We start from the raw sequence: 271,856 nt of genomic DNA, 5'->3' as shown, positions 1-271,856 counted from the left end.
TCTAGATGCCATTAAGAACCCCTGTGATTCATGAGAGGAGGTCAAAATAGCCAGGTGAACAGGAGCTTGCAATCAGTGGATTCCAACCCTCGTGGATGACTTTGGGGACTTCAGGCTTCAGCAGAGGGAATGACCGCAAAGGTGGAAATAACAAGAGAGCTAGAAGTGGAGCTCAAAGATGTGACTAAACTCGATCCAATCTCATGATGGAACTTGAACAGAGGAGGAGTTGCTTCTTATGGGTGACCAAAGAAAGTGGTTTCTTGAGATGGAATTTACTCCTGGTGAAGCTGCTGTGAGTATTCCTGAAATGGCTACCAAGGATTTAGAACATTCCAGCAACTTAGTGAGTAACGGCCGCAGCCTTGGAAAGGACTGACTCCAATGTCGAAAGGAGTTGTCCTGTGGCTGATCAAATAGTATCACGTGCTCAAGAGAAACCTTTTGCCGAAGGAAGCGTCCATCGAAGAGGCAACCCGCACAGGTCTCTTATCTTAAGCAATTGCCACAGCTACCTTAACCTCCAGTGACCACCACCCTGATCAATCAGTAGCCACCAATATGCAGGCAAGACCTTTGATCAGCAAAAAAAAAAAACATTAAGACTCAACGGAAGGCTGAGATGGTCATTACCACTTTTTAGCAATAAAGTATTTTTATTTAGTTATATTTTTAATTTTTATTTTTTTTTGAGACAGAGTCTCACTCTGTCACCCAGACTAGAGTACCATGTGGTCAGCCTCTCTCACAGCAACCTCCAACTCCTGGGCTCAAGCGATCCTCCTGCCCCAGCCTCCCAAGTAGCTGGGACTATAAGCATGCGACACCATGCCCTGATGATTTTTTTCTATGTATTTTTAGTTGGCCAATTAATTTCTTTCTATTTATAGTAGAGACGGGGTCTCGCTCTTGCTCAGGCTGGTTTCGAACTCCTGACCTCGAGCAATCTGCCTGCCTCGGCCTCCCAGAGTGCTAGGATGACAGGTGTGAGCCACTGCACCCGGCCAATAAAGTATTTTTAAATCAAGGTAAGTACATTAATTTTTCTGACAAGATGCTATTGCATACTTAATAGACTACAGTATAATATAAACATAACTTTTATATCTGCACTGGAGGACCAAAAACTTTGTGTGACTTGCTTTTATTGCAACATTCACTTTATTGCAGTGGTCTAGAAGTGACCCTGCAGTGTCTCTGAAGTCTGCCTGTCACTTAAACATTTGCAGCAACCCCAGTTTCCTCGTGTGAATAATGATGTCTATCTCATAAATGGCTTTAAGAATTTAATATGAAAATGCAAGAACGTGCTTAGACTATGATATCCCTGGCATATTGTAAATGTTCAATTAAAGATAGCTAATAGGATGATGATAAAATTCATAATCTGGGCTCAGCCCGGGTGGCTCACAGCTGTCATCCTAGCATTCTGGGCGGCTGAGGCAGGCGGATTGCTCGAGGTCAGGAGTTCAAAACCAGCCTGAGCAAGAGCAAGACCCCGTCTCTACTATAAATGGAAAGAAATTCATTGGCCAACTAATATATATAGAAAAAATTAGCCGGGTGTGGTGGCGCATGCCTGTAGTCCCAGCTACTCGGGAGGCTGAGACAGGAGGATCGCATGAGCCCAGGAGTCTGAGGTTGCTGTGAGCGAGGCTGACCACATGGTACTCTAGTCTGGGCGACAGAGTGAGACTCTGTCTCAAAAAAAAAAAAAAGAATTAGCCAGGTGCAGCGGCATGTGCCTGTAGTCTCAGCTACTCGGGAGGCTGAGGCAGGAGGATCGCCTGAGCCCAGGGGTTAGAGGCTGCAGTGAGCTATGCTGACGCCACTGCACTCCAGCCCGGGCCACAGAGCAAGACCCTGTCTCAAAGAAGAAGAAGAAAAAAAGAAACCCGCATGTGCTTTATGCTTTATTGTCATAACTATTACAATGGATTAAATAGTGGTCCCCCCAAAAGACATGTCACCTCCAAATGTGACCTCATTTGGAAAAAAGTCTTTGCAGATGTAATGAGGTCAAGGATCTTGAGATGAGAGCAGGCTGGATTAGGGTGGGTCTAAATTCTGTAAGTCCTTATAAGAGACAGGAAGGGAAGCAGAGAGACACAAAGAACACGCCAAGTGACGACAGAGCCAGAGACAGGAGTGACGTGTCCACGGCCCAGAACACCAAAGATGCCAGCAGCCACAAGAAACTAGGATGGCGACACAGAAAAGATTGCCCTTGGAGCCTCAGGCAGGAATCGATCCTGCAGACACCTTGATTTGCGGCCTCAAGCCACCAGAAATGTGAGAAAAATAAGCTTCTGTCATTTTAAGTCACCCAGTTGACAGTAATTTGTTCCAGCAATTCTAGGAAACCAACACAACCGTGTAAAACTCCATGGCAAGAAAAACAGACTAGAAGGAAATCACAACATAACGCTAAGAGTATTCATTACTAGACGATGGAATTATGCTATTTTTTTTCCAGAATTCACTTGAGTTTGCCGCATTTTCCAAATTGTCTAAGCCGGACATTTATTATCCAACAAGTGCATCAAAATTAATTTAAAATAAGAAGTGGGCCGGGCGTGGTGGCTCACGCCTGTAACCCTAGCACTCTGGGAGGCCGAGGCGGGCAGATCGCTCAAGGTTAGGAGTTTGAAACCAGCCTGAGCAAGAGCGAGACCCCATCTCTATTATAAATAGAAAGAAATTAATTGGCCAACAAATATATATAGAAAAAATTAGCTGGGTGTGGTGGCGCATGCCTGTAGTCCCAGCTACTCGGGAGGCTGAGGCAGGAGGATTGCTTGAGCCCAGGAGTTGGAGGTTGCTGTGAGCGAGGCTGACGCCACGGCACTCACTCTAGCCTGGGCAACAAAGCGAGACTCTGTCTCAAAAATAAAATAAAATAAAATAAAATAAAATAAAATAAAATAAAATACAGTAAAATAAGAAGTAAACCTGCCTTACCCCTTTGCACTCGGATGTCGAATGTGGATAATGTTGAGTGGAAAATGAGAAAAAAGCAAGCGAGTGCAAAGGGTTAAAAATGCTGTTATCAAAAAAAAAGAAAAAAGAAAAAGAAAAAAAAAGTTCACCCATTCTACATGAACAAAAATAAAAGATAAATAAACAAATAAAACGGCTGTTATCACCAAGATGTTGAAACTCTGTTTTAAAAATCTGCAATGCCAAGCAGTGGGACACATCTATGAGGTCATTCCACCTTCTCGGAACCCAGGAAAACGTATGTCTGTCCCCTTCCCGGTGGCTACAGATATTCCAGGCCCGAGATGACAGACACGTGCCCTACTGTCTCCAGATTTGGGATTTCAAGAAGATGAGAGCAGTCTGTCATTGGGATCTCCCAACAATTGAATAAATGGGTGGAGAAGGTCCAATGGCCCAGTGGTCGGGGATGACAATACCAGGATCACTCCTGGGCGCCTGACTGTGGGACAAACACCAGAGAAATTGTGTCATCAGGGTAATTTTGTAGCATCCTTGAAGAAAGAAAACCCCTGCATTCTTCTAATAGGTCCCCCGGAGGCCCAATTCAAACTCCAAGTTGGAGGGGCCACTCTGGGTGTCACATGCACACGCACAATCACATAACGAGCCAATGTTTTAAGAACTGTGAAAGCAATTTCCGCATCACCAAGAGGTTTACCAAACATAAAATCAAAAAACGCCCTCGTTAAATGCCTTCCAACGGCCAAAAGTGCTTTTGCTCGAGTCCCTTTTCCCAACGTGGGTGGCAGCAATAACCCTAAAGCATTGGGGGTCGCATGTTCAAACGCTTGGGTCCAAAGTCCGGATGATGACCTTCTTGTTTGTTTTTATGCTTGTTGATGTGCAGTTGGCCGCGGTTGGATGAACTGCAAACTCCATCCCTCCACTGATCCCTTTTGGGGCGTTTTCTTCTAGGGAACGTTAGGCGAATGGCATTTCCAAAGAAGCAGCCCCCAGCCGGGCGCGGTGGCTCACGCCTGTCATCCGGGCACTCTGGGAGGCCGAGGTGGGAGGATCGCTCAAGGTCAGGAGTTCAAACCAGCCTGAGCAAGAGCAAGACCCCGTCTCTACTATAAATAGAAAGAAATTAATTGGCCAACTAAAAATGTATAGAAAAAATCAGCCGGTCATAGTGGCTGACACCTGTCATCCTAGCACTCTGGGAGGCCGAGGCGGGAGGATCGCTCAAGGTCAGGAATTCGAAACCAGCCTGAGCAAGAGCGAGACCCCATCTCTACTAAAAATAGAAAGAAATTAATTGGCCAACTACAAATACATAGAAAAAATTAGCCGGGCATGGTGGCACATGCCTGTAGTCCCAGCTACTCGGGAGGCTGAGGCAGGAGGATGGCTTGAGCTCAGGAGTTGGAGGTTGCTGTGAGCGAGGCTGACGCCATGGCACTCACTCACACCTGGGTGACAGAGTGAGACTCTGTCTCAAAAAAAAAAGCAGCAGCTCCTTTCACGATCTGTCCCATTCGGCCCAATGTAACGCCACATTTTTTTGCATGGTGAACAGAGGATTTGGAAGATCTGATTAGAAAACTGCAAGTGGCCTCCTGAGTAACCGGAAATCGAGTTGCATTTGATTCGCTTTCTCACTATGCTGCATCTTTCTGATACCTCGGTAAGCTGGACACCACGTACTCTGATTTGAGAGACAGGCATTTCACTCTTAAGACCCCAGCCTCAAATAAACCAACTAGCCCAGGGGTCTTCAGACACCCTGTTCCTGGCAGACACTGGTCCGATCTCATGCCCAAGCCATACAGAATGCAAGACTATATTTCCCCCAAGCTACAGCTTTCTATTTACACCCAGGAGAGTCAAAAAAAAAATGCCAGATCTCTGTCGCAACCGAGAACCAAGAACTTGTCATCTTGAACCCCCAAAAACCCGATTTCATGCCTTGACTCCACTATTTAGTCCTGTGTGGACCAGGGCATGTTATCTAACTTCCCTGTTTCCTTGTCTTTAAAAAAGTGGAGGACAGGCTGGGCGTGGTGGCTCGCACCTGTCATCCTAGCACTCTGGGAGGCCGAGGCGGGAGGATAGCTCCTGTTCAGGAGTTCGAGACCAGCCTGAGCAAGAGCAAGACCCCGTCTCTACTAAAAAAATACATAGAAATTAATTGGCCGACTAAAAATATAAAGCACAAAAATGAGCCGGGCATGGTGGCACATGCCTGTAGTCCCAGCCACTCGGGAGGCTGAGGCAGGAGGATCGCTTGAGCCCAGGATATTGAGGTTGCTGTGAGCTAGGCTGATGCCATGGCACTCACTCTAGCCCGGGTGACAGAGTGAGACTCTGTCTCAAAAAATAAAATAAAATAAAAACTAGAAAAGTGGAGGATAAAAGAGGAGCCCCAGGAAGGAGGCTGTTTTCAGCAGGACATGGAGAGAAACACATGAGCAAAGCTACGCACGCAGCTGGTGCCCGATCACGTCAGCTCCTGGCTGCCACCACTGCCACCAGGCTGGGAGGGTGGTGACACCCCTGCCGTCCTCAAGAATGCCTGCACCAAGGAGCCAGTGCTGGTCACGTCCTTCACTGGGGACCTCATTATAATTCTGCCCCCTCCCCTCGGCCCCTGCACCAGGTGTCCTCAAACTACGGCCCTCGGGCCACATGCGGGCCGCCTAGCACATTTATCCGGACTGCCACTGGGTGTTTTTGCCGCCGCTGCCTGTCCTGCTTAGCAGCCGGCTCGTCCCAGGCCCACAGTGCGCACTTTCCAATGGTCTGGGGGACAGTGGACTGGCCCCCTGTTTACAAAGTTTGAGGACCCCTGACCCTACACCAGCTATGTCATTGTGACCTGCCAGGCTGCACCCTACAGCCACCCACGTGCCCAGTGAGCCCAGCCACCCCCAGGGCCCCAGCTTGCAGAGGCTGAAGAAACTGTGAGCACCGCTGTTGGCAGGGAGGAGGCCCCCCTTCCCCGATGGTCCCCAATAAAACTGGGAAATAAAAATACATAAATGAAACAACGGGAGCTCCTCCCGGGAGTGTGGCCAAGGCAGGGAGGACTTGGCTGCTCGCTTGGATGGCTCACCCGGCAGGGCCGTCCCCGAGCTGGGCCACTGCTTGCCAAGCTGCCACTCCCACCATCCTGCAGGCCACGTGCGATCGATCGCCCACTGCCCTTCCGTAGCCACCAACTCTGATGGTGATCCCGGCCAGGGCAAGGTGGGGAACGGGGAATGGTGGGGACAGTGACAATGATGGACACACATTCTTTCCGAAAGGAAAGAAGAAATGCAAGACCAGAGTCAACAAAGATAGTCTTTTCATTTTCCCAGGGGAAGCCCAGATCTGAATTTTTTTATACAAAATCATAAAGGCTGGGAACTACCGTGTTTCCCCGAAAATAAGACCTACCCATAAAATAAGCCCCAGCAGGATGTCTAAGCATGTGCACAATAGAAGCCCCACCCCGAAAATAAGCCCTAGTGCTGGGCGTGGCTATGAAAATAAGCCCTAGTGCTGGGCGTGGCTATGAAAATAAGTCCTAGTGCTGGGCGTGGCTATGAAAATAAGCCCTAGTGGTAGGCGTGGCTATGAAAATAAGCCCTGGTGCTGGGCGTGGCTATGAAAATAAGCTCTAGAGATGGGCGTGGCTATGAAAATAAGCTCTAGTGATGGGCGTGGCTATGGAAATAAGCCCTGGTGCTGGGCGTGGCTATGAAAATAAGCCCTAGTGATGGGCGTGGCTACGCAGTGCATCTGCACAACCCATGCATGTCGTTGCAGAGTGGGAAAGAACACGAGCAGCCGTTCTCATCTACCCCGTGAGAGCTCTATGGCTCCACATGAGAGATTGGGGCCAATGGTTCTAAAAGAAATAGAGTCGCAAGACATTCAGGATGGAATCCGGGGTTTGGAGAGTGAGGATGATGTTCCAGAAGAAGACGACTTCACTTTATTTGAATCAATGTAGATGGTTGTACCGTACTTAAAAAAAAACACACACACACACACACCTTCTTGAGGAAGATGACTTCTTGAGGAAAACTAAATATAAGATCCTGTCTTATTTTCAGGGAAACATGGTAATTCAAAATATAAGATCCTGTGCAATGCTAACAAAATACACCTACAGGCCAGATCTAATCTCAGGAGTTTCCAGGGTGTGATCTCAGGTTCAAATATTGCACAAAGATCCTTATTTCTCAGGCCTCAGAAGAGTGAGCTTCTCCTTAAGCACTTGTGATCTTTAAATGCATTTACATTTGTTTAGCATGGCCACAAAAACTCATACTTATTAAGCAGGCGAGGGTGACACTGATGAAGAATTTCCTTAATGCTGTGTGATTCTCAACTTGGATGTGAATTTCTCACTGTCTAATCGGTGAGACACAGAACCCAAAAGAAGCCCCCCCCCTTTTTTTTTTTGAGACAGAGTTTCACTCTGTCGCCCAGGCTAGAGTGCCGAGGCATTAGCCTCGCTCACAGCAACCTCCAACTCCTGAGCTCAAGCGATCCTGCCTCAGCCTCCCGAGTAGCTGGGACTACAGGTATGCGCCTCTATGCCCAGCTGATTTTCTCTATATATTTTTAGTTGGCCAATTGATTTGTTTCTATTTTTAGTAGAGACGGGGTCTCGCTCTTGCTCAGGCTGGTTTCGAACTCCTGACCTTGAGTGATCCTCCCGCCTCGGCCTCCCAGAGTGCTAGGATGACAGGCGTGAGCTACCTTGCCCAGCCAGAAGCCCCTTTTCATACACTGATCCCAGGGGCAGAATTTGAAAGTTACCTTCCCCTTATAGCTTGCAAACCATTTTTTATAAACATCATGTGCATATTTCACTTAGGCAAAGAGATCGTGAGGGTTTAGGGTCCGATTCTACCAAACGCTAGTCACCTTAAGCGCATGAGCCACTAGGTGAGCGTGTGACATGCAATATGAATGTACTATTCTGCCAGGAGTTTCATTCCTTTAGAACCTGAAGTCCCACGTAAGGATGGGCTCCATTCTATCTCTTCTGCTTTAGTCCATGAGACAAGAATCATCACTCCCATTTAACTAATGAAGGGCTTTGGCCCATGATAAGGAAGTGACTTATTATCCATGACATGACCTACAATTTCCAGGGTCTTGAATTCAGATCTTCTTACTCCTTTATCACGTCCTGTTTCTATTAAACTCCTCTTGAAAGCACAAGCAACTACTATTAATAACATCAAGGCCAGCTATCAGCCATGCAGAGTGGGGGGTGGGGAGACATGACATGCGTTGCCCCAAAACAACCTCACAAGACAAGTAATGGCATCCCCATTTCTCGGATAGGAAAACCGAGGCTGGAGTTAAGTCACTTGCCCAAGGCCATTTGGCTAGTAAAAGACAGAACAAAAAACCACAATCCCAGCAATCTGTCTTCAAAACCTGTCTTTTTAACTTCTCATTTATAATGCTCCCATATAAGCCTCTACAAGCTTCATAGAAATTTCTACAACACTGGCTGGAAATACACATTTCTCCCCAGAGATCATCCCCATGGTAGAATGTCTTTGATCTTAAAAATCTCAAGATCTGGGAATCATTCCCATTAGGGAATCCTCCTTCTCTCCGTAGAGAAATCCCTCTGGGATACTCATTAATCACAGGGTTAAAGGGAAACCCTTGAGCTTTTTGAACCAAGAGACCACAAAATAACAAATTTATTAGGTTCTCCCTCATCTCACAAACCTTAAACTACAAAAGCATTAGGATGAATGGCAACCTTCCAACAGAGTGTGTGTGGGCATCATTTTTTATGATTAAAAACAAGTAACATTTATTTTGAAAAAAAAAAACAATGACTGACATTGATACTCTGTTGTTTTCTCACTATTCGTAAGGCATAAATTGTCACTCGGGGTAATTCAATAAGAATTAATTACCAGGTTGCTGTATAAGCTGAGATATTTCCAAGCTTCAGCCCAAAGAGCACACAGATACGCTCAATTTTTAAAAGAAGGGGGCTAGAAATGGGCACCATTATTTTGGAGGCCAATTTGGCAAGAGCTCTTAAAATTTTAAATGTGACTATCCTCTGATCTAGCAATTGCAACTACCCCACAGAAACATAAAATTGGGTAAATGCACACAGGCATGTTGTAGCGTAAGAAAAGCTAGTGTCCTATAGTATATAATCGGGAACAATGGAAAATCACCAAAGTGGCCATGAATGGAGAAATTTTTGACTCAGTGAGAATCCACACAATGGATTCTAAAAGCTAAGAAATGTATTAGACCTTTTAGCCCTTTATAGATTGACATGGAAGGATATCTCCAAAGTATTTCTAAGTATGAAAAAAGTAAGCTGTAAAAGACAGTATGTAGAATGCACATTTTCTGTAATTTTTTTTTTTTTTGAGTGGTGGGACAGAGTCTCACTCTGTTGCCTGGGCTAGAGTGCCGTGGCGTCAGCCTCGCTCACAGCAACCTCAAACTCCTGGGCTCAAGCGATCCTCCTGCCTCAGCCTCCCGAGTAGCTGGGACTACAGGCATGTGCCACCATGCCCGGCTAATGTTTTCTATATATTTTTAGCTGGCCAATTAATTTCTTTCTATTTTTAGTAGAGACGGTGTCTCGCTCTTGCTCAGGCTGGTTTCGAACTCCTGACCTTGAGCGATCCTCCCACCTTGGCCTCCCAGAGTGCTAGGATGACAGGCGTGAGCCACCGCGCCCGGCCTGGAAAGTAATATTAAGAAATAATTTGATTGAATCTAAGGAAACACATGGCTCCAGCTTAGGGGTCAGCAAACTGCTTTCCTATAGAGCCAGGTAGCAAATGCTTCAGTTTTGTGGGACATAAGTCCTGTCTCCACCACGCAGCCATTGCCAGAGCAGCCTCAGATGCCACCACATGAATGAGCATGGCTGCGTTCCCATGCAACTTTATTTATGGACTTTGAAACTGAGATTTTGTGCAGTTTTCACATGCCACAAAATGTGACTCTTCTTCTGATTTTGCTTCAACCATTTAAAAATGTGAAAACCATTTTTAGCCAGCATGCTATACAAAACAGGTAGCAAGCTAATTTTGGGCCCACCAGCTGGTTTGCTGACTCCCAGTCTAGAAGGTACAGCTAAGAAGCATTTTCCTCTCTGTGATATGTATGTTTTATATGCGGATGTGTGCGAGAGAGAGATTTTGTATCTTCTATAATAGCTGTGTCTATTTTAAAAAAAAACAGAGAGATTAATATTGATATATTTGGATAAACGGATATATTTCCTCTAGAGCAGGCGTCCTCAAACTATGGCCGGTGGGCTGCCAAGAACATTCATCCGGCCTGCCCAGTGTCTTTGCCGCCGCTGCCTGTCCTGCTTAGCAGCTGACTCGTCCCGGGCCCACAGTGCGCACTCTCCAACAGTCTGAGGGACAGTAACCTGGTCCCCCCTGTTTACAAAGTTTGAGGACCCCTGGTCTAGAGGAAAACCCTATGAGATATTGTATCTTCTATCAAGTATATTATATTATTAAATGCCATGATCAGGGACCTTCTTAGCTGGCTAAGCGTCTTTCTCCCTGCCTTAAATATTCTAGGCATAAATCTTTCCCTCTCTTTCTTTTTCTCTTTCTCTTGTTTTCCCTTTTCTTGGCAAGTCAGTTGATTTAGACAGAGTGTTTTCCAGCCCAAGCAAAATAATCGGTGGGAACTCACTTCTTTGGCCAAATTACAACCCGCTGAAGGAAGCCGGGCCAGGGTCACCCTGAATTACTGCCTCAGTTGTGCATCAACACAATTGCCAGGGCAACTGAGGAAAGATGCTTTTTAGGGAGCAGCCTTGGCTGCCCCAGCCAGTCCTGCCTCTGCAGCGAGCGACTGCACCATGACCAAAAGTGTCCCGTCGTCTGGAGACCAACTGCTCTGCATAATCACAGCAAACTCGCAACGCTCCCCCCTGCTCTGGGCTTCCCTTGTCAGCTGCCCATGAAACTGGGACTCCAGGAAGCTGGATTGGAGAGCCTGCCTTTTAATGCTCCAGTCCGATCTGCATTTATCTGCAAAGCCGAAACGTTAAAGGGATTACAAGGGGGCTTAGAAGCCACGGGAGGTTCATTGATCCAGTCTTGCGAGCCTCTTCTGCTCGTGCCCTGTAAGAGATCGCTTTGATCCACACCCTGGTTCTTTGGCTGCCTTTGATTTGACCAGAGTTCACATCCAGGTTGGAGGGGATGTGTCCTCCAGCCCCGATTCCAGAAGATTCTCAGACTCTTTTACTCTAAACCGAGAGAAGCTGCTTGCATATTGCCCTAGAGCAGGCATCATCAAACGGCCCGAGGGCCACATGCAGGCCACTTAGCACATTTATGCAGCCACCAGGTGTTTTTGCTGCCACTGCCTGTCCTGCTTAGCAGCCGACTGGTCCCAGGCCCACAGTGCACACTCTCCAATGGCCCGAGGGACAGTGAACTGGCCCCCTGTTTACAAAGCTTGAGGACCCCTGCCCTAGATAGTGGTATAGACCAGGGGTAAGCAAACATTTTTTGCAACGAGCCAGATACTTCATGTTTTAGGGTTTCCGAGCCATACCATCTCAGCTCCAGCTACCAGCTGCACCATTGCAGCACAAAACAGCCCATAAATAAGATGTAAACAAACAGGTGTGACTTTGTTCGGATAATACCTCATTTATGGGCACCAAAATCTGCATGTTGTATAATTTTCATGCATCATGAAATATTATTCTTCTTTCGATTTTTTCCCCCAACCACTTAAAAATGCACCTTGTGAACCACACAAAACAGGTGAAGGGTCAAGTTTGACCAGCTGGCCCAGTTTACTGACCATGACCTAGACCCTCACTATTCAACATATGGTCCATAGACCAGTCTTCAAGCTTGTTAGAAATGCAAAATCTTTTGAGAGGCCGAGGGGGGAGGATTGCTTGAGGCCGAGAATTTGATGCAAGCCTGGGCAACATAGTGAGATCCCATCTCTAGAAAAAACGTAAAAGAATTAGCCGGGTTTTGTGGCATCTTCCGGTACTTGGGAGGCTGAAATGGGAGGATGGATTGAGGCTGGGAGTTTGAGGTTATAGTGAGCCAGGATCATGCCACTGCACTCTAGTCTGTCTCTATAAAAAAGGAAGGAAGGAAGGAAGGAAGGAAGGAAGGAAGGAAGGAAGGAAGGAAGGAAGGAAGGAAGGAAGGAAGGGAGGGAGGGAGGGAGGGAGGGAGGGAGGGAGGGAGGGAGGGAGGGAGGGAGGGAGGGAGGGAGGGAGGGAGGGAGGAAAAAAAACAGAGAGAGAGAGAGAAGGAAAAGAAAAGACGGAAGGAAGGAAGGAAGGAAGGAAGGAAGGAAGGAAGGAAGGAAGGAAGGAAGGAAGGAAGAAGGAAAAAAGAAAGAAGAAAGAAAGAAAGAAAGAAAGAAAGAAAGAAAGAAAGAAAGAAAGAAAGAAAGACAGACAAAATCTCAGGCCCCACCTCAAACATACAAAATTGGAATCTGAATTTGAACAAGATCTCCTGGTAATTCACATGCAAGTGATGTTTGAAGTCCTGGGCCAGAACACAGACTTTTGAAGTCAGAATACCATTGACTAGTTGGCTGTGCAACCTCAGGCAGATAGTTGACCCTCTCTGAGACTCAGTTTCCTTACCTATTAAAATGGGTGTCAATAACTGCACCCCTCGCCCAGGGCTGTAACAAATGATAAGGTACAAAGGATGTCAAACATTTGCCTGGCATCCTCCATGCTTTTAGAACGGTAACTACCGGAGAAGCTTAACTATTTTTAGAAACCTTTTTTGGAGAGATGAGGATGGCTCGTTCAGGATCTACAAACTCCAATCATTTCCGGTACCTGGCAGGTAGCCTAAATATTTGGAGAGGTCCCTGAATGTTGGAGACAAGAGAGAAACCAAGGTCACGCCCCTCTAAACAGAGACTACTCATGTCCTGCCAGTTACTGTCATGTAAGAAAAGTGGCCCCGAAGTGACCCCATCTTCAGATTTTTCAAGAGAAGCTGGAAACCTGGATTGTATTGCTAGAGAAAAGCCTCCTTTTTTAATAAGCTGCGCAGATCAACCCGCACCTGGATTTGACTCAAGGCTTTGCGACCACTGCCTTAGAATAAGTAGTAAGAGACAGTGAATCACAAGAAAATGAGCTAAATTCGATTTTGCAGCCAAATTCCACCAGGGTAGGGACCCGGGCGGTCTAAGATAATTTATTTAACAACCCTCAGCACCAGAAAAACAATCACATCTACTTTGTAACACCTGGTGAGAATTAAATAAATATGGCTCTAAACCAGGCGGCCTCAAACTACGGCCCGAGGGCCACACGTGGGTGTTTTTGCCCGTTTGTTTTTTTACTTCGAAATAAGACATGTGCAGTGTGCATAGGAATTTGTTCATAGTTTGTTTTTTTTTAAACTATAGTCCGGCCCTCCAACGGTCTGAGGGACAGTGGACTGGCCCCCTGTTTAAAAAGTTTGAGGACGCCTGGTCTAAACAACGGAAGCGTGGCACCCGACCAGAGTGAGCACTGGCTATTGCCGCTGTTGTTTTGGGATTACTGTTGTTGTGCAGCAGTTCCTGGGCACGTAGAAAGCAAATTGTCACCGCACACGTGGCCATTTTTGTCTCCCCTGAACAAACTGGTTGCAAAGAGGCAAGGCCAATTAACCTCGCTCTGAAAGCTACCTTGTCTCGGAGCACACTAAGTGCTCAGTTACTCATGAGGTTGTTCCGGCCATGGTCCACGAAGATGCCTTAATCCTCCTCTTAATGAAAATTCCCTCCACAGCCCCAGCCCTGTGGGATTCCTGGAGGCCACCGTGAGAGGATGCTTCTCCCAGGCTCAGCCACCTGTTGGGAGCTGGGACCACGGCCGCTCCACCCCTGCCCCACGTGGGGTGGAGGCGGGACCTTGTGCTGGCAATTGTGAGCTCCCTCTTCTCCAAGACACATGCATGCCTGTTCGTTGTCACTTGTTCTAGAAACCCTGAACCCTCCCGCCCACCCCCCAGATTTTCCACCTAACCCTTTGCACTCAGATGTCGAGTGTGACTCGACACGGTTAGCATGGGGGGCAGCTCGTACGTCAGGCCACATAGTTCTCAAACCCAAGGTCATGACCAACTATACAAAGCGTATGGGGGGTGTTGAGATAGCTGATCACTGCAATGTTTTATGAGGAAGACTCTGAAATGGTGGTGTACGTTGTTTTTCTGGGGGCTTGAGGCCAGTGTTGTAAATTCCTATATATCGTACAAAGAACGCCAAAAAAAGAAAAAATGAAAAACCGATAACGCGTGTGAAATGTATTAGGAAACTAGTACATGATCTTGTAGGAGAATTCAGAGATGGTCCGCTAACTCCCAGCGGTGGATTATTATCCACTAAGTTAGAGCAACGTGTAGATGGAAAGCTCCATACAATCTCATATAACCCTAACAAAAAAAAAACACAAAGCTTGTGACATTTGTTCTAACAGAAAAATCAAAGGAGGAAGAAGAGAGACGATCTATATTTGCAAAACATGTGCATGTAAACCAGGTCTTCGTGTGGGTGAATGCTTCAACAAACATCCCATCATGAAAAATTTATAGAGATTAAAATGACTCTTTGAATGTATCAATAATTTGAAATATTAAAAAAAATCCCAAATAAATAAGTTCGTATGAAAAGAAACTCCAGTTTTTTACTCTACTGCCGTGCTTTGTAAAAAACTGGGGTGTTTAAAAAAATTAAATCCTGAGTACAATAAAGGAATCGAGAAGAAGGCAAGCGGGTGCAAAGGGCTAAAGGTGTGGGTGACAACCAAACTGGGGGGCGCGGATGGTGAAATCCCCATGAAATCCCCATGAAATCTACAAGACTTCGAGGGAGCTTGGGGATCTCTCCTCCCATCTAGGAAACCCCAGAGGGGGGAAACGCGATTTAACTCGGGGCCTCTCGATCTTTCAAGGGTACACGACTCAGCTGGGGATCTCCTTAAAGATCAGGTTCTGATCCAGTCGCTCCAGGGTCAGGGCTTGGAGACTTTGCATTTCTAACCCGCGCCCAGGACATGGTGACACTGCAGCTTCCTGCAACAGATTCGGGTCTGCACGATCCTCCAAGAAGGCTCCATCCAGGTCTCTACTCCGTTGTCACCTCCTCAGAGAGCCCTTCCCCTGGCCACCACCTCTGGAACCCCGGATGTTGTTACCAGAAGGAGGGCAGGAATCCTGTCTGTTGGGTTCTTTGCAGAATCCCTAGCCGGCACTTCCTCCAGCGTGTCGGTTCCCACAGAGCAGACCTTTGGTCTGAGACCAGACAGTCCAGATGCCACGCCTACTGCCGCGTGGCGGCGGTGTCAGGGCTCGGGACAAGAGGAGGCCCCACGGTGCGGGCTGGGGCGGCAGGCACCGCGGCGGGCGCTGAAGGTGGGGGTGACTCACCGGCCCGCCGCCGCGCTCCCAGAAAGGGGACAGAACAAGAGGCAGAAAAAAAAAACAAAAAAAGCCAAGGGCACCCGGTATTCCCAGGCGGTCTCCCATCCAAGTACTAACGAGGCCTGACCCTGCTTAGCTTCCGAGACCAGAGGAGATCGGGCGCGTTCAGGGTGGTGTGGCCCTAGACAGCGGAGGGCGCCCCTGCCCCGCTCAAGAAGCCGAGCCTCTCTGCGCTTCCCCGCCGCCTCCTCCCGCCCCAGGCCCCGCGCCGGGCCGGGGCCGGGCCTGTTGAGTTCTTTGGCCGGCGGGGGTCCCGCGGGCTCCCCAGGACGGTGGTGCCATGTGGGGCGGGGTGGGGGCCTGTCCACACACACACACACACAAGATGCGCCTCCATGTCTGGACCCCCCAAGGTGGAGACCTTCCAACCCCCCTCCTCTCCTCACCTCGCCTCCTTCACCTACCCGCCCCCACCCCCAGCGCGCCCCTGCTGACTGTGCACGCGCGGGCGCTCCCCTTTGTCGCAGGGGCCACTCTCCCACACAATCCCTTCCAGCAGCGCCCCCGCCCTGTGGGTGGGCTGCCGCCTATCCGCCCAGGCCAGGGCTGGGGCACAGCCCATGGGGGAGGGGAGCGAGTGTAGGGACATCTCTCAGGAAGTGTGCCATGGGTGGGGTGAGGTGGGGTGGTATGGGGGCACCGAAGAAAGCAGTCCCCTCCTTCTCCTACCTCTGGAAAACCACCAAGCCCTTGGAGACCTGCCGGCACCTCTACCGTGGGGGCCGGGACCCTACTCTGTGTCCTCCTGTGGCCCAGTCCAAGGGGCCTGGGCCTGGCCGGGGCTGCATTGGACCCCAACCACCCAGGGGTGTGGACTTGCTAAAAATGGGCGATTAGATATTGGATTCGAGGTTCATTTAGGTCATTTCACTAATGAATGCATGTAAAGACTTTCCTAATCCATTTGTGAGGGTGGCAACTGAGAGAGAATTTTAAAGCTGGCAGAATAGCTGAGGAAAGGCAGAGGAAATTCCCAAACCCAGTAAAGAAGACTTTCCCGAAACGGAAGGAAGAAAGTAGCAAACAAACAAACCGACGCACCGCCCGGTTCAGAGTCTGCTCGCTAGAGAAACTACACTGACGTGGTTCACCCGTGGGTCCCAAGCGGCATTCAGAAGAGCGAGGCCTGCAGTCTATGCAAAAGACACCTTCGATCGGGTGTCTGTGGCGGCACAATTCACAATTGCAAAGTTGTGGAAGCGACCCGGGTGCCCATTGATCCATGAGTGGATTAATAAAATGTGGCACGTGGACACCACGGAGTGCTATTCAGCTATGACGGACAGCGGTGACAGGGCACCTCTCATGTTCTCCTGGCCAGAGCTGGAACTCATCCCAGTAAGCCAAGTAAATATCCCAAGAATGGACACACGAGCACCACGTGGGCTCGCTCACCAGAAAATTGGCACGAACTGGTGGACACCTAAGTGGACACAGAGGAATCACCTTCATCGGGTGGGTGTCAGGCGGGTGGGGGGAGGGGATGGGCATACACCTCCATTAGGAATGGGATGGGTGCGCACCGACTGGGGGATGGGCGCACTTGAAGCTCTGACCCGAGGGGGGAGGCTGGGAGAGGGCAACGTACCCGACCTTAACATTGGTACCCCCACAATACGCTGGAACAACATGAGAGGTAAATGAATAAGAACACAGGGGGGAGGGGGGCACAGGCAACACATGTCACCTGAATACTTGTACTCCCATCATCTGCTTGAAGAGAGAGAGAAAAGAAAATGCAATAATAGAGGTAAGAGACACTTTTTAAAAATAATGAATCCGAAGAGAAAAGTAAAAGGAGGCCTGTGGAGCAGGTCTGGGTGTGACTCCGGATCCCCCAACATCAGGTGCCACCACCAGAGATTCCTACGTGTAGTCCATAGAACCCCAAAAGCAACGGGACGAGTTCTGGTCACAACTCCCTCAAAATGACATCCTGGCCTTCTTCTGGAACTCCCTCCCCTCTCAGACTCAAGGTTTCCTCCAGCGTGTCGGTTCCCACAGAGCAGACCTTTGGTCTGAGACCTGACAGTCCAGAAGCCACGCATGCTGCCGCGTGACGGCGGTGTCGCGGCTTGGGACAAGAGGAGGCCCCACGGTGCGGGCTGGGGCGCCAGGCACCGCGGCGGGCGCTGGGCGCTGAGGGTGGGGGTGACCCCCAGCCCGGGCCTCCGCGGCGCTCCCAGAAAGGGGACAGAACAAGAGGCCAAAAAAAAAAAAAGAAGCAGCCTACGGCACCCGGTATTCCCAGGCCCGACCCTGCTTAGCTTCCGAGATCAGACGAGATCGGGCGCGTTCGGGGTGGTGTGGCCGTGGACGGCGGAGGGCGCCCCTGCCCCGCTCAAGAAGCCGAGCCTCTCTGCGCTTCCCCGCCGCCTCCTCCCGCCCCAGGCCCCGCGGGGGCCGGGCCTGTTGAGTTCGCCAGCGGCCGGGTCGGCGGGCTCCGAGAGACGGGGGTGATGGGCGGGGCGGGGCGGGGCGGGGTGGGGTGGGGGGCTGTCTCTCTCTACACACACACACACTCACACTCACTCACACTCACCAAGATGAACCACCCCGGCTGGACCCGCCAAGGTGAAGAAATTCCAGCCCCCCTCCTCTCCTCGCCTGGCCTCCTTCACCTCCCCGCTGCCCACCCCTAGAGGGTCACCGCTGCTGCCGGCACTGCCTCCACCGCCGCTGCTGACTGCGCACGCGCCGGGCGCTCGCCCTTTGACCCCAGCCAGGGGCCGCCCTCCCACAAAACCCCTTTCAGCTGCGCCCCCTGCCCTGTGGGTGGGCTGCCGCCTATTCCCCCAGGCCAGGGCTGGGGCACAGCACAAGGGGGAGGGGAGCCAGTGTATGGGACGCCTCTCTCTGGGGATGTGTCCCATGGGTGGGGTGGGGTGGCGTGGTTTGTGGGGCGCTGAAGAAATCAGTCCCCTCCATCTCCTACCTCTGGAAAACGCCCAAGCCCTTGGAGAACTGCCGGCACCGCTACCGTGGGGGCCGGGACCCTCCTCTGTGTCCTCCTGTGGCCCAGTCCAAGGGGCCTGGGCCTGGCTGGGGCTGCATTGGACCCCGACCACCCTGGCGTGTGGACTCGCTAAAAATCGGCGATTAGATATTGGATTCGAGCTTCCTTGAGGTCATTTCACTAATGAGTGCACCGGAAAGAGTTACCCAATCCATCTGTGAGGGTGGCAACTGAAAGAGAATTTTAAAGCTGACAGAATAGGCGAGGAAAGGCATAGGAGATTTCCACACCCAGTAAGGAAGACTTTCCCGAAATGGAAGAAAGAAACGAGCAAACAGAAACACCGGTAGCCCGCCCGGATCAGAGACTGCCCCTTAGAGAAAGTACCCTGACCAGGTTCACCCGTGGGTGGGTGGCGAGCCAGTGGCATTCAGAAGAGCGAGGCCCGCAGTCTGTGCAGAAGACACCTGCACTCGGGTGTGTGTGGCGGCACGATTCACAAGCAGCTCTAGATGTTAAACGAAGGAGAAGCCAGGGAGTTCCCAACGCCCCAGGTGTCCTCAGCCCATGACTGGCTCCTGTGGGAATGCGAAGCCCGGCTCCTTGTCTCAGAGCGGGACAACCAGGAGGTGTGATGTACACCCCGGGGTTCCCAGGAGGTTCAGGCTGAGGCTGGTACTTGGCCTGAAAGTGTCCGCTCGCATGGCCACCCCCTTCCCCTTCCTGCTCCTCTACTCTTGGTGCCCCTCCATCCAGGGGCCAGACCTTAAAGAGTCACCCGCAAGAGAATCCTGGTCCCAAAGGAGCCTTCTGGGGGACCCGTGCTGACAGAGGATTTGGGCATGGCCCGCTGGGGCTCTGCCCGACCCAGGGCTGAGAGATGCAACCTCCCAGCTCTGGGTCCCTGCAGGAAGCGTTGGCAAGCACAGGGCCAGTCCTCCAAAGGCCCAGGTGCAGGGAGCCCAGGCCAAGCAGCCTGTTAAGAAGCCACATGTCGTGCCACCCCGGGAACAGGACTGCAGGCCTGGCCCTTCACACCTCCTCCTCCTCCTCCTCCTCCTCCTGCTCCTCCACCCCCTGGCCTCCCACCCCCCGACATGGCGCAGGGCTCAGGAACACCTCAGACTCTTGCTACCCAAAGTGCAAAAAGCATCAGTTGCTCCTCCAAACCCCCCGCCCAGCAGACCATGTTGTCCAGCCACACCCGGGCCTCCCTGGGGTGCCCAGCACAAAAGTGCAGACACCCACCATACCCACAATCTCAGTTTCGGATGTTTTTGCCACTCTAAGGACCCGCAGGCCAGCTGGGCCTTCTGGCAGGACAGAGAGCCCCGGAATCCGACGTGGAGAGCTGGGTGTATGTCCCCATCAGGAGGCGGTCCCCACCTCCATGGCTCTCCCCTTGCGGGGAGCGGCAGCTGCAGGGCCTCAGGGAAGACACCAGACTGGGCCCCTGCGGCACAGCGGGGGCACATCCCCTGCAGGCGACTTAGGGATGGCTGCTGGAGACTGCTGAGGCCACCCTGCTGCTGGGTTTCTGGAGGGCTTCCTGGAACCAGCGTCCACACCAAGCCCTTGGAAGGCCCAGGCGACGGAGGAGCCAGTCAGGCAGGGGCCGAGGACAGTGACAGGCCAGGCGGGAAGGAGCCGGTCAGGCAGGGGCCGAGGACAAGGACGGTGACGAGCCGGGTGGGGAGGAGCGAGTCAGGCAGGGCCCGGGAGGAGGGTGTCAGGCAGGGGCAGAGGATGGTGACAGGCCGGGCGGGAAGGAGCCGGTCAGGCGGGGGCCCAGGACAGTGACGGGCCTGGCCGGGGAGGAGTGCATCAGGCAGGGGCAGAGGAGACGGGCTGGGTAAGGGTTAGGGTTACAGTTAGGGCACAATTCACAATCGCAAAGATGTGGAAGCGACCCGAGTGCCCATCCATCCAGGAGTGCATTGATAAAATGTGGCGCTTGGACACCACGGAGTGCCATTTGGCTGTGAGGAGCAGCGGTGAGCGGGCACCTCTCGTGTTCTCCTGGCCAGAGCTGGAACCCGTTTAGTAAGCCAGGTATCCCAAGAACGGACACACAAGCACCACGTGAGCGCGCTCACCAGCAAATTGGTACGAACCGATGGACACCTAAGTGGACAGAGAGGAATCACCTTCATCGGGTGGGTGTCGGGCGGGTGGGGGGAGGGGATGGGCATACACATCCATTAGGAATGGGGTGGGTGTGCACCAACTGGGGGATGGGCGCACTTGAAGCTCTGACCTGACCCGAGGGGGGGGCGGGGAAAGGGCGATGCACCTGTGGACGGAAAAAATCCAAGCCCTGAAATATTTGAAAGAAGTTTATTTTGAGCCAAATTTGAGGACCATGCCCTGGAGCCACTCTCAAGAAGCCTTGAGCAAGTGGGCTCGCTGTAGCTGGGTTACAGTTTAGTTTTATATATTTTTAGAGGGACAAAGGTTATAGGCAAGGTCACAAATCAATACATGAGAGGCATACATTGGTTTGGCCCAAAAAGGTGGGACATCTTGAAGCGGGGGCTTACAGGTTATAGGTGGGTTTAAAGATTCTTTGGCTGGCAATTGGCTGAGAGGGTTAGACTCTATCTAGAAGACCAGAAAGGATATGCTTACTTTAAGATAAGGTTGTGGGCACTCTGGGAGGTCCAGACGGGAGGGCATTTTAAATTTACAATAGGTGCCTGGTAGGATGTTTTAAGATGCTTTAAATTAAAGAATAGGCACCTGCTATGATGCTCAGTTAAGATATTTTAGATTTATGATAGGCATCTGTCAGGATGCTTGAGTTAAGACAGGGGCTTCTTATCTTTTAGGTGATGTTAATGCTATACCAGAATCAGGTCAGGAAGTAAACCACTGCTTCGTTTGGTTAACAGAAGCCGCTTTGTGGGAATTTACCGTTTGTCAGCCTAACCCTGCTGGCCTCCTTACCATTTGCCAGCCTAACCCAGCTGGCCTCCTTAGGAAGGAGTTTTTAGCAAAAAATTAGAGTTTAGTCCTCAGTTCCCCCTGTTGGCTAAAGAGCATTCCATGGAATGCATGTGTAGGCCAACAACCAGCATGATGTCCCATGGCGCTAGGAAGGCTCATTTTTAGAGTTGTCTATCTGGTCCCACGGCGCTAGGAAGGCTCATTCCTAGAGTTGCCTATCTGGTCCCATGGTGCTGTAGAATAGGCGGTGTTATATCTTAGGGGAGGGACTTGACTCTACTTGATTTAGTAGCCAATTGTTAAAAGGGGCCAGATAGAGTCAGGCCTGGGTCTTAGTCTAAAAACACGTCTTGGACCAGATCTATTTTGCAAGCTATCATGATCTGGGCCTTTGATTGATTTTTTTTTTCCTTTTTCTGTATCTGGTATAGCATTTACAAGAAACATATAATAATAATATGGCAATGAGTGTCATAAAAGTACTAAACAGAAGGTGCCCAAGAAAGTCATAGGTAGAATGAGAAGGTAGCAAGCAGCCTAACCAGCCAAAAAATCCTCTGCATGCATCATCATATTTTTTAATCAGACTTATAATATGTTTATCTTTTTTATCAACAGTCAATTGAACTTTATGGTAAATTTTATTTGAGGATTGTAAAACTGATACCAATTTGGAGTCTAATAAGTTTAATTTTTCCTCTGGCCAATTAGTCTCCATAGGTATAACATCCTGAGGAGGGTATAAATTGAATTTGAGAAACATTTGATCTTTAATATTTAAATTATTATAGGACTTGTTTACAGTTAGCAAATTTATTTTTCTCACCACCTTTGTGTTACACCATATACTAGTATTTAGGAGGGAAAAGGAGGCTTTGTTACAAAAGAAATCATATAATTCTATAATGTCATTTTGTTTTTTCTCCCAGCAAAAACGGCCCTTTTTCATATACCAGATGTTATGTTCTATGGGGGTGGATACTAGGGGCCAAATCTGGGAGAAATCAGGGTTTTAAGTGTTTTGAGGGCATAGCCATTTTCCTTTTTTATTTTTACAATCTGAGAGGGAAATGGGATGCCAGGTGTTTTTATCAGCTAAAATAGCCCATCGACTTTTTATGGGGAGTATTTTGGTATTATTGACAATGGTTTTAATGCCAGCTAGTTGAACTACAGGATATTGTTGAGCCTCATTTAACTTTGGTGCCAGAATTTTTAAAATATAATGTTTAAGATTACATCTACCATCTAAAAATTTTTATAGATTTGGGGAACCATATATTTTCCATAGGTGCCTAGATTGAGCCTTAGCACTGAGTATTGTAGGCCATTGTTTTATAGCCACTTTAGATTCTATTTGTAATAACATGGACATGAGTCCTTGTTGGGTCAGAGCACATGCTCGCTCCCACCTCTGGGTTTGGGCGTATGTCTTTAGGGTTTGTCTGGTCTCTTCTATCTACTTTATTAGAGCTGCATTATCTTTTAGGGCAGCTTTCCATCCCTTTTCTTTTTTTTGGAACAGCATTTTTTTTATGTGGCCTATTTTTGAGAGGGAATCTTTTTTTAGGGAATGTCTCTCCTCATTAGCTGCGAATTTAGCTTGCCCCAATATACCTAACCCAGCTCCAATTTTTTCCGTGAGATCGCGTTTTAGTCTTTTGGATGGCCAATTTTGGTGTATCCACCAGGAATGCTGTTGCCATTGTATACTAATGGCCTCAGTGCAATTCGGATAAATGGAGTTAACCCAGAACCGCTGGGTATCCCAGACAATTGTCAGACGGGTGGAGGTTACTCCTAAGTATGCCTTTGTCTGAGTGTGCCATGAGGCTTCCCAGAGGCACCCTTGTCTTAGGGTGGAATTTGTACTGTCAGGGACTTCTGTCCACCAACTGACTCCCATAAATAGTTTTTTATGGGCAGTGTCAGTGTGGTTGGTGCTGGACAAGGGCATCCAGCCACAAGCACAGGGCTGGTGGTTGTCTGGGCAGCTTATGCTGCGACAGTTTACACAGGAAGCTGCTAGGTTTCTCCCATCATACCCAGGCAGTTGCCTGAGTTTGTCGTCACCCATGTCTATTGTGACGCAGTATTTTATCTGATTAGATCTCCTCAATAATCGTCCTGAGGCATTATTCGGTAAATATTCCTGCAGGGCATTATACTTGGTTAAGGCTTTATAATAGAGGTAACCTGCAAAGGGGGCCCCTCTAGGGAGATTTACAGTGGAACTGTTCCATTCAGTGGCCTTCATTTCATCCTGATCTATGTCATACCAAATGATATGATTTTTACTGGCAGGGAAGGTAGTGAGATTTGCAGGAAGCCAGGAAAAATCTTTAGGTTTAAAGAGAACAGGAGTGTGGGGTAGGCAGATAGGGGAAATTATGGGAAGGAGGATAATCAGGTGAAATATTTTTTTAATCTTAACAAGGAAATTTATAACCATATCCATTTAGAAAGTTATACCAAGGGAGATTTTACAAATCCCAAACAACCTCTTGGGGGTCTTGGTTAAGGCATTTAGGGTTTGCAGCAATATACTCTATAGCAAGTAAAGTAAGAATGAGAGTTATTTTAGGGTTCATGAGGACTGGCCTGGTCCAATGTCTTGGGAAGACTGTCCGCTTCAGTTGTTGCTTTGGACGTCGCTTTGGAGGCTGATTGAGACTCAGATGTTTTCTGAAGTCGCAGGCGGGTGTCAGAGATTAATTTAGAAGTCCAGGTGTGGTCGGGAGCATGGTCAGGCACTCGTTTTAGATGTGAGACATGAATCCAAGAGGCGACCCCCTTTAATTTTGCAGCACAAGAGTTAGTTAAGAGTACCTGGTAAGGTCTTTTTTAGCGAGGTTGTAAGGAGTCTTTTAGTTGGTGCCTTTTCCAATAAACAAAGTCACCTGGCTGTAATCCATGATCCTTGGGGTCTTTGGCTCCCGTAAGCTGACTGTGGAAAGACTCTGTTATCATCTTTGCATTATTTGTTAGAGCTTTAAGTAGTCCCTGACAATAATGTAGTATTTCTCCTTTAAGTAAGGCTGGCTCATATAAGCCCTCGTCCAGCCTCATAGGTCTCCCTGTTATTGTTTCATAAGGTGATAGACAGTGCTTCCCAAAGGGAGAGGATCTAAGGTTAAGCAAAACCAGTGGGAGGGCTTTTGGCCAGGGGAGGTTAAAGGCCTCAGTTAATTTAGCTAATTGAGTTTTTATTGTGCCATTTGTTTGTTTTACCAACCCAGACGACTGAGGATGATGGGCACAATGGAAATGTTGTATTATGGGCCAAATTTTGCAGATGGATTGGATAATTTGTCCAGTAAAGTGAGTTCCATGATCACTGTGTAACTCAGAAGGGATTTCCCAAACTGGAATGATTTTTTCCAGCAGTATTTTGCCTACTGTTAAGGCAGTAGCCCTCCGACAAGGAAATGCTTCTACCCAATGGGAGAACATGCAAACCAGGACCAATACATATTTGTAATTCTGGGATGGTGGCATCTGGATAAAATCCAGTTGCCAAACTTTAAATGGTCCTGCAGGCAAAGGAAAGTGGCCTTGGGAGCCATGCAAAGGCTTGCCAGGGTTATGTTCTGGACATATAGTATAACGAAAATATACCTTTTGGGCTATTGTGGGGGATGGTTTTTAGAAATATTGTTTTTTTCATAATATCATTTTTTCAGGGGCCCAGTGAGTCATTTTATGAATGAATTGAAGGAGAGGAAATTGTGCACCTAAAGGAACTATAGGTTTTTTGTTGGGACCCAGCCACAACTCCCTATTTGGGTCAAATACACCTCCCTTTTGCTGCCAGATTTGTTTTTTTTTTAGGGGTTGATGCCTGTTGGTACTGTAAAAGAACGTTAGTGAGAGTGTCGGTGGGTTGGAAGGGGCATTCTCGTACAGGACAGGTCATCTTTTCTAGGGCAGCATTCTTTGCTGCAGCATCAGCTAGATTGTTTCCCTTAGCTTTTTTAGTGTTATCTTTGGAATGCCCAGGAATTTTTATGATTGCCAGTTGTTTAGGCATTTGAATTGCTTTTAATAGCTCTGAGACTTGGTGCCCATTTCTTATAGGTTGTCCAGATGAGGTAAGAAATCCTCTCTGTTTCCATAGCATGCCAAAATCATGGGCTATTTTAAAGGCATAGCGGCTATCAGTGTATATATTAGCTACCTTCCCTTCAGCCAAAATATAAGCTCTAGTTAATTCTATTAATTTAGCCATTTGGGCTGATTTTACTCCTTTGAGTTGGGCGCTTTTTATTATGTCTACCGTGGAAGTGACAGCATATCCCGCCTGATAATGTCCCTGATGGTCCTTTAAATAAGAACCATCTGTAAACCAAATTAACTCAGCATTCTCGATAGGAGTTTCCTGCAAATCTGCTCTAGGAGAGAGTAAGATATCAGTTAGTAGACTGCAGTCATGTTTTTCCTCTTGCTCACCTGGAAGAGGGAGAAGAGTTGCAGGGTTAAGAATATTGCAGCGCTTCAAAGTGATGTTAGGGGCAGAAAGCAAAAGCACTTCATAGGAGGCAAGGCGACTTACAGAATAGTGTTGAGTGTGGTGAGAGTTTAGGAGAGATTCCACAGAATGAGGGGCATAAATTATTAGTGGGGACCCCAGGACAAATTTCTCAATTTTTTATATAAAATGGCTGCAGCTGATATGGCTCTCATATAAGGGGGGTGTCCATTTGCTACTGGGTCTAACTGTTGGCTGAAATAACCAACTGGCCTGTGACTGTTGCCATGCTTTTGAGTTAATACTCCAAGTGCATTTCCATCTACTTCATGTATAAAAAGGAAAAAAGGAAGGCTATAGTTTGGGTGTCCTAAAGCAGGTGCCTGGGTAAGAGCCTGTTTTAAATCCTCTATATATTGCTTTTCACTTCCCCCCCAGCATATTGGGTCTGGTTGGTGATGCTTTAGTTTTTTGTATAAGGGCTGGGCCATTAATGAGTAGTTTGGAATCCAACTTCTGCAGTAGCCTGTTAGCCCTAAGAACCCTCTTAATTGTTTTTTTGTTTTGGGCAAAGGAAAGGCCATGATGGCAGAGATTCTTTCTGGGTTTATAAGAAGTCCCTTTGGGGAAATTGTGTGCCCTAAGTATTTAACTTGGGGGAGCCTAAATTGTAATTTATCTCTGGACACTTTGTGTCCCTTCAAGGCAAGCTGTTGCAGCAGGTATATAGTGTCTTCTCTGTATTCACTCAGGGAGGGTGAACACAACAGCAAATCATCCACATACTGAATCAGAGTAGATTCATTTTGGAATACAATATCATCCAAATCTGCCTTTAATATTTGAGAAAAATATGTAGGACTTTCAGAGTAACCCTGGGGCAAGACTGTCCATGTATACTGGCGATTTTCCCAAGTGAAGGCAAAAAGATATTGACTGTCCTGATCTACAGGTGTGCTAAAGAAAGCACTGCATAAGTCAATGACAGAGAAGTGGCTGGCAGTGATAGGAATATTGGACAGTAAGGTGTGGGGGTTAGGGACGACAGGATGCCTCGGAACCACTGTTTTATTTATGGCTCTTAGGTCCTGAACAAACCGCCAGCCTTTCCCATTTGGTTTTCTGACTAGGAGGATTGGTGTGTTACAAGGGCTGGTGCAGGGTATTTTGAGTCCTTTATCTAAGTAGTCCTGAATGATTGGCTTGATTCCTAGTAAGGCTTCTGGCCTAAGGGGGTATTGTTTAATGTTTGGCAGGGGTTTAGACTCATCTATGGTGATCTCTATGGGAACTGCTGGCTTAATTTGTCCAATATCCGTGGAAGAGTTTGCCCATAGAGAATCTGGTATTTTGGATAAGAAAGGCTCTACGTCCCCCTGTTCAAAATCTCCATTAACCTCAGCAAGCACGATACTGCATGTAGGGTTTTGTAAGTCTTCTGTGTCTCCCAAATTGAGAATCATTTCTCCCTTCTGTGAAAATGAGATGTGGGCATTATGGGTCTCTAAGAAATCCCATCCCAGCAGGTGTATAGGAGCACTATCTACTAAAAGGAAAACATGCTGTCCTATAAGCTCTCCCAATTGAAATTGGAGTGGATCAGATTTAAAGGGCAACAATTGGGGAGTTTGAAACCCCTACCATTTGAATTTTTACTTTACTTTGAGGGAGAGGGTTTTTAATTAAGGTAGGGTTGAGGACTGACAGCGTGGCACCAGTGTCCACAAGGGCTCTGGTGTCTTTTTTATTTATGGATATTTCTATTTCCCCTAGAGTGTTTGTTAGAAGTAAGGGGAAAATCCTCTCTATTCCCTCGGAGCCTCCCTATTCTGGTTTTAAAGTTTTTTTGGTGCCTCCCTCTAAGGCCTTTTGCTCCTTTTGTGCAAGCACCCATTTAAGTTTTTTACAATCTTTTTTTTTTTTTTTTTTTTTTTTTTATTTTTATTTTTTTTTTATTGTTTTTTTTTTTGAGACAGAGTCTCGCTTTGTTGTCCAGGCTAGAGTGAGTGCCGTGGCGTCAGCCTAGCTCACAGCAACCTCAAACTCCTGGGCTCGAGTGATCCTTCTGCCTCAGCCTCCCAAGTAGCTGGGACTACAGGCATGCGCCACCATGCCCGGCTAATTTTTTATATATATATATCAGTTGGCCAATTGATTTCTTTCTATTTATAGTAGAGACGGGGTCTCGCTCTTGCTCAGGCTGGTTTTGAACTCCTGACCTTGAGCAATCCGCCCGCCTCGGCCTCCCAAGAGCTAGGATTACAGGCGTGAGCCACAGCGCCCGGCCTTACAATCTTTTTTAAGGTGTCCCTTTTTTTTGCAGTAATAATAAATCACTTTCTCAGTGGCCAGCTGCGATCTCTGTAGGGGACGGAACCCCTCCGACCTTTTGACTTGGTTACTAAGTTGCTTTAGCAACTCATAATCTTGGAGGCCGTTTTCTTTTGCTTCTTAACTATTGTTTGTGACAACTGGTCGGCTAGGATGACCAGGCTGCTAGTGGGCAGAGAAGCCCAGGCCACATTATTTTTTTTTATCAGGGTCACTAATTTGTCGTCTAAGCCTTGTACAAATCCAGAATTTAGTAAAGTGTCACTTTTACCATGCTCAAAATTTTTAGGAGGTATCCCTGAATATTGTTTGAATGTTTTTTAAAACCTGTTATAAAAGTCAGGTATGGTTTTATTTGGGCGTATTTTACATTGTTGCACTTTTGCCCAATCTATAACTTTAGGGAAAATCTGTGGTAAGTTTTTATAGAGGCGGTCACAGAGCTCCCTGCATTTTTTTTTTTATTTGCATCTATTTTATCAAAATCTTTTAAAGGTTGTTTTTAACCTGCTACCCTGAACCATTTTTTAGCTTTGTTTTTGAGGACTAGTAACTCAATTAGCTGATACAGGTCAGAGAAACCTGGATCATAGGTCTTAAGTGTTAATTGGAATTCTCTGGCAAACCCGAGGGGGTCTTGAGTTGGATCAGGGAACCCAGACACCAGAGCCTTTAACTCTGTCTTGGTCCAGGGTGTATATAATGTATTAGGGTCCCCTCTGCCAGTGGGTTTTATTTTAAAGGGAGCAACAACTATTTTATCTTCTTTTTTAGCTATTTTTGATCCTTTTACAGCTTGAGGCGAAGGAATAGGGGAAGGAAGGGGGAAAATGAAATCATCAGGATAAGGAAATTTAGAGAACAGAGGGTTAGGGGGAGCAGAAGGAGAGACAATTTTTGGAGCGTTCCTGATTTTAGAAGCGGCTTCTGCTAGTTTCTTTAATTCTGAGACAGTCTCAAGTATTTTTTTATTAACTTCCTGGAGGGAGGCAAGTTTATCATTCTCTCTTTTGGATGATTCCAAGTGCCAGCAATAGTATGATTTTTATTTATTTTTCTTAATTTGAGAACCTAGTTTTTTTTTTTTTTTTTTTTTGAGACAGAGTCTCGCTTTGTTGCCCAGGCTAGAGTGAGTGCCGTGGCGTCAGCCTAGCTCACAGCAACCTCAAACTCCTGGGCTCAAGCGATCCTTCTGTCTCAGCCTCCCGAGTAGCTGGGACTACAGGCATGCGCCACCATGCCCGGCTAATTTTTTCTATATATATTAGTTGGCCAATTAGTTTCTTTCTCTTTATAGTAGAGACGGGGTCTCGCTCTTGCTCAGGCTGGTTTCGAACTCCTGACCTCGAGCAATCCGCCCGCCTCGGCCTCCCAGAGAGCTAGGATTACAGGCGTGAGCCACCGCGCCCGGCCAGAACCTAGTTTTTTTAGTTTAGCGCGCAAGAAAACCAATTTGGGAATATTGAAAGTTCCCCATTTTGGAAACCTCAGACCTAGGTCATCTTTAGTAAGATCTTTCCATTTATATAAATACTTGCAAGTAGAGGCGCCATAATTATTAAACATAAAACCAGCTGGGGTGCCTGAAGGAGGTCGTTCTTTTTGCCTTTTCTCATTTTTACATAATTTGTTTCCCATTTTTTTTTGTTAAGAAGGAACCGAACTGTGGTCTAGGGTTTGGTGTAGTGGATCAGAGTGTGCTGCTTGTGGGTGGGGCTCCTCAGTGTTTCACCACTGAGTCCGTCCCACCCTCTTATGTGTCCCAGTTTCTCTCTTTGGGGGTCTAGTACCTCTGAGTGGGCTCAAAACGCCGAGTGATCAGCTCTTATGCGCGTTTTCTGGACGAGCCTTTTTTTAAATTAATTTGTTGGGGGTTCCCTGTGGGGCTACTCGCGCCTCGGGGAATCGCCCCAGGCAACTCCCAATAAGGGCTCTGGTCACCCAGGGCTACCTTAGGTCTGGGAGAAGTAAGCTGCCCCTTATCTTTGGAGCTGAGAAACTCAGTCTCTCATTTATCTACGAATAGGACAGTTGGGTTCCTTACACAAATATGCAGACAAGCCAATCGAAATTGGTCTTTGACAGGAAAAAGGCAGCAGAGAAAGCCCGTAAGAGTGCACTTTTACATCAAATTAGGATCCCAAACAACAATTTTTAGGAAGAGAACAGACAGCTCAGAATAAACCGGGACCTTTGACCAAGAGTGGGAGGTCCGGATCTCAGGAGGACTTACCCGCCAGAGGAGTGGCTAGAAGTCAGAAGGGCTTCAATGGGCCTGTGCTGATACCTTAGCTCCGGGTTCGGGCGATTCCTTCTGGGGTCCCGAGTCTTCTCTGAGATCCTGCCGACTACGCCAAAATTGTGGACAGAAAAAATCCAAACCCTGAAATATTTGAAAGAAGTTTATTCTGAGCCAAATTTGAGGACCATGACCTGGAGCCACTCTCAAGAAGCCTTGAGCAAGTGGGCTCGCTGTAGCTGGGTTACAGTTTAGTTTTATATATTTTTAGAGAGACAAAGGTTATAGGCAAGGTCACAAATCAATACATGAGAGGCATACATTGGTTTGGCCCAAAAAGGTGGGACATCTCGAAGCGGGGGCTTACAGGTTATAGGTGGGTTTAAAGATTCTTTGGCTGGCAATTGGCTGAGAGGGTTAGACTTTATCTAGAAGACCAGAAAGGATATGCTTACTTTAAGATAAGGTTGTGGGCACTCTGGGAGGTCCAGACGGGAGGGCATTTTAAATTTACAATAGGTGCCTGGTAGGATGTTTTAAGATGCTTTAAATTAAAGAATAGGCACCTGCTAGGATGCTCAGTTAAGACATTTTAGATTTATGATAGGCAACTGCCAGGATGCTGGAGTTAAGACAGGGGCTTCTTATCTTTTAGGTGATGTTAATGCCATACCAGAATCAGGTCAAAAAGTAAACCACTGCTTCGTTTGGTTAACAAAAGCCGCCTTGTGGGAATTTACCGTTTGTCAGCCTAACCCTGCTGGCCTCCTTACCATTTGCCAGCCTAACCCAGCTGGCCTCCTTAGGAAGGAGTTTTTAGCAAAAAATTAGAGTTTAGTCCTCACACCCTACCTTAACATTGGTACCCCCACAGTACGCTGGGGGAAAATGAGAAATAAAAGAATCAGAAAACAGGGGGGAGGGGGGCACGGGCAGTACATGTCACCTCAATACTTGTACTCCCATCATCTGCTTGAAAAGAGAGAGAGAAGATAATGCAATAATAGAGATAAGAGACAATTTCTAAGAAAATGAATCCGAAAAGAAATGTAAAATGGGGCCTGTCCAGCAGGTGTGGGTGTGACTCAGGATCCCCCAACATCCAGTGCCACCACCAAAGATTCCTACAGTATAGCCCATAGAACCCCCAAAGCAACGGGACGCGTTCTGGTCACATACTCGCTCAAAATGACATCCTGGGAATTCTTCTGCAACTCCCTCCCCTCTCAGAATCTCAAGGTTCTCAAAGTTTCCTCCAGCGTGTCGGTCCCACAGACCAGAGCTTTGGTCTGACACCTGACAGTCCAGATGGCACGCATGCTGCCGCGTGGCGGCGGTGTCGCGGCTTGGGACAAGAGGAGGCCCCACGGTGTGGGCTGGGGTGCCAGGCACCGCGGCGGGCGCTGAGGGTGGGGGTGATCCGCCGGACCGCCTCCGCGCTCCCAGAAAGGGGACAGAACAAGAGGCAAAAAAAAAAAAAAAAAAAAAAAAAGCCCAGGGCACCCGGTATTCCCAGGCGGTCTCCCATCCAAGTACTAACCAGGCCCGACGCTGCTTAGCTTCCGAGATCAGACGAGATCTGGCGCGTTCAGGGCGGTGTGGCCCTAGACGGCGGCGGAGGGCGCCCCTGCCCCGCTCAAGAAGCCGAGCCTCTCTGCGATTCCCCGCGCCAGCACTGACCCACACTGGGCCGGGCCTGTGGAGTTCCCCGGCCAGGTCTGGCATGCTCCGCAGGACTGGCATGGGGGGCGGGGCGGGGACCGTCCACACACATGCACAAACACACAATCACACACAGACACACAGACACACACACACACACACACGATGCGCCTCCACGGCTGGACCCGCCAAGGTGGAGACCTTCCAGCCCCCCTCCTCTCCTTGCCTCGCCTCCTTCCCCTACCCGCCCCCACCCCCAGCGCGCGGCCTCTGCTGACTGCGCATGCGCGGGGAGCTCGACCTTTGCCCCCAGCCAGGGGCCGCCCTCCCGCACAACACCTTTCAGCTGCGCCCCCAGCCCTGTGCCGGAGCTGCCGCCTATTCCCCCGGACCAGGGCTGGGGCACAGCGCATGGGGGAGGGGAGCGAGTGTAGGGCGTCGCTCGGGATGTGTCCCATGGCTGGGGTGGCGTGGTTTGGGAGGCACTGAAGAAATCAGTCCCCTCCATCTCCTACCTCTGGAAGGCACCCAAGCCCTTGGATAACTGCCGGCACCGGCACCGCTACCGTGGGGACCGGGACCCTGCTCTGTGTCCTCCTGTGGCCCAGTCCAAAGGGCCTGGGCCTGGCCAGGGGTGGATTGGGCCCCAACCACCCCGGGGTGTGCACTTGCTAAAAGTCGGCAATTAGATATTGGATTCGAGCTTCATTGAGGTCATTTCACTAATGAATGCACCGAAAAGAGTTTCCTGATACATCTGTGAGGGTGGCAACTGAAAGAGAATTTTAAAGCTGACAGAATAGGCGAGGGAAGGCATAGGAGATTTCCACACCCAGCAAGGAAGCCTTGCGGGCTCCGAGGGACAGGGGTGACAGGCGGGGTGGGGCGGGGCAGGGTTGGGGGCTGTCTCTCTATACACACACACTCACACTCACACTAACTCACTCACACTCACACAAGATGCACCTCCACGGCTGGAACCGCCAAGGTGGAGCCCTTCCAGCCCCCCTTCTCTCCTTGCCTGGCCTCCTTCACCTCCCCGCCCCCACCCCCAGCGCGCCACTGCTGACTGCGCAAGGGCGGGGCGCTCGCCATTTGACGCCAGCCAGGGGCCGCCCTCCCGCACAACCCCTTTCAGCTGCGCCCCCCGCCCTGTGGGTGGGCGGGCTGCCGCCTATTCCCCAGGGCCAGGGCTGGGGCACAGCGCATGGGGGAGGGGAGCGAGTGTAGGGGCGTCTCTCGGGATGTGTCCCATGGCTGGGGTGGGGCGGGGTGGTTTGGGGGGCGCTGAACAAATCAGTCCCCTCCATCTCCTACCTCTGGAAAACCCCCAAGCCCTTGGAGACCTGCCGGCACCGCTACCGTGGGGGCCGGGACCCTCCTCTGTGTCCTCCTGTGGCCCAGTCCAAGGGGCCTGGGCCTGGCCCGGGGCCGGATTGGACCCCAACCACCCTCGGGTGTGGACTTGCTAAAAGTCGGCGATTAGATATTGGATTCGAGCTTCCTTGAGGTCATTTCACCAATGAATGCACCGGAAAGAGTTTCCTACTCCGTCTGTGAGGGTGGCAACTGAAAGAGAATTTGAAAGCTGACAGAATAGGCGAGGAAAGGCATAGGAGATTTCCAAACCCAGTAAGGAAGCCTTTCCCGAAATGGAAGAAAGAAATGAGCAAACAGAAACACCGGTAGCCCGCCCGGATCAGAGTCTGCTCCTTAGAGAAAGTACCCTGACCAGGTTCACCCGTGGGTGGGTGGCGAGCCAGTGGCATTCAGAAGAGCGAGGCCCGCAGTCTGTGCAGAAGACACCTGCACTCGGGTGTGTGTGGCGGCACAATTCCCAAGCAGCTCCAAATGGTAATCCAAAGAGAAGCCAGGGAGTTCCCAACGCCCCAGGTGTCCTCAGCCCATGACTGGCTGCTGTGGGAATGCAAAGCCCGGCTCCTTGTCTCAGAGCGGGACAACCAGGAGGTGTGATGTACACCCCGGGGTTCCCAGGAGGATCAGGCTGAAGCTGGGACTTGGCCTGAAAGTGTCCCCTCGCATGGCCACCCCCTTCCGCTTCCGGCTCCTCTACTCCTGGTGCCCCTCCATCCAGGGGCCAGACTTTAAGAAGTCACCCGCAGGAGAATCCTGGTCCCAAAGGAGCCTTCTGGGGGACCCGTGCTGAGAGAGGTGTGGGCATGGCCCGCTGGGGCTCTGCCCGACCCAGGGCTGGGAGACGCAACCTCCCAGCTCTGGGTCCCTGCAGGAAGCGTTGGCAAGAACAGGGCCAGTCCTCCAAAGGCCCAGGTGCAGGGAGCCCAGGCCAAGCAGCCTGTGGAAGAAGCCACATGCCGTGCCACCCCGGGAACACGACTGCAGGTCGCGGCCCCTCCCACCTCCTCCCCGACATGGCGCAGGGCTCAGAGACACCTCAGACGCTGCCCCCAAAGTCCAAAGGGCATCGGTTGCTCCTCCAAAGCCCCCGAGCAGACCGCTTTGTCCAGCCAGCCCCTGGGCCTCCCTGGGGTGCCCAGCACAAAAGTGCAGACAACCACTGGACTCGCAATATCAGTCTGAGGATGTTTCTGCCACTCTAAGGACCCGCAGGCCAGCTGGGCCTTCAGGCAGGACAGAGGGCCCCGGAATCCGACGTGGAGAGCTGCGTGTACCTCCCCATGAGGAGGTGGTCCCCACCTCCACGGCTCTCCCCTTGCGGGGAGCGGCAGCCCCAGGGCCTCAGGGAAGACACCAGGCTGGGCCCCCGCGGCACTGCAGGGCACGTCCCTGGCAGGCAGGCGACTTAGCGATGCCTGCGCCAGACTGCTGCGGCCGCCCTGCTGCCGGGTTCCTGGAGGGCTTCCTGGAAGCAGCGTCCACACCAAGCCCCTGGAAGGCCCAGGCGACGGAGGAGCCGGTCAGGCAGGGGCCGAGGACGGTGACGGGCGGGGAGGAGCGTGTCAGGCAGGGGCGGAGGACGGTGACAGGCCGGGCGGGAAGGAGCCGGTCAGGCAGGGGCCCAGGACAGTGACGGGCCTGGCCGGGGAGGAGCGAGTCAGGCAGTGGCCCGGGTGGTGGGCCGGGCGGGGAGGAGCCTGTCAGGCAGGGGCAGAGGACGGTGACGGTGACGGTGACGGGCCGGGGCGGGAAGGAGCCGGTCAGGCAGGGGCCGAGGACAGTGACTGGCCTGGCGGGGGAGGAGCGCGCCAGGCAGGGGCAGAGGAGTCGGGCTGGGTAAGGGGTAGGGTGACAGTTAGGGCACAATTCACAATCGCAAAGATGTGGAAGCGACCCGAGTGCCCATCCATCCAGGAGTGCATTAATAACATGTGGCACGTGGACACCACGGAGTGCTACTCGGCTGTGAGGAGCAGCGGTGAGAGGGCGCCTCTCGTGCTCTCCTGGCCAGAGCTGGAACCCGTTCCAGTAGGCCAGGTATCCCAAGAATGGACACACGAGCACCACGTGCGCGCGCTCACCGGCAAATTGGTAGGAACGGATGGACACCTAAGTGGACAGAGAGGAATCACCTTCATCGGGTGGGTGTCGGGCGGGCGTGGGGAGGGGGTGGGCATACACATCCATTAGGGAGGGGCTGGGTGCGCACCGACTGGGGGACGGGCGCACTTGAAGCTCTGACCCGAGGGGGGAGGCGGGGAAAGAGCAATGCACCCGACCTGAACATTGGTACCCCCACAATACGCTGGGAGAAAATGAGAAATAAATAAGGAAACAGGGGGGGGGGCACGGGCAACACATGTCACCTCAATACTTGTTCTCCCATCATCTGCTTGAAAAGAGAGAGAGAAGATATGCAATAATAGAGATAAGAGACACTTTCTAAGAAAATGAATCCGAAAAGAAAAGTAAAAGGAGGCCTGTCGAGCAGGTCTGGGTGTGAATCCGGATCCCCCTACCTCCAGTGCCACCACCAGAGATTCCTACGTGTAGCCCATAGAACCCCAAAAGCAACGGGACGAGTTCTGGTCACATACTCGCTCAAAATGACATCCTGGAATCCTTCCGGAACTCCCTCCCCTCTCAGACTCTCGAGGTTTCCTCCAGCGTGTCGGTTCCCACAGAGCAGACCTTTGGTCTGAGACCTGACAGTCCAGATGCCACGCATGCTGCCGCGTGGCGGCGGTGTCCCGGCTTGGGACAAGAATGAGGCCCCACGGTGCGGGCTGGGGCGGCAGGCACCGTGGCGGGCACTGAGGGTGGGGGCGATCCGCCGGACCGCCGCCCCGCCGCGCTCCCAGCAAGGGGACAGAGCAACAGGCAAAAAAAAAAAAAAAAAAGCCTACGGCACCCGGGATTCCCAGGCGGTCTTCTCCCATCCAAGTACTATCCAGGCCCGACCCTGCTTAGCTTCGGAGATCAGACGAGACGGGGCGCGTTCGGGGTGGTGTGGCCCTAGACCGCGGAGGGCGCCCCTGCCCCGCACAAGAGGCCAGCCTCACCGCGCTTCCCTGCGATAGCGCTGGGCCTCGCCGGGCCTGTGGGGTTGGCCGGCCCAGTCGGGCGGACTCCGGAGGACTGAGGTGAGGGACGGGGCGGGGTGGGGTGGGGGGTTGTCTATACACACACACACACACACACACACACACACACACACACACACACACACGATGCGCCTCCACGGCTGGACCCGCCAAAGTGGAGACCTTCCAGCCCCCCTCCTCTCCTCACCTCGCCTCCTTCACCTACCCGCCCCCACCCCCAGCGCGCCGCTGCTGACTGCGCACGCGCGCAGCGCGCTCACCCTTTGACCCCAGCCAGGGGCCGCCCTCCCGCACAACCCCTTTCAGCTGCGCCCCCCGCCCAGTGGGTGGGCGGGCTGCCGCCTATTCCCCAGGGCCAGGGCTGGGGCACACCGCATGGGGGAGGGGAGCGAGTGTAGGGGCGTCTCTCGGGATGTGTCCCAAGCTGGGGTGGGGCGGGGTGGTTTGGGGGGCGCTGAACAAATCAGTCCCCTCCATCACCTACCTCTGGAAAACCCCCAAGCCCTTGGAGACCTGCCGGCACCGCTACCGTGGGGGACGGGACCCTGCTCTGTGTCCTCCTGTGGCCCAGTCCAAGGGGCCTGGGCCTGGCCGGGGCTGGATTGGACCCCAACAACCCTGGGCTGTGGACTTGCTAAAAGTTGGCGATTAGATATTGGATTCGAGCTTCCTTGAGGTCATTCCACCAATGAATGCACCGGAAAGAGTTTCCTACTCCATCTGTGAGGGTGGCAACTGAAAGAGAATTTGAAAGCTGACAGAATAGGCGAGGAGAGGCATAGGAGATTTCCAAACCCAGTAAGGAAGCCTTTCCCGAAATGGAAGAAAGAAACGAGCAAACAGAAACACCGGTAGCCCGCCCGGATCAGAGTCTGCTCCTTAGAGCAAGTACCCTGACCAGGTTCACCCGTGGGTCCCGAGCTAGCGGCATTCAGAAGAGCCAGGCCCGCAGCCTACGCAGAAGACACCTGCGCTCGGGTGTCTGTGGCGGCACAATTCACCATTGCAAAGATGTGGAAGCGACCCGAGTGCCCATCGATCCACGAGTGGATTCATAAAATGTGGCGCGTGGACACCACGGAGTGCTATTCGGCTATGAGAAACGGCGGTGAGAGGGCACCTCTCGTGTTCTCCTGGCCGGAGCTGGAACCCGTTCCAGTAAGCCAAGTATCCCAAGAATGGACACAGGAGCACCACGTGCGCGTGCTCACCGGCAAATTGGTAGGAACCCACGGACACCTGAGTGGACGTAGAGGAATCACCTTCATCGGGTGGGGGTCGGGCGGGTGGGGGGAGGGGATGGGCATACACACCCATGAGGAATGGGGTGGGTGCGCACCGACTGGGGGATGGGCGCACTTGAAGCTCTGACCAGAGGGGGCAGGCGGGGAGAGGGCAATGTACCCGACCTTAACATTGGTACCCCCACCATACGCTGCTAAAGCATGAGAGATAAATAAGACAACAGGGGGGAGGGGGGCACGGGCAATACATGGAACCTTAATACTTGTACTCCCATAATCTGCTTGAAAAGAGAGAGAAAAGTAAATGCAATAATGGGGAGGTAAGAGGCATTTTTTTTTTTGGAGACAGAGTCTCGCTTTGTTGCCCTGGCTAGAGTGAGTGCCATGGCGTCAGCCTAGCTCACAGCAACCTCAATCTCCTGGGCTCAAGCAATCCTGCTGCCTCAGCCTCCCAAGTAGCTGGGACTACAGGCATGCGCCACCATGCCCGGCTAATTTTTTTTTTTGTATAGATATATATTAGTTGGCCAATGAATTTCTTTCTATTTATAGTAGAGATGGGGTCTCGCTCTTGCTCAGGCTGGTTTCGAACTCCTGACCTCGAGCAATCCGCCCACCTCGGCCTCCCAGAGTGCTAGGATTACAGGCGTGAGCCAGCACGCCGGGCCAAGAGGCATTTTGTTTAAAAAAAAATGACTCCGAAAAGAAAAGTAAAAGGAGGCCTGTCGAGCACGTCTGGGTGTGACTGTGCATCCCCCAACATCCGGTGCCACCACCAAAGATTCCTACGTGTAGCCCATAGAACGCCAAAATCAACGGGACGAGTTCTGGTCACAACTCCCTCAAAATGACATCCCGGCCTTCTTCTGCAACTGCCTCCCCTCTCAGACTCTCAAGGTTTCCTCCAGCGTGTCGGTTCCCACAGCCCAGACCCTTGGTCTGAGGCCCGACAGTCCAGGTGCCACGCCTGCTGCCGCGTGGCGGCGGTGCTGCGGCTTGGGGCAAGAGGAGGCCCCACGGAGCGGGCTGGGGCGCCAGGCACCGTGGCGGGCGCTGAGGGTGGGGGTGACCCCCCGCCCTCGAGACTGCCGCCGCGCTCTCCGAATGGGGACAGAACAAGAGGCAAAAAAAAAAAAAAATAAAATAAGATACAAGCCTACGGCACCCAGTATTCCCAGGCGATCTCCCATCCAAGTACTAACCAGGCCCGAACCTGCTTGGCTTCCGAGATCAGACGAGATCCGGCGCGTTCAGGGTGGTGTGGCCCTAGACGGCGGAGGGCGCCCCAGCCCGGCTCAAGAAGCCGAGCGTCTCTGCGCTTCCCCGTGCCTCCTCCCGCCCCAGGCCCCGCGCCGGCGCTGACCCACTCGGGGCCGGGCCGGGCTGGTTGAGTTCGCTGGCCGGGTCCCGAGGTCTCCACGGGGCTGGGGTGCGGGGCGTGGTGGGCTCGGCGGGGTGGGGGGCTGTCTTCACACACACACACACACACACACACACACACACGGACACACACGGACACACACCAGATGCGCCTCCAGCCTCCACAGCTGGACCCGCCAAGGTGGAGACCTCCAGCCGCCCTCCTCTCCTGGCCTCGCCTCCCTCACCTACCCGCCCCCAACCCCAGTGCGCCGCTGCTGACTGCGCATGCGCGGGCGGTCGCCTTTGGCCCCAGGGGCCGCCCTCCAGCACAACCCCTTTCAGCTGCGCCCCTGCCCTGCGTGTGGGCTGCCGCCTATCCGCCCGGGACCGGGGCCGGGGCACAGCGCATAGGGGAGGGGAGCGAGTGTAGGGGCGTCTCTCGGGATGTGTGCCATGGGTGGGGTGGTTTGGGGGCGCTGAAGACATCAGTCCCCTCCATCTCCTACCTGTGGAAACCCCCCAAGCCCTTGCAGAACTGCCGGCACCCGCTGCCGTGGGGGCCGGGACCCTACTCTGTGTCCTCCTGTGGCCCAGTCCAAGGGGCCTGGGCCTGGCCGGGGCTGGATTGGACCCCAACCACCCTGGGCTGTGGACTTGCTAAAAATGGGCGATTAGAGATTTGGTTCCAGCTTCATTGAGGGTCATTTCACTAACGAAGGCACCGTAAAGACGTTCCTGAGACGTTTGTGAGGGTGGCAACTGAAAGAGAATTTTAAAGCTGACAGAAGAGGCGAGGAAAGGCATAGGAGATTTCCACACCCAGTAAGGAAGCCTTTCCCGAAATGGAAGAAAGAAACGAGCAAACAGAAACACCGGTAGCCCGCCCGGATCAGAGTCTGCTCCTTAGAGCAAGTACCCTGACCAGGTTCACCCATGGGTCCCGAGCTAGCGGCATTCAGAAGAGCCAGGCCCGCAGCCTACGCAGAAGACACCTGCGCTCGGGTGTCTGTGGCGGCACAATTCACCATTGCAAAGATGTGGAAGCGACCCGAGTGCCCATCGATCCACGAGTGGATTCATAAAATGTGGCGCGTGGACACCACGGAGTGCTATTCGGCTATGAGAAACGGCGGTGAGAGGGCACCTCTCGTGTTCTCCTGGCCGGAGCTGGAACCCGTTCCAGTAAGCCAAGTATCCCAAGAATGGACACAGGAGCACCACGTGCGCGTGCTCACCGGCAAATTGGTAGGAACCCACGGACACCTGAGTGGACGTAGAGGAATCACCTTCATCGGGTGGGGGTCGGGCGGGTGGGGGGAGGGGATGGGCATACACACCCATGAGGAATGGGGTGGGTGCGCACCGACTGGGGGATGGGCGCACTTGAAGCTCTGACCAGAGGGGGGAGGCGGGGAGAGGGCAATGTACCCGACCTTAACATTGGTACCCCCACCATACGCTGCTAAAGCATGAGAGATAAATAAGACAACAGGGGGGAGGGGGGCACGGGCAATACATGGAACCTTAATACTTGTACTCCCATAATCTGCTTGAAAAGAGAGAGAAAAGGAAATGCAATAATGGGGAGGTAAGAGGCATTTTTTTTTTGGAGACAGAGTCTCGCTTTGTTGCCCTGGCTAGAGTGAGTGCCATGGCGTCAGCCTAGCTCACAGCAACCTCAATCTCCTGGGCTCAAGCAATCCTGCTGCCTCAGCCTCCCAAGTAGCTGGGACTACAGGCATGCGCCACCATGCCCGGCTAATTTTTTTTTTTGTATAGATATATATTAGTTGGCCAATGAATTTCTTTCTATTTATAGTAGAGATGGGGTCTCGCTCTTGCTCAGGCTGGTTTCGAACTCCTGACCTCGAGCAATCCGCCCACCTCGGCCTCCCAGAGTGCTAGGATTACAGGCGTGAGCCAGCACGCCGGGCCAAGAGGCATTTTGTTTAAAAAAAAATGACTCCGAAAAGAAAAGTAAAAGGAGGCCTGTCGAGCACGTCTGGGTGTGACTGTGCATCCCCCAACATCCGGTGCCACCACCAAAGATTCCTACGTGTAGCCCATAGAACGCCAAAATCAACGGGACGAGTTCTGGTCACAACTCCCTCAAAATGACATCCCGGCCTTCTTCTGCAACTGCCTCCCCTCTCAGACTCTCAAGGTTTCCTCCAGCGTGTCGGTTCCCACAGCCCAGACCCTTGGTCTGAGGCCCGACAGTCCAGGTGCCACGCCTGCTGCCTCGTGGCGGCGGTGCTGCGGCTTGGGGCAAGAGGAGGCCCCACGGAGCGGGCTGGGGCGCCAGGCACCGTGGCAGGCGCTGAGGGTGGGGGTGACCCCCCCGCCCCCCAGACTGCCGCCGCGCTCTCCGAATGGGGACAGAACAAGAGGCAAAAAAATAAAAAATAAAATAAGATACAAGCCTACGGCACCCGGTATTCCCAGGCGGTCTCCCATCCAAGTACTAACCAGGCCCGAGCCTGCTTGGCTTCCGAGATCAGACGAGATCGGGCGCGTTCAGGGTGGTGTGGCCCTAGACGGCGGAGGGCGCCCCAGCCCGGCTCAAGAAGCCGAGCGTCTCTGCGCTTCCCCGCGCCTCCTCCCGCCCCAGGCCCCGCGCCGGCGCTGACCCACTCGGGGCCGGGCCGGGCTGGTTGAGTTCGCTGGCCGGGTCCCGAGGTCTCCACGGGGCTGGGGTGCGGGGCGTGGTGGGCTCGGCGGGGTGGGGGGCTGTCTTGACACACACACACACACACACACACACACACACACACACACGGACACACACCAGATGCGCCTCCAGCCTCCACGGCTGGACCCGCCAAGGTGGAGACCTCCAGCCGCCCTCCTCTCCTGGCCTCGCCTCCCTCACCTACCCGCCCCCAACCCCAGTGCGCCGCTGCTGACTGCGCATGCGCGGGCGGTCGCCTTTGGCCCCAGGGGCCGCCCTCCAGCACAACCCCTTTCAGCTGCGCCCCCGCCCTGCGTGTGGGCTGCCGCCTATCCGCCCGGGACCGGGGCCGGGGCACAGCGCATAGGGGAGGGGAGCGAGTGTAGGGGCGTCTCTCGGGATGTGTGCCATGGGTGGGGTGGTTTGGGGGCGCTGAAGACATCAGTCCCCTCCATCTCCTACCTGTGGAAACCCCCCAAGCCCTTGCAGAACTGCCGGCACCCGCTGCCGTGGGGGCCGGGACCCTACTCTGTGTCCTCCTGTGGCCCAGTCCAAGGGGCCTGGGCCTGGCCGGGGCTGGATTGGACCCCAACCACCCTGGGCTGTGGACTTGCTAAAAATGGGCGATTAGAGATTTGGTTCCAGCTTCATTGAGGGTCATTTCACTAACGAAGGCACCGTGAAGACGTTCCTGAGACGTTTGTGAGGGTGGCAACTGAAAGAGAATTTTAAAGCTGACAGAAGAGGCGAGGAAAGGCATAGGAGATTTCCACACCCAGTAAGGAAGCCTTTCCCGAAATGGAAGAAAGAAACGAGCAAACAGAAACACCGGTAGCCCGCCCGGATCAGAGTCTGCTCCTTAGAGCAAGTACCCTGACCAGGTTCACCCGTGGGTCCCGAGCTAGCGGCATTCAGAAGAGCCAGGCCCGCAGCCTACGCAGAAGACACCTGCGCTCGGGTGTCTGTGGTGGCACAATTCACCATTGCAAAGATGTGGAAGCGACCCGAGTGCCCATCGATCCACGAGTGGATTCATAAAATGTGGCGCGTGGACACCACGGAGTGCTATTCGGCTATGAGAAACGGCGGTGAGAGGGCACCTCTCGTGTTCTCCTGGCCGGAGCTGGAACCCGTTCCAGTAAGCCAAGTATCCCAAGAATGGACACAGGAGCACCACGTGCGCGTGCTCACCGGCAAATTGGTAGGAACCCACGGACACCTGAGTGGACGTAGAGGAATCACCTTCATCGGGTGGGGGTCGGGCGGGTGGGGGGAGGGGATGGGCATACACACCCATGAGGAATGGGGTGGGTGCGCACCGACTGGGGGATGGGCGCACTTGAAGCTCTGACCAGAGGGGGCAGGCGGGGAGAGGGCAATGTACCCGACCTTAACATTGGTACCCCCACCATACGCTGCTAAAGCATGAGAGATAAATAAGACAACAGGGGGGAGGGGGGCACGGGCAATACATGGAACCTTAATACTTGTACTCCCATAATCTGCTTGAAAAGAGAGAGAAAAGGAAATGCAATAATGGGGAGGTAAGAGGCATTTTTTTTTTTTTGGAGACAGAGTCTCGCTTTGTTGCCCTGGCTAGAGTGAGTGCCATGGCGTCAGCCTAGCTCACAGCAACCTCAATCTCCTGGGCTCAAGCAATCCTGCTGCCTCAGCCTCCCAAGTAGCTGGGACTACAGGCATGCGCCACCATGCCCGGCTAATTTTTTTTTTTGTATAGATATATATTAGTTGGCCAATGAATTTCTTTCTATTTATAGTAGAGATGGGGTCTCGCTCTTGCTCAGGCTGGTTTCGAACTCCTGACCTCGAGCAATCCGCCCACCCTAGCCTCCCAGAGTGCTAGGATTACAGGCGTGAGCCAGCACGCCGGGCCAAGAGGCATTTTGTTTAAAAAAAAATGACTCCGAAAAGAAAAGTAAAAGGAGGCCTGTCGAGCACGTCTGGGTGTGACTGTGCATCCCCCAACATCCGGTGCCACCACCAAAGATTCCTACGTGTAGCCCATAGAACGCCAAAATCAACGGGACGAGTTCTGGTCACAACTCCCTCAAAATGACATCCCGGCCTTCTTCTGCAACTGCCTCCCCTCTCAGACTCTCAAGGTTTCCTCCAGCGTGTCGGTTCCCACAGCCCAGACCCTTGGTCTGAGGCCCGACAGTCCAGGTGCCACGCCTGCTGCCTCGTGGCGGCGGTGCTGCGGCTTGGGGCAAGAGGAGGCCCCACGGAGCGGGCTGGGGCGCCAGGCACCGTGGCGGGCGCTGAGGGTGGGGGTGACCCCCCGCCCCCCAGACTGCCGCCGCGCTCTCCGAATGGGGACAGAACAAGAGGCAAAAAAAAAAAAAATAAAATAAGATACAAGCCTACGGCACCCGGTATTCCCAGGCGGTCTCCCATCCAAGTACTAACCAGGCCCGAGCCTGCTTGGCTTCCGAGATCAGACGAGATCGGGCGCGTTCAGGGTGGTGTGGCCCTAGACGGCGGAGGGCGCCCCAGCCCGGCTCAAGAAGCCGAGCGTCTCTGCGCTTCCCCGCGCCTCCTCCCGCCCCAGGCCCCGCGCCGGCGCTGACCCACTCGGGGCCGGGCCGGGCTGGTTGAGTTCGCTGGCCGGGTCCCGAGGTCTCCACGGGGCTGGGGTGCGGGGCGTGGTGGGCTCGGCGGGGTGGGGGGCTGTCTTCACACACACACACACACACACACACACACACACACACACACACACACACACGGACACACACCAGATGCGCCTCCAGCCTCCACGGCTGGACCCGCCAAGGCGGAGACCTCCAGCCGCCCTCCTCTCCTGGCCTCGCCTCCCTCACCTACCCGCCCCCAACCCCAGTGCGCCGCTGCTGACTGCGCATGCGCGGGCGGTCGCCTTTGGCCCCAGGGGCCGCCCTCCAGCACAACCCCTTTCAGCTGCGCCCCCGCCCTGCGTGTGGGCTGCCGCCTATCCGCCCGGGACCGGGGCCGGGGCACAGCGCATAGGGGAGGGGAGCGAGTGTAGGGGCGTCTCTCGGGATGTGTGCCATGGGTGGGGTGGTTTGGGGGCGCTGAAGACATCAGTCCCCTCCATCTCCTACCTGTGGAAACCCCCCAAGCCCTTGCAGAACTGCCGGCACCCGCTGCCGTGGGGGCCGGGACCCTACTCTGTGTCCTCCTGTGGCCCAGTCCAAGGGGCCTGGGCCTGGCCGGGGCTGGATTGGACCCCAACCACCCTGGGCTGTGGACTTGCTAAAAATGGGCGATTAGAGATTTGGTTCCAGCTTCATTGAGGGTCATTTCACTAACGAAGGCACCGTGAAGACGTTCCTGAGACGTTTGTGAGGGTGGCAACTGAAAGAGAATTTTAAAGCTGACAGAAGAGGCGAGGAAAGGCATAGGAGATTTCCACACCCAGTAAGGAAGCCTTTCCCGAAATGGAAGAAAGAAACGAGCAAACAGAAACACCGGTAGCCCGCCCGGATCAGAGTCTGCTCCTTAGAGCAAGTACCCTGACCAGGTTCACCCGTGGGTCCCGAGCTAGCGGCATTCAGAAGAGCCAGGCCCGCAGCCTACGCAGAAGACACCTGCGCTCGGGTGTCTGTGGCGGCACAATTCACCATTGCAAAGATGTGGAAGCGACCCGAGTGCCCATCGATCCACGAGTGGATTCATAAAATGTGGCGCGTGGACACCACGGAGTGCTATTCGGCTATGAGAAACGGCGGTGAGAGGGCACCTCTCGTGTTCTCCTGGCCGGAGCTGGAACCCGTTCCAGTAAGCCAAGTATCCCAAGAATGGACACAGGAGCACCACGTGCGCGTGCTCACCGGCAAATTGGTAGGAACCCACGGACACCTGAGTGGACGTAGAGGAATCACCTTCATCGGGTGGGGGTCGGGCGGGTGGGGGGAGGGGATGGGCATACACACCCATGAGGAATGGGGTGGGTGCGCACCGACTGGGGGATGGGCGCACTTGAAGCTCTGACCAGAGGGGGCAGGCGGGGAGAGGGCAATGTACCCGACCTTAACATTGGTACCCCCACCATACGCTGCTAAAGCATGAGAGATAAATAAGACAACAGGGGGGAGGGGGGCACGGGCAATACATGGAACCTTAATACTTGTACTCCCATAATCTGCTTGAAAAGAGAGAGAAAAGGAAATGCAATAATGGGGAGGTAAGAGGCATTTTTTTTTTTTTGGAGACAGAGTCTCGCTTTGTTGCCCTGGCTAGAGTGAGTGCCATGGCGTCAGCCTAGCTCACAGCAACCTCAATCTCCTGGGCTCAAGCAATCCTGCTGCCTCAGCCTCCCAAGTAGCTGGGACTACAGGCATGCGCCACCATGCCCGGCTAATTTTTTTTTTTGTATAGATATATATTAGTTGGCCAATGAATTTCTTTCTATTTATAGTAGAGATGGGGTCTCGCTCTTGCTCAGGCTGGTTTCGAACTCCTGACCTCGAGCAATCCGCCCACCTCGGCCTCCCAGAGTGCTAGGATTACAGGCGTGAGCCAGCACGCCGGGCCAAGAGGCATTTTGTTTAAAAAAAAATGACTCCGAAAAGAAAAGTAAAAGGAGGCCTGTCGAGCACGTCTGGGTGTGACTGTGCATCCCCCAACATCCGGTGCCACCACCAAAGATTCCTACGTGTAGCCCATAGAACGCCAAAATCAACGGGACGAGTTCTGGTCACAACTCCCTCAAAATGACATCCCGGCCTTCTTCTGCAACTGCCTCCCCTCTCAGACTCTCAAGGTTTCCTCCAGCGTGTCGGTTCCCACAGCCCAGACCCTTGGTCTGAGGCCCGACAGTCCAGGTGCCACGCCTGCTGCCTCGTGGCGGCGGTGCTGCGGCTTGGGGCAAGAGGAGGCCCCACGGAGCGGGCTGGGGCGCCAGGCACCGTGGCGGGCGCTGAGGGTGGGGGTGACCCCCCGCCCCCCAGACTGCCGCCGCGCTCTCCGAATGGGGACAGAACAAGAGGCAAAAAAAAAAAAAATAAAATAAGATACAAGCCTACGGCACCCGGTATTCCCAGGCGGTCTCCCATCCAAGTACTAACCAGGCCCGAGCCTGCTTGGCTTCCGAGATCAGACGAGATCGGGCGCGTTCAGGGTGGTGTGGCCCTAGACGGCGGAGGGCGCCCCAGCCCGGCTCAAGAAGCCGAGCGTCTCTGCGCTTCCCCGCGCCTCCTCCCGCCCCAGGCCCCGCGCCGGCGCTGACCCACTCGGGGCCGGGCCGGGCTGGTTGAGTTCGCTGGCCGGGTCCCGAGGTCTCCACGGGGCTGGGGTGCGGGGCGTGGTGGGCTCGGCGGGGTGGGGGGCTGTCTTCACACACACACACACACACACACACACACACACACACACACACACACACACGGACACACACCAGATGCGCCTCCAGCCTCCACGGCTGGACCCGCCAAGGCGGAGACCTCCAGCCGCCCTCCTCTCCTGGCCTCGCCTCCCTCACCTACCCGCCCCCAACCCCAGTGCGCCGCTGCTGACTGCGCATGCGCGGGCGGTCGCCTTTGGCCCCAGGGGCCGCCCTCCAGCACAACCCCTTTCAGCTGCGCCCCCGCCCTGCGTGTGGGCTGCCGCCTATCCGCCCGGGACCGGGGCCGGGGCACAGCGCATAGGGGAGGGGAGCGAGTGTAGGGGCGTCTCTCGGGATGTGTGCCATGGGTGGGGTGGTTTGGGGGCGCTGAAGACATCAGTCCCCTCCATCTCCTACCTGTGGAAACCCCCCAAGCCCTTGCAGAACTGCCGGCACCCGCTGCCGTGGGGGCCGGGACCCTACTCTGTGTCCTCCTGTGGCCCAGTCCAAGGGGCCTGGGCCTGGCCGGGGCTGGATTGGACCCCAACCACCCTGGGCTGTGGACTTGCTAAAAATGGGCGATTAGAGATTTGGTTCCAGCTTCATTGAGGGTCATTTCACTAACGAAGGCACCGTGAAGACGTTCCTGAGACGTTTGTGAGGGTGGCAACTGAAAGAGAATTTTAAAGCTGACAGAAGAGGCGAGGAAAGGCATAGGAGATTTCCACACCCAGTAAGGAAGCCTTTCCCGAAATGGAAGAAAGAAACGAGCAAACAGAAACACCGGTAGCCCGCCCGGATCAGAGTCTGCTCCTTAGAGCAAGTACCCTGACCAGGTTCACCCGTGGGTCCCGAGCTAGCGGCATTCAGAAGAGCCAGGCCCGCAGCCTACGCAGAAGACACCTGCGCTCGGGTGTCTGTGGCGGCACAATTCACCATTGCAAAGATGTGGAAGCGACCCGAGTGCCCATCGATCCACGAGTGGATTCATAAAATGTGGCGCGTGGACACCACGGAGTGCTATTCGGCTATGAGAAACGGCGGTGAGAGGGCACCTCTCGTGTTCTCCTGGCCGGAGCTGGAACCCGTTCCAGTAAGCCAAGTATCCCAAGAATGGACACAGGAGCACCACGTGCGCGTGCTCACCGGCAAATTGGTAGGAACCCACGGACACCTGAGTGGACGTAGAGGAATCACCTTCATCGGGTGGGGGTCGGGCGGGTGGGGGGAGGGGATGGGCATACACACCCATGAGGAATGGGGTGGGTGCGCACCGACTGGGGGATGGGCGCACTTGAAGCTCTGACCAGAGGGGGCAGGCGGGGAGAGGGCAATGTACCCGACCTTAACATTGGTACCCCCACCATACGCTGCTAAAGCATGAGAGATAAATAAGACAACAGGGGGGAGGGGGGCACGGGCAATACATGGAACCTTAATACTTGTACTCCCATAATCTGCTTGAAAAGAGAGAGAAAAGGAAATGCAATAATGGGGAGGTAAGAGGCATTTTTTTTTTTTTGGAGACAGAGTCTCGCTTTGTTGCCCTGGCTAGAGTGAGTGCCATGGCGTCAGCCTAGCTCACAGCAACCTCAATCTCCTGGGCTCAAGCAATCCTGCTGCCTCAGCCTCCCAAGTAGCTGGGACTACAGGCATGCGCCACCATGCCCGGCTAATTTTTTTTTTTGTATAGATATATATTAGTTGGCCAATGAATTTCTTTCTATTTATAGTAGAGATGGGGTCTCGCTCTTGCTCAGGCTGGTTTCGAACTCCTGACCTCGAGCAATCCGCCCACCTCGGCCTCCCAGAGTGCTAGGATTACAGGCGTGAGCCAGCACGCCGGGCCAAGAGGCATTTTGTTTAAAAAAAAATGACTCCGAAAAGAAAAGTAAAAGGAGGCCTGTCGAGCACGTCTGGGTGTGACTGTGCATCCCCCAACATCCGGTGCCACCACCAAAGATTCCTACGTGTAGCCCATAGAACGCCAAAATCAACGGGACGAGTTCTGGTCACAACTCCCTCAAAATGACATCCCGGCCTTCTTCTGCAACTGCCTCCCCTCTCAGACTCTCAAGGTTTCCTCCAGCGTGTCGGTTCCCACAGCCCAGACCCTTGGTCTGAGGCCCGACAGTCCAGGTGCCACGCCTGCTGCCTCGTGGCGGCGGTGCTGCGGCTTGGGGCAAGAGGAGGCCCCACGGAGCGGGCTGGGGCGCCAGGCACCGTGGCGGGCGCTGAGGGTGGGGGTGACCCCCCGCCCCCCAGACTGCCGCCGCGCTCTCCGAATGGGGACAGAACAAGAGGCAAAAAAAAAAAAAATAAAATAAGATACAAGCCTACGGCACCCGGTATTCCCAGGCGGTCTCCCATCCAAGTACTAACCAGGCCCGAGCCTGCTTGGCTTCCGAGATCAGACGAGATCGGGCGCGTTCAGGGTGGTGTGGCCCTAGACGGCGGAGGGCGCCCCAGCCCGGCTCAAGAAGCCGAGCGTCTCTGCGCTTCCCCGCGCCTCCTCCCGCCCCAGGCCCCGCGCCGGCGCTGACCCACTCGGGGCCGGGCCGGGCTGGTTGAGTTCGCTGGCCGGGTCCCGAGGTCTCCACGGGGCTGGGGTGCGGGGCGTGGTGGGCTCGGCGGGGTGGGGGGCTGTCTTCACACACACACACACACACACACACACACACACACGGACACACACCAGATGCGCCTCCAGCCTCCACGGCTGGACCCGCCAAGGTGGAGACCTCCAGCCGCCCTCCTCTCCTGGCCTCGCCTCCCTCACCTACCCGCCCCCAACCCCAGTGCGCCGCTGCTGACTGCGCATGCGCGGGCGGTCGCCTTTGGCCCCAGGGGCCGCCCTCCAGCACAACCCCTTTCAGCTGCGCCCCCGCCCTGCGTGTGGGCTGCCGCCTATCCGCCCGGGACCGGGGCCGGGGCACAGCGCATAGGGGAGGGGAGCGAGTGTAGGGGCGTCTCTCGGGATGTGTGCCATGGGTGGGGTGGTTTGGGGGCGCTGAAGACATCAGTCCCCTCCATCTCCTACCTGTGGAAACCCCCCAAGCCCTTGCAGAACTGCCGGCACCCGCTGCCGTGGGGGCCGGGACCCTACTCTGTGTCCTCCTGTGGCCCAGTCCAAGGGGCCTGGGCCTGGCCGGGGCTGGATTGGACCCCAACCACCCTGGGCTGTGGACTTGCTAAAAATGGGCGATTAGAGATTTGGTTCCAGCTTCATTGAGGGTCATTTCACTAACGAAGGCACCGTAAAGACGTTCCTGAGACGTTTGTGAGGGTGGCAACTGAAAGAGAATTTTAAAGCTGACAGAAGAGGCGAGGAAAGGCATAGGAGATTTCCACACCCAGTAAGGAAGCCTTTCCCGAAATGGAAGAAAGAAACGAGCAAACAGAAACACCGGTAGCCCGCCCGGATCAGAGTCTGCTCCTTAGAGCAAGTACCCTGACCAGGTTCACCCGTGGGTCCCGAGCTAGCGGCATTCAGAAGAGCCAGGCCCGCAGCCTACGCAGAAGACACCTGCGCTCGGGTGTCTGTGGCGGCACAATTCACCATTGCAAAGATGTGGAAGCGACCCGAGTGCCCATCGATCCACGAGTGGATTCATAAAATGTGGCGCGTGGACACCACGGAGTGCTATTCGGCTATGAGAAACGGCGGTGAGAGGGCACCTCTCGTGTTCTCCTGGCCGGAGCTGGAACCCGTTCCAGTAAGCCAAGTATCCCAAGAATGGACACAGGAGCACCACGTGCGCGTGCTCACCGGCAAATTGGTAGGAACCCACGGACACCTGAGTGGACGTAGAGGAATCACCTTCATCGGGTGGGGGTCGGGCGGGTGGGGGGAGGGGATGGGCATACACACCCATGAGGAATGGGGTGGGTGCGCACCGACTGGGGGATGGGCGCACTTGAAGCTCTGACCAGAGGGGGCAGGCGGGGAGAGGGCAATGTACCCGACCTTAACATTGGTACCCCCACCATACGCTGCTAAAGCATGAGAGATAAATAAGACAACAGGGGGGAGGGGGGCACGGGCAATACATGGAACCTTAATACTTGTACTCCCATAATCTGCTTGAAAAGAGAGAGAAAAGGAAATGCAATAATGGGGAGGTAAGAGGCATTTTTTTTTTTTTGGAGACAGAGTCTCGCTTTGTTGCCCTGGCTAGAGTGAGTGCCATGGCGTCAGCCTAGCTCACAGCAACCTCAATCTCCTGGGCTCAAGCAATCCTGCTGCCTCAGCCTCCCAAGTAGCTGGGACTACAGGCATGCGCCACCATGCCCGGCTAATTTTTTTTTTTTGTATAGATATATATTAGTTGGCCAATGAATTTCTTTCTATTTATAGTAGAGATGGGGTCTCGCTCTTGCTCAGGCTGGTTTCGAACTCCTGACCTCGAGCAATCCGCCCACCTCGGCCTCCCAGAGTGCTAGGATTACAGGCGTGAGCCAGCACGCCGGGCCAAGAGGCATTTTGTTTAAAAAAAAATGACTCCGAAAAGAAAAGTAAAAGGAGGCCTGTCGAGCACGTCTGGGTGTGACTGTGCATCCCCCAACATCCGGTGCCACCACCAAAGATTCCTACGTGTAGCCCATAGAACGCCAAAATCAACGGGACGAGTTCTGGTCACAACTCCCTCAAAATGACATCCCGGCCTTCTTCTGCAACTGCCTCCCCTCTCAGACTCTCAAGGTTTCCTCCAGCGTGTCGGTTCCCACAGCCCAGACCCTTGGTCTGAGGCCCGACAGTCCAGGTGCCACGCCTGCTGCCTTGTGGCGGCGGTGCTGCGGCTTGGGGCAAGAGGAGGCCCCACGGAGCGGGCTGGGGCGCCAGGCACCGTGGCGGGCGCTGAGGGTGGGGGTGACCCCCCGCCCCCCAGACTGCCGCCGCGCTCTCCGAATGGGGACAGAACAAGAGGCAAAAAAAAAAAAAATAAAATAAGATACAAGCCTACGGCACCCGGTATTCCCAGGCGGTCTCCCATCCAAGTACTAACCAGGCCCGAGCCTGCTTGGCTTCCGAGATCAGACGAGATCGGGCGCGTTCAGGGTGGTGTGGCCCTAGACGGCGGAGGGCGCCCCAGCCCGGCTCAAGAAGCCGAGCGTCTCTGCGCTTCCCCGCGCCTCCTCCCGCCCCAGGCCCCGCGCCGGCGCTGACCCACTCGGGGCCGGGCCGGGCTGGTTGAGTTCGCTGGCCGGGTCCCGAGGTCTCCACGGGGCTGGGGTGCGGGGCGTGGTGGGCTCGGCGGGGTGGGGGGCTGTCTTCACACACACACACACACACACACACACACACACACACACACACACACACACACACACGGACACACACCAGATGCGCCTCCAGCCTCCACGGCTGGACCCGCCAAGGTGGAGACCTCCAGCCGCCCTCCTCTCCTGGCCTCGCCTCCCTCACCTACCCGCCCCCAACCCCAGTGCGCCGCTGCTGACTGCGCATGCGCGGGCGGTCGCCTTTGGCCCCAGGGGCCGCCCTCCAGCACAACCCCTTTCAGCTGCGCCCCCGCCCTGCGTGTGGGCTGCCGCCTATCCGCCCGGGACCGGGGCCGGGGCACAGCGCATAGGGGAGGGGAGCGAGTGTAGGGGCGTCTCTCGGGATGTGTGCCATGGGTGGGGTGGTTTGGGGGCGCTGAAGACATCAGTCCCCTCCATCTCCTACCTGTGGAAACCCCCCAAGCCCTTGCAGAACTGCCGGCACCCGCTGCCGTGGGGGCCGGGACCCTACTCTGTGTCCTCCTGTGGCCCAGTCCAAGGGGCCTGGGCCTGGCCGGGGCTGGATTGGACCCCAACCACCCTGGGCTGTGGACTTGCTAAAAATGGGCGATTAGAGATTTGGTTCCAGCTTCATTGAGGGTCATTTCACTAACGAAGGCACCGTAAAGACGTTCCTGAGACGTTTGTGAGGGTGGCAACTGAAAGAGAATTTTAAAGCTGACAGAAGAGGCGAGGAAAGGCATAGGAGATTTCCACACCCAGTAAGGAAGCCTTTCCCGAAATGGAAGAAAGAAACGAGCAAACAGAAACACCGGTAGCCCGCCCGGATCAGAGTCTGCTCCTTAGAGCAAGTACCCTGACCAGGTTCACCCGTGGGTCCCGAGCTAGCGGCATTCAGAAGAGCCAGGCCCGCAGCCTACGCAGAAGACACCTGCGCTCGGGTGTCTGTGGCGGCACAATTCACCATTGCAAAGATGTGGAAGCGACCCGAGTGCCCATCGATCCACGAGTGGATTCATAAAATGTGGCGCGTGGACACCACGGAGTGCTATTCGGCTATGAGAAACGGCGGTGAGAGGGCACCTCTCGTGTTCTCCTGGCCGGAGCTGGAACCCGTTCCAGTAAGCCAAGTATCCCAAGAATGGACACAGGAGCACCACGTGCGCGTGCTCACCGGCAAATTGGTAGGAACCCACGGACACCTGAGTGGACGTAGAGGAATCACCTTCATCGGGTGGGGGTCGGGCGGGTGGGGGGAGGGGATGGGCATACACACCCATGAGGAATGGGGTGGGTGCGCACCGACTGGGGGATGGGCGCACTTGAAGCTCTGACCAGAGGGGGCAGGCGGGGAGAGGGCAATGTACCCGACCTTAACATTGGTACCCCCACCATACGCTGCTAAAGCATGAGAGATAAATAAGACAACAGGGGGGAGGGGGGCACGGGCAATACATGGAACCTTAATACTTGTACTCCCATAATCTGCTTGAAAAGAGAGAGAAAAGGAAATGCAATAATGGGGAGGTAAGAGGCATTTTTTTTTTTTTGGAGACAGAGTCTCGCTTTGTTGCCCTGGCTAGAGTGAGTGCCATGGCGTCAGCCTAGCTCACAGCAACCTCAATCTCCTGGGCTCAAGCAATCCTGCTGCCTCAGCCTCCCAAGTAGCTGGGACTACAGGCATGCGCCACCATGCCCGGCTAATTTTTTTTTTTGTATAGATATATATTAGTTGGCCAATGAATTTCTTTCTATTTATAGTAGAGATGGGGTCTCGCTCTTGCTCAGGCTGGTTTCGAACTCCTGACCTCGAGCAATCCGCCCACCTCGGCCTCCCAGAGTGCTAGGATTACAGGCGTGAGCCAGCACGCCGGGCCAAGAGGCATTTTGTTTAAAAAAAAATGACTCCGAAAAGAAAAGTAAAAGGAGGCCTGTCGAGCACGTCTGGGTGTGACTGTGCATCCCCCAACATCCGGTGCCACCACCAAAGATTCCTACGTGTAGCCCATAGAACGCCAAAATCAACGGGACGAGTTCTGGTCACAACTCCCTCAAAATGACATCCCGGCCTTCTTCTGCAACTGCCTCCCCTCTCAGACTCTCAAGGTTTCCTCCAGCGTGTCGGTTCCCACAGCCCAGACCCTTGGTCTGAGGCCCGACAGTCCAGGTGCCACGCCTGCTGCCTCGTGGCGGCGGTGCTGCGGCTTGGGGCAAGAGGAGGCCCCACGGAGCGGGCTGGGGCGCCAGGCACCCTGGCGGGCGCTGAGGGTGGGGGTGACCCCCCGCCCCCCAGACTGCCGCCGCGCTCTCCGAATGGGGACAGAACAAGAGGCAAAAAAAAAAAAAATAAAATAAGATACAAGCCTACGGCACCCGGTATTCCCAGGCGGTCTCCCATCCAAGTACTAACCAGGCCCGAGCCTGCTTGGCTTCCGAGATCAGACGAGATCGGGCGCGTTCAGGGTGGTGTGGCCCTAGACGGCGGAGGGCGCCCCAGCCCGGCTCAAGAAGCCGAGCGTCTCTGCGCTTCCCCGCGCCTCCTCCCGCCCCAGGCCCCGCGCCGGCGCTGACCCACTCGGGGCCGGGCCGGGCTGGTTGAGTTCGCTGGCCGGGTCCCGAGGTCTCCACGGGGCTGGGGTGCGGGGCGTGGTGGGCTCGGCGGGGTGGGGGGCTGTCTTCACACACACACACACACACACACACACACACACACACACGGACACACACCAGATGCGCCTCCAGCCTCCACGGCTGGACCCGCCAAGGTGGAGACCTCCAGCCGCCCTCCTCTCCTGGCCTCGCCTCCCTCACCTACCCGCCCCCAACCCCAGTGCGCCGCTGCTGACTGCGCATGCGCGGGCGGTCGCCTTTGGCCCCAGGGGCCGCCCTCCAGCACAACCCCTTTCAGCTGCGCCCCCGCCCTGCGTGTGGGCTGCCGCCTATCCGCCCGGGACCGGGGCCGGGGCACAGCGCATAGGGGAGGGGAGCGAGTGTAGGGGCGTCTCTCGGGATGTGTGCCATGGGTGGGGTGGTTTGGGGGCGCTGAAGACATCAGTCCCCTCCATCTCCTACCTGTGGAAACCCCCCAAGCCCTTGCAGAACTGCCGGCACCCGCTGCCGTGGGGGCCGGGACCCTACTCTGTGTCCTCCTGTGGCCCAGTCCAAGGGGCCTGGGCCTGGCCGGGGCTGGATTGGACCCCAACCACCCTGGGCTGTGGACTTGCTAAAAATGGGCGATTAGAGATTTGGTTCCAGCTTCATTGAGGGTCATTTCACTAACGAAGGCACCGTGAAGACGTTCCTGAGACGTTTGTGAGGGTGGCAACTGAAAGAGAATTTTAAAGCTGACAGAAGAGGCGAGGAAAGGCATAGGAGATTTCCACACCCAGTAAGGAAGCCTTTCCCGAAATGGAAGAAAGAAACGAGCAAACAGAAACACCGGTAGCCCGCCCGGATCAGAGTCTGCTCCTTAGAGCAAGTACCCTGACCAGGTTCACCCGTGGGTCCCGAGCTAGCGGCATTCAGAAGAGCCAGGCCCGCAGCCTACGCAGAAGACACCTGCGCTCGGGTGTCTGTGGCGGCACAATTCACCATTGCAAAGATGTGGAAGCGACCCGAGTGCCCATCGATCCACGAGTGGATTCATAAAATGTGGCGCGTGGACACCACGGAGTGCTATTCGGCTATGAGAAACGGCGGTGAGAGGGCACCTCTCGTGTTCTCCTGGCCGGAGCTGGAACCCGTTCCAGTAAGCCAAGTATCCCAAGAATGGACACAGGAGCACCACGTGCGCGTGCTCACCGGCAAATTGGTAGGAACCCACGGACACCTGAGTGGACGTAGAGGAATCACCTTCATCGGGTGGGGGTCGGGCGGGTGGGGGGAGGGGATGGGCATACACACCCATGAGGAATGGGGTGGGTGCGCACCGACTGGGGGATGGGCGCACTTGAAGCTCTGACCAGAGGGGGCAGGCGGGGAGAGGGCAATGTACCCGACCTTAACATTGGTACCCCCACCATACGCTGCTAAAGCATGAGAGATAAATAAGACAACAGGGGGGAGGGGGGCACGGGCAATACATGGAACCTTAATACTTGTACTCCCATAATCTGCTTGAAAAGAGAGAGAAAAGGAAATGCAATAATGGGGAGGTAAGAGGCATTTTTTTTTTTTTGGAGACAGAGTCTCGCTTTGTTGCCCTGGCTAGAGTGAGTGCCATGGCGTCAGCCTAGCTCACAGCAACCTCAATCTCCTGGGCTCAAGCAATCCTGCTGCCTCAGCCTCCCAAGTAGCTGGGACTACAGGCATGCGCCACCATGCCCGGCTAATTTTTTTTTTTGTATAGATATATATTAGTTGGCCAATGAATTTCTTTCTATTTATAGTAGAGATGGGGTCTCGCTCTTGCTCAGGCTGGTTTCGAACTCCTGACCTCGAGCAATCCGCCCACCTCGGCCTCCCAGAGTGCTAGGATTACAGGCGTGAGCCAGCACGCCGGGCCAAGAGGCATTTTGTTTAAAAAAAAATGACTCCGAAAAGAAAAGTAAAAGGAGGCCTGTCGAGCACGTCTGGGTGTGACTGTGCATCCCCCAACATCCGGTGCCACCACCAAAGATTCCTACGTGTAGCCCATAGAACGCCAAAATCAACGGGACGAGTTCTGGTCACAACTCCCTCAAAATGACATCCCGGCCTTCTTCTGCAACTGCCTCCCCTCTCAGACTCTCAAGGTTTCCTCCAGCGTGTCGGTTCCCACAGCCCAGACCCTTGGTCTGAGGCCCGACAGTCCAGGTGCCACGCCTGCTGCCTCGTGGCGGCGGTGCTGCGGCTTGGGGCAAGAGGAGGCCCCACGGAGCGGGCTGGGGCGCCAGGCACCGTGGCGGGCGCTGAGGGTGGGGGTGACCCCCCGCCCCCCAGACTGCCGCCGCGCTCTCCGAATGGGGACAGAACAAGAGGCAAAAAAAAAAAAAAATAAAATAAGATACAAGCCTACGGCACCCGGTATTCCCAGGCGGTCTCCCATCCAAGTACTAACCAGGCCCGAGCCTGCTTGGCTTCCGAGATCAGACGAGATCGGGCGCGTTCAGGGTGGTGTGGCCCTAGACGGCGGAGGGCGCCCCAGCCCGGCTCAAGAAGCCGAGCGTCTCTGCGCTTCCCCGCGCCTCCTCCCGCCCCAGGCCCCGCGCCGGCGCTGACCCACTCGGGGCCGGGCCGGGCTGGTTGAGTTCGCTGGCCGGGTCCCGAGGTCTCCACGGGGCTGGGGTGCGGGGCGTGGTGGGCTCGGCGGGGTGGGGGGCTGTCTTCACACACACACACACACACACACACACACACACACACACACACACACACACACACGGACACACACCAGATGCGCCTCCAGCCTCCACGGCTGGACCCGCCAAGGTGGAGACCTCCAGCCGCCCTCCTCTCCTGGCCTCGCCTCCCTCACCTACCCGCCCCCAACCCCAGTGCGCCGCTGCTGACTGCGCATGCGCGGGCGGTCGCCTTTGGCCCCAGGGGCCGCCCTCCAGCACAACCCCTTTCAGCTGCGCCCCCGCCCTGCGTGTGGGCTGCCGCCTATCCGCCCGGGACCGGGGCCGGGGCACAGCGCATAGGGGAGGGGAGCGAGTGTAGGGGCGTCTCTCGGGATGTGTGCCATGGGTGGGGTGGTTTGGGGGCGCTGAAGACATCAGTCCCCTCCATCTCCTACCTGTGGAAACCCCCCAAGCCCTTGCAGAACTGCCGGCACCCGCTGCCGTGGGGGCCGGGACCCTACTCTGTGTCCTCCTGTGGCCCAGTCCAAGGGGCCTGGGCCTGGCCGGGGCTGGATTGGACCCCAACCACCCTGGGCTGTGGACTTGCTAAAAATGGGCGATTAGAGATTTGGTTCCAGCTTCATTGAGGGTCATTTCACTAACGAAGGCACCGTGAAGACGTTCCTGAGACGTTTGTGAGGGTGGCAACTGAAAGAGAATTTTAAAGCTGACAGAAGAGGCGAGGAAAGGCATAGGAGATTTCCACACCCAGTAAGGAAGCCTTTCCCGAAATGGAAGAAAGAAACGAGCAAACAGAAACACCGGTAGCCCGCCCGGATCAGAGTCTGCTCCTTAGAGCAAGTACCCTGACCAGGTTCACCCGTGGGTCCCGAGCTAGCGGCATTCAGAAGAGCCAGGCCCGCAGCCTACGCAGAAGACACCTGCGCTCGGGTGTCTGTGGCGGCACAATTCACCATTGCAAAGATGTGGAAGCGACCCGAGTGCCCATCGATCCACGAGTGGATTCATAAAATGTGGCGCGTGGACACCACGGAGTGCTATTCGGCTATGAGAAACGGCGGTGAGAGGGCACCTCTCGTGTTCTCCTGGCCGGAGCTGGAACCCGTTCCAGTAAGCCAAGTATCCCAAGAATGGACACAGGAGCACCACGTGCGCGTGCTCACCGGCAAATTGGTAGGAACCCACGGACACCTGAGTGGACGTAGAGGAATCACCTTCATCGGGTGGGGGTCGGGCGGGTGGGGGGAGGGGATGGGCATACACACCCATGAGGAATGGGGTGGGTGCGCACCGACTGGGGGATGGGCGCACTTGAAGCTCTGACCAGAGGGGGCAGGCGGGGAGAGGGCAATGTACCCGACCTTAACATTGGTACCCCCACCATACGCTGCTAAAGCATGAGAGATAAATAAGACAACAGGGGGGAGGGGGGCACGGGCAATACATGGAACCTTAATACTTGTACTCCCATAATCTGCTTGAAAAGAGAGAGAAAAGGAAATGCAATAATGGGGAGGTAAGAGGCATTTTTTTTTTTTTGGAGACAGAGTCTCGCTTTGTTGCCCTGGCTAGAGTGAGTGCCATGGCGTCAGCCTAGCTCACAGCAACCTCAATCTCCTGGGCTCAAGCAATCCTGCTGCCTCAGCCTCCCAAGTAGCTGGGACTACAGGCATGCGCCACCATGCCCGGCTAATTTTTTTTTTTGTATAGATATATATTAGTTGGCCAATGAATTTCTTTCTATTTATAGTAGAGATGGGGTCTCGCTCTTGCTCAGGCTGGTTTCGAACTCCTGACCTCGAGCAATCCGCCCACCTCGGCCTCCCAGAGTGCTAGGATTACAGGCGTGAGCCAGCACGCCGGGCCAAGAGGCATTTTGTTTAAAAAAAAATGACTCCGAAAAGAAAAGTAAAAGGAGGCCTGTCGAGCACGTCTGGGTGTGACTGTGCATCCCCCAACATCCGGTGCCACCACCAAAGATTCCTACGTGTAGCCCATAGAACGCCAAAATCAACGGGACGAGTTCTGGTCACAACTCCCTCAAAATGACATCCCGGCCTTCTTCTGCAACTGCCTCCCCTCTCAGACTCTCAAGGTTTCCTCCAGCGTGTCGGTTCCCACAGCCCAGACCCTTGGTCTGAGGCCCGACAGTCCAGGTGCCACGCCTGCTGCCTCGTGGCGGCGGTGCTGCGGCTTGGGGCAAGAGGAGGCCCCACGGAGCGGGCTGGGGCGCCAGGCACCGTGGCGGGCGCTGAGGGTGGGGGTGACCCCCCGCCCCCCAGACTGCCGCCGCGCTCTCCGAATGGGGACAGAACAAGAGGCAAAAAAAAAAAAAATAAAATAAGATACAAGCCTACGGCACCCGGTATTCCCAGGCGGTCTCCCATCCAAGTACTAACCAGGCCCGAGCCTGCTTGGCTTCCGAGATCAGACGAGATCGGGCGCGTTCAGGGTGGTGTGGCCCTAGACGGCGGAGGGCGCCCCAGCCCGGCTCAAGAAGCCGAGCGTCTCTGCGCTTCCCCGCGCCTCCTCCCGCCCCAGGCCCCGCGCCGGCGCTGACCCACTCGGGGCCGGGCCGGGCTGGTTGAGTTCGCTGGCCGGGTCCCGAGGTCTCCACGGGGCTGGGGTGCGGGGCGTGGTGGGCTCGGCGGGGTGGGGGGCTGTCTTCACACACACACACACACGAACACACACCAGATGCGCCTCCAGCCTCCACGGCTGGACCCGCCAAGGTGGAGACCTCCAGCCGCCCTCCTCTCCTGGCCTCGCCTCCCTCACCTACCCGCCCCCAACCCCAGTGCGCCGCTGCTGACTGCGCATGCGCGGGCGGTCGCCTTTGGCCCCAGGGGCCGCCCTCCAGCACAACCCCTTTCAGCTGCGCCCCCGCCCTGCGTGTGGGCTGCCGCCTATCCGCCCGGGACCGGGGCCGGGGCACAGCGCATAGGGGAGGGGAGCGAGTGTAGGGGCGTCTCTCGGGATGTGTGCCATGGGTGGGGTGGTTTGGGGGCGCTGAAGACATCAGTCCCCTCCATCTCCTACCTGTGGAAACCCCCCAAGCCCTTGCAGAACTGCCGGCACCCGCTGCCGTGGGGGCCGGGACCCTACTCTGTGTCCTCCTGTGGCCCAGTCCAAGGGGCCTGGGCCTGGCCGGGGCTGGATTGGACCCCAACCACCCTGGGCTGTGGACTTGCTAAAAATGGGCGATTAGAGATTTGGTTCCAGCTTCATTGAGGGTCATTTCACTAACGAAGGCACCGTGAAGACGTTCCTGAGACGTTTGTGAGGGTGGCAACTGAAAGAGAATTTTAAAGCTGACAGAAGAGGCGAGGAAAGGCATAGGAGATTTCCACACCCAGTAAGGAAGCCTTTCCCGAAATGGAAGAAAGAAACGAGCAAACAGAAACACCGGTAGCCCGCCCGGATCAGAGTCTGCTCCTTAGAGCAAGTACCCTGACCAGGTTCACCCGTGGGTCCCGAGCTAGCGGCATTCAGAAGAGCCAGGCCCGCAGCCTACGCAGAAGACACCTGCGCTCGGGTGTCTGTGGCGGCACAATTCACCATTGCAAAGATGTGGAAGCGACCCGAGTGCCCATCGATCCACGAGTGGATTCATAAAATGTGGCGCGTGGACACCACGGAGTGCTATTCGGCTATGAGAAACGGCGGTGAGAGGGCACCTCTCGTGTTCTCCTGGCCGGAGCTGGAACCCGTTCCAGTAAGCCAAGTATCCCAAGAATGGACACAGGAGCACCACGTGCGCGTGCTCACCGGCAAATTGGTAGGAACCCACGGACACCTGAGTGGACGTAGAGGAATCACCTTCATCGGGTGGGGGTCGGGCGGGTGGGGGGAGGGGATGGGCATACACACCCATGAGGAATGGGGTGGGTGCGCACCGACTGGGGGATGGGCGCACTTGAAGCTCTGACCAGAGGGGGGAGGCGGGGAGAGGGCAATGTACCCGACCTTAACATTGGTACCCCCACCATACGCTGCTAAAGCATGAGAGATAAATAAGACAACAGGGGGGAGGGGGGCACGGGCAATACATGGAACCTTAATACTTGTACTCCCATAATCTGCTTGAAAAGAGAGAGAAAAGGAAATGCAATAATGGGGAGGTAAGAGGCATTTTTTTTTTTGGAGACAGAGTCTCGCTTTGTTGCCCTGGCTAGAGTGAGTGCCATGGCGTCAGCCTAGCTCACAGCAACCTCAATCTCCTGGGCTCAAGCAATCCTGCTGCCTCAGCCTCCCAAGTAGCTGGGACTACAGGCATGCGCCACCATGCCCGGCTAATTTTTTTTTTTGTATAGATATATATTAGTTGGCCAATGAATTTCTTTCTATTTATAGTAGAGATGGGGTCTCGCTCTTGCTCAGGCTGGTTTCGAACTCCTGACCTCGAGCAATCCGCCCACCTCGGCCTCCCAGAGTGCTAGGATTACAGGCGTGAGCCAGCACGCCGGGCCAAGAGGCATTTTGTTTAAAAAAAAATGACTCCGAAAAGAAAAGTAAAAGGAGGCCTGTCGAGCACGTCTGGGTGTGACTGTGCATCCCCCAACATCCGGTGCCACCACCAAAGATTCCTACGTGTAGCCCATAGAACGCCAAAATCAACGGGACGAGTTCTGGTCACAACTCCCTCAAAATGACATCCCGGCCTTCTTCTGCAACTGCCTCCCCTCTCAGACTCTCAAGGTTTCCTCCAGCGTGTCGGTTCCCACAGCCCAGACCCTTGGTCTGAGGCCCGACAGTCCAGGTGCCACGCCTGCTGCCTCGTGGCGGCGGTGCTGCGGCTTGGGGCAAGAGGAGGCCCCACGGAGCGGGCTGGGGCGCCAGGCACCGTGGCGGGCGCTGAGGGTGGGGGTGACCCCCCGCCCCCCAGACTGCCGCCGCGCTCTCCGAATGGGGACAGAACAAGAGGCAAAAAAAAAAAAAATAAAATAAGATACAAGCCTACGGCACCCGGTATTCCCAGGCGGTCTCCCATCCAAGTACTAACCAGGCCCGAGCCTGCTTGGCTTCCGAGATCAGACGAGATCGGGCGCGTTCAGGGTGGTGTGGCCCTAGACGGCGGAGGGCGCCCCAGCCCGGCTCAAGAAGCCGAGCGTCTCTGCGCTTCCCCGCGCCTCCTCCCGCCCCAGGCCCCGCGCCGGCGCTGACCCACTCGGGGCCGGGCCGGGCTGGTTGAGTTCGCTGGCCGGGTCCCGAGGTCTCCACGGGGCTGGGGTGCGGGGCGTGGTGGGCTCGGCGGGGTGGGGGGCTGTCTTCACACACACACACACACACACACACACACACACACACACGGACACACACCAGATGCGCCTCCAGCCTCCACGGCTGGACCCGCCAAGGTGGAGACCTCCAGCCGCCCTCCTCTCCTGGCCTCGCCTCCCTCACCTACCCGCCCCCAACCCCAGTGCGCCGCTGCTGACTGCGCATGCGCGGGCGGTCGCCTTTGGCCCCAGGGGCCGCCCTCCAGCACAACCCCTTTCAGCTGCGCCCCCGCCCTGCGTGTGGGCTGCCGCCTATCCGCCCGGGACCGGGGCCGGGGCACAGCGCATAGGGGAGGGGAGCGAGTGTAGGGGCGTCTCTCGGGATGTGTGCCATGGGTGGGGTGGTTTGGGGGCGCTGAAGACATCAGTCCCCTCCATCTCCTACCTGTGGAAACCCCCCAAGCCCTTGCAGAACTGCCGGCACCCGCTGCCGTGGGGGCCGGGACCCTACTCTGTGTCCTCCTGTGGCCCAGTCCAAGGGGCCTGGGCCTGGCCGGGGCTGGATTGGACCCCAACCACCCTGGGCTGTGGACTTGCTAAAAATGGGCGATTAGAGATTTGGTTCCAGCTTCATTGAGGGTCATTTCACTAACGAAGGCACCGTGAAGACGTTCCTGAGACGTTTGTGAGGGTGGCAACTGAAAGAGAATTTTAAAGCTGACAGAAGAGGCGAGGAAAGGCATAGGAGATTTCCACACCCAGTAAGGAAGCCTTTCCCGAAATGGAAGAAAGAAACGAGCAAACAGAAACACCGGTAGCCCGCCCGGATCAGAGTCTGCTCCTTAGAGCAAGTACCCTGACCAGGTTCACCCGTGGGTCCCGAGCTAGCGGCATTCAGAAGAGCCAGGCCCGCAGCCTACGCAGAAGACACCTGCGCTCGGGTGTCTGTGGCGGCACAATTCACCATTGCAAAGATGTGGAAGCGACCCGAGTGCCCATCGATCCACGAGTGGATTCATAAAATGTGGCGCGTGGACACCACGGAGTGCTATTCGGCTATGAGAAACGGCGGTGAGAGGGCACCTCTCGTGTTCTCCTGGCCGGAGCTGGAACCCGTTCCAGTAAGCCAAGTATCCCAAGAATGGACACAGGAGCACCACGTGCGCGTGCTCACCGGCAAATTGGTAGGAACCCACGGACACCTGAGTGGACGTAGAGGAATCACCTTCATCGGGTGGGGGTCGGGCGGGTGGGGGGAGGGGATGGGCATACACACCCATGAGGAATGGGGTGGGTGCGCACCGACTGGGGGATGGGCGCACTTGAAGCTCTGACCAGAGGGGGCAGGCGGGGAGAGGGCAATGTACCCGACCTTAACATTGGTACCCCCACCATACGCTGCTAAAGCATGAGAGATAAATAAGACAACAGGGGGGAGGGGGGCACGGGCAATACATGGAACCTTAATACTTGTACTCCCATAATCTGCTTGAAAAGAGAGAGAAAAGGAAATGCAATAATGGGGAGGTAAGAGGCATTTTTTTTTTTTTGGAGACAGAGTCTCGCTTTGTTGCCCTGGCTAGAGTGAGTGCCATGGCGTCAGCCTAGCTCACAGCAACCTCAATCTCCTGGGCTCAAGCAATCCTGCTGCCTCAGCCTCCCAAGTAGCTGGGACTACAGGCATGCGCCACCATGCCCGGCTAATTTTTTTTTTTGTATAGATATATATTAGTTGGCCAATGAATTTCTTTCTATTTATAGTAGAGATGGGGTCTCGCTCTTGCTCAGGCTGGTTTCGAACTCCTGACCTCGAGCAATCCGCCCACCTCGGCCTCCCAGAGTGCTAGGATTACAGGCGTGAGCCAGCACGCCGGGCCAAGAGGCATTTTGTTTAAAAAAAAATGACTCCGAAAAGAAAAGTAAAAGGAGGCCTGTCGAGCACGTCTGGGTGTGACTGTGCATCCCCCAACATCCGGTGCCACCACCAAAGATTCCTACGTGTAGCCCATAGAACGCCAAAATCAACGGGACGAGTTCTGGTCACAACTCCCTCAAAATGACATCCCGGCCTTCTTCTGCAACTGCCTCCCCTCTCAGACTCTCAAGGTTTCCTCCAGCGTGTCGGTTCCCACAGCCCAGACCCTTGGTCTGAGGCCCGACAGTCCAGGTGCCACGCCTGCTGCCTCGTGGCGGCGGTGCTGCGGCTTGGGGCAAGAGGAGGCCCCACGGAGCGGGCTGGGGCGCCAGGCACCGTGGCGGGCGCTGAGGGTGGGGGTGACCCCCCGCCCCCCAGACTGCCGCCGCGCTCTCCGAATGGGGACAGAACAAGAGGCAAAAAAAAAAAAAAATAAAATAAGATACAAGCCTACGGCACCCGGTATTCCCAGGCGGTCTCCCATCCAAGTACTAACCAGGCCCGAGCCTGCTTGGCTTCCGAGATCAGACGAGATCGGGCGCGTTCAGGGTGGTGTGGCCCTAGACGGCGGAGGGCGCCCCAGCCCGGCTCAAGAAGCCGAGCGTCTCTGCGCTTCCCCGCGCCTCCTCCCGCCCCAGGCCCCGCGCCGGCGCTGACCCACTCGGGGCCGGGCCGGGCTGGTTGAGTTCGCTGGCCGGGTCCCGAGGTCTCCACGGGGCTGGGGTGCGGGGCGTGGTGGGCTCGGCGGGGTGGGGGGCTGTCTTCACACACACACACACACACACACACACACACACACACACACACACACACACACACGGACACACACCAGATGCGCCTCCAGCCTCCACGGCTGGACCCGCCAAGGTGGAGACCTCCAGCCGCCCTCCTCTCCTGGCCTCGCCTCCCTCACCTACCCGCCCCCAACCCCAGTGCGCCGCTGCTGACTGCGCATGCGCGGGCGGTCGCCTTTGGCCCCAGGGGCCGCCCTCCAGCACAACCCCTTTCAGCTGCGCCCCCGCCCTGCGTGTGGGCTGCCGCCTATCCGCCCGGGACCGGGGCCGGGGCACAGCGCATAGGGGAGGGGAGCGAGTGTAGGGGCGTCTCTCGGGATGTGTGCCATGGGTGGGGTGGTTTGGGGGCGCTGAAGACATCAGTCCCCTCCATCTCCTACCTGTGGAAACCCCCCAAGCCCTTGCAGAACTGCCGGCACCCGCTGCCGTGGGGGCCGGGACCCTACTCTGTGTCCTCCTGTGGCCCAGTCCAAGGGGCCTGGGCCTGGCCGGGGCTGGATTGGACCCCAACCACCCTGGGCTGTGGACTTGCTAAAAATGGGCGATTAGAGATTTGGTTCCAGCTTCATTGAGGGTCATTTCACTAACGAAGGCACCGTGAAGACGTTCCTGAGACGTTTGTGAGGGTGGCAACTGAAAGAGAATTTTAAAGCTGACAGAAGAGGCGAGGAAAGGCATAGGAGATTTCCACACCCAGTAAGGAAGCCTTTCCCGAAATGGAAGAAAGAAACGAGCAAACAGAAACACCGGTAGCCCGCCCGGATCAGAGTCTGCTCCTTAGAGCAAGTACCCTGACCAGGTTCACCCGTGGGTCCCGAGCTAGCGGCATTCAGAAGAGCCAGGCCCGCAGCCTACGCAGAAGACACCTGCGCTCGGGTGTCTGTGGCGGCACAATTCACCATTGCAAAGATGTGGAAGCGACCCGAGTGCCCATCGATCCACGAGTGGATTCATAAAATGTGGCGCGTGGACACCACGGAGTGCTATTCGGCTATGAGAAACGGCGGTGAGAGGGCACCTCTCGTGTTCTCCTGGCCGGAGCTGGAACCCGTTCCAGTAAGCCAAGTATCCCAAGAATGGACACAGGAGCACCACGTGCGCGTGCTCACCGGCAAATTGGTAGGAACCCACGGACACCTGAGTGGACGTAGAGGAATCACCTTCATCGGGTGGGGGTCGGGCGGGTGGGGGGAGGGGATGGGCATACACACCCATGAGGAATGGGGTGGGTGCGCACCGACTGGGGGATGGGCGCACTTGAAGCTCTGACCAGAGGGGGCAGGCGGGGAGAGGGCAATGTACCCGACCTTAACATTGGTACCCCCACCATACGCTGCTAAAGCATGAGAGATAAATAAGACAACAGGGGGGAGGGGGGCACGGGCAATACATGGAACCTTAATACTTGTACTCCCATAATCTGCTTGAAAAGAGAGAGAAAAGGAAATGCAATAATGGGGAGGTAAGAGGCATTTTTTTTTTTTTGGAGACAGAGTCTCGCTTTGTTGCCCTGGCTAGAGTGAGTGCCATGGCGTCAGCCTAGCTCACAGCAACCTCAATCTCCTGGGCTCAAGCAATCCTGCTGCCTCAGCCTCCCAAGTAGCTGGGACTACAGGCATGCGCCACCATGCCCGGCTAATTTTTTTTTTTGTATAGATATATATTAGTTGGCCAATGAATTTCTTTCTATTTATAGTAGAGATGGGGTCTCGCTCTTGCTCAGGCTGGTTTCGAACTCCTGACCTCGAGCAATCCGCCCACCTCGGCCTCCCAGAGTGCTAGGATTACAGGCGTGAGCCAGCACGCCGGGCCAAGAGGCATTTTGTTTAAAAAAAAATGACTCCGAAAAGAAAAGTAAAAGGAGGCCTGTCGAGCACGTCTGGGTGTGACTGTGCATCCCCCAACATCCGGTGCCACCACCAAAGATTCCTACGTGTAGCCCATAGAACGCCAAAATCAACGGGACGAGTTCTGGTCACAACTCCCTCAAAATGACATCCCGGCCTTCTTCTGCAACTGCCTCCCCTCTCAGACTCTCAAGGTTTCCTCCAGCGTGTCGGTTCCCACAGCCCAGACCCTTGGTCTGAGGCCCGACAGTCCAGGTGCCACGCCTGCTGCCTCGTGGCGGCGGTGCTGCGGCTTGGGGCAAGAGGAGGCCCCACGGAGCGGGCTGGGGCGCCAGGCACCGTGGCGGGCGCTGAGGGTGGGGGTGACCCCCCGCCCCCCAGACTGCCGCCGCGCTCTCCGAATGGGGACAGAACAAGAGGCAAAAAAAAAAAAAATAAAATAAGATACAAGCCTACGGCACCCGGTATTCCCAGGCGGTCTCCCATCCAAGTACTAACCAGGCCCGAGCCTGCTTGGCTTCCGAGATCAGACGAGATCGGGCGCGTTCAGGGTGGTGTGGCCCTAGACGGCGGAGGGCGCCCCAGCCCGGCTCAAGAAGCCGAGCGTCTCTGCGCTTCCCCGCGCCTCCTCCCGCCCCAGGCCCCGCGCCGGCGCTGACCCACTCGGGGCCGGGCCGGGCTGGTTGAGTTCGCTGGCCGGGTCCCGAGGTCTCCACGGGGCTGGGGTGCGGGGCGTGGTGGGCTCGGCGGGGTGGGGGGCTGTCTTCACACACACACACACACGAACACACACCAGATGCGCCTCCAGCCTCCACGGCTGGACCCGCCAAGGTGGAGACCTCCAGCCGCCCTCCTCTCCTGGCCTCGCCTCCCTCACCTACCCGCCCCCAACCCCAGTGCGCCGCTGCTGACTGCGCATGCGCGGGCGGTCGCCTTTGGCCCCAGGGGCCGCCCTCCAGCACAACCCCTTTCAGCTGCGCCCCCGCCCTGCGTGTGGGCTGCCGCCTATCCGCCCGGGACCGGGGCCGGGGCACAGCGCATAGGGGAGGGGAGCGAGTGTAGGGGCGTCTCTCGGGATGTGTGCCATGGGTGGGGTGGTTTGGGGGCGCTGAAGACATCAGTCCCCTCCATCTCCTACCTGTGGAAACCCCCCAAGCCCTTGCAGAACTGCCGGCACCCGCTGCCGTGGGGGCCGGGACCCTACTCTGTGTCCTCCTGTGGCCCAGTCCAAGGGGCCTGGGCCTGGCCGGGGCTGGATTGGACCCCAACCACCCTGGGCTGTGGACTTGCTAAAAATGGGCGATTAGAGATTTGGTTCCAGCTTCATTGAGGGTCATTTCACTAACGAAGGCACCGTGAAGACGTTCCTGAGACGTTTGTGAGGGTGGCAACTGAAAGAGAATTTTAAAGCTGACAGAAGAGGCGAGGAAAGGCATAGGAGATTTCCACACCCAGTAAGGAAGCCTTTCCCGAAATGGAAGAAAGAAACGAGCAAACAGAAACACCGGTAGCCCGCCCGGATCAGAGTCTGCTCCTTAGAGCAAGTACCCTGACCAGGTTCACCCGTGGGTCCCGAGCTAGCGGCATTCAGAAGAGCCAGGCCCGCAGCCTACGCAGAAGACACCTGCGCTCGGGTGTCTGTGGCGGCACAATTCACCATTGCAAAGATGTGGAAGCGACCCGAGTGCCCATCGATCCACGAGTGGATTCATAAAATGTGGCGCGTGGACACCACGGAGTGCTATTCGGCTATGAGAAACGGCGGTGAGAGGGCACCTCTCGTGTTCTCCTGGCCGGAGCTGGAACCCGTTCCAGTAAGCCAAGTATCCCAAGAATGGACACAGGAGCACCACGTGCGCGTGCTCACCGGCAAATTGGTAGGAACCCACGGACACCTGAGTGGACGTAGAGGAATCACCTTCATCGGGTGGGGGTCGGGCGGGTGGGGGGAGGGGATGGGCATACACACCCATGAGGAATGGGGTGGGTGCGCACCGACTGGGGGATGGGCGCACTTGAAGCTCTGACCAGAGGGGGGAGGCGGGGAGAGGGCAATGTACCCGACCTTAACATTGGTACCCCCACCATACGCTGCTAAAGCATGAGAGATAAATAAGACAACAGGGGGGAGGGGGGCACGGGCAATACATGGAACCTTAATACTTGTACTCCCATAATCTGCTTGAAAAGAGAGAGAAAAGGAAATGCAATAATGGGGAGGTAAGAGGCATTTTTTTTTTTGGAGACAGAGTCTCGCTTTGTTGCCCTGGCTAGAGTGAGTGCCATGGCGTCAGCCTAGCTCACAGCAACCTCAATCTCCTGGGCTCAAGCAATCCTGCTGCCTCAGCCTCCCAAGTAGCTGGGACTACAGGCATGCGCCACCATGCCCGGCTAATTTTTTTTTTTGTATAGATATATATTAGTTGGCCAATGAATTTCTTTCTATTTATAGTAGAGATGGGGTCTCGCTCTTGCTCAGGCTGGTTTCGAACTCCTGACCTCGAGCAATCCGCCCACCTCGGCCTCCCAGAGTGCTAGGATTACAGGCGTGAGCCAGCACGCCGGGCCAAGAGGCATTTTGTTTAAAAAAAAATGACTCCGAAAAGAAAAGTAAAAGGAGGCCTGTCGAGCACGTCTGGGTGTGACTGTGCATCCCCCAACATCCGGTGCCACCACCAAAGATTCCTACGTGTAGCCCATAGAACGCCAAAATCAACGGGACGAGTTCTGGTCACAACTCCCTCAAAATGACATCCCGGCCTTCTTCTGCAACTGCCTCCCCTCTCAGACTCTCAAGGTTTCCTCCAGCGTGTCGGTTCCCACAGCCCAGACCCTTGGTCTGAGGCCCGACAGTCCAGGTGCCACGCCTGCTGCCTCGTGGCGGCGGTGCTGCGGCTTGGGGCAAGAGGAGGCCCCACGGAGCGGGCTGGGGCGCCAGGCACCGTGGCGGGCGCTGAGGGTGGGGGTGACCCCCCGCCCCCCAGACTGCCGCCGCGCTCTCCGAATGGGGACAGAACAAGAGGCAAAAAAATAAAAAATAAAATAAGATACAAGCCTACGGCACCCGGTATTCCCAGGCGGTCTCCCATCCAAGTACTAACCAGGCCCGAGCCTGCTTGGCTTCCGAGATCAGACGAGATCGGGCGCGTTCAGGGTGGTGTGGCCCTAGACGGCGGAGGGCGCCCCAGCCCGGCTCAAGAAGCCGAGCGTCTCTGCGCTTCCCCGCGCCTCCTCCCGCCCCAGGCCCCGCGCCGGCGCTGACCCACTCGGGGCCGGGCCGGGCTGGTTGAGTTCGCTGGCCGGGTCCCGAGGTCTCCACGGGGCTGGGGTGCGGGGCGTGGTGGGCTCGGCGGGGTGGGGGGCTGTCTTCACACACACACACACACACACACACACACACACACACACACACGGACACACACCAGATGCGCCTCCAGCCTCCACGGCTGGACCCGCCAAGGTGGAGACCTCCAGCCGCCCTCCTCTCCTGGCCTCGCCTCCCTCACCTACCCGCCCCCAACCCCAGTGCGCCGCTGCTGACTGCGCATGCGCGGGCGGTCGCCTTTGGCCCCAGGGGCCGCCCTCCAGCACAACCCCTTTCAGCTGCGCCCCCGCCCTGCGTGTGGGCTGCCGCCTATCCGCCCGGGACCGGGGCCGGGGCACAGCGCATAGGGGAGGGGAGCGAGTGTAGGGGCGTCTCTCGGGATGTGTGCCATGGGTGGGGTGGTTTGGGGGCGCTGAAGACATCAGTCCCCTCCATCTCCTACCTGTGGAAACCCCCCAAGCCCTTGCAGAACTGCCGGCACCCGCTGCCGTGGGGGCCGGGACCCTACTCTGTGTCCTCCTGTGGCCCAGTCCAAGGGGCCTGGGCCTGGCCGGGGCTGGATTGGACCCCAACCACCCTGGGCTGTGGACTTGCTAAAAATGGGCGATTAGAGATTTGGTTCCAGCTTCATTGAGGGTCATTTCACTAACGAAGGCACCGTGAAGACGTTCCTGAGACGTTTGTGAGGGTGGCAACTGAAAGAGAATTTTAAAGCTGACAGAAGAGGCGAGGAAAGGCATAGGAGATTTCCACACCCAGTAAGGAAGCCTTTCCCGAAATGGAAGAAAGAAACGAGCAAACAGAAACACCGGTAGCCCGCCCGGATCAGAGTCTGCTCCTTAGAGCAAGTACCCTGACCAGGTTCACCCGTGGGTCCCGAGCTAGCGGCATTCAGAAGAGCCAGGCCCGCAGCCTACGCAGAAGACACCTGCGCTCGGGTGTCTGTGGCGGCACAATTCACCATTGCAAAGATGTGGAAGCGACCCGAGTGCCCATCGATCCACGAGTGGATTCATAAAATGTGGCGCGTGGACACCACGGAGTGCTATTCGGCTATGAGAAACGGCGGTGAGAGGGCACCTCTCGTGTTCTCCTGGCCGGAGCTGGAACCCGTTCCAGTAAGCCAAGTATCCCAAGAATGGACACAGGAGCACCACGTGCGCGTGCTCACCGGCAAATTGGTAGGAACCCACGGACACCTGAGTGGACGTAGAGGAATCACCTTCATCGGGTGGGGGTCGGGCGGGTGGGGGGAGGGGATGGGCATACACACCCATGAGGAATGGGGTGGGTGCGCACCGACTGGGGGATGGGCGCACTTGAAGCTCTGACCAGAGGGGGCAGGCGGGGAGAGGGCAATGTACCCGACCTTAACATTGGTACCCCCACCATACGCTGCTAAAGCATGAGAGATAAATAAGACAACAGGGGGGAGGGGGGCACGGGCAATACATGGAACCTTAATACTTGTACTCCCATAATCTGCTTGAAAAGAGAGAGAAAAGGAAATGCAATAATGGGGAGGTAAGAGGCATTTTTTTTTTTGGAGACAGAGTCTCGCTTTGTTGCCCTGGCTAGAGTGAGTGCCATGGCGTCAGCCTAGCTCACAGCAACCTCAATCTCCTGGGCTCAAGCAATCCTGCTGCCTCAGCCTCCCAAGTAGCTGGGACTACAGGCACGCGCCACCATGCCCGGCTAATTTTTTTTTTTGTATAGATATATATTAGTTGGCCAATGAATTTCTTTCTATTTATAGTAGAGATGGGGTCTCGCTCTTGCTCAGGCTGGTTTCGAACTCCTGACCTCGAGCAATCCGCCCACCTCGGCCTCCCAGAGTGCTAGGATTACAGGCGTGAGCCAGCACGCCGGGCCAAGAGGCATTTTGTTTAAAAAAAAATGACTCCGAAAAGAAAAGTAAACGGAGGCTTGTCGAGCACGTCTGGGTGTGACTGTGCATCCCCCAACATCCGGTGCCACCACCAAAGATTCCTACGTGTAGCCCATAGAACGCCAAAATCAACGGGACGAGTTCTGGTCACAACTCCCTCAAAATGACATCCCGGCCTTCTTCTGCAACTGCCTCCCCTCTCAGACTCTCAAGGTTTCCTCCAGCGTGTCGGTTCCCACAGCCCAGACCCTTGGTCTGAGGCCCGACAGTCCAGGTGCCACGCCTGCTGCCTCGTGGCGGCGGTGCTGCGGCTTGGGGCAAGAGGAGGCCCCACGGAGCGGGCTGGGGCGCCAGGCACCGTGGCGGGCGCTGAGGGTGGGGGTGACCCCCCGCCCCCCAGACTGCCGCCGCGCTCTCCGAATGGGGACAGAACAAGAGGCAAAAAAAAAAAAATAAAATAAGATACAAGCCTACGGCACCCGGTATTCCCAGGCGGTCTCCCATCCAAGTACTAACCAGGCCCGAGCCTGCTTGGCTTCCGAGATCAGACGAGATCGGGCGCGTTCAGGGTGGTGTGGCCCTAGACGGCGGAGGGCGCCCCAGCCCGGCTCAAGAAGCCGAGCGTCTCTGCGCTTCCCCGCGCCTCCTCCCGCCCCAGGCCCCGCGCCGGCGCTGACCCACTCGGGGCCGGGCCGGGCTGGTTGAGTTCGCTGGCCGGGTCCCGAGGTCTCCACGGGGCTGGGGTGCGGGGCGTGGTGGGCTCGGCGGGGTGGGGGGCTGTCTTCACACACACACACACACACACACACACACACACACACGGACACACACCAGATGCGCCTCCAGCCTCCACGGCTGGACCCGCCAAGGTGGAGACCTCCAGCCGCCCTCCTCTCCTGGCCTCGCCTCCCTCACCTACCCGCCCCCAACCCCAGTGCGCCGCTGCTGACTGCGCATGCGCGGGCGGTCGCCTTTGGCCCCAGGGGCCGCCCTCCAGCACAACCGCTTTCAGCTGCGCCCCCGCCCTGCGTGTGGGCTGCCGCCTATCCGCCCGGGACCGGGGCCGGGGCACAGCGCATAGGGGAGGGGAGCGAGTGTAGGGGCGTCTCTCGGGATGTGTGCCATGGGTGGGGTGGTTTGGGGGTGCTGAAGACATCAGTCCCCTCCATCTCCTACCTGTGGAAACCCCCCAAGCCCTTGCAGAACTGCCGGCACCCGCTGCCGTGGGGGCCGGGACCCTACTCTGTGTCCTCCTGTGGCCCAGTCCAAGGGGCCTGGGCCTGGCCGGGGCTGGATTGGACCCCAACCACCCTGGGCTGTGGACTTGCTAAAAATGGGCGATTAGAGATTTGGTTCCAGCTTCATTGAGGGTCATTTCACTAACGAAGGCACCGTGAAGACGTTCCTGAGACGTTTGTGAGGGTGGCAACTGAAAGAGAATTTTAAAGCTGACAGAAGAGGCGAGGAAAGGCATAGGAGATTTCCACACCCAGTAAGGAAGCCTTTCCCGAAATGGAAGAAAGAAACGAGCAAACAGAAACACCGGTAGCCCGCCCGGATCAGAGTCTGCTCCTTAGAGCAAGTACCCTGACCAGGTTCACCCGTGGGTCCCGAGCTAGCGGCATTCAGAAGAGCCAGGCCCGCAGCCTACGCAGAAGACACCTGCGCTCGGGTGTCTGTGGCGGCACAATTCACCATTGCAAAGATGTGGAAGCGACCCGAGTGCCCATCGATCCACGAGTGGATTCATAAAATGTGGCGCGTGGACACCACGGAGTGCTATTCGGCTATGAGAAACGGCGGTGAGAGGGCACCTCTCGTGTTCTCCTGGCCGGAGCTGGAACCCGTTCCAGTAAGCCAAGTATCCCAAGAATGGACACAGGAGCACCACGTGCGCGTGCTCACCGGCAAATTGGTAGGAACCCACGGACACCTGAGTGGACGTAGAGGAATCACCTTCATCGGGTGGGGGTCGGGCGGGTGGGGGGAGGGGATGGGCATACACACCCATGAGGAATGGGGTGGGTGCGCACCGACTGGGGGATGGGCGCACTTGAAGCTCTGACCAGAGGGGGGAGGCGGGGAGAGGGCAATGTACCCGACCTTAACATTGGTACCCCCACCATACGCTGCTAAAGCATGAGAGATAAATAAGACAACAGGGGGGAGGGGGGCACGGGCAATACATGGAACCTTAATACTTGTACTCCCATAATCTGCTTGAAAAGAGAGAGAAAAGGAAATGCAATAATGGGGAGGTAAGAGGCATTTTTTTTTTTGGAGACAGAGTCTCGCTTTGTTGCCCTGGCTAGAGTGAGTGCCATGGCGTCAGCCTAGCTCACAGCAACCTCAATCTCCTGGGCTCAAGCAATCCTGCTGCCTCAGCCTCCCAAGTAGCTGGGACTACAGGCATGCGCCACCATGCCCGGCTAATTTTTTTTTTTGTATAGATATATATTAGTTGGCCAATGAATTTCTTTCTATTTATAGTAGAGATGGGGTCTCGCTCTTGCTCAGGCTGGTTTCGAACTCCTGACCTCGAGCAATCCGCCCACCTCGGCCTCCCAGAGTGCTAGGATTACAGGCGTGAGCCAGCACGCCGGGCCAAGAGGCATTTTGTTTAAAAAAAAATGACTCCGAAAAGAAAAGTAAAAGGAGGCCTGTCGAGCACGTCTGGGTGTGACTGTGCATCCCCCAACATCCGGTGCCACCACCAAAGATTCCTACGTGTAGCCCATAGAACGCCAAAATCAACGGGACGAGTTCTGGTCACAACTCCCTCAAAATGACATCCCGGCCTTCTTCTGCAACTGCCTCCCCTCTCAGACTCTCAAGGTTTCCTCCAGCGTGTCGGTTCCCACAGCCCAGACCCTTGGTCTGAGGCCCGACAGTCCAGGTGCCACGCCTGCTGCCTCGTGGCGGCGGTGCTGCGGCTTGGGGCAAGAGGAGGCCCCACGGAGCGGGCTGGGGCGCCAGGCACCGTGGCGGGCGCTGAGGGTGGGGGTGACCCCCCGCCCCCCAGACTGCCGCCGCGCTCTCCGAATGGGGACAGAACAAGAGGCAAAAAAATAAAAAATAAAATAAGATACAAGCCTACGGCACCCGGTATTCCCAGGCGGTCTCCCATCCAAGTACTAACCAGGCCCGAGCCTGCTTGGCTTCCGAGATCAGACGAGATCGGGCGCGTTCAGGGTGGTGTGGCCCTAGACGGCGGAGGGCGCCCCAGCCCGGCTCAAGAAGCCGAGCGTCTCTGCGCTTCCCCGCGCCTCCTCCCGCCCCAGGCCCCGCGCCGGCGCTGACCCACTCGGGGCCGGGCCGGGCTGGTTGAGTTCGCTGGCCGGGTCCCGAGGTCTCCACGGGGCTGGGGTGCGGGGCGTGGTGGGCTCGGCGGGGTGGGGGGCTGTCTTCACACACACACACACACACACACACACACACACACACACACACACACGGACACACACCAGATGCGCCTCCAGACTCCACGGCTGGACCCGCCAAGGTGGAGACCTCCAGCCGCCCTCCTCTCCTGGCCTCGCCTCCCTCACCTACCCGCCCCCAACCCCAGTGCGCCGCTGCTGACTGCGCATGCGCGGGCGGTCGCCTTTGGCCCCAGGGGCCGCCCTCCAGCACAACCGCTTTCAGCTGCGCCCCCGCCCTGCGTGTGGGCTGCCGCCTATCCGCCCGGGACCGGGGCCGGGGCACAGCGCATAGGGGAGGGGAGCGAGTGTAGGGGCGTCTCTCGGGATGTGTGCCATGGGTGGGGTGGTTTGGGGGTGCTGAAGACATCAGTCCCCTCCATCTCCTACCTGTGGAAACCCCCCAAGCCCTTGCAGAACTGCCGGCACCCGCTGCCGTGGGGGCCGGGACCCTACTCTGTGTCCTCCTGTGGCCCAGTCCAAGGGGCCTGGGCCTGGCCGGGGCTGGATTGGACCCCAACCACCCTGGGCTGTGGACTTGCTAAAAATGGGCGATTAGAGATTTGGTTCCAGCTTCATTGAGGGTCATTTCACTAACGAAGGCACCGTGAAGACGTTCCTGAGACGTTTGTGAGGGTGGCAACTGAAAGAGAATTTTAAAGCTGACAGAAGAGGCGAGGAAAGGCATAGGAGATTTCCACACCCAGTAAGGAAGCCTTTCCCGAAATGGAAGAAAGAAACGAGCAAACAGAAACACCGGTAGCCCGCCCGGATCAGAGTCTGCTCCTTAGAGCAAGTACCCTGACCAGGTTCACCCGTGGGTCCCGAGCTAGCGGCATTCAGAAGAGCCAGGCCCGCAGCCTACGCAGAAGACACCTGCGCTCGGGTGTCTGTGGCGGCACAATTCACCATTGCAAAGATGTGGAAGCGACCCGAGTGCCCATCGATCCACGAGTGGATTCATAAAATGTGGCGCGTGGACACCACGGAGTGCTATTCGGCTATGAGAAACGGCGGTGAGAGGGCACCTCTCGTGTTCTCCTGGCCGGAGCTGGAACCCGTTCCAGTAAGCCAAGTATCCCAAGAATGGACACAGGAGCACCACGTGCGCGTGCTCACCGGCAAATTGGTAGGAACCCACGGACACCTGAGTGGACGTAGAGGAATCACCTTCATCGGGTGGGGGTCGGGCGGGTGGGGGGAGGGGATGGGCATACACACCCATGAGGAATGGGGTGGGTGCGCACCGACTGGGGGATGGGCGCACTTGAAGCTCTGACCAGAGGGGGGAGGCGGGGAGAGGGCAATGTACCCGACCTTAACATTGGTACCCCCACCATACGCTGCTAAAGCATGAGAGATAAATAAGACAACAGGGGGGAGGGGGGCACGGGCAATACATGGAACCTTAATACTTGTACTCCCATAATCTGCTTGAAAAGAGAGAGAAAAGGAAATGCAATAATGGGGAGGTAAGAGGCATTTTTTTTTTTGGAGACAGAGTCTCGCTTTGTTGCCCTGGCTAGAGTGAGTGCCATGGCGTCAGCCTAGCTCACAGCAACCTCAATCTCCTGGGCTCAAGCAATCCTGCTGCCTCAGCCTCCCAAGTAGCTGGGACTACAGGCATGCGCCACCATGCCCGGCTAATTTTTTTTTTTGTATAGATATATATTAGTTGGCCAATGAATTTCTTTCTATTTATAGTAGAGATGGGGTCTCGCTCTTGCTCAGGCTGGTTTCGAACTCCTGACCTCGAGCAATCCGCCCACCTCGGCCTCCCAGAGTGCTAGGATTACAGGCGTGAGCCAGCACGCCGGGCCAAGAGGCATTTTGTTTAAAAAAAAATGACTCCGAAAAGAAAAGTAAACGGAGGCCTGTCGAGCACGTCTGGGTGTGACTGTGCATCCCCCAACATCCGGTGCCACCACCAAAGATTCCTACGTGTAGCCCATAGAACGCCAAAATCAACGGGACGAGTTCTGGTCACAACTCCCTCAAAATGACATCCCGGCCTTCTTCTGCAACTGCCTCCCCTCTCAGACTCTCAAGGTTTCCTCCAGCGTGTCGGTTCCCACAGCCCAGACCCTTGGTCTGAGGCCCGACAGTCCAGGTGCCACGCCTGCTGCCTCGTGGCGGCGGTGCTGCGGCTTGGGGCAAGAGGAGGCCCCACGGAGCGGGCTGGGGCGCCAGGCACCGTGGCGGGCGCTGAGGGTGGGGGTGACCCCCCGCCCCCCAGACTGCCGCCGCGCTCTCCGAATGGGGACAGAACAAGAGGCAAAAAAAAAATAAATAAAATAAGATACAAGCCTACGGCACCCGGTATTCCCAGGCGGTCTCCCATCCAAGTACTAACCAGGCCCGAGCCTGCTTGGCTTCCGAGATCAGACGAGATCGGGCGCGTTCAGGGTGGTGTGGCCCTAGACGGCGGAGGGCGCCCCAGCCCGGCTCAAGAAGCCGAGCGTCTCTGCGCTTCCCCGCGCCTCCTCCCGCCCCAGGCCCCGCGCCGGCGCTGACCCACTCGGGGCCGGGCCGGGCTGGTTGAGTTCGCTGGCCGGGTCCCGAGGTCTCCACGGGGCTGGGGTGCGGGGCGTGGTGGGCTCGGCGGGGTGGGGGGCTGTCTTCACACACACACACACACACACACACACACACACACGGACACACACCAGATGCGCCTCCAGCCTCCACGGCTGGACCCGCCAAGGTGGAGACCTCCAGCCGCCCTCCTCTCCTGGCCTCGCCTCCCTCACCTACCCGCCCCCAACCCCAGTGCGCCGCTGCTGACTGCGCATGCGCGGGCGGTCGCCTTTGGCCCCAGGGGCCGCCCTCCAGCACAACCCCTTTCAGCTGCGCCCCCGCCCTGCGTGTGGGCTGCCGCCTATCCGCCCGGGACCGGGGCCGGGGCACAGCGCATAGGGGAGGGGAGCGAGTGTAGGGGCGTCTCTCGGGATGTGTGCCATGGGTGGGGTGGTTTGGGGGTGCTGAAGACATCAGTCCCCTCCATCTCCTACCTGTGGAAACCCCCCAAGCCCTTGCAGAACTGCCGGCACCCGCTGCCGTGGGGGCCGGGACCCTACTCTGTGTCCTCCTGTGGCCCAGTCCAAGGGGCCTGGGCCTGGCCGGGGCTGGATTGGACCCCAACCACCCTGGGCTGTGGACTTGCTAAAAATGGGCGATTAGAGATTTGGTTCCAGCTTCATTGAGGGTCATTTCACTAACGAAGGCACCGTGAAGACGTTCCTGAGACGTTTGTGAGGGTGGCAACTGAAAGAGAATTTTAAAGCTGACAGAAGAGGCGAGGAAAGGCATAGGAGATTTCCACACCCAGTAAGGAAGCCTTTCCCGAAATGGAAGAAAGAAACGAGCAAACAGAAACACCGGTAGCCCGCCCGGATCAGAGTCTGCTCCTTAGAGCAAGTACCCTGACCAGGTTCACCCGTGGGTCCCGAGCTAGCGGCATTCAGAAGAGCCAGGCCCGCAGCCTACGCAGAAGACACCTGCGCTCGGGTGTCTGTGGCGGCACAATTCACCATTGCAAAGATGTGGAAGCGACCCGAGTGCCCATCGATCCACGAGTGGATTCATAAAATGTGGCGCGTGGACACCACGGAGTGCTATTCGGCTATGAGAAACGGCGGTGAGAGGGCACCTCTCGTGTTCTCCTGGCCGGAGCTGGAACCCGTTCCAGTAAGCCAAGTATCCCAAGAATGGACACAGGAGCACCACGTGCGCGTGCTCACCGGCAAATTGGTAGGAACCCACGGACACCTGAGTGGACGTAGAGGAATCACCTTCATCGGGTGGGGGTCGGGCGGGTGGGGGGAGGGGATGGGCATACACACCCATGAGGAATGGGGTGGGTGCGCACCGACTGGGGGATGGGCGCACTTGAAGCTCTGACCAGAGGGGGGAGGCGGGGAGAGGGCAATGTACCCGACCTTAACATTGGTACCCCCACCATACGCTGCTAAAGCATGAGAGATAAATAAGACAACAGGGGGGAGGGGGGCACGGGCAATACATGGAACCTTAATACTTGTACTCCCATAATCTGCTTGAAAAGAGAGAGAAAAGGAAATGCAATAATGGGGAGGTAAGAGGCATTTTTTTTTTTGGAGACAGAGTCTCGCTTTGTTGCCCTGGCTAGAGTGAGTGCCATGGCGTCAGCCTAGCTCACAGCAACCTCAATCTCCTGGGCTCAAGCAATCCTGCTGCCTCAGCCTCCCAAGTAGCTGGGACTACAGGCACGCGCCACCATGCCCGGCTAATTTTTTTTTTTGTATAGTTATATATTAGTTGGCCAATGAATTTCTTTCTATTTATAGTAGAGATGGGGTCTCGCTCTTGCTCAGGCTGGTTTCGAACTCCTGACCTCGAGCAATCCGCCCACCTCGGCCTCCCAGAGTGCTAGGATTACAGGCGTGAGCCAGCACGCCGGGCCAAGAGGCATTTTGTTTAAAAAAAAATGACTCCGAAAAGAAAAGTAAAAGGAGGCCTGTCGAGCACGTCTGGGTGTGACTGTGCATCCCCCAACATCCGGTGCCACCACCAAAGATTCCTACGTGTAGCCCATAGAACGCCAAAATCAACGGGACGAGTTCTGGTCACAACTCCCTCAAAATGACATCCCGGCCTTCTTCTGCAACTGCCTCCCCTCTCAGACTCTCAAGGTTTCCTCCAGCGTGTCGGTTCCCACAGCCCAGACCCTTGGTCTGAGGCCCGACAGTCCAGGTGCCACGCCTGCTGCCTCGTGGCGGCGGTGCTGCGGCTTGGGGCAAGAGGAGGCCCCACGGAGCGGGCTGGGGCGCCAGGCACCCTGGCGGGCGCTGAGGGTGGGGGTGACCCCCCGCCCCCCAGACTGCCGCCGCGCTCTCCGAATGGGGACAGAACAAGAGGCAAAAAAAAAAAAAATAAAATAAGATACAAGCCTACGGCACCCGGTATTCCCAGGCGGTCTCCCATCCAAGTACTAACCAGGCCCGAGCCTGCTTGGCTTCCGAGATCAGACGAGATCGGGCGCGTTCAGGGTGGTGTGGCCCTAGACGGCGGAGGGCGCCCCAGCCCGGCTCAAGAAGCCGAGCGTCTCTGCGCTTCCCCGCGCCTCCTCCCGCCCCAGGCCCCGCGCCGGCGCTGACCCACTCGGGGCCGGGCCGGGCTGGTTGAGTTCGCTGGCCGGGTCCCGAGGTCTCCACGGGGCTGGGGTGCGGGGCGTGGTGGGCTCGGCGGGGTGGGGGGCTGTCTTCACACACACACACACACACACACACACACACACACACACGGACACACACCAGATGCGCCTCCAGCCTCCACGGCTGGACCCGCCAAGGTGGAGACCTCCAGCCGCCCTCCTCTCCTGGCCTCGCCTCCCTCACCTACCCGCCCCCAACCCCAGTGCGCCGCTGCTGACTGCGCATGCGCGGGCGGTCGCCTTTGGCCCCAGGGGCCGCCCTCCAGCACAACCCCTTTCAGCTGCGCCCCCGCCCTGCGTGTGGGCTGCCGCCTATCCGCCCGGGACCGGGGCCGGGGCACAGCGCATAGGGGAGGGGAGCGAGTGTAGGGGCGTCTCTCGGGATGTGTGCCATGGGTGGGGTGGTTTGGGGGCGCTGAAGACATCAGTCCCCTCCATCTCCTACCTGTGGAAACCCCCCAAGCCCTTGCAGAACTGCCGGCACCCGCTGCCGTGGGGGCCGGGACCCTACTCTGTGTCCTCCTGTGGCCCAGTCCAAGGGGCCTGGGCCTGGCCGGGGCTGGATTGGACCCCAACCACCCTGGGCTGTGGACTTGCTAAAAATGGGCGATTAGAGATTTGGTTCCAGCTTCATTGAGGGTCATTTCACTAACGAAGGCACCGTGAAGACGTTCCTGAGACGTTTGTGAGGGTGGCAACTGAAAGAGAATTTTAAAGCTGACAGAAGAGGCGAGGAAAGGCATAGGAGATTTCCACACCCAGTAAGGAAGCCTTTCCCGAAATGGAAGAAAGAAACGAGCAAACAGAAACACCGGTAGCCCGCCCGGATCAGAGTCTGCTCCTTAGAGCAAGTACCCTGACCAGGTTCACCCGTGGGTCCCGAGCTAGCGGCATTCAGAAGAGCCAGGCCCGCAGCCTACGCAGAAGACACCTGCGCTCGGGTGTCTGTGGCGGCACAATTCACCATTGCAAAGATGTGGAAGCGACCCGAGTGCCCATCGATCCACGAGTGGATTCATAAAATGTGGCGCGTGGACACCACGGAGTGCTATTCGGCTATGAGAAACGGCGGTGAGAGGGCACCTCTCGTGTTCTCCTGGCCGGAGCTGGAACCCGTTCCAGTAAGCCAAGTATCCCAAGAATGGACACAGGAGCACCACGTGCGCGTGCTCACCGGCAAATTGGTAGGAACCCACGGACACCTGAGTGGACGTAGAGGAATCACCTTCATCGGGTGGGGGTCGGGCGGGTGGGGGGAGGGGATGGGCATACACACCCATGAGGAATGGGGTGGGTGCGCACCGACTGGGGGATGGGCGCACTTGAAGCTCTGACCAGAGGGGGCAGGCGGGGAGAGGGCAATGTACCCGACCTTAACATTGGTACCCCCACCATACGCTGCTAAAGCATGAGAGATAAATAAGACAACAGGGGGGAGGGGGGCACGGGCAATACATGGAACCTTAATACTTGTACTCCCATAATCTGCTTGAAAAGAGAGAGAAAAGGAAATGCAATAATGGGGAGGTAAGAGGCATTTTTTTTTTTTTGGAGACAGAGTCTCGCTTTGTTGCCCTGGCTAGAGTGAGTGCCATGGCGTCAGCCTAGCTCACAGCAACCTCAATCTCCTGGGCTCAAGCAATCCTGCTGCCTCAGCCTCCCAAGTAGCTGGGACTACAGGCATGCGCCACCATGCCCGGCTAATTTTTTTTTTTGTATAGATATATATTAGTTGGCCAATGAATTTCTTTCTATTTATAGTAGAGATGGGGTCTCGCTCTTGCTCAGGCTGGTTTCGAACTCCTGACCTCGAGCAATCCGCCCACCTCGGCCTCCCAGAGTGCTAGGATTACAGGCGTGAGCCAGCACGCCGGGCCAAGAGGCATTTTGTTTAAAAAAAAATGACTCCGAAAAGAAAAGTAAAAGGAGGCCTGTCGAGCACGTCTGGGTGTGACTGTGCATCCCCCAACATCCGGTGCCACCACCAAAGATTCCTACGTGTAGCCCATAGAACGCCAAAATCAACGGGACGAGTTCTGGTCACAACTCCCTCAAAATGACATCCCGGCCTTCTTCTGCAACTGCCTCCCCTCTCAGACTCTCAAGGTTTCCTCCAGCGTGTCGGTTCCCACAGCCCAGACCCTTGGTCTGAGGCCCGACAGTCCAGGTGCCACGCCTGCTGCCTCGTGGCGGCGGTGCTGCGGCTTGGGGCAAGAGGAGGCCCCACGGAGCGGGCTGGGGCGCCAGGCACCGTGGCGGGCGCTGAGGGTGGGGGTGACCCCCCGCCCCCCAGACTGCCGCCGCGCTCTCCGAATGGGGACAGAACAAGAGGCAAAAAAAAAAAAAATAAAATAAGATACAAGCCTACGGCACCCGGTATTCCCAGGCGGTCTCCCATCCAAGTACTAACCAGGCCCGAGCCTGCTTGGCTTCCGAGATCAGACGAGATCGGGCGCGTTCAGGGTGGTGTGGCCCTAGACGGCGGAGGGCGCCCCAGCCCGGCTCAAGAAGCCGAGCGTCTCTGCGCTTCCCCGCGCCTCCTCCCGCCCCAGGCCCCGCGCCGGCGCTGACCCACTCGGGGCCGGGCCGGGCTGGTTGAGTTCGCTGGCCGGGTCCCGAGGTCTCCACGGGGCTGGGGTGCGGGGCGTGGTGGGCTCGGCGGGGTGGGGGGCTGTCTTCACACACACACACACACACACACACACACACACACACACACACACACACACACACGGACACACACCAGATGCGCCTCCAGCCTCCACGGCTGGACCCGCCAAGGTGGAGACCTCCAGCCGCCCTCCTCTCCTGGCCTCGCCTCCCTCACCTACCCGCCCCCAACCCCAGTGCGCCGCTGCTGACTGCGCATGCGCGGGCGGTCGCCTTTGGCCCCAGGGGCCGCCCTCCAGCACAACCCCTTTCAGCTGCGCCCCCGCCCTGCGTGTGGGCTGCCGCCTATCCGCCCGGGACCGGGGCCGGGGCACAGCGCATAGGGGAGGGGAGCGAGTGTAGGGGCGTCTCTCGGGATGTGTGCCATGGGTGGGGTGGTTTGGGGGCGCTGAAGACATCAGTCCCCTCCATCTCCTACCTGTGGAAACCCCCCAAGCCCTTGCAGAACTGCCGGCACCCGCTGCCGTGGGGGCCGGGACCCTACTCTGTGTCCTCCTGTGGCCCAGTCCAAGGGGCCTGGGCCTGGCCGGGGCTGGATTGGACCCCAACCACCCTGGGCTGTGGACTTGCTAAAAATGGGCGATTAGAGATTTGGTTCCAGCTTCATTGAGGGTCATTTCACTAACGAAGGCACCGTGAAGACGTTCCTGAGACGTTTGTGAGGGTGGCAACTGAAAGAGAATTTTAAAGCTGACAGAAGAGGCGAGGAAAGGCATAGGAGATTTCCACACCCAGTAAGGAAGCCTTTCCCGAAATGGAAGAAAGAAACGAGCAAACAGAAACACCGGTAGCCCGCCCGGATCAGAGTCTGCTCCTTAGAGCAAGTACCCTGACCAGGTTCACCCGTGGGTCCCGAGCTAGCGGCATTCAGAAGAGCCAGGCCCGCAGCCTACGCAGAAGACACCTGCGCTCGGGTGTCTGTGGCGGCACAATTCACCATTGCAAAGATGTGGAAGCGACCCGAGTGCCCATCGATCCACGAGTGGATTCATAAAATGTGGCGCGTGGACACCACGGAGTGCTATTCGGCTATGAGAAACGGCGGTGAGAGGGCACCTCTCGTGTTCTCCTGGCCGGAGCTGGAACCCGTTCCAGTAAGCCAAGTATCCCAAGAATGGACACAGGAGCACCACGTGCGCGTGCTCACCGGCAAATTGGTAGGAACCCACGGACACCTGAGTGGACGTAGAGGAATCACCTTCATCGGGTGGGGGTCGGGCGGGTGGGGGGAGGGGATGGGCATACACACCCATGAGGAATGGGGTGGGTGCGCACCGACTGGGGGATGGGCGCACTTGAAGCTCTGACCAGAGGGGGCAGGCGGGGAGAGGGCAATGTACCCGACCTTAACATTGGTACCCCCACCATACGCTGCTAAAGCATGAGAGATAAATAAGACAACAGGGGGGAGGGGGGCACGGGCAATACATGGAACCTTAATACTTGTACTCCCATAATCTGCTTGAAAAGAGAGAGAAAAGGAAATGCAATAATGGGGAGGTAAGAGGCATTTTTTTTTTTTTGGAGACAGAGTCTCGCTTTGTTGCCCTGGCTAGAGTGAGTGCCATGGCGTCAGCCTAGCTCACAGCAACCTCAATCTCCTGGGCTCAAGCAATCCTGCTGCCTCAGCCTCCCAAGTAGCTGGGACTACAGGCATGCGCCACCATGCCCGGCTAATTTTTTTTTTTGTATAGATATATATTAGTTGGCCAATGAATTTCTTTCTATTTATAGTAGAGATGGGGTCTCGCTCTTGCTCAGGCTGGTTTCGAACTCCTGACCTCGAGCAATCCGCCCACCTCGGCCTCCCAGAGTGCTAGGATTACAGGCGTGAGCCAGCACGCCGGGCCAAGAGGCATTTTGTTTAAAAAAAAATGACTCCGAAAAGAAAAGTAAAAGGAGGCCTGTCGAGCACGTCTGGGTGTGACTGTGCATCCCCCAACATCCGGTGCCACCACCAAAGATTCCTACGTGTAGCCCATAGAACGCCAAAATCAACGGGACGAGTTCTGGTCACAACTCCCTCAAAATGACATCCCGGCCTTCTTCTGCAACTGCCTCCCCTCTCAGACTCTCAAGGTTTCCTCCAGCGTGTCGGTTCCCACAGCCCAGACCCTTGGTCTGAGGCCCGACAGTCCAGGTGCCACGCCTGCTGCCTCGTGGCGGCGGTGCTGCGGCTTGGGGCAAGAGGAGGCCCCACGGAGCGGGCTGGGGCGCCAGGCACCGTGGCGGGCGCTGAGGGTGGGGGTGACCCCCCGCCCCCCAGACTGCCGCCGCGCTCTCCGAATGGGGACAGAACAAGAGGCAAAAAAAAAAAAAATAAAATAAGATACAAGCCTACGGCACCCGGTATTCCCAGGCGGTCTCCCATCCAAGTACTAACCAGGCCCGAGCCTGCTTGGCTTCCGAGATCAGACGAGATCGGGCGCGTTCAGGGTGGTGTGGCCCTAGACGGCGGAGGGCGCCCCAGCCCGGCTCAAGAAGCCGAGCGTCTCTGCGCTTCCCCGCGCCTCCTCCCGCCCCAGGCCCCGCGCCGGCGCTGACCCACTCGGGGCCGGGCCGGGCTGGTTGAGTTCGCTGGCCGGGTCCCGAGGTCTCCACGGGGCTGGGGTGCGGGGCGTGGTGGGCTCGGCGGGGTGGGGGGCTGTCTTCACACACACACACACACGAACACACACCAGATGCGCCTCCAGCCTCCACGGCTGGACCCGCCAAGGTGGAGACCTCCAGCCGCCCTCCTCTCCTGGCCTCGCCTCCCTCACCTACCCGCCCCCAACCCCAGTGCGCCGCTGCTGACTGCGCATGCGCGGGCGGTCGCCTTTGGCCCCAGGGGCCGCCCTCCAGCACAACCCCTTTCAGCTGCGCCCCCGCCCTGCGTGTGGGCTGCCGCCTATCCGCCCGGGACCGGGGCCGGGGCACAGCGCATAGGGGAGGGGAGCGAGTGTAGGGGCGTCTCTCGGGATGTGTGCCATGGGTGGGGTGGTTTGGGGGCGCTGAAGACATCAGTCCCCTCCATCTCCTACCTGTGGAAACCCCCCAAGCCCTTGCAGAACTGCCGGCACCCGCTGCCGTGGGGGCCGGGACCCTACTCTGTGTCCTCCTGTGGCCCAGTCCAAGGGGCCTGGGCCTGGCCGGGGCTGGATTGGACCCCAACCACCCTGGGCTGTGGACTTGCTAAAAATGGGCGATTAGAGATTTGGTTCCAGCTTCATTGAGGGTCATTTCACTAACGAAGGCACCGTGAAGACGTTCCTGAGACGTTTGTGAGGGTGGCAACTGAAAGAGAATTTTAAAGCTGACAGAAGAGGCGAGGAAAGGCATAGGAGATTTCCACACCCAGTAAGGAAGCCTTTCCCGAAATGGAAGAAAGAAACGAGCAAACAGAAACACCGGTAGCCCGCCCGGATCAGAGTCTGCTCCTTAGAGCAAGTACCCTGACCAGGTTCACCCGTGGGTCCCGAGCTAGCGGCATTCAGAAGAGCCAGGCCCGCAGCCTACGCAGAAGACACCTGCGCTCGGGTGTCTGTGGCGGCACAATTCACCATTGCAAAGATGTGGAAGCGACCCGAGTGCCCATCGATCCACGAGTGGATTCATAAAATGTGGCGCGTGGACACCACGGAGTGCTATTCGGCTATGAGAAACGGCGGTGAGAGGGCACCTCTCGTGTTCTCCTGGCCGGAGCTGGAACCCGTTCCAGTAAGCCAAGTATCCCAAGAATGGACACAGGAGCACCACGTGCGCGTGCTCACCGGCAAATTGGTAGGAACCCACGGACACCTGAGTGGACGTAGAGGAATCACCTTCATCGGGTGGGGGTCGGGCGGGTGGGGGGAGGGGATGGGCATACACACCCATGAGGAATGGGGTGGGTGCGCACCGACTGGGGGATGGGCGCACTTGAAGCTCTGACCAGAGGGGGGAGGCGGGGAGAGGGCAATGTACCCGACCTTAACATTGGTACCCCCACCATACGCTGCTAAAGCATGAGAGATAAATAAGACAACAGGGGGGAGGGGGGCACGGGCAATACATGGAACCTTAATACTTGTACTCCCATAATCTGCTTGAAAAGAGAGAGAAAAGGAAATGCAATAATGGGGAGGTAAGAGGCATTTTTTTTTTTGGAGACAGAGTCTCGCTTTGTTGCCCTGGCTAGAGTGAGTGCCATGGCGTCAGCCTAGCTCACAGCAACCTCAATCTCCTGGGCTCAAGCAATCCTGCTGCCTCAGCCTCCCAAGTAGCTGGGACTACAGGCATGCGCCACCATGCCCGGCTAATTTTTTTTTTTGTATAGATATATATTAGTTGGCCAATGAATTTCTTTCTATTTATAGTAGAGATGGGGTCTCGCTCTTGCTCAGGCTGGTTTCGAACTCCTGACCTCGAGCAATCCGCCCACCTCGGCCTCCCAGAGTGCTAGGATTACAGGCGTGAGCCAGCACGCCGGGCCAAGAGGCATTTTGTTTAAAAAAAAATGACTCCGAAAAGAAAAGTAAAAGGAGGCCTGTCGAGCACGTCTGGGTGTGACTGTGCATCCCCCAACATCCGGTGCCACCACCAAAGATTCCTACGTGTAGCCCATAGAACGCCAAAATCAACGGGACGAGTTCTGGTCACAACTCCCTCAAAATGACATCCCGGCCTTCTTCTGCAACTGCCTCCCCTCTCAGACTCTCAAGGTTTCCTCCAGCGTGTCGGTTCCCACAGCCCAGACCCTTGGTCTGAGGCCCGACAGTCCAGGTGCCACGCCTGCTGCCTCGTGGCGGCGGTGCTGCGGCTTGGGGCAAGAGGAGGCCCCACGGAGCGGGCTGGGGCGCCAGGCACCGTGGCGGGCGCTGAGGGTGGGGGTGACCCCCCGCCCCCCAGACTGCCGCCGCGCTCTCCGAATGGGGACAGAACAAGAGGCAAAAAAAAAAAAAATAAAATAAGATACAAGCCTACGGCACCCGGTATTCCCAGGCGGTCTCCCATCCAAGTACTAACCAGGCCCGAGCCTGCTTGGCTTCCGAGATCAGACGAGATCGGGCGCGTTCAGGGTGGTGTGGCCCTAGACGGCGGAGGGCGCCCCAGCCCGGCTCAAGAAGCCGAGCGTCTCTGCGCTTCCCCGCGCCTCCTCCCGCCCCAGGCCCCGCGCCGGCGCTGACCCACTCGGGGCCGGGCCGGGCTGGTTGAGTTCGCTGGCCGGGTCCCGAGGTCTCCACGGGGCTGGGGTGCGGGGCGTGGTGGGCTCGGCGGGGTGGGGGGCTGTCTTCACACACACACACACACACACACACACACACACACACACGGACACACACCAGATGCGCCTCCAGCCTCCACGGCTGGACCCGCCAAGGTGGAGACCTCCAGCCGCCCTCCTCTCCTGGCCTCGCCTCCCTCACCTACCCGCCCCCAACCCCAGTGCGCCGCTGCTGACTGCGCATGCGCGGGCGGTCGCCTTTGGCCCCAGGGGCCGCCCTCCAGCACAACCCCTTTCAGCTGCGCCCCCGCCCTGCGTGTGGGCTGCCGCCTATCCGCCCGGGACCGGGGCCGGGGCACAGCGCATAGGGGAGGGGAGCGAGTGTAGGGGCGTCTCTCGGGATGTGTGCCATGGGTGGGGTGGTTTGGGGGCGCTGAAGACATCAGTCCCCTCCATCTCCTACCTGTGGAAACCCCCCAAGCCCTTGCAGAACTGCCGGCACCCGCTGCCGTGGGGGCCGGGACCCTACTCTGTGTCCTCCTGTGGCCCAGTCCAAGGGGCCTGGGCCTGGCCGGGGCTGGATTGGACCCCAACCACCCTGGGCTGTGGACTTGCTAAAAATGGGCGATTAGAGATTTGGTTCCAGCTTCATTGAGGGTCATTTCACTAACGAAGGCACCGTGAAGACGTTCCTGAGACGTTTGTGAGGGTGGCAACTGAAAGAGAATTTTAAAGCTGACAGAAGAGGCGAGGAAAGGCATAGGAGATTTCCACACCCAGTAAGGAAGCCTTTCCCGAAATGGAAGAAAGAAACGAGCAAACAGAAACACCGGTAGCCCGCCCGGATCAGAGTCTGCTCCTTAGAGCAAGTACCCTGACCAGGTTCACCCGTGGGTCCCGAGCTAGCGGCATTCAGAAGAGCCAGGCCCGCAGCCTACGCAGAAGACACCTGCGCTCGGGTGTCTGTGGCGGCACAATTCACCATTGCAAAGATGTGGAAGCGACCCGAGTGCCCATCGATCCACGAGTGGATTCATAAAATGTGGCGCGTGGACACCACGGAGTGCTATTCGGCTATGAGAAACGGCGGTGAGAGGGCACCTCTCGTGTTCTCCTGGCCGGAGCTGGAACCCGTTCCAGTAAGCCAAGTATCCCAAGAATGGACACAGGAGCACCACGTGCGCGTGCTCACCGGCAAATTGGTAGGAACCCACGGACACCTGAGTGGACGTAGAGGAATCACCTTCATCGGGTGGGGGTCGGGCGGGTGGGGGGAGGGGATGGGCATACACACCCATGAGGAATGGGGTGGGTGCGCACCGACTGGGGGATGGGCGCACTTGAAGCTCTGACCAGAGGGGGCAGGCGGGGAGAGGGCAATGTACCCGACCTTAACATTGGTACCCCCACCATACGCTGCTAAAGCATGAGAGATAAATAAGACAACAGGGGGGAGGGGGGCACGGGCAATACATGGAACCTTAATACTTGTACTCCCATAATCTGCTTGAAAAGAGAGAGAAAAGGAAATGCAATAATGGGGAGGTAAGAGGCATTTTTTTTTTTTTGGAGACAGAGTCTCGCTTTGTTGCCCTGGCTAGAGTGAGTGCCATGGCGTCAGCCTAGCTCACAGCAACCTCAATCTCCTGGGCTCAAGCAATCCTGCTGCCTCAGCCTCCCAAGTAGCTGGGACTACAGGCATGCGCCACCATGCCCGGCTAATTTTTTTTTTTGTATAGATATATATTAGTTGGCCAATGAATTTCTTTCTATTTATAGTAGAGATGGGGTCTCGCTCTTGCTCAGGCTGGTTTCGAACTCCTGACCTCGAGCAATCCGCCCACCTCGGCCTCCCAGAGTGCTAGGATTACAGGCGTGAGCCAGCACGCCGGGCCAAGAGGCATTTTGTTTAAAAAAAAATGACTCCGAAAAGAAAAGTAAAAGGAGGCCTGTCGAGCACGTCTGGGTGTGACTGTGCATCCCCCAACATCCGGTGCCACCACCAAAGATTCCTACGTGTAGCCCATAGAACGCCAAAATCAACGGGACGAGTTCTGGTCACAACTCCCTCAAAATGACATCCCGGCCTTCTTCTGCAACTGCCTCCCCTCTCAGACTCTCAAGGTTTCCTCCAGCGTGTCGGTTCCCACAGCCCAGACCCTTGGTCTGAGGCCCGACAGTCCAGGTGCCACGCCTGCTGCCTCGTGGCGGCGGTGCTGCGGCTTGGGGCAAGAGGAGGCCCCACGGAGCGGGCTGGGGCGCCAGGCACCGTGGCGGGCGCTGAGGGTGGGGGTGACCCCCCGCCCCCCAGACTGCCGCCGCGCTCTCCGAATGGGGACAGAACAAGAGGCAAAAAAAAAAAAAAATAAAATAAGATACAAGCCTACGGCACCCGGTATTCCCAGGCGGTCTCCCATCCAAGTACTAACCAGGCCCGAGCCTGCTTGGCTTCCGAGATCAGACGAGATCGGGCGCGTTCAGGGTGGTGTGGCCCTAGACGGCGGAGGGCGCCCCAGCCCGGCTCAAGAAGCCGAGCGTCTCTGCGCTTCCCCGCGCCTCCTCCCGCCCCAGGCCCCGCGCCGGCGCTGACCCACTCGGGGCCGGGCCGGGCTGGTTGAGTTCGCTGGCCGGGTCCCGAGGTCTCCACGGGGCTGGGGTGCGGGGCGTGGTGGGCTCGGCGGGGTGGGGGGCTGTCTTCACACACACACACACACACACACACACACACACACACACACACACACACACACACGGACACACACCAGATGCGCCTCCAGCCTCCACGGCTGGACCCGCCAAGGTGGAGACCTCCAGCCGCCCTCCTCTCCTGGCCTCGCCTCCCTCACCTACCCGCCCCCAACCCCAGTGCGCCGCTGCTGACTGCGCATGCGCGGGCGGTCGCCTTTGGCCCCAGGGGCCGCCCTCCAGCACAACCCCTTTCAGCTGCGCCCCCGCCCTGCGTGTGGGCTGCCGCCTATCCGCCCGGGACCGGGGCCGGGGCACAGCGCATAGGGGAGGGGAGCGAGTGTAGGGGCGTCTCTCGGGATGTGTGCCATGGGTGGGGTGGTTTGGGGGCGCTGAAGACATCAGTCCCCTCCATCTCCTACCTGTGGAAACCCCCCAAGCCCTTGCAGAACTGCCGGCACCCGCTGCCGTGGGGGCCGGGACCCTACTCTGTGTCCTCCTGTGGCCCAGTCCAAGGGGCCTGGGCCTGGCCGGGGCTGGATTGGACCCCAACCACCCTGGGCTGTGGACTTGCTAAAAATGGGCGATTAGAGATTTGGTTCCAGCTTCATTGAGGGTCATTTCACTAACGAAGGCACCGTGAAGACGTTCCTGAGACGTTTGTGAGGGTGGCAACTGAAAGAGAATTTTAAAGCTGACAGAAGAGGCGAGGAAAGGCATAGGAGATTTCCACACCCAGTAAGGAAGCCTTTCCCGAAATGGAAGAAAGAAACGAGCAAACAGAAACACCGGTAGCCCGCCCGGATCAGAGTCTGCTCCTTAGAGCAAGTACCCTGACCAGGTTCACCCGTGGGTCCCGAGCTAGCGGCATTCAGAAGAGCCAGGCCCGCAGCCTACGCAGAAGACACCTGCGCTCGGGTGTCTGTGGCGGCACAATTCACCATTGCAAAGATGTGGAAGCGACCCGAGTGCCCATCGATCCACGAGTGGATTCATAAAATGTGGCGCGTGGACACCACGGAGTGCTATTCGGCTATGAGAAACGGCGGTGAGAGGGCACCTCTCGTGTTCTCCTGGCCGGAGCTGGAACCCGTTCCAGTAAGCCAAGTATCCCAAGAATGGACACAGGAGCACCACGTGCGCGTGCTCACCGGCAAATTGGTAGGAACCCACGGACACCTGAGTGGACGTAGAGGAATCACCTTCATCGGGTGGGGGTCGGGCGGGTGGGGGGAGGGGATGGGCATACACACCCATGAGGAATGGGGTGGGTGCGCACCGACTGGGGGATGGGCGCACTTGAAGCTCTGACCAGAGGGGGCAGGCGGGGAGAGGGCAATGTACCCGACCTTAACATTGGTACCCCCACCATACGCTGCTAAAGCATGAGAGATAAATAAGACAACAGGGGGGAGGGGGGCACGGGCAATACATGGAACCTTAATACTTGTACTCCCATAATCTGCTTGAAAAGAGAGAGAAAAGGAAATGCAATAATGGGGAGGTAAGAGGCATTTTTTTTTTTTTGGAGACAGAGTCTCGCTTTGTTGCCCTGGCTAGAGTGAGTGCCATGGCGTCAGCCTAGCTCACAGCAACCTCAATCTCCTGGGCTCAAGCAATCCTGCTGCCTCAGCCTCCCAAGTAGCTGGGACTACAGGCATGCGCCACCATGCCCGGCTAATTTTTTTTTTTGTATAGATATATATTAGTTGGCCAATGAATTTCTTTCTATTTATAGTAGAGATGGGGTCTCGCTCTTGCTCAGGCTGGTTTCGAACTCCTGACCTCGAGCAATCCGCCCACCTCGGCCTCCCAGAGTGCTAGGATTACAGGCGTGAGCCAGCACGCCGGGCCAAGAGGCATTTTGTTTAAAAAAAAATGACTCCGAAAAGAAAAGTAAAAGGAGGCCTGTCGAGCACGTCTGGGTGTGACTGTGCATCCCCCAACATCCGGTGCCACCACCAAAGATTCCTACGTGTAGCCCATAGAACGCCAAAATCAACGGGACGAGTTCTGGTCACAACTCCCTCAAAATGACATCCCGGCCTTCTTCTGCAACTGCCTCCCCTCTCAGACTCTCAAGGTTTCCTCCAGCGTGTCGGTTCCCACAGCCCAGACCCTTGGTCTGAGGCCCGACAGTCCAGGTGCCACGCCTGCTGCCTCGTGGCGGCGGTGCTGCGGCTTGGGGCAAGAGGAGGCCCCACGGAGCGGGCTGGGGCGCCAGGCACCGTGGCGGGCGCTGAGGGTGGGGGTGACCCCCCGCCCCCCAGACTGCCGCCGCGCTCTCCGAATGGGGACAGAACAAGAGGCAAAAAAAAAAAAAATAAAATAAGATACAAGCCTACGGCACCCGGTATTCCCAGGCGGTCTCCCATCCAAGTACTAACCAGGCCCGAGCCTGCTTGGCTTCCGAGATCAGACGAGATCGGGCGCGTTCAGGGTGGTGTGGCCCTAGACGGCGGAGGGCGCCCCAGCCCGGCTCAAGAAGCCGAGCGTCTCTGCGCTTCCCCGCGCCTCCTCCCGCCCCAGGCCCCGCGCCGGCGCTGACCCACTCGGGGCCGGGCCGGGCTGGTTGAGTTCGCTGGCCGGGTCCCGAGGTCTCCACGGGGCTGGGGTGCGGGGCGTGGTGGGCTCGGCGGGGTGGGGGGCTGTCTTCACACACACACACACACGAACACACACCAGATGCGCCTCCAGCCTCCACGGCTGGACCCGCCAAGGTGGAGACCTCCAGCCGCCCTCCTCTCCTGGCCTCGCCTCCCTCACCTACCCGCCCCCAACCCCAGTGCGCCGCTGCTGACTGCGCATGCGCGGGCGGTCGCCTTTGGCCCCAGGGGCCGCCCTCCAGCACAACCCCTTTCAGCTGCGCCCCCGCCCTGCGTGTGGGCTGCCGCCTATCCGCCCGGGACCGGGGCCGGGGCACAGCGCATAGGGGAGGGGAGCGAGTGTAGGGGCGTCTCTCGGGATGTGTGCCATGGGTGGGGTGGTTTGGGGGCGCTGAAGACATCAGTCCCCTCCATCTCCTACCTGTGGAAACCCCCCAAGCCCTTGCAGAACTGCCGGCACCCGCTGCCGTGGGGGCCGGGACCCTACTCTGTGTCCTCCTGTGGCCCAGTCCAAGGGGCCTGGGCCTGGCCGGGGCTGGATTGGACCCCAACCACCCTGGGCTGTGGACTTGCTAAAAATGGGCGATTAGAGATTTGGTTCCAGCTTCATTGAGGGTCATTTCACTAACGAAGGCACCGTGAAGACGTTCCTGAGACGTTTGTGAGGGTGGCAACTGAAAGAGAATTTTAAAGCTGACAGAAGAGGCGAGGAAAGGCATAGGAGATTTCCACACCCAGTAAGGAAGCCTTTCCCGAAATGGAAGAAAGAAACGAGCAAACAGAAACACCGGTAGCCCGCCCGGATCAGAGTCTGCTCCTTAGAGCAAGTACCCTGACCAGGTTCACCCGTGGGTCCCGAGCTAGCGGCATTCAGAAGAGCCAGGCCCGCAGCCTACGCAGAAGACACCTGCGCTCGGGTGTCTGTGGCGGCACAATTCACCATTGCAAAGATGTGGAAGCGACCCGAGTGCCCATCGATCCACGAGTGGATTCATAAAATGTGGCGCGTGGACACCACGGAGTGCTATTCGGCTATGAGAAACGGCGGTGAGAGGGCACCTCTCGTGTTCTCCTGGCCGGAGCTGGAACCCGTTCCAGTAAGCCAAGTATCCCAAGAATGGACACAGGAGCACCACGTGCGCGTGCTCACCGGCAAATTGGTAGGAACCCACGGACACCTGAGTGGACGTAGAGGAATCACCTTCATCGGGTGGGGGTCGGGCGGGTGGGGGGAGGGGATGGGCATACACACCCATGAGGAATGGGGTGGGTGCGCACCGACTGGGGGATGGGCGCACTTGAAGCTCTGACCAGAGGGGGGAGGCGGGGAGAGGGCAATGTACCCGACCTTAACATTGGTACCCCCACCATACGCTGCTAAAGCATGAGAGATAAATAAGACAACAGGGGGGAGGGGGGCACGGGCAATACATGGAACCTTAATACTTGTACTCCCATAATCTGCTTGAAAAGAGAGAGAAAAGGAAATGCAATAATGGGGAGGTAAGAGGCATTTTTTTTTTTGGAGACAGAGTCTCGCTTTGTTGCCCTGGCTAGAGTGAGTGCCATGGCGTCAGCCTAGCTCACAGCAACCTCAATCTCCTGGGCTCAAGCAATCCTGCTGCCTCAGCCTCCCAAGTAGCTGGGACTACAGGCATGCGCCACCATGCCCGGCTAATTTTTTTTTTTGTATAGATATATATTAGTTGGCCAATGAATTTCTTTCTATTTATAGTAGAGATGGGGTCTCGCTCTTGCTCAGGCTGGTTTCGAACTCCTGACCTCGAGCAATCCGCCCACCTCGGCCTCCCAGAGTGCTAGGATTACAGGCGTGAGCCAGCACGCCGGGCCAAGAGGCATTTTGTTTAAAAAAAAATGACTCCGAAAAGAAAAGTAAAAGGAGGCCTGTCGAGCACGTCTGGGTGTGACTGTGCATCCCCCAACATCCGGTGCCACCACCAAAGATTCCTACGTGTAGCCCATAGAACGCCAAAATCAACGGGACGAGTTCTGGTCACAACTCCCTCAAAATGACATCCCGGCCTTCTTCTGCAACTGCCTCCCCTCTCAGACTCTCAAGGTTTCCTCCAGCGTGTCGGTTCCCACAGCCCAGACCCTTGGTCTGAGGCCCGACAGTCCAGGTGCCACGCCTGCTGCCTCGTGGCGGCGGTGCTGCGGCTTGGGGCAAGAGGAGGCCCCACGGAGCGGGCTGGGGCGCCAGGCACCGTGGCGGGCGCTGAGGGTGGGGGTGACCCCCCGCCCCCCAGACTGCCGCCGCGCTCTCCGAATGGGGACAGAACAAGAGGCAAAAAAATAAAAAATAAAATAAGATACAAGCCTACGGCACCCGGTATTCCCAGGCGGTCTCCCATCCAAGTACTAACCAGGCCCGAGCCTGCTTGGCTTCCGAGATCAGACGAGATCGGGCGCGTTCAGGGTGGTGTGGCCCTAGACGGCGGAGGGCGCCCCAGCCCGGCTCAAGAAGCCGAGCGTCTCTGCGCTTCCCCGCGCCTCCTCCCGCCCCAGGCCCCGCGCCGGCGCTGACCCACTCGGGGCCGGGCCGGGCTGGTTGAGTTCGCTGGCCGGGTCCCGAGGTCTCCACGGGGCTGGGGTGCGGGGCGTGGTGGGCTCGGCGGGGTGGGGGGCTGTCTTCACACACACACACACACACACACACACACACACACACACACACGGACACACACCAGATGCGCCTCCAGCCTCCACGGCTGGACCCGCCAAGGTGGAGACCTCCAGCCGCCCTCCTCTCCTGGCCTCGCCTCCCTCACCTACCCGCCCCCAACCCCAGTGCGCCGCTGCTGACTGCGCATGCGCGGGCGGTCGCCTTTGGCCCCAGGGGCCGCCCTCCAGCACAACCCCTTTCAGCTGCGCCCCCGCCCTGCGTGTGGGCTGCCGCCTATCCGCCCGGGACCGGGGCCGGGGCACAGCGCATAGGGGAGGGGAGCGAGTGTAGGGGCGTCTCTCGGGATGTGTGCCATGGGTGGGGTGGTTTGGGGGCGCTGAAGACATCAGTCCCCTCCATCTCCTACCTGTGGAAACCCCCCAAGCCCTTGCAGAACTGCCGGCACCCGCTGCCGTGGGGGCCGGGACCCTACTCTGTGTCCTCCTGTGGCCCAGTCCAAGGGGCCTGGGCCTGGCCGGGGCTGGATTGGACCCCAACCACCCTGGGCTGTGGACTTGCTAAAAATGGGCGATTAGAGATTTGGTTCCAGCTTCATTGAGGGTCATTTCACTAACGAAGGCACCGTGAAGACGTTCCTGAGACGTTTGTGAGGGTGGCAACTGAAAGAGAATTTTAAAGCTGACAGAAGAGGCGAGGAAAGGCATAGGAGATTTCCACACCCAGTAAGGAAGCCTTTCCCGAAATGGAAGAAAGAAACGAGCAAACAGAAACACCGGTAGCCCGCCCGGATCAGAGTCTGCTCCTTAGAGCAAGTACCCTGACCAGGTTCACCCGTGGGTCCCGAGCTAGCGGCATTCAGAAGAGCCAGGCCCGCAGCCTACGCAGAAGACACCTGCGCTCGGGTGTCTGTGGCGGCACAATTCACCATTGCAAAGATGTGGAAGCGACCCGAGTGCCCATCGATCCACGAGTGGATTCATAAAATGTGGCGCGTGGACACCACGGAGTGCTATTCGGCTATGAGAAACGGCGGTGAGAGGGCACCTCTCGTGTTCTCCTGGCCGGAGCTGGAACCCGTTCCAGTAAGCCAAGTATCCCAAGAATGGACACAGGAGCACCACGTGCGCGTGCTCACCGGCAAATTGGTAGGAACCCACGGACACCTGAGTGGACGTAGAGGAATCACCTTCATCGGGTGGGGGTCGGGCGGGTGGGGGGAGGGGATGGGCATACACACCCATGAGGAATGGGGTGGGTGCGCACCGACTGGGGGATGGGCGCACTTGAAGCTCTGACCAGAGGGGGCAGGCGGGGAGAGGGCAATGTACCCGACCTTAACATTGGTACCCCCACCATACGCTGCTAAAGCATGAGAGATAAATAAGACAACAGGGGGGAGGGGGGCACGGGCAATACATGGAACCTTAATACTTGTACTCCCATAATCTGCTTGAAAAGAGAGAGAAAAGGAAATGCAATAATGGGGAGGTAAGAGGCATTTTTTTTTTTGGAGACAGAGTCTCGCTTTGTTGCCCTGGCTAGAGTGAGTGCCATGGCGTCAGCCTAGCTCACAGCAACCTCAATCTCCTGGGCTCAAGCAATCCTGCTGCCTCAGCCTCCCAAGTAGCTGGGACTACAGGCACGCGCCACCATGCCCGGCTAATTTTTTTTTTTGTATAGATATATATTAGTTGGCCAATGAATTTCTTTCTATTTATAGTAGAGATGGGGTCTCGCTCTTGCTCAGGCTGGTTTCGAACTCCTGACCTCGAGCAATCCGCCCACCTCGGCCTCCCAGAGTGCTAGGATTACAGGCGTGAGCCAGCACGCCGGGCCAAGAGGCATTTTGTTTAAAAAAAAATGACTCCGAAAAGAAAAGTAAACGGAGGCTTGTCGAGCACGTCTGGGTGTGACTGTGCATCCCCCAACATCCGGTGCCACCACCAAAGATTCCTACGTGTAGCCCATAGAACGCCAAAATCAACGGGACGAGTTCTGGTCACAACTCCCTCAAAATGACATCCCGGCCTTCTTCTGCAACTGCCTCCCCTCTCAGACTCTCAAGGTTTCCTCCAGCGTGTCGGTTCCCACAGCCCAGACCCTTGGTCTGAGGCCCGACAGTCCAGGTGCCACGCCTGCTGCCTCGTGGCGGCGGTGCTGCGGCTTGGGGCAAGAGGAGGCCCCACGGAGCGGGCTGGGGCGCCAGGCACCGTGGCGGGCGCTGAGGGTGGGGGTGACCCCCCGCCCCCCAGACTGCCGCCGCGCTCTCCGAATGGGGACAGAACAAGAGGCAAAAAAAAAAAAATAAAATAAGATACAAGCCTACGGCACCCGGTATTCCCAGGCGGTCTCCCATCCAAGTACTAACCAGGCCCGAGCCTGCTTGGCTTCCGAGATCAGACGAGATCGGGCGCGTTCAGGGTGGTGTGGCCCTAGACGGCGGAGGGCGCCCCAGCCCGGCTCAAGAAGCCGAGCGTCTCTGCGCTTCCCCGCGCCTCCTCCCGCCCCAGGCCCCGCGCCGGCGCTGACCCACTCGGGGCCGGGCCGGGCTGGTTGAGTTCGCTGGCCGGGTCCCGAGGTCTCCACGGGGCTGGGGTGCGGGGCGTGGTGGGCTCGGCGGGGTGGGGGGCTGTCTTCACACACACACACACACACACACACACACACACACACGGACACACACCAGATGCGCCTCCAGCCTCCACGGCTGGACCCGCCAAGGTGGAGACCTCCAGCCGCCCTCCTCTCCTGGCCTCGCCTCCCTCACCTACCCGCCCCCAACCCCAGTGCGCCGCTGCTGACTGCGCATGCGCGGGCGGTCGCCTTTGGCCCCAGGGGCCGCCCTCCAGCACAACCGCTTTCAGCTGCGCCCCCGCCCTGCGTGTGGGCTGCCGCCTATCCGCCCGGGACCGGGGCCGGGGCACAGCGCATAGGGGAGGGGAGCGAGTGTAGGGGCGTCTCTCGGGATGTGTGCCATGGGTGGGGTGGTTTGGGGGTGCTGAAGACATCAGTCCCCTCCATCTCCTACCTGTGGAAACCCCCCAAGCCCTTGCAGAACTGCCGGCACCCGCTGCCGTGGGGGCCGGGACCCTACTCTGTGTCCTCCTGTGGCCCAGTCCAAGGGGCCTGGGCCTGGCCGGGGCTGGATTGGACCCCAACCACCCTGGGCTGTGGACTTGCTAAAAATGGGCGATTAGAGATTTGGTTCCAGCTTCATTGAGGGTCATTTCACTAACGAAGGCACCGTGAAGACGTTCCTGAGACGTTTGTGAGGGTGGCAACTGAAAGAGAATTTTAAAGCTGACAGAAGAGGCGAGGAAAGGCATAGGAGATTTCCACACCCAGTAAGGAAGCCTTTCCCGAAATGGAAGAAAGAAACGAGCAAACAGAAACACCGGTAGCCCGCCCGGATCAGAGTCTGCTCCTTAGAGCAAGTACCCTGACCAGGTTCACCCGTGGGTCCCGAGCTAGCGGCATTCAGAAGAGCCAGGCCCGCAGCCTACGCAGAAGACACCTGCGCTCGGGTGTCTGTGGCGGCACAATTCACCATTGCAAAGATGTGGAAGCGACCCGAGTGCCCATCGATCCACGAGTGGATTCATAAAATGTGGCGCGTGGACACCACGGAGTGCTATTCGGCTATGAGAAACGGCGGTGAGAGGGCACCTCTCGTGTTCTCCTGGCCGGAGCTGGAACCCGTTCCAGTAAGCCAAGTATCCCAAGAATGGACACAGGAGCACCACGTGCGCGTGCTCACCGGCAAATTGGTAGGAACCCACGGACACCTGAGTGGACGTAGAGGAATCACCTTCATCGGGTGGGGGTCGGGCGGGTGGGGGGAGGGGATGGGCATACACACCCATGAGGAATGGGGTGGGTGCGCACCGACTGGGGGATGGGCGCACTTGAAGCTCTGACCAGAGGGGGGAGGCGGGGAGAGGGCAATGTACCCGACCTTAACATTGGTACCCCCACCATACGCTGCTAAAGCATGAGAGATAAATAAGACAACAGGGGGGAGGGGGGCACGGGCAATACATGGAACCTTAATACTTGTACTCCCATAATCTGCTTGAAAAGAGAGAGAAAAGGAAATGCAATAATGGGGAGGTAAGAGGCATTTTTTTTTTTGGAGACAGAGTCTCGCTTTGTTGCCCTGGCTAGAGTGAGTGCCATGGCGTCAGCCTAGCTCACAGCAACCTCAATCTCCTGGGCTCAAGCAATCCTGCTGCCTCAGCCTCCCAAGTAGCTGGGACTACAGGCATGCGCCACCATGCCCGGCTAATTTTTTTTTTTGTATAGATATATATTAGTTGGCCAATGAATTTCTTTCTATTTATAGTAGAGATGGGGTCTCGCTCTTGCTCAGGCTGGTTTCGAACTCCTGACCTCGAGCAATCCGCCCACCTCGGCCTCCCAGAGTGCTAGGATTACAGGCGTGAGCCAGCACGCCGGGCCAAGAGGCATTTTGTTTAAAAAAAAATGACTCCGAAAAGAAAAGTAAAAGGAGGCCTGTCGAGCACGTCTGGGTGTGACTGTGCATCCCCCAACATCCGGTGCCACCACCAAAGATTCCTACGTGTAGCCCATAGAACGCCAAAATCAACGGGACGAGTTCTGGTCACAACTCCCTCAAAATGACATCCCGGCCTTCTTCTGCAACTGCCTCCCCTCTCAGACTCTCAAGGTTTCCTCCAGCGTGTCGGTTCCCACAGCCCAGACCCTTGGTCTGAGGCCCGACAGTCCAGGTGCCACGCCTGCTGCCTCGTGGCGGCGGTGCTGCGGCTTGGGGCAAGAGGAGGCCCCACGGAGCGGGCTGGGGCGCCAGGCACCGTGGCGGGCGCTGAGGGTGGGGGTGACCCCCCGCCCCCCAGACTGCCGCCGCGCTCTCCGAATGGGGACAGAACAAGAGGCAAAAAAATAAAAAATAAAATAAGATACAAGCCTACGGCACCCGGTATTCCCAGGCGGTCTCCCATCCAAGTACTAACCAGGCCCGAGCCTGCTTGGCTTCCGAGATCAGACGAGATCGGGCGCGTTCAGGGTGGTGTGGCCCTAGACGGCGGAGGGCGCCCCAGCCCGGCTCAAGAAGCCGAGCGTCTCTGCGCTTCCCCGCGCCTCCTCCCGCCCCAGGCCCCGCGCCGGCGCTGACCCACTCGGGGCCGGGCCGGGCTGGTTGAGTTCGCTGGCCGGGTCCCGAGGTCTCCACGGGGCTGGGGTGCGGGGCGTGGTGGGCTCGGCGGGGTGGGGGGCTGTCTTCACACACACACACACACACACACACACACACACACACACACACACACGGACACACACCAGATGCGCCTCCAGACTCCACGGCTGGACCCGCCAAGGTGGAGACCTCCAGCCGCCCTCCTCTCCTGGCCTCGCCTCCCTCACCTACCCGCCCCCAACCCCAGTGCGCCGCTGCTGACTGCGCATGCGCGGGCGGTCGCCTTTGGCCCCAGGGGCCGCCCTCCAGCACAACCGCTTTCAGCTGCGCCCCCGCCCTGCGTGTGGGCTGCCGCCTATCCGCCCGGGACCGGGGCCGGGGCACAGCGCATAGGGGAGGGGAGCGAGTGTAGGGGCGTCTCTCGGGATGTGTGCCATGGGTGGGGTGGTTTGGGGGTGCTGAAGACATCAGTCCCCTCCATCTCCTACCTGTGGAAACCCCCCAAGCCCTTGCAGAACTGCCGGCACCCGCTGCCGTGGGGGCCGGGACCCTACTCTGTGTCCTCCTGTGGCCCAGTCCAAGGGGCCTGGGCCTGGCCGGGGCTGGATTGGACCCCAACCACCCTGGGCTGTGGACTTGCTAAAAATGGGCGATTAGAGATTTGGTTCCAGCTTCATTGAGGGTCATTTCACTAACGAAGGCACCGTGAAGACGTTCCTGAGACGTTTGTGAGGGTGGCAACTGAAAGAGAATTTTAAAGCTGACAGAAGAGGCGAGGAAAGGCATAGGAGATTTCCACACCCAGTAAGGAAGCCTTTCCCGAAATGGAAGAAAGAAACGAGCAAACAGAAACACCGGTAGCCCGCCCGGATCAGAGTCTGCTCCTTAGAGCAAGTACCCTGACCAGGTTCACCCGTGGGTCCCGAGCTAGCGGCATTCAGAAGAGCCAGGCCCGCAGCCTACGCAGAAGACACCTGCGCTCGGGTGTCTGTGGCGGCACAATTCACCATTGCAAAGATGTGGAAGCGACCCGAGTGCCCATCGATCCACGAGTGGATTCATAAAATGTGGCGCGTGGACACCACGGAGTGCTATTCGGCTATGAGAAACGGCGGTGAGAGGGCACCTCTCGTGTTCTCCTGGCCGGAGCTGGAACCCGTTCCAGTAAGCCAAGTATCCCAAGAATGGACACAGGAGCACCACGTGCGCGTGCTCACCGGCAAATTGGTAGGAACCCACGGACACCTGAGTGGACGTAGAGGAATCACCTTCATCGGGTGGGGGTCGGGCGGGTGGGGGGAGGGGATGGGCATACACACCCATGAGGAATGGGGTGGGTGCGCACCGACTGGGGGATGGGCGCACTTGAAGCTCTGACCAGAGGGGGGAGGCGGGGAGAGGGCAATGTACCCGACCTTAACATTGGTACCCCCACCATACGCTGCTAAAGCATGAGAGATAAATAAGACAACAGGGGGGAGGGGGGCACGGGCAATACATGGAACCTTAATACTTGTACTCCCATAATCTGCTTGAAAAGAGAGAGAAAAGGAAATGCAATAATGGGGAGGTAAGAGGCATTTTTTTTTTTGGAGACAGAGTCTCGCTTTGTTGCCCTGGCTAGAGTGAGTGCCATGGCGTCAGCCTAGCTCACAGCAACCTCAATCTCCTGGGCTCAAGCAATCCTGCTGCCTCAGCCTCCCAAGTAGCTGGGACTACAGGCATGCGCCACCATGCCCGGCTAATTTTTTTTTTTGTATAGATATATATTAGTTGGCCAATGAATTTCTTTCTATTTATAGTAGAGATGGGGTCTCGCTCTTGCTCAGGCTGGTTTCGAACTCCTGACCTCGAGCAATCCGCCCACCTCGGCCTCCCAGAGTGCTAGGATTACAGGCGTGAGCCAGCACGCCGGGCCAAGAGGCATTTTGTTTAAAAAAAAATGACTCCGAAAAGAAAAGTAAACGGAGGCCTGTCGAGCACGTCTGGGTGTGACTGTGCATCCCCCAACATCCGGTGCCACCACCAAAGATTCCTACGTGTAGCCCATAGAACGCCAAAATCAACGGGACGAGTTCTGGTCACAACTCCCTCAAAATGACATCCCGGCCTTCTTCTGCAACTGCCTCCCCTCTCAGACTCTCAAGGTTTCCTCCAGCGTGTCGGTTCCCACAGCCCAGACCCTTGGTCTGAGGCCCGACAGTCCAGGTGCCACGCCTGCTGCCTCGTGGCGGCGGTGCTGCGGCTTGGGGCAAGAGGAGGCCCCACGGAGCGGGCTGGGGCGCCAGGCACCGTGGCGGGCGCTGAGGGTGGGGGTGACCCCCCGCCCCCCAGACTGCCGCCGCGCTCTCCGAATGGGGACAGAACAAGAGGCAAAAAAAAAATAAATAAAATAAGATACAAGCCTACGGCACCCGGTATTCCCAGGCGGTCTCCCATCCAAGTACTAACCAGGCCCGAGCCTGCTTGGCTTCCGAGATCAGACGAGATCGGGCGCGTTCAGGGTGGTGTGGCCCTAGACGGCGGAGGGCGCCCCAGCCCGGCTCAAGAAGCCGAGCGTCTCTGCGCTTCCCCGCGCCTCCTCCCGCCCCAGGCCCCGCGCCGGCGCTGACCCACTCGGGGCCGGGCCGGGCTGGTTGAGTTCGCTGGCCGGGTCCCGAGGTCTCCACGGGGCTGGGGTGCGGGGCGTGGTGGGCTCGGCGGGGTGGGGGGCTGTCTTCACACACACACACACACACACACACACACACACACGGACACACACCAGATGCGCCTCCAGCCTCCACGGCTGGACCCGCCAAGGTGGAGACCTCCAGCCGCCCTCCTCTCCTGGCCTCGCCTCCCTCACCTACCCGCCCCCAACCCCAGTGCGCCGCTGCTGACTGCGCATGCGCGGGCGGTCGCCTTTGGCCCCAGGGGCCGCCCTCCAGCACAACCCCTTTCAGCTGCGCCCCCGCCCTGCGTGTGGGCTGCCGCCTATCCGCCCGGGACCGGGGCCGGGGCACAGCGCATAGGGGAGGGGAGCGAGTGTAGGGGCGTCTCTCGGGATGTGTGCCATGGGTGGGGTGGTTTGGGGGTGCTGAAGACATCAGTCCCCTCCATCTCCTACCTGTGGAAACCCCCCAAGCCCTTGCAGAACTGCCGGCACCCGCTGCCGTGGGGGCCGGGACCCTACTCTGTGTCCTCCTGTGGCCCAGTCCAAGGGGCCTGGGCCTGGCCGGGGCTGGATTGGACCCCAACCACCCTGGGCTGTGGACTTGCTAAAAATGGGCGATTAGAGATTTGGTTCCAGCTTCATTGAGGGTCATTTCACTAACGAAGGCACCGTGAAGACGTTCCTGAGACGTTTGTGAGGGTGGCAACTGAAAGAGAATTTTAAAGCTGACAGAAGAGGCGAGGAAAGGCATAGGAGATTTCCACACCCAGTAAGGAAGCCTTTCCCGAAATGGAAGAAAGAAACGAGCAAACAGAAACACCGGTAGCCCGCCCGGATCAGAGTCTGCTCCTTAGAGCAAGTACCCTGACCAGGTTCACCCGTGGGTCCCGAGCTAGCGGCATTCAGAAGAGCCAGGCCCGCAGCCTACGCAGAAGACACCTGCGCTCGGGTGTCTGTGGCGGCACAATTCACCATTGCAAAGATGTGGAAGCGACCCGAGTGCCCATCGATCCACGAGTGGATTCATAAAATGTGGCGCGTGGACACCACGGAGTGCTATTCGGCTATGAGAAACGGCGGTGAGAGGGCACCTCTCGTGTTCTCCTGGCCGGAGCTGGAACCCGTTCCAGTAAGCCAAGTATCCCAAGAATGGACACAGGAGCACCACGTGCGCGTGCTCACCGGCAAATTGGTAGGAACCCACGGACACCTGAGTGGACGTAGAGGAATCACCTTCATCGGGTGGGGGTCGGGCGGGTGGGGGGAGGGGATGGGCATACACACCCATGAGGAATGGGGTGGGTGCGCACCGACTGGGGGATGGGCGCACTTGAAGCTCTGACCAGAGGGGGGAGGCGGGGAGAGGGCAATGTACCCGACCTTAACATTGGTACCCCCACCATACGCTGCTAAAGCATGAGAGATAAATAAGACAACAGGGGGGAGGGGGGCACGGGCAATACATGGAACCTTAATACTTGTACTCCCATAATCTGCTTGAAAAGAGAGAGAAAAGGAAATGCAATAATGGGGAGGTAAGAGGCATTTTTTTTTTTGGAGACAGAGTCTCGCTTTGTTGCCCTGGCTAGAGTGAGTGCCATGGCGTCAGCCTAGCTCACAGCAACCTCAATCTCCTGGGCTCAAGCAATCCTGCTGCCTCAGCCTCCCAAGTAGCTGGGACTACAGGCACGCGCCACCATGCCCGGCTAATTTTTTTTTTTGTATAGTTATATATTAGTTGGCCAATGAATTTCTTTCTATTTATAGTAGAGATGGGGTCTCGCTCTTGCTCAGGCTGGTTTCGAACTCCTGACCTCGAGCAATCCGCCCACCTCGGCCTCCCAGAGTGCTAGGATTACAGGCGTGAGCCAGCACGCCGGGCCAAGAGGCATTTTGTTTAAAAAAAAATGACTCCGAAAAGAAAAGTAAAAGGAGGCCTGTCGAGCACGTCTGGGTGTGACTGTGCATCCCCCAACATCCGGTGCCACCACCAAAGATTCCTACATGTAGCCCATAGAACGCCAAAATCAACGGGACGAGTTCTGGTCACAACTCCCTCAAAATGACATCCCGGCCTTCTTCTGCAACTGCCTCCCCTCTCAGACTCTCAAGGTTTCCTCCAGCGTGTCGGTTCCCACAGCCCAGACCCTTGGTCTGAGGCCCGACAGTCCAGGTGCCACGCCTGCTGCCTCGTGGCGGCGGTGCTGCGGCTTGGGGCAAGAGGAGGCCCCACGGAGCGGGCTGGGGCGCCAGGCACCGTGGCGGGCGCTGAGGGTGGGGGTGACCCCCCGCCCCCCAGACTGCCGCCGCGCTCTCCGAATGGGGACAGAACAAGAGGCAAAAAAAAAAAAAATAAAATAAGATACAAGCCTACGGCACCCGGTATTCCCAGGCGGTCTCCCATCCAAGTACTAACCAGGCCCGAGCCTGCTTGGCTTCCGAGATCAGACGAGATCGGGCGCGTTCAGGGTGGTGTGGCCCTAGACGGCGGAGGGCGCCCCAGCCCGGCTCAAGAAGCCGAGCGTCTCTGCGCTTCCCCGCGCCTCCTCCCGCCCCAGGCCCCGCGCCGGCGCTGACCCACTCGGGGCCGGGCCGGGCTGGTTGAGTTCGCTGGCCGGGTCCCGAGGTCTCCACGGGGCTGGGGTGCGGGGCGTGGTGGGCTCGGCGGGGTGGGGGGCTGTCTTCACACACACACACACACACACACACACACACACACACGGACACACACCAGATGCGCCTCCAGCCTCCACGGCTGGACCCGCCAAGGTGGAGACCTCCAGCCGCCCTCCTCTCCTGGCCTCGCCTCCCTCACCTACCCGCCCCCAACCCCAGTGCGCCGCTGCTGACTGCGCATGCGCGGGCGGTCGCCTTTGGCCCCAGGGGCCGCCCTCCAGCACAACCCCTTTCAGCTGCGCCCCCGCCCTGCGTGTGGGCTGCCGCCTATCCGCCCGGGACCGGGGCCGGGGCACAGCGCATAGGGGAGGGGAGCGAGTGTAGGGGCGTCTCTCGGGATGTGTGCCATGGGTGGGGTGGTTTGGGGGCGCTGAAGACATCAGTCCCCTCCATCTCCTACCTGTGGAAACCCCCCAAGCCCTTGCAGAACTGCCGGCACCCGCTGCCGTGGGGGCCGGGACCCTACTCTGTGTCCTCCTGTGGCCCAGTCCAAGGGGCCTGGGCCTGGCCGGGGCTGGATTGGACCCCAACCACCCTGGGCTGTGGACTTGCTAAAAATGGGCGATTAGAGATTTGGTTCCAGCTTCATTGAGGGTCATTTCACTAACGAAGGCACCGTGAAGACGTTCCTGAGACGTTTGTGAGGGTGGCAACTGAAAGAGAATTTTAAAGCTGACAGAAGAGGCGAGGAAAGGCATAGGAGATTTCCACACCCAGTAAGGAAGCCTTTCCCGAAATGGAAGAAAGAAACGAGCAAACAGAAACACCGGTAGCCCGCCCGGATCAGAGTCTGCTCCTTAGAGCAAGTACCCTGACCAGGTTCACCCGTGGGTCCCGAGCTAGCGGCATTCAGAAGAGCCAGGCCCGCAGCCTACGCAGAAGACACCTGCGCTCGGGTGTCTGTGGCGGCACAATTCACCATTGCAAAGATGTGGAAGCGACCCGAGTGCCCATCGATCCACGAGTGGATTCATAAAATGTGGCGCGTGGACACCACGGAGTGCTATTCGGCTATGAGAAACGGCGGTGAGAGGGCACCTCTCGTGTTCTCCTGGCCGGAGCTGGAACCCGTTCCAGTAAGCCAAGTATCCCAAGAATGGACACAGGAGCACCACGTGCGCGTGCTCACCGGCAAATTGGTAGGAACCCACGGACACCTGAGTGGACGTAGAGGAATCACCTTCATCGGGTGGGGGTCGGGCGGGTGGGGGGAGGGGATGGGCATACACACCCATGAGGAATGGGGTGGGTGCGCACCGACTGGGGGATGGGCGCACTTGAAGCTCTGACCAGAGGGGGCAGGCGGGGAGAGGGCAATGTACCCGACCTTAACATTGGTACCCCCACCATACGCTGCTAAAGCATGAGAGATAAATAAGACAACAGGGGGGAGGGGGGCACGGGCAATACATGGAACCTTAATACTTGTACTCCCATAATCTGCTTGAAAAGAGAGAGAAAAGGAAATGCAATAATGGGGAGGTAAGAGGCATTTTTTTTTTTTTGGAGACAGAGTCTCGCTTTGTTGCCCTGGCTAGAGTGAGTGCCATGGCGTCAGCCTAGCTCACAGCAACCTCAATCTCCTGGGCTCAAGCAATCCTGCTGCCTCAGCCTCCCAAGTAGCTGGGACTACAGGCATGCGCCACCATGCCCGGCTAATTTTTTTTTTTGTATAGATATATATTAGTTGGCCAATGAATTTCTTTCTATTTATAGTAGAGATGGGGTCTCGCTCTTGCTCAGGCTGGTTTCGAACTCCTGACCTCGAGCAATCCGCCCACCTCGGCCTCCCAGAGTGCTAGGATTACAGGCGTGAGCCAGCACGCCGGGCCAAGAGGCATTTTGTTTAAAAAAAAATGACTCCGAAAAGAAAAGTAAAAGGAGGCCTGTCGAGCACGTCTGGGTGTGACTGTGCATCCCCCAACATCCGGTGCCACCACCAAAGATTCCTACGTGTAGCCCATAGAACGCCAAAATCAACGGGACGAGTTCTGGTCACAACTCCCTCAAAATGACATCCCGGCCTTCTTCTGCAACTGCCTCCCCTCTCAGACTCTCAAGGTTTCCTCCAGCGTGTCGGTTCCCACAGCCCAGACCCTTGGTCTGAGGCCCGACAGTCCAGGTGCCACGCCTGCTGCCTCGTGGCGGCGGTGCTGCGGCTTGGGGCAAGAGGAGGCCCCACGGAGCGGGCTGGGGCGCCAGGCACCGTGGCGGGCGCTGAGGGTGGGGGTGACCCCCCGCCCCCCAGACTGCCGCCGCGCTCTCCGAATGGGGACAGAACAAGAGGCAAAAAAAAAAAAAATAAAATAAGATACAAGCCTACGGCACCCGGTATTCCCAGGCGGTCTCCCATCCAAGTACTAACCAGGCCCGAGCCTGCTTGGCTTCCGAGATCAGACGAGATCGGGCGCGTTCAGGGTGGTGTGGCCCTAGACGGCGGAGGGCGCCCCAGCCCGGCTCAAGAAGCCGAGCGTCTCTGCGCTTCCCCGCGCCTCCTCCCGCCCCAGGCCCCGCGCCGGCGCTGACCCACTCGGGGCCGGGCCGGGCTGGTTGAGTTCGCTGGCCGGGTCCCGAGGTCTCCACGGGGCTGGGGTGCGGGGCGTGGTGGGCTCGGCGGGGTGGGGGGCTGTCTTCACACACACACACACACACACACACACACACACACACACACACACACACACACGGACACACACCAGATGCGCCTCCAGCCTCCACGGCTGGACCCGCCAAGGTGGAGACCTCCAGCCGCCCTCCTCTCCTGGCCTCGCCTCCCTCACCTACCCGCCCCCAACCCCAGTGCGCCGCTGCTGACTGCGCATGCGCGGGCGGTCGCCTTTGGCCCCAGGGGCCGCCCTCCAGCACAACCCCTTTCAGCTGCGCCCCCGCCCTGCGTGTGGGCTGCCGCCTATCCGCCCGGGACCGGGGCCGGGGCACAGCGCATAGGGGAGGGGAGCGAGTGTAGGGGCGTCTCTCGGGATGTGTGCCATGGGTGGGGTGGTTTGGGGGCGCTGAAGACATCAGTCCCCTCCATCTCCTACCTGTGGAAACCCCCCAAGCCCTTGCAGAACTGCCGGCACCCGCTGCCGTGGGGGCCGGGACCCTACTCTGTGTCCTCCTGTGGCCCAGTCCAAGGGGCCTGGGCCTGGCCGGGGCTGGATTGGACCCCAACCACCCTGGGCTGTGGACTTGCTAAAAATGGGCGATTAGAGATTTGGTTCCAGCTTCATTGAGGGTCATTTCACTAACGAAGGCACCGTGAAGACGTTCCTGAGACGTTTGTGAGGGTGGCAACTGAAAGAGAATTTTAAAGCTGACAGAAGAGGCGAGGAAAGGCATAGGAGATTTCCACACCCAGTAAGGAAGCCTTTCCCGAAATGGAAGAAAGAAACGAGCAAACAGAAACACCGGTAGCCCGCCCGGATCAGAGTCTGCTCCTTAGAGCAAGTACCCTGACCAGGTTCACCCGTGGGTCCCGAGCTAGCGGCATTCAGAAGAGCCAGGCCCGCAGCCTACGCAGAAGACACCTGCGCTCGGGTGTCTGTGGCGGCACAATTCACCATTGCAAAGATGTGGAAGCGACCCGAGTGCCCATCGATCCACGAGTGGATTCATAAAATGTGGCGCGTGGACACCACGGAGTGCTATTCGGCTATGAGAAACGGCGGTGAGAGGGCACCTCTCGTGTTCTCCTGGCCGGAGCTGGAACCCGTTCCAGTAAGCCAAGTATCCCAAGAATGGACACAGGAGCACCACGTGCGCGTGCTCACCGGCAAATTGGTAGGAACCCACGGACACCTGAGTGGACGTAGAGGAATCACCTTCATCGGGTGGGGGTCGGGCGGGTGGGGGGAGGGGATGGGCATACACACCCATGAGGAATGGGGTGGGTGCGCACCGACTGGGGGATGGGCGCACTTGAAGCTCTGACCAGAGGGGGCAGGCGGGGAGAGGGCAATGTACCCGACCTTAACATTGGTACCCCCACCATACGCTGCTAAAGCATGAGAGATAAATAAGACAACAGGGGGGAGGGGGGCACGGGCAATACATGGAACCTTAATACTTGTACTCCCATAATCTGCTTGAAAAGAGAGAGAAAAGGAAATGCAATAATGGGGAGGTAAGAGGCATTTTTTTTTTTTTGGAGACAGAGTCTCGCTTTGTTGCCCTGGCTAGAGTGAGTGCCATGGCGTCAGCCTAGCTCACAGCAACCTCAATCTCCTGGGCTCAAGCAATCCTGCTGCCTCAGCCTCCCAAGTAGCTGGGACTACAGGCATGCGCCACCATGCCCGGCTAATTTTTTTTTTTGTATAGATATATATTAGTTGGCCAATGAATTTCTTTCTATTTATAGTAGAGATGGGGTCTCGCTCTTGCTCAGGCTGGTTTCGAACTCCTGACCTCGAGCAATCCGCCCACCTCGGCCTCCCAGAGTGCTAGGATTACAGGCGTGAGCCAGCACGCCGGGCCAAGAGGCATTTTGTTTAAAAAAAAATGACTCCGAAAAGAAAAGTAAAAGGAGGCCTGTCGAGCACGTCTGGGTGTGACTGTGCATCCCCCAACATCCGGTGCCACCACCAAAGATTCCTACGTGTAGCCCATAGAACGCCAAAATCAACGGGACGAGTTCTGGTCACAACTCCCTCAAAATGACATCCCGGCCTTCTTCTGCAACTGCCTCCCCTCTCAGACTCTCAAGGTTTCCTCCAGCGTGTCGGTTCCCACAGCCCAGACCCTTGGTCTGAGGCCCGACAGTCCAGGTGCCACGCCTGCTGCCTCGTGGCGGCGGTGCTGCGGCTTGGGGCAAGAGGAGGCCCCACGGAGCGGGCTGGGGCGCCAGGCACCGTGGCGGGCGCTGAGGGTGGGGGTGACCCCCCGCCCCCCAGACTGCCGCCGCGCTCTCCGAATGGGGACAGAACAAGAGGCAAAAAAAAATAAAATAAAATAAGATACAAGCCTACGGCACCCGGTATTCCCAGGCGGTCTCCCATCCAAGTACTAACCAGGCCCGAGCCTGCTTGGCTTCCGAGATCAGACGAGATCGGGCGCGTTCAGGGTGGTGTGGCCCTAGACGGCGGAGGGCGCCCCAGCCCGGCTCAAGAAGCCGAGCGTCTCTGCGCTTCCCCGCGCCTCCTCCCGCCCCAGGCCCCGCGCCGGCGCTGACCCACTCGGGGCCGGGCCGGGCTGGTTGAGTTCGCTGGCCGGGTCCCGAGGTCTCCACGGGGCTGGGGTGCGGGGCGTGGTGGGCTCGGCGGGGTGGGGGGCTGTCTTCACACACACACACACACACACACACACACACACACACACGGACACACACCAGATGCGCCTCCAGCCTCCACGGCTGGACCCGCCAAGGTGGAGACCTCCAGCCGCCCTCCTCTCCTGGCCTCGCCTCCCTCACCTACCCGCCCCCAACCCCAGTGCGCCGCTGCTGACTGCGCATGCGCCGGCGGTCGCCTTTGGCCCCAGGGGCCGCCCTCCAGCACAACCCCTTTCAGCTGCGCCCCCGCCCTGCGTGTGGGCTGCCGCCTATCCGCCCGGGACCGGGGCCGGGGCACAGCGCATAGGGGAGGGGAGCGAGTGTAGGGGCGTCTCTCGGGATGTGTGCCATGGGTGGGGTGGTTTGGGGGCGCTGAAGACATCAGTCCCCTCCATCTCCTACCTGTGGAAACCCCCCAAGCCCTTGCAGAACTGCCGGCACCCGCTGCCGTGGGGGCCGGGACCCTACTCTGTGTCCTCCTGTGGCCCAGTCCAAGGGGCCTGGGCCTGGCCGGGGCTGGATTGGACCCCAACCACCCTGGGCTGTGGACTTGCTAAAAATGGGCGATTAGAGATTTGGTTCCAGCTTCATTGAGGGTCATTTCACTAACGAAGGCACCGTGAAGACGTTCCTGAGACGTTTGTGAGGGTGGCAACTGAAAGAGAATTTTAAAGCTGACAGAAGAGGCGAGGAAAGGCATAGGAGATTTCCACACCCAGTAAGGAAGCCTTTCCCGAAATGGAAGAAAGAAACGAGCAAACAGAAACACCGGTAGCCCGCCCGGATCAGAGTCTGCTCCTTAGAGCAAGTACCCTGACCAGGTTCACCCGTGGGTCCCGAGCTAGCGGCATTCAGAAGAGCCAGGCCCGCAGCCTACGCAGAAGACACCTGCGCTCGGGTGTCTGTGGCGGCACAATTCACCATTGCAAAGATGTGGAAGCGACCCGAGTGCCCATCGATCCACGAGTGGATTCATAAAATGTGGCGCGTGGACACCACGGAGTGCTATTCGGCTATGAGAAACGGCGGTGAGAGGGCACCTCTCGTGTTCTCCTGGCCGGAGCTGGAACCCGTTCCAGTAAGCCAAGTATCCCAAGAATGGACACAGGAGCACCACGTGCGCGTGCTCACCGGCAAATTGGTAGGAACCCACGGACACCTGAGTGGACGTAGAGGAATCACCTTCATCGGGTGGGGGTCGGGCGGGTGGGGGGAGGGGATGGGCATACACACCCATGAGGAATGGGGTGGGTGCGCACCGACTGGGGGATGGGCGCACTTGAAGCTCTGACCAGAGGGGGCAGGCGGGGAGAGGGCAATGTACCCGACCTTAACATTGGTACCCCCACCATACGCTGCTAAAGCATGAGAGATAAATAAGACAACAGGGGGGAGGGGGGCACGGGCAATACATGGAACCTTAATACTTGTACTCCCATAATCTGCTTGAAAAGAGAGAGAAAAGGAAATGCAATAATGGGGAGGTAAGAGGCATTTTTTTTTTTTTGGAGACAGAGTCTCGCTTTGTTGCCCTGGCTAGAGTGAGTGCCATGGCGTCAGCCTAGCTCACAGCAACCTCAATCTCCTGGGCTCAAGCAATCCTGCTGCCTCAGCCTCCCAAGTAGCTGGGACTACAGGCATGCGCCACCATGCCCGGCTAATTTTTTTTTTTGTATAGATATATATTAGTTGGCCAATGAATTTCTTTCTATTTATAGTAGAGATGGGGTCTCGCTCTTGCTCAGGCTGGTTTCGAACTCCTGACCTCGAGCAATCCGCCCACCTCGGCCTCCCAGAGTGCTAGGATTACAGGCGTGAGCCAGCACGCCGGGCCAAGAGGCATTTTGTTTAAAAAAAAATGACTCCGAAAAGAAAAGTAAAAGGAGGCCTGTCGAGCACGTCTGGGTGTGACTGTGCATCCCCCAACATCCGGTGCCACCACCAAAGATTCCTACGTGTAGCCCATAGAACGCCAAAATCAACGGGACGAGTTCTGGTCACAACTCCCTCAAAATGACATCCCGGCCTTCTACTGCAACTGCCTCCCCTCTCAGACTCTCAAGGTTTCCTCCAGCGTGTCGGTTCCCACAGCCCAGACCCTTGGTCTGAGGCCCGACAGTCCAGGTGCCACGCCTGCTGCCTCGTGGCGGCGGTGCTGCGGCTTGGGGCAAGAGGAGGCCCCACGGAGCGGGCTGGGGCGCCAGGCACCGTGGCGGGCGCTGAGGGTGGGGGTGACCCCCCGCCCCCCAGACTGCCGCCGCGCTCTCCGAATGGGGACAGAACAAGAGGCAAAAAAAAAAAAAATAAAATAAGATACAAGCCTACGGCACCCGGTATTCCCAGGCGGTCTCCCATCCAAGTACTAACCAGGCCCGAGCCTGCTTGGCTTCCGAGATCAGACGAGATCGGGCGCGTTCAGGGTGGTGTGGCCCTAGACGGCGGAGGGCGCCCCAGCCCGGCTCAAGAAGCCGAGCGTCTCTGCGCTTCCCCGCGCCTCCTCCCGCCCCAGGCCCCGCGCCGGCGCTGACCCACTCGGGGCCGGGCCGGGCTGGTTGAGTTCGCTGGCCGGGTCCCGAGGTCTCCACGGGGCTGGGGTGCGGGGCGTGGTGGGCTCGGCGGGGTGGGGGGCTGTCTTCACACACACACACACACACACACACACACACACACACACACACACACACACACGGACACACACCAGATGCGCCTCCAGCCTCCACGGCTGGACCCGCCAAGGTGGAGACCTCCAGCCGCCCTCCTCTCCTGGCCTCGCCTCCCTCACCTACCCGCCCCCAACCCCAGTGCGCCGCTGCTGACTGCGCATGCGCGGGCGGTCGCCTTTGGCCCCAGGGGCCGCCCTCCAGCACAACCCCTTTCAGCTGCGCCCCCGCCCTGCGTGTGGGCTGCCGCCTATCCGCCCGGGACCGGGGCCGGGGCACAGCGCATAGGGGAGGGGAGCGAGTGTAGGGGCGTCTCTCGGGATGTGTGCCATGGGTGGGGTGGTTTGGGGGCGCTGAAGACATCAGTCCCCTCCATCTCCTACCTGTGGAAACCCCCCAAGCCCTTGCAGAACTGCCGGCACCCGCTGCCGTGGGGGCCGGGACCCTACTCTGTGTCCTCCTGTGGCCCAGTCCAAGGGGCCTGGGCCTGGCCGGGGCTGGATTGGACCCCAACCACCCTGGGCTGTGGACTTGCTAAAAATGGGCGATTAGAGATTTGGTTCCAGCTTCATTGAGGGTCATTTCACTAACGAAGGCACCGTGAAGACGTTCCTGAGACGTTTGTGAGGGTGGCAACTGAAAGAGAATTTTAAAGCTGACAGAAGAGGCGAGGAAAGGCATAGGAGATTTCCACACCCAGTAAGGAAGCCTTTCCCGAAATGGAAGAAAGAAACGAGCAAACAGAAACACCGGTAGCCCGCCCGGATCAGAGTCTGCTCCTTAGAGCAAGTACCCTGACCAGGTTCACCCGTGGGTCCCGAGCTAGCGGCATTCAGAAGAGCCAGGCCCGCAGCCTACGCAGAAGACACCTGCGCTCGGGTGTCTGTGGCGGCACAATTCACCATTGCAAAGATGTGGAAGCGACCCGAGTGCCCATCGATCCACGAGTGGATTCATAAAATGTGGCGCGTGGACACCACGGAGTGCTATTCGGCTATGAGAAACGGCGGTGAGAGGGCACCTCTCGTGTTCTCCTGGCCGGAGCTGGAACCCGTTCCAGTAAGCCAAGTATCCCAAGAATGGACACAGGAGCACCACGTGCGCGTGCTCACCGGCAAATTGGTAGGAACCCACGGACACCTGAGTGGACGTAGAGGAATCACCTTCATCGGGTGGGGGTCGGGCGGGTGGGGGGAGGGGATGGGCATACACACCCATGAGGAATGGGGTGGGTGCGCACCGACTGGGGGATGGGCGCACTTGAAGCTCTGACCAGAGGGGGCAGGCGGGGAGAGGGCAATGTACCCGACCTTAACATTGGTACCCCCACCATACGCTGCTAAAGCATGAGAGATAAATAAGACAACAGGGGGGAGGGGGGCACGGGCAATACATGGAACCTTAATACTTGTACTCCCATAATCTGCTTGAAAAGAGAGAGAAAAGGAAATGCAATAATGGGGAGGTAAGAGGCATTTTTTTTTTTTTGGAGACAGAGTCTCGCTTTGTTGCCCTGGCTAGAGTGAGTGCCATGGCGTCAGCCTAGCTCACAGCAACCTCAATCTCCTGGGCTCAAGCAATCCTGCTGCCTCAGCCTCCCAAGTAGCTGGGACTACAGGCATGCGCCACCATGCCCGGCTAATTTTTTTTTTTGTATAGATATATATTAGTTGGCCAATGAATTTCTTTCTATTTATAGTAGAGATGGGGTCTCGCTCTTGCTCAGGCTGGTTTCGAACTCCTGACCTCGAGCAATCCGCCCACCTCGGCCTCCCAGAGTGCTAGGATTACAGGCGTGAGCCAGCACGCCGGGCCAAGAGGCATTTTGTTTAAAAAAAAATGACTCCGAAAAGAAAAGTAAAAGGAGGCCTGTCGAGCACGTCTGGGTGTGACTGTGCATCCCCCAACATCCGGTGCCACCACCAAAGATTCCTACGTGTAGCCCATAGAACGCCAAAATCAACGGGACGAGTTCTGGTCACAACTCCCTCAAAATGACATCCCGGCCTTCTACTGCAACTGCCTCCCCTCTCAGACTCTCAAGGTTTCCTCCAGCGTGTCGGTTCCCACAGCCCAGACCCTTGGTCTGAGGCCCGACAGTCCAGGTGCCACGCCTGCTGCCTCGTGGCGGCGGTGCTGCGGCTTGGGGCAAGAGGAGGCCCCACGGAGCGGGCTGGGGCGCCAGGCACCGTGGCGGGCGCTGAGGGTGGGGGTGACCCCCCGCCCCCCAGACTGCCGCCGCGCTCTCCGAATGGGGACAGAACAAGAGGCAAAAAAAAATAAAATAAAATAAGATACAAGCCTACGGCACCCGGTATTCCCAGGCGGTCTCCCATCCAAGTACTAACCAGGCCCGAGCCTGCTTGGCTTCCGAGATCAGACGAGATCGGGCGCGTTCAGGGTGGTGTGGCCCTAGACGGCGGAGGGCGCCCCAGCCCGGCTCAAGAAGCCGAGCGTCTCTGCGCTTCCCCGCGCCTCCTCCCGCCCCAGGCCCCGCGCCGGCGCTGACCCACTCGGGGCCGGGCCGGGCTGGTTGAGTTCGCTGGCCGGGTCCCGAGGTCTCCACGGGGCTGGGGTGCGGGGCGTGGTGGGCTCGGCGGGGTGGGGGGCTGTCTTCACACACACACACACACACACACACACACACACACACACACACACACACACACACACACACGGACACACACCAGATGCGCCTCCAGCCTCCACGGCTGGACCCGCCAAGGTGGAGACCTCCAGCCGCCCTCCTCTCCTGGCCTCGCCTCCCTCACCTACCCGCCCCCAACCCCAGTGCGCCGCTGCTGACTGCGCATGCGCGGGCGGTCGCCTTTGGCCCCAGGGGCCGCCCTCCAGCACAACCCCTTTCAGCTGCGCCCCCGCCCTGCGTGTGGGCTGCCGCCTATCCGCCCGGGACCGGGGCCGGGGCACAGCGCATAGGGGAGGGGAGCGAGTGTAGGGGCGTCTCTCGGGATGTGTGCCATGGGTGGGGTGGTTTGGGGGCGCTGAAGACATCAGTCCCCTCCATCTCCTACCTGTGGAAACCCCCCAAGCCCTTGCAGAACTGCCGGCACCCGCTGCCGTGGGGGCCGGGACCCTACTCTGTGTCCTCCTGTGGCCCAGTCCAAGGGGCCTGGGCCTGGCCGGGGCTGGATTGGACCCCAACCACCCTGGGCTGTGGACTTGCTAAAAATGGGCGATTAGAGATTTGGTTCCAGCTTCATTGAGGGTCATTTCACTAACGAAGGCACCGTGAAGACGTTCCTGAGACGTTTGTGAGGGTGGCAACTGAAAGAGAATTTTAAAGCTGACAGAAGAGGCGAGGAAAGGCATAGGAGATTTCCACACCCAGTAAGGAAGCCTTTCCCGAAATGGAAGAAAGAAACGAGCAAACAGAAACACCGGTAGCCCGCCCGGATCAGAGTCTGCTCCTTAGAGCAAGTACCCTGACCAGGTTCACCCGTGGGTCCCGAGCTAGCGGCATTCAGAAGAGCCAGGCCCGCAGCCTACGCAGAAGACACCTGCGCTCGGGTGTCTGTGGCGGCACAATTCACCATTGCAAAGATGTGGAAGCGACCCGAGTGCCCATCGATCCACGAGTGGATTCATAAAATGTGGCGCGTGGACACCACGGAGTGCTATTCGGCTATGAGAAACGGCGGTGAGAGGGCACCTCTCGTGTTCTCCTGGCCGGAGCTGGAACCCGTTCCAGTAAGCCAAGTATCCCAAGAATGGACACAGGAGCACCACGTGCGCGTGCTCACCGGCAAATTGGTAGGAACCCACGGACACCTGAGTGGACGTAGAGGAATCACCTTCATCGGGTGGGGGTCGGGCGGGTGGGGGGAGGGGATGGGCATACACACCCATGAGGAATGGGGTGGGTGCGCACCGACTGGGGGATGGGTGCACTTGAAGCTCTGACCAGAGGGGGCAGGCGGGGAGAGGGCAATGTACCCGACCTTAACATTGGTACCCCCACCATACGCTGCTAAAGCATGAGAGATAAATAAGACAACAGGGGGGAGGGGGGCACGGGCAATACATGGAACCTTAATACTTGTACTCCCATAATCTGCTTGAAAAGAGAGAGAAAAGGAAATGCAATAATGGGGAGGTAAGAGGCATTTTTTTTTTTTGGAGACAGAGTCTCGCTTTGTTGCCCTGGCTAGAGTGAGTGCCATGGCGTCAGCCTAGCTCACAGCAACCTCAATCTCCTGGGCTCAAGCAATCCTGCTGCCTCAGCCTCCCAAGTAGCTGGGACTACAGGCATGCGCCACCATGCCCGGCTAATTTTTTTTTTTTTGTATAGATATATATTAGTTGGCCAATGAATTTCTTTCTATTTATAGTAGAGATGGGGTCTCGCTCTTGCTCAGGCTGGTTTCGAACTCCTGACCTCGAGCAATCCGCCCACCTCGGCCTCCCAGAGTGCTAGGATTACAGGCGTGAGCCAGCACGCCGGGCCAAGAGGCATTTTGTTTAAAAAAAAATGACTCCGAAAAGAAAAGTAAAAGGAGGCCTGTCGAGCACGTCTGGGTGTGACTGTGCATCCCCCAACATCCGGTGCCACCACCAAAGATTCCTACGTGTAGCCCATAGAACGCCAAAATCAACGGGACGAGTTCTGGTCACAACTCCCTCAAAATGACATCCCGGCCTTCTTCTGCAACTGCCTCCCCTCTCAGACTCTCAAGGTTTCCTCCAGCGTGTCGGTTCCCACAGCCCAGACCCTTGGTCTGAGGCCCGACAGTCCAGGTGCCACGCCTGCTGCCTCGTGGCGGCGGTGCTGCGGCTTGGGGCAAGAGGAGGCCCCACGGAGCGGGCTGGGGCGCCAGGCACCGTGGCGGGCGCTGAGGGTGGGGGTGACCCCCCGCCCCCCAGACTGCCGCCGCGCTCTCCGAATGGGGACAGAACAAGAGGCAAAAAAAAAAAAAATAAAATAAGATACAAGCCTACGGCACCCGGTATTCCCAGGCGGTCTCCCATCCAAGTACTAACCAGGCCCGAGCCTGCTTGGCTTCCGAGATCAGACGAGATCGGGCGCGTTCAGGGTGGTGTGGCCCTAGACGGCGGAGGGCGCCCCAGCCCGGCTCAAGAAGCCGAGCGTCTCTGCGCTTCCCCGCGCCTCCTCCCGCCCCAGGCCCCGCGCCGGCGCTGACCCACTCGGGGCCGGGCCGGGCTGGTTGAGTTCGCTGGCCGGGTCCCGAGGTCTCCACGGGGCTGGGGTGCGGGGCGTGGTGGGCTCGGCGGGGTGGGGGGCTGTCTTCACACACACACACACACACACACACACACACACACACACACACACACACACACACGGACACACACCAGATGCGCCTCCAGCCTCCACGGCTGGACCCGCCAAGGTGGAGACCTCCAGCCGCCCTCCTCTCCTGGCCTCGCCTCCCTCACCTACCCGCCCCCAACCCCAGTGCGCCGCTGCTGACTGCGCATGCGCGGGCGGTCGCCTTTGGCCCCAGGGGCCGCCCTCCAGCACAACCCCTTTCAGCTGCGCCCCCGCCCTGCGTGTGGGCTGCCGCCTATCCGCCCGGGACCGGGGCCGGGGCACAGCGCATAGGGGAGGGGAGCGAGTGTAGGGGCGTCTCTCGGGATGTGTGCCATGGGTGGGGTGGTTTGGGGGCGCTGAAGACATCAGTCCCCTCCATCTCCTACCTGTGGAAACCCCCCAAGCCCTTGCAGAACTGCCGGCACCCGCTGCCGTGGGGGCCGGGACCCTACTCTGTGTCCTCCTGTGGCCCAGTCCAAGGGGCCTGGGCCTGGCCGGGGCTGGATTGGACCCCAACCACCCTGGGCTGTGGACTTGCTAAAAATGGGCGATTAGAGATTTGGTTCCAGCTTCATTGAGGGTCATTTCACTAACGAAGGCACCGTGAAGACGTTCCTGAGACGTTTGTGAGGGTGGCAACTGAAATAGAATTTTAAAGCTGACAGAAGAGGCGAGGAAAGGCATAGGAGATTTCCACACCCAGTAAGGAAGCCTTTCCCGAAATGGAAGAAAGAAACGAGCAAACAGAAACACCGGTAGCCCGCCCGGATCAGAGTCTGCTCCTTAGAGCAAGTACCCTGACCAGGTTCACCCGTGGGTCCCGAGCTAGCGGCATTCAGAAGAGCCAGGCCCGCAGCCTACGCAGAAGACACCTGCGCTCGGGTGTCTGTGGCGGCACAATTCACCATTGCAAAGATGTGGAAGCGACCCGAGTGCCCATCGATCCACGAGTGGATTCATAAAATGTGGCGCGTGGACACCACGGAGTGCTATTCGGCTATGAGAAACGGCGGTGAGAGGGCACCTCTCGTGTTCTCCTGGCCGGAGCTGGAACCCGTTCCAGTAAGCCAAGTATCCCAAGAATGGACACAGGAGCACCACGTGCGCGTGCTCACCGGCAAATTGGTAGGAACCCACGGACACCTGAGTGGACGTAGAGGAATCACCTTCATCGGGTGGGGGTCGGGCGGGTGGGGGGAGGGGATGGGCATACACACCCATGAGGAATGGGGTGGGTGCGCACCGACTGGGGGATGGGCGCACTTGAAGCTCTGACCAGAGGGGGCAGGCGGGGAGAGGGCAATGTACCCGACCTTAACATTGGTACCCCCACCATACGCTGCTAAAGCATGAGAGATAAATAAGACAACAGGGGGGAGGGGGGCACGGGCAATACATGGAACCTTAATACTTGTACTCCCATAATCTGCTTGAAAAGAGAGAGAAAAGGAAATGCAATAATGGGGAGGTAAGAGGCATTTTTTTTTTTTTGGAGACAGAGTCTCGCTTTGTTGCCCTGGCTAGAGTGAGTGCCATGGCGTCAGCCTAGCTCACAGCAACCTCAATCTCCTGGGCTCAAGCAATCCTGCTGCCTCAGCCTCCCAAGTAGCTGGGACTACAGGCATGCGCCACCATGCCCGGCTAATTTTTTTTTTTGTATAGATATATATTAGTTGGCCAATGAATTTCTTTCTATTTATAGTAGAGATGGGGTCTCGCTCTTGCTCAGGCTGGTTTCGAACTCCTGACCTCGAGCAATCCGCCCACCTCGGCCTCCCAGAGTGCTAGGATTACAGGCGTGAGCCAGCACGCCGGGCCAAGAGGCATTTTGTTTAAAAAAAAATGACTCCGAAAAGAAAAGTAAAAGGAGGCCTGTCGAGCACGTCTGGGTGTGACTGTGCATCCCCCAACATCCGGTGCCACCACCAAAGATTCCTACGTGTAGCCCATAGAACGCCAAAATCAACGGGACGAGTTCTGGTCACAACTCCCTCAAAATGACATCCCGGCCTTCTTCTGCAACTGCCTCCCCTCTCAGACTCTCAAGGTTTCCTCCAGCGTGTCGGTTCCCACAGCCCAGACCCTTGGTCTGAGGCCCGACAGTCCAGGTGCCACGCCTGCTGCCTCGTGGCGGCGGTGCTGCGGCTTGGGGCAAGAGGAGGCCCCACGGAGCGGGCTGGGGCGCCAGGCACCGTGGCGGGCGCTGAGGGTGGGGGTGACCCCCCGCCCCCCAGACTGCCGCCGCGCTCTCCGAATGGGGACAGAACAAGAGGCAAAAAAAAATAAAATAAAATAAGATACAAGCCTACGGCACCCGGTATTCCCAGGCGGTCTCCCATCCAAGTACTAACCAGGCCCGAGCCTGCTTGGCTTCCGAGATCAGACGAGATCGGGCGCGTTCAGGGTGGTGTGGCCCTAGACGGCGGAGGGCGCCCCAGCCCGGCTCAAGAAGCCGAGCGTCTCTGCGCTTCCCCGCGCCTCCTCCCGCCCCAGGCCCCGCGCCGGCGCTGACCCACTCGGGGCCGGGCCGGGCTGGTTGAGTTCGCTGGCCGGGTCCCGAGGTCTCCACGGGGCTGGGGTGCGGGGCGTGGTGGGCTCGGCGGGGTGGGGGGCTGTCTTCACACACACACACACACACACACACACACACACACACGGACACACACCAGATGCGCCTCCAGCCTCCACGGCTGGACCCGCCAAGGTGGAGACCTCCAGCCGCCCTCCTCTCCTGGCCTCGCCTCCCTCACCTACCCGCCCCCAACCCCAGTGCGCCGCTGCTGACTGCGCATGCGCGGGCGGTCGCCTTTGGCCCCAGGGGCCGCCCTCCAGCACAACCCCTTTCAGCTGCGCCCCCGCCCTGCGTGTGGGCTGCCGCCTATCCGCCCGGGACCGGGGCCGGGGCACAGCGCATAGGGGAGGGGAGCGAGTGTAGGGGCGTCTCTCGGGATGTGTGCCATGGGTGGGGTGGTTTGGGGGCGCTGAAGACATCAGTCCCCTCCATCTCCTACCTGTGGAAACCCCCCAAGCCCTTGCAGAACTGCCGGCACCCGCTGCCGTGGGGGCCGGGACCCTACTCTGTGTCCTCCTGTGGCCCAGTCCAAGGGGCCTGGGCCTGGCCGGGGCTGGATTGGACCCCAACCACCCTGGGCTGTGGACTTGCTAAAAATGGGCGATTAGAGATTTGGTTCCAGCTTCATTGAGGGTCATTTCACTAACGAAGGCACCGTGAAGACGTTCCTGAGACGTTTGTGAGGGTGGCAACTGAAAGAGAATTTTAAAGCTGACAGAAGAGGCGAGGAAAGGCATAGGAGATTTCCACACCCAGTAAGGAAGCCTTTCCCGAAATGGAAGAAAGAAACGAGCAAACAGAAACACCGGTAGCCCGCCCGGATCAGAGTCTGCTCCTTAGAGCAAGTACCCTGACCAGGTTCACCCGTGGGTCCCGAGCTAGCGGCATTCAGAAGAGCCAGGCCCGCAGCCTACGCAGAAGACACCTGCGCTCGGGTGTCTGTGGCGGCACAATTCACCATTGCAAAGATGTGGAAGCGACCCGAGTGCCCATCGATCCACGAGTGGATTCATAAAATGTGGCGCGTGGACACCACGGAGTGCTATTCGGCTATGAGAAACGGCGGTGAGAGGGCACCTCTCGTGTTCTCCTGGCCGGAGCTGGAACCCGTTCCAGTAAGCCAAGTATCCCAAGAATGGACACAGGAGCACCACGTGCGCGTGCTCACCGGCAAATTGGTAGGAACCCACGGACACCTGAGTGGACGTAGAGGAATCACCTTCATCGGGTGGGGGTCGGGCGGGTGGGGGGAGGGGATGGGCATACACACCCATGAGGAATGGGGTGGGTGCGCACCGACTGGGGGATGGGCGCACTTGAAGCTCTGACCAGAGGGGGCAGGCGGGGAGAGGGCAATGTACCCGACCTTAACATTGGTACCCCCACCATACGCTGCTAAAGCATGAGAGATAAATAAGACAACAGGGGGGAGGGGGGCACGGGCAATACATGGAACCTTAATACTTGTACTCCCATAATCTGCTTGAAAAGAGAGAGAAAAGGAAATGCAATAATGGGGAGGTAAGAGGCATTTTTTTTTTTTTGGAGACAGAGTCTCGCTTTGTTGCCCTGGCTAGAGTGAGTGCCATGGCGTCAGCCTAGCTCACAGCAACCTCAATCTCCTGGGCTCAAGCAATCCTGCTGCCTCAGCCTCCCAAGTAGCTGGGACTACAGGCATGCGCCACCATGCCCGGCTAATTTTTTTTTTTGTATAGATATATATTAGTTGGCCAATGAATTTCTTTCTATTTATAGTAGAGATGGGGTCTCGCTCTTGCTCAGGCTGGTTTCGAACTCCTGACCTCGAGCAATCCGCCCACCTCGGCCTCCCAGAGTGCTAGGATTACAGGCGTGAGCCAGCACGCCGGGCCAAGAGGCATTTTGTTTAAAAAAAAATGACTCCGAAAAGAAAAGTAAAAGGAGGCCTGTCGAGCACGTCTGGGTGTGACTGTGCATCCCCCAACATCCGGTGCCACCACCAAAGATTCCTACGTGTAGCCCATAGAACGCCAAAATCAACGGGACGAGTTCTGGTCACAACTCCCTCAAAATGACATCCCGGCCTTCTTCTGCAACTGCCTCCCCTCTCAGACTCTCAAGGTTTCCTCCAGCGTGTCGGTTCCCACAGCCCAGACCCTTGGTCTGAGGCCCGACAGTCCAGGTGCCACGCCTGCTGCCTCGTGGCGGCGGTGCTGCGGCTTGGGGCAAGAGGAGGCCCCACGGAGCGGGCTGGGGCGCCAGGCACCGTGGCGGGCGCTGAGGGTGGGGGTGACCCCCCGCCCCCCAGACTGCCGCCGCGCTCTCCGAATGGGGACAGAACAAGAGGCAAAAAAAAATAAAATAAAATAAGATACAAGCCTACGGCACCCGGTATTCCCAGGCGGTCTCCCATCCAAGTACTAACCAGGCCCGAGCCTGCTTGGCTTCCGAGATCAGACGAGATCGGGCGCGTTCAGGGTGGTGTGGCCCTAGACGGCGGAGGGCGCCCCAGCCCGGCTCAAGAAGCCGAGCGTCTCTGCGCTTCCCCGCGCCTCCTCCCGCCCCAGGCCCCGCGCCGGCGCTGACCCACTCGGGGCCGGGCCGGGCTGGTTGAGTTCGCTGGCCGGGTCCCGAGGTCTCCACGGGGCTGGGGTGCGGGGCGTGGTGGGCTCGGCGGGGTGGGGGGCTGTCTTCACACACACACACACACACACACACACACACACACACACGGACACACACCAGATGCGCCTCCAGCCTCCACGGCTGGACCCGCCAAGGTGGAGACCTCCAGCCGCCCTCCTCTCCTGGCCTCGCCTCCCTCACCTACCCGCCCCCAACCCCAGTGCGCCGCTGCTGACTGCGCATGCGCCGGCGGTCGCCTTTGGCCCCAGGGGCCGCCCTCCAGCACAACCCCTTTCAGCTGCGCCCCCGCCCTGCGTGTGGGCTGCCGCCTATCCGCCCGGGACCGGGGCCGGGGCACAGCGCATAGGGGAGGGGAGCGAGTGTAGGGGCGTCTCTCGGGATGTGTGCCATGGGTGGGGTGGTTTGGGGGCGCTGAAGACATCAGTCCCCTCCATCTCCTACCTGTGGAAACCCCCCAAGCCCTTGCAGAACTGCCGGCACCCGCTGCCGTGGGGGCCGGGACCCTACTCTGTGTCCTCCTGTGGCCCAGTCCAAGGGGCCTGGGCCTGGCCGGGGCTGGATTGGACCCCAACCACCCTGGGCTGTGGACTTGCTAAAAATGGGCGATTAGAGATTTGGTTCCAGCTTCATTGAGGGTCATTTCACTAACGAAGGCACCGTGAAGACGTTCCTGAGACGTTTGTGAGGGTGGCAACTGAAAGAGAATTTTAAAGCTGACAGAAGAGGCGAGGAAAGGCATAGGAGATTTCCACACCCAGTAAGGAAGCCTTTCCCGAAATGGAAGAAAGAAACGAGCAAACAGAAACACCGGTAGCCCGCCCGGATCAGAGTCTGCTCCTTAGAGCAAGTACCCTGACCAGGTTCACCCGTGGGTCCCGAGCTAGCGGCATTCAGAAGAGCCAGGCCCGCAGCCTACGCAGAAGACACCTGCGCTCGGGTGTCTGTGGCGGCACAATTCACCATTGCAAAGATGTGGAAGCGACCCGAGTGCCCATCGATCCACGAGTGGATTCATAAAATGTGGCGCGTGGACACCACGGAGTGCTATTCGGCTATGAGAAACGGCGGTGAGAGGGCACCTCTCGTGTTCTCCTGGCCGGAGCTGGAACCCGTTCCAGTAAGCCAAGTATCCCAAGAATGGACACAGGAGCACCACGTGCGCGTGCTCACCGGCAAATTGGTAGGAACCCACGGACACCTGAGTGGACGTAGAGGAATCACCTTCATCGGGTGGGGGTCGGGCGGGTGGGGGGAGGGGATGGGCATACACACCCATGAGGAATGGGGTGGGTGCGCACCGACTGGGGGATGGGTGCACTTGAAGCTCTGACCAGAGGGGGCAGGCGGGGAGAGGGCAATGTACCCGACCTTAACATTGGTACCCCCACCATACGCTGCTAAAGCATGAGAGATAAATAAGACAACAGGGGGGAGGGGGGCACGGGCAATACATGGAACCTTAATACTTGTACTCCCATAATCTGCTTGAAAAGAGAGAGAAAAGGAAATGCAATAATGGGGAGGTAAGAGGCATTTTTTTTTTTTTGGAGACAGAGTCTCGCTTTGTTGCCCTGGCTAGAGTGAGTGCCATGGCGTCAGCCTAGCTCACAGCAACCTCAATCTCCTGGGCTCAAGCAATCCTGCTGCCTCAGCCTCCCAAGTAGCTGGGACTACAGGCATGCGCCACCATGCCCGGCTAATTTTTTTTTTTGTATAGATATATATTAGTTGGCCAATGAATTTCTTTCTATTTATAGTAGAGATGGGGTCTCGCTCTTGCTCAGGCTGGTTTCGAACTCCTGACCTCGAGCAATCCGCCCACCTCGGCCTCCCAGAGTGCTAGGATTACAGGCGTGAGCCAGCACGCCGGGCCAAGAGGCATTTTGTTTAAAAAAAAATGACTCCGAAAAGAAAAGTAAAAGGAGGCCTGTCGAGCACGTCTGGGTGTGACTGTGCATCCCCCAACATCCGGTGCCACCACCAAAGATTCCTACGTGTAGCCCATAGAACGCCAAAATCAACGGGACGAGTTCTGGTCACAACTCCCTCAAAATGACATCCCGGCCTTCTTCTGCAACTGCCTCCCCTCTCAGACTCTCAAGGTTTCCTCCAGCGTGTCGGTTCCCACAGCCCAGACCCTTGGTCTGAGGCCCGACAGTCCAGGTGCCACGCCTGCTGCCTCGTGGCGGCGGTGCTGCGGCTTGGGGCAAGAGGAGGCCCCACGGAGCGGGCTGGGGCGCCAGGCACCGTGGCGGGCGCTGAGGGTGGGGGTGACCCCCCGCCCCCCAGACTGCCGCCGCGCTCTCCGAATGGGGACAGAACAAGAGGCAAAAAAAAATAAAATAAAATAAGATACAAGCCTACGGCACCCGGTATTCCCAGGCGGTCTCCCATCCAAGTACTAACCAGGCCCGAGCCTGCTTGGCTTCCGAGATCAGACGAGATCGGGCGCGTTCAGGGTGGTGTGGCCCTAGACGGCGGAGGGCGCCCCAGCCCGGCTCAAGAAGCCGAGCGTCTCTGCGCTTCCCCGCGCCTCCTCCCGCCCCAGGCCCCGCGCCGGCGCTGACCCACTCGGGGCCGGGCCGGGCTGGTTGAGTTCGCTGGCCGGGTCCCGAGGTCTCCACGGGGCTGGGGTGCGGGGCGTGGTGGGCTCGGCGGGGTGGGGGGCTGTCTTCACACACACACACACACACACACACACACACACACACGGACACACACCAGATGCGCCTCCAGCCTCCACGGCTGGACCCGCCAAGGTGGAGACCTCCAGCCGCCCTCCTCTCCTGGCCTCGCCTCCCTCACCTACCCGCCCCCAACCCCAGTGCGCCGCTGCTGACTGCGCATGCGCCGGCGGTCGCCTTTGGCCCCAGGGGCCGCCCTCCAGCACAACCCCTTTCAGCTGCGCCCCCGCCCTGCGTGTGGGCTGCCGCCTATCCGCCCGGGACCGGGGCCGGGGCACAGCGCATAGGGGAGGGGAGCGAGTGTAGGGGCGTCTCTCGGGATGTGTGCCATGGGTGGGGTGGTTTGGGGGCGCTGAAGACATCAGTCCCCTCCATCTCCTACCTGTGGAAACCCCCCAAGCCCTTGCAGAACTGCCGGCACCCGCTGCCGTGGGGGCCGGGACCCTACTCTGTGTCCTCCTGTGGCCCAGTCCAAGGGGCCTGGGCCTGGCCGGGGCTGGATTGGACCCCAACCACCCTGGGCTGTGGACTTGCTAAAAATGGGCGATTAGAGATTTGGTTCCAGCTTCATTGAGGGTCATTTCACTAACGAAGGCACCGTGAAGACGTTCCTGAGACGTTTGTGAGGGTGGCAACTGAAAGAGAATTTTAAAGCTGACAGAAGAGGCGAGGAAAGGCATAGGAGATTTCCACACCCAGTAAGGAAGCCTTTCCCGAAATGGAAGAAAGAAACGAGCAAACAGAAACACCGGTAGCCCGCCCGGATCAGAGTCTGCTCCTTAGAGCAAGTACCCTGACCAGGTTCACCCGTGGGTCCCGAGCTAGCGGCATTCAGAAGAGCCAGGCCCGCAGCCTACGCAGAAGACACCTGCGCTCGGGTGTCTGTGGCGGCACAATTCACCATTGCAAAGATGTGGAAGCGACCCGAGTGCCCATCGATCCACGAGTGGATTCATAAAATGTGGCGCGTGGACACCACGGAGTGCTATTCGGCTATGAGAAACGGCGGTGAGAGGGCACCTCTCGTGTTCTCCTGGCCGGAGCTGGAACCCGTTCCAGTAAGCCAAGTATCCCAAGAATGGACACAGGAGCACCACGTGCGCGTGCTCACCGGCAAATTGGTAGGAACCCACGGACACCTGAGTGGACGTAGAGGAATCACCTTCATCGGGTGGGGGTCGGGCGGGTGGGGGGAGGGGATGGGCATACACACCCATGAGGAATGGGGTGGGTGCGCACCGACTGGGGGATGGGCGCACTTGAAGCTCTGACCAGAGGGGGCAGGCGGGGAGAGGGCAATGTACCCGACCTTAACATTGGTACCCCCACCATACGCTGCTAAAGCATGAGAGATAAATAAGACAACAGGGGGGAGGGGGGCACGGGCAATACATGGAACCTTAATACTTGTACTCCCATAATCTGCTTGAAAAGAGAGAGAAAAGGAAATGCAATAATGGGGAGGTAAGAGGCATTTTTTTTTTTTTGGAGACAGAGTCTCGCTTTGTTGCCCTGGCTAGAGTGAGTGCCATGGCGTCAGCCTAGCTCACAGCCACCTCAATCTCCTGGGCTCAAGCAATCCTGCTGCCTCAGCCTCCCAAGTAGCTGGGACTACAGGCATGCGCCACCATGCCCGGCTAATTTTTTTTTTTGTATAGATATATATTAGTTGGCCAATGAATTTCTTTCTATTTATAGTAGAGATGGGGTCTCGCTCTTGCTCAGGCTGGTTTCGAACTCCTGACCTCGAGCAATCCGCCCACCTCGGCCTCCCAGAGTGCTAGGATTACAGGCGTGAGCCAGCACGCCGGGCCAAGAGGCATTTTGTTTAAAAAAAAATGACTCCGAAAAGAAAAGTAAAAGGAGGCCTGTCGAGCACGTCTGGGTGTGACTGTGCATCCCCCAACATCCGGTGCCACCACCAAAGATTCCTACGTGTAGCCCATAGAACGCCAAAATCAACGGGACGAGTTCTGGTCACAACTCCCTCAAAATGACATCCCGGCCTTCTTCTGCAACTGCCTCCCCTCTCAGACTCTCAAGGTTTCCTCCAGCGTGTCGGTTCCCACAGCCCAGACCCTTGGTCTGAGGCCCGACAGTCCAGGTGCCACGCCTGCTGCCTCGTGGCGGCGGTGCTGCGGCTTGGGGCAAGAGGAGGCCCCACGGAGCGGGCTGGGGCGCCAGGCACCGTGGCGGGCGCTGAGGGTGGGGGTGACCCCCCGCCCCCCAGACTGCCGCCGCGCTCTCCGAATGGGGACAGAACAAGAGGCAAAAAAAAATAAAATAAAATAAGATACAAGCCTACGGCACCCGGTATTCCCAGGCGGTCTCCCATCCAAGTACTAACCAGGCCCGAGCCTGCTTGGCTTCCGAGATCAGACGAGATCGGGCGCGTTCAGGGTGGTGTGGCCCTAGACGGCGGAGGGCGCCCCAGCCCGGCTCAAGAAGCCGAGCGTCTCTGCGCTTCCCCGCGCCTCCTCCCGCCCCAGGCCCCGCGCCGGCGCTGACCCACTCGGGGCCGGGCCGGGCTGGTTGAGTTCGCTGGCCGGGTCCCGAGGTCTCCACGGGGCTGGGGTGCGGGGCGTGGTGGGCTCGGCGGGGTGGGGGGCTGTCTTCACACACACACACACACACACACACACACACACACACGGACACACACCAGATGCGCCTCCAGCCTCCACGGCTGGACCCGCCAAGGTGGAGACCTCCAGCCGCCCTCCTCTCCTGGCCTCGCCTCCCTCACCTACCCGCCCCCAACCCCAGTGCGCCGCTGCTGACTGCGCATGCGCGGGCGGTCGCCTTTGGCCCCAGGGGCCGCCCTCCAGCACAACCCCTTTCAGCTGCGCCCCCGCCCTGCGTGTGGGCTGCCGCCTATCCGCCCGGGACCGGGGCCGGGGCACAGCGCATAGGGGAGGGGAGCGAGTGTAGGGGCGTCTCTCGGGATGTGTGCCATGGGTGGGGTGGTTTGGGGGCGCTGAAGACATCAGTCCCCTCCATCTCCTACCTGTGGAAACCCCCCAAGCCCTTGCAGAACTGCCGGCACCCGCTGCCGTGGGGGCCGGGACCCTACTCTGTGTCCTCCTGTGGCCCAGTCCAAGGGGCCTGGGCCTGGCCGGGGCTGGATTGGACCCCAACCACCCTGGGCTGTGGACTTGCTAAAAATGGGCGATTAGAGATTTGGTTCCAGCTTCATTGAGGGTCATTTCACTAACGAAGGCACCGTGAAGACGTTCCTGAGACGTTTGTGAGGGTGGCAACTGAAAGAGAATTTTAAAGCTGACAGAAGAGGCGAGGAAAGGCATAGGAGATTTCCACACCCAGTAAGGAAGCCTTTCCCGAAATGGAAGAAAGAAACGAGCAAACAGAAACACCGGTAGCCCGCCCGGATCAGAGTCTGCTCCTTAGAGCAAGTACCCTGACCAGGTTCACCCGTGGGTCCCGAGCTAGCGGCATTCAGAAGAGCCAGGCCCGCAGCCTACGCAGAAGACACCTGCGCTCGGGTGTCTGTGGCGGCACAATTCACCATTGCAAAGATGTGGAAGCGACCCGAGTGCCCATCGATCCACGAGTGGATTCATAAAATGTGGCGCGTGGACACCACGGAGTGCTATTCGGCTATGAGAAACGGCGGTGAGAGGGCACCTCTCGTGTTCTCCTGGCCGGAGCTGGAACCCGTTCCAGTAAGCCAAGTATCCCAAGAATGGACACAGGAGCACCACGTGCGCGTGCTCACCGGCAAATTGGTAGGAACCCACGGACACCTGAGTGGACGTAGAGGAATCACCTTCATCGGGTGGGGGTCGGGCGGGTGGGGGGAGGGGATGGGCATACACACCCATGAGGAATGGGGTGGGTGCGCACCGACTGGGGGATGGGCGCACTTGAAGCTCTGACCAGAGGGGGCAGGCGGGGAGAGGGCAATGTACCCGACCTTAACATTGGTACCCCCACCATACGCTGCTAAAGCATGAGAGATAAATAAGACAACAGGGGGGAGGGGGGCACGGGCAATACATGGAACCTTAATACTTGTACTCCCATAATCTGCTTGAAAAGAGAGAGAAAAGGAAATGCAATAATGGGGAGGTAAGAGGCATTTTTTTTTTTTTGGAGACAGAGTCTCGCTTTGTTGCCCTGGCTAGAGTGAGTGCCATGGCGTCAGCCTAGCTCACAGCAACCTCAATCTCCTGGGCTCAAGCAATCCTGCTGCCTCAGCCTCCCAAGTAGCTGGGACTACAGGCATGCGCCACCATGCCCGGCTAATTTTTTTTTTTGTATAGATATATATTAGTTGGCCAATGAATTTCTTTCTATTTATAGTAGAGATGGGGTCTCGCTCTTGCTCAGGCTGGTTTCGAACTCCTGACCTCGAGCAATCCGCCCACCTCGGCCTCCCAGAGTGCTAGGATTACAGGCGTGAGCCAGCACGCCGGGCCAAGAGGCATTTTGTTTAAAAAAAAATGACTCCGAAAAGAAAAGTAAAAGGAGGCCTGTCGAGCACGTCTGGGTGTGACTGTGCATCCCCCAACATCCGGTGCCACCACCAAAGATTCCTACGTGTAGCCCATAGAACGCCAAAATCAACGGGACGAGTTCTGGTCACAACTCCCTCAAAATGACATCCCGGCCTTCTTCTGCAACTGCCTCCCCTCTCAGACTCTCAAGGTTTCCTCCAGCGTGTCGGTTCCCACAGCCCAGACCCTTGGTCTGAGGCCCGACAGTCCAGGTGCCACGCCTGCTGCCTCGTGGCGGCGGTGCTGCGGCTTGGGGCAAGAGGAGGCCCCACGGAGCGGGCTGGGGCGCCAGGCACCGTGGCGGGCGCTGAGGGTGGGGGTGACCCCCCGCCCCCCAGACTGCCGCCGCGCTCTCCGAATGGGGACAGAACAAGAGGCAAAAAAAAATAAAATAAAATAAGATACAAGCCTACGGCACCCGGTATTCCCAGGCGGTCTCCCATCCAAGTACTAACCAGGCCCGAGCCTGCTTGGCTTCCGAGATCAGACGAGATCGGGCGCGTTCAGGGTGGTGTGGCCCTAGACGGCGGAGGGCGCCCCAGCCCGGCTCAAGAAGCCGAGCGTCTCTGCGCTTCCCCGCGCCTCCTCCCGCCCCAGGCCCCGCGCCGGCGCTGACCCACTCGGGGCCGGGCCGGGCTGGTTGAGTTCGCTGGCCGGGTCCCGAGGTCTCCACGGGGCTGGGGTGCGGGGCGTGGTGGGCTCGGCGGGGTGGGGGGCTGTCTTCACACACACACACACACACACACACACACACACACACACACGGACACACACCAGATGCGCCTCCAGCCTCCACGGCTGGACCCGCCAAGGTGGAGACCTCCAGCCGCCCTCCTCTCCTGGCCTCGCCTCCCTCACCTACCCGCCCCCAACCCCAGTGCGCCGCTGCTGACTGCGCATGCGCCGGCGGTCGCCTTTGGCCCCAGGGGCCGCCCTCCAGCACAACCCCTTTCAGCTGCGCCCCCGCCCTGCGTGTGGGCTGCCGCCTATCCGCCCGGGACCGGGGCCGGGGCACAGCGCATAGGGGAGGGGAGCGAGTGTAGGGGCGTCTCTCGGGATGTGTGCCATGGGTGGGGTGGTTTGGGGGCGCTGAAGACATCAGTCCCCTCCATCTCCTACCTGTGGAAACCCCCCAAGCCCTTGCAGAACTGCCGGCACCCGCTGCCGTGGGGGCCGGGACCCTACTCTGTGTCCTCCTGTGGCCCAGTCCAAGGGGCCTGGGCCTGGCCGGGGCTGGATTGGACCCCAACCACCCTGGGCTGTGGACTTGCTAAAAATGGGCGATTAGAGATTTGGTTCCAGCTTCATTGAGGGTCATTTCACTAACGAAGGCACCGTGAAGACGTTCCTGAGACGTTTGTGAGGGTGGCAACTGAAAGAGAATTTTAAAGCTGACAGAAGAGGCGAGGAAAGGCATAGGAGATTTCCACACCCAGTAAGGAAGCCTTTCCCGAAATGGAAGAAAGAAACGAGCAAACAGAAACACCGGTAGCCCGCCCGGATCAGAGTCTGCTCCTTAGAGCAAGTACCCTGACCAGGTTCACCCGTGGGTCCCGAGCTAGCGGCATTCAGAAGAGCCAGGCCCGCAGCCTACGCAGAAGACACCTGCGCTCGGGTGTCTGTGGCGGCACAATTCACCATTGCAAAGATGTGGAAGCGACCCGAGTGCCCATCGATCCACGAGTGGATTCATAAAATGTGGCGCGTGGACACCACGGAGTGCTATTCGGCTATGAGAAACGGCGGTGAGAGGGCACCTCTCGTGTTCTCCTGGCCGGAGCTGGAACCCGTTCCAGTAAGCCAAGTATCCCAAGAATGGACACAGGAGCACCACGTGCGCGTGCTCACCGGCAAATTGGTAGGAACCCACGGACACCTGAGTGGACGTAGAGGAATCACCTTCATCGGGTGGGGGTCGGGCGGGTGGGGGGAGGGGATGGGCATACACACCCATGAGGAATGGGGTGGGTGCGCACCGACTGGGGGATGGGCGCACTTGAAGCTCTGACCAGAGGGGGCAGGCGGGGAGAGGGCAATGTACCCGACCTTAACATTGGTACCCCCACCATACGCTGCTAAAGCATGAGAGATAAATAAGACAACAGGGGGGAGGGGGGCACGGGCAATACATGGAACCTTAATACTTGTACTCCCATAATCTGCTTGAAAAGAGAGAGAAAAGGAAATGCAATAATGGGGAGGTAAGAGGCATTTTTTTTTTTTTGGAGACAGAGTCTCGCTTTGTTGCCCTGGCTAGAGTGAGTGCCATGGCGTCAGCCTAGCTCACAGCAACCTCAATCTCCTGGGCTCAAGCAATCCTGCTGCCTCAGCCTCCCAAGTAGCTGGGACTACAGGCATGCGCCACCATGCCCGGCTAATTTTTTTTTTTTTGTATAGATATATATTAGTTGGCCAATGAATTTCTTTCTATTTATAGTAGAGATGGGGTCTCGCTCTTGCTCAGGCTGGTTTCGAACTCCTGACCTCGAGCAATCCGCCCACCTCGGCCTCCCAGAGTGCTAGGATTACAGGCGTGAGCCAGCACGCCGGGCCAAGAGGCATTTTGTTTAAAAAAAAATGACTCCGAAAAGAAAAGTAAAAGGAGGCCTGTCGAGCACGTCTGGGTGTGACTGTGCATCCCCCAACATCCGGTGCCACCACCAAAGATTCCTACGTGTAGCCCATAGAACGCCAAAATCAACGGGACGAGTTCTGGTCACAACTCCCTCAAAATGACATCCCGGCCTTCTTCTGCAACTGCCTCCCCTCTCAGACTCTCAAGGTTTCCTCCAGCGTGTCGGTTCCCACAGCCCAGACCCTTGGTCTGAGGCCCGACAGTCCAGGTGCCACGCCTGCTGCCTCGTGGCGGCGGTGCTGCGGCTTGGGGCAAGAGGAGGCCCCACGGAGCGGGCTGGGGCGCCAGGCACCGTGGCGGGCGCTGAGGGTGGGGGTGACCCCCCGCCCCCCAGACTGCCGCCGCGCTCTCCGAATGGGGACAGAACAAGAGGCAAAAAAAAAAAAAATAAAATAAGATACAAGCCTACGGCACCCGGTATTCCCAGGCGGTCTCCCATCCAAGTACTAACCAGGCCCGAGCCTGCTTGGCTTCCGAGATCAGACGAGATCGGGCGCGTTCAGGGTGGTGTGGCCCTAGACGGCGGAGGGCGCCCCAGCCCGGCTCAAGAAGCCGAGCGTCTCTGCGCTTCCCCGCGCCTCCTCCCGCCCCAGGCCCCGCGCCGGCGCTGACCCACTCGGGGCCGGGCCGGGCTGGTTGAGTTCGCTGGCCGGGTCCCGAGGTCTCCACGGGGCTGGGGTGCGGGGCGTGGTGGGCTCGGCGGGGTGGGGGGCTGTCTTCACACACACACACACACACACACACACACACACACACACACACGGACACACACCAGATGCGCCTCCAGCCTCCACGGCTGGACCCGCCAAGGTGGAGACCTCCAGCCGCCCTCCTCTCCTGGCCTCGCCTCCCTCACCTACCCGCCCCCAACCCCAGTGCGCCGCTGCTGACTGCGCATGCGCGGGCGGTCGCCTTTGGCCCCAGGGGCCGCCCTCCAGCACAACCCCTTTCAGCTGCGCCCCCGCCCTGCGTGTGGGCTGCCGCCTATCCGCCCGGGACCGGGGCCGGGGCACAGCGCATAGGGGAGGGGAGCGAGTGTAGGGGCGTCTCTCGGGATGTGTGCCATGGGTGGGGTGGTTTGGGGGCGCTGAAGACATCAGTCCCCTCCATCTCCTACCTGTGGAAACCCCCCAAGCCCTTGCAGAACTGCCGGCACCCGCTGCCGTGGGGGCCGGGACCCTACTCTGTGTCCTCCTGTGGCCCAGTCCAAGGGGCCTGGGCCTGGCCGGGGCTGGATTGGACCCCAACCACCCTGGGCTGTGGACTTGCTAAAAATGGGCGATTAGAGATTTGGTTCCAGCTTCATTGAGGGTCATTTCACTAACGAAGGCACCGTGAAGACGTTCCTGAGACGTTTGTGAGGGTGGCAACTGAAAGAGAATTTTAAAGCTGACAGAAGAGGCGAGGAAAGGCATAGGAGATTTCCACACCCAGTAAGGAAGCCTTTCCCGAAATGGAAGAAAGAAACGAGCAAACAGAAACACCGGTAGCCCGCCCGGATCAGAGTCTGCTCCTTAGAGCAAGTACCCTGACCAGGTTCACCCGTGGGTCCCGAGCTAGCGGCATTCAGAAGAGCCAGGCCCGCAGCCTACGCAGAAGACACCTGCGCTCGGGTGTCTGTGGCGGCACAATTCACCATTGCAAAGATGTGGAAGCGACCCGAGTGCCCATCGATCCACGAGTGGATTCATAAAATGTGGCGCGTGGACACCACGGAGTGCTATTCGGCTATGAGAAACGGCGGTGAGAGGGCACCTCTCGTGTTCTCCTGGCCGGAGCTGGAACCCGTTCCAGTAAGCCAAGTATCCCAAGAATGGACACAGGAGCACCACGTGCGCGTGCTCACCGGCAAATTGGTAGGAACCCACGGACACCTGAGTGGACGTAGAGGAATCACCTTCATCGGGTGGGGGTCGGGCGGGTGGGGGGAGGGGATGGGCATACACACCCATGAGGAATGGGGTGGGTGCGCACCGACTGGGGGATGGGCGCACTTGAAGCTCTGACCAGAGGGGGCAGGCGGGGAGAGGGCAATGTACCCGACCTTAACATTGGTACCCCCACCATACGCTGCTAAAGCATGAGAGATAAATAAGACAACAGGGGGGAGGGGGGCACGGGCAATACATGGAACCTTAATACTTGTACTCCCATAATCTGCTTGAAAAGAGAGAGAAAAGGAAATGCAATAATGGGGAGGTAAGAGGCATTTTTTTTTTTTTGGAGACAGAGTCTCGCTTTGTTGCCCTGGCTAGAGTGAGTGCCATGGCGTCAGCCTAGCTCACAGCAACCTCAATCTCCTGGGCTCAAGCAATCCTGCTGCCTCAGCCTCCCAAGTAGCTGGGACTACAGGCATGCGCCACCATGCCCGGCTAATTTTTTTTTTTGTATAGATATATATTAGTTGGCCAATGAATTTCTTTCTATTTATAGTAGAGATGGGGTCTCGCTCTTGCTCAGGCTGGTTTCGAACTCCTGACCTCGAGCAATCCGCCCACCTCGGCCTCCCAGAGTGCTAGGATTACAGGCGTGAGCCAGCACGCCGGGCCAAGAGGCATTTTGTTTAAAAAAAAATGACTCCGAAAAGAAAAGTAAAAGGAGGCCTGTCGAGCACGTCTGGGTGTGACTGTGCATCCCCCAACATCCGGTGCCACCACCAAAGATTCCTACGTGTAGCCCATAGAACGCCAAAATCAACGGGACGAGTTCTGGTCACAACTCCCTCAAAATGACATCCCGGCCTTCTTCTGCAACTGCCTCCCCTCTCAGACTCTCAAGGTTTCCTCCAGCGTGTCGGTTCCCACAGCCCAGACCCTTGGTCTGAGGCCCGACAGTCCAGGTGCCACGCCTGCTGCCTCGTGGCGGCGGTGCTGCGGCTTGGGGCAAGAGGAGGCCCCACGGAGCGGGCTGGGGCGCCAGGCACCGTGGCGGGCGCTGAGGGTGGGGGTGACCCCCCGCCCCCCAGACTGCCGCCGCGCTCTCCGAATGGGGACAGAACAAGAGGCAAAAAAAAAAAAAATAAAATAAGATACAAGCCTACGGCACCCGGTATTCCCAGGCGGTCTCCCATCCAAGTACTAACCAGGCCCGAGCCTGCTTGGCTTCCGAGATCAGACGAGATCGGGCGCGTTCAGGGTGGTGTGGCCCTAGACGGCGGAGGGCGCCCCAGCCCGGCTCAAGAAGCCGAGCGTCTCTGCGCTTCCCCGCGCCTCCTCCCGCCCCAGGCCCCGCGCCGGCGCTGACCCACTCGGGGCCGGGCCGGGCTGGTTGAGTTCGCTGGCCGGGTCCCGAGGTCTCCACGGGGCTGGGGTGCGGGGCGTGGTGGGCTCGGCGGGGTGGGGGGCTGTCTTCACACACACACACACACACACACACACACACACACACACACACACACGGACACACACCAGATGCGCCTCCAGCCTCCACGGCTGGACCCGCCAAGGTGGAGACCTCCAGCCGCCCTCCTCTCCTGGCCTCGCCTCCCTCACCTACCCGCCCCCAACCCCAGTGCGCCGCTGCTGACTGCGCATGCGCGGGCGGTCGCCTTTGGCCCCAGGGGCCGCCCTCCAGCACAACCCCTTTCAGCTGCGCCCCCGCCCTGCGTGTGGGCTGCCGCCTATCCGCCCGGGACCGGGGCCGGGGCACAGCGCATAGGGGAGGGGAGCGAGTGTAGGGGCGTCTCTCGGGATGTGTGCCATGGGTGGGGTGGTTTGGGGGCGCTGAAGACATCAGTCCCCTCCATCTCCTACCTGTGGAAACCCCCCAAGCCCTTGCAGAACTGCCGGCACCCGCTGCCGTGGGGGCCGGGACCCTACTCTGTGTCCTCCTGTGGCCCAGTCCAAGGGGCCTGGGCCTGGCCGGGGCTGGATTGGACCCCAACCACCCTGGGCTGTGGACTTGCTAAAAATGGGCGATTAGAGATTTGGTTCCAGCTTCATTGAGGGTCATTTCACTAACGAAGGCACCGTGAAGACGTTCCTGAGACGTTTGTGAGGGTGGCAACTGAAAGAGAATTTTAAAGCTGACAGAAGAGGCGAGGAAAGGCATAGGAGATTTCCACACCCAGTAAGGAAGCCTTTCCCGAAATGGAAGAAAGAAACGAGCAAACAGAAACACCGGTAGCCCGCCCGGATCAGAGTCTGCTCCTTAGAGCAAGTACCCTGACCAGGTTCACCCGTGGGTCCCGAGCTAGCGGCATTCAGAAGAGCCAGGCCCGCAGCCTACGCAGAAGACACCTGCGCTCGGGTGTCTGTGGCGGCACAATTCACCATTGCAAAGATGTGGAAGCGACCCGAGTGCCCATCGATCCACGAGTGGATTCATAAAATGTGGCGCGTGGACACCACGGAGTGCTATTCGGCTATGAGAAACGGCGGTGAGAGGGCACCTCTCGTGTTCTCCTGGCCGGAGCTGGAACCCGTTCCAGTAAGCCAAGTATCCCAAGAATGGACACAGGAGCACCACGTGCGCGTGCTCACCGGCAAATTGGTAGGAACCCACGGACACCTGAGTGGACGTAGAGGAATCACCTTCATCGGGTGGGGGTCGGGCGGGTGGGGGGAGGGGATGGGCATACACACCCATGAGGAATGGGGTGGGTGCGCACCGACTGGGGGATGGGCGCACTTGAAGCTCTGACCAGAGGGGGCAGGCGGGGAGAGGGCAATGTACCCGACCTTAACATTGGTACCCCCACCATACGCTGCTAAAGCATGAGAGATAAATAAGACAACAGGGGGGAGGGGGGCACGGGCAATACATGGAACCTTAATACTTGTACTCCCATAATCTGCTTGAAAAGAGAGAGAAAAGGAAATGCAATAATGGGGAGGTAAGAGGCATTTTTTTTTTTTTGGAGACAGAGTCTCGCTTTGTTGCCCTGGCTAGAGTGAGTGCCATGGCGTCAGCCTAGCTCACAGCAACCTCAATCTCCTGGGCTCAAGCAATCCTGCTGCCTCAGCCTCCCAAGTAGCTGGGACTACAGGCATGCGCCACCATGCCCGGCTAATTTTTTTTTTTGTATAGATATATATTAGTTGGCCAATGAATTTCTTTCTATTTATAGTAGAGATGGGGTCTCGCTCTTGCTCAGGCTGGTTTCGAACTCCTGACCTCGAGCAATCCGCCCACCTCGGCCTCCCAGAGTGCTAGGATTACAGGCGTGAGCCAGCACGCCGGGCCAAGAGGCATTTTGTTTAAAAAAAAATGACTCCGAAAAGAAAAGTAAAAGGAGGCCTGTCGAGCACGTCTGGGTGTGACTGTGCATCCCCCAACATCCGGTGCCACCACCAAAGATTCCTACGTGTAGCCCATAGAACGCCAAAATCAACGGGACGAGTTCTGGTCACAACTCCCTCAAAATGACATCCCGGCCTTCTTCTGCAACTGCCTCCCCTCTCAGACTCTCAAGGTTTCCTCCAGCGTGTCGGTTCCCACAGCCCAGACCCTTGGTCTGAGGCCCGACAGTCCAGGTGCCACGCCTGCTGCCTCGTGGCGGCGGTGCTGCGGCTTGGGGCAAGAGGAGGCCCCACGGAGCGGGCTGGGGCGCCAGGCACCGTGGCGGGCGCTGAGGGTGGGGGTGACCCCCCGCCCCCCAGACTGCCGCCGCGCTCTCCGAATGGGGACAGAACAAGAGGCAAAAAAAAAAAAAATAAAATAAGATACAAGCCTACGGCACCCGGTATTCCCAGGCGGTCTCCCATCCAAGTACTAACCAGGCCCGAGCCTGCTTGGCTTCCGAGATCAGACGAGATCGGGCGCGTTCAGGGTGGTGTGGCCCTAGACGGCGGAGGGCGCCCCAGCCCGGCTCAAGAAGCCGAGCGTCTCTGCGCTTCCCCGCGCCTCCTCCCGCCCCAGGCCCCGCGCCGGCGCTGACCCACTCGGGGCCGGGCCGGGCTGGTTGAGTTCGCTGGCCGGGTCCCGAGGTCTCCACGGGGCTGGGGTGCGGGGCGTGGTGGGCTCGGCGGGGTGGGGGGCTGTCTTCACACACACACACACACACACACACACACACACACACACACACACACACGGACACACACCAGATGCGCCTCCAGCCTCCACGGCTGGACCCGCCAAGGTGGAGACCTCCAGCCGCCCTCCTCTCCTGGCCTCGCCTCCCTCACCTACCCGCCCCCAACCCCAGTGCGCCGCTGCTGACTGCGCATGCGCGGGCGGTCGCCTTTGGCCCCAGGGGCCGCCCTCCAGCACAACCCCTTTCAGCTGCGCCCCCGCCCTGCGTGTGGGCTGCCGCCTATCCGCCCGGGACCGGGGCCGGGGCACAGCGCATAGGGGAGGGGAGCGAGTGTAGGGGCGTCTCTCGGGATGTGTGCCATGGGTGGGGTGGTTTGGGGGCGCTGAAGACATCAGTCCCCTCCATCTCCTACCTGTGGAAACCCCCCAAGCCCTTGCAGAACTGCCGGCACCCGCTGCCGTGGGGGCCGGGACCCTACTCTGTGTCCTCCTGTGGCCCAGTCCAAGGGGCCTGGGCCTGGCCGGGGCTGGATTGGACCCCAACCACCCTGGGCTGTGGACTTGCTAAAAATGGGCGATTAGAGATTTGGTTCCAGCTTCATTGAGGGTCATTTCACTAACGAAGGCACCGTGAAGACGTTCCTGAGACGTTTGTGAGGGTGGCAACTGAAAGAGAATTTTAAAGCTGACAGAAGAGGCGAGGAAAGGCATAGGAGATTTCCACACCCAGTAAGGAAGCCTTTCCCGAAATGGAAGAAAGAAACGAGCAAACAGAAACACCGGTAGCCCGCCCGGATCAGAGTCTGCTCCTTAGAGCAAGTACCCTGACCAGGTTCACCCGTGGGTCCCGAGCTAGCGGCATTCAGAAGAGCCAGGCCCGCAGCCTACGCAGAAGACACCTGCGCTCGGGTGTCTGTGGCGGCACAATTCACCATTGCAAAGATGTGGAAGCGACCCGAGTGCCCATCGATCCACGAGTGGATTCATAAAATGTGGCGCGTGGACACCACGGAGTGCTATTCGGCTATGAGAAACGGCGGTGAGAGGGCACCTCTCGTGTTCTCCTGGCCGGAGCTGGAACCCGTTCCAGTAAGCCAAGTATCCCAAGAATGGACACAGGAGCACCACGTGCGCGTGCTCACCGGCAAATTGGTAGGAACCCACGGACACCTGAGTGGACGTAGAGGAATCACCTTCATCGGGTGGGGGTCGGGCGGGTGGGGGGAGGGGATGGGCATACACACCCATGAGGAATGGGGTGGGTGCGCACCGACTGGGGGATGGGCGCACTTGAAGCTCTGACCAGAGGGGGCAGGCGGGGAGAGGGCAATGTACCCGACCTTAACATTGGTACCCCCACCATACGCTGCTAAAGCATGAGAGATAAATAAGACAACAGGGGGGAGGGGGGCACGGGCAATACATGGAACCTTAATACTTGTACTCCCATAATCTGCTTGAAAAGAGAGAGAAAAGGAAATGCAATAATGGGGAGGTAAGAGGCATTTTTTTTTTTTTGGAGACAGAGTCTCGCTTTGTTGCCCTGGCTAGAGTGAGTGCCATGGCGTCAGCCTAGCTCACAGCAACCTCAATCTCCTGGGCTCAAGCAATCCTGCTGCCTCAGCCTCCCAAGTAGCTGGGACTACAGGCATGCGCCACCATGCCCGGCTAATTTTTTTTTTTGTATAGATATATATTAGTTGGCCAATGAATTTCTTTCTATTTATAGTAGAGATGGGGTCTCGCTCTTGCTCAGGCTGGTTTCGAACTCCTGACCTCGAGCAATCCGCCCACCTCGGCCTCCCAGAGTGCTAGGATTACAGGCGTGAGCCAGCACGCCGGGCCAAGAGGCATTTTGTTTAAAAAAAAATGACTCCGAAAAGAAAAGTAAAAGGAGGCCTGTCGAGCACGTCTGGGTGTGACTGTGCATCCCCCAACATCCGGTGCCACCACCAAAGATTCCTACGTGTAGCCCATAGAACGCCAAAATCAACGGGACGAGTTCTGGTCACAACTCCCTCAAAATGACATCCCGGCCTTCTTCTGCAACTGCCTCCCCTCTCAGACTCTCAAGGTTTCCTCCAGCGTGTCGGTTCCCACAGCCCAGACCCTTGGTCTGAGGCCCGACAGTCCAGGTGCCACGCCTGCTGCCTCGTGGCGGCGGTGCTGCGGCTTGGGGCAAGAGGAGGCCCCACGGAGCGGGCTGGGGCGCCAGGCACCGTGGCGGGCGCTGAGGGTGGGGGTGACCCCCCGCCCCCCAGACTGCCGCCGCGCTCTCCGAATGGGGACAGAACAAGAGGCAAAAAAAAAAATAATAAAATAAGATACAAGCCTACGGCACCCGGTATTCCCAGGCGGTCTCCCATCCAAGTACTAACCAGGCCCGAGCCTGCTTGGCTTCCGAGATCAGACGAGATCGGGCGCGTTCAGGGTGGTGTGGCCCTAGACGGCGGAGGGCGCCCCAGCCCGGCTCAAGAAGCCGAGCGTCTCTGCGCTTCCCCGCGCCTCCTCCCGCCCCAGGCCCCGCGCCGGCGCTGACCCACTCGGGGCCGGGCCGGGCTGGTTGAGTTCGCTGGCCGGGTCCCGAGGTCTCCACGGGGCTGGGGTGCGGGGCGTGGTGGGCTCGGCGGGGTGGGGGGCTGTCTTCACACACACACACACACACACACACACACACACACACACACACACACACGGACACACACCAGATGCGCCTCCAGCCTCCACGGCTGGACCCGCCAAGGTGGAGACCTCCAGCCGCCCTCCTCTCCTGGCCTCGCCTCCCTCACCTACCCGCCCCCAACCCCAGTGCGCCGCTGCTGACTGCGCATGCGCGGGCGGTCGCCTTTGGCCCCAGGGGCCGCCCTCCAGCACAACCCCTTTCAGCTGCGCCCCCGCCCTGCGTGTGGGCTGCCGCCTATCCGCCCGGGACCGGGGCCGGGGCACAGCGCATAGGGGAGGGGAGCGAGTGTAGGGGCGTCTCTCGGGATGTGTGCCATGGGTGGGGTGGTTTGGGGGCGCTGAAGACATCAGTCCCCTCCATCTCCTACCTGTGGAAACCCCCCAAGCCCTTGCAGAACTGCCGGCACCCGCTGCCGTGGGGGCCGGGACCCTACTCTGTGTCCTCCTGTGGCCCAGTCCAAGGGGCCTGGGCCTGGCCGGGGCTGGATTGGACCCCAACCACCCTGGGCTGTGGACTTGCTAAAAATGGGCGATTAGAGATTTGGTTCCAGCTTCATTGAGGGTCATTTCACTAACGAAGGCACCGTGAAGACGTTCCTGAGACGTTTGTGAGGGTGGCAACTGAAAGAGAATTTTAAAGCTGACAGAAGAGGCGAGGAAAGGCATAGGAGATTTCCACACCCAGTAAGGAAGCCTTTCCCGAAATGGAAGAAAGAAACGAGCAAACAGAAACACCGGTAGCCCGCCCGGATCAGAGTCTGCTCCTTAGAGCAAGTACCCTGACCAGGTTCACCCGTGGGTCCCGAGCTAGCGGCATTCAGAAGAGCCAGGCCCGCAGCCTACGCAGAAGACACCTGCGCTCGGGTGTCTGTGGCGGCACAATTCACCATTGCAAAGATGTGGAAGCGACCCGAGTGCCCATCGATCCACGAGTGGATTCATAAAATGTGGCGCGTGGACACCACGGAGTGCTATTCGGCTATGAGAAACGGCGGTGAGAGGGCACCTCTCGTGTTCTCCTGGCCGGAGCTGGAACCCGTTCCAGTAAGCCAAGTATCCCAAGAATGGACACAGGAGCACCACGTGCGCGTGCTCACCGGCAAATTGGTAGGAACCCACGGACACCTGAGTGGACGTAGAGGAATCACCTTCATCGGGTGGGGGTCGGGCGGGTGGGGGGAGGGGATGGGCATACACACCCATGAGGAATGGGGTGGGTGCGCACCGACTGGGGGATGGGCGCACTTGAAGCTCTGACCAGAGGGGGCAGGCGGGGAGAGGGCAATGTACCCGACCTTAACATTGGTACCCCCACCATACGCTGCTAAAGCATGAGAGATAAATAAGACAACAGGGGGGAGGGGGGCACGGGCAATACATGGAACCTTAATACTTGTACTCCCATAATCTGCTTGAAAAGAGAGAGAAAAGGAAATGCAATAATGGGGAGGTAAGAGGCATTTTTTTTTTTTTGGAGACAGAGTCTCGCTTTGTTGCCCTGGCTAGAGTGAGTGCCATGGCGTCAGCCTAGCTCACAGCAACCTCAATCTCCTGGGCTCAAGCAATCCTGCTGCCTCAGCCTCCCAAGTAGCTGGGACTACAGGCATGCGCCACCATGCCCGGCTAATTTTTTTTTTTGTATAGATATATATTAGTTGGCCAATGAATTTCTTTCTATTTATAGTAGAGATGGGGTCTCGCTCTTGCTCAGGCTGGTTTCGAACTCCTGACCTCGAGCAATCCGCCCACCTCGGCCTCCCAGAGTGCTAGGATTACAGGCGTGAGCCAGCACGCCGGGCCAAGAGGCATTTTGTTTAAAAAAAAATGACTCCGAAAAGAAAAGTAAAAGGAGGCCTGTCGAGCACGTCTGGGTGTGACTGTGCATCCCCCAACATCCGGTGCCACCACCAAAGATTCCTACGTGTAGCCCATAGAACGCCAAAATCAACGGGACGAGTTCTGGTCACAACTCCCTCAAAATGACATCCCGGCCTTCTTCTGCAACTGCCTCCCCTCTCAGACTCTCAAGGTTTCCTCCAGCGTGTCGGTTCCCACAGCCCAGACCCTTGGTCTGAGGCCCGACAGTCCAGGTGCCACGCCTGCTGCCTCGTGGCGGCGGTGCTGCGGCTTGGGGCAAGAGGAGGCCCCACGGAGCGGGCTGGGGCGCCAGGCACCGTGGCGGGCGCTGAGGGTGGGGGTGACCCCCCGCCCCCCAGACTGCCGCCGCGCTCTCCGAATGGGGACAGAACAAGAGGCAAAAAAAAATAAAATAAAATAAGATACAAGCCTACGGCACCCGGTATTCCCAGGCGGTCTCCCATCCAAGTACTAACCAGGCCCGAGCCTGCTTGGCTTCCGAGATCAGACGAGATCGGGCGCGTTCAGGGTGGTGTGGCCCTAGACGGCGGAGGGCGCCCCAGCCCGGCTCAAGAAGCCGAGCGTCTCTGCGCTTCCCCGCGCCTCCTCCCGCCCCAGGCCCCGCGCCGGCGCTGACCCACTCGGGGCCGGGCCGGGCTGGTTGAGTTCGCTGGCCGGGTCCCGAGGTCTCCACGGGGCTGGGGTGCGGGGCGTGGTGGGCTCGGCGGGGTGGGGGGCTGTCTTCACACACACACACACACACACACACACACACACACACACACGGACACACACCAGATGCGCCTCCAGCCTCCACGGCTGGACCCGCCAAGGTGGAGACCTCCAGCCGCCCTCCTCTCCTGGCCTCGCCTCCCTCACCTACCCGCCCCCAACCCCAGTGCGCCGCTGCTGACTGCGCATGCGCCGGCGGTCGCCTTTGGCCCCAGGGGCCGCCCTCCAGCACAACCCCTTTCAGCTGCGCCCCCGCCCTGCGTGTGGGCTGCCGCCTATCCGCCCGGGACCGGGGCCGGGGCACAGCGCATAGGGGAGGGGAGCGAGTGTAGGGGCGTCTCTCGGGATGTGTGCCATGGGTGGGGTGGTTTGGGGGCGCTGAAGACATCAGTCCCCTCCATCTCCTACCTGTGGAAACCCCCCAAGCCCTTGCAGAACTGCCGGCACCCGCTGCCGTGGGGGCCGGGACCCTACTCTGTGTCCTCCTGTGGCCCAGTCCAAGGGGCCTGGGCCTGGCCGGGGCTGGATTGGACCCCAACCACCCTGGGCTGTGGACTTGCTAAAAATGGGCGATTAGAGATTTGGTTCCAGCTTCATTGAGGGTCATTTCACTAACGAAGGCACCGTGAAGACGTTCCTGAGACGTTTGTGAGGGTGGCAACTGAAAGAGAATTTTAAAGCTGACAGAAGAGGCGAGGAAAGGCATAGGAGATTTCCACACCCAGTAAGGAAGCCTTTCCCGAAATGGAAGAAAGAAACGAGCAAACAGAAACACCGGTAGCCCGCCCGGATCAGAGTCTGCTCCTTAGAGCAAGTACCCTGACCAGGTTCACCCGTGGGTCCCGAGCTAGCGGCATTCAGAAGAGCCAGGCCCGCAGCCTACGCAGAAGACACCTGCGCTCGGGTGTCTGTGGCGGCACAATTCACCATTGCAAAGATGTGGAAGCGACCCGAGTGCCCATCGATCCACGAGTGGATTCATAAAATGTGGCGCGTGGACACCACGGAGTGCTATTCGGCTATGAGAAACGGCGGTGAGAGGGCACCTCTCGTGTTCTCCTGGCCGGAGCTGGAACCCGTTCCAGTAAGCCAAGTATCCCAAGAATGGACACAGGAGCACCACGTGCGCGTGCTCACCGGCAAATTGGTAGGAACCCACGGACACCTGAGTGGACGTAGAGGAATCACCTTCATCGGGTGGGGGTCGGGCGGGTGGGGGGAGGGGATGGGCATACACACCCATGAGGAATGGGGTGGGTGCGCACCGACTGGGGGATGGGCGCACTTGAAGCTCTGACCAGAGGGGGCAGGCGGGGAGAGGGCAATGTACCCGACCTTAACATTGGTACCCCCACCATACGCTGCTAAAGCATGAGAGATAAATAAGACAACAGGGGGGAGGGGGGCACGGGCAATACATGGAACCTTAATACTTGTACTCCCATAATCTGCTTGAAAAGAGAGAGAAAAGGAAATGCAATAATGGGGAGGTAAGAGGCATTTTTTTTTTTTTGGAGACAGAGTCTCGCTTTGTTGCCCTGGCTAGAGTGAGTGCCATGGCGTCAGCCTAGCTCACAGCAACCTCAATCTCCTGGGCTCAAGCAATCCTGCTGCCTCAGCCTCCCAAGTAGCTGGGACTACAGGCATGCGCCACCATGCCCGGCTAATTTTTTTTTTTGTATAGATATATATTAGTTGGCCAATGAATTTCTTTCTATTTATAGTAGAGATGGGGTCTCGCTCTTGCTCAGGCTGGTTTCGAACTCCTGACCTCGAGCAATCCGCCCACCTCGGCCTCCCAGAGTGCTAGGATTACAGGCGTGAGCCAGCACGCCGGGCCAAGAGGCATTTTGTTTAAAAAAAAATGACTCCGAAAAGAAAAGTAAAAGGAGGCCTGTCGAGCACGTCTGGGTGTGACTGTGCATCCCCCAACATCCGGTGCCACCACCAAAGATTCCTACGTGTAGCCCATAGAACGCCAAAATCAACGGGACGAGTTCTGGTCACAACTCCCTCAAAATGACATCCCGGCCTTCTTCTGCAACTGCCTCCCCTCTCAGACTCTCAAGGTTTCCTCCAGCGTGTCGGTTCCCACAGCCCAGACCCTTGGTCTGAGGCCCGACAGTCCAGGTGCCACGCCTGCTGCCTCGTGGCGGCGGTGCTGCGGCTTGGGGCAAGAGGAGGCCCCACGGAGCGGGCTGGGGCGCCAGGCACCGTGGCGGGCGCTGAGGGTGGGGGTGACCCCCCGCCCCCCAGACTGCCGCCGCGCTCTCCGAATGGGGACAGAACAAGAGGCAAAAAAAAATAAAATAAAATAAGATACAAGCCTACGGCACCCGGTATTCCCAGGCGGTCTCCCATCCAAGTACTAACCAGGCCCGAGCCTGCTTGGCTTCCGAGATCAGACGAGATCGGGCGCGTTCAGGGTGGTGTGGCCCTAGACGGCGGAGGGCGCCCCAGCCCGGCTCAAGAAGCCGAGCGTCTCTGCGCTTCCCCGCGCCTCCTCCCGCCCCAGGCCCCGCGCCGGCGCTGACCCACTCGGGGCCGGGCCGGGCTGGTTGAGTTCGCTGGCCGGGTCCCGAGGTCTCCACGGGGCTGGGGTGCGGGGCGTGGTGGGCTCGGCGGGGTGGGGGGCTGTCTTCACACACACACACACACACACACACACACACACACACACACACACACGGACACACACCAGATGCGCCTCCAGCCTCCACGGCTGGACCCGCCAAGGTGGAGACCTCCAGCCGCCCTCCTCTCCTGGCCTCGCCTCCCTCACCTACCCGCCCCCAACCCCAGTGCGCCGCTGCTGACTGCGCATGCGCGGGCGGTCGCCTTTGGCCCCAGGGGCCGCCCTCCAGCACAACCCCTTTCAGCTGCGCCCCCGCCCTGCGTGTGGGCTGCCGCCTATCCGCCCGGGACCGGGGCCGGGGCACAGCGCATAGGGGAGGGGAGCGAGTGTAGGGGCGTCTCTCGGGATGTGTGCCATGGGTGGGGTGGTTTGGGGGCGCTGAAGACATCAGTCCCCTCCATCTCCTACCTGTGGAAACCCCCCAAGCCCTTGCAGAACTGCCGGCACCCGCTGCCGTGGGGGCCGGGACCCTACTCTGTGTCCTCCTGTGGCCCAGTCCAAGGGGCCTGGGCCTGGCCGGGGCTGGATTGGACCCCAACCACCCTGGGCTGTGGACTTGCTAAAAATGGGCGATTAGAGATTTGGTTCCAGCTTCATTGAGGGTCATTTCACTAACGAAGGCACCGTGAAGACGTTCCTGAGACGTTTGTGAGGGTGGCAACTGAAAGAGAATTTTAAAGCTGACAGAAGAGGCGAGGAAAGGCATAGGAGATTTCCACACCCAGTAAGGAAGCCTTTCCCGAAATGGAAGAAAGAAACGAGCAAACAGAAACACCGGTAGCCCGCCCGGATCAGAGTCTGCTCCTTAGAGCAAGTACCCTGACCAGGTTCACCCGTGGGTCCCGAGCTAGCGGCATTCAGAAGAGCCAGGCCCGCAGCCTACGCAGAAGACACCTGCGCTCGGGTGTCTGTGGCGGCACAATTCACCATTGCAAAGATGTGGAAGCGACCCGAGTGCCCATCGATCCACGAGTGGATTCATAAAATGTGGCGCGTGGACACCACGGAGTGCTATTCGGCTATGAGAAACGGCGGTGAGAGGGCACCTCTCGTGTTCTCCTGGCCGGAGCTGGAACCCGTTCCAGTAAGCCAAGTATCCCAAGAATGGACACAGGAGCACCACGTGCGCGTGCTCACCGGCAAATTGGTAGGAACCCACGGACACCTGAGTGGACGTAGAGGAATCACCTTCATCGGGTGGGGGTCGGGCGGGTGGGGGGAGGGGATGGGCATACACACCCATGAGGAATGGGGTGGGTGCGCACCGACTGGGGGATGGGCGCACTTGAAGCTCTGACCAGAGGGGGCAGGCGGGGAGAGGGCAATGTACCCGACCTTAACATTGGTACCCCCACCATACGCTGCTAAAGCATGAGAGATAAATAAGACAACAGGGGGGAGGGGGGCACGGGCAATACATGGAACCTTAATACTTGTACTCCCATAATCTGCTTGAAAAGAGAGAGAAAAGGAAATGCAATAATGGGGAGGTAAGAGGCATTTTTTTTTTTGGAGACAGAGTCTCGCTTTGTTGCCCTGGCTAGAGTGAGTGCCATGGCGTCAGCCTAGCTCACAGCAACCTCAATCTCCTGGGCTCAAGCAATCCTGCTGCCTCAGCCTCCCAAGTAGCTGGGACTACAGGCATGCGCCACCATGCCCGGCTAATTTTTTTTTTTGTATAGATATATATTAGTTGGCCAATGAATTTCTTTCTATTTATAGTAGAGATGGGGTCTCGCTCTTGCTCAGGCTGGTTTCGAACTCCTGACCTCGAGCAATCCGCCCACCTCGGCCTCCCAGAGTGCTAGGATTACAGGCGTGAGCCAGCACGCCGGGCCAAGAGGCATTTTGTTTAAAAAAAAATGACTCCGAAAAGAAAAGTAAAAGGAGGCCTGTCGAGCACGTCTGGGTGTGACTGTGCATCCCCCAACATCCGGTGCCACCACCAAAGATTCCTACGTGTAGCCCATAGAACGCCAAAATCAACGGGACGAGTTCTGGTCACAACTCCCTCAAAATGACATCCCGGCCTTCTTCTGCAACTGCCTCCCCTCTCAGACTCTCAAGGTTTCCTCCAGCGTGTCGGTTCCCACAGCCCAGACCCTTGGTCTGAGGCCCGACAGTCCAGGTGCCACGCCTGCTGCCTCGTGGCGGCGGTGCTGCGGCTTGGGGCAAGAGGAGGCCCCACGGAGCGGGCTGGGGCGCCAGGCACCGTGGCGGGCGCTGAGGGTGGGGGTGACCCCCCGCCCCCCAGACTGCCGCCGCGCTCTCCGAATGGGGACAGAACAAGAGGCAAAAAAAAATAAAATAAAATAAGATACAAGCCTACGGCACCCGGTATTCCCAGGCGGTCTCCCATCCAAGTACTAACCAGGCCCGAGCCTGCTTGGCTTCCGAGATCAGACGAGATCGGGCGCGTTCAGGGTGGTGTGGCCCTAGACGGCGGAGGGCGCCCCAGCCCGGCTCAAGAAGCCGAGCGTCTCTGCGCTTCCCCGCGCCTCCTCCCGCCCCAGGCCCCGCGCCGGCGCTGACCCACTCGGGGCCGGGCCGGGCTGGTTGAGTTCGCTGGCCGGGTCCCGAGGTCTCCACGGGGCTGGGGTGCGGGGCGTGGTGGGCTCGGCGGGGTGGGGGGCTGTCTTCACACACACACACACACACACACACACACACACACACGGACACACACCAGATGCGCCTCCAGCCTCCACGGCTGGACCCGCCAAGGTGGAGACCTCCAGCCGCCCTCCTCTCCTGGCCTCGCCTCCCTCACCTACCCGCCCCCAACCCCAGTGCGCCGCTGCTGACTGCGCATGCGCGGGCGGTCGCCTTTGGCCCCAGGGGCCGCCCTCCAGCACAACCCCTTTCAGCTGCGCCCCCGCCCTGCGTGTGGGCTGCCGCCTATCCGCCCGGGACCGGGGCCGGGGCACAGCGCATAGGGGAGGGGAGCGAGTGTAGGGGCGTCTCTCGGGATGTGTGCCATGGGTGGGGTGGTTTGGGGGCGCTGAAGACATCAGTCCCCTCCATCTCCTACCTGTGGAAACCCCCCAAGCCCTTGCAGAACTGCCGGCACCCGCTGCCGTGGGGGCCGGGACCCTACTCTGTGTCCTCCTGTGGCCCAGTCCAAGGGGCCTGGGCCTGGCCGGGGCTGGATTGGACCCCAACCACCCTGGGCTGTGGACTTGCTAAAAATGGGCGATTAGAGATTTGGTTCCAGCTTCATTGAGGGTCATTTCACTAACGAAGGCACCGTGAAGACGTTCCTGAGACGTTTGTGAGGGTGGCAACTGAAAGAGAATTTTAAAGCTGACAGAAGAGGCGAGGAAAGGCATAGGAGATTTCCACACCCAGTAAGGAAGCCTTTCCCGAAATGGAAGAAAGAAACGAGCAAACAGAAACACCGGTAGCCCGCCCGGATCAGAGTCTGCTCCTTAGAGCAAGTACCCTGACCAGGTTCACCCGTGGGTCCCGAGCTAGCGGCATTCAGAAGAGCCAGGCCCGCAGCCTACGCAGAAGACACCTGCGCTCGGGTGTCTGTGGCGGCACAATTCACCATTGCAAAGATGTGGAAGCGACCCGAGTGCCCATCGATCCACGAGTGGATTCATAAAATGTGGCGCGTGGACACCACGGAGTGCTATTCGGCTATGAGAAACGGCGGTGAGAGGGCACCTCTCGTGTTCTCCTGGCCGGAGCTGGAACCCGTTCCAGTAAGCCAAGTATCCCAAGAATGGACACAGGAGCACCACGTGCGCGTGCTCACCGGCAAATTGGTAGGAACCCACGGACACCTGAGTGGACGTAGAGGAATCACCTTCATCGGGTGGGGGTCGGGCGGGTGGGGGGAGGGGATGGGCATACACACCCATGAGGAATGGGGTGGGTGCGCACCGACTGGGGGATGGGCGCACTTGAAGCTCTGACCAGAGGGGGCAGGCGGGGAGAGGGCAATGTACCCGACCTTAACATTGGTACCCCCACCATACGCTGCTAAAGCATGAGAGATAAATAAGACAACAGGGGGGAGGGGGGCACGGGCAATACATGGAACCTTAATACTTGTACTCCCATAATCTGCTTGAAAAGAGAGAGAAAAGGAAATGCAATAATGGGGAGGTAAGAGGCATTTTTTTTTTTTTGGAGACAGAGTCTCGCTTTGTTGCCCTGGCTAGAGTGAGTGCCATGGCGTCAGCCTAGCTCACAGCAACCTCAATCTCCTGGGCTCAAGCAATCCTGCTGCCTCAGCCTCCCAAGTAGCTGGGACTACAGGCATGCGCCACCATGCCCGGCTAATTTTTTTTTTTTGTATAGATATATATTAGTTGGCCAATGAATTTCTTTCTATTTATAGTAGAGATGGGGTCTCGCTCTTGCTCAGGCTGGTTTCGAACTCCTGACCTCGAGCAATCCGCCCACCTCGGCCTCCCAGAGTGCTAGGATTACAGGCGTGAGCCAGCACGCCGGGCCAAGAGGCATTTTGTTTAAAAAAAAAATGACTCCGAAAAGAAAAGTAAAAGGAGGCCTGTCGAGCACGTCTGGGTGTGACTGTGCATCCCCCAACATCCGGTGCCACCACCAAAGATTCCTACGTGTAGCCCATAGAACGCCAAAATCAACGGGACGAGTTCTGGTCACAACTCCCTCAAAATGACATCCCGGCCTTCTTCTGCAACTGCCTCCCCTCTCAGACTCTCAAGGTTTCCTCCAGCGTGTCGGTTCCCACAGCCCAGACCCTTGGTCTGAGGCCCGACAGTCCAGGTGCCACGCCTGCTGCCTCGTGGCGGCGGTGCTGCGGCTTGGGGCAAGAGGAGGCCCCACGGAGCGGGCTGGGGCGCCAGGCACCGTGGCGGGCGCTGAGGGTGGGGGTGACCCCCCGCCCCCCAGACTGCCGCCGCGCTCTCCGAATGGGGACAGAACAAGAGGCAAAAAAAAAAATAATAAAATAAGATACAAGCCTACGGCACCCGGTATTCCCAGGCGGTCTCCCATCCAAGTACTAACCAGGCCCGAGCCTGCTTGGCTTCCGAGATCAGACGAGATCGGGCGCGTTCAGGGTGGTGTGGCCCTAGACGGCGGAGGGCGCCCCAGCCCGGCTCAAGAAGCCGAGCGTCTCTGCGCTTCCCCGCGCCTCCTCCCGCCCCAGGCCCCGCGCCGGCGCTGACCCACTCGGGGCCGGGCCGGGCTGGTTGAGTTCGCTGGCCGGGTCCCGAGGTCTCCACGGGGCTGGGGTGCGGGGCGTGGTGGGCTCGGCGGGGTGGGGGGCTGTCTTCACACACACACACACACACACACACACACACACACACACGGACACACACCAGATGCGCCTCCAGCCTCCACGGCTGGACCCGCCAAGGTGGAGACCTCCAGCCGCCCTCCTCTCCTGGCCTCGCCTCCCTCACCTACCCGCCCCCAACCCCAGTGCGCCGCTGCTGACTGCGCATGCGCGGGCGGTCGCCTTTGGCCCCAGGGGCCGCCCTCCAGCACAACCCCTTTCAGCTGCGCCCCCGCCCTGCGTGTGGGCTGCCGCCTATCCGCCCGGGACCGGGGCCGGGGCACAGTGCATAGGGGAGGGGAGCGAGTGTAGGGGCGTCTCTCGGGATGTGTGCCATGGGTGGGGTGGTTTGGGGGCGCTGAAGACATCAGTCCCCTCCATCTCCTACCTGTGGAAACCCCCCAAGCCCTTGCAGAACTGCCGGCACCCGCTGCCGTGGGGGCCGGGACCCTACTCTGTGTCCTCCTGTGGCCCAGTCCAAGGGGCCTGGGCCTGGCCGGGGCTGGATTGGACCCCAACCACCCTGGGCTGTGGACTTGCTAAAAATGGGCGATTAGAGATTTGGTTCCAGCTTCATTGAGGGTCATTTCACTAACGAAGGCACCATGAAGACGTTCCTGAGACGTTTGTGAGGGTGGCAACTGAAAGAGAATTTTAAAGCTGACAGAAGAGGCGAGGAAAGGCATAGGAGATTTCCACACCCAGTAAGGAAGCCTTTCCCGAAATGGAAGAAAGAAACGAGCAAACAGAAACACCGGTAGCCCGCCCGGATCAGAGTCTGCTCCTTAGAGCAAGTACCCTGACCAGGTTCACCCGTGGGTCCCGAGCTAGCGGCATTCAGAAGAGCCAGGCCCGCAGCCTACGCAGAAGACACCTGCGCTCGGGTGTCTGTGGCGGCACAATTCACCATTGCAAAGATGTGGAAGCGACCCGAGTGCCCATCGATCCACGAGTGGATTCATAAAATGTGGCGCGTGGACACCACGGAGTGCTATTCGGCTATGAGAAACGGCGGTGAGAGGGCACCTCTCGTGTTCTCCTGGCCGGAGCTGGAACCCGTTCCAGTAAGCCAAGTATCCCAAGAATGGACACAGGAGCACCACGTGCGCGTGCTCACCGGCAAATTGGTAGGAACCCACGGACACCTGAGTGGACGTAGAGGAATCACCTTCATCGGGTGGGGGTCGGGCGGGTGGGGGGAGGGGATGGGCATACACACCCATGAGGAATGGGGTGGGTGCGCACCGACTGGGGGATGGGCGCACTTGAAGCTCTGACCAGAGGGGGCAGGCGGGGAGAGGGCAATGTACCCGACCTTAACATTGGTACCCCCACCATACGCTGCTAAAGCATGAGAGATAAATAAGACAACAGGGGGGAGGGGGGCACGGGCAATACATGGAACCTTAATACTTGTACTCCCATAATCTGCTTGAAAAGAGAGAGAAAAGGAAATGCAATAATGGGGAGGTAAGAGGCATTTTTTTTTTTGGAGACAGAGTCTCGCTTTGTTGCCCTGGCTAGAGTGAGTGCCATGGCGTCAGCCTAGCTCACAGCAACCTCAATCTCCTGGGCTCAAGCAATCCTGCTGCCTCAGCCTCCCAAGTAGCTGGGACTACAGGCATGCGCCACCATGCCCGGCTAATTTTTTTTTTTGTATAGATATATATTAGTTGGCCAATGAATTTCTTTCTATTTATAGTAGAGATGGGGTCTCGCTCTTGCTCAGGCTGGTTTCGAACTCCTGACCTCGAGCAATCCGCCCACCTCGGCCTCCCAGAGTGCTAGGATTACAGGCGTGAGCCAGCACGCCGGGCCAAGAGGCATTTTGTTTAAAAAAAAATGACTCCGAAAAGAAAAGTAAAAGGAGGCCTGTCGAGCACGTCTGGGTGTGACTGTGCATCCCCCAACATCCGGTGCCACCACCAAAGATTCCTACGTGTAGCCCATAGAACGCCAAAATCAACGGGACGAGTTCTGGTCACAACTCCCTCAAAATGACATCCCGGCCTTCTTCTGCAACTGCCTCCCCTCTCAGACTCTCAAGGTTTCCTCCAGCGTGTCGGTTCCCACAGCCCAGACCCTTGGTCTGAGGCCCGACAGTCCAGGTGCCACGCCTGCTGCCTCGTGGCGGCGGTGCTGCGGCTTGGGGCAAGAGGAGGCCCCACGGAGCGGGCTGGGGCGCCAGGCACCGTGGCGGGCGCTGAGGGTGGGGGTGACCCCCCGCCCCCCAGACTGCCGCCGCGCTCTCCGAATGGGGACAGAACAAGAGGCAAAAAAAAATAAAATAAAATAAGATACAAGCCTACGGCACCCGGTATTCCCAGGCGGTCTCCCATCCAAGTACTAACCAGGCCCGAGCCTGCTTGGCTTCCGAGATCAGACGAGATCGGGCGCGTTCAGGGTGGTGTGGCCCTAGACGGCGGAGGGCGCCCCAGCCCGGCTCAAGAAGCCGAGCGTCTCTGCGCTTCCCCGCGCCTCCTCCCGCCCCAGGCCCCGCGCCGGCGCTGACCCACTCGGGGCCGGGCCGGGCTGGTTGAGTTCGCTGGCCGGGTCCCGAGGTCTCCACGGGGCTGGGGTGCGGGGCGTGGTGGGCTCGGCGGGGTGGGGGGCTGTCTTCACACACACACACACACACACACACACACACACACACGGACACACACCAGATGCGCCTCCAGCCTCCACGGCTGGACCCGCCAAGGTGGAGACCTCCAGCCGCCCTCCTCTCCTGGCCTCGCCTCCCTCACCTACCCGCCCCCAACCCCAGTGCGCCGCTGCTGACTGCGCATGCGCGGGCGGTCGCCTTTGGCCCCAGGGGCCGCCCTCCAGCACAACCCCTTTCAGCTGCGCCCCCGCCCTGCGTGTGGGCTGCCGCCTATCCGCCCGGGACCGGGGCCGGGGCACAGCGCATAGGGGAGGGGAGCGAGTGTAGGGGCGTCTCTCGGGATGTGTGCCATGGGTGGGGTGGTTTGGGGGCGCTGAAGACATCAGTCCCCTCCATCTCCTACCTGTGGAAACCCCCCAAGCCCTTGCAGAACTGCCGGCACCCGCTGCCGTGGGGGCCGGGACCCTACTCTGTGTCCTCCTGTGGCCCAGTCCAAGGGGCCTGGGCCTGGCCGGGGCTGGATTGGACCCCAACCACCCTGGGCTGTGGACTTGCTAAAAATGGGCGATTAGAGATTTGGTTCCAGCTTCATTGAGGGTCATTTCACTAACGAAGGCACCGTGAAGACGTTCCTGAGACGTTTGTGAGGGTGGCAACTGAAAGAGAATTTTAAAGCTGACAGAAGAGGCGAGGAAAGGCATAGGAGATTTCCACACCCAGTAAGGAAGCCTTTCCCGAAATGGAAGAAAGAAACGAGCAAACAGAAACACCGGTAGCCCGCCCGGATCAGAGTCTGCTCCTTAGAGCAAGTACCCTGACCAGGTTCACCCGTGGGTCCCGAGCTAGCGGCATTCAGAAGAGCCAGGCCCGCAGCCTACGCAGAAGACACCTGCGCTCGGGTGTCTGTGGCGGCACAATTCACCATTGCAAAGATGTGGAAGCGACCCGAGTGCCCATCGATCCACGAGTGGATTCATAAAATGTGGCGCGTGGACACCACGGAGTGCTATTCGGCTATGAGAAACGGCGGTGAGAGGGCACCTCTCGTGTTCTCCTGGCCGGAGCTGGAACCCGTTCCAGTAAGCCAAGTATCCCAAGAATGGACACAGGAGCACCACGTGCGCGTGCTCACCGGCAAATTGGTAGGAACCCACGGACACCTGAGTGGACGTAGAGGAATCACCTTCATCGGGTGGGGGTCGGGCGGGTGGGGGGAGGGGATGGGCATACACACCCATGAGGAATGGGGTGGGTGCGCACCGACTGGGGGATGGGCGCACTTGAAGCTCTGACCAGAGGGGGCAGGCGGGGAGAGGGCAATGTACCCGACCTTAACATTGGTACCCCCACCATACGCTGCTAAAGCATGAGAGATAAATAAGACAACAGGGGGGAGGGGGGCACGGGCAATACATGGAACCTTAATACTTGTACTCCCATAATCTGCTTGAAAAGAGAGAGAAAAGGAAATGCAATAATGGGGAGGTAAGAGGCATTTTTTTTTTTTTGGAGACAGAGTCTCGCTTTGTTGCCCTGGCTAGAGTGAGTGCCATGGCGTCAGCCTAGCTCACAGCAACCTCAATCTCCTGGGCTCAAGCAATCCTGCTGCCTCAGCCTCCCAAGTAGCTGGGACTACAGGCATGCGCCACCATGCCCGGCTAATTTTTTTTTTTTGTATAGATATATATTAGTTGGCCAATGAATTTCTTTCTATTTATAGTAGAGATGGGGTCTCGCTCTTGCTCAGGCTGGTTTCGAACTCCTGACCTCGAGCAATCCGCCCACCTCGGCCTCCCAGAGTGCTAGGATTACAGGCGTGAGCCAGCACGCCGGGCCAAGAGGCATTTTGTTTAAAAAAAAATGACTCCGAAAAGAAAAGTAAAAGGAGGCCTGTCGAGCACGTCTGGGTGTGACTGTGCATCCCCCAACATCCGGTGCCACCACCAAAGATTCCTACGTGTAGCCCATAGAACGCCAAAATCAACGGGACGAGTTCTGGTCACAACTCCCTCAAAATGACATCCCGGCCTTCTTCTGCAACTGCCTCCCCTCTCAGACTCTCAAGGTTTCCTCCAGCGTGTCGGTTCCCACAGCCCAGACCCTTGGTCTGAGGCCCGACAGTCCAGGTGCCACGCCTGCTGCCTCGTGGCGGCGGTGCTGCGGCTTGGGGCAAGAGGAGGCCCCACGGAGCGGGCTGGGGCGCCAGGCACCGTGGCGGGCGCTGAGGGTGGGGGTGACCCCCCGCCCCCCAGACTGCCGCCGCGCTCTCCGAATGGGGACAGAACAAGAGGCAAAAAAAAAAAAATAAAATAAGATACAAGCCTACGGCACCCGGTATTCCCAGGCGGTCTCCCATCCAAGTACTAACCAGGCCCGAGCCTGCTTGGCTTCCGAGATCAGACGAGATCGGGCGCGTTCAGGGTGGTGTGGCCCTAGACGGCGGAGGGCGCCCCAGCCCGGCTCAAGAAGCCGAGCGTCTCTGCGCTTCCCCGCGCCTCCTCCCGCCCCAGGCCCCGCGCCGGCGCTGACCCACTCGGGGCCGGGCCGGGCTGGTTGAGTTCGCTGGCCGGGTCCCGAGGTCTCCACGGGGCTGGGGTGCGGGGCGTGGTGGGCTCGGCGGGGTGGGGGGCTGTCTTCACACACACACACACACACACACACACACACACACACACGGACACACACCAGATGCGCCTCCAGCCTCCACGGCTGGACCCGCCAAGGTGGAGACCTCCAGCCGCCCTCCTCTCCTGGCCTCGCCTCCCTCACCTACCCGCCCCCAACCCCAGTGCGCCGCTGCTGACTGCGCATGCGCGGGCGGTCGCCTTTGGCCCCAGGGGCCGCCCTCCAGCACAACCCCTTTCAGCTGCGCCCCCGCCCTGCGTGTGGGCTGCCGCCTATCCGCCCGGGACCGGGGCCGGGGCACAGCGCATAGGGGAGGGGAGCGAGTGTAGGGGCGTCTCTCGGGATGTGTGCCATGGGTGGGGTGGTTTGGGGGCGCTGAAGACATCAGTCCCCTCCATCTCCTACCTGTGGAAACCCCCCAAGCCCTTGCAGAACTGCCGGCACCCGCTGCCGTGGGGGCCGGGACCCTACTCTGTGTCCTCCTGTGGCCCAGTCCAAGGGGCCTGGGCCTGGCCGGGGCTGGATTGGACCCCAACCACCCTGGGCTGTGGACTTGCTAAAAATGGGCGATTAGAGATTTGGTTCCAGCTTCATTGAGGGTCATTTCACTAACGAAGGCACCGTGAAGACGTTCCTGAGACGTTTGTGAGGGTGGCAACTGAAAGAGAATTTTAAAGCTGACAGAAGAGGCGAGGAAAGGCATAGGAGATTTCCACACCCAGTAAGGAAGCCTTTCCCGAAATGGAAGAAAGAAACGAGCAAACAGAAACACCGGTAGCCCGCCCGGATCAGAGTCTGCTCCTTAGAGCAAGTACCCTGACCAGGTTCACCCGTGGGTCCCGAGCTAGCGGCATTCAGAAGAGCCAGGCCCGCAGCCTACGCAGAAGACACCTGCGCTCGGGTGTCTGTGGCGGCACAATTCACCATTGCAAAGATGTGGAAGCGACCCGAGTGCCCATCGATCCACGAGTGGATTCATAAAATGTGGCGCGTGGACACCACGGAGTGCTATTCGGCTATGAGAAACGGCGGTGAGAGGGCACCTCTCGTGTTCTCCTGGCCGGAGCTGGAACCCGTTCCAGTAAGCCAAGTATCCCAAGAATGGACACAGGAGCACCACGTGCGCGTGCTCACCGGCAAATTGGTAGGAACCCACGGACACCTGAGTGGACGTAGAGGAATCACCTTCATCGGGTGGGGGTCGGGCGGGTGGGGGGAGGGGATGGGCATACACACCCATGAGGAATGGGGTGGGTGCGCACCGACTGGGGGATGGGCGCACTTGAAGCTCTGACCAGAGGGGGCAGGCGGGGAGAGGGCAATGTACCCGACCTTAACATTGGTACCCCCACCATACGCTGCTAAAGCATGAGAGATAAATAAGACAACAGGGGGGAGGGGGGCACGGGCAATACATGGAACCTTAATACTTGTACTCCCATAATCTGCTTGAAAAGAGAGAGAAAAGGAAATGCAATAATGGGGAGGTAAGAGGCATTTTTTTTTTTTTGGAGACAGAGTCTCGCTTTGTTGCCCTGGCTAGAGTGAGTGCCATGGCGTCAGCCTAGCTCACAGCAACCTCAATCTCCTGGGCTCAAGCAATCCTGCTGCCTCAGCCTCCCAAGTAGCTGGGACTACAGGCATGCGCCACCATGCCCGGCTAATTTTTTTTTTTGTATAGATATATATTAGTTGGCCAATGAATTTCTTTCTATTTATAGTAGAGATGGGGTCTCGCTCTTGCTCAGGCTGGTTTCGAACTCCTGACCTCGAGCAATCCGCCCACCTCGGCCTCCCAGAGTGCTAGGATTACAGGCGTGAGCCAGCACGCCGGGCCAAGAGGCATTTTGTTTAAAAAAAAATGACTCCGAAAAGAAAAGTAAAAGGAGGCCTGTCGAGCACGTCTGGGTGTGACTGTGCATCCCCCAACATCCGGTGCCACCACCAAAGATTCCTACGTGTAGCCCATAGAACGCCAAAATCAACGGGACGAGTTCTGGTCACAACTCCCTCAAAATGACATCCCGGCCTTCTACTGCAACTGCCTCCCCTCTCAGACTCTCAAGGTTTCCTCCAGCGTGTCGGTTCCCACAGCCCAGACCCTTGGTCTGAGGCCCGACAGTCCAGGTGCCACGCCTGCTGCCTCGTGGCGGCGGTGCTGCGGCTTGGGGCAAGAGGAGGCCCCACGGAGCGGGCTGGGGCGCCAGGCACCGTGGCGGGCGCTGAGGGTGGGGGTGACCCCCCGCCCCCCAGACTGCCGCCGCGCTCTCCGAATGGGGACAGAACAAGAGGCAAAAAAAAAAAAAATAAAATAAGATACAAGCCTACGGCACCCGGTATTCCCAGGCGGTCTCCCATCCAAGTACTAACCAGGCCCGAGCCTGCTTGGCTTCCGAGATCAGACGAGATCGGGCGCGTTCAGGGTGGTGTGGCCCTAGACGGCGGAGGGCGCCCCAGCCCGGCTCAAGAAGCCGAGCGTCTCTGCGCTTCCCCGCGCCTCCTCCCGCCCCAGGCCCCGCGCCGGCGCTGACCCACTCGGGGCCGGGCCGGGCTGGTTGAGTTCGCTGGCCGGGTCCCGAGGTCTCCACGGGGCTGGGGTGCGGGGCGTGGTGGGCTCGGCGGGGTGGGGGGCTGTCTTCACACACACACACACACACACACACACACACACACACACACACACACGGACACACACCAGATGCGCCTCCAGCCTCCACGGCTGGACCCGCCAAGGTGGAGACCTCCAGCCGCCCTCCTCTCCTGGCCTCGCCTCCCTCACCTACCCGCCCCCAACCCCAGTGCGCCGCTGCTGACTGCGCATGCGCGGGCGGTCGCCTTTGGCCCCAGGGGCCGCCCTCCAGCACAACCCCTTTCAGCTGCGCCCCCGCCCTGCGTGTGGGCTGCCGCCTATCCGCCCGGGACCGGGGCCGGGGCACAGCGCATAGGGGAGGGGAGCGAGTGTAGGGGCGTCTCTCGGGATGTGTGCCATGGGTGGGGTGGTTTGGGGGCGCTGAAGACATCAGTCCCCTCCATCTCCTACCTGTGGAAACCCCCCAAGCCCTTGCAGAACTGCCGGCACCCGCTGCCGTGGGGGCCGGGACCCTACTCTGTGTCCTCCTGTGGCCCAGTCCAAGGGGCCTGGGCCTGGCCGGGGCTGGATTGGACCCCAACCACCCTGGGCTGTGGACTTGCTAAAAATGGGCGATTAGAGATTTGGTTCCAGCTTCATTGAGGGTCATTTCACTAACGAAGGCACCGTGAAGACGTTCCTGAGACGTTTGTGAGGGTGGCAACTGAAAGAGAATTTTAAAGCTGACAGAAGAGGCGAGGAAAGGCATAGGAGATTTCCACACCCAGTAAGGAAGCCTTTCCCGAAATGGAAGAAAGAAACGAGCAAACAGAAACACCGGTAGCCCGCCCGGATCAGAGTCTGCTCCTTAGAGCAAGTACCCTGACCAGGTTCACCCGTGGGTCCCGAGCTAGCGGCATTCAGAAGAGCCAGGCCCGCAGCCTACGCAGAAGACACCTGCGCTCGGGTGTCTGTGGCGGCACAATTCACCATTGCAAAGATGTGGAAGCGACCCGAGTGCCCATCGATCCACGAGTGGATTCATAAAATGTGGCGCGTGGACACCACGGAGTGCTATTCGGCTATGAGAAACGGCGGTGAGAGGGCACCTCTCGTGTTCTCCTGGCCGGAGCTGGAACCCGTTCCAGTAAGCCAAGTATCCCAAGAATGGACACAGGAGCACCACGTGCGCGTGCTCACCGGCAAATTGGTAGGAACCCACGGACACCTGAGTGGACGTAGAGGAATCACCTTCATCGGGTGGGGGTCGGGCGGGTGGGGGGAGGGGATGGGCATACACACCCATGAGGAATGGGGTGGGTGCGCACCGACTGGGGGATGGGCGCACTTGAAGCTCTGACCAGAGGGGGCAGGCGGGGAGAGGGCAATGTACCCGACCTTAACATTGGTACCCCCACCATACGCTGCTAAAGCATGAGAGATAAATAAGACAACAGGGGGGAGGGGGGCACGGGCAATACATGGAACCTTAATACTTGTACTCCCATAATCTGCTTGAAAAGAGAGAGAAAAGGAAATGCAATAATGGGGAGGTAAGAGGCATTTTTTTTTTTTTGGAGACAGAGTCTCGCTTTGTTGCCCTGGCTAGAGTGAGTGCCATGGCGTCAGCCTAGCTCACAGCAACCTCAATCTCCTGGGCTCAAGCAATCCTGCTGCCTCAGCCTCCCAAGTAGCTGGGACTACAGGCATGCGCCACCATGCCCGGCTAATTTTTTTTTTTGTATAGATATATATTAGTTGGCCAATGAATTTCTTTCTATTTATAGTAGAGATGGGGTCTCGCTCTTGCTCAGGCTGGTTTCGAACTCCTGACCTCGAGCAATCCGCCCACCTCGGCCTCCCAGAGTGCTAGGATTACAGGCGTGAGCCAGCACGCCGGGCCAAGAGGCATTTTGTTTAAAAAAAAATGACTCCGAAAAGAAAAGTAAAAGGAGGCCTGTCGAGCACGTCTGGGTGTGACTGTGCATCCCCCAACATCCGGTGCCACCACCAAAGATTCCTACGTGTAGCCCATAGAACGCCAAAATCAACGGGACGAGTTCTGGTCACAACTCCCTCAAAATGACATCCCGGCCTTCTACTGCAACTGCCTCCCCTCTCAGACTCTCAAGGTTTCCTCCAGCGTGTCGGTTCCCACAGCCCAGACCCTTGGTCTGAGGCCCGACAGTCCAGGTGCCACGCCTGCTGCCTCGTGGCGGCGGTGCTGCGGCTTGGGGCAAGAGGAGGCCCCACGGAGCGGGCTGGGGCGCCAGGCACCGTGGCGGGCGCTGAGGGTGGGGGTGACCCCCCGCCCCCCAGACTGCCGCCGCGCTCTCCGAATGGGGACAGAACAAGAGGCAAAAAAAAAAAAAATAAAATAAGATACAAGCCTACGGCACCCGGTATTCCCAGGCGGTCTCCCATCCAAGTACTAACCAGGCCCGAGCCTGCTTGGCTTCCGAGATCAGACGAGATCGGGCGCGTTCAGGGTGGTGTGGCCCTAGACGGCGGAGGGCGCCCCAGCCCGGCTCAAGAAGCCGAGCGTCTCTGCGCTTCCCCGCGCCTCCTCCCGCCCCAGGCCCCGCGCCGGCGCTGACCCACTCGGGGCCGGGCCGGGCTGGTTGAGTTCGCTGGCCGGGTCCCGAGGTCTCCACGGGGCTGGGGTGCGGGGCGTGGTGGGCTCGGCGGGGTGGGGGGCTGTCTTCACACACACACACACACACACACACACACACACACACACACACGGACACACACCAGATGCGCCTCCAGCCTCCACGGCTGGACCCGCCAAGGTGGAGACCTCCAGCCGCCCTCCTCTCCTGGCCTCGCCTCCCTCACCTACCCGCCCCCAACCCCAGTGCGCCGCTGCTGACTGCGCATGCGCGGGCGGTCGCCTTTGGCCCCAGGGGCCGCCCTCCAGCACAACCCCTTTCAGCTGCGCCCCCGCCCTGCGTGTGGGCTGCCGCCTATCCGCCCGGGACCGGGGCCGGGGCACAGCGCATAGGGGAGGGGAGCGAGTGTAGGGGCGTCTCTCGGGATGTGTGCCATGGGTGGGGTGGTTTGGGGGCGCTGAAGACATCAGTCCCCTCCATCTCCTACCTGTGGAAACCCCCCAAGCCCTTGCAGAACTGCCGGCACCCGCTGCCGTGGGGGCCGGGACCCTACTCTGTGTCCTCCTGTGGCCCAGTCCAAGGGGCCTGGGCCTGGCCGGGGCTGGATTGGACCCCAACCACCCTGGGCTGTGGACTTGCTAAAAATGGGCGATTAGAGATTTGGTTCCAGCTTCATTGAGGGTCATTTCACTAACGAAGGCACCGTGAAGACGTTCCTGAGACGTTTGTGAGGGTGGCAACTGAAAGAGAATTTTAAAGCTGACAGAAGAGGCGAGGAAAGGCATAGGAGATTTCCACACCCAGTAAGGAAGCCTTTCCCGAAATGGAAGAAAGAAACGAGCAAACAGAAACACCGGTAGCCCGCCCGGATCAGAGTCTGCTCCTTAGAGCAAGTACCCTGACCAGGTTCACCCGTGGGTCCCGAGCTAGCGGCATTCAGAAGAGCCAGGCCCGCAGCCTACGCAGAAGACACCTGCGCTCGGGTGTCTGTGGCGGCACAATTCACCATTGCAAAGATGTGGAAGCGACCCGAGTGCCCATCGATCCACGAGTGGATTCATAAAATGTGGCGCGTGGACACCACGGAGTGCTATTCGGCTATGAGAAACGGCGGTGAGAGGGCACCTCTCGTGTTCTCCTGGCCGGAGCTGGAACCCGTTCCAGTAAGCCAAGTATCCCAAGAATGGACACAGGAGCACCACGTGCGCGTGCTCACCGGCAAATTGGTAGGAACCCACGGACACCTGAGTGGACGTAGAGGAATCACCTTCATCGGGTGGGGGTCGGGCGGGTGGGGGGAGGGGATGGGCATACACACCCATGAGGAATGGGGTGGGTGCGCACCGACTGGGGGATGGGCGCACTTGAAGCTCTGACCAGAGGGGGCAGGCGGGGAGAGGGCAATGTACCCGACCTTAACATTGGTACCCCCACCATACGCTGCTAAAGCATGAGAGATAAATAAGACAACAGGGGGGAGGGGGGCACGGGCAATACATGGAACCTTAATACTTGTACTCCCATAATCTGCTTGAAAAGAGAGAGAAAAGGAAATGCAATAATGGGGAGGTAAGAGGCATTTTTTTTTTTTTGGAGACAGAGTCTCGCTTTGTTGCCCTGGCTAGAGTGAGTGCCATGGCGTCAGCCTAGCTCACAGCAACCTCAATCTCCTGGGCTCAAGCAATCCTGCTGCCTCAGCCTCCCAAGTAGCTGGGACTACAGGCATGCGCCACCATGCCCGGCTAATTTTTTTTTTTGTATAGATATATATTAGTTGGCCAATGAATTTCTTTCTATTTATAGTAGAGATGGGGTCTCGCTCTTGCTCAGGCTGGTTTCGAACTCCTGACCTCGAGCAATCCGCCCACCTCGGCCTCCCAGAGTGCTAGGATTACAGGCGTGAGCCAGCACGCCGGGCCAAGAGGCATTTTGTTTAAAAAAAAATGACTCCGAAAAGAAAAGTAAAAGGAGGCCTGTCGAGCACGTCTGGGTGTGACTGTGCATCCCCCAACATCCGGTGCCACCACCAAAGATTCCTACGTGTAGCCCATAGAACGCCAAAATCAACGGGACGAGTTCTGGTCACAACTCCCTCAAAATGACATCCCGGCCTTCTACTGCAACTGCCTCCCCTCTCAGACTCTCAAGGTTTCCTCCAGCGTGTCGGTTCCCACAGCCCAGACCCTTGGTCTGAGGCCCGACAGTCCAGGTGCCACGCCTGCTGCCTCGTGGCGGCGGTGCTGCGGCTTGGGGCAAGAGGAGGCCCCACGGAGCGGGCTGGGGCGCCAGGCACCGTGGCGGGCGCTGAGGGTGGGGGTGACCCCCCGCCCCCCAGACTGCCGCCGCGCTCTCCGAATGGGGACAGAACAAGAGGCAAAAAAAAAAAAAATAAAATAAGATACAAGCCTACGGCACCCGGTATTCCCAGGCGGTCTCCCATCCAAGTACTAACCAGGCCCGAGCCTGCTTGGCTTCCGAGATCAGACGAGATCGGGCGCGTTCAGGGTGGTGTGGCCCTAGACGGCGGAGGGCGCCCCAGCCCGGCTCAAGAAGCCGAGCGTCTCTGCGCTTCCCCGCGCCTCCTCCCGCCCCAGGCCCCGCGCCGGCGCTGACCCACTCGGGGCCGGGCCGGGCTGGTTGAGTTCGCTGGCCGGGTCCCGAGGTCTCCACGGGGCTGGGGTGCGGGGCGTGGTGGGCTCGGCGGGGTGGGGGGCTGTCTTCACACACACACACACACACACACACACACACACACACACACACACACACGGACACACACCAGATGCGCCTCCAGCCTCCACGGCTGGACCCGCCAAGGTGGAGACCTCCAGCCGCCCTCCTCTCCTGGCCTCGCCTCCCTCACCTACCCGCCCCCAACCCCAGTGCGCCGCTGCTGACTGCGCATGCGCGGGCGGTCGCCTTTGGCCCCAGGGGCCGCCCTCCAGCACAACCCCTTTCAGCTGCGCCCCCGCCCTGCGTGTGGGCTGCCGCCTATCCGCCCGGGACCGGGGCCGGGGCACAGCGCATAGGGGAGGGGAGCGAGTGTAGGGGCGTCTCTCGGGATGTGTGCCATGGGTGGGGTGGTTTGGGGGCGCTGAAGACATCAGTCCCCTCCATCTCCTACCTGTGGAAACCCCCCAAGCCCTTGCAGAACTGCCGGCACCCGCTGCCGTGGGGGCCGGGACCCTACTCTGTGTCCTCCTGTGGCCCAGTCCAAGGGGCCTGGGCCTGGCCGGGGCTGGATTGGACCCCAACCACCCTGGGCTGTGGACTTGCTAAAAATGGGCGATTAGAGATTTGGTTCCAGCTTCATTGAGGGTCATTTCACTAACGAAGGCACCGTGAAGACGTTCCTGAGACGTTTGTGAGGGTGGCAACTGAAAGAGAATTTTAAAGCTGACAGAAGAGGCGAGGAAAGGCATAGGAGATTTCCACACCCAGTAAGGAAGCCTTTCCCGAAATGGAAGAAAGAAACGAGCAAACAGAAACACCGGTAGCCCGCCCGGATCAGAGTCTGCTCCTTAGAGCAAGTACCCTGACCAGGTTCACCCGTGGGTCCCGAGCTAGCGGCATTCAGAAGAGCCAGGCCCGCAGCCTACGCAGAAGACACCTGCGCTCGGGTGTCTGTGGCGGCACAATTCACCATTGCAAAGATGTGGAAGCGACCCGAGTGCCCATCGATCCACGAGTGGATTCATAAAATGTGGCGCGTGGACACCACGGAGTGCTATTCGGCTATGAGAAACGGCGGTGAGAGGGCACCTCTCGTGTTCTCCTGGCCGGAGCTGGAACCCGTTCCAGTAAGCCAAGTATCCCAAGAATGGACACAGGAGCACCACGTGCGCGTGCTCACCGGCAAATTGGTAGGAACCCACGGACACCTGAGTGGACGTAGAGGAATCACCTTCATCGGGTGGGGGTCGGGCGGGTGGGGGGAGGGGATGGGCATACACACCCATGAGGAATGGGGTGGGTGCGCACCGACTGGGGGATGGGCGCACTTGAAGCTCTGACCAGAGGGGGCAGGCGGGGAGAGGGCAATGTACCCGACCTTAACATTGGTACCCCCACCATACGCTGCTAAAGCATGAGAGATAAATAAGACAACAGGGGGGAGGGGGGCACGGGCAATACATGGAACCTTAATACTTGTACTCCCATAATCTGCTTGAAAAGAGAGAGAAAAGGAAATGCAATAATGGGGAGGTAAGAGGCATTTTTTTTTTTTTGGAGACAGAGTCTCGCTTTGTTGCCCTGGCTAGAGTGAGTGCCATGGCGTCAGCCTAGCTCACAGCAACCTCAATCTCCTGGGCTCAAGCAATCCTGCTGCCTCAGCCTCCCAAGTAGCTGGGACTACAGGCATGCGCCACCATGCCCGGCTAATTTTTTTTTTTGTATAGATATATATTAGTTGGCCAATGAATTTCTTTCTATTTATAGTAGAGATGGGGTCTCGCTCTTGCTCAGGCTGGTTTCGAACTCCTGACCTCGAGCAATCCGCCCACCTCGGCCTCCCAGAGTGCTAGGATTACAGGCGTGAGCCAGCACGCCGGGCCAAGAGGCATTTTGTTTAAAAAAAAATGACTCCGAAAAGAAAAGTAAAAGGAGGCCTGTCGAGCACGTCTGGGTGTGACTGTGCATCCCCCAACATCCGGTGCCACCACCAAAGATTCCTACGTGTAGCCCATAGAACGCCAAAATCAACGGGACGAGTTCTGGTCACAACTCCCTCAAAATGACATCCCGGCCTTCTACTGCAACTGCCTCCCCTCTCAGACTCTCAAGGTTTCCTCCAGCGTGTCGGTTCCCACAGCCCAGACCCTTGGTCTGAGGCCCGACAGTCCAGGTGCCACGCCTGCTGCCTCGTGGCGGCGGTGCTGCGGCTTGGGGCAAGAGGAGGCCCCACGGAGCGGGCTGGGGCGCCAGGCACCGTGGCGGGCGCTGAGGGTGGGGGTGACCCCCCGCCCCCCAGACTGCCGCCGCGCTCTCCGAATGGGGACAGAACAAGAGGCAAAAAAAAAAAAAATAAAATAAGATACAAGCCTACGGCACCCGGTATTCCCAGGCGGTCTCCCATCCAAGTACTAACCAGGCCCGAGCCTGCTTGGCTTCCGAGATCAGACGAGATCGGGCGCGTTCAGGGTGGTGTGGCCCTAGACGGCGGAGGGCGCCCCAGCCCGGCTCAAGAAGCCGAGCGTCTCTGCGCTTCCCCGTGCCTCCTCCCGCCCCAGGCCCCGCGCCGGCGCTGACCCACTCGGGGCCGGGCCGGGCTGGTTGAGTTCGCTGGCCGGGTCCCGAGGTCTCCACGGGGCTGGGGTGCGGGGCGTGGTGGGCTCGGCGGGGTGGGGGGCTGTCTTCACACACACACACACACACACACACACACACACACACACACACACACACACACGGACACACACCAGATGCGCCTCCAGCCTCCACGGCTGGACCCGCCAAGGTGGAGACCTCCAGCCGCCCTCCTCTCCTGGCCTCGCCTCCCTCACCTACCCGCCCCCAACCCCAGTGCGCCGCTGCTGACTGCGCATGCGCGGGCGGTCGCCTTTGGCCCCAGGGGCCGCCCTCCAGCACAACCCCTTTCAGCTGCGCCCCCGCCCTGCGTGTGGGCTGCCGCCTATCCGCCCGGGACCGGGGCCGGGGCACAGCGCATAGGGGAGGGGAGCGAGTGTAGGGGCGTCTCTCGGGATGTGTGCCATGGGTGGGGTGGTTTGGGGGCGCTGAAGACATCAGTCCCCTCCATCTCCTACCTGTGGAAACCCCCCAAGCCCTTGCAGAACTGCCGGCACCCGCTGCCGTGGGGGCCGGGACCCTACTCTGTGTCCTCCTGTGGCCCAGTCCAAGGGGCCTGGGCCTGGCCGGGGCTGGATTGGACCCCAACCACCCTGGGCTGTGGACTTGCTAAAAATGGGCGATTAGAGATTTGGTTCCAGCTTCATTGAGGGTCATTTCACTAACGAAGGCACCGTGAAGACGTTCCTGAGACGTTTGTGAGGGTGGCAACTGAAAGAGAATTTTAAAGCTGACAGAAGAGGCGAGGAAAGGCATAGGAGATTTCCACACCCAGTAAGGAAGCCTTTCCCGAAATGGAAGAAAGAAACGAGCAAACAGAAACACCGGTAGCCCGCCCGGATCAGAGTCTGCTCCTTAGAGCAAGTACCCTGACCAGGTTCACCCGTGGGTCCCGAGCTAGCGGCATTCAGAAGAGCCAGGCCCGCAGCCTACGCAGAAGACACCTGCGCTCGGGTGTCTGTGGCGGCACAATTCACCATTGCAAAGATGTGGAAGCGACCCGAGTGCCCATCGATCCACGAGTGGATTCATAAAATGTGGCGCGTGGACACCACGGAGTGCTATTCGGCTATGAGAAACGGCGGTGAGAGGGCACCTCTCGTGTTCTCCTGGCCGGAGCTGGAACCCGTTCCAGTAAGCCAAGTATCCCAAGAATGGACACAGGAGCACCACGTGCGCGTGCTCACCGGCAAATTGGTAGGAACCCACGGACACCTGAGTGGACGTAGAGGAATCACCTTCATCGGGTGGGGGTCGGGCGGGTGGGGGGAGGGGATGGGCATACACACCCATGAGGAATGGGGTGGGTGCGCACCGACTGGGGGATGGGCGCACTTGAAGCTCTGACCAGAGGGGGCAGGCGGGGAGAGGGCAATGTACCCGACCTTAACATTGGTACCCCCACCATACGCTGCTAAAGCATGAGAGATAAATAAGACAACAGGGGGGAGGGGGGCACGGGCAATACATGGAACCTTAATACTTGTACTCCCATAATCTGCTTGAAAAGAGAGAGAAAAGGAAATGCAATAATGGGGAGGTAAGAGGCATTTTTTTTTTTTTGGAGACAGAGTCTCGCTTTGTTGCCCTGGCTAGAGTGAGTGCCATGGCGTCAGCCTAGCTCACAGCAACCTCTATCTCCTGGGCTCAAGCAATCCTGCTGCCTCAGCCTCCCAAGTAGCTGGGACTACAGGCATGCGCCACCATGCCCGGCTAATTTTTTTTTTTGTATAGATATATATTAGTTGGCCAATGAATTTCTTTCTATTTATAGTAGAGATGGGGTCTCGCTCTTGCTCAGGCTGGTTTCGAACTCCTGACCTCGAGCAATCCGCCCACCTCGGCCTCCCAGAGTGCTAGGATTACAGGCGTGAGCCAGCACGCCGGGCCAAGAGGCATTTTGTTTAAAAAAAAATGACTCCGAAAAGAAAAGTAAAAGGAGGCCTGTCGAGCACGTCTGGGTGTGACTGTGCATCCCCCAACATCCGGTGCCACCACCAAAGATTCCTACGTGTAGCCCATAGAACGCCAAAATCAACGGGACGAGTTCTGGTCACAACTCCCTCAAAATGACATCCCGGCCTTCTACTGCAACTGCCTCCCCTCTCAGACTCTCAAGGTTTCCTCCAGCGTGTCGGTTCCCACAGCCCAGACCCTTGGTCTGAGGCCCGACAGTCCAGGTGCCACGCCTGCTGCCGCGTGGCGGCGGTGCTGCGGCTTGGGGCAAGAGGAGGCCCCACGGAGCGGGCTGGGGCGCCAGGCACCGTGGCGGGCGCTGAGGGTGGGGGTGACCCCCCGCCCCCCAGACTGCCGCCGCGCTCTCCGAATGGGGACAGAACAAGAGGCAAAAAAAAAAAAAATAAAATAAGATACAAGCCTACGGCACCCGGTATTCCCAGGCGGTCTCCCATCCAAGTACTAACCAGGCCCGAGCCTGCTTGGCTTCCGAGATCAGACGAGATCGGGCGCGTTCAGGGTGGTGTGGCCCTAGACGGCGGAGGGCGCCCCAGCCCGGCTCAAGAAGCCGAGCGTCTCTGCGCTTCCCCGCGCCTCCTCCCGCCCCAGGCCCCGCGCCGGCGCTGACCCACTCGGGGCCGGGCCGGGCTGGTTGAGTTCGCTGGCCGGGTCCCGAGGTCTCCACGGGGCTGGGGTGCGGGGCGTGGTGGGCTCGGCGGGGTGGGGGGCTGTCTTCACACACACACACACACACACACACACACACACACACACACACACACGGACACACACCAGATGCGCCTCCAGCCTCCACGGCTGGACCCGCCAAGGTGGAGACCTCCAGCCGCCCTCCTCTCCTGGCCTCGCCTCCCTCACCTACCCGCCCCCAACCCCAGTGCGCCGCTGCTGACTGCGCATGCGCGGGCGGTCGCCTTTGGCCCCAGGGGCCGCCCTCCAGCACAACCCCTTTCAGCTGCGCCCCCGCCCTGCGTGTGGGCTGCCGCCTATCCGCCCGGGACCGGGGCCGGGGCACAGCGCATAGGGGAGGGGAGCGAGTGTAGGGGCGTCTCTCGGGATGTGTGCCATGGGTGGGGTGGTTTGGGGGCGCTGAAGACATCAGTCCCCTCCATCTCCTACCTGTGGAAACCCCCCAAGCCCTTGCAGAACTGCCGGCACCCGCTGCCGTGGGGGCCGGGACCCTACTCTGTGTCCTCCTGTGGCCCAGTCCAAGGGGCCTGGGCCTGGCCGGGGCTGGATTGGACCCCAACCACCCTGGGCTGTGGACTTGCTAAAAATGGGCGATTAGAGATTTGGTTCCAGCTTCATTGAGGGTCATTTCACTAACGAAGGCACCGTGAAGACGTTCCTGAGACGTTTGTGAGGGTGGCAACTGAAAGAGAATTTTAAAGCTGACAGAAGAGGCGAGGAAAGGCATAGGAGATTTCCACACCCAGTAAGGAAGCCTTTCCCGAAATGGAAGAAAGAAACGAGCAAACAGAAACACCGGTAGCCCGCCCGGATCAGAGTCTGCTCCTTAGAGCAAGTACCCTGACCAGGTTCACCCGTGGGTCCCGAGCTAGCGGCATTCAGAAGAGCCAGGCCCGCAGCCTACGCAGAAGACACCTGCGCTCGGGTGTCTGTGGCGGCACAATTCACCATTGCAAAGATGTGGAAGCGACCCGAGTGCCCATCGATCCACGAGTGGATTCATAAAATGTGGCGCGTGGACACCACGGAGTGCTATTCGGCTATGAGAAACGGCGGTGAGAGGGCACCTCTCGTGTTCTCCTGGCCGGAGCTGGAACCCGTTCCAGTAAGCCAAGTATCCCAAGAATGGACACAGGAGCACCACGTGCGCGTGCTCACCGGCAAATTGGTAGGAACCCACGGACACCTGAGTGGACGTAGAGGAATCACCTTCATCGGGTGGGGGTCGGGCGGGTGGGGGGAGGGGATGGGCATACACACCCATGAGGAATGGGGTGGGTGCGCACCGACTGGGGGATGGGCGCACTTGAAGCTCTGACCAGAGGGGGCAGGCGGGGAGAGGGCAATGTACCCGACCTTAACATTGGTACCCCCACCATACGCTGCTAAAGCATGAGAGATAAATAAGACAACAGGGGGGAGGGGGGCACGGGCAATACATGGAACCTTAATACTTGTACTCCCATAATCTGCTTGAAAAGAGAGAGAAAAGGAAATGCAATAATGGGGAGGTAAGAGGCATTTTTTTTTTTTTGGAGACAGAGTCTCGCTTTGTTGCCCTGGCTAGAGTGAGTGCCATGGCGTCAGCCTAGCTCACAGCAACCTCAATCTCCTGGGCTCAAGCAATCCTGCTGCCTCAGCCTCCCAAGTAGCTGGGACTACAGGCATGCGCCACCATGCCCGGCTAATTTTTTTTTTTGTATAGATATATATTAGTTGGCCAATGAATTTCTTTCTATTTATAGTAGAGATGGGGTCTCGCTCTTGCTCAGGCTGGTTTCGAACTCCTGACCTCGAGCAATCCGCCCACCTCGGCCTCCCAGAGTGCTAGGATTACAGGCGTGAGCCAGCACGCCGGGCCAAGAGGCATTTTGTTTAAAAAAAAATGACTCCGAAAAGAAAAGTAAAAGGAGGCCTGTCGAGCACGTCTGGGTGTGACTGTGCATCCCCCAACATCCGGTGCCACCACCAAAGATTCCTACGTGTAGCCCATAGAACGCCAAAATCAACGGGACGAGTTCTGGTCACAACTCCCTCAAAATGACATCCCGGCCTTCTACTGCAACTGCCTCCCCTCTCAGACTCTCAAGGTTTCCTCCAGCGTGTCGGTTCCCACAGCCCAGACCCTTGGTCTGAGGCCCGACAGTCCAGGTGCCACGCCTGCTGCCTCGTGGCGGCGGTGCTGCGGCTTGGGGCAAGAGGAGGCCCCACGGAGCGGGCTGGGGCGCCAGGCACCGTGGCGGGCGCTGAGGGTGGGGGTGACCCCCCGCCCCCCAGACTGCCGCCGCGCTCTCCGAATGGGGACAGAACAAGAGGCAAAAAAAAAAAAAATAAAATAAGATACAAGCCTACGGCACCCGGTATTCCCAGGCGGTCTCCCATCCAAGTACTAACCAGGCCCGAGCCTGCTTGGCTTCCGAGATCAGACGAGATCGGGCGCGTTCAGGGTGGTGTGGCCCTAGACGGCGGAGGGCGCCCCAGCCCGGCTCAAGAAGCCGAGCGTCTCTGCGCTTCCCCGCGCCTCCTCCCGCCCCAGGCCCCGCGCCGGCGCTGACCCACTCGGGGCCGGGCCGGGCTGGTTGAGTTCGCTGGCCGGGTCCCGAGGTCTCCACGGGGCTGGGGTGCGGGGCGTGGTGGGCTCGGCGGGGTGGGGGGCTGTCTTCACACACACACACACACACACACACACACACACACACACACACACACACACACGGACACACACCAGATGCGCCTCCAGCCTCCACGGCTGGACCCGCCAAGGTGGAGACCTCCAGCCGCCCTCCTCTCCTGGCCTCGCCTCCCTCACCTACCCGCCCCCAACCCCAGTGCGCCGCTGCTGACTGCGCATGCGCGGGCGGTCGCCTTTGGCCCCAGGGGCCGCCCTCCAGCACAACCCCTTTCAGCTGCGCCCCCGCCCTGCGTGTGGGCTGCCGCCTATCCGCCCGGGACCGGGGCCGGGGCACAGCGCATAGGGGAGGGGAGCGAGTGTAGGGGCGTCTCTCGGGATGTGTGCCATGGGTGGGGTGGTTTGGGGGCGCTGAAGACATCAGTCCCCTCCATCTCCTACCTGTGGAAACCCCCCAAGCCCTTGCAGAACTGCCGGCACCCGCTGCCGTGGGGGCCGGGACCCTACTCTGTGTCCTCCTGTGGCCCAGTCCAAGGGGCCTGGGCCTGGCCGGGGCTGGATTGGACCCCAACCACCCTGGGCTGTGGACTTGCTAAAAATGGGCGATTAGAGATTTGGTTCCAGCTTCATTGAGGGTCATTTCACTAACGAAGGCACCGTGAAGACGTTCCTGAGACGTTTGTGAGGGTGGCAACTGAAAGAGAATTTTAAAGCTGACAGAAGAGGCGAGGAAAGGCATAGGAGATTTCCACACCCAGTAAGGAAGCCTTTCCCGAAATGGAAGAAAGAAACGAGCAAACAGAAACACCGGTAGCCCGCCCGGATCAGAGTCTGCTCCTTAGAGCAAGTACCCTGACCAGGTTCACCCGTGGGTCCCGAGCTAGCGGCATTCAGAAGAGCCAGGCCCGCAGCCTACGCAGAAGACACCTGCGCTCGGGTGTCTGTGGCGGCACAATTCACCATTGCAAAGATGTGGAAGCGACCCGAGTGCCCATCGATCCACGAGTGGATTCATAAAATGTGGCGCGTGGACACCACGGAGTGCTATTCGGCTATGAGAAACGGCGGTGAGAGGGCACCTCTCGTGTTCTCCTGGCCGGAGCTGGAACCCGTTCCAGTAAGCCAAGTATCCCAAGAATGGACACAGGAGCACCACGTGCGCGTGCTCACCGGCAAATTGGTAGGAACCCACGGACACCTGAGTGGACGTAGAGGAATCACCTTCATCGGGTGGGGGTCGGGCGGGTGGGGGGAGGGGATGGGCATACACACCCATGAGGAATGGGGTGGGTGCGCACCGACTGGGGGATGGGCGCACTTGAAGCTCTGACCAGAGGGGGCAGGCGGGGAGAGGGCAATGTACCCGACCTTAACATTGGTACCCCCACCATACGCTGCTAAAGCATGAGAGATAAATAAGACAACAGGGGGGAGGGGGGCACGGGCAATACATGGAACCTTAATACTTGTACTCCCATAATCTGCTTGAAAAGAGAGAGAAAAGGAAATGCAATAATGGGGAGGTAAGAGGCATTTTTTTTTTTTTGGAGACAGAGTCTCGCTTTGTTGCCCTGGCTAGAGTGAGTGCCATGGCGTCAGCCTAGCTCACAGCAACCTCAATCTCCTGGGCTCAAGCAATCCTGCTGCCTCAGCCTCCCAAGTAGCTGGGACTACAGGCATGCGCCACCATGCCCGGCTAATTTTTTTTTTTGTATAGATATATATTAGTTGGCCAATGAATTTCTTTCTATTTATAGTAGAGATGGGGTCTCGCTCTTGCTCAGGCTGGTTTCGAACTCCTGACCTCGAGCAATCCGCCCACCTCGGCCTCCCAGAGTGCTAGGATTACAGGCGTGAGCCAGCACGCCGGGCCAAGAGGCATTTTGTTTAAAAAAAAATGACTCCGAAAAGAAAAGTAAAAGGAGGCCTGTCGAGCACGTCTGGGTGTGACTGTGCATCCCCCAACATCCGGTGCCACCACCAAAGATTCCTACGTGTAGCCCATAGAACGCCAAAATCAACGGGACGAGTTCTGGTCACAACTCCCTCAAAATGACATCCCGGCCTTCTTCTGCAACTGCCTCCCCTCTCAGACTCTCAAGGTTTCCTCCAGCGTGTCGGTTCCCACAGCCCAGACCCTTGGTCTGAGGCCCGACAGTCCAGGTGCCACGCCTGCTGCCTCGTGGCGGCGGTGCTGCGGCTTGGGGCAAGAGGAGGCCCCACGGAGCGGGCTGGGGCGCCAGGCACCGTGGCGGGCGCTGAGGGTGGGGGTGACCCCCCGCCCCCCAGACTGCCGCCGCGCTCTCCGAATGGGGACAGAACAAGAGGCAAAAAAAAAAAAAATAAAATAAGATACAAGCCTACGGCACCCGGTATTCCCAGGCGGTCTCCCATCCAAGTACTAACCAGGCCCGAGCCTGCTTGGCTTCCGAGATCAGACGAGATCGGGCGCGTTCAGGGTGGTGTGGCCCTAGACGGCGGAGGGCGCCCCAGCCCGGCTCAAGAAGCCGAGCGTCTCTGCGCTTCCCCGCGCCTCCTCCCGCCCCAGGCCCCGCGCCGGCGCTGACCCACTCGGGGCCGGGCCGGGCTGGTTGAGTTCGCTGGCCGGGTCCCGAGGTCTCCACGGGGCTGGGGTGCGGGGCGTGGTGGGCTCGGCGGGGTGGGGGGCTGTCTTCACACACACACACACACGAACACACACCAGATGCGCCTCCAGCCTCCACGGCTGGACCCGCCAAGGTGGAGACCTCCAGCCGCCCTCCTCTCCTGGCCTCGCCTCCCTCACCTACCCGCCCCCAACCCCAGTGCGCCGCTGCTGACTGCGCATGCGCGGGCGGTCGCCTTTGGCCCCAGGGGCCGCCCTCCAGCACAACCGCTTTCAGCTGCGCCCCCGCCCTGCGTGTGGGCTGCCGCCTATCCGCCCGGGACCGGGGCCGGGGCACAGCGCATAGGGGAGGGGAGCGAGTGTAGGGGCGTCTCTCGGGATGTGTGCCATGGGTGGGGTGGTTTGGGGGCGCTGAAGACATCAGTCCCCTCCATCTCCTACCTGTGGAAACCCCCCAAGCCCTTGCAGAACTGCCGGCACCCGCTGCCGTGGGGGCCGGGACCCTACTCTGTGTCCTCCTGTGGCCCAGTCCAAGGGGCCTGGGCCTGGCCGGGGCTGGATTGGACCCCAACCACCCTGGGCTGTGGACTTGCTAAAAATGGGCGATTAGAGATTTGGTTCCAGCTTCATTGAGGGTCATTTCACTAACGAAGGCACCGTGAAGACGTTCCTGAGACGTTTGTGAGGGTGGCAACTGAAAGAGAATTTTAAAGCTGACAGAAGAGGCGAGGAAAGGCATAGGAGATTTCCACACCCAGTAAGGAAGCCTTTCCCGAAATGGAAGAAAGAAACGAGCAAACAGAAACACCGGTAGCCCGCCCGGATCAGAGTCTGCTCCTTAGAGCAAGTACCCTGACCAGGTTCACCCGTGGGTCCCGAGCTAGCGGCATTCAGAAGAGCCAGGCCCGCAGCCTACGCAGAAGACACCTGCGCTCGGGTGTCTGTGGCGGCACAATTCACCATTGCAAAGATGTGGAAGCGACCCGAGTGCCCATCGATCCACGAGTGGATTCATAAAATGTGGCGCGTGGACACCACGGAGTGCTATTCGGCTATGAGAAACGGCGGTGAGAGGGCACCTCTCGTGTTCTCCTGGCCGGAGCTGGAACCCGTTCCAGTAAGCCAAGTATCCCAAGAATGGACACAGGAGCACCACGTGCGCGTGCTCACCGGCAAATTGGTAGGAACCCACGGACACCTGAGTGGACGTAGAGGAATCACCTTCATCGGGTGGGGGTCGGGCGGGTGGGGGGAGGGGATGGGCATACACACCCATGAGGAATGGGGTGGGTGCGCACCGACTGGGGGATGGGCGCACTTGAAGCTCTGACCAGAGGGGGCAGGCGGGGAGAGGGCAATGTACCCGACCTTAACATTGGTACCCCCACCATACGCTGCTAAAGCATGAGAGATAAATAAGACAACAGGGGGGAGGGGGGCACGGGCAATACATGGAACCTTAATACTTGTACTCCCATAATCTGCTTGAAAAGAGAGAGAAAAGGAAATGCAATAATGGGGAGGTAAGAGGCATTTTTTTTTTTTGGAGACAGAGTCTCGCTTTGTTGCCCTGGCTAGAGTGAGTGCCATGGCGTCAGCCTAGCTCACAGCAACCTCAATCTCCTGGGCTCAAGCAATCCTGCTGCCTCAGCCTCCCAAGTAGCTGGGACTACAGGCATGCGCCACCATGCCCGGCTAATTTTTTTTTTTGTATAGATATATATTAGTTGGCCAATGAATTTCTTTCTATTTATAGTAGAGATGGGGTCTCGCTCTTGCTCAGGCTGGTTTCGAACTCCTGACCTCGAGCAATCCGCCCACCTCGGCCTCCCAGAGTGCTAGGATTACAGGCGTGAGCCAGCACGCCGGGCCAAGAGGCATTTTGTTTAAAAAAAAATGACTCCGAAAAGAAAAGTAAAAGGAGGCCTGTCGAGCACGTCTGGGTGTGACTGTGCATCCCCCAACATCCGGTGCCACCACCAAAGATTCCTACGTGTAGCCCATAGAACGCCAAAATCAACGGGACGAGTTCTGGTCACAACTCCCTCAAAATGACATCCCGGCCTTCTTCTGCAACTGCCTCCCCTCTCAGACTCTCAAGGTTTCCTCCAGCGTGTCGGTTCCCACAGCCCAGACCCTTGGTCTGAGGCCCGACAGTCCAGGTGCCACGCCTGCTGCCTCGTGGCGGCGGTGCTGCGGCTTGGGGCAAGAGGAGGCCCCACGGAGCGGGCTGGGGCGCCAGGCACCGTGGCGGGCGCTGAGGGTGGGGGTGACCCCCCGCCCCCCAGACTGCCGCCGCGCTCTCCGAATGGGGACAGAACAAGAGGCAAAAAAAAAAAAAATAAAATAAGATACAAGCCTACGGCACCCGGTATTCCCAGGCGGTCTCCCATCCAAGTACTAACCAGGCCCGAGCCTGCTTGGCTTCCGAGATCAGACGAGATCGGGCGCGTTCAGGGTGGTGTGGCCCTAGACGGCGGAGGGCGCCCCAGCCCGGCTCAAGAAGCCGAGCGTCTCTGCGCTTCCCCGCGCCTCCTCCCGCCCCAGGCCCCGCGCCGGCGCTGACCCACTCGGGGCCGGGCCGGGCTGGTTGAGTTCGCTGGCCGGGTCCCGAGGTCTCCACGGGGCTGGGGTGCGGGGCGTGGTGGGCTCGGCGGGGTGGGGGGCTGTCTTCACACACACACACACACGAACACACACCAGATGCGCCTCCAGCCTCCACGGCTGGACCCGCCAAGGTGGAGACCTCCAGCCGCCCTCCTCTCCTGGCCTCGCCTCCCTCACCTACCCGCCCCCAACCCCAGTGCGCCGCTGCTGACTGCGCATGCGCGGGCGGTCGCCTTTGGCCCCAGGGGCCGCCCTCCAGCACAACCCCTTTCAGCTGCGCCCCCGCCCTGCGTGTGGGCTGCCGCCTATCCGCCCCGGACCGGGGCCGGGGCACAGCGCATAGGGGAGGGGAGCGAGTGTAGGGGCGTCTCTCGGGATGTGTGCCATGGGTGGGGTGGTTTGGGGGCGCTGAAGACATCAGTCCCCTCCATCTCCTACCTGTGGAAACCCCCCAAGCCCTTGCAGAACTGCCGGCACCCGCTGCCGTGGGGGCCGGGACCCTACTCTGTGTCCTCCTGTGGCCCAGTCCAAGGGGCCTGGGCCTGGCCGGGGCTGGATTGGACCCCAACCACCCTGGGCTGTGGACTTGCTAAAAATGGGCGATTAGAGATTTGGTTCCAGCTTCATTGAGGGTCATTTCACTAACGAAGGCACCGTGAAGACGTTCCTGAGACGTTTGTGAGGGTGGCAACTGAAAGAGAATTTTAAAGCTGACAGAAGAGGCGAGGAAAGGCATAGGAGATTTCCACACCCAGTAAGGAAGCCTTTCCCGAAATGGAAGAAAGAAACGAGCAAACAGAAACACCGGTAGCCCGCCCGGATCAGAGTCTGCTCCTTAGAGCAAGTACCCTGACCAGGTTCACCCGTGGGTCCCGAGCTAGCGGCATTCAGAAGAGCCAGGCCCGCAGCCTACGCAGAAGACACCTGCGCTCGGGTGTCTGTGGCGGCACAATTCACCATTGCAAAGATGTGGAAGCGACCCGAGTGCCCATCGATCCACGAGTGGATTCATAAAATGTGGCGCGTGGACACCACGGAGTGCTATTCGGCTATGAGAAACGGCGGTGAGAGGGCACCTCTCGTGTTCTCCTGGCCGGAGCTGGAACCCGTTCCAGTAAGCCAAGTATCCCAAGAATGGACACAGGAGCACCACGTGCGCGTGCTCACCGGCAAATTGGTAGGAACCCACGGACACCTGAGTGGACGTAGAGGAATCACCTTCATCGGGTGGGGGTCGGGCGGGTGGGGGGAGGGGATGGGCATACACACCCATGAGGAATGGGGTGGGTGCGCACCGACTGGGGGATGGGCGCACTTGAAGCTCTGACCAGAGGGGGCAGGCGGGGAGAGGGCAATGTACCCGACCTTAACATTGGTACCCCCACCATACGCTGCTAAAGCATGAGAGATAAATAAGACAACAGGGGGGAGGGGGGCACGGGCAATACATGGAACCTTAATACTTGTACTCCCATAATCTGCTTGAAAAGAGAGAGAAAAGGAAATGCAATAATGGGGAGGTAAGAGGCATTTTTTTTTTTTTGGAGACAGAGTCTCGCTTTGTTGCCCTGGCTAGAGTGAGTGCCATGGCGTCAGCCTAGCTCACAGCAACCTCAATCTCCTGGGCTCAAGCAATCCTGCTGCCTCAGCCTCCCAAGTAGCTGGGACTACAGGCATGCGCCACCATGCCCGGCTAATTTTTTTTTTTGTATAGATATATATTAGTTGGCCAATGAATTTCTTTCTATTTATAGTAGAGATGGGGTCTCGCTCTTGCTCAGGCTGGTTTCGAACTCCTGACCTCGAGCAATCCGCCCACCTCGGCCTCCCAGAGTGCTAGGATTACAGGCGTGAGCCAGCACGCCGGGCCAAGAGGCATTTTGTTTAAAAAAAAATGACTCCGAAAAGAAAAGTAAAAGGAGGCCTGTCGAGCACGTCTGGGTGTGACTGTGCATCCCCCAACATCCGGTGCCACCACCAAAGATTCCTACGTGTAGCCCATAGAACGCCAAAATCAACGGGACGAGTTCTGGTCACAACTCCCTCAAAATGACATCCCGGCCTTCTTCTGCAACTGCCTCCCCTCTCAGACTCTCAAGGTTTCCTCCAGCGTGTCGGTTCCCACAGCCCAGACCCTTGGTCTGAGGCCCGACAGTCCAGGTGCCACGCCTGCTGCCTCGTGGCGGCGGTGCTGCGGCTTGGGGCAAGAGGAGGCCCCACGGAGCGGGCTGGGGCGCCAGGCACCGTGGCGGGCGCTGAGGGTGGGGGTGACCCCCCGCCCCCCAGACTGCCGCCGCGCTCTCCGAATGGGGACAGAACAAGAGGCAAAAAAAAAAAAAATAAAATAAGATACAAGCCTACGGCACCCGGTATTCCCAGGCGGTCTCCCATCCAAGTACTAACCAGGCCCGAGCCTGCTTGGCTTCCGAGATCAGACGAGATCGGGCGCGTTCAGGGTGGTGTGGCCCTAGACGGCGGAGGGCGCCCCAGCCCGGCTCAAGAAGCCGAGCGTCTCTGCGCTTCCCCGCGCCTCCTCCCGCCCCAGGCCCCGCGCCGGCGCTGACCCACTCGGGGCCGGGCCGGGCTGGTTGAGTTCGCTGGCCGGGTCCCGAGGTCTCCACGGGGCTGGGGTGCGGGGCGTGGTGGGCTCGGCGGGGTGGGGGGCTGTCTTCACACACACACACACACGAACACACACCAGATGCGCCTCCAGCCTCCACGGCTGGACCCGCCAAGGTGGAGACCTCCAGCCGCCCTCCTCTCCTGGCCTCGCCTCCCTCACCTACCCGCCCCCAACCCCAGTGCGCCGCTGCTGACTGCGCATGCGCGGGCGGTCGCCTTTGGCCCCAGGGGCCGCCCTCCAGCACAACCCCTTTCAGCTGCGCCCCCGCCCTGCGTGTGGGCTGCCGCCTATCCGCCCGGGACCGGGGCCGGGGCACAGCGCATAGGGGAGGGGAGCGAGTGTAGGGGCGTCTCTCGGGATGTGTGCCATGGGTGGGGTGGTTTGGGGGCGCTGAAGACATCAGTCCCCTCCATCTCCTACCTGTGGAAACCCCCCAAGCCCTTGCAGAACTGCCGGCACCCGCTGCCGTGGGGGCCGGGACCCTACTCTGTGTCCTCCTGTGGCCCAGTCCAAGGGGCCTGGGCCTGGCCGGGGCTGGATTGGACCCCAACCACCCTGGGCTGTGGACTTGCTAAAAATGGGCGATTAGAGATTTGGTTCCAGCTTCATTGAGGGTCATTTCACTAACGAAGGCACCGTGAAGACGTTCCTGAGACGTTTGTGAGGGTGGCAACTGAAAGAGAATTTTAAAGCTGACAGAAGAGGCGAGGAAAGGCATAGGAGATTTCCACACCCAGTAAGGAAGCCTTTCCCGAAATGGAAGAAAGAAACGAGCAAACAGAAACACCGGTAGCCCGCCCGGATCAGAGTCTGCTCCTTAGAGCAAGTACCCTGACCAGGTTCACCCGTGGGTCCCGAGCTAGCGGCATTCAGAAGAGCCAGGCCCGCAGCCTACGCAGAAGACACCTGCGCTCGGGTGTCTGTGGCGGCACAATTCACCATTGCAAAGATGTGGAAGCGACCCGAGTGCCCATCGATCCACGAGTGGATTCATAAAATGTGGCGCGTGGACACCACGGAGTGCTATTCGGCTATGAGAAACGGCGGTGAGAGGGCACCTCTCGTGTTCTCCTGGCCGGAGCTGGAACCCGTTCCAGTAAGCCAAGTATCCCAAGAATGGACACAGGAGCACCACGTGCGCGTGCTCACCGGCAAATTGGTAGGAACCCACGGACACCTGAGTGGACGTAGAGGAATCACCTTCATCGGGTGGGGGTCGGGCGGGTGGGGGGAGGGGATGGGCATACACACCCATGAGGAATGGGGTGGGTGCGCACCGACTGGGGGATGGGCGCACTTGAAGCTCTGACCAGAGGGGGCAGGCGGGGAGAGGGCAATGTACCCGACCTTAACATTGGTACCCCCACCATACGCTGCTAAAGCATGAGAGATAAATAAGACAACAGGGGGGAGGGGGGCACGGGCAATACATGGAACCTTAATACTTGTACTCCCATAATCTGCTTGAAAAGAGAGAGAAAAGGAAATGCAATAATGGGGAGGTAAGAGGCATTTTTTTTTTTTTGGAGACAGAGTCTCGCTTTGTTGCCCTGGCTAGAGTGAGTGCCATGGCGTCAGCCTAGCTCACAGCAACCTCAATCTCCTGGGCTCAAGCAATCCTGCTGCCTCAGCCTCCCAAGTAGCTGGGACTACAGGCATGCGCCACCATGCCCGGCTAATTTTTTTTTTTGTATAGATATATATTAGTTGGCCAATGAATTTCTTTCTATTTATAGTAGAGATGGGGTCTCGCTCTTGCTCAGGCTGGTTTCGAACTCCTGACCTCGAGCAATCCGCCCACCTCGGCCTCCCAGAGTGCTAGGATTACAGGCGTGAGCCAGCACGCCGGGCCAAGAGGCATTTTGTTTAAAAAAAAATGACTCCGAAAAGAAAAGTAAAAGGAGGCCTGTCGAGCACGTCTGGGTGTGACTGTGCATCCCCCAACATCCGGTGCCACCACCAAAGATTCCTACGTGTAGCCCATAGAACGCCAAAATCAACGGGACGAGTTCTGGTCACAACTCCCTCAAAATGACATCCCGGCCTTCTTCTGCAACTGCCTCCCCTCTCAGACTCTCAAGGTTTCCTCCAGCGTGTCGGTTCCCACAGCCCAGACCCTTGGTCTGAGGCCCGACAGTCCAGGTGCCACGCCTGCTGCCTCGTGGCGGCGGTGCTGCGGCTTGGGGCAAGAGGAGGCCCCACGGAGCGGGCTGGGGCGCCAGGCACCGTGGCGGGCGCTGAGGGTGGGGGTGACCCCCCGCCCCCCAGACTGCCGCCGCGCTCTCCGAATGGGGACAGAACAAGAGGCAAAAAAAAAAAAAATAAAATAAGATACAAGCCTACGGCACCCGGTATTCCCAGGCGGTCTCCCATCCAAGTACTAACCAGGCCCGAGCCTGCTTGGCTTCCGAGATCAGACGAGATCGGGCGCGTTCAGGGTGGTGTGGCCCTAGACGGCGGAGGGCGCCCCAGCCCGGCTCAAGAAGCCGAGCGTCTCTGCGCTTCCCCGCGCCTCCTCCCGCCCCAGGCCCCGCGCCGGCGCTGACCCACTCGGGGCCGGGCCGGGCTGGTTGAGTTCGCTGGCCGGGTCCCGAGGTCTCCACGGGGCTGGGGTGCGGGGCGTGGTGGGCTCGGCGGGGTGGGGGGCTGTCTTCACACACACACACACACACACACACACACACACACACACACACACACACACACGGACACACACCAGATGCGCCTCCAGCCTCCACGGCTGGACCCGCCAAGGTGGAGACCTCCAGCCGCCCTCCTCTCCTGGCCTCGCCTCCCTCACCTACCCGCCCCCAACCCCAGTGCGCCGCTGCTGACTGCGCATGCGCGGGCGGTCGCCTTTGGCCCCAGGGGCCGCCCTCCAGCACAACCCCTTTCAGCTGCGCCCCCGCCCTGCGTGTGGGCTGCCGCCTATCCGCCCCGGACCGGGGCCGGGGCACAGCGCATAGGGGAGGGGAGCGAGTGTAGGGGCGTCTCTCGGGATGTGTGCCATGGGTGGGGTGGTTTGGGGGCGCTGAAGACATCAGTCCCCTCCATCTCCTACCTGTGGAAACCCCCCAAGCCCTTGCAGAACTGCCGGCACCCGCTGCCGTGGGGGCCGGGACCCTACTCTGTGTCCTCCTGTGGCCCAGTCCAAGGGGCCTGGGCCTGGCCGGGGCTGGATTGGACCCCAACCACCCTGGGCTGTGGACTTGCTAAAAATGGGCGATTAGAGATTTGGTTCCAGCTTCATTGAGGGTCATTTCACTAACGAAGGCACCGTGAAGACGTTCCTGAGACGTTTGTGAGGGTGGCAACTGAAAGAGAATTTTAAAGCTGACAGAAGAGGCGAGGAAAGGCATAGGAGATTTCCACACCCAGTAAGGAAGCCTTTCCCGAAATGGAAGAAAGAAACGAGCAAACAGAAACACCGGTAGCCCGCCCGGATCAGAGTCTGCTCCTTAGAGCAAGTACCCTGACCAGGTTCACCCGTGGGTCCCGAGCTAGCGGCATTCAGAAGAGCCAGGCCCGCAGCCTACGCAGAAGACACCTGCGCTCGGGTGTCTGTGGCGGCACAATTCACCATTGCAAAGATGTGGAAGCGACCCGAGTGCCCATCGATCCACGAGTGGATTCATAAAATGTGGCGCGTGGACACCACGGAGTGCTATTCGGCTATGAGAAACGGCGGTGAGAGGGCACCTCTCGTGTTCTCCTGGCCGGAGCTGGAACCCGTTCCAGTAAGCCAAGTATCCCAAGAATGGACACAGGAGCACCACGTGCGCGTGCTCACCGGCAAATTGGTAGGAACCCACGGACACCTGAGTGGACGTAGAGGAATCACCTTCATCGGGTGGGGGTCGGGCGGGTGGGGGGAGGGGATGGGCATACACACCCATGAGGAATGGGGTGGGTGCGCACCGACTGGGGGATGGGCGCACTTGAAGCTCTGACCAGAGGGGGCAGGCGGGGAGAGGGCAATGTACCCGACCTTAACATTGGTACCCCCACCATACGCTGCTAAAGCATGAGAGATAAATAAGACAACAGGGGGGAGGGGGGCACGGGCAATACATGGAACCTTAATACTTGTACTCCCATAATCTGCTTGAAAAGAGAGAGAAAAGGAAATGCAATAATGGGGAGGTAAGAGGCATTTTTTTTTTTTGGAGACAGAGTCTCGCTTTGTTGCCCTGGCTAGAGTGAGTGCCATGGCGTCAGCCTAGCTCACAGCAACCTCAATCTCCTGGGCTCAAGCAATCCTGCTGCCTCAGCCTCCCAAGTAGCTGGGACTACAGGCATGCGCCACCATGCCCGGCTAATTTTTTTTTTTGTATAGATATATATTAGTTGGCCAATGAATTTCTTTCTATTTATAGTAGAGATGGGGTCTCGCTCTTGCTCAGGCTGGTTTCGAACTCCTGACCTCGAGCAATCCGCCCACCTCGGCCTCCCAGAGTGCTAGGATTACAGGCGTGAGCCAGCACGCCGGGCCAAGAGGCATTTTGTTTAAAAAAAATGACTCCGAAAAGAAAAGTAAAAGGAGGCCTGTCGAGCACGTCTGGGTGTGACTGTGCATCCCCCAACATCCGGTGCCACCACCAAAGATTCCTACGTGTAGCCCATAGAACGCCAAAATCAACGGGACGAGTTCTGGTCACAACTCCCTCAAAATGACATCCCGGCCTTCTTCTGCAACTGCCTCCCCTCTCAGACTCTCAAGGTTTCCTCCAGCGTGTCGGTTCCCACAGCCCAGACCCTTGGTCTGAGGCCCGACAGTCCAGGTGCCACGCCTGCTGCCTCGTGGCGGCGGTGCTGCGGCTTGGGGCAAGAGGAGGCCCCACGGAGCGGGCTGGGGCGCCAGGCACCGTGGCGGGCGCTGAGGGTGGGGGTGACCCCCCGCCCCCCAGACTGCCGCCGCGCTCTCCGAATGGGGACAGAACAAGAGGCAAAAAAAAAAAAAATAAAATAAGATACAAGCCTACGGCACCCGGTATTCCCAGGCGGTCTCCCATCCAAGTACTAACCAGGCCCGAGCCTGCTTGGCTTCCGAGATCAGACGAGATCGGGCGCGTTCAGGGTGGTGTGGCCCTAGACGGCGGAGGGCGCCCCAGCCCGGCTCAAGAAGCCGAGCGTCTCTGCGCTTCCCCGCGCCTCCTCCCGCCCCAGGCCCCGCGCCGGCGCTGACCCACTCGGGGCCGGGCCGGGCTGGTTGAGTTCGCTGGCCGGGTCCCGAGGTCTCCACGGGGCTGGGGTGCGGGGCGTGGTGGGCTCGGCGGGGTGGGGGGCTGTCTTCACACACACACACACACGAACACACACCAGATGCGCCTCCAGCCTCCACGGCTGGACCCGCCAAGGTGGAGACCTCCAGCCGCCCTCCTCTCCTGGCCTCGCCTCCCTCACCTACCCGCCCCCAACCCCAGTGCGCCGCTGCTGACTGCGCATGCGCGGGCGGTCGCCTTTGGCCCCAGGGGCCGCCCTCCAGCACAACCCCTTTCAGCTGCGCCCCCGCCCTGCGTGTGGGCTGCCGCCTATCCGCCCGGGACCGGGGCCGGGGCACAGCGCATAGGGGAGGGGAGCGAGTGTAGGGGCGTCTCTCGGGATGTGTGCCATGGGTGGGGTGGTTTGGGGGCGCTGAAGACATCAGTCCCCTCCATCTCCTACCTGTGGAAACCCCCCAAGCCCTTGCAGAACTGCCGGCACCCGCTGCCGTGGGGGCCGGGACCCTACTCTGTGTCCTCCTGTGGCCCAGTCCAAGGGGCCTGGGCCTGGCCGGGGCTGGATTGGACCCCAACCACCCTGGGCTGTGGACTTGCTAAAAATGGGCGATTAGAGATTTGGTTCCAGCTTCATTGAGGGTCATTTCACTAACGAAGGCACCGTGAAGACGTTCCTGAGACGTTTGTGAGGGTGGCAACTGAAAGAGAATTTTAAAGCTGACAGAAGAGGCGAGGAAAGGCATAGGAGATTTCCACACCCAGTAAGGAAGCCTTTCCCGAAATGGAAGAAAGAAACGAGCAAACAGAAACACCGGTAGCCCGCCCGGATCAGAGTCTGCTCCTTAGAGCAAGTACCCTGACCAGGTTCACCCGTGGGTCCCGAGCTAGCGGCATTCAGAAGAGCCAGGCCCGCAGCCTACGCAGAAGACACCTGCGCTCGGGTGTCTGTGGCGGCACAATTCACCATTGCAAAGATGTGGAAGCGACCCGAGTGCCCATCGATCCACGAGTGGATTCATAAAATGTGGCGCGTGGACACCACGGAGTGCTATTCGGCTATGAGAAACGGCGGTGAGAGGGCACCTCTCGTGTTCTCCTGGCCGGAGCTGGAACCCGTTCCAGTAAGCCAAGTATCCCAAGAATGGACACAGGAGCACCACGTGCGCGTGCTCACCGGCAAATTGGTAGGAACCCACGGACACCTGAGTGGACGTAGAGGAATCACCTTCATCGGGTGGGGGTCGGGCGGGTGGGGGGAGGGGATGGGCATACACACCCATGAGGAATGGGGTGGGTGCGCACCGACTGGGGGATGGGCGCACTTGAAGCTCTGACCAGAGGGGGCAGGCGGGGAGAGGGCAATGTACCCGACCTTAACATTGGTACCCCCACCATACGCTGCTAAAGCATGAGAGATAAATAAGACAACAGGGGGGAGGGGGGCACGGGCAATACATGGAACCTTAATACTTGTACTCCCATAATCTGCTTGAAAAGAGAGAGAAAAGGAAATGCAATAATGGGGAGGTAAGAGGCATTTTTTTTTTTTTGGAGACAGAGTCTCGCTTTGTTGCCCTGGCTAGAGTGAGTGCCATGGCGTCAGCCTAGCTCACAGCAACCTCAATCTCCTGGGCTCAAGCAATCCTGCTGCCTCAGCCTCCCAAGTAGCTGGGACTACAGGCATGCGCCACCATGCCCGGCTAATTTTTTTTTTGTATAGATATATATTAGTTGGCCAATGAATTTCTTTCTATTTATAGTAGAGATGGGGTCTCGCTCTTGCTCAGGCTGGTTTCGAACTCCTGACCTCGAGCAATCCGCCCACCTCGGCCTCCCAGAGTGCTAGGATTACAGGCGTGAGCCAGCACGCCGGGCCAAGAGGCATTTTGTTTAAAAAAAAATGACTCCGAAAAGAAAAGTAAAAGGAGGCCTGTCGAGCACGTCTGGGTGTGACTGTGCATCCCCCAACATCCGGTGCCACCACCAAAGATTCCTACGTGTAGCCCATAGAACGCCAAAATCAACGGGACGAGTTCTGGTCACAACTCCCTCAAAATGACATCCCGGCCTTCTTCTGCAACTGCCTCCCCTCTCAGACTCTCAAGGTTTCCTCCAGCGTGTCGGTTCCCACAGCCCAGACCCTTGGTCTGAGGCCCGACAGTCCAGGTGCCACGCCTGCTGCCTCGTGGCGGCGGTGCTGCGGCTTGGGGCAAGAGGAGGCCCCACGGAGCGGGCTGGGGCGCCAGGCACCGTGGCGGGCGCTGAGGGTGGGGGTGACCCCCCGCCCCCCAGACTGCCGCCGCGCTCTCCGAATGGGGACAGAACAAGAGGCAAAAAAAAAAAAAATAAAATAAGATACAAGCCTACGGCACCCGGTATTCCCAGGCGGTCTCCCATCCAAGTACTAACCAGGCCCGAGCCTGCTTGGCTTCCGAGATCAGACGAGATCGGGCGCGTTCAGGGTGGTGTGGCCCTAGACGGCGGAGGGCGCCCCAGCCCGGCTCAAGAAGCCGAGCGTCTCTGCGCTTCCCCGCACCTCCTCCCGCCCCAGGCCCCGCGCCGGCGCTGACCCACTCGGGGCCGGGCCGGGCTGGTTGAGTTCGCTGGCCGGGTCCCGAGGTCTCCACGGGGCTGGGGTGCGGGGCGTGGTGGGCTCGGCGGGGTGGGGGGCTGTCTTCACACACACACACACACGAACACACACCAGATGCGCCTCCAGCCTCCACGGCTGGACCCGCCAAGGTGGAGACCTCCAGCCGCCCTCCTCTCCTGGCCTCGCCTCCCTCACCTACCCGCCCCCAACCCCAGTGCGCCGCTGCTGACTGCGCATGCGCGGGCGGTCGCCTTTGGCCCCAGGGGCCGCCCTCCAGCACAACCCCTTTCAGCTGCGCCCCCGACCTGCGTGTGGGCTGCCGCCTATCCGCCCCGGACCGGGGCCGGGGCACAGCGCATAGGGGAGGGGAGCGAGTGTAGGGGCGTCTCTCGGGATGTGTGCCATGGGTGGGGTGGTTTGGGGGCGCTGAAGACATCAGTCCCCTCCATCTCCTACCTGTGGAAACCCCCCAAGCCCTTGCAGAACTGCCGGCACCCGCTGCCGTGGGGGCCGGGACCCTACTCTGTGTCCTCCTGTGGCCCAGTCCAAGGGGCCTGGGCCTGGCCGGGGCTGGATTGGACCCCAACCACCCTGGGCTGTGGACTTGCTAAAAATGGGCGATTAGAGATTTGGTTCCAGCTTCATTGAGGGTCATTTCACTAACGAAGGCACCGTGAAGACGTTCCTGAGACGTTTGTGAGGGTGGCAACTGAAAGAGAATTTTAAAGCTGACAGAAGAGGCGAGGAAAGGCATAGGAGATTTCCACACCCAGTAAGGAAGCCTTTCCCGAAATGGAAGAAAGAAACGAGCAAACAGAAACACCGGTAGCCCGCCCGGATCAGAGTCTGCTCCTTAGAGCAAGTACCCTGACCAGGTTCACCCGTGGGTCCCGAGCTAGCGGCATTCAGAAGAGCCAGGCCCGCAGCCTACGCAGAAGACACCTGCGCTCGGGTGTCTGTGGCGGCACAATTCACCATTGCAAAGATGTGGAAGCGACCCGAGTGCCCATCGATCCACGAGTGGATTCATAAAATGTGGCGCGTGGACACCACGGAGTGCTATTCGGCTATGAGAAACGGCGGTGAGAGGGCACCTCTCGTGTTCTCCTGGCCGGAGCTGGAACCCGTTCCAGTAAGCCAAGTATCCCAAGAATGGACACAGGAGCACCACGTGCGCGTGCTCACCGGCAAATTGGTAGGAACCCACGGACACCTGAGTGGACGTAGAGGAATCACCTTCATCGGGTGGGGGTCGGGCGGGTGGGGGGAGGGGATGGGCATACACACCCATGAGGAATGGGGTGGGTGCGCACCGACTGGGGGATGGGCGCACTTGAAGCTCTGACCAGAGGGGGCAGGCGGGGAGAGGGCAATGTACCCGACCTTAACATTGGTACCCCCACCATACGCTGCTAAAGCATGAGAGATAAATAAGACAACAGGGGGGAGGGGGGCACGGGCAATACATGGAACCTTAATACTTGTACTCCCATAATCTGCTTGAAAAGAGAGAGAAAAGGAAATGCAATAATGGGGAGGTAAGAGGCATTTTTTTTTTTTTGGAGACAGAGTCTCGCTTTGTTGCCCTGGCTAGAGTGAGTGCCATGGCGTCAGCCTAGCTCACAGCAACCTCAATCTCCTGGGCTCAAGCAATCCTGCTGCCTCAGCCTCCCAAGTAGCTGGGACTACAGGCATGCGCCACCATGCCCGGCTAATTTTTTTTTTTGTATAGATATATATTAGTTGGCCAATGAATTTCTTTCTATTTATAGTAGAGATGGGGTCTCGCTCTTGCTCAGGCTGGTTTCGAACTCCTGACCTCGAGCAATCCGCCCACCTCGGCCTCCCAGAGTGCTAGGATTACAGGCGTGAGCCAGCACGCCGGGCCAAGAGGCATTTTGTTTAAAAAAAAATGACTCCGAAAAGAAAAGTAAAAGGAGGCCTGTCGAGCACGTCTGGGTGTGACTGTGCATCCCCCAACATCCGGTGCCACCACCAAAGATTCCTACGTGTAGCCCATAGAACGCCAAAATCAACGGGACGAGTTCTGGTCACAACTCCCTCAAAATGACATCCCGGCCTTCTACTGCAACTGCCTCCCCTCTCAGACTCTCAAGGTTTCCTCCAGCGTGTCGGTTCCCACAGCCCAGACCCTTGGTCTGAGGCCCGACAGTCCAGGTGCCACGCCTGCTGCCTCGTGGCGGCGGTGCTGCGGCTTGGGGCAAGAGGAGGCCCCACGGAGCGGGCTGGGGCGCCAGGCACCGTGGCGGGCGCTGAGGGTGGGGGTGACCCCCCGCCCCCCAGACTGCCGCCGCGCTCTCCGAATGGGGACTGAACAAGAGGCAAAAAAAAAAAAAATAAAATAAGATACAAGCCTACGGCACCCGGTATTCCCAGGCGGTCTCCCATCCAAGTACTAACCAGGCCCGAGCCTGCTTGGCTTCCGAGATCAGACGAGATCGGGCGCGTTCAGGGTGGTGTGGCCCTAGACGGCGGAGGGCGCCCCAGCCCGGCTCAAGAAGCCGAGCGTCTCTGCGCTTCCCCGTGCCTCCTCCCGCCCCAGGCCCCGCGCCGGCGCTGACCCACTCGGGGCCGGGCCGGGCTGGTTGAGTTCGCTGGCCGGGTCCCGAGGTCTCCACGGGGCTGGGGTGCGGGGCGTGGTGGGCTCGGCGGGGTGGGGGGCTGTCTTCACACACACACACACACACACACACACACACACACACACACACACACACACGGACACACACCAGATGCGCCTCCAGCCTCCACGGCTGGACCCGCCAAGGTGGAGACCTCCAGCCGCCCTCCTCTCCTGGCCTCGCCTCCCTCACCTACCCGCCCCCAACCCCAGTGCGCCGCTGCTGACTGCGCATGCGCGGGCGGTCGCCTTTGGCCCCAGGGGCCGCCCTCCAGCACAACCCCTTTCAGCTGCGCCCCCGCCCTGCGTGTGGGCTGCCGCCTATCCGCCCGGGACCGGGGCCGGGGCACAGCGCATAGGGGAGGGGAGCGAGTGTAGGGGCGTCTCTCGGGATGTGTGCCATGGGTGGGGTGGTTTGGGGGCGCTGAAGACATCAGTCCCCTCCATCTCCTACCTGTGGAAACCCCCCAAGCCCTTGCAGAACTGCCGGCACCCGCTGCCGTGGGGGCCGGGACCCTACTCTGTGTCCTCCTGTGGCCCAGTCCAAGGGGCCTGGGCCTGGCCGGGGCTGGATTGGACCCCAACCACCCTGGGCTGTGGACTTGCTAAAAATGGGCGATTAGAGATTTGGTTCCAGCTTCATTGAGGGTCATTTCACTAACGAAGGCACCGTGAAGACGTTCCTGAGACGTTTGTGAGGGTGGCAACTGAAAGAGAATTTTAAAGCTGACAGAAGAGGCGAGGAAAGGCATAGGAGATTTCCACACCCAGTAAGGAAGCCTTTCCCGAAATGGAAGAAAGAAACGAGCAAACAGAAACACCGGTAGCCCGCCCGGATCAGAGTCTGCTCCTTAGAGCAAGTACCCTGACCAGGTTCACCCGTGGGTCCCGAGCTAGCGGCATTCAGAAGAGCCAGGCCCGCAGCCTACGCAGAAGACACCTGCGCTCGGATGTCTGTGGCGGCACAATTCGCCATTGCAAAGATGTGGAAGCGACCCGAGTGCCCATCGATCCACGAGTGGATTCATAAAATGTGGCGCGTGGACACCACGGAGTGCTATTCGGCTATGAGAAACGGCGGTGAGAGGGCACCTCTCGTGTTCTCCTGGCCGGAGCTGGAACCCGTTCCAGTAAGCCAAGTATCCCAAGAATGGACACAGGAGCACCACGTGCGCGTGCTCACCGGCAAATTGGTAGGAACCCACGGACACCTGAGTGGACGTAGAGGAATCACCTTCATCGGGTGGGGGTCGGGCGGGTGGGGGGAGGGGATGGGCATACACACCCATGAGGAATGGGGTGGGTGCGCACCGACTGGGGGATGGGCGCACTTGAAGCTCTGACCAGAGGGGGGAGGCGGGGAGAGGGCAATGTACCTGACCTTAACATTGGTACCCCCACCATACGCTGCTAAAGCATGAGAGATAAATAAGACAACAGGGGGGAGGGGGGCACGGGCAATACATGGAACCTTAATACTTGTACTCCCATAATCTGCTTGAAAAGAGAGAGAAAAGGAAATGCAATAATGGGGAGGTAAGAGGCATTTTTTTTTTTGGAGACAGAGTCTCGCTTTGTTGCCCTGGCTAGAGTGAGTGCCATGGCGTCAGCCTAGCTCACAGCAACCTCAATCTCCTGGGCTCAAGCAATCCTGCTGCCTCAGCCTCCCAAGTAGCTGGGACTACAGGCATGCGCCACCATGCCCGGCTAATTTTTTTTTTGTATAGATATATATTAGTTGGCCAATGAATTTCTTTCTATTTATAGTAGAGATGGGGTCTCGCTCTTGCTCAGGCTGGTTTCGAACTCCTGACCTCGAGCAATCCGCCCACCTCGGCCTCCCAGAGTGCTAGGATTACAGGCGTGAGCCAGCACGCCGGGCCAAGAGGCATTTTGTTTAAAAAAAAATGACTCCGAAAAGAAAAGTAAAAGGAGGCCTGTCGAGCACGTCTGGGTGTGACTGTGCATCCCCCAACATCCGGTGCCACCACCAAAGATTCCTACGTGTAGCCCATAGAACGCCAAAATCAACGGGACGAGTTCTGGTCACAACTCCCTCAAAATGACATCCCGGCCTTCTTCTGCAACTGCCTCCCCTCTCAGACTCTCAAGGTTTCCTCCAGCGTGTCGGTTCCCACAGCCCAGACCCTTGGTCTGAGGCCCGACAGTCCAGGTGCCACGCCTGCTGCCTCGTGGCGGCGGTGCTGCGGCTTGGGGCAAGAGGAGGCCCCACGGAGCGGGCTGGGGCGCCAGGCACCGTGGCGGGCGCTGAGGGTGGGGGTGACCCCCCGCCCCCCAGACTGCCGCCGCGCTCTCCGAATGGGGACAGAACAAGAGGCAAAAAAAAAAAAAATAAAATAAGATACAAGCCTACGGCACCCGGTATTCCCAGGCGGTCTCCCATCCAAGTACTAACCAGGCCCGAGCCTGCTTGGCTTCCGAGATCAGACGAGATCGGGCGCGTTCAGGGTGGTGTGGCCCTAGACGGCGGAGGGCGCCCCAGCCCGGCTCAAGAAGCCGAGCGTCTCTGCGCTTCCCCGCGCCTCCTCCCGCCCCAGGCCCCGCGCCGGCGCTGACCCACTCGGGGCCGGGCCGGGCTGGTTGAGTTCGCTGGCCGGGTCCCGAGGTCTCCACGGGGCTGGGGTGCGGGGCGTGGTGGGCTCGGCGGGGTGGGGGGCTGTCTTCACACACACACACACACGAACACACACCAGATGCGCCTCCAGCCTCCACGGCTGGACCCGCCAAGGTGGAGACCTCCAGCCGCCCTCCTCTCCTGGCCTCGCCTCCCTCACCTACCCGCCCCCAACCCCAGTGCGCCGCTGCTGACTGCGCATGCGCGGGCGGTCGCCTTTGGCCCCAGGGGCCGCCCTCCAGCACAACCCCTTTCAGCTGCGCCCCCGCCCTGCGTGTGGGCTGCCGCCTATCCGCCCCGGACCGGGGCCGGGGCACAGCGCATAGGGGAGGGGAGCGAGTGTAGGGGCGTCTCTCGGGATGTGTGCCATGGGTGGGGTGGTTTGGGGGCGCTGAAGACATCAGTCCCCTCCATCTCCTACCTGTGGAAACCCCCCAAGCCCTTGCAGAACTGCCGGCACCCGCTGCCGTGGGGGCCGGGACCCTACTCTGTGTCCTCCTGTGGCCCAGTCCAAGGGGCCTGGGCCTGGCCGGGGCTGGATTGGACCCCAACCACCCTGGGCTGTGGACTTGCTAAAAATGGGCGATTAGAGATTTGGTTCCAGCTTCATTGAGGGTCATTTCACTAACGAAGGCACCGTGAAGACGTTCCTGAGACGTTTGTGAGGGTGGCAACTGAAAGAGAATTTTAAAGCTGACAGAAGAGGCGAGGAAAGGCATAGGAGATTTCCACACCCAGTAAGGAAGCCTTTCCCGAAATGGAAGAAAGAAACGAGCAAACAGAAACACCGGTAGCCCGCCCGGATCAGAGTCTGCTCCTTAGAGCAAGTACCCTGACCAGGTTCACCCGTGGGTCCCGAGCTAGCGGCATTCAGAAGAGCCAGGCCCGCAGCCTACGCAGAAGACACCTGCGCTCGGGTGTCTGTGGCGGCACAATTCACCATTGCAAAGATGTGGAAGCGACCCGAGTGCCCATCGATCCACGAGTGGATTCATAAAATGTGGCGCGTGGACACCACGGAGTGCTATTCGGCTATGAGAAACGGCGGTGAGAGGGCACCTCTCGTGTTCTCCTGGCCGGAGCTGGAACCCGTTCCAGTAAGCCAAGTATCCCAAGAATGGACACAGGAGCACCACGTGCGCGTGCTCACCGGCAAATTGGTAGGAACCCACGGACACCTGAGTGGACGTAGAGGAATCACCTTCATCGGGTGGGGGTCGGGCGGGTGGGGGGAGGGGATGGGCATACACACCCATGAGGAATGGGGTGGGTGCGCACCGACTGGGGGATGGGCGCACTTGAAGCTCTGACCAGAGGGGGCAGGCGGGGAGAGGGCAATGTACCCGACCTTAACATTGGTACCCCCACCATACGCTGCTAAAGCATGAGAGATAAATAAGACAACAGGGGGGAGGGGGGCACGGGCAATACATGGAACCTTAATACTTGTACTCCCATAATCTGCTTGAAAAGAGAGAGAAAAGGAAATGCAATAATGGGGAGGTAAGAGGCATTTTTTTTTTTTTGGAGACAGAGTCTCGCTTTGTTGCCCTGGCTAGAGTGAGTGCCATGGCGTCAGCCTAGCTCACAGCAACCTCAATCTCCTGGGCTCAAGCAATCCTGCTGCCTCAGCCTCCCAAGTAGCTGGGACTACAGGCATGCGCCACCATGCCCGGCTAATTTTTTTTTTTGTATAGATATATATTAGTTGGCCAATGAATTTCTTTCTATTTATAGTAGAGATGGGGTCTCGCTCTTGCTCAGGCTGGTTTCGAACTCCTGACCTCGAGCAATCCGCCCACCTCGGCCTCCCAGAGTGCTAGGATTACAGGCGTGAGCCAGCACGCCGGGCCAAGAGGCATTTTGTTTAAAAAAAAATGACTCCGAAAAGAAAAGTAAAAGGAGGCCTGTCGAGCACGTCTGGGTGTGACTGTGCATCCCCCAACATCCGGTGCCACCACCAAAGATTCCTACGTGTAGCCCATAGAACGCCAAAATCAACGGGACGAGTTCTGGTCACAACTCCCTCAAAATGACATCCCGGCCTTCTTCTGCAACTGCCTCCCCTCTCAGACTCTCAAGGTTTCCTCCAGCGTGTCGGTTCCCACAGCCCAGACCCTTGGTCTGAGGCCCGACAGTCCAGGTGCCACGCCTGCTGCCTCGTGGCGGCGGTGCTGCGGCTTGGGGCAAGAGGAGGCCCCACGGAGCGGGCTGGGGCGCCAGGCACCGTGGCGGGCGCTGAGGGTGGGGGTGACCCCCCGCCCCCCAGACTGCCGCCGCGCTCTCCGAATGGGGACAGAACAAGAGGCAAAAAAAAAAAAAATAAAATAAGATACAAGCCTACGGCACCCGGTATTCCCAGGCGGTCTCCCATCCAAGTACTAACCAGGCCCGAGCCTGCTTGGCTTCCGAGATCAGACGAGATCGGGCGCGTTCAGGGTGGTGTGGCCCTAGACGGCGGAGGGCGCCCCAGCCCGGCTCAAGAAGCCGAGCGTCTCTGCGCTTCCCCGCGCCTCCTCCCGCCCCAGGCCCCGCGCCGGCGCTGACCCACTCGGGGCCGGGCCGGGCTGGTTGAGTTCGCTGGCCGGGTCCCGAGGTCTCCACGGGGCTGGGGTGCGGGGCGTGGTGGGCTCGGCGGGGTGGGGGGCTGTCTTCACACACACACACACACGAACACACACCAGATGCGCCTCCAGCCTCCACGGCTGGACCCGCCAAGGTGGAGACCTCCAGCCGCCCTCCTCTCCTGGCCTCGCCTCCCTCACCTACCCGCCCCCAACCCCAGTGCGCCGCTGCTGACTGCGCATGCGCGGGCGGTCGCCTTTGGCCCCAGGGGCCGCCCTCCAGCACAACCCCTTTCAGCTGCGCCCCCGCCCTGCGTGTGGGCTGCCGCCTATCCGCCCCGGACCGGGGCCGGGGCACAGCGCATAGGGGAGGGGAGCGAGTGTAGGGGCGTCTCTCGGGATGTGTGCCATGGGTGGGGTGGTTTGGGGGCGCTGAAGACATCAGTCCCCTCCATCTCCTACCTGTGGAAACCCCCCAAGCCCTTGCAGAACTGCCGGCACCCGCTGCCGTGGGGGCCGGGACCCTACTCTGTGTCCTCCTGTGGCCCAGTCCAAGGGGCCTGGGCCTGGCCGGGGCTGGATTGGACCCCAACCACCCTGGGCTGTGGACTTGCTAAAAATGGGCGATTAGAGATTTGGTTCCAGCTTCATTGAGGGTCATTTCACTAACGAAGGCACCGTGAAGACGTTCCTGAGACGTTTGTGAGGGTGGCAACTGAAAGAGAATTTTAAAGCTGACAGAAGAGGCGAGGAAAGGCATAGGAGATTTCCACACCCAGTAAGGAAGCCTTTCCCGAAATGGAAGAAAGAAACGAGCAAACAGAAACACCGGTAGCCCGCCCGGATCAGAGTCTGCTCCTTAGAGCAAGTACCCTGACCAGGTTCACCCGTGGGTCCCGAGCTAGCGGCATTCAGAAGAGCCAGGCCCGCAGCCTACGCAGAAGACACCTGCGCTCGGGTGTCTGTGGCGGCACAATTCACCATTGCAAAGATGTGGAAGCGACCCGAGTGCCCATCGATCCACGAGTGGATTCATAAAATGTGGCGCGTGGACACCACGGAGTGCTATTCGGCTATGAGAAACGGCGGTGAGAGGGCACCTCTCGTGTTCTCCTGGCCGGAGCTGGAACCCGTTCCAGTAAGCCAAGTATCCCAAGAATGGACACAGGAGCACCACGTGCGCGTGCTCACCGGCAAATTGGTAGGAACCCACGGACACCTGAGTGGACGTAGAGGAATCACCTTCATCGGGTGGGGGTCGGGCGGGTGGGGGGAGGGGATGGGCATACACACCCATGAGGAATGGGGTGGGTGCGCACCGACTGGGGGATGGGCGCACTTGAAGCTCTGACCAGAGGGGGCAGGCGGGGAGAGGGCAATGTACCCGACCTTAACATTGGTACCCCCACCATACGCTGCTAAAGCATGAGAGATAAATAAGACAACAGGGGGGAGGGGGGCACGGGCAATACATGGAACCTTAATACTTGTACTCCCATAATCTGCTTGAAAAGAGAGAGAAAAGGAAATGCAATAATGGGGAGGTAAGAGGCATTTTTTTTTTTTGGAGACAGAGTCTCGCTTTGTTGCCCTGGCTAGAGTGAGTGCCATGGCGTCAGCCTAGCTCACAGCAACCTCAATCTCCTGGGCTCAAGCAATCCTGCTGCCTCAGCCTCCCAAGTAGCTGGGACTACAGGCATGCGCCACCATGCCCGGCTAATTTTTTTTTTTGTATAGATATATATTAGTTGGCCAATGAATTTCTTTCTATTTATAGTAGAGATGGGGTCTCGCTCTTGCTCAGGCTGGTTTCGAACTCCTGACCTCGAGCAATCCGCCCACCTCGGCCTCCCAGAGTGCTAGGATTACAGGCGTGAGCCAGCACGCCGGGCCAAGAGGCATTTTGTTTAAAAAAAAATGACTCCGAAAAGAAAAGTAAAAGGAGGCCTGTCGAGCACGTCTGGGTGTGACTGTGCATCCCCCAACATCCGGTGCCACCACCAAAGATTCCTACGTGTAGCCCATAGAACGCCAAAATCAACGGGACGAGTTCTGGTCACAACTCCCTCAAAATGACATCCCGGCCTTCTTCTGCAACTGCCTCCCCTCTCAGACTCTCAAGGTTTCCTCCAGCGTGTCGGTTCCCACAGCCCAGACCCTTGGTCTGAGGCCCGACAGTCCAGGTGCCACGCCTGCTGCCTCGTGGCGGCGGTGCTGCGGCTTGGGGCAAGAGGAGGCCCCACGGAGCGGGCTGGGGCGCCAGGCACCGTGGCGGGCGCTGAGGGTGGGGGTGACCCCCCGCCCCCCAGACTGCCGCCGCGCTCTCCGAATGGGGACAGAACAAGAGGCAAAAAAAAAAAAAATAAAATAAGATACAAGCCTACGGCACCCGGTATTCCCAGGCGGTCTCCCATCCAAGTACTAACCAGGCCCGAGCCTGCTTGGCTTCCGAGATCAGACGAGATCGGGCGCGTTCAGGGTGGTGTGGCCCTAGACGGCGGAGGGCGCCCCAGCCCGGCTCAAGAAGCCGAGCGTCTCTGCGCTTCCCCGCGCCTCCTCCCGCCCCAGGCCCCGCGCCGGCGCTGACCCACTCGGGGCCGGGCCGGGCTGGTTGAGTTCGCTGGCCGGGTCCCGAGGTCTCCACGGGGCTGGGGTGCGGGGCGTGGTGGGCTCGGCGGGGTGGGGGGCTGTCTTCACACACACACACACACACACACACACACACACACACACACACACACGGACACACACCAGATGCGCCTCCAGCCTCCACGGCTGGACCCGCCAAGGTGGAGACCTCCAGCCGCCCTCCTCTCCTGGCCTCGCCTCCCTCACCTACCCGCCCCCAACCCCAGTGCGCCGCTGCTGACTGCGCATGCGCGGGCGGTCGCCTTTGGCCCCAGGGGCCGCCCTCCAGCACAACCCCTTTCAGCTGCGCCCCCGCCCTGCGTGTGGGCTGCCGCCTATCCGCCCCGGACCGGGGCCGGGGCACAGCGCATAGGGGAGGGGAGCGAGTGTAGGGGCGTCTCTCGGGATGTGTGCCATGGGTGGGGTGGTTTGGGGGCGCTGAAGACATCAGTCCCCTCCATCTCCTACCTGTGGAAACCCCCCAAGCCCTTGCAGAACTGCCGGCACCCGCTGCCGTGGGGGCCGGGACCCTACTCTGTGTCCTCCTGTGGCCCAGTCCAAGGGGCCTGGGCCTGGCCGGGGCTGGATTGGACCCCAACCACCCTGGGCTGTGGACTTGCTAAAAATGGGCGATTAGAGATTTGGTTCCAGCTTCATTGAGGGTCATTTCACTAACGAAGGCACCGTGAAGACGTTCCTGAGACGTTTGTGAGGGTGGCAACTGAAAGAGAATTTTAAAGCTGACAGAAGAGGCGAGGAAAGGCATAGGAGATTTCCACACCCAGTAAGGAAGCCTTTCCCGAAATGGAAGAAAGAAACGAGCAAACAGAAACACCGGTAGCCCGCCCGGATCAGAGTCTGCTCCTTAGAGCAAGTACCCTGACCAGGTTCACCCGTGGGTCCCGAGCTAGCGGCATTCAGAAGAGCCAGGCCCGCAGCCTACGCAGAAGACACCTGCGCTCGGGTGTCTGTGGCGGCACAATTCACCATTGCAAAGATGTGGAAGCGACCCGAGTGCCCATCGATCCACGAGTGGATTCATAAAATGTGGCGCGTGGACACCACGGAGTGCTATTCGGCTATGAGAAACGGCGGTGAGAGGGCACCTCTCGTGTTCTCCTGGCCGGAGCTGGAACCCGTTCCAGTAAGCCAAGTATCCCAAGAATGGACACAGGAGCACCACGTGCGCGTGCTCACCGGCAAATTGGTAGGAACCCACGGACACCTGAGTGGACGTAGAGGAATCACCTTCATCGGGTGGGGGTCGGGCGGGTGGGGGGAGGGGATGGGCATACACACCCATGAGGAATGGGGTGGGTGCGCACCGACTGGGGGATGGGCGCACTTGAAGCTCTGACCAGAGGGGGCAGGCGGGGAGAGGGCAATGTACCCGACCTTAACATTGGTACCCCCACCATACGCTGCTAAAGCATGAGAGATAAATAAGACAACAGGGGGGAGGGGGGCACGGGCAATACATGGAACCTTAATACTTGTACTCCCATAATCTGCTTGAAAAGAGAGAGAAAAGGAAATGCAATAATGGGGAGGTAAGAGGCATTTTTTTTTTTTTGGAGACAGAGTCTCGCTTTGTTGCCCTGGCTAGAGTGAGTGCCATGGCGTCAGCCTAGCTCACAGCAACCTCAATCTCCTGGGCTCAAGCAATCCTGCTGCCTCAGCCTCCCAAGTAGCTGGGACTACAGGCATGCGCCACCATGCCCGGCTAATTTTTTTTTTTGTATAGATATATATTAGTTGGCCAATGAATTTCTTTCTATTTATAGTAGAGATGGGGTCTCGCTCTTGCTCAGGCTGGTTTCGAACTCCTGACCTCGAGCAATCCGCCCACCTCGGCCTCCCAGAGTGCTAGGATTACAGGCGTGAGCCAGCACGCCGGGCCAAGAGGCATTTTGTTTAAAAAAAAATGACTCCGAAAAGAAAAGTAAAAGGAGGCCTGTCGAGCACGTCTGGGTGTGACTGTGCATCCCCCAACATCCGGTGCCACCACCAAAGATTCCTACGTGTAGCCCATAGAACGCCAAAATCAACGGGACGAGTTCTGGTCACAACTCCCTCAAAATGACATCCCGGCCTTCTTCTGCAACTGCCTCCCCTCTCAGACTCTCAAGGTTTCCTCCAGCGTGTCGGTTCCCACAGCCCAGACCCTTGGTCTGAGGCCCGACAGTCCAGGTGCCACGCCTGCTGCCTCGTGGCGGCGGTGCTGCGGCTTGGGGCAAGAGGAGGCCCCACGGAGCGGGCTGGGGCGCCAGGCACCGTGGCGGGCGCTGAGGGTGGGGGTGACCCCCCGCCCCCCAGACTGCCGCCGCGCTCTCCGAATGGGGACAGAACAAGAGGCAAAAAAAAAAAAAATAAAATAAGATACAAGCCTACGGCACCCGGTATTCCCAGGCGGTCTCCCATCCAAGTACTAACCAGGCCCGAGCCTGCTTGGCTTCCGAGATCAGACGAGATCGGGCGCGTTCAGGGTGGTGTGGCCCTAGACGGCGGAGGGCGCCCCAGCCCGGCTCAAGAAGCCGAGCGTCTCTGCGCTTCCCCGCGCCTCCTCCCGCCCCAGGCCCCGCGCCGGCGCTGACCCACTCGGGGCCGGGCCGGGCTGGTTGAGTTCGCTGGCCGGGTCCCGAGGTCTCCACGGGGCTGGGGTGCGGGGCGTGGTGGGCTCGGCGGGGTGGGGGGCTGTCTTCACACACACACACACACGAACACACACCAGATGCGCCTCCAGCCTCCACGGCTGGACCCGCCAAGGTGGAGACCTCCAGCCGCCCTCCTCTCCTGGCCTCGCCTCCCTCACCTACCCGCCCCCAACCCCAGTGCGCCGCTGCTGACTGCGCATGCGCGGGCGGTCGCCTTTGGCCCCAGGGGCCGCCCTCCAGCACAACCCCTTTCAGCTGCGCCCCCGCCCTGCGTGTGGGCTGCCGCCTATCCGCCCCGGACCGGGGCCGGGGCACAGCGCATAGGGGAGGGGAGCGAGTGTAGGGGCGTCTCTCGGGATGTGTGCCATGGGTGGGGTGGTTTGGGGGCGCTGAAGACATCAGTCCCCTCCATCTCCTACCTGTGGAAACCCCCCAAGCCCTTGCAGAACTGCCGGCACCCGCTGCCGTGGGGGCCGGGACCCTACTCTGTGTCCTCCTGTGGCCCAGTCCAAGGGGCCTGGGCCTGGCCGGGGCTGGATTGGACCCCAACCACCCTGGGCTGTGGACTTGCTAAAAATGGGCGATTAGAGATTTGGTTCCAGCTTCATTGAGGGTCATTTCACTAACGAAGGCACCGTGAAGACGTTCCTGAGACGTTTGTGAGGGTGGCAACTGAAAGAGAATTTTAAAGCTGACAGAAGAGGCGAGGAAAGGCATAGGAGATTTCCACACCCAGTAAGGAAGCCTTTCCCGAAATGGAAGAAAGAAACGAGCAAACAGAAACACCGGTAGCCCGCCCGGATCAGAGTCTGCTCCTTAGAGCAAGTACCCTGACCAGGTTCACCCGTGGGTCCCGAGCTAGCGGCATTCAGAAGAGCCAGGCCCGCAGCCTACGCAGAAGACACCTGCGCTCGGGTGTCTGTGGCGGCACAATTCACCATTGCAAAGATGTGGAAGCGACCCGAGTGCCCATCGATCCACGAGTGGATTCATAAAATGTGGCGCGTGGACACCACGGAGTGCTATTCGGCTATGAGAAACGGCGGTGAGAGGGCACCTCTCGTGTTCTCCTGGCCGGAGCTGGAACCCGTTCCAGTAAGCCAAGTATCCCAAGAATGGACACAGGAGCACCACGTGCGCGTGCTCACCGGCAAATTGGTAGGAACCCACGGACACCTGAGTGGACGTAGAGGAATCACCTTCATCGGGTGGGGGTCGGGCGGGTGGGGGGAGGGGATGGGCATACACACCCATGAGGAATGGGGTGGGTGCGCACCGACTGGGGGATGGGCGCACTTGAAGCTCTGACCAGAGGGGGCAGGCGGGGAGAGGGCAATGTACCCGACCTTAACATTGGTACCCCCACCATACGCTGCTAAAGCATGAGAGATAAATAAGACAACAGGGGGGAGGGGGGCACGGGCAATACATGGAACCTTAATACTTGTACTCCCATAATCTGCTTGAAAAGAGAGAGAAAAGGAAATGCAATAATGGGGAGGTAAGAGGCATTTTTTTTTTTTTGGAGACAGAGTCTCGCTTTGTTGCCCTGGCTAGAGTGAGTGCCATGGCGTCAGCCTAGCTCACAGCAACCTCAATCTCCTGGGCTCAAGCAATCCTGCTGCCTCAGCCTCCCAAGTAGCTGGGACTACAGGCATGCGCCACCATGCCCGGCTAATTTTTTTTTTTGTATAGATATATATTAGTTGGCCAATGAATTTCTTTCTATTTATAGTAGAGATGGGGTCTCGCTCTTGCTCAGGCTGGTTTCGAACTCCTGACCTCGAGCAATCCGCCCACCTCGGCCTCCCAGAGTGCTAGGATTACAGGCGTGAGCCAGCACGCCGGGCCAAGAGGCATTTTGTTTAAAAAAAAATGACTCCGAAAAGAAAAGTAAAAGGAGGCCTGTCGAGCACGTCTGGGTGTGACTGTGCATCCCCCAACATCCGGTGCCACCACCAAAGATTCCTACGTGTAGCCCATAGAACGCCAAAATCAACGGGACGAGTTCTGGTCACAACTCCCTCAAAATGACATCCCGGCCTTCTTCTGCAACTGCCTCCCCTCTCAGACTCTCAAGGTTTCCTCCAGCGTGTCGGTTCCCACAGCCCAGACCCTTGGTCTGAGGCCCGACAGTCCAGGTGCCACGCCTGCTGCCTCGTGGCGGCGGTGCTGCGGCTTGGGGCAAGAGGAGGCCCCACGGAGCGGGCTGGGGCGCCAGGCACCGTGGCGGGCGCTGAGGGTGGGGGTGACCCCCCGCCCCCCAGACTGCCGCCGCGCTCTCCGAATGGGGACAGAACAAGAGGCAAAAAAAAAAAAAATAAAATAAGATACAAGCCTACGGCACCCGGTATTCCCAGGCGGTCTCCCATCCAAGTACTAACCAGGCCCGAGCCTGCTTGGCTTCCGAGATCAGACGAGATCGGGCGCGTTCAGGGTGGTGTGGCCCTAGACGGCGGAGGGCGCCCCAGCCCGGCTCAAGAAGCCGAGCGTCTCTGCGCTTCCCCGCGCCTCCTCCCGCCCCAGGCCCCGCGCCGGCGCTGACCCACTCGGGGCCGGGCCGGGCTGGTTGAGTTCGCTGGCCGGGTCCCGAGGTCTCCACGGGGCTGGGGTGCGGGGCGTGGTGGGCTCGGCGGGGTGGGGGGCTGTCTTCACACACACACACACACACACACACACACACACACACACACACACACGGACACACACCAGATGCGCCTCCAGCCTCCACGGCTGGACCCGCCAAGGTGGAGACCTCCAGCCGCCCTCCTCTCCTGGCCTCGCCTCCCTCACCTACCCGCCCCCAACCCCAGTGCGCCGCTGCTGACTGCGCATGCGCGGGCGGTCGCCTTTGGCCCCAGGGGCCGCCCTCCAGCACAACCCCTTTCAGCTGCGCCCCCGCCCTGCGTGTGGGCTGCCGCCTATCCGCCCCGGACCGGGGCCGGGGCACAGCGCATAGGGGAGGGGAGCGAGTGTAGGGGCGTCTCTCGGGATGTGTGCCATGGGTGGGGTGGTTTGGGGGCGCTGAAGACATCAGTCCCCTCCATCTCCTACCTGTGGAAACCCCCCAAGCCCTTGCAGAACTGCCGGCACCCGCTGCCGTGGGGGCCGGGACCCTACTCTGTGTCCTCCTGTGGCCCAGTCCAAGGGGCCTGGGCCTGGCCGGGGCTGGATTGGACCCCAACCACCCTGGGCTGTGGACTTGCTAAAAATGGGCGATTAGAGATTTGGTTCCAGCTTCATTGAGGGTCATTTCACTAACGAAGGCACCGTGAAGACGTTCCTGAGACGTTTGTGAGGGTGGCAACTGAAAGAGAATTTTAAAGCTGACAGAAGAGGCGAGGAAAGGCATAGGAGATTTCCACACCCAGTAAGGAAGCCTTTCCCGAAATGGAAGAAAGAAACGAGCAAACAGAAACACCGGTAGCCCGCCCGGATCAGAGTCTGCTCCTTAGAGCAAGTACCCTGACCAGGTTCACCCGTGGGTCCCGAGCTAGCGGCATTCAGAAGAGCCAGGCCCGCAGCCTACGCAGAAGACACCTGCGCTCGGGTGTCTGTGGCGGCACAATTCACCATTGCAAAGATGTGGAAGCGACCCGAGTGCCCATCGATCCACGAGTGGATTCATAAAATGTGGCGCGTGGACACCACGGAGTGCTATTCGGCTATGAGAAACGGCGGTGAGAGGGCACCTCTCGTGTTCTCCTGGCCGGAGCTGGAACCCGTTCCAGTAAGCCAAGTATCCCAAGAATGGACACAGGAGCACCACGTGCGCGTGCTCACCGGCAAATTGGTAGGAACCCACGGACACCTGAGTGGACGTAGAGGAATCACCTTCATCGGGTGGGGGTCGGGCGGGTGGGGGGAGGGGATGGGCATACACACCCATGAGGAATGGGGTGGGTGCGCACCGACTGGGGGATGGGCGCACTTGAAGCTCTGACCAGAGGGGGCAGGCGGGGAGAGGGCAATGTACCCGACCTTAACATTGGTACCCCCACCATACGCTGCTAAAGCATGAGAGATAAATAAGACAACAGGGGGGAGGGGGGCACGGGCAATACATGGAACCTTAATACTTGTACTCCCATAATCTGCTTGAAAAGAGAGAGAAAAGGAAATGCAATAATGGGGAGGTAAGAGGCATTTTTTTTTTTTGGAGACAGAGTCTCGCTTTGTTGCCCTGGCTAGAGTGAGTGCCATGGCGTCAGCCTAGCTCACAGCAACCTCAATCTCCTGGGCTCAAGCAATCCTGCTGCCTCAGCCTCCCAAGTAGCTGGGACTACAGGCATGCGCCACCATGCCCGGCTAATTTTTTTTTTTGTATAGATATATATTAGTTGGCCAATGAATTTCTTTCTATTTATAGTAGAGATGGGGTCTCGCTCTTGCTCAGGCTGGTTTCGAACTCCTGACCTCGAGCAATCCGCCCACCTCGGCCTCCCAGAGTGCTAGGATTACAGGCGTGAGCCAGCACGCCGGGCCAAGAGGCATTTTGTTTAAAAAAAAATGACTCCGAAAAGAAAAGTAAAAGGAGGCCTGTCGAGCACGTCTGGGTGTGACTGTGCATCCCCCAACATCCGGTGCCACCACCAAAGATTCCTACGTGTAGCCCATAGAACGCCAAAATCAACGGGACGAGTTCTGGTCACAACTCCCTCAAAATGACATCCCGGCCTTCTTCTGCAACTGCCTCCCCTCTCAGACTCTCAAGGTTTCCTCCAGCGTGTCGGTTCCCACAGCCCAGACCCTTGGTCTGAGGCCCGACAGTCCAGGTGCCACGCCTGCTGCCTCGTGGCGGCGGTGCTGCGGCTTGGGGCAAGAGGAGGCCCCACGGAGCGGGCTGGGGCGCCAGGCACCGTGGCGGGCGCTGAGGGTGGGGGTGACCCCCCGCCCCCCAGACTGCCGCCGCGCTCTCCGAATGGGGACAGAACAAGAGGCAAAAAAAAAAAAAATAAAATAAGATACAAGCCTACGGCACCCGGTATTCCCAGGCGGTCTCCCATCCAAGTACTAACCAGGCCCGAGCCTGCTTGGCTTCCGAGATCAGACGAGATCGGGCGCGTTCAGGGTGGTGTGGCCCTAGACGGCGGAGGGCGCCCCAGCCCGGCTCAAGAAGCCGAGCGTCTCTGCGCTTCCCCGCGCCTCCTCCCGCCCCAGGCCCCGCGCCGGCGCTGACCCACTCGGGGCCGGGCCGGGCTGGTTGAGTTCGCTGGCCGGGTCCCGAGGTCTCCACGGGGCTGGGGTGCGGGGCGTGGTGGGCTCGGCGGGGTGGGGGGCTGTCTTCACACACACACACACACGAACACACACCAGATGCGCCTCCAGCCTCCACGGCTGGACCCGCCAAGGTGGAGACCTCCAGCCGCCCTCCTCTCCTGGCCTCGCCTCCCTCACCTACCCGCCCCCAACCCCAGTGCGCCGCTGCTGACTGCGCATGCGCGGGCGGTCGCCTTTGGCCCCAGGGGCCGCCCTCCAGCACAACCCCTTTCAGCTGCGCCCCCGCCCTGCGTGTGGGCTGCCGCCTATCCGCCCCGGACCGGGGCCGGGGCACAGCGCATAGGGGAGGGGAGCGAGTGTAGGGGCGTCTCTCGGGATGTGTGCCATGGGTGGGGTGGTTTGGGGGCGCTGAAGACATCAGTCCCCTCCATCTCCTACCTGTGGAAACCCCCCAAGCCCTTGCAGAACTGCCGGCACCCGCTGCCGTGGGGGCCGGGACCCTACTCTGTGTCCTCCTGTGGCCCAGTCCAAGGGGCCTGGGCCTGGCCGGGGCTGGATTGGACCCCAACCACCCTGGGCTGTGGACTTGCTAAAAATGGGCGATTAGAGATTTGGTTCCAGCTTCATTGAGGGTCATTTCACTAACGAAGGCACCGTGAAGACGTTCCTGAGACGTTTGTGAGGGTGGCAACTGAAAGAGAATTTTAAAGCTGACAGAAGAGGCGAGGAAAGGCATAGGAGATTTCCACACCCAGTAAGGAAGCCTTTCCCGAAATGGAAGAAAGAAACGAGCAAACAGAAACACCGGTAGCCCGCCCGGATCAGAGTCTGCTCCTTAGAGCAAGTACCCTGACCAGGTTCACCCGTGGGTCCCGAGCTAGCGGCATTCAGAAGAGCCAGGCCCGCAGCCTACGCAGAAGACACCTGCGCTCGGGTGTCTGTGGCGGCACAATTCACCATTGCAAAGATGTGGAAGCGACCCGAGTGCCCATCGATCCACGAGTGGATTCATAAAATGTGGCGCGTGGACACCACGGAGTGCTATTCGGCTATGAGAAACGGCGGTGAGAGGGCACCTCTCGTGTTCTCCTGGCCGGAGCTGGAACCCGTTCCAGTAAGCCAAGTATCCCAAGAATGGACACAGGAGCACCACGTGCGCGTGCTCACCGGCAAATTGGTAGGAACCCACGGACACCTGAGTGGACGTAGAGGAATCACCTTCATCGGGTGGGGGTCGGGCGGGTGGGGGGAGGGGATGGGCATACACACCCATGAGGAATGGGGTGGGTGCGCACCGACTGGGGGATGGGCGCACTTGAAGCTCTGACCAGAGGGGGCAGGCGGGGAGAGGGCAATGTACCCGACCTTAACATTGGTACCCCCACCATACGCTGCTAAAGCATGAGAGATAAATAAGACAACAGGGGGGAGGGGGGCACGGGCAATACATGGAACCTTAATACTTGTACTCCCATAATCTGCTTGAAAAGAGAGAGAAAAGGAAATGCAATAATGGGGAGGTAAGAGGCATTTTTTTTTTTTTGGAGACAGAGTCTCGCTTTGTTGCCCTGGCTAGAGTGAGTGCCATGGCGTCAGCCTAGCTCACAGCAACCTCAATCTCCTGGGCTCAAGCAATCCTGCTGCCTCAGCCTCCCAAGTAGCTGGGACTACAGGCATGCGCCACCATGCCCGGCTAATTTTTTTTTTTGTATAGATATATATTAGTTGGCCAATGAATTTCTTTCTATTTATAGTAGAGATGGGGTCTCGCTCTTGCTCAGGCTGGTTTCGAACTCCTGACCTCGAGCAATCCGCCCACCTCGGCCTCCCAGAGTGCTAGGATTACAGGCGTGAGCCAGCACGCCGGGCCAAGAGGCATTTTGTTTAAAAAAAAATGACTCCGAAAAGAAAAGTAAAAGGAGGCCTGTCGAGCACGTCTGGGTGTGACTGTGCATCCCCCAACATCCGGTGCCACCACCAAAGATTCCTACGTGTAGCCCATAGAACGCCAAAATCAACGGGACGAGTTCTGGTCACAACTCCCTCAAAATGACATCCCGGCCTTCTTCTGCAACTGCCTCCCCTCTCAGACTCTCAAGGTTTCCTCCAGCGTGTCGGTTCCCACAGCCCAGACCCTTGGTCTGAGGCCCGACAGTCCAGGTGCCACGCCTGCTGCCTCGTGGCGGCGGTGCTGCGGCTTGGGGCAAGAGGAGGCCCCACGGAGCGGGCTGGGGCGCCAGGCACCGTGGCGGGCGCTGAGGGTGGGGGTGACCCCCCGCCCCCCAGACTGCCGCCGCGCTCTCCGAATGGGGACAGAACAAGAGGCAAAAAAAAAAAAAATAAAATAAGATACAAGCCTACGGCACCCGGTATTCCCAGGCGGTCTCCCATCCAAGTACTAACCAGGCCCGAGCCTGCTTGGCTTCCGAGATCAGACGAGATCGGGCGCGTTCAGGGTGGTGTGGCCCTAGACGGCGGAGGGCGCCCCAGCCCGGCTCAAGAAGCCGAGCGTCTCTGCGCTTCCCCGCGCCTCCTCCCGCCCCAGGCCCCGCGCCGGCGCTGACCCACTCGGGGCCGGGCCGGGCTGGTTGAGTTCGCTGGCCGGGTCCCGAGGTCTCCACGGGGCTGGGGTGCGGGGCGTGGTGGGCTCGGCGGGGTGGGGGGCTGTCTTCACACACACACACACACGAACACACACCAGATGCGCCTCCAGCCTCCACGGCTGGACCCGCCAAGGTGGAGACCTCCAGCCGCCCTCCTCTCCTGGCCTCGCCTCCCTCACCTACCCGCCCCCAACCCCAGTGCGCCGCTGCTGACTGCGCATGCGCGGGCGGTCGCCTTTGGCCCCAGGGGCCGCCCTCCAGCACAACCCCTTTCAGCTGCGCCCCCGCCCTGCGTGTGGGCTGCCGCCTATCCGCCCCGGACCGGGGCCGGGGCACAGCGCATAGGGGAGGGGAGCGAGTGTAGGGGCGTCTCTCGGGATGTGTGCCATGGGTGGGGTGGTTTGGGGGCGCTGAAGACATCAGTCCCCTCCATCTCCTACCTGTGGAAACCCCCCAAGCCCTTGCAGAACTGCCGGCACCCGCTGCCGTGGGGGCCGGGACCCTACTCTGTGTCCTCCTGTGGCCCAGTCCAAGGGGCCTGGGCCTGGCCGGGGCTGGATTGGACCCCAACCACCCTGGGCTGTGGACTTGCTAAAAATGGGCGATTAGAGATTTGGTTCCAGCTTCATTGAGGGTCATTTCACTAACGAAGGCACCGTGAAGACGTTCCTGAGACGTTTGTGAGGGTGGCAACTGAAAGAGAATTTTAAAGCTGACAGAAGAGGCGAGGAAAGGCATAGGAGATTTCCACACCCAGTAAGGAAGCCTTTCCCGAAATGGAAGAAAGAAACGAGCAAACAGAAACACCGGTAGCCCGCCCGGATCAGAGTCTGCTCCTTAGAGCAAGTACCCTGACCAGGTTCACCCGTGGGTCCCGAGCTAGCGGCATTCAGAAGAGCCAGGCCCGCAGCCTACGCAGAAGACACCTGCGCTCGGGTGTCTGTGGCGGCACAATTCACCATTGCAAAGATGTGGAAGCGACCCGAGTGCCCATCGATCCACGAGTGGATTCATAAAATGTGGCGCGTGGACACCACGGAGTGCTATTCGGCTATGAGAAACGGCGGTGAGAGGGCACCTCTCGTGTTCTCCTGGCCGGAGCTGGAACCCGTTCCAGTAAGCCAAGTATCCCAAGAATGGACACAGGAGCACCACGTGCGCGTGCTCACCGGCAAATTGGTAGGAACCCACGGACACCTGAGTGGACGTAGAGGAATCACCTTCATCGGGTGGGGGTCGGGCGGGTGGGGGGAGGGGATGGGCATACACACCCATGAGGAATGGGGTGGGTGCGCACCGACTGGGGGATGGGCGCACTTGAAGCTCTGACCAGAGGGGGCAGGCGGGGAGAGGGCAATGTACCCGACCTTAACATTGGTACCCCCACCATACGCTGCTAAAGCATGAGAGATAAATAAGACAACAGGGGGGAGGGGGGCACGGGCAATACATGGAACCTTAATACTTGTACTCCCATAATCTGCTTGAAAAGAGAGAGAAAAGGAAATGCAATAATGGGGAGGTAAGAGGCATTTTTTTTTTTTGGAGACAGAGTCTCGCTTTGTTGCCCTGGCTAGAGTGAGTGCCATGGCGTCAGCCTAGCTCACAGCAACCTCAATCTCCTGGGCTCAAGCAATCCTGCTGCCTCAGCCTCCCAAGTAGCTGGGACTACAGGCATGCGCCACCATGCCCGGCTAATTTTTTTTTTTGTATAGATATATATTAGTTGGCCAATGAATTTCTTTCTATTTATAGTAGAGATGGGGTCTCGCTCTTGCTCAGGCTGGTTTCGAACTCCTGACCTCGAGCAATCCGCCCACCTCGGCCTCCCAGAGTGCTAGGATTACAGGCGTGAGCCAGCACGCCGGGCCAAGAGGCATTTTGTTTAAAAAAAAATGACTCCGAAAAGAAAAGTAAAAGGAGGCCTGTCGAGCACGTCTGGGTGTGACTGTGCATCCCCCAACATCCGGTGCCACCACCAAAGATTCCTACGTGTAGCCCATAGAACGCCAAAATCAACGGGACGAGTTCTGGTCACAACTCCCTCAAAATGACATCCCGGCCTTCTTCTGCAACTGCCTCCCCTCTCAGACTCTCAAGGTTTCCTCCAGCGTGTCGGTTCCCACAGCCCAGACCCTTGGTCTGAGGCCCGACAGTCCAGGTGCCACGCCTGCTGCCTCGTGGCGGCGGTGCTGCGGCTTGGGGCAAGAGGAGGCCCCACGGAGCGGGCTGGGGCGCCAGGCACCGTGGCGGGCGCTGAGGGTGGGGGTGACCCCCCGCCCCCCAGACTGCCGCCGCGCTCTCCGAATGGGGACAGAACAAGAGGCAAAAAAAAAAAAAATAAAATAAGATACAAGCCTACGGCACCCGGTATTCCCAGGCGGTCTCCCATCCAAGTACTAACCAGGCCCGAGCCTGCTTGGCTTCCGAGATCAGACGAGATCGGGCGCGTTCAGGGTGGTGTGGCCCTAGACGGCGGAGGGCGCCCCAGCCCGGCTCAAGAAGCCGAGCGTCTCTGCGCTTCCCCGCGCCTCCTCCCGCCCCAGGCCCCGCGCCGGCGCTGACCCACTCGGGGCCGGGCCGGGCTGGTTGAGTTCGCTGGCCGGGTCCCGAGGTCTCCACGGGGCTGGGGTGCGGGGCGTGGTGGGCTCGGCGGGGTGGGGGGCTGTCTTCACACACACACACACACGAACACACACCAGATGCGCCTCCAGCCTCCACGGCTGGACCCGCCAAGGTGGAGACCTCCAGCCGCCCTCCTCTCCTGGCCTCGCCTCCCTCACCTACCCGCCCCCAACCCCAGTGCGCCGCTGCTGACTGCGCATGCGCGGGCGGTCGCCTTTGGCCCCAGGGGCCGCCCTCCAGCACAACCCCTTTCAGCTGCGCCCCCGCCCTGCGTGTGGGCTGCCGCCTATCCGCCCCGGACCGGGGCCGGGGCACAGCGCATAGGGGAGGGGAGCGAGTGTAGGGGCGTCTCTCGGGATGTGTGCCATGGGTGGGGTGGTTTGGGGGCGCTGAAGACATCAGTCCCCTCCATCTCCTACCTGTGGAAACCCCCCAAGCCCTTGCAGAACTGCCGGCACCCGCTGCCGTGGGGGCCGGGACCCTACTCTGTGTCCTCCTGTGGCCCAGTCCAAGGGGCCTGGGCCTGGCCGGGGCTGGATTGGACCCCAACCACCCTGGGCTGTGGACTTGCTAAAAATGGGCGATTAGAGATTTGGTTCCAGCTTCATTGAGGGTCATTTCACTAACGAAGGCACCGTGAAGACGTTCCTGAGACGTTTGTGAGGGTGGCAACTGAAAGAGAATTTTAAAGCTGACAGAAGAGGCGAGGAAAGGCATAGGAGATTTCCACACCCAGTAAGGAAGCCTTTCCCGAAATGGAAGAAAGAAACGAGCAAACAGAAACACCGGTAGCCCGCCCGGATCAGAGTCTGCTCCTTAGAGCAAGTACCCTGACCAGGTTCACCCGTGGGTCCCGAGCTAGCGGCATTCAGAAGAGCCAGGCCCGCAGCCTACGCAGAAGACACCTGCGCTCGGGTGTCTGTGGCGGCACAATTCACCATTGCAAAGATGTGGAAGCGACCCGAGTGCCCATCGATCCACGAGTGGATTCATAAAATGTGGCGCGTGGACACCACGGAGTGCTATTCGGCTATGAGAAACGGCGGTGAGAGGGCACCTCTCGTGTTCTCCTGGCCGGAGCTGGAACCCGTTCCAGTAAGCCAAGTATCCCAAGAATGGACACAGGAGCACCACGTGCGCGTGCTCACCGGCAAATTGGTAGGAACCCACGGACACCTGAGTGGACGTAGAGGAATCACCTTCATCGGGTGGGGGTCGGGCGGGTGGGGGGAGGGGATGGGCATACACACCCATGAGGAATGGGGTGGGTGCGCACCGACTGGGGGATGGGCGCACTTGAAGCTCTGACCAGAGGGGGCAGGCGGGGAGAGGGCAATGTACCCGACCTTAACATTGGTACCCCCACCATACGCTGCTAAAGCATGAGAGATAAATAAGACAACAGGGGGGAGGGGGGCACGGGCAATACATGGAACCTTAATACTTGTACTCCCATAATCTGCTTGAAAAGAGAGAGAAAAGGAAATGCAATAATGGGGAGGTAAGAGGCATTTTTTTTTTTTTGGAGACAGAGTCTCGCTTTGTTGCCCTGGCTAGAGTGAGTGCCATGGCGTCAGCCTAGCTCACAGCAACCTCAATCTCCTGGGCTCAAGCAATCCTGCTGCCTCAGCCTCCCAAGTAGCTGGGACTACAGGCATGCGCCACCATGCCCGGCTAATTTTTTTTTTTGTATAGATATATATTAGTTGGCCAATGAATTTCTTTCTATTTATAGTAGAGATGGGGTCTCGCTCTTGCTCAGGCTGGTTTCGAACTCCTGACCTCGAGCAATCCGCCCACCTCGGCCTCCCAGAGTGCTAGGATTACAGGCGTGAGCCAGCACGCCGGGCCAAGAGGCATTTTGTTTAAAAAAAAATGACTCCGAAAAGAAAAGTAAAAGGAGGCCTGTCGAGCACGTCTGGGTGTGACTGTGCATCCCCCAACATCCGGTGCCACCACCAAAGATTCCTACGTGTAGCCCATAGAACGCCAAAATCAACGGGACGAGTTCTGGTCACAACTCCCTCAAAATGACATCCCGGCCTTCTTCTGCAACTGCCTCCCCTCTCAGACTCTCAAGGTTTCCTCCAGCGTGTCGGTTCCCACAGCCCAGACCCTTGGTCTGAGGCCCGACAGTCCAGGTGCCACGCCTGCTGCCTCGTGGCGGCGGTGCTGCGGCTTGGGGCAAGAGGAGGCCCCACGGAGCGGGCTGGGGCGCCAGGCACCGTGGCGGGCGCTGAGGGTGGGGGTGACCCCCCGCCCCCCAGACTGCCGCCGCGCTCTCCGAATGGGGACAGAACAAGAGGCAAAAAAAAAAAAAATAAAATAAGATACAAGCCTACGGCACCCGGTATTCCCAGGCGGTCTCCCATCCAAGTACTAACCAGGCCCGAGCCTGCTTGGCTTCCGAGATCAGACGAGATCGGGCGCGTTCAGGGTGGTGTGGCCCTAGACGGCGGAGGGCGCCCCAGCCCGGCTCAAGAAGCCGAGCGTCTCTGCGCTTCCCCGCGCCTCCTCCCGCCCCAGGCCCCGCGCCGGCGCTGACCCACTCGGGGCCGGGCCGGGCTGGTTGAGTTCGCTGGCCGGGTCCCGAGGTCTCCACGGGGCTGGGGTGCGGGGCGTGGTGGGCTCGGCGGGGTGGGGGGCTGTCTTCACACACACACACACACACACACACACACACACACGGACACACACCAGATGCGCCTCCAGCCTCCACGGCTGGACCCGCCAAGGTGGAGACCTCCAGCCGCCCTCCTCTCCTGGCCTCGCCTCCCTCACCTACCCGCCCCCAACCCCAGTGCGCCGCTGCTGACTGCGCATGCGCGGGCGGTCGCCTTTGGCCCCAGGGGCCGCCCTCCAGCACAACCCCTTTCAGCTGCGCCCCCGCCCTGCGTGTGGGCTGCCGCCTATCCGCCCCGGACCGGGGCCGGGGCACAGCGCATAGGGGAGGGGAGCGAGTGTAGGGGCGTCTCTCGGGATGTGTGCCATGGGTGGGGTGGTTTGGGGGCGCTGAAGACATCAGTCCCCTCCATCTCCTACCTGTGGAAACCCCCCAAGCCCTTGCAGAACTGCCGGCACCCGCTGCCGTGGGGGCCGGGACCCTACTCTGTGTCCTCCTGTGGCCCAGTCCAAGGGGCCTGGGCCTGGCCGGGGCTGGATTGGACCCCAACCACCCTGGGCTGTGGACTTGCTAAAAATGGGCGATTAGAGATTTGGTTCCAGCTTCATTGAGGGTCATTTCACTAACGAAGGCACCGTGAAGACGTTCCTGAGACGTTTGTGAGGGTGGCAACTGAAAGAGAATTTTAAAGCTGACAGAAGAGGCGAGGAAAGGCATAGGAGATTTCCACACCCAGTAAGGAAGCCTTTCCCGAAATGGAAGAAAGAAACGAGCAAACAGAAACACCGGTAGCCCGCCCGGATCAGAGTCTGCTCCTTAGAGCAAGTACCCTGACCAGGTTCACCCGTGGGTCCCGAGCTAGCGGCATTCAGAAGAGCCAGGCCCGCAGCCTACGCAGAAGACACCTGCGCTCGGGTGTCTGTGGCGGCACAATTCACCATTGCAAAGATGTGGAAGCGACCCGAGTGCCCATCGATCCACGAGTGGATTCATAAAATGTGGCGCGTGGACACCACGGAGTGCTATTCGGCTATGAGAAACGGCGGTGAGAGGGCACCTCTCGTGTTCTCCTGGCCGGAGCTGGAACCCGTTCCAGTAAGCCAAGTATCCCAAGAATGGACACAGGAGCACCACGTGCGCGTGCTCACCGGCAAATTGGTAGGAACCCACGGACACCTGAGTGGACGTAGAGGAATCACCTTCATCGGGTGGGGGTCGGGCGGGTGGGGGGAGGGGATGGGCATACACACCCATGAGGAATGGGGTGGGTGCGCACCGACTGGGGGATGGGCGCACTTGAAGCTCTGACCAGAGGGGGCAGGCGGGGAGAGGGCAATGTACCCGACCTTAACATTGGTACCCCCACCATACGCTGCTAAAGCATGAGAGATAAATAAGACAACAGGGGGGAGGGGGGCACGGGCAATACATGGAACCTTAATACTTGTACTCCCATAATCTGCTTGAAAAGAGAGAGAAAAGGAAATGCAATAATGGGGAGGTAAGAGGCATTTTTTTTTTTTGGAGACAGAGTCTCGCTTTGTTGCCCTGGCTAGAGTGAGTGCCATGGCGTCAGCCTAGCTCACAGCAACCTCAATCTCCTGGGCTCAAGCAATCCTGCTGCCTCAGCCTCCCAAGTAGCTGGGACTACAGGCATGCGCCACCATGCCCGGCTAATTTTTTTTTTTGTATAGATATATATTAGTTGGCCAATGAATTTCTTTCTATTTATAGTAGAGATGGGGTCTCGCTCTTGCTCAGGCTGGTTTCGAACTCCTGACCTCGAGCAATCCGCCCACCTCGGCCTCCCAGAGTGCTAGGATTACAGGCGTGAGCCAGCACGCCGGGCCAAGAGGCATTTTGTTTAAAAAAAAATGACTCCGAAAAGAAAAGTAAAAGGAGGCCTGTCGAGCACGTCTGGGTGTGACTGTGCATCCCCCAACATCCGGTGCCACCACCAAAGATTCCTACGTGTAGCCCATAGAACGCCAAAATCAACGGGACGAGTTCTGGTCACAACTCCCTCAAAATGACATCCCGGCCTTCTTCTGCAACTGCCTCCCCTCTCAGACTCTCAAGGTTTCCTCCAGCGTGTCGGTTCCCACAGCCCAGACCCTTGGTCTGAGGCCCGACAGTCCAGGTGCCACGCCTGCTGCCTCGTGGCGGCGGTGCTGCGGCTTGGGGCAAGAGGAGGCCCCACGGAGCGGGCTGGGGCGCCAGGCACCGTGGCGGGCGCTGAGGGTGGGGGTGACCCCCCGCCCCCCAGACTGCCGCCGCGCTCTCCGAATGGGGACAGAACAAGAGGCAAAAAAAAAAAAAATAAAATAAGATACAAGCCTACGGCACCCGGTATTCCCAGGCGGTCTCCCATCCAAGTACTAACCAGGCCCGAGCCTGCTTGGCTTCCGAGATCAGACGAGATCGGGCGCGTTCAGGGTGGTGTGGCCCTAGACGGCGGAGGGCGCCCCAGCCCGGCTCAAGAAGCCGAGCGTCTCTGCGCTTCCCCGCGCCTCCTCCCGCCCCAGGCCCCGCGCCGGCGCTGACCCACTCGGGGCCGGGCCGGGCTGGTTGAGTTCGCTGGCCGGGTCCCGAGGTCTCCACGGGGCTGGGGTGCGGGGCGTGGTGGGCTCGGCGGGGTGGGGGGCTGTCTTCACACACACACACACACGAACACACACCAGATGCGCCTCCAGCCTCCACGGCTGGACCCGCCAAGGTGGAGACCTCCAGCCGCCCTCCTCTCCTGGCCTCGCCTCCCTCACCTACCCGCCCCCAACCCCAGTGCGCCGCTGCTGACTGCGCATGCGCGGGCGGTCGCCTTTGGCCCCAGGGGCCGCCCTCCAGCACAACCCCTTTCAGCTGCGCCCCCGCCCTGCGTGTGGGCTGCCGCCTATCCGCCCCGGACCGGGGCCGGGGCACAGCGCATAGGGGAGGGGAGCGAGTGTAGGGGCGTCTCTCGGGATGTGTGCCATGGGTGGGGTGGTTTGGGGGCGCTGAAGACATCAGTCCCCTCCATCTCCTACCTGTGGAAACCCCCCAAGCCCTTGCAGAACTGCCGGCACCCGCTGCCGTGGGGGCCGGGACCCTACTCTGTGTCCTCCTGTGGCCCAGTCCAAGGGGCCTGGGCCTGGCCGGGGCTGGATTGGACCCCAACCACCCTGGGCTGTGGACTTGCTAAAAATGGGCGATTAGAGATTTGGTTCCAGCTTCATTGAGGGTCATTTCACTAACGAAGGCACCGTGAAGACGTTCCTGAGACGTTTGTGAGGGTGGCAACTGAAAGAGAATTTTAAAGCTGACAGAAGAGGCGAGGAAAGGCATAGGAGATTTCCACACCCAGTAAGGAAGCCTTTCCCGAAATGGAAGAAAGAAACGAGCAAACAGAAACACCGGTAGCCCGCCCGGATCAGAGTCTGCTCCTTAGAGCAAGTACCCTGACCAGGTTCACCCGTGGGTCCCGAGCTAGCGGCATTCAGAAGAGCCAGGCCCGCAGCCTACGCAGAAGACACCTGCGCTCGGGTGTCTGTGGCGGCACAATTCACCATTGCAAAGATGTGGAAGCGACCCGAGTGCCCATCGATCCACGAGTGGATTCATAAAATGTGGCGCGTGGACACCACGGAGTGCTATTCGGCTATGAGAAACGGCGGTGAGAGGGCACCTCTCGTGTTCTCCTGGCCGGAGCTGGAACCCGTTCCAGTAAGCCAAGTATCCCAAGAATGGACACAGGAGCACCACGTGCGCGTGCTCACCGGCAAATTGGTAGGAACCCACGGACACCTGAGTGGACGTAGAGGAATCACCTTCATCGGGTGGGGGTCGGGCGGGTGGGGGGAGGGGATGGGCATACACACCCATGAGGAATGGGGTGGGTGCGCACCGACTGGGGGATGGGCGCACTTGAAGCTCTGACCAGAGGGGGCAGGCGGGGAGAGGGCAATGTACCCGACCTTAACATTGGTACCCCCACCATACGCTGCTAAAGCATGAGAGATAAATAAGACAACAGGGGGGAGGGGGGCACGGGCAATACATGGAACCTTAATACTTGTACTCCCATAATCTGCTTGAAAAGAGAGAGAAAAGGAAATGCAATAATGGGGAGGTAAGAGGCATTTTTTTTTTTTTGGAGACAGAGTCTCGCTTTGTTGCCCTGGCTAGAGTGAGTGCCATGGCGTCAGCCTAGCTCACAGCAACCTCAATCTCCTGGGCTCAAGCAATCCTGCTGCCTCAGCCTCCCAAGTAGCTGGGACTACAGGCATGCGCCACCATGCCCGGCTAATTTTTTTTTTTGTATAGATATATATTAGTTGGCCAATGAATTTCTTTCTATTTATAGTAGAGATGGGGTCTCGCTCTTGCTCAGGCTGGTTTCGAACTCCTGACCTCGAGCAATCCGCCCACCTCGGCCTCCCAGAGTGCTAGGATTACAGGCGTGAGCCAGCACGCCGGGCCAAGAGGCATTTTGTTTAAAAAAAAATGACTCCGAAAAGAAAAGTAAAAGGAGGCCTGTCGAGCACGTCTGGGTGTGACTGTGCATCCCCCAACATCCGGTGCCACCACCAAAGATTCCTACGTGTAGCCCATAGAACGCCAAAATCAACGGGACGAGTTCTGGTCACAACTCCCTCAAAATGACATCCCGGCCTTCTTCTGCAACTGCCTCCCCTCTCAGACTCTCAAGGTTTCCTCCAGCGTGTCGGTTCCCACAGCCCAGACCCTTGGTCTGAGGCCCGACAGTCCAGGTGCCACGCCTGCTGCCTCGTGGCGGCGGTGCTGCGGCTTGGGGCAAGAGGAGGCCCCACGGAGCGGGCTGGGGCGCCAGGCACCGTGGCGGGCGCTGAGGGTGGGGGTGACCCCCCGCCCCCCAGACTGCCGCCGCGCTCTCCGAATGGGGACAGAACAAGAGGCAAAAAAAAAAAAAATAAAATAAGATACAAGCCTACGGCACCCGGTATTCCCAGGCGGTCTCCCATCCAAGTACTAACCAGGCCCGAGCCTGCTTGGCTTCCGAGATCAGACGAGATCGGGCGCGTTCAGGGTGGTGTGGCCCTAGACGGCGGAGGGCGCCCCAGCCCGGCTCAAGAAGCCGAGCGTCTCTGCGCTTCCCCGCACCTCCTCCCGCCCCAGGCCCCGCGCCGGCGCTGACCCACTCGGGGCCGGGCCGGGCTGGTTGAGTTCGCTGGCCGGGTCCCGAGGTCTCCACGGGGCTGGGGTGCGGGGCGTGGTGGGCTCGGCGGGGTGGGGGGCTGTCTTCACACACACACACACACGAACACACACCAGATGCGCCTCCAGCCTCCACGGCTGGACCCGCCAAGGTGGAGACCTCCAGCCGCCCTCCTCTCCTGGCCTCGCCTCCCTCACCTACCCGCCCCCAACCCCAGTGCGCCGCTGCTGACTGCGCATGCGCGGGCGGTCGCCTTTGGCCCCAGGGGCCGCCCTCCAGCACAACCCCTTTCAGCTGCGCCCCCGACCTGCGTGTGGGCTGCCGCCTATCCGCCCCGGACCGGGGCCGGGGCACAGCGCATAGGGGAGGGGAGCGAGTGTAGGGGCGTCTCTCGGGATGTGTGCCATGGGTGGGGTGGTTTGGGGGCGCTGAAGACATCAGTCCCCTCCATCTCCTACCTGTGGAAACCCCCCAAGCCCTTGCAGAACTGCCGGCACCCGCTGCCGTGGGGGCCGGGACCCTACTCTGTGTCCTCCTGTGGCCCAGTCCAAGGGGCCTGGGCCTGGCCGGGGCTGGATTGGACCCCAACCACCCTGGGCTGTGGACTTGCTAAAAATGGGCGATTAGAGATTTGGTTCCAGCTTCATTGAGGGTCATTTCACTAACGAAGGCACCGTGAAGACGTTCCTGAGACGTTTGTGAGGGTGGCAACTGAAAGAGAATTTTAAAGCTGACAGAAGAGGCGAGGAAAGGCATAGGAGATTTCCACACCCAGTAAGGAAGCCTTTCCCGAAATGGAAGAAAGAAACGAGCAAACAGAAACACCGGTAGCCCGCCCGGATCAGAGTCTGCTCCTTAGAGCAAGTACCCTGACCAGGTTCACCCGTGGGTCCCGAGCTAGCGGCATTCAGAAGAGCCAGGCCCGCAGCCTACGCAGAAGACACCTGCGCTCGGGTGTCTGTGGCGGCACAATTCACCATTGCAAAGATGTGGAAGCGACCCGAGTGCCCATCGATCCACGAGTGGATTCATAAAATGTGGCGCGTGGACACCACGGAGTGCTATTCGGCTATGAGAAACGGCGGTGAGAGGGCACCTCTCGTGTTCTCCTGGCCGGAGCTGGAACCCGTTCCAGTAAGCCAAGTATCCCAAGAATGAACACAGGAGCACCACGTGCGCGTGCTCACCGGCAAATTGGTAGGAACCCACGGACACCTGAGTGGACGTAGAGGAATCACCTTCATCGGGTGGGGGTCGGGCGGGTGGGGGGAGGGGATGGGCATACACACCCATGAGGAATGGGGTGGGTGCGCACCGACTGGGGGATGGGCGCACTTGAAGCTCTGACCAGAGGGGGCAGGCGGGGAGAGGGCAATGTACCCGACCTTAACATTGGTACCCCCACCATACGCTGCTAAAGCATGAGAGATAAATAAGACAACAGGGGGGAGGGGGGCACGGGCAATACATGGAACCTTAATACTTGTTCTCCCATAATCTGCTTGAAAAGAGAGAGAAAAGGAAATGCAATAATGGGGAGGTAAGAGGCATTTTTTTTTTTTTGGAGACAGAGTCTCGCTTTGTTGCCCTGGCTAGAGTGAGTGCCATGGCGTCAGCCTAGCTCACAGCAACCTCAATCTCCTGGGCTCAAGCAATCCTGCTGCCTCAGCCTCCCAAGTAGCTGGGACTACAGGCATGCGCCACCATGCCCGGCTAATTTTTTTTTTTGTATAGATATATATTAGTTGGCCAATGAATTTCTTTCTATTTATAGTAGAGATGGGGTCTCGCTCTTGCTCAGGCTGGTTTCGAACTCCTGACCTCGAGCAATCCGCCCACCTCGGCCTCCCAGAGTGCTAGGATTACAGGCGTGAGCCAGCACGCCGGGCCAAGAGGCATTTTGTTTAAAAAAAAATGACTCCGAAAAGAAAAGTAAAAGGAGGCCTGTCGAGCACGTCTGGGTGTGACTGTGCATCCCCCAACATCCGGTGCCACCACCAAAGATTCCTACGTGTAGCCCATAGAACGCCAAAATCAACGGGACGAGTTCTGGTCACAACTCCCTCAAAATGACATCCCGGCCTTCTTCTGCAACTGCCTCCCCTCTCAGACTCTCAAGGTTTCCTCCAGCGTGTCGGTTCCCACAGCCCAGACCCTTGGTCTGAGGCCCGACAGTCCAGGTGCCACGCCTGCTGCCTCGTGGCGGCGGTGCTGCGGCTTGGGGCAAGAGGAGGCCCCACGGAGCGGGCTGGGGCGCCAGGCACCGTGGCGGGCGCTGAGGGTGGGGGTGACCCCCCGCCCCCCAGACTGCCGCCGCGCTCTCCGAATGGGGACAGAACAAGAGGCAAAAAAAAAAAAAATAAAATAAGATACAAGCCTACGGCACCCGGTATTCCCAGGCGGTCTCCCATCCAAGTACTAACCAGGCCCGAGCCTGCTTGGCTTCCGAGATCAGACGAGATCGGGCGCGTTCAGGGTGGTGTGGCCCTAGACGGCGGAGGGCGCCCCAGCCCGGCTCAAGAAGCCGAGCGTCTCTGCGCTTCCCCGCGCCTCCTCCCGCCCCAGGCCCCGCGCCGGCGCTGACCCACTCGGGGCCGGGCCGGGCTGGTTGAGTTCGCTGGCCGGGTCCCGAGGTCTCCACGGGGCTGGGGTGCGGGGCGTGGTGGGCTCGGCGGGGTGGGGGGCTGTCTTCACACACACACACACACACACACACACACACACACACACACACACACACGGACACACACCAGATGCGCCTCCAGCCTCCACGGCTGGACCCGCCAAGGTGGAGACCTCCAGCCGCCCTCCTCTCCTGGCCTCGCCTCCCTCACCTACCCGCCCCCAACCCCAGTGCGCCGCTGCTGACTGCGCATGCGCGGGCGGTCGCCTTTGGCCCCAGGGGCCGCCCTCCAGCACAACCCCTTTCAGCTGCGCCCCCGCCCTGCGTGTGGGCTGCCGCCTATCCGCCCCGGACCGGGGCCGGGGCACAGCGCATAGGGGAGGGGAGCGAGTGTAGGGGCGTCTCTCGGGATGTGTGCCATGGGTGGGGTGGTTTGGGGGCGCTGAAGACATCAGTCCCCTCCATCTCCTACCTGTGGAAACCCCCCAAGCCCTTGCAGAACTGCCGGCACCCGCTGCCGTGGGGGCCGGGACCCTACTCTGTGTCCTCCTGTGGCCCAGTCCAAGGGGCCTGGGCCTGGCCGGGGCTGGATTGGACCCCAACCACCCTGGGCTGTGGACTTGCTAAAAATGGGCGATTAGAGATTTGGTTCCAGCTTCATTGAGGGTCATTTCACTAACGAAGGCACCGTGAAGACGTTCCTGAGACGTTTGTGAGGGTGGCAACTGAAAGAGAATTTTAAAGCTGACAGAAGAGGCGAGGAAAGGCATAGGAGATTTCCACACCCAGTAAGGAAGCCTTTCCCGAAATGGAAGAAAGAAACGAGCAAACAGAAACACCGGTAGCCCGCCCGGATCAGAGTCTGCTCCTTAGAGCAAGTACCCTGACCAGGTTCACCCGTGGGTCCCGAGCTAGCGGCATTCAGAAGAGCCAGGCCCGCAGCCTACGCAGAAGACACCTGCGCTCGGGTGTCTGTGGCGGCACAATTCACCATTGCAAAGATGTGGAAGCGACCCGAGTGCCCATCGATCCACGAGTGGATTCATAAAATGTGGCGCGTGGACACCACGGAGTGCTATTCGGCTATGAGAAACGGCGGTGAGAGGGCACCTCTCGTGTTCTCCTGGCCGGAGCTGGAACCCGTTCCAGTAAGCCAAGTATCCCAAGAATGGACACAGGAGCACCACGTGCGCGTGCTCACCGGCAAATTGGTAGGAACCCACGGACACCTGAGTGGACGTAGAGGAATCACCTTCATCGGGTGGGGGTCGGGCGGGTGGGGGGAGGGGATGGGCATACACACCCATGAGGAATGGGGTGGGTGCGCACCGACTGGGGGATGGGCGCACTTGAAGCTCTGACCAGAGGGGGCAGGCGGGGAGAGGGCAATGTACCCGACCTTAACATTGGTACCCCCACCATACGCTGCTAAAGCATGAGAGATAAATAAGACAACAGGGGGGAGGGGGGCACGGGCAATACATGGAACCTTAATACTTGTACTCCCATAATCTGCTTGAAAAGAGAGAGAAAAGGAAATGCAATAATGGGGAGGTAAGAGGCATTTTTTTTTTTTGGAGACAGAGTCTCGCTTTGTTGCCCTGGCTAGAGTGAGTGCCATGGCGTCAGCCTAGCTCACAGCAACCTCAATCTCCTGGGCTCAAGCAATCCTGCTGCCTCAGCCTCCCAAGTAGCTGGGACTACAGGCATGCGCCACCATGCCCGGCTAATTTTTTTTTTTGTATAGATATATATTAGTTGGCCAATGAATTTCTTTCTATTTATAGTAGAGATGGGGTCTCGCTCTTGCTCAGGCTGGTTTCGAACTCCTGACCTCGAGCAATCCGCCCACCTCGGCCTCCCAGAGTGCTAGGATTACAGGCGTGAGCCAGCACGCCGGGCCAAGAGGCATTTTGTTTAAAAAAAAATGACTCCGAAAAGAAAAGTAAAAGGAGGCCTGTCGAGCACGTCTGGGTGTGACTGTGCATCCCCCAACATCCGGTGCCACCACCAAAGATTCCTACGTGTAGCCCATAGAACGCCAAAATCAACGGGACGAGTTCTGGTCACAACTCCCTCAAAATGACATCCCGGCCTTCTTCTGCAACTGCCTCCCCTCTCAGACTCTCAAGGTTTCCTCCAGCGTGTCGGTTCCCACAGCCCAGACCCTTGGTCTGAGGCCCGACAGTCCAGGTGCCACGCCTGCTGCCTCGTGGCGGCGGTGCTGCGGCTTGGGGCAAGAGGAGGCCCCACGGAGCGGGCTGGGGCGCCAGGCACCGTGGCGGGCGCTGAGGGTGGGGGTGACCCCCCGCCCCCCAGACTGCCGCCGCGCTCTCCGAATGGGGACAGAACAAGAGGCAAAAAAAAAAAAAATAAAATAAGATACAAGCCTACGGCACCCGGTATTCCCAGGCGGTCTCCCATCCAAGTACTAACCAGGCCCGAGCCTGCTTGGCTTCCGAGATCAGACGAGATCGGGCGCGTTCAGGGTGGTGTGGCCCTAGACGGCGGAGGGCGCCCCAGCCCGGCTCAAGAAGCCGAGCGTCTCTGCGCTTCCCCGCGCCTCCTCCCGCCCCAGGCCCCGCGCCGGCGCTGACCCACTCGGGGCCGGGCCGGGCTGGTTGAGTTCGCTGGCCGGGTCCCGAGGTCTCCACGGGGCTGGGGTGCGGGGCGTGGTGGGCTCGGCGGGGTGGGGGGCTGTCTTCACACACACACACACACACGAACACACACCAGATGCGCCTCCAGCCTCCACGGCTGGACCCGCCAAGGCGGAGACCTCCAGCCGCCCTCCTCTCCTGGCCTCGCCTCCCTCACCTACCCGCCCCCAACCCCAGTGCGCCGCTGCTGACTGCGCATGCGCGGGCGGTCGCCTTTGGCCCCAGGGGCCGCCCTCCAGCACAACCCCTTTCAGCTGCGCCCCCGACCTGCGTGTGGGCTGCCGCCTATCCGCCCCGGACCGGGGCCGGGGCACAGCGCATAGGGGAGGGGAGCGAGTGTAGGGGCGTCTCTCGGGATGTGTGCCATGGGTGGGGTGGTTTGGGGGCGCTGAAGACATCAGTCCCCTCCATCTCCTACCTGTGGAAACCCCCCAAGCCCTTGCAGAACTGCCGGCACCCGCTGCCGTGGGGGCCGGGACCCTACTCTGTGTCCTCCTGTGGCCCAGTCCAAGGGGCCTGGGCCTGGCCGGGGCTGGATTGGACCCCAACCACCCTGGGCTGTGGACTTGCTAAAAATGGGCGATTAGAGATTTGGTTCCAGCTTCATTGAGGGTCATTTCACTAACGAAGGCACCGTGAAGACGTTCCTGAGACGTTTGTGAGGGTGGCAACTGAAAGAGAATTTTAAAGCTGACAGAAGAGGCGAGGAAAGGCATAGGAGATTTCCACACCCAGTAAGGAAGCCTTTCCCGAAATGGAAGAAAGAAACGAGCAAACAGAAACACCGGTAGCCCGCCCGGATCAGAGTCTGCTCCTTAGAGCAAGTACCCTGACCAGGTTCACCCGTGGGTCCCGAGCTAGCGGCATTCAGAAGAGCCAGGCCCGCAGCCTACGCAGAAGACACCTGCGCTCGGGTGTCTGTGGCGGCACAATTCACCATTGCAAAGATGTGGAAGCGACCCGAGTGCCCATCGATCCACGAGTGGATTCATAAAATGTGGCGCGTGGACACCACGGAGTGCTATTCGGCTATGAGAAACGGCGGTGAGAGGGCACCTCTCGTGTTCTCCTGGCCGGAGCTGGAACCCGTTCCAGTAAGCCAAGTATCCCAAGAATGGACACAGGAGCACCACGTGCGCGTGCTCACCGGCAAATTGGTAGGAACCCACGGACACCTGAGTGGACGTAGAGGAATCACCTTCATCGGGTGGGGGTCGGGCGGGTGGGGGGAGGGGATGGGCATACACACCCATGAGGAATGGGGTGGGTGCGCACCGACTGGGGGATGGGCGCACTTGAAGCTCTGACCAGAGGGGGCAGGCGGGGAGAGGGCAATGTACCCGACCTTAACATTGGTACCCCCACCATACGCTGCTAAAGCATGAGAGATAAATAAGACAACAGGGGGGAGGGGGGCACGGGCAATACATGGAACCTTAATACTTGTACTCCCATAATCTGCTTGAAAAGAGAGAGAAAAGGAAATGCAATAATGGGGAGGTAAGAGGCATTTTTTTTTTTTTGGAGACAGAGTCTCGCTTTGTTGCCCTGGCTAGAGTGAGTGCCATGGCGTCAGCCTAGCTCACAGCAACCTCAATCTCCTGGGCTCAAGCAATCCTGCTGCCTCAGCCTCCCAAGTAGCTGGGACTACAGGCATGCGCCACCATGCCCGGCTAATTTTTTTTTTTGTATAGATATATATTAGTTGGCCAATGAATTTCTTTCTATTTATAGTAGAGATGGGGTCTCGCTCTTGCTCAGGCTGGTTTCGAACTCCTGACCTCGAGCAATCCGCCCACCTCGGCCTCCCAGAGTGCTAGGATTACAGGCGTGAGCCAGCACGCCGGGCCAAGAGGCATTTTGTTTAAAAAAAAATGACTCCGAAAAGAAAAGTAAAAGGAGGCCTGTCGAGCACGTCTGGGTGTGACTGTGCATCCCCCAACATCCGGTGCCACCACCAAAGATTCCTACGTGTAGCCCATAGAACGCCAAAATCAACGGGACGAGTTCTGGTCACAACTCCCTCAAAATGACATCCCGGCCTTCTTCTGCAACTGCCTCCCCTCTCAGACTCTCAAGGTTTCCTCCAGCGTGTCGGTTCCCACAGCCCAGACCCTTGGTCTGAGGCCCGACAGTCCAGGTGCCACGCCTGCTGCCTCGTGGCGGCGGTGCTGCGGCTTGGGGCAAGAGGAGGCCCCACGGAGCGGGCTGGGGCGCCAGGCACCGTGGCGGGCGCTGAGGGTGGGGGTGACCCCCCGCCCCCCAGACTGCCGCCGCGCTCTCCGAATGGGGACAGAACAAGAGGCAAAAAAAAAAAAAATAAAATAAGATACAAGCCTACGGCACCCGGTATTCCCAGGCGGTCTCCCATCCAAGTACTAACCAGGCCCGAGCCTGCTTGGCTTCCGAGATCAGACGAGATCGGGCGCGTTCAGGGTGGTGTGGCCCTAGACGGCGGAGGGCGCCCCAGCCCGGCTCAAGAAGCCGAGCGTCTCTGCGCTTCCCCGCGCCTCCTCCCGCCCCAGGCCCCGCGCCGGCGCTGACCCACTCGGGGCCGGGCCGGGCTGGTTGAGTTCGCTGGCCGGGTCCCGAGGTCTCCACGGGGCTGGGGTGCGGGGCGTGGTGGGCTCGGCGGGGTGGGGGGCTGTCTTCACACACACACACACACACACACACACACACACACACACACACACACACACGGACACACACCAGATGCGCCTCCAGCCTCCACGGCTGGACCCGCCAAGGTGGAGACCTCCAGCCGCCCTCCTCTCCTGGCCTCGCCTCCCTCACCTACCCGCCCCCAACCCCAGTGCGCCGCTGCTGACTGCGCATGCGCGGGCGGTCGCCTTTGGCCCCAGGGGCCGCCCTCCAGCACAACCCCTTTCAGCTGCGCCCCCGCCCTGCGTGTGGGCTGCCGCCTATCCGCCCCGGACCGGGGCCGGGGCACAGCGCATAGGGGAGGGGAGCGAGTGTAGGGGCGTCTCTCGGGATGTGTGCCATGGGTGGGGTGGTTTGGGGGCGCTGAAGACATCAGTCCCCTCCATCTCCTACCTGTGGAAACCCCCCAAGCCCTTGCAGAACTGCCGGCACCCGCTGCCGTGGGGGCCGGGACCCTACTCTGTGTCCTCCTGTGGCCCAGTCCAAGGGGCCTGGGCCTGGCCGGGGCTGGATTGGACCCCAACCACCCTGGGCTGTGGACTTGCTAAAAATGGGCGATTAGAGATTTGGTTCCAGCTTCATTGAGGGTCATTTCACTAACGAAGGCACCGTGAAGACGTTCCTGAGACGTTTGTGAGGGTGGCAACTGAAAGAGAATTTTAAAGCTGACAGAAGAGGCGAGGAAAGGCATAGGAGATTTCCACACCCAGTAAGGAAGCCTTTCCCGAAATGGAAGAAAGAAACGAGCAAACAGAAACACCGGTAGCCCGCCCGGATCAGAGTCTGCTCCTTAGAGCAAGTACCCTGACCAGGTTCACCCGTGGGTCCCGAGCTAGCGGCATTCAGAAGAGCCAGGCCCGCAGCCTACGCAGAAGACACCTGCGCTCGGGTGTCTGTGGCGGCACAATTCACCATTGCAAAGATGTGGAAGCGACCCGAGTGCCCATCGATCCACGAGTGGATTCATAAAATGTGGCGCGTGGACACCACGGAGTGCTATTCGGCTATGAGAAACGGCGGTGAGAGGGCACCTCTCGTGTTCTCCTGGCCGGAGCTGGAACCCGTTCCAGTAAGCCAAGTATCCCAAGAATGGACACAGGAGCACCACGTGCGCGTGCTCACCGGCAAATTGGTAGGAACCCACGGACACCTGAGTGGACGTAGAGGAATCACCTTCATCGGGTGGGGGTCGGGCGGGTGGGGGGAGGGGATGGGCATACACACCCATGAGGAATGGGGTGGGTGCGCACCGACTGGGGGATGGGCGCACTTGAAGCTCTGACCAGAGGGGGCAGGCGGGGAGAGGGCAATGTACCCGACCTTAACATTGGTACCCCCACCATACGCTGCTAAAGCATGAGAGATAAATAAGACAACAGGGGGGAGGGGGGCACGGGCAATACATGGAACCTTAATACTTGTACTCCCATAATCTGCTTGAAAAGAGAGAGAAAAGGAAATGCAATAATGGGGAGGTAAGAGGCATTTTTTTTTTTTGGAGACAGAGTCTCGCTTTGTTGCCCTGGCTAGAGTGAGTGCCATGGCGTCAGCCTAGCTCACAGCAACCTCAATCTCCTGGGCTCAAGCAATCCTGCTGCCTCAGCCTCCCAAGTAGCTGGGACTACAGGCATGCGCCACCATGCCCGGCTAATTTTTTTTTTTGTATAGATATATATTAGTTGGCCAATGAATTTCTTTCTATTTATAGTAGAGATGGGGTCTCGCTCTTGCTCAGGCTGGTTTCGAACTCCTGACCTCGAGCAATCCGCCCACCTCGGCCTCCCAGAGTGCTAGGATTACAGGCGTGAGCCAGCACGCCGGGCCAAGAGGCATTTTGTTTAAAAAAAAATGACTCCGAAAAGAAAAGTAAAAGGAGGCCTGTCGAGCACGTCTGGGTGTGACTGTGCATCCCCCAACATCCGGTGCCACCACCAAAGATTCCTACGTGTAGCCCATAGAACGCCAAAATCAACGGGACGAGTTCTGGTCACAACTCCCTCAAAATGACATCCCGGCCTTCTTCTGCAACTGCCTCCCCTCTCAGACTCTCAAGGTTTCCTCCAGCGTGTCGGTTCCCACAGCCCAGACCCTTGGTCTGAGGCCCGACAGTCCAGGTGCCACGCCTGCTGCCTCGTGGCGGCGGTGCTGCGGCTTGGGGCAAGAGGAGGCCCCACGGAGCGGGCTGGGGCGCCAGGCACCGTGGCGGGCGCTGAGGGTGGGGGTGACCCCCCGCCCCCCAGACTGCCGCCGCGCTCTCCGAATGGGGACAGAACAAGAGGCAAAAAAAAAAAAAATAAAATAAGATACAAGCCTACGGCACCCGGTATTCCCAGGCGGTCTCCCATCCAAGTACTAACCAGGCCCGAGCCTGCTTGGCTTCCGAGATCAGACGAGATCGGGCGCGTTCAGGGTGGTGTGGCCCTAGACGGCGGAGGGCGCCCCAGCCCGGCTCAAGAAGCCGAGCGTCTCTGCGCTTCCCCGCGCCTCCTCCCGCCCCAGGCCCCGCGCCGGCGCTGACCCACTCGGGGCCGGGCCGGGCTGGTTGAGTTCGCTGGCCGGGTCCCGAGGTCTCCACGGGGCTGGGGTGCGGGGCGTGGTGGGCTCGGCGGGGTGGGGGGCTGTCTTCACACACACACACACACGAACACACACCAGATGCGCCTCCAGCCTCCACGGCTGGACCCGCCAAGGTGGAGACCTCCAGCCGCCCTCCTCTCCTGGCCTCGCCTCCCTCACCTACCCGCCCCCAACCCCAGTGCGCCGCTGCTGACTGCGCATGCGCGGGCGGTCGCCTTTGGCCCCAGGGGCCGCCCTCCAGCACAACCCCTTTCAGCTGCGCCCCCGCCCTGCGTGTGGGCTGCCGCCTATCCGCCCGGGACCGGGGCCGGGGCACAGCGCATAGGGGAGGGGAGCGAGTGTAGGGGCGTCTCTCGGGATGTGTGCCATGGGTGGGGTGGTTTGGGGGCGCTGAAGACATCAGTCCCCTCCATCTCCTACCTGTGGAAACCCCCCAAGCCCTTGCAGAACTGCCGGCACCCGCTGCCGTGGGGGCCGGGACCCTACTCTGTGTCCTCCTGTGGCCCAGTCCAAGGGGCCTGGGCCTGGCCGGGGCTGGATTGGACCCCAACCACCCTGGGCTGTGGACTTGCTAAAAATGGGCGATTAGAGATTTGGTTCCAGCTTCATTGAGGGTCATTTCACTAACGAAGGCACCGTGAAGACGTTCCTGAGACGTTTGTGAGGGTGGCAACTGAAAGAGAATTTTAAAGCTGACAGAAGAGGCGAGGAAAGGCATAGGAGATTTCCACACCCAGTAAGGAAGCCTTTCCCGAAATGGAAGAAAGAAACGAGCAAACAGAAACACCGGTAGCCCGCCCGGATCAGAGTCTGCTCCTTAGAGCAAGTACCCTGACCAGGTTCACCCGTGGGTCCCGAGCTAGCGGCATTCAGAAGAGCCAGGCCCGCAGCCTACGCAGAAGACACCTGCGCTCGGGTGTCTGTGGCGGCACAATTCACCATTGCAAAGATGTGGAAGCGACCCGAGTGCCCATCGATCCACGAGTGGATTCATAAAATGTGGCGCGTGGACACCACGGAGTGCTATTCGGCTATGAGAAACGGCGGTGAGAGGGCACCTCTCGTGTTCTCCTGGCCGGAGCTGGAACCCGTTCCAGTAAGCCAAGTATCCCAAGAATGGACACAGGAGCACCACGTGCGCGTGCTCACCGGCAAATTGGTAGGAACCCACGGACACCTGAGTGGACGTAGAGGAATCACCTTCATCGGGTGGGGGTCGGGCGGGTGGGGGGAGGGGATGGGCATACACACCCATGAGGAATGGGGTGGGTGCGCACCGACTGGGGGATGGGCGCACTTGAAGCTCTGACCAGAGGGGGCAGGCGGGGAGAGGGCAATGTACCCGACCTTAACATTGGTACCCCCACCATACGCTGCTAAAGCATGAGAGATAAATAAGACAACAGGGGGGAGGGGGGCACGGGCAATACATGGAACCTTAATACTTGTACTCCCATAATCTGCTTGAAAAGAGAGAGAAAAGGAAATGCAATAATGGGGAGGTAAGAGGCATTTTTTTTTTTTTGGAGACAGAGTCTCGCTTTGTTGCCCTGGCTAGAGTGAGTGCCATGGCGTCAGCCTAGCTCACAGCAACCTCAATCTCCTGGGCTCAAGCAATCCTGCTGCCTCAGCCTCCCAAGTAGCTGGGACTACAGGCATGCGCCACCATGCCCGGCTAATTTTTTTTTTTGTATAGATATATATTAGTTGGCCAATGAATTTCTTTCTATTTATAGTAGAGATGGGGTCTCGCTCTTGCTCAGGCTGGTTTCGAACTCCTGACCTCGAGCAATCCGCCCACCTCGGCCTCCCAGAGTGCTAGGATTACAGGCGTGAGCCAGCACGCCGGGCCAAGAGGCATTTTGTTTAAAAAAAAATGACTCCGAAAAGAAAAGTAAAAGGAGGCCTGTCCAGCACGTCTGGGTGTGACTGTGCATCCCCCAACATCCGGTGCCACCACCAAAGATTCCTACGTGTAGCCCATAGAACGCCAAAATCAACGGGACGAGTTCTGGTCACAACTCCCTCAAAATGACATCCCGGCCTTCTTCTGCAACTGCCTCCCCTCTCAGACTCTCAAGGTTTCCTCCAGCGTGTCGGTTCCCACAGCCCAGACCCTTGGTCTGAGGCCCGACAGTCCAGGTGCCACGCCTGCTGCCTCGTGGCGGCGGTGCTGCGGCTTGGGGCAAGAGGAGGCCCCACGGAGCGGGCTGGGGCGCCAGGCACCGTGGCGGGCGCTGAGGGTGGGGGTGACCCCCCGCCCCCCAGACTGCCGCCGCGCTCTCCGAATGGGGACAGAACAAGAGGCAAAAAAAAAAAAAATAAAATAAGATACAAGCCTACGGCACCCGGTATTCCCAGGCGGTCTCCCATCCAAGTACTAACCAGGCCCGAGCCTGCTTGGCTTCCGAGATCAGACGAGATCGGGCGCGTTCAGGGTGGTGTGGCCCTAGACGGCGGAGGGCGCCCCAGCCCGGCTCAAGAAGCCGAGCGTCTCTGCGCTTCCCCGCACCTCCTCCCGCCCCAGGCCCCGCGCCGGCGCTGACCCACTCGGGGCCGGGCCGGGCTGGTTGAGTTCGCTGGCCGGGTCCCGAGGTCTCCACGGGGCTGGGGTGCGGGGCGTGGTGGGCTCGGCGGGGTGGGGGGCTGTCTTCACACACACACACACACGAACACACACCAGATGCGCCTCCAGCCTCCACGGCTGGACCCGCCAAGGTGGAGACCTCCAGCCGCCCTCCTCTCCTGGCCTCGCCTCCCTCACCTACCCGCCCCCAACCCCAGTGCGCCGCTGCTGACTGCGCATGCGCGGGCGGTCGCCTTTGGCCCCAGGGGCCGCCCTCCAGCACAACCCCTTTCAGCTGCGCCCCCGCCCTGCGTGTGGGCTGCCGCCTATCCGCCCGGGACCGGGGCCGGGGCACAGCGCATAGGGGAGGGGAGCGAGTGTAGGGGCGTCTCTCGGGATGTGTGCCATGGGTGGGGTGGTTTGGGGGCGCTGAAGACATCAGTCCCCTCCATCTCCTACCTGTGGAAACCCCCCAAGCCCTTGCAGAACTGCCGGCACCCGCTGCCGTGGGGGCCGGGACCCTACTCTGTGTCCTCCTGTGGCCCAGTCCAAGGGGCCTGGGCCTGGCCGGGGCTGGATTGGACCCCAACCACCCTGGGCTGTGGACTTGCTAAAAATGGGCGATTAGAGATTTGGTTCCAGCTTCATTGAGGGTCATTTCACTAACGAAGGCACCGTGAAGACGTTCCTGAGACGTTTGTGAGGGTGGCAACTGAAAGAGAATTTTAAAGCTGACAGAAGAGGCGAGGAAAGGCATAGGAGATTTCCACACCCAGTAAGGAAGCCTTTCCCGAAATGGAAGAAAGAAACGAGCAAACAGAAACACCGGTAGCCCGCCCGGATCAGAGTCTGCTCCTTAGAGCAAGTACCCTGACCAGGTTCACCCGTGGGTCCCGAGCTAGCGGCATTCAGAAGAGCCAGGCCCGCAGCCTACGCAGAAGACACCTGCGCTCGGGTGTCTGTGGCGGCACAATTCACCATTGCAAAGATGTGGAAGCGACCCGAGTGCCCATCGATCCACGAGTGGATTCATAAAATGTGGCGCGTGGACACCACGGAGTGCTATTCGGCTATGAGAAACGGCGGTGAGAGGGCACCTCTCGTGTTCTCCTGGCCGGAGCTGGAACCCGTTCCAGTAAGCCAAGTATCCCAAGAATGGACACAGGAGCACCACGTGCGCGTGCTCACCGGCAAATTGGTAGGAACCCACGGACACCTGAGTGGACGTAGAGGAATCACCTTCATCGGGTGGGGGTCGGGCGGGTGGGGGGAGGGGATGGGCATACACACCCATGAGGAATGGGGTGGGTGCGCACCGACTGGGGGATGGGCGCACTTGAAGCTCTGACCAGAGGGGGCAGGCGGGGAGAGGGCAATGTACCCGACCTTAACATTGGTACCCCCACCATACGCTGCTAAAGCATGAGAGATAAATAAGACAACAGGGGGGAGGGGGGCACGGGCAATACATGGAACCTTAATACTTGTACTCCCATAATCTGCTTGAAAAGAGAGAGAAAAGGAAATGCAATAATGGGGAGGTAAGAGGCATTTTTTTTTTTTTGGAGACAGAGTCTCGCTTTGTTGCCCTGGCTAGAGTGAGTGCCATGGCGTCAGCCTAGCTCACAGCAACCTCAATCTCCTGGGCTCAAGCAATCCTGCTGCCTCAGCCTCCCAAGTAGCTGGGACTACAGGCATGCGCCACCATGCCCGGCTAATTTTTTTTTTTGTATAGATATATATTAGTTGGCCAATGAATTTCTTTCTATTTATAGTAGAGATGGGGTCTCGCTCTTGCTCAGGCTGGTTTCGAACTCCTGACCTCGAGCAATCCGCCCACCTCGGCCTCCCAGAGTGCTAGGATTACAGGCGTGAGCCAGCACGCCGGGCCAAGAGGCATTTTGTTTAAAAAAAAATGACTCCGAAAAGAAAAGTAAAAGGAGGCCTGTCGAGCACGTCTGGGTGTGACTGTGCATCCCCCAACATCCGGTGCCACCACCAAAGATTCCTACGTGTAGCCCATAGAACGCCAAAATCAACGGGACGAGTTCTGGTCACAACTCCCTCAAAATGACATCCCGGCCTTCTACTGCAACTGCCTCCCCTCTCAGACTCTCAAGGTTTCCTCCAGCGTGTCGGTTCCCACAGCCCAGACCCTTGGTCTGAGGCCCGACAGTCCAGGTGCCACGCCTGCTGCCTCGTGGCGGCGGTGCTGCGGCTTGGGGCAAGAGGAGGCCCCACGGAGCGGGCTGGGGCGCCAGGCACCGTGGCGGGCGCTGAGGGTGGGGGTGACCCCCCGCCCCCCAGACTGCCGCCGCGCTCTCCGAATGGGGACAGAACAAGAGGCAAAAAAAAAAAAAATAAAATAAGATACAAGCCTACGGCACCCGGTATTCCCAGGCGGTCTCCCATCCAAGTACTAACCAGGCCCGAGCCTGCTTGGCTTCCGAGATCAGACGAGATCGGGCGCGTTCAGGGTGGTGTGGCCCTAGACGGCGGAGGGCGCCCCAGCCTGGCTCAAGAAGCCGAGCGTCTCTGCGCTTCCCCGTGCCTCCTCCCGCCCCAGGCCCCGCGCCGGCGCTGACCCACTCGGGGCCGGGCCGGGCTGGTTGAGTTCGCTGGCCGGGTCCCGAGGTCTCCACGGGGCTGGGGTGCGGGGCGTGGTGGGCTCGGCGGGGTGGGGGGCTGTCTTCACACACACACACACACACACACACACACACACACACACACACACACGGACACACACCAGATGCGCCTCCAGCCTCCACGGCTGGACCCGCCAAGGTGGAGACCTCCAGCCGCCCTCCTCTCCTGGCCTCGCCTCCCTCACCTACCCGCCCCCAACCCCAGTGCGCCGCTGCTGACTGCGCATGCGCGGGCGGTCGCCTTTGGCCCCAGGGGCCGCCCTCCAGCACAACCCCTTTCAGCTGCGCCCCCGCCCTGCGTGTGGGCTGCCGCCTATCCGCCCGGGACCGGGGCCGGGGCACAGCGCATAGGGGAGGGGAGCGAGTGTAGGGGCGTCTCTCGGGATGTGTGCCATGGGTGGGGTGGTTTGGGGGCGCTGAAGACATCAGTCCCCTCCATCTCCTACCTGTGGAAACCCCCCAAGCCCTTGCAGAACTGCCGGCACCCGCTGCCGTGGGGGCCGGGACCCTACTCTGTGTCCTCCTGTGGCCCAGTCCAAGGGGCCTGGGCCTGGCCGGGGCTGGATTGGACCCCAACCACCCTGGGCTGTGGACTTGCTAAAAATGGGCGATTAGAGATTTGGTTCCAGCTTCATTGAGGGTCATTTCACTAACGAAGGCACCGTGAAGACGTTCCTGAGACGTTTGTGAGGGTGGCAACTGAAAGAGAATTTTAAAGCTGACAGAAGAGGCGAGGAAAGGCATAGGAGATTTCCACACCCAGTAAGGAAGCCTTTCCCGAAATGGAAGAAAGAAACGAGCAAACAGAAACACCGGTAGCCCGCCCGGATCAGAGTCTGCTCCTTAGAGCAAGTACCCTGACCAGGTTCACCCGTGGGTCCCGAGCTAGCGGCATTCAGAAGAGCCAGGCCCGCAGCCTACGCAGAAGACACCTGCGCTCGGATGTCTGTGGCGGCACAATTCGCCATTGCAAAGATGTGGAAGCGACCCGAGTGCCCATCGATCCACGAGTGGATTCATAAAATGTGGCGCGTGGACACCACGGAGTGCTATTCGGCTATGAGAAACGGCGGTGAGAGGGCACCTCTCGTGTTCTCCTGGCCGGAGCTGGAACCCGTTCCAGTAAGCCAAGTATCCCAAGAATGGACACAGGAGCACCACGTGCGCGTGCTCACCGGCAAATTGGTAGGAACCCACGGACACCTGAGTGGACGTAGAGGAATCACCTTCATCGGGTGGGGGTCGGGCGGGTGGGGGGAGGGGATGGGCATACACACCCATGAGGAATGGGGTGGGTGCGCACCGACTGGGGGATGGGCGCACTTGAAGCTCTGACCAGAGGGGGGAGGCGGGGAGAGGGCAATGTACCTGACCTTAACATTGGTACCCCCACCATACGCTGCTAAAGCATGAGAGATAAATAAGACAACAGGGGGGAGGGGGGCACGGGCAATACATGGAACCTTAATACTTGTACTCCCATAATCTGCTTGAAAAGAGAGAGAAAAGGAAATGCAATAATGGGGAGGTAAGAGGCATTTTTTTTTTTGGAGACAGAGTCTCGCTTTGTTGCCCTGGCTAGAGTGAGTGCCATGGCGTCAGCCTAGCTCACAGCAACCTCAATCTCCTGGGCTCAAGCAATCCTGCTGCCTCAGCCTCCCAAGTAGCTGGGACTACAGGCATGCGCCACCATGCCCGGCTAATTTTTTTTTTGTATAGATATATATTAGTTGGCCAATGAATTTCTTTCTATTTATAGTAGAGATGGGGTCTCGCTCTTGCTCAGGCTGGTTTCGAACTCCTGACCTCGAGCAATCCGCCCACCTCGGCCTCCCAGAGTGCTAGGATTACAGGCGTGAGCCAGCACGCCGGGCCAAGAGGCATTTTGTTTAAAAAAAAATGACTCCGAAAAGAAAAGTAAAAGGAGGCCTGTCGAGCACGTCTGGGTGTGACTGTGCATCCCCCAACATCCGGTGCCACCACCAAAGATTCCTACGTGTAGCCCATAGAACGCCAAAATCAACGGGACGAGTTCTGGTCACAACTCCCTCAAAATGACATCCCGGCCTTCTTCTGCAACTGCCTCCCCTCTCAGACTCTCAAGGTTTCCTCCAGCGTGTCGGTTCCCACAGCCCAGACCCTTGGTCTGAGGCCCGACAGTCCAGGTGCCACGCCTGCTGCCTCGTGGCGGCGGTGCTGCGGCTTGGGGCAAGAGGAGGCCCCACGGAGCGGGCTGGGGCGCCAGGCACCGTGGCGGGCGCTGAGGGTGGGGGTGACCCCCCGCCCCCCAGACTGCCGCCGCGCTCTCCGAATGGGGACAGAACAAGAGGCAAAAAAAAAAAAAATAAAATAAGATACAAGCCTACGGCACCCGGTATTCCCAGGCGGTCTCCCATCCAAGTACTAACCAGGCCCGAGCCTGCTTGGCTTCCGAGATCAGACGAGATCGGGCGCGTTCAGGGTGGTGTGGCCCTAGACGGCGGAGGGCGCCCCAGCCCGGCTCAAGAAGCCGAGCGTCTCTGCGCTTCCCCGCGCCTCCTCCCGCCCCAGGCCCCGCGCCGGCGCTGACCCACTCGGGGCCGGGCCGGGCTGGTTGAGTTCGCTGGCCGGGTCCCGAGGTCTCCACGGGGCTGGGGTGCGGGGCGTGGTGGGCTCGGCGGGGTGGGGGGCTGTCTTCACACACACACACACACGAACACACACCAGATGCGCCTCCAGCCTCCACGGCTGGACCCGCCAAGGTGGAGACCTCCAGCCGCCCTCCTCTCCTGGCCTCGCCTCCCTCACCTACCCGCCCCCAACCCCAGTGCGCCGCTGCTGACTGCGCATGCGCGGGCGGTCGCCTTTGGCCCCAGGGGCCGCCCTCCAGCACAACCCCTTTCAGCTGCGCCCCCGCCCTGCGTGTGGGCTGCCGCCTATCCGCCCCGGACCGGGGCCGGGGCACAGCGCATAGGGGAGGGGAGCGAGTGTAGGGGCGTCTCTCGGGATGTGTGCCATGGGTGGGGTGGTTTGGGGGCGCTGAAGACATCAGTCCCCTCCATCTCCTACCTGTGGAAACCCCCCAAGCCCTTGCAGAACTGCCGGCACCCGCTGCCGTGGGGGCCGGGACCCTACTCTGTGTCCTCCTGTGGCCCAGTCCAAGGGGCCTGGGCCTGGCCGGGGCTGGATTGGACCCCAACCACCCTGGGCTGTGGACTTGCTAAAAATGGGCGATTAGAGATTTGGTTCCAGCTTCATTGAGGGTCATTTCACTAACGAAGGCACCGTGAAGACGTTCCTGAGACGTTTGTGAGGGTGGCAACTGAAAGAGAATTTTAAAGCTGACAGAAGAGGCGAGGAAAGGCATAGGAGATTTCCACACCCAGTAAGGAAGCCTTTCCCGAAATGGAAGAAAGAAACGAGCAAACAGAAACACCGGTAGCCCGCCCGGATCAGAGTCTGCTCCTTAGAGCAAGTACCCTGACCAGGTTCACCCGTGGGTCCCGAGCTAGCGGCATTCAGAAGAGCCAGGCCCGCAGCCTACGCAGAAGACACCTGCGCTCGGGTGTCTGTGGCGGCACAATTCACCATTGCAAAGATGTGGAAGCGACCCGAGTGCCCATCGATCCACGAGTGGATTCATAAAATGTGGCGCGTGGACACCACGGAGTGCTATTCGGCTATGAGAAACGGCGGTGAGAGGGCACCTCTCGTGTTCTCCTGGCCGGAGCTGGAACCCGTTCCAGTAAGCCAAGTATCCCAAGAATGGACACAGGAGCACCACGTGCGCGTGCTCACCGGCAAATTGGTAGGAACCCACGGACACCTGAGTGGACGTAGAGGAATCACCTTCATCGGGTGGGGGTCGGGCGGGTGGGGGGAGGGGATGGGCATACACACCCATGAGGAATGGGGTGGGTGCGCACCGACTGGGGGATGGGCGCACTTGAAGCTCTGACCAGAGGGGGCAGGCGGGGAGAGGGCAATGTACCCGACCTTAACATTGGTACCCCCACCATACGCTGCTAAAGCATGAGAGATAAATAAGACAACAGGGGGGAGGGGGGCACGGGCAATACATGGAACCTTAATACTTGTACTCCCATAATCTGCTTGAAAAGAGAGAGAAAAGGAAATGCAATAATGGGGAGGTAAGAGGCATTTTTTTTTTTTTGGAGACAGAGTCTCGCTTTGTTGCCCTGGCTAGAGTGAGTGCCATGGCGTCAGCCTAGCTCACAGCAACCTCAATCTCCTGGGCTCAAGCAATCCTGCTGCCTCAGCCTCCCAAGTAGCTGGGACTACAGGCATGCGCCACCATGCCCGGCTAATTTTTTTTTTTGTATAGATATATATTAGTTGGCCAATGAATTTCTTTCTATTTATAGTAGAGATGGGGTCTCGCTCTTGCTCAGGCTGGTTTCGAACTCCTGACCTCGAGCAATCCGCCCACCTCGGCCTCCCAGAGTGCTAGGATTACAGGCGTGAGCCAGCACGCCGGGCCAAGAGGCATTTTGTTTAAAAAAAAATGACTCCGAAAAGAAAAGTAAAAGGAGGCCTGTCGAGCACGTCTGGGTGTGACTGTGCATCCCCCAACATCCGGTGCCACCACCAAAGATTCCTACGTGTAGCCCATAGAACGCCAAAATCAACGGGACGAGTTCTGGTCACAACTCCCTCAAAATGACATCCCGGCCTTCTTCTGCAACTGCCTCCCCTCTCAGACTCTCAAGGTTTCCTCCAGCGTGTCGGTTCCCACAGCCCAGACCCTTGGTCTGAGGCCCGACAGTCCAGGTGCCACGCCTGCTGCCTCGTGGCGGCGGTGCTGCGGCTTGGGGCAAGAGGAGGCCCCACGGAGCGGGCTGGGGCGCCAGGCACCGTGGCGGGCGCTGAGGGTGGGGGTGACCCCCCGCCCCCCAGACTGCCGCCGCGCTCTCCGAATGGGGACAGAACAAGAGGCAAAAAAAAAAAAAATAAAATAAGATACAAGCCTACGGCACCCGGTATTCCCAGGCGGTCTCCCATCCAAGTACTAACCAGGCCCGAGCCTGCTTGGCTTCCGAGATCAGACGAGATCGGGCGCGTTCAGGGTGGTGTGGCCCTAGACGGCGGAGGGCGCCCCAGCCCGGCTCAAGAAGCCGAGCGTCTCTGCGCTTCCCCGCGCCTCCTCCCGCCCCAGGCCCCGCGCCGGCGCTGACCCACTCGGGGCCGGGCCGGGCTGGTTGAGTTCGCTGGCCGGGTCCCGAGGTCTCCACGGGGCTGGGGTGCGGGGCGTGGTGGGCTCGGCGGGGTGGGGGGCTGTCTTCACACACACACACACACACACACACACACACACACACACACGGACACACACCAGATGCGCCTCCAGCCTCCACGGCTGGACCCGCCAAGGTGGAGACCTCCAGCCGCCCTCCTCTCCTGGCCTCGCCTCCCTCACCTACCCGCCCCCAACCCCAGTGCGCCGCTGCTGACTGCGCATGCGCGGGCGGTCGCCTTTGGCCCCAGGGGCCGCCCTCCAGCACAACCCCTTTCAGCTGCGCCCCCGCCCTGCGTGTGGGCTGCCGCCTATCCGCCCCGGACCGGGGCCGGGGCACAGCGCATAGGGGAGGGGAGCGAGTGTAGGGGCGTCTCTCGGGATGTGTGCCATGGGTGGGGTGGTTTGGGGGCGCTGAAGACATCAGTCCCCTCCATCTCCTACCTGTGGAAACCCCCCAAGCCCTTGCAGAACTGCCGGCACCCGCTGCCGTGGGGGCCGGGACCCTACTCTGTGTCCTCCTGTGGCCCAGTCCAAGGGGCCTGGGCCTGGCCGGGGCTGGATTGGACCCCAACCACCCTGGGCTGTGGACTTGCTAAAAATGGGCGATTAGAGATTTGGTTCCAGCTTCATTGAGGGTCATTTCACTAACGAAGGCACCGTGAAGACGTTCCTGAGACGTTTGTGAGGGTGGCAACTGAAAGAGAATTTTAAAGCTGACAGAAGAGGCGAGGAAAGGCATAGGAGATTTCCACACCCAGTAAGGAAGCCTTTCCCGAAATGGAAGAAAGAAACGAGCAAACAGAAACACCGGTAGCCCGCCCGGATCAGAGTCTGCTCCTTAGAGCAAGTACCCTGACCAGGTTCACCCGTGGGTCCCGAGCTAGCGGCATTCAGAAGAGCCAGGCCCGCAGCCTACGCAGAAGACACCTGCGCTCGGGTGTCTGTGGCGGCACAATTCACCATTGCAAAGATGTGGAAGCGACCCGAGTGCCCATCGATCCACGAGTGGATTCATAAAATGTGGCGCGTGGACACCACGGAGTGCTATTCGGCTATGAGAAACGGCGGTGAGAGGGCACCTCTCGTGTTCTCCTGGCCGGAGCTGGAACCCGTTCCAGTAAGCCAAGTATCCCAAGAATGGACACAGGAGCACCACGTGCGCGTGCTCACCGGCAAATTGGTAGGAACCCACGGACACCTGAGTGGACGTAGAGGAATCACCTTCATCGGGTGGGGGTCGGGCGGGTGGGGGGAGGGGATGGGCATACACACCCATGAGGAATGGGGTGGGTGCGCACCGACTGGGGGATGGGCGCACTTGAAGCTCTGACCAGAGGGGGCAGGCGGGGAGAGGGCAATGTACCCGACCTTAACATTGGTACCCCCACCATACGCTGCTAAAGCATGAGAGATAAATAAGACAACAGGGGGGAGGGGGGCACGGGCAATACATGGAACCTTAATACTTGTACTCCCATAATCTGCTTGAAAAGAGAGAGAAAAGGAAATGCAATAATGGGGAGGTAAGAGGCATTTTTTTTTTTTTGGAGACAGAGTCTCGCTTTGTTGCCCTGGCTAGAGTGAGTGCCATGGCGTCAGCCTAGCTCACAGCAACCTCAATCTCCTGGGCTCAAGCAATCCTGCTGCCTCAGCCTCCCAAGTAGCTGGGACTACAGGCATGCGCCACCATGCCCGGCTAATTTTTTTTTTTGTATAGATATATATTAGTTGGCCAATGAATTTCTTTCTATTTATAGTAGAGATGGGGTCTCGCTCTTGCTCAGGCTGGTTTCGAACTCCTGACCTCGAGCAATCCGCCCACCTCGGCCTCCCAGAGTGCTAGGATTACAGGCGTGAGCCAGCACGCCGGGCCAAGAGGCATTTTGTTTAAAAAAAAATGACTCCGAAAAGAAAAGTAAAAGGAGGCCTGTCGAGCACGTCTGGGTGTGACTGTGCATCCCCCAACATCCGGTGCCACCACCAAAGATTCCTACGTGTAGCCCATAGAACGCCAAAATCAACGGGACGAGTTCTGGTCACAACTCCCTCAAAATGACATCCCGGCCTTCTTCTGCAACTGCCTCCCCTCTCAGACTCTCAAGGTTTCCTCCAGCGTGTCGGTTCCCACAGCCCAGACCCTTGGTCTGAGGCCCGACAGTCCAGGTGCCACGCCTGCTGCCTCGTGGCGGCGGTGCTGCGGCTTGGGGCAAGAGGAGGCCCCACGGAGCGGGCTGGGGCGCCAGGCACCGTGGCGGGCGCTGAGGGTGGGGGTGACCCCCCGCCCCCCAGACTGCCGCCGCGCTCTCCGAATGGGGACAGAACAAGAGGCAAAAAAAAAAAAAATAAAATAAGATACAAGCCTACGGCACCCGGTATTCCCAGGCGGTCTCCCATCCAAGTACTAACCAGGCCCGAGCCTGCTTGGCTTCCGAGATCAGACGAGATCGGGCGCGTTCAGGGTGGTGTGGCCCTAGACGGCGGAGGGCGCCCCAGCCCGGCTCAAGAAGCCGAGCGTCTCTGCGCTTCCCCGCGCCTCCTCCCGCCCCAGGCCCCGCGCCGGCGCTGACCCACTCGGGGCCGGGCCGGGCTGGTTGAGTTCGCTGGCCGGGTCCCGAGGTCTCCACGGGGCTGGGGTGCGGGGCGTGGTGGGCTCGGCGGGGTGGGGGGCTGTCTTCACACACACACACACACACACACACACACACACACACACACACACACACGGACACACACCAGATGCGCCTCCAGCCTCCACGGCTGGACCCGCCAAGGTGGAGACCTCCAGCCGCCCTCCTCTCCTGGCCTCGCCTCCCTCACCTACCCGCCCCCAACCCCAGTGCGCCGCTGCTGACTGCGCATGCGCGGGCGGTCGCCTTTGGCCCCAGGGGCCGCCCTCCAGCACAACCCCTTTCAGCTGCGCCCCCGCCCTGCGTGTGGGCTGCCGCCTATCCGCCCCGGACCGGGGCCGGGGCACAGCGCATAGGGGAGGGGAGCGAGTGTAGGGGCGTCTCTCGGGATGTGTGCCATGGGTGGGGTGGTTTGGGGGCGCTGAAGACATCAGTCCCCTCCATCTCCTACCTGTGGAAACCCCCCAAGCCCTTGCAGAACTGCCGGCACCCGCTGCCGTGGGGGCCGGGACCCTACTCTGTGTCCTCCTGTGGCCCAGTCCAAGGGGCCTGGGCCTGGCCGGGGCTGGATTGGACCCCAACCACCCTGGGCTGTGGACTTGCTAAAAATGGGCGATTAGAGATTTGGTTCCAGCTTCATTGAGGGTCATTTCACTAACGAAGGCACCGTGAAGACGTTCCTGAGACGTTTGTGAGGGTGGCAACTGAAAGAGAATTTTAAAGCTGACAGAAGAGGCGAGGAAAGGCATAGGAGATTTCCACACCCAGTAAGGAAGCCTTTCCCGAAATGGAAGAAAGAAACGAGCAAACAGAAACACCGGTAGCCCGCCCGGATCAGAGTCTGCTCCTTAGAGCAAGTACCCTGACCAGGTTCACCCGTGGGTCCCGAGCTAGCGGCATTCAGAAGAGCCAGGCCCGCAGCCTACGCAGAAGACACCTGCGCTCGGGTGTCTGTGGCGGCACAATTCACCATTGCAAAGATGTGGAAGCGACCCGAGTGCCCATCGATCCACGAGTGGATTCATAAAATGTGGCGCGTGGACACCACGGAGTGCTATTCGGCTATGAGAAACGGCGGTGAGAGGGCACCTCTCGTGTTCTCCTGGCCGGAGCTGGAACCCGTTCCAGTAAGCCAAGTATCCCAAGAATGGACACAGGAGCACCACGTGCGCGTGCTCACCGGCAAATTGGTAGGAACCCACGGACACCTGAGTGGACGTAGAGGAATCACCTTCATCGGGTGGGGGTCGGGCGGGTGGGGGGAGGGGATGGGCATACACACCCATGAGGAATGGGGTGGGTGCGCACCGACTGGGGGATGGGCGCACTTGAAGCTCTGACCAGAGGGGGCAGGCGGGGAGAGGGCAATGTACCCGACCTTAACATTGGTACCCCCACCATACGCTGCTAAAGCATGAGAGATAAATAAGACAACAGGGGGGAGGGGGGCACGGGCAATACATGGAACCTTAATACTTGTACTCCCATAATCTGCTTGAAAAGAGAGAGAAAAGGAAATGCAATAATGGGGAGGTAAGAGGCATTTTTTTTTTTTGGAGACAGAGTCTCGCTTTGTTGCCCTGGCTAGAGTGAGTGCCATGGCGTCAGCCTAGCTCACAGCAACCTCAATCTCCTGGGCTCAAGCAATCCTGCTGCCTCAGCCTCCCAAGTAGCTGGGACTACAGGCATGCGCCACCATGCCCGGCTAATTTTTTTTTTGTATAGATATATATTAGTTGGCCAATGAATTTCTTTCTATTTATAGTAGAGATGGGGTCTCGCTCTTGCTCAGGCTGGTTTCGAACTCCTGACCTCGAGCAATCCGCCCACCTCGGCCTCCCAGAGTGCTAGGATTACAGGCGTGAGCCAGCACGCCGGGCCAAGAGGCATTTTGTTTAAAAAAAAATGACTCCGAAAAGAAAAGTAAAAGGAGGCCTGTCGAGCACGTCTGGGTGTGACTGTGCATCCCCCAACATCCGGTGCCACCACCAAAGATTCCTACGTGTAGCCCATAGAACGCCAAAATCAACGGGACGAGTTCTGGTCACAACTCCCTCAAAATGACATCCCGGCCTTCTTCTGCAACTGCCTCCCCTCTCAGACTCTCAAGGTTTCCTCCAGCGTGTCGGTTCCCACAGCCCAGACCCTTGGTCTGAGGCCCGACAGTCCAGGTGCCACGCCTGCTGCCTCGTGGCGGCGGTGCTGCGGCTTGGGGCAAGAGGAGGCCCCACGGAGCGGGCTGGGGCGCCAGGCACCGTGGCGGGCGCTGAGGGTGGGGGTGACCCCCCGCCCCCCAGACTGCCGCCGCGCTCTCCGAATGGGGACAGAACAAGAGGCAAAAAAAAAAAAAATAAAATAAGATACAAGCCTACGGCACCCGGTATTCCCAGGCGGTCTCCCATCCAAGTACTAACCAGGCCCGAGCCTGCTTGGCTTCCGAGATCAGACGAGATCGGGCGCGTTCAGGGTGGTGTGGCCCTAGACGGCGGAGGGCGCCCCAGCCCGGCTCAAGAAGCCGAGCGTCTCTGCGCTTCCCCGCGCCTCCTCCCGCCCCAGGCCCCGCGCCGGCGCTGACCCACTCGGGGCCGGGCCGGGCTGGTTGAGTTCGCTGGCCGGGTCCCGAGGTCTCCACGGGGCTGGGGTGCGGGGCGTGGTGGGCTCGGCGGGGTGGGGGGCTGTCTTCACACACACACACACACGAACACACACCAGATGCGCCTCCAGCCTCCACGGCTGGACCCGCCAAGGTGGAGACCTCCAGCCGCCCTCCTCTCCTGGCCTCGCCTCCCTCACCTACCCGCCCCCAACCCCAGTGCGCCGCTGCTGACTGCGCATGCGCGGGCGGTCGCCTTTGGCCCCAGGGGCCGCCCTCCAGCACAACCCCTTTCAGCTGCGCCCCCGCCCTGCGTGTGGGCTGCCGCCTATCCGCCCGGGACCGGGGCCGGGGCACAGCGCATAGGGGAGGGGAGCGAGTGTAGGGGCGTCTCTCGGGATGTGTGCCATGGGTGGGGTGGTTTGGGGGCGCTGAAGACATCAGTCCCCTCCATCTCCTACCTGTGGAAACCCCCCAAGCCCTTGCAGAACTGCCGGCACCCGCTGCCGTGGGGGCCGGGACCCTACTCTGTGTCCTCCTGTGGCCCAGTCCAAGGGGCCTGGGCCTGGCCGGGGCTGGATTGGACCCCAACCACCCTGGGCTGTGGACTTGCTAAAAATGGGCGATTAGAGATTTGGTTCCAGCTTCATTGAGGGTCATTTCACTAACGAAGGCACCGTGAAGACGTTCCTGAGACGTTTGTGAGGGTGGCAACTGAAAGAGAATTTTAAAGCTGACAGAAGAGGCGAGGAAAGGCATAGGAGATTTCCACACCCAGTAAGGAAGCCTTTCCCGAAATGGAAGAAAGAAACGAGCAAACAGAAACACCGGTAGCCCGCCCGGATCAGAGTCTGCTCCTTAGAGCAAGTACCCTGACCAGGTTCACCCGTGGGTCCCGAGCTAGCGGCATTCAGAAGAGCCAGGCCCGCAGCCTACGCAGAAGACACCTGCGCTCGGGTGTCTGTGGCGGCACAATTCACCATTGCAAAGATGTGGAAGCGACCCGAGTGCCCATCGATCCACGAGTGGATTCATAAAATGTGGCGCGTGGACACCACGGAGTGCTATTCGGCTATGAGAAACGGCGGTGAGAGGGCACCTCTCGTGTTCTCCTGGCCGGAGCTGGAACCCGTTCCAGTAAGCCAAGTATCCCAAGAATGGACACAGGAGCACCACGTGCGCGTGCTCACCGGCAAATTGGTAGGAACCCACGGACACCTGAGTGGACGTAGAGGAATCACCTTCATCGGGTGGGGGTCGGGCGGGTGGGGGGAGGGGATGGGCATACACACCCATGAGGAATGGGGTGGGTGCGCACCGACTGGGGGATGGGCGCACTTGAAGCTCTGACCAGAGGGGGCAGGCGGGGAGAGGGCAATGTACCCGACCTTAACATTGGTACCCCCACCATACGCTGCTAAAGCATGAGAGATAAATAAGACAACAGGGGGGAGGGGGGCACGGGCAATACATGGAACCTTAATACTTGTACTCCCATAATCTGCTTGAAAAGAGAGAGAAAAGGAAATGCAATAATGGGGAGGTAAGAGGCATTTTTTTTTTTTTGGAGACAGAGTCTCGCTTTGTTGCCCTGGCTAGAGTGAGTGCCATGGCGTCAGCCTAGCTCACAGCAACCTCAATCTCCTGGGCTCAAGCAATCCTGCTGCCTCAGCCTCCCAAGTAGCTGGGACTACAGGCATGCGCCACCATGCCCGGCTAATTTTTTTTTTTGTATAGATATATATTAGTTGGCCAATGAATTTCTTTCTATTTATAGTAGAGATGGGGTCTCGCTCTTGCTCAGGCTGGTTTCGAACTCCTGACCTCGAGCAATCCGCCCACCTCGGCCTCCCAGAGTGCTAGGATTACAGGCGTGAGCCAGCACGCCGGGCCAAGAGGCATTTTGTTTAAAAAAAAATGACTCCGAAAAGAAAAGTAAAAGGAGGCCTGTCGAGCACGTCTGGGTGTGACTGTGCATCCCCCAACATCCGGTGCCACCACCAAAGATTCCTACGTGTAGCCCATAGAACGCCAAAATCAACGGGACGAGTTCTGGTCACAACTCCCTCAAAATGACATCCCGGCCTTCTTCTGCAACTGCCTCCCCTCTCAGACTCTCAAGGTTTCCTCCAGCGTGTCGGTTCCCACAGCCCAGACCCTTGGTCTGAGGCCCGACAGTCCAGGTGCCACGCCTGCTGCCTCGTGGCGGCGGTGCTGCGGCTTGGGGCAAGAGGAGGCCCCACGGAGCGGGCTGGGGCGCCAGGCACCGTGGCGGGCGCTGAGGGTGGGGGTGACCCCCCGCCCCCCAGACTGCCGCCGCGCTCTCCGAATGGGGACAGAACAAGAGGCAAAAAAAAAAAAAATAAAATAAGATACAAGCCTACGGCACCCGGTATTCCCAGGCGGTCTCCCATCCAAGTACTAACCAGGCCCGAGCCTGCTTGGCTTCCGAGATCAGACGAGATCGGGCGCGTTCAGGGTGGTGTGGCCCTAGACGGCGGAGGGCGCCCCAGCCCGGCTCAAGAAGCCGAGCGTCTCTGCGCTTCCCCGCGCCTCCTCCCGCCCCAGGCCCCGCGCCGGCGCTGACCCACTCGGGGCCGGGCCGGGCTGGTTGAGTTCGCTGGCCGGGTCCCGAGGTCTCCACGGGGCTGGGGTGCGGGGCGTGGTGGGCTCGGCGGGGTGGGGGGCTGTCTTCACACACACACACACACACACACACACACACACACACACACACACACACGGACACACACCAGATGCGCCTCCAGCCTCCACGGCTGGACCCGCCAAGGTGGAGACCTCCAGCCGCCCTCCTCTCCTGGCCTCGCCTCCCTCACCTACCCGCCCCCAACCCCAGTGCGCCGCTGCTGACTGCGCATGCGCGGGCGGTCGCCTTTGGCCCCAGGGGCCGCCCTCCAGCACAACCCCTTTCAGCTGCGCCCCCGCCCTGCGTGTGGGCTGCCGCCTATCCGCCCCGGACCGGGGCCGGGGCACAGCGCATAGGGGAGGGGAGCGAGTGTAGGGGCGTCTCTCGGGATGTGTGCCATGGGTGGGGTGGTTTGGGGGCGCTGAAGACATCAGTCCCCTCCATCTCCTACCTGTGGAAACCCCCCAAGCCCTTGCAGAACTGCCGGCACCCGCTGCCGTGGGGGCCGGGACCCTACTCTGTGTCCTCCTGTGGCCCAGTCCAAGGGGCCTGGGCCTGGCCGGGGCTGGATTGGACCCCAACCACCCTGGGCTGTGGACTTGCTAAAAATGGGCGATTAGAGATTTGGTTCCAGCTTCATTGAGGGTCATTTCACTAACGAAGGCACCGTGAAGACGTTCCTGAGACGTTTGTGAGGGTGGCAACTGAAAGAGAATTTTAAAGCTGACAGAAGAGGCGAGGAAAGGCATAGGAGATTTCCACACCCAGTAAGGAAGCCTTTCCCGAAATGGAAGAAAGAAACGAGCAAACAGAAACACCGGTAGCCCGCCCGGATCAGAGTCTGCTCCTTAGAGCAAGTACCCTGACCAGGTTCACCCGTGGGTCCCGAGCTAGCGGCATTCAGAAGAGCCAGGCCCGCAGCCTACGCAGAAGACACCTGCGCTCGGGTGTCTGTGGCGGCACAATTCACCATTGCAAAGATGTGGAAGCGACCCGAGTGCCCATCGATCCACGAGTGGATTCATAAAATGTGGCGCGTGGACACCACGGAGTGCTATTCGGCTATGAGAAACGGCGGTGAGAGGGCACCTCTCGTGTTCTCCTGGCCGGAGCTGGAACCCGTTCCAGTAAGCCAAGTATCCCAAGAATGGACACAGGAGCACCACGTGCGCGTGCTCACCGGCAAATTGGTAGGAACCCACGGACACCTGAGTGGACGTAGAGGAATCACCTTCATCGGGTGGGGGTCGGGCGGGTGGGGGGAGGGGATGGGCATACACACCCATGAGGAATGGGGTGGGTGCGCACCGACTGGGGGATGGGCGCACTTGAAGCTCTGACCAGAGGGGGCAGGCGGGGAGAGGGCAATGTACCCGACCTTAACATTGGTACCCCCACCATACGCTGCTAAAGCATGAGAGATAAATAAGACAACAGGGGGGAGGGGGGCACGGGCAATACATGGAACCTTAATACTTGTACTCCCATAATCTGCTTGAAAAGAGAGAGAAAAGGAAATGCAATAATGGGGAGGTAAGAGGCATTTTTTTTTTTTGGAGACAGAGTCTCGCTTTGTTGCCCTGGCTAGAGTGAGTGCCATGGCGTCAGCCTAGCTCACAGCAACCTCAATCTCCTGGGCTCAAGCAATCCTGCTGCCTCAGCCTCCCAAGTAGCTGGGACTACAGGCATGCGCCACCATGCCCGGCTAATTTTTTTTTTTGTATAGATATATATTAGTTGGCCAATGAATTTCTTTCTATTTATAGTAGAGATGGGGTCTCGCTCTTGCTCAGGCTGGTTTCGAACTCCTGACCTCGAGCAATCCGCCCACCTCGGCCTCCCAGAGTGCTAGGATTACAGGCGTGAGCCAGCACGCCGGGCCAAGAGGCATTTTGTTTAAAAAAAAATGACTCCGAAAAGAAAAGTAAAAGGAGGCCTGTCGAGCACGTCTGGGTGTGACTGTGCATCCCCCAACATCCGGTGCCACCACCAAAGATTCCTACGTGTAGCCCATAGAACGCCAAAATCAACGGGACGAGTTCTGGTCACAACTCCCTCAAAATGACATCCCGGCCTTCTTCTGCAACTGCCTCCCCTCTCAGACTCTCAAGGTTTCCTCCAGCGTGTCGGTTCCCACAGCCCAGACCCTTGGTCTGAGGCCCGACAGTCCAGGTGCCACGCCTGCTGCCTCGTGGCGGCGGTGCTGCGGCTTGGGGCAAGAGGAGGCCCCACGGAGCGGGCTGGGGCGCCAGGCACCGTGGCGGGCGCTGAGGGTGGGGGTGACCCCCCGCCCCCCAGACTGCCGCCGCGCTCTCCGAATGGGGACAGAACAAGAGGCAAAAAAAAAAAAAATAAAATAAGATACAAGCCTACGGCACCCGGTATTCCCAGGCGGTCTCCCATCCAAGTACTAACCAGGCCCGAGCCTGCTTGGCTTCCGAGATCAGACGAGATCGGGCGCGTTCAGGGTGGTGTGGCCCTAGACGGCGGAGGGCGCCCCAGCCCGGCTCAAGAAGCCGAGCGTCTCTGCGCTTCCCCGCGCCTCCTCCCGCCCCAGGCCCCGCGCCGGCGCTGACCCACTCGGGGCCGGGCCGGGCTGGTTGAGTTCGCTGGCCGGGTCCCGAGGTCTCCACGGGGCTGGGGTGCGGGGCGTGGTGGGCTCGGCGGGGTGGGGGGCTGTCTTCACACACACACACACACGAACACACACCAGATGCGCCTCCAGCCTCCACGGCTGGACCCGCCAAGGTGGAGACCTCCAGCCGCCCTCCTCTCCTGGCCTCGCCTCCCTCACCTACCCGCCCCCAACCCCAGTGCGCCGCTGCTGACTGCGCATGCGCGGGCGGTCGCCTTTGGCCCCAGGGGCCGCCCTCCAGCACAACCCCTTTCAGCTGCGCCCCCGCCCTGCGTGTGGGCTGCCGCCTATCCGCCCGGGACCGGGGCCGGGGCACAGCGCATAGGGGAGGGGAGCGAGTGTAGGGGCGTCTCTCGGGATGTGTGCCATGGGTGGGGTGGTTTGGGGGCGCTGAAGACATCAGTCCCCTCCATCTCCTACCTGTGGAAACCCCCCAAGCCCTTGCAGAACTGCCGGCACCCGCTGCCGTGGGGGCCGGGACCCTACTCTGTGTCCTCCTGTGGCCCAGTCCAAGGGGCCTGGGCCTGGCCGGGGCTGGATTGGACCCCAACCACCCTGGGCTGTGGACTTGCTAAAAATGGGCGATTAGAGATTTGGTTCCAGCTTCATTGAGGGTCATTTCACTAACGAAGGCACCGTGAAGACGTTCCTGAGACGTTTGTGAGGGTGGCAACTGAAAGAGAATTTTAAAGCTGACAGAAGAGGCGAGGAAAGGCATAGGAGATTTCCACACCCAGTAAGGAAGCCTTTCCCGAAATGGAAGAAAGAAACGAGCAAACAGAAACACCGGTAGCCCGCCCGGATCAGAGTCTGCTCCTTAGAGCAAGTACCCTGACCAGGTTCACCCGTGGGTCCCGAGCTAGCGGCATTCAGAAGAGCCAGGCCCGCAGCCTACGCAGAAGACACCTGCGCTCGGGTGTCTGTGGCGGCACAATTCACCATTGCAAAGATGTGGAAGCGACCCGAGTGCCCATCGATCCACGAGTGGATTCATAAAATGTGGCGCGTGGACACCACGGAGTGCTATTCGGCTATGAGAAACGGCGGTGAGAGGGCACCTCTCGTGTTCTCCTGGCCGGAGCTGGAACCCGTTCCAGTAAGCCAAGTATCCCAAGAATGGACACAGGAGCACCACGTGCGCGTGCTCACCGGCAAATTGGTAGGAACCCACGGACACCTGAGTGGACGTAGAGGAATCACCTTCATCGGGTGGGGGTCGGGCGGGTGGGGGGAGGGGATGGGCATACACACCCATGAGGAATGGGGTGGGTGCGCACCGACTGGGGGATGGGCGCACTTGAAGCTCTGACCAGAGGGGGCAGGCGGGGAGAGGGCAATGTACCCGACCTTAACATTGGTACCCCCACCATACGCTGCTAAAGCATGAGAGATAAATAAGACAACAGGGGGGAGGGGGGCACGGGCAATACATGGAACCTTAATACTTGTACTCCCATAATCTGCTTGAAAAGAGAGAGAAAAGGAAATGCAATAATGGGGAGGTAAGAGGCATTTTTTTTTTTTTGGAGACAGAGTCTCGCTTTGTTGCCCTGGCTAGAGTGAGTGCCATGGCGTCAGCCTAGCTCACAGCAACCTCAATCTCCTGGGCTCAAGCAATCCTGCTGCCTCAGCCTCCCAAGTAGCTGGGACTACAGGCATGTGCCACCATGCCCGGCTAATTTTTTTTTTTGTATAGATATATATTAGTTGGCCAATGAATTTCTTTCTATTTATAGTAGAGATGGGGTCTCGCTCTTGCTCAGGCTGGTTTCGAACTCCTGACCTCGAGCAATCCGCCCACCTCGGCCTCCCAGAGTGCTAGGATTACAGGCGTGAGCCAGCACGCCGGGCCAAGAGGCATTTTGTTTAAAAAAAAATGACTCCGAAAAGAAAAGTAAAAGGAGGCCTGTCGAGCACGTCTGGGTGTGACTGTGCATCCCCCAACATCCGGTGCCACCACCAAAGATTCCTACGTGTAGCCCATAGAACGCCAAAATCAACGGGACGAGTTCTGGTCACAACTCCCTCAAAATGACATCCCGGCCTTCTTCTGCAACTGCCTCCCCTCTCAGACTCTCAAGGTTTCCTCCAGCGTGTCGGTTCCCACAGCCCAGACCCTTGGTCTGAGGCCCGACAGTCCAGGTGCCACGCCTGCTGCCTCGTGGCGGCGGTGCTGCGGCTTGGGGCAAGAGGAGGCCCCACGGAGCGGGCTGGGGCGCCAGGCACCGTGGCGGGCGCTGAGGGTGGGGGTGACCCCCCGCCCCCCAGACTGCCGCCGCGCTCTCCGAATGGGGACAGAACAAGAGGCAAAAAAAAAAAAAATAAAATAAGATACAAGCCTACGGCACCCGGTATTCCCAGGCGGTCTCCCATCCAAGTACTAACCAGGCCCGAGCCTGCTTGGCTTCCGAGATCAGACGAGATCGGGCGCGTTCAGGGTGGTGTGGCCCTAGACGGCGGAGGGCGCCCCAGCCCGGCTCAAGAAGCCGAGCGTCTCTGCGCTTCCCCGCACCTCCTCCCGCCCCAGGCCCCGCGCCGGCGCTGACCCACTCGGGGCCGGGCCGGGCTGGTTGAGTTCGCTGGCCGGGTCCCGAGGTCTCCACGGGGCTGGGGTGCGGGGCGTGGTGGGCTCGGCGGGGTGGGGGGCTGTCTTCACACACACACACACACGAACACACACCAGATGCGCCTCCAGCCTCCACGGCTGGACCCGCCAAGGTGGAGACCTCCAGCCGCCCTCCTCTCCTGGCCTCGCCTCCCTCACCTACCCGCCCCCAACCCCAGTGCGCCGCTGCTGACTGCGCATGCGCGGGCGGTCGCCTTTGGCCCCAGGGGCCGCCCTCCAGCACAACCCCTTTCAGCTGCGCCCCCGACCTGCGTGTGGGCTGCCGCCTATCCGCCCCGGACCGGGGCCGGGGCACAGCGCATAGGGGAGGGGAGCGAGTGTAGGGGCGTCTCTCGGGATGTGTGCCATGGGTGGGGTGGTTTGGGGGCGCTGAAGACATCAGTCCCCTCCATCTCCTACCTGTGGAAACCCCCCAAGCCCTTGCAGAACTGCCGGCACCCGCTGCCGTGGGGGCCGGGACCCTACTCTGTGTCCTCCTGTGGCCCAGTCCAAGGGGCCTGGGCCTGGCCGGGGCTGGATTGGACCCCAACCACCCTGGGCTGTGGACTTGCTAAAAATGGGCGATTAGAGATTTGGTTCCAGCTTCATTGAGGGTCATTTCACTAACGAAGGCACCGTGAAGACGTTCCTGAGACGTTTGTGAGGGTGGCAACTGAAAGAGAATTTTAAAGCTGACAGAAGAGGCGAGGAAAGGCATAGGAGATTTCCACACCCAGTAAGGAAGCCTTTCCCGAAATGGAAGAAAGAAACGAGCAAACAGAAACACCGGTAGCCCGCCCGGATCAGAGTCTGCTCCTTAGAGCAAGTACCCTGACCAGGTTCACCCGTGGGTCCCGAGCTAGCGGCATTCAGAAGAGCCAGGCCCGCAGCCTACGCAGAAGACACCTGCGCTCGGGTGTCTGTGGCGGCACAATTCACCATTGCAAAGATGTGGAAGCGACCCGAGTGCCCATCGATCCACGAGTGGATTCATAAAATGTGGCGCGTGGACACCACGGAGTGCTATTCGGCTATGAGAAACGGCGGTGAGAGGGCACCTCTCGTGTTCTCCTGGCCGGAGCTGGAACCCGTTCCAGTAAGCCAAGTATCCCAAGAATGAACACAGGAGCACCACGTGCGCGTGCTCACCGGCAAATTGGTAGGAACCCACGGACACCTGAGTGGACGTAGAGGAATCACCTTCATCGGGTGGGGGTCGGGCGGGTGGGGGGAGGGGATGGGCATACACACCCATGAGGAATGGGGTGGGTGCGCACCGACTGGGGGATGGGCGCACTTGAAGCTCTGACCAGAGGGGGCAGGCGGGGAGAGGGCAATGTACCCGACCTTAACATTGGTACCCCCACCATACGCTGCTAAAGCATGAGAGATAAATAAGACAACAGGGGGGAGGGGGGCACGGGCAATACATGGAACCTTAATACTTGTACTCCCATAATCTGCTTGAAAAGAGAGAGAAAAGGAAATGCAATAATGGGGAGGTAAGAGGCATTTTTTTTTTTTTGGAGACAGAGTCTCGCTTTGTTGCCCTGGCTAGAGTGAGTGCCATGGCGTCAGCCTAGCTCACAGCAACCTCAATCTCCTGGGCTCAAGCAATCCTGCTGCCTCAGCCTCCCAAGTAGCTGGGACTACAGGCATGCGCCACCATGCCCGGCTAATTTTTTTTTTTGTATAGATATATATTAGTTGGCCAATGAATTTCTTTCTATTTATAGTAGAGATGGGGTCTCGCTCTTGCTCAGGCTGGTTTCGAACTCCTGACCTCGAGCAATCCGCCCACCTCGGCCTCCCAGAGTGCTAGGATTACAGGCGTGAGCCAGCACGCCGGGCCAAGAGGCATTTTGTTTAAAAAAAAATGACTCCGAAAAGAAAAGTAAAAGGAGGCCTGTCCAGCACGTCTGGGTGTGACTGTGCATCCCCCAACATCCGGTGCCACCACCAAAGATTCCTACGTGTAGCCCATAGAACGCCAAAATCAACGGGACGAGTTCTGGTCACAACTCCCTCAAAATGACATCCCGGCCTTCTTCTGCAACTGCCTCCCCTCTCAGACTCTCAAGGTTTCCTCCAGCGTGTCGGTTCCCACAGCCCAGACCCTTGGTCTGAGGCCCGACAGTCCAGGTGCCACGCCTGCTGCCTCGTGGCGGCGGTGCTGCGGCTTGGGGCAAGAGGAGGCCCCACGGAGCGGGCTGGGGCGCCAGGCACCGTGGCGGGCGCTGAGGGTGGGGGTGACCCCCCGCCCCCCAGACTGCCGCCGCGCTCTCCGAATGGGGACAGAACAAGAGGCAAAAAAAAAAAAAATAAAATAAGATACAAGCCTACGGCACCCGGTATTCCCAGGCGGTCTCCCATCCAAGTACTAACCAGGCCCGAGCCTGCTTGGCTTCCGAGATCAGACGAGATCGGGCGCGTTCAGGGTGGTGTGGCCCTAGACGGCGGAGGGCGCCCCAGCCCGGCTCAAGAAGCCGAGCGTCTCTGCGCTTCCCCGCGCCTCCTCCCGCCCCAGGCCCCGCGCCGGCGCTGACCCACTCGGGGCCGGGCCGGGCTGGTTGAGTTCGCTGGCCGGGTCCCGAGGTCTCCACGGGGCTGGGGTGCGGGGCGTGGTGGGCTCGGCGGGGTGGGGGGCTGTCTTCACACACACACACACACACACACACACACACACACACACACACACACACACGGACACACACCAGATGCGCCTCCAGCCTCCACGGCTGGACCCGCCAAGGTGGAGACCTCCAGCCGCCCTCCTCTCCTGGCCTCGCCTCCCTCACCTACCCGCCCCCAACCCCAGTGCGCCGCTGCTGACTGCGCATGCGCGGGCGGTCGCCTTTGGCCCCAGGGGCCGCCCTCCAGCACAACCCCTTTCAGCTGCGCCCCCGCCCTGCGTGTGGGCTGCCGCCTATCCGCCCCGGACCGGGGCCGGGGCACAGCGCATAGGGGAGGGGAGCGAGTGTAGGGGCGTCTCTCGGGATGTGTGCCATGGGTGGGGTGGTTTGGGGGCGCTGAAGACATCAGTCCCCTCCATCTCCTACCTGTGGAAACCCCCCAAGCCCTTGCAGAACTGCCGGCACCCGCTGCCGTGGGGGCCGGGACCCTACTCTGTGTCCTCCTGTGGCCCAGTCCAAGGGGCCTGGGCCTGGCCGGGGCTGGATTGGACCCCAACCACCCTGGGCTGTGGACTTGCTAAAAATGGGCGATTAGAGATTTGGTTCCAGCTTCATTGAGGGTCATTTCACTAACGAAGGCACCGTGAAGACGTTCCTGAGACGTTTGTGAGGGTGGCAACTGAAAGAGAATTTTAAAGCTGACAGAAGAGGCGAGGAAAGGCATAGGAGATTTCCACACCCAGTAAGGAAGCCTTTCCCGAAATGGAAGAAAGAAACGAGCAAACAGAAACACCGGTAGCCCGCCCGGATCAGAGTCTGCTCCTTAGAGCAAGTACCCTGACCAGGTTCACCCGTGGGTCCCGAGCTAGCGGCATTCAGAAGAGCCAGGCCCGCAGCCTACGCAGAAGACACCTGCGCTCGGGTGTCTGTGGCGGCACAATTCACCATTGCAAAGATGTGGAAGCGACCCGAGTGCCCATCGATCCACGAGTGGATTCATAAAATGTGGCGCGTGGACACCACGGAGTGCTATTCGGCTATGAGAAACGGCGGTGAGAGGGCACCTCTCGTGTTCTCCTGGCCGGAGCTGGAACCCGTTCCAGTAAGCCAAGTATCCCAAGAATGGACACAGGAGCACCACGTGCGCGTGCTCACCGGCAAATTGGTAGGAACCCACGGACACCTGAGTGGACGTAGAGGAATCACCTTCATCGGGTGGGGGTCGGGCGGGTGGGGGGAGGGGATGGGCATACACACCCATGAGGAATGGGGTGGGTGCGCACCGACTGGGGGATGGGCGCACTTGAAGCTCTGACCAGAGGGGGCAGGCGGGGAGAGGGCAATGTACCCGACCTTAACATTGGTACCCCCACCATACGCTGCTAAAGCATGAGAGATAAATAAGACAACAGGGGGGAGGGGGGCACGGGCAATACATGGAACCTTAATACTTGTACTCCCATAATCTGCTTGAAAAGAGAGAGAAAAGGAAATGCAATAATGGGGAGGTAAGAGGCATTTTTTTTTTTTGGAGACAGAGTCTCGCTTTGTTGCCCTGGCTAGAGTGAGTGCCATGGCGTCAGCCTAGCTCACAGCAACCTCAATCTCCTGGGCTCAAGCAATCCTGCTGCCTCAGCCTCCCAAGTAGCTGGGACTACAGGCATGCGCCACCATGCCCGGCTAATTTTTTTTTTTGTATAGATATATATTAGTTGGCCAATGAATTTCTTTCTATTTATAGTAGAGATGGGGTCTCGCTCTTGCTCAGGCTGGTTTCGAACTCCTGACCTCGAGCAATCCGCCCACCTCGGCCTCCCAGAGTGCTAGGATTACAGGCGTGAGCCAGCACGCCGGGCCAAGAGGCATTTTGTTTAAAAAAAAATGACTCCGAAAAGAAAAGTAAAAGGAGGCCTGTCGAGCACGTCTGGGTGTGACTGTGCATCCCCCAACATCCGGTGCCACCACCAAAGATTCCTACGTGTAGCCCATAGAACGCCAAAATCAACGGGACGAGTTCTGGTCACAACTCCCTCAAAATGACATCCCGGCCTTCTTCTGCAACTGCCTCCCCTCTCAGACTCTCAAGGTTTCCTCCAGCGTGTCGGTTCCCACAGCCCAGACCCTTGGTCTGAGGCCCGACAGTCCAGGTGCCACGCCTGCTGCCTCGTGGCGGCGGTGCTGCGGCTTGGGGCAAGAGGAGGCCCCACGGAGCGGGCTGGGGCGCCAGGCACCGTGGCGGGCGCTGAGGGTGGGGGTGACCCCCCGCCCCCCAGACTGCCGCCGCGCTCTCCGAATGGGGACAGAACAAGAGGCAAAAAAAAAAAAAATAAAATAAGATACAAGCCTACGGCACCCGGTATTCCCAGGCGGTCTCCCATCCAAGTACTAACCAGGCCCGAGCCTGCTTGGCTTCCGAGATCAGACGAGATCGGGCGCGTTCAGGGTGGTGTGGCCCTAGACGGCGGAGGGCGCCCCAGCCCGGCTCAAGAAGCCGAGCGTCTCTGCGCTTCCCCGCGCCTCCTCCCGCCCCAGGCCCCGCGCCGGCGCTGACCCACTCGGGGCCGGGCCGGGCTGGTTGAGTTCGCTGGCCGGGTCCCGAGGTCTCCACGGGGCTGGGGTGCGGGGCGTGGTGGGCTCGGCGGGGTGGGGGGCTGTCTTCACACACACACACACACGAACACACACCAGATGCGCCTCCAGCCTCCACGGCTGGACCCGCCAAGGTGGAGACCTCCAGCCGCCCTCCTCTCCTGGCCTCGCCTCCCTCACCTACCCGCCCCCAACCCCAGTGCGCCGCTGCTGACTGCGCATGCGCGGGCGGTCGCCTTTGGCCCCAGGGGCCGCCCTCCAGCACAACCCCTTTCAGCTGCGCCCCCGCCCTGCGTGTGGGCTGCCGCCTATCCGCCCGGGACCGGGGCCGGGGCACAGCGCATAGGGGAGGGGAGCGAGTGTAGGGGCGTCTCTCGGGATGTGTGCCATGGGTGGGGTGGTTTGGGGGCGCTGAAGACATCAGTCCCCTCCATCTCCTACCTGTGGAAACCCCCCAAGCCCTTGCAGAACTGCCGGCACCCGCTGCCGTGGGGGCCGGGACCCTACTCTGTGTCCTCCTGTGGCCCAGTCCAAGGGGCCTGGGCCTGGCCGGGGCTGGATTGGACCCCAACCACCCTGGGCTGTGGACTTGCTAAAAATGGGCGATTAGAGATTTGGTTCCAGCTTCATTGAGGGTCATTTCACTAACGAAGGCACCGTGAAGACGTTCCTGAGACGTTTGTGAGGGTGGCAACTGAAAGAGAATTTTAAAGCTGACAGAAGAGGCGAGGAAAGGCATAGGAGATTTCCACACCCAGTAAGGAAGCCTTTCCCGAAATGGAAGAAAGAAACGAGCAAACAGAAACACCGGTAGCCCGCCCGGATCAGAGTCTGCTCCTTAGAGCAAGTACCCTGACCAGGTTCACCCGTGGGTCCCGAGCTAGCGGCATTCAGAAGAGCCAGGCCCGCAGCCTACGCAGAAGACACCTGCGCTCGGGTGTCTGTGGCGGCACAATTCACCATTGCAAAGATGTGGAAGCGACCCGAGTGCCCATCGATCCACGAGTGGATTCATAAAATGTGGCGCGTGGACACCACGGAGTGCTATTCGGCTATGAGAAACGGCGGTGAGAGGGCACCTCTCGTGTTCTCCTGGCCGGAGCTGGAACCCGTTCCAGTAAGCCAAGTATCCCAAGAATGGACACAGGAGCACCACGTGCGCGTGCTCACCGGCAAATTGGTAGGAACCCACGGACACCTGAGTGGACGTAGAGGAATCACCTTCATCGGGTGGGGGTCGGGCGGGTGGGGGGAGGGGATGGGCATACACACCCATGAGGAATGGGGTGGGTGCGCACCGACTGGGGGATGGGCGCACTTGAAGCTCTGACCAGAGGGGGCAGGCGGGGAGAGGGCAATGTACCCGACCTTAACATTGGTACCCCCACCATACGCTGCTAAAGCATGAGAGATAAATAAGACAACAGGGGGGAGGGGGGCACGGGCAATACATGGAACCTTAATACTTGTACTCCCATAATCTGCTTGAAAAGAGAGAGAAAAGGAAATGCAATAATGGGGAGGTAAGAGGCATTTTTTTTTTTTGGAGACAGAGTCTCGCTTTGTTGCCCTGGCTAGAGTGAGTGCCATGGCGTCAGCCTAGCTCACAGCAACCTCAATCTCCTGGGCTCAAGCAATCCTGCTGCCTCAGCCTCCCAAGTAGCTGGGACTACAGGCATGCGCCACCATGCCCGGCTAATTTTTTTTTTTGTATAGATATATATTAGTTGGCCAATGAATTTCTTTCTATTTATAGTAGAGATGGGGTCTCGCTCTTGCTCAGGCTGGTTTCGAACTCCTGACCTCGAGCAATCCGCCCACCTCGGCCTCCCAGAGTGCTAGGATTACAGGCGTGAGCCAGCACGCCGGGCCAAGAGGCATTTTGTTTAAAAAAAAATGACTCCGAAAAGAAAAGTAAAAGGAGGCCTGTCGAGCACGTCTGGGTGTGACTGTGCATCCCCCAACATCCGGTGCCACCACCAAAGATTCCTACGTGTAGCCCATAGAACGCCAAAATCAACGGGACGAGTTCTGGTCACAACTCCCTCAAAATGACATCCCGGCCTTCTTCTGCAACTGCCTCCCCTCTCAGACTCTCAAGGTTTCCTCCAGCGTGTCGGTTCCCACAGCCCAGACCCTTGGTCTGAGGCCCGACAGTCCAGGTGCCACGCCTGCTGCCTCGTGGCGGCGGTGCTGCGGCTTGGGGCAAGAGGAGGCCCCACGGAGCGGGCTGGGGCGCCAGGCACCGTGGCGGGCGCTGAGGGTGGGGGTGACCCCCCGCCCCCCAGACTGCCGCCGCGCTCTCCGAATGGGGACAGAACAAGAGGCAAAAAAAAAAAAAATAAAATAAGATACAAGCCTACGGCACCCGGTATTCCCAGGCGGTCTCCCATCCAAGTACTAACCAGGCCCGAGCCTGCTTGGCTTCCGAGATCAGACGAGATCGGGCGCGTTCAGGGTGGTGTGGCCCTAGACGGCGGAGGGCGCCCCAGCCCGGCTCAAGAAGCCGAGCGTCTCTGCGCTTCCCCGCGCCTCCTCCCGCCCCAGGCCCCGCGCCGGCGCTGACCCACTCGGGGCCGGGCCGGGCTGGTTGAGTTCGCTGGCCGGGTCCCGAGGTCTCCACGGGGCTGGGGTGCGGGGCGTGGTGGGCTCGGCGGGGTGGGGGGCTGTCTTCACACACACACACACACGAACACACACCAGATGCGCCTCCAGCCTCCACGGCTGGACCCGCCAAGGTGGAGACCTCCAGCCGCCCTCCTCTCCTGGCCTCGCCTCCCTCACCTACCCGCCCCCAACCCCAGTGCGCCGCTGCTGACTGCGCATGCGCGGGCGGTCGCCTTTGGCCCCAGGGGCCGCCCTCCAGCACAACCCCTTTCAGCTGCGCCCCCGCCCTGCGTGTGGGCTGCCGCCTATCCGCCCGGGACCGGGGCCGGGGCACAGCGCATAGGGGAGGGGAGCGAGTGTAGGGGCGTCTCTCGGGATGTGTGCCATGGGTGGGGTGGTTTGGGGGCGCTGAAGACATCAGTCCCCTCCATCTCCTACCTGTGGAAACCCCCCAAGCCCTTGCAGAACTGCCGGCACCCGCTGCCGTGGGGGCCGGGACCCTACTCTGTGTCCTCCTGTGGCCCAGTCCAAGGGGCCTGGGCCTGGCCGGGGCTGGATTGGACCCCAACCACCCTGGGCTGTGGACTTGCTAAAAATGGGCGATTAGAGATTTGGTTCCAGCTTCATTGAGGGTCATTTCACTAACGAAGGCACCGTGAAGACGTTCCTGAGACGTTTGTGAGGGTGGCAACTGAAAGAGAATTTTAAAGCTGACAGAAGAGGCGAGGAAAGGCATAGGAGATTTCCACACCCAGTAAGGAAGCCTTTCCCGAAATGGAAGAAAGAAACGAGCAAACAGAAACACCGGTAGCCCGCCCGGATCAGAGTCTGCTCCTTAGAGCAAGTACCCTGACCAGGTTCACCCGTGGGTCCCGAGCTAGCGGCATTCAGAAGAGCCAGGCCCGCAGCCTACGCAGAAGACACCTGCGCTCGGGTGTCTGTGGCGGCACAATTCACCATTGCAAAGATGTGGAAGCGACCCGAGTGCCCATCGATCCACGAGTGGATTCATAAAATGTGGCGCGTGGACACCACGGAGTGCTATTCGGCTATGAGAAACGGCGGTGAGAGGGCACCTCTCGTGTTCTCCTGGCCGGAGCTGGAACCCGTTCCAGTAAGCCAAGTATCCCAAGAATGAACACAGGAGCACCACGTGCGCGTGCTCACCGGCAAATTGGTAGGAACCCACGGACACCTGAGTGGACGTAGAGGAATCACCTTCATCGGGTGGGGGTCGGGCGGGTGGGGGGAGGGGATGGGCATACACACCCATGAGGAATGGGGTGGGTGCGCACCGACTGGGGGATGGGCGCACTTGAAGCTCTGACCAGAGGGGGCAGGCGGGGAGAGGGCAATGTACCCGACCTTAACATTGGTACCCCCACCATACGCTGCTAAAGCATGAGAGATAAATAAGACAACAGGGGGGAGGGGGGCACGGGCAATACATGGAACCTTAATACTTGTACTCCCATAATCTGCTTGAAAAGAGAGAGAAAAGGAAATGCAATAATGGGGAGGTAAGAGGCATTTTTTTTTTTTTGGAGACAGAGTCTCGCTTTGTTGCCCTGGCTAGAGTGAGTGCCATGGCGTCAGCCTAGCTCACAGCAACCTCAATCTCCTGGGCTCAAGCAATCCTGCTGCCTCAGCCTCCCAAGTAGCTGGGACTACAGGCATGCGCCACCATGCCCGGCTAATTTTTTTTTTTGTATAGATATATATTAGTTGGCCAATGAATTTCTTTCTATTTATAGTAGAGATGGGGTCTCGCTCTTGCTCAGGCTGGTTTCGAACTCCTGACCTCGAGCAATCCGCCCACCTCGGCCTCCCAGAGTGCTAGGATTACAGGCGTGAGCCAGCACGCCGGGCCAAGAGGCATTTTGTTTAAAAAAAAATGACTCCGAAAAGAAAAGTAAAAGGAGGCCTGTCGAGCACGTCTGGGTGTGACTGTGCATCCCCCAACATCCGGTGCCACCACCAAAGATTCCTACGTGTAGCCCATAGAACGCCAAAATCAACGGGACGAGTTCTGGTCACAACTCCCTCAAAATGACATCCCGGCCTTCTTCTGCAACTGCCTCCCCTCTCAGACTCTCAAGGTTTCCTCCAGCGTGTCGGTTCCCACAGCCCAGACCCTTGGTCTGAGGCCCGACAGTCCAGGTGCCACGCCTGCTGCCTCGTGGCGGCGGTGCTGCGGCTTGGGGCAAGAGGAGGCCCCACGGAGCGGGCTGGGGCGCCAGGCACCGTGGCGGGCGCTGAGGGTGGGGGTGACCCCCCGCCCCCCAGACTGCCGCCGCGCTCTCCGAATGGGGACAGAACAAGAGGCAAAAAAAAAAAAAATAAAATAAGATACAAGCCTACGGCACCCGGTATTCCCAGGCGGTCTCCCATCCAAGTACTAACCAGGCCCGAGCCTGCTTGGCTTCCGAGATCAGACGAGATCGGGCGCGTTCAGGGTGGTGTGGCCCTAGACGGCGGAGGGCGCCCCAGCCCGGCTCAAGAAGCCGAGCGTCTCTGCGCTTCCCCGCGCCTCCTCCCGCCCCAGGCCCCGCGCCGGCGCTGACCCACTCGGGGCCGGGCCGGGCTGGTTGAGTTCGCTGGCCGGGTCCCGAGGTCTCCACGGGGCTGGGGTGCGGGGCGTGGTGGGCTCGGCGGGGTGGGGGGCTGTCTTCACACACACACACACACACACACACACACACACACACACACACACACACACACGGACACACACCAGATGCGCCTCCAGCCTCCACGGCTGGACCCGCCAAGGTGGAGACCTCCAGCCGCCCTCCTCTCCTGGCCTCGCCTCCCTCACCTACCCGCCCCCAACCCCAGTGCGCCGCTGCTGACTGCGCATGCGCGGGCGGTCGCCTTTGGCCCCAGGGGCCGCCCTCCAGCACAACCCCTTTCAGCTGCGCCCCCGCCCTGCGTGTGGGCTGCCGCCTATCCGCCCCGGACCGGGGCCGGGGCACAGCGCATAGGGGAGGGGAGCGAGTGTAGGGGCGTCTCTCGGGATGTGTGCCATGGGTGGGGTGGTTTGGGGGCGCTGAAGACATCAGTCCCCTCCATCTCCTACCTGTGGAAACCCCCCAAGCCCTTGCAGAACTGCCGGCACCCGCTGCCGTGGGGGCCGGGACCCTACTCTGTGTCCTCCTGTGGCCCAGTCCAAGGGGCCTGGGCCTGGCCGGGGCTGGATTGGACCCCAACCACCCTGGGCTGTGGACTTGCTAAAAATGGGCGATTAGAGATTTGGTTCCAGCTTCATTGAGGGTCATTTCACTAACGAAGGCACCGTGAAGACGTTCCTGAGACGTTTGTGAGGGTGGCAACTGAAAGAGAATTTTAAAGCTGACAGAAGAGGCGAGGAAAGGCATAGGAGATTTCCACACCCAGTAAGGAAGCCTTTCCCGAAATGGAAGAAAGAAACGAGCAAACAGAAACACCGGTAGCCCGCCCGGATCAGAGTCTGCTCCTTAGAGCAAGTACCCTGACCAGGTTCACCCGTGGGTCCCGAGCTAGCGGCATTCAGAAGAGCCAGGCCCGCAGCCTACGCAGAAGACACCTGCGCTCGGGTGTCTGTGGCGGCACAATTCACCATTGCAAAGATGTGGAAGCGACCCGAGTGCCCATCGATCCACGAGTGGATTCATAAAATGTGGCGCGTGGACACCACGGAGTGCTATTCGGCTATGAGAAACGGCGGTGAGAGGGCACCTCTCGTGTTCTCCTGGCCGGAGCTGGAACCCGTTCCAGTAAGCCAAGTATCCCAAGAATGGACACAGGAGCACCACGTGCGCGTGCTCACCGGCAAATTGGTAGGAACCCACGGACACCTGAGTGGACGTAGAGGAATCACCTTCATCGGGTGGGGGTCGGGCGGGTGGGGGGAGGGGATGGGCATACACACCCATGAGGAATGGGGTGGGTGCGCACCGACTGGGGGATGGGCGCACTTGAAGCTCTGACCAGAGGGGGCAGGCGGGGAGAGGGCAATGTACCCGACCTTAACATTGGTACCCCCACCATACGCTGCTAAAGCATGAGAGATAAATAAGACAACAGGGGGGAGGGGGGCACGGGCAATACATGGAACCTTAATACTTGTACTCCCATAATCTGCTTGAAAAGAGAGAGAAAAGGAAATGCAATAATGGGGAGGTAAGAGGCATTTTTTTTTTTTTGGAGACAGAGTCTCGCTTTGTTGCCCTGGCTAGAGTGAGTGCCATGGCGTCAGCCTAGCTCACAGCAACCTCAATCTCCTGGGCTCAAGCAATCCTGCTGCCTCAGCCTCCCAAGTAGCTGGGACTACAGGCATGCGCCACCATGCCCGGCTAATTTTTTTTTTTGTATAGATATATATTAGTTGGCCAATGAATTTCTTTCTATTTATAGTAGAGATGGGGTCTCGCTCTTGCTCAGGCTGGTTTCGAACTCCTGACCTCGAGCAATCCGCCCACCTCGGCCTCCCAGAGTGCTAGGATTACAGGCGTGAGCCAGCACGCCGGGCCAAGAGGCATTTTGTTTAAAAAAAAATGACTCCGAAAAGAAAAGTAAAAGGAGGCCTGTCGAGCACGTCTGGGTGTGACTGTGCATCCCCCAACATCTGGTGCCACCACCAAAGATTCCTACGTGTAGCCCATAGAACGCCAAAATCAACGGGACGAGTTCTGGTCACAACTCCCTCAAAATGACATCCCGGCCTTCTTCTGCAACTGCCTCCCCTCTCAGACTCTCAAGGTTTCCTCCAGCGTGTCGGTTCCCACAGCCCAGACCCTTGGTCTGAGGCCCGACAGTCCAGGTGCCACGCCTGCTGCCGCGTGGCGGCGGTGCTGCGGCTTGGGGCAAGAGGAGGCCCCACGGAGCGGGCTGGGGCGCCAGGCACCGTGGCGGGCGCTGAGGGTGGGGGTGACCCCCCGCCCCCCAGACTGCCGCCGCGCTCTCCGAATGGGGACAGAACAAGAGGCAAAAAAAAAAAAATAAAATAAGATACAAGCCTACGGCACCCGGTATTCCCAGGCGATCTCCCATCCAAGTACTAACCAGGCCCGAGCCTGCTTGGCTTCCGAGATCAGACGAGATCGGGCGCGTTCAGGGTGGTGTGGCCATAGATGGCGGAGGGCGCCCCTGCCCTGCTCAAGAAGACGAGCCTCTCTGGGCTTCCCCGCACCTCCTCCTGCCCCAGGTCCCGTGCGGGGCCGGGCCTGTTGAGTTCGCCGGCTGGGTCCAGAGGGCTCCGAGGGACGGGGGTGACAGGCGGGGCGGGGCGGGGTGGGCAGGGAGTGGCGGGCCGGGGTTGGGGGCTGTCTCTCTATACACACACACACACACACACACACTCACACTCACACTAACTCACTCACACTCACACAAGATGTGCCTCCACGGCTGGACCCGCCAAGGTGGAGCCCTTCCAGCCCCCCTCCTATCCTCGCCTGGCCTCCTTCACCTCCCAGCCCACCACCCCCAGCGCCCCACCGCTGCTTACTGCGCATGGGCGAGCGGGTCGCTCGCCCTTGACCCCAGCCAGGGATCGCCCTCCCCCACAACCCCTTTCAGCTGCGCCCCTCACCCTGTGGCCAGGCGGCCGCCTTTTCCCCTGGGCCAGGGCTGGGGCACAGCGCATGGGGGAGGGGAGGGAGTGTATGGGGCATGTCTCTCTCTCTCTCTCTCTCTCTCTCTCTCTCTCTCTCTCTCTCTCTCTTTCTCGGGATGTGTCCCATGGGTGGGGTGGGGTGGGGTGGCGTGGTTTGTGGGGCGCTGAAGAAATCAGTCCCCTCCATCTCCTACCTCTGGAAAACGCCCAAGCCCTTGGAGAACTGCCCGCACCACTACTGTGGTGGCCGGGACCCTCCTCTGTGTCCTCCTGTGGCCCAGTCCAAGGGGCCTGGGCCTGGCCGGGGCTGCATTGGACCCCGACCACCCTGGCATGTGGACTCGCTAAAAATCGGCGATTAGATATTGGATTCCAGCTTCATTGAGGTCATTTCACTAATGAGTGCACCGGAAAGAGTTTCCTAATCCATCTGTGAGGGTGGCAACTGAAAGAGAATTTTAAAGCTGACAGAATAGGCGAGGAAAGGCATAGGAGATTTCCACACCCAGTAAGGAAGCCTTTCCCGAAATGGAAGAAAGAAACAAGCAAATAGAAACACCGGTAGCCCGCCCGGATCAGAGTCTGCCCCTTAGAGAAAGTACCCTGACCGGGTTCACCCGTGGGTGGGTGGCGAGCTAGCGGCGTTCAGAAGAGCGAGGCCCGCAGTCTGTGCAGAAGACACCTGCACTCGGGTGTGTGTGGCGGCACAATTCCCAAGCAGCTCCAGATGTTAAACCAAGGAGAAGCCAGGGAGTTCCCAACGCCCCAGGTGTCCTCAGCCCACGACTGGCTGCTGTGGGAATGTGAAGCCTGGCTCCTTGTCTCAGAGCGGGGTTCCCAGGAGGATCAGGCTGAAGCTGGGACTTGGCCTGAAAGTGTCCCCTCGCATGGCCACCCCCTTCCCCTTCCTGCTCCTCTACTCCTGGTGCCCCTCCATCCAGGGGCCAGACCTTAAAGAGTCACCCGCAAGAGAATCCTGGTCCCAAAGGAGCCTTCTGGGGGACCCGTGCTGAGAGAGGTTGTGGGCATGGCCCGCTGGGGCTCTGCCCAACCCAGGGCTGAGAGATGCAACCTCCCAGCTCTGGGTCCCTGCAGGAAAGTGTTGGCAAGCACAGGGCCAGTCCTCCAAAGGCCCAGGTGCAGGGAGCCCAGGCCAAGCAGCCCGTGGAAGAAGCCACATGCCGTGCCACCCCGGGAACAGGACTGCAGGTCACGGCCCCCCGCTCCTCCTCCTCCTCCTCCTCCTCCTCCCCCCCCACATGGTGCAGGGATCAGAGACACCTCAGACACTTGCTACCCAAAGTGCAAAGGGCATCAGTTGCTCCTCCAAACCCCCCCCCGCCCAGCAGACCCCGTTGTCCAGCCAGCCCCCGGGCCT

The 271,856-nt window shown here is 58.8% G+C and overlaps 89 non-coding genes and 3 pseudogenes across 89 annotated transcripts; all 92 read right to left on the bottom strand.

Annotated features, from left to right (window-relative positions):
• Nucleotides 1–15,451: 15,451 nt before the first annotated feature.
• Nucleotides 15,452–15,570, bottom strand: LOC142863268 (uncharacterized; annotated as a pseudogene).
• A 16,304-nt stretch (nt 15,571–31,874) lies between these two features.
• LOC142863214 (5S ribosomal RNA) lies at nt 31,875–31,993 on the bottom strand. Its single transcript, XR_012914108.1, has one exon. It is a non-coding gene; the product is annotated as a 5S ribosomal RNA (ribosomal RNA).
• A 4,328-nt stretch (nt 31,994–36,321) lies between these two features.
• Nucleotides 36,322–36,443, bottom strand: LOC142863366 (uncharacterized; annotated as a pseudogene).
• A 2,480-nt stretch (nt 36,444–38,923) lies between these two features.
• LOC142863269 (uncharacterized) lies at nt 38,924–39,042 on the bottom strand (annotated as a pseudogene).
• A 2,510-nt stretch (nt 39,043–41,552) lies between these two features.
• LOC142863213 (5S ribosomal RNA) lies at nt 41,553–41,671 on the bottom strand. The gene has a single exon (XR_012914107.1). It is a non-coding gene; the product is annotated as a 5S ribosomal RNA (ribosomal RNA).
• Nucleotides 41,672–44,181: 2,510 nt separating this feature from the next.
• On the bottom strand, nt 44,182–44,300 carry LOC142863212 (5S ribosomal RNA). Its single transcript, XR_012914106.1, has one exon. It is a non-coding gene; the product is annotated as a 5S ribosomal RNA (ribosomal RNA).
• Nucleotides 44,301–46,820: 2,520 nt separating this feature from the next.
• On the bottom strand, nt 46,821–46,939 carry LOC142863210 (5S ribosomal RNA). The gene has a single exon (XR_012914104.1). It is a non-coding gene; the product is annotated as a 5S ribosomal RNA (ribosomal RNA).
• Nucleotides 46,940–49,459: 2,520 nt separating this feature from the next.
• Nucleotides 49,460–49,578, bottom strand: LOC142863209 (5S ribosomal RNA). Its single transcript, XR_012914103.1, has one exon. It is a non-coding gene; the product is annotated as a 5S ribosomal RNA (ribosomal RNA).
• A 2,505-nt stretch (nt 49,579–52,083) lies between these two features.
• Nucleotides 52,084–52,202, bottom strand: LOC142863208 (5S ribosomal RNA). The gene has a single exon (XR_012914102.1). It is a non-coding gene; the product is annotated as a 5S ribosomal RNA (ribosomal RNA).
• Nucleotides 52,203–54,728: 2,526 nt separating this feature from the next.
• Nucleotides 54,729–54,847, bottom strand: LOC142863207 (5S ribosomal RNA). Its single transcript, XR_012914101.1, has one exon. It is a non-coding gene; the product is annotated as a 5S ribosomal RNA (ribosomal RNA).
• Nucleotides 54,848–57,356: 2,509 nt separating this feature from the next.
• On the bottom strand, nt 57,357–57,475 carry LOC142863206 (5S ribosomal RNA). Its single transcript, XR_012914100.1, has one exon. It is a non-coding gene; the product is annotated as a 5S ribosomal RNA (ribosomal RNA).
• Nucleotides 57,476–59,999: 2,524 nt separating this feature from the next.
• LOC142863205 (5S ribosomal RNA) lies at nt 60,000–60,118 on the bottom strand. Its single transcript, XR_012914099.1, has one exon. It is a non-coding gene; the product is annotated as a 5S ribosomal RNA (ribosomal RNA).
• A 2,484-nt stretch (nt 60,119–62,602) lies between these two features.
• On the bottom strand, nt 62,603–62,721 carry LOC142863204 (5S ribosomal RNA). The gene has a single exon (XR_012914098.1). It is a non-coding gene; the product is annotated as a 5S ribosomal RNA (ribosomal RNA).
• A 2,509-nt stretch (nt 62,722–65,230) lies between these two features.
• On the bottom strand, nt 65,231–65,349 carry LOC142863203 (5S ribosomal RNA). Its single transcript, XR_012914097.1, has one exon. It is a non-coding gene; the product is annotated as a 5S ribosomal RNA (ribosomal RNA).
• Nucleotides 65,350–67,873: 2,524 nt separating this feature from the next.
• Nucleotides 67,874–67,992, bottom strand: LOC142863202 (5S ribosomal RNA). Its single transcript, XR_012914096.1, has one exon. It is a non-coding gene; the product is annotated as a 5S ribosomal RNA (ribosomal RNA).
• A 2,484-nt stretch (nt 67,993–70,476) lies between these two features.
• Nucleotides 70,477–70,595, bottom strand: LOC142863201 (5S ribosomal RNA). Its single transcript, XR_012914095.1, has one exon. It is a non-coding gene; the product is annotated as a 5S ribosomal RNA (ribosomal RNA).
• A 2,509-nt stretch (nt 70,596–73,104) lies between these two features.
• On the bottom strand, nt 73,105–73,223 carry LOC142863199 (5S ribosomal RNA). Its single transcript, XR_012914093.1, has one exon. It is a non-coding gene; the product is annotated as a 5S ribosomal RNA (ribosomal RNA).
• Nucleotides 73,224–75,727: 2,504 nt separating this feature from the next.
• On the bottom strand, nt 75,728–75,846 carry LOC142863198 (5S ribosomal RNA). The gene has a single exon (XR_012914092.1). It is a non-coding gene; the product is annotated as a 5S ribosomal RNA (ribosomal RNA).
• Nucleotides 75,847–78,360: 2,514 nt separating this feature from the next.
• LOC142863197 (5S ribosomal RNA) lies at nt 78,361–78,479 on the bottom strand. The gene has a single exon (XR_012914091.1). It is a non-coding gene; the product is annotated as a 5S ribosomal RNA (ribosomal RNA).
• Nucleotides 78,480–80,981: 2,502 nt separating this feature from the next.
• On the bottom strand, nt 80,982–81,100 carry LOC142863196 (5S ribosomal RNA). Its single transcript, XR_012914090.1, has one exon. It is a non-coding gene; the product is annotated as a 5S ribosomal RNA (ribosomal RNA).
• A 2,508-nt stretch (nt 81,101–83,608) lies between these two features.
• LOC142863195 (5S ribosomal RNA) lies at nt 83,609–83,727 on the bottom strand. Its single transcript, XR_012914089.1, has one exon. It is a non-coding gene; the product is annotated as a 5S ribosomal RNA (ribosomal RNA).
• A 2,524-nt stretch (nt 83,728–86,251) lies between these two features.
• On the bottom strand, nt 86,252–86,370 carry LOC142863194 (5S ribosomal RNA). The gene has a single exon (XR_012914088.1). It is a non-coding gene; the product is annotated as a 5S ribosomal RNA (ribosomal RNA).
• Nucleotides 86,371–88,854: 2,484 nt separating this feature from the next.
• LOC142863193 (5S ribosomal RNA) lies at nt 88,855–88,973 on the bottom strand. Its single transcript, XR_012914087.1, has one exon. It is a non-coding gene; the product is annotated as a 5S ribosomal RNA (ribosomal RNA).
• A 2,509-nt stretch (nt 88,974–91,482) lies between these two features.
• LOC142863192 (5S ribosomal RNA) lies at nt 91,483–91,601 on the bottom strand. The gene has a single exon (XR_012914086.1). It is a non-coding gene; the product is annotated as a 5S ribosomal RNA (ribosomal RNA).
• Nucleotides 91,602–94,125: 2,524 nt separating this feature from the next.
• On the bottom strand, nt 94,126–94,244 carry LOC142863191 (5S ribosomal RNA). The gene has a single exon (XR_012914085.1). It is a non-coding gene; the product is annotated as a 5S ribosomal RNA (ribosomal RNA).
• Nucleotides 94,245–96,728: 2,484 nt separating this feature from the next.
• Nucleotides 96,729–96,847, bottom strand: LOC142863190 (5S ribosomal RNA). The gene has a single exon (XR_012914084.1). It is a non-coding gene; the product is annotated as a 5S ribosomal RNA (ribosomal RNA).
• Nucleotides 96,848–99,356: 2,509 nt separating this feature from the next.
• Nucleotides 99,357–99,475, bottom strand: LOC142863188 (5S ribosomal RNA). The gene has a single exon (XR_012914082.1). It is a non-coding gene; the product is annotated as a 5S ribosomal RNA (ribosomal RNA).
• Nucleotides 99,476–101,979: 2,504 nt separating this feature from the next.
• LOC142863187 (5S ribosomal RNA) lies at nt 101,980–102,098 on the bottom strand. Its single transcript, XR_012914081.1, has one exon. It is a non-coding gene; the product is annotated as a 5S ribosomal RNA (ribosomal RNA).
• Nucleotides 102,099–104,612: 2,514 nt separating this feature from the next.
• On the bottom strand, nt 104,613–104,731 carry LOC142863186 (5S ribosomal RNA). The gene has a single exon (XR_012914080.1). It is a non-coding gene; the product is annotated as a 5S ribosomal RNA (ribosomal RNA).
• Nucleotides 104,732–107,233: 2,502 nt separating this feature from the next.
• Nucleotides 107,234–107,352, bottom strand: LOC142863185 (5S ribosomal RNA). Its single transcript, XR_012914079.1, has one exon. It is a non-coding gene; the product is annotated as a 5S ribosomal RNA (ribosomal RNA).
• Nucleotides 107,353–109,858: 2,506 nt separating this feature from the next.
• LOC142863184 (5S ribosomal RNA) lies at nt 109,859–109,977 on the bottom strand. The gene has a single exon (XR_012914078.1). It is a non-coding gene; the product is annotated as a 5S ribosomal RNA (ribosomal RNA).
• Nucleotides 109,978–112,499: 2,522 nt separating this feature from the next.
• On the bottom strand, nt 112,500–112,618 carry LOC142863183 (5S ribosomal RNA). The gene has a single exon (XR_012914077.1). It is a non-coding gene; the product is annotated as a 5S ribosomal RNA (ribosomal RNA).
• Nucleotides 112,619–115,126: 2,508 nt separating this feature from the next.
• LOC142863182 (5S ribosomal RNA) lies at nt 115,127–115,245 on the bottom strand. Its single transcript, XR_012914076.1, has one exon. It is a non-coding gene; the product is annotated as a 5S ribosomal RNA (ribosomal RNA).
• A 2,522-nt stretch (nt 115,246–117,767) lies between these two features.
• Nucleotides 117,768–117,886, bottom strand: LOC142863181 (5S ribosomal RNA). Its single transcript, XR_012914075.1, has one exon. It is a non-coding gene; the product is annotated as a 5S ribosomal RNA (ribosomal RNA).
• A 2,531-nt stretch (nt 117,887–120,417) lies between these two features.
• On the bottom strand, nt 120,418–120,536 carry LOC142863180 (5S ribosomal RNA). Its single transcript, XR_012914074.1, has one exon. It is a non-coding gene; the product is annotated as a 5S ribosomal RNA (ribosomal RNA).
• Nucleotides 120,537–123,060: 2,524 nt separating this feature from the next.
• Nucleotides 123,061–123,179, bottom strand: LOC142863179 (5S ribosomal RNA). Its single transcript, XR_012914073.1, has one exon. It is a non-coding gene; the product is annotated as a 5S ribosomal RNA (ribosomal RNA).
• A 2,506-nt stretch (nt 123,180–125,685) lies between these two features.
• On the bottom strand, nt 125,686–125,804 carry LOC142863177 (5S ribosomal RNA). Its single transcript, XR_012914071.1, has one exon. It is a non-coding gene; the product is annotated as a 5S ribosomal RNA (ribosomal RNA).
• Nucleotides 125,805–128,312: 2,508 nt separating this feature from the next.
• Nucleotides 128,313–128,431, bottom strand: LOC142863176 (5S ribosomal RNA). The gene has a single exon (XR_012914070.1). It is a non-coding gene; the product is annotated as a 5S ribosomal RNA (ribosomal RNA).
• A 2,506-nt stretch (nt 128,432–130,937) lies between these two features.
• On the bottom strand, nt 130,938–131,056 carry LOC142863175 (5S ribosomal RNA). Its single transcript, XR_012914069.1, has one exon. It is a non-coding gene; the product is annotated as a 5S ribosomal RNA (ribosomal RNA).
• A 2,506-nt stretch (nt 131,057–133,562) lies between these two features.
• LOC142863174 (5S ribosomal RNA) lies at nt 133,563–133,681 on the bottom strand. Its single transcript, XR_012914068.1, has one exon. It is a non-coding gene; the product is annotated as a 5S ribosomal RNA (ribosomal RNA).
• Nucleotides 133,682–136,193: 2,512 nt separating this feature from the next.
• LOC142863173 (5S ribosomal RNA) lies at nt 136,194–136,312 on the bottom strand. The gene has a single exon (XR_012914067.1). It is a non-coding gene; the product is annotated as a 5S ribosomal RNA (ribosomal RNA).
• A 2,512-nt stretch (nt 136,313–138,824) lies between these two features.
• On the bottom strand, nt 138,825–138,943 carry LOC142863172 (5S ribosomal RNA). Its single transcript, XR_012914066.1, has one exon. It is a non-coding gene; the product is annotated as a 5S ribosomal RNA (ribosomal RNA).
• Nucleotides 138,944–141,459: 2,516 nt separating this feature from the next.
• Nucleotides 141,460–141,578, bottom strand: LOC142863171 (5S ribosomal RNA). Its single transcript, XR_012914065.1, has one exon. It is a non-coding gene; the product is annotated as a 5S ribosomal RNA (ribosomal RNA).
• A 2,518-nt stretch (nt 141,579–144,096) lies between these two features.
• Nucleotides 144,097–144,215, bottom strand: LOC142863170 (5S ribosomal RNA). Its single transcript, XR_012914064.1, has one exon. It is a non-coding gene; the product is annotated as a 5S ribosomal RNA (ribosomal RNA).
• A 2,518-nt stretch (nt 144,216–146,733) lies between these two features.
• Nucleotides 146,734–146,852, bottom strand: LOC142863169 (5S ribosomal RNA). The gene has a single exon (XR_012914063.1). It is a non-coding gene; the product is annotated as a 5S ribosomal RNA (ribosomal RNA).
• A 2,510-nt stretch (nt 146,853–149,362) lies between these two features.
• On the bottom strand, nt 149,363–149,481 carry LOC142863168 (5S ribosomal RNA). Its single transcript, XR_012914062.1, has one exon. It is a non-coding gene; the product is annotated as a 5S ribosomal RNA (ribosomal RNA).
• Nucleotides 149,482–151,995: 2,514 nt separating this feature from the next.
• On the bottom strand, nt 151,996–152,114 carry LOC142863166 (5S ribosomal RNA). The gene has a single exon (XR_012914060.1). It is a non-coding gene; the product is annotated as a 5S ribosomal RNA (ribosomal RNA).
• A 2,508-nt stretch (nt 152,115–154,622) lies between these two features.
• Nucleotides 154,623–154,741, bottom strand: LOC142863165 (5S ribosomal RNA). Its single transcript, XR_012914059.1, has one exon. It is a non-coding gene; the product is annotated as a 5S ribosomal RNA (ribosomal RNA).
• A 2,506-nt stretch (nt 154,742–157,247) lies between these two features.
• On the bottom strand, nt 157,248–157,366 carry LOC142863164 (5S ribosomal RNA). Its single transcript, XR_012914058.1, has one exon. It is a non-coding gene; the product is annotated as a 5S ribosomal RNA (ribosomal RNA).
• Nucleotides 157,367–159,872: 2,506 nt separating this feature from the next.
• Nucleotides 159,873–159,991, bottom strand: LOC142863163 (5S ribosomal RNA). The gene has a single exon (XR_012914057.1). It is a non-coding gene; the product is annotated as a 5S ribosomal RNA (ribosomal RNA).
• A 2,508-nt stretch (nt 159,992–162,499) lies between these two features.
• LOC142863162 (5S ribosomal RNA) lies at nt 162,500–162,618 on the bottom strand. Its single transcript, XR_012914056.1, has one exon. It is a non-coding gene; the product is annotated as a 5S ribosomal RNA (ribosomal RNA).
• A 2,516-nt stretch (nt 162,619–165,134) lies between these two features.
• LOC142863161 (5S ribosomal RNA) lies at nt 165,135–165,253 on the bottom strand. Its single transcript, XR_012914055.1, has one exon. It is a non-coding gene; the product is annotated as a 5S ribosomal RNA (ribosomal RNA).
• Nucleotides 165,254–167,765: 2,512 nt separating this feature from the next.
• LOC142863160 (5S ribosomal RNA) lies at nt 167,766–167,884 on the bottom strand. The gene has a single exon (XR_012914054.1). It is a non-coding gene; the product is annotated as a 5S ribosomal RNA (ribosomal RNA).
• Nucleotides 167,885–170,402: 2,518 nt separating this feature from the next.
• Nucleotides 170,403–170,521, bottom strand: LOC142863159 (5S ribosomal RNA). Its single transcript, XR_012914053.1, has one exon. It is a non-coding gene; the product is annotated as a 5S ribosomal RNA (ribosomal RNA).
• A 2,522-nt stretch (nt 170,522–173,043) lies between these two features.
• On the bottom strand, nt 173,044–173,162 carry LOC142863158 (5S ribosomal RNA). The gene has a single exon (XR_012914052.1). It is a non-coding gene; the product is annotated as a 5S ribosomal RNA (ribosomal RNA).
• Nucleotides 173,163–175,678: 2,516 nt separating this feature from the next.
• On the bottom strand, nt 175,679–175,797 carry LOC142863157 (5S ribosomal RNA). The gene has a single exon (XR_012914051.1). It is a non-coding gene; the product is annotated as a 5S ribosomal RNA (ribosomal RNA).
• Nucleotides 175,798–178,319: 2,522 nt separating this feature from the next.
• Nucleotides 178,320–178,438, bottom strand: LOC142863155 (5S ribosomal RNA). The gene has a single exon (XR_012914049.1). It is a non-coding gene; the product is annotated as a 5S ribosomal RNA (ribosomal RNA).
• Nucleotides 178,439–180,923: 2,485 nt separating this feature from the next.
• On the bottom strand, nt 180,924–181,042 carry LOC142863154 (5S ribosomal RNA). Its single transcript, XR_012914048.1, has one exon. It is a non-coding gene; the product is annotated as a 5S ribosomal RNA (ribosomal RNA).
• Nucleotides 181,043–183,528: 2,486 nt separating this feature from the next.
• On the bottom strand, nt 183,529–183,647 carry LOC142863153 (5S ribosomal RNA). Its single transcript, XR_012914047.1, has one exon. It is a non-coding gene; the product is annotated as a 5S ribosomal RNA (ribosomal RNA).
• Nucleotides 183,648–186,133: 2,486 nt separating this feature from the next.
• LOC142863152 (5S ribosomal RNA) lies at nt 186,134–186,252 on the bottom strand. The gene has a single exon (XR_012914046.1). It is a non-coding gene; the product is annotated as a 5S ribosomal RNA (ribosomal RNA).
• Nucleotides 186,253–188,772: 2,520 nt separating this feature from the next.
• On the bottom strand, nt 188,773–188,891 carry LOC142863151 (5S ribosomal RNA). The gene has a single exon (XR_012914045.1). It is a non-coding gene; the product is annotated as a 5S ribosomal RNA (ribosomal RNA).
• Nucleotides 188,892–191,376: 2,485 nt separating this feature from the next.
• Nucleotides 191,377–191,495, bottom strand: LOC142863150 (5S ribosomal RNA). The gene has a single exon (XR_012914044.1). It is a non-coding gene; the product is annotated as a 5S ribosomal RNA (ribosomal RNA).
• Nucleotides 191,496–193,981: 2,486 nt separating this feature from the next.
• LOC142863149 (5S ribosomal RNA) lies at nt 193,982–194,100 on the bottom strand. Its single transcript, XR_012914043.1, has one exon. It is a non-coding gene; the product is annotated as a 5S ribosomal RNA (ribosomal RNA).
• Nucleotides 194,101–196,617: 2,517 nt separating this feature from the next.
• LOC142863148 (5S ribosomal RNA) lies at nt 196,618–196,736 on the bottom strand. The gene has a single exon (XR_012914042.1). It is a non-coding gene; the product is annotated as a 5S ribosomal RNA (ribosomal RNA).
• Nucleotides 196,737–199,222: 2,486 nt separating this feature from the next.
• On the bottom strand, nt 199,223–199,341 carry LOC142863147 (5S ribosomal RNA). Its single transcript, XR_012914041.1, has one exon. It is a non-coding gene; the product is annotated as a 5S ribosomal RNA (ribosomal RNA).
• A 2,485-nt stretch (nt 199,342–201,826) lies between these two features.
• Nucleotides 201,827–201,945, bottom strand: LOC142863146 (5S ribosomal RNA). Its single transcript, XR_012914040.1, has one exon. It is a non-coding gene; the product is annotated as a 5S ribosomal RNA (ribosomal RNA).
• Nucleotides 201,946–204,461: 2,516 nt separating this feature from the next.
• Nucleotides 204,462–204,580, bottom strand: LOC142863144 (5S ribosomal RNA). The gene has a single exon (XR_012914038.1). It is a non-coding gene; the product is annotated as a 5S ribosomal RNA (ribosomal RNA).
• Nucleotides 204,581–207,066: 2,486 nt separating this feature from the next.
• On the bottom strand, nt 207,067–207,185 carry LOC142863143 (5S ribosomal RNA). Its single transcript, XR_012914037.1, has one exon. It is a non-coding gene; the product is annotated as a 5S ribosomal RNA (ribosomal RNA).
• A 2,515-nt stretch (nt 207,186–209,700) lies between these two features.
• LOC142863142 (5S ribosomal RNA) lies at nt 209,701–209,819 on the bottom strand. The gene has a single exon (XR_012914036.1). It is a non-coding gene; the product is annotated as a 5S ribosomal RNA (ribosomal RNA).
• Nucleotides 209,820–212,305: 2,486 nt separating this feature from the next.
• Nucleotides 212,306–212,424, bottom strand: LOC142863141 (5S ribosomal RNA). Its single transcript, XR_012914035.1, has one exon. It is a non-coding gene; the product is annotated as a 5S ribosomal RNA (ribosomal RNA).
• Nucleotides 212,425–214,909: 2,485 nt separating this feature from the next.
• LOC142863140 (5S ribosomal RNA) lies at nt 214,910–215,028 on the bottom strand. Its single transcript, XR_012914034.1, has one exon. It is a non-coding gene; the product is annotated as a 5S ribosomal RNA (ribosomal RNA).
• A 2,486-nt stretch (nt 215,029–217,514) lies between these two features.
• LOC142863139 (5S ribosomal RNA) lies at nt 217,515–217,633 on the bottom strand. Its single transcript, XR_012914033.1, has one exon. It is a non-coding gene; the product is annotated as a 5S ribosomal RNA (ribosomal RNA).
• A 2,503-nt stretch (nt 217,634–220,136) lies between these two features.
• Nucleotides 220,137–220,255, bottom strand: LOC142863138 (5S ribosomal RNA). The gene has a single exon (XR_012914032.1). It is a non-coding gene; the product is annotated as a 5S ribosomal RNA (ribosomal RNA).
• A 2,486-nt stretch (nt 220,256–222,741) lies between these two features.
• On the bottom strand, nt 222,742–222,860 carry LOC142863137 (5S ribosomal RNA). Its single transcript, XR_012914031.1, has one exon. It is a non-coding gene; the product is annotated as a 5S ribosomal RNA (ribosomal RNA).
• Nucleotides 222,861–225,346: 2,486 nt separating this feature from the next.
• Nucleotides 225,347–225,465, bottom strand: LOC142863136 (5S ribosomal RNA). Its single transcript, XR_012914030.1, has one exon. It is a non-coding gene; the product is annotated as a 5S ribosomal RNA (ribosomal RNA).
• A 2,517-nt stretch (nt 225,466–227,982) lies between these two features.
• Nucleotides 227,983–228,101, bottom strand: LOC142863135 (5S ribosomal RNA). The gene has a single exon (XR_012914029.1). It is a non-coding gene; the product is annotated as a 5S ribosomal RNA (ribosomal RNA).
• Nucleotides 228,102–230,589: 2,488 nt separating this feature from the next.
• Nucleotides 230,590–230,708, bottom strand: LOC142863133 (5S ribosomal RNA). Its single transcript, XR_012914027.1, has one exon. It is a non-coding gene; the product is annotated as a 5S ribosomal RNA (ribosomal RNA).
• A 2,519-nt stretch (nt 230,709–233,227) lies between these two features.
• LOC142863132 (5S ribosomal RNA) lies at nt 233,228–233,346 on the bottom strand. The gene has a single exon (XR_012914026.1). It is a non-coding gene; the product is annotated as a 5S ribosomal RNA (ribosomal RNA).
• A 2,486-nt stretch (nt 233,347–235,832) lies between these two features.
• Nucleotides 235,833–235,951, bottom strand: LOC142863131 (5S ribosomal RNA). Its single transcript, XR_012914025.1, has one exon. It is a non-coding gene; the product is annotated as a 5S ribosomal RNA (ribosomal RNA).
• Nucleotides 235,952–238,437: 2,486 nt separating this feature from the next.
• Nucleotides 238,438–238,556, bottom strand: LOC142863130 (5S ribosomal RNA). The gene has a single exon (XR_012914024.1). It is a non-coding gene; the product is annotated as a 5S ribosomal RNA (ribosomal RNA).
• A 2,513-nt stretch (nt 238,557–241,069) lies between these two features.
• Nucleotides 241,070–241,188, bottom strand: LOC142863129 (5S ribosomal RNA). The gene has a single exon (XR_012914023.1). It is a non-coding gene; the product is annotated as a 5S ribosomal RNA (ribosomal RNA).
• A 2,486-nt stretch (nt 241,189–243,674) lies between these two features.
• Nucleotides 243,675–243,793, bottom strand: LOC142863444 (5S ribosomal RNA). The gene has a single exon (XR_012914210.1). It is a non-coding gene; the product is annotated as a 5S ribosomal RNA (ribosomal RNA).
• A 2,510-nt stretch (nt 243,794–246,303) lies between these two features.
• On the bottom strand, nt 246,304–246,422 carry LOC142863433 (5S ribosomal RNA). The gene has a single exon (XR_012914199.1). It is a non-coding gene; the product is annotated as a 5S ribosomal RNA (ribosomal RNA).
• A 2,516-nt stretch (nt 246,423–248,938) lies between these two features.
• On the bottom strand, nt 248,939–249,057 carry LOC142863422 (5S ribosomal RNA). The gene has a single exon (XR_012914190.1). It is a non-coding gene; the product is annotated as a 5S ribosomal RNA (ribosomal RNA).
• Nucleotides 249,058–251,543: 2,486 nt separating this feature from the next.
• On the bottom strand, nt 251,544–251,662 carry LOC142863411 (5S ribosomal RNA). The gene has a single exon (XR_012914179.1). It is a non-coding gene; the product is annotated as a 5S ribosomal RNA (ribosomal RNA).
• Nucleotides 251,663–254,179: 2,517 nt separating this feature from the next.
• Nucleotides 254,180–254,298, bottom strand: LOC142863400 (5S ribosomal RNA). Its single transcript, XR_012914168.1, has one exon. It is a non-coding gene; the product is annotated as a 5S ribosomal RNA (ribosomal RNA).
• Nucleotides 254,299–256,784: 2,486 nt separating this feature from the next.
• Nucleotides 256,785–256,903, bottom strand: LOC142863389 (5S ribosomal RNA). Its single transcript, XR_012914164.1, has one exon. It is a non-coding gene; the product is annotated as a 5S ribosomal RNA (ribosomal RNA).
• Nucleotides 256,904–259,389: 2,486 nt separating this feature from the next.
• LOC142863387 (5S ribosomal RNA) lies at nt 259,390–259,508 on the bottom strand. The gene has a single exon (XR_012914162.1). It is a non-coding gene; the product is annotated as a 5S ribosomal RNA (ribosomal RNA).
• Nucleotides 259,509–262,027: 2,519 nt separating this feature from the next.
• Nucleotides 262,028–262,146, bottom strand: LOC142863386 (5S ribosomal RNA). The gene has a single exon (XR_012914161.1). It is a non-coding gene; the product is annotated as a 5S ribosomal RNA (ribosomal RNA).
• Nucleotides 262,147–264,631: 2,485 nt separating this feature from the next.
• On the bottom strand, nt 264,632–264,750 carry LOC142863385 (5S ribosomal RNA). Its single transcript, XR_012914160.1, has one exon. It is a non-coding gene; the product is annotated as a 5S ribosomal RNA (ribosomal RNA).
• A 2,486-nt stretch (nt 264,751–267,236) lies between these two features.
• On the bottom strand, nt 267,237–267,355 carry LOC142863384 (5S ribosomal RNA). Its single transcript, XR_012914159.1, has one exon. It is a non-coding gene; the product is annotated as a 5S ribosomal RNA (ribosomal RNA).
• A 2,521-nt stretch (nt 267,356–269,876) lies between these two features.
• On the bottom strand, nt 269,877–269,995 carry LOC142863230 (5S ribosomal RNA). Its single transcript, XR_012914124.1, has one exon. It is a non-coding gene; the product is annotated as a 5S ribosomal RNA (ribosomal RNA).
• Nucleotides 269,996–271,856: the final 1,861 nt, after the last annotated feature.

The sequence above is a fragment of the Microcebus murinus genome, chromosome 21 (assembly GCF_040939455.1).
Source record: "Microcebus murinus isolate Inina chromosome 21, M.murinus_Inina_mat1.0, whole genome shotgun sequence".
Taxonomy (NCBI): Eukaryota; Metazoa; Chordata; class Mammalia; order Primates; family Cheirogaleidae; genus Microcebus; species Microcebus murinus.
The sequence above is the reverse complement of the archived record's forward strand: the minus strand, read 5'-3'. Positions and strand labels throughout refer to the sequence as shown.